Source organism: Nycticebus coucang, chromosome 4 (genome assembly GCF_027406575.1).
Source record: "Nycticebus coucang isolate mNycCou1 chromosome 4, mNycCou1.pri, whole genome shotgun sequence".
Taxonomy (NCBI): Eukaryota; Metazoa; Chordata; class Mammalia; order Primates; family Lorisidae; genus Nycticebus; species Nycticebus coucang.
The window spans coordinates 120,737,260-120,989,474 of NC_069783.1; the positions used below are offsets into that span (position 1 = coordinate 120,737,260).

General features: G+C 44.5%; 2 protein-coding genes and 1 pseudogene across 4 annotated transcripts; 2 read left to right on the forward strand and 1 right to left on the reverse strand.

Annotated features, from left to right (window-relative positions):
• Positions 1 to 10,312: 10,312 nt before the first annotated feature.
• Positions 10,313 to 12,201, forward strand: LOC128583311 (eukaryotic translation initiation factor 3 subunit L-like; annotated as a pseudogene).
• A 17,176-nt stretch (positions 12,202 to 29,377) lies between these two features.
• Positions 29,378 to 164,574, forward strand: FBXW8 (F-box and WD repeat domain containing 8). 2 transcript variants are annotated; one of them, XM_053587459.1, is made up of 11 exons: positions 29,378 to 29,785; positions 53,145 to 53,249; positions 74,683 to 74,847; positions 80,374 to 80,462; positions 94,964 to 95,121; positions 113,427 to 113,623; positions 117,383 to 117,589; positions 139,085 to 139,212; positions 156,134 to 156,307; positions 161,267 to 161,377; positions 161,954 to 164,574. In XM_053587459.1, the coding sequence occupies exons 1-11, from the start codon at positions 29,468 to 29,470 to the stop codon at positions 162,096 to 162,098; spliced, it is 1,797 nt and encodes a 598-aa protein (XP_053443434.1). In that variant the 5' UTR covers positions 29,378 to 29,467; the 3' UTR covers positions 162,099 to 164,574. The 2 variants fall into 2 exon arrangements, with proteins under 2 accessions (XP_053443434.1, XP_053443435.1); XM_053587460.1 differs by lacking the exon at positions 161,954 to 164,574 and adding an exon at positions 159,055 to 159,119 and having other exon boundaries at positions 161,267 to 161,378.
• Positions 164,575 to 171,697: 7,123 nt separating this feature from the next.
• On the reverse strand, positions 171,698 to 219,797 carry TESC (tescalcin). Of its 2 annotated transcripts, XM_053589307.1 has the most exons (8): positions 219,533 to 219,797; positions 197,026 to 197,095; positions 183,416 to 183,496; positions 179,950 to 180,089; positions 178,540 to 178,601; positions 178,323 to 178,430; positions 173,918 to 173,965; positions 171,698 to 171,956 (listed from the first exon to the last, which is right to left on the reverse strand). In XM_053589307.1, exons 1-8 carry the CDS (start codon positions 219,588 to 219,590, stop codon positions 171,879 to 171,881), a joined length of 645 nt encoding a protein of 214 aa, XP_053445282.1. In that variant the 5' UTR covers positions 219,591 to 219,797; the 3' UTR covers positions 171,698 to 171,878. The 2 variants fall into 2 exon arrangements, with proteins under 2 accessions (XP_053445282.1, XP_053445283.1); XM_053589308.1 differs by lacking the exons at positions 171,698 to 171,956; positions 173,918 to 173,965; positions 178,323 to 178,430; positions 178,540 to 178,601 and adding an exon at positions 178,609 to 179,440.
• Between the last annotated feature and the right edge of the window lie 32,418 nt (positions 219,798 to 252,215).

A 252,215-nucleotide genomic window follows, 5' to 3' on the forward strand; every position in this document is an offset into this window, starting at 1 on the left:
AGACTCAAGCTTACTTGCCCCATTTTAGGTCTGACTTGGCACCTGTAGGCTTTGGCTATGAACACATCCGGCACATGCCCACACTCGGCTCCGGCCTTCGCAGTCTTACCCTAACGCGCCCCTAGCGCCGGATTAGAAACCAAGATAGAGATGAGGGGGCCGGCCTGAATCCTGGTAGAGCTCTGGTAGAGCGACGCGCATACTGGCGGCACACAGAACCCGCCCCGAAAGGCCCACATAAGGAGCTTTCTAGAGGGAAACTTCTTGTTTGCTTTCATTGTGAATATTATTTTCCTGATGAAGTTACGGTTAATAGCAACAATCTTGACTAAATGCGGTGGGGAGGGAGAGGGGCCTTACATTTCACTTCCCTCCAATCCGACAGCTGCCCCTGCGCACTTCCAAATTAGAACGTCTGGAGTTGTCGCCGCTAGTGAAGGTACAGATGAGCGAGAGGGCTCTCAGGATTTTTTTTGAGGGGGGCGGGGAGAATGAACCCTTCTGTGATCTTAGATCAATTAGGATTCGGACAACTGGAGGAGCCCAGAGGTGGCTCCAAGGCGGAGATGTGGGCCATGTTGTGGAAGCTTTCCTACCGGCAGAGTATTGCCAAGGCCTGATGAGTTATTTGGTCCTTGGAAAAGCATCTTCCAGTCTATGCCCTTAGTTTTGGTACGGATTTATCAGGAGGAGAGGTTTTCCCCAGGGCCAGAAGCATGGTAAAATGACAAAGTCAGAGCTCAGATCCCACTGGGTTCTGTAATCTTGGTGCCCTTACCCTCACCCAACCCCAGTTCTCCTACCCTTAATAATGGCCAACATATATTGAGTGCCTTCTGTGTCTGGCACCTGTAGGCTTCCAGTGTCCTTGTATCTGCTGACTAAACTGATTTTCCCAGCAATTATACAATAAGGGGAAGGAAGGGTGCACAATTACTATACTGATATAAAGATGAAGAAACTGTGGCACAGGTGGATAAGGCCTCTTGCCCAAGCTCACAGAGTTAGTAAAACCTGGATTTAAACTAGGGCAATCTGCCAAAGACTCGAAGCTCTTAACCATGGTTTTATACTGCCCCCTGTAATCTGGGAATAATAATACCTCCCTCCCAGGATTGGGGCAGAGATTAAATAAGAGAAATGTATGCCAAGCACCTGGCACACAGTGGGCCCTGGATAAACCTTGGTTCCCTTTGCTTCTGGCCAGAACCACTTCCTATTCTCCTAGGACTCACCTCCTTAATCCCCCCTAGTCTTTGCAGAGAGGACCTGATCCATTGCCCAGGTTTAGCGTTCCAAGAATGAAGATACAGTGTCTATTTAAAAAGCCCTTTGGATTTAAATTGAACAATTCCCTTCCCCCCCCTTTTTAATCTGCACGCTTTTAACGGCTCACTTCATGGCCATTAATTTTAATGGGACGATTATTACCCTGTTTGGAAGGCTGCCCCTCGAAATGCTGGGCTCGCAAGGTGGCGCTGGGTCAGGTCCCAGCAGCTTGAATGATTTCTGTGGAAGAGAGAGCGCAGCCTTGGCTGTGGGGACACATCAGTCATCAGAGGGAGAAGGGAAGGGGTGATGGAAAAGTGGAAGAAAAGGAAAGACCTCTGCCTCCCTGAAACCGAATCTGACAGTCCTTCATTTGCTCATAGTAGTGTTACTCTGCCCTATCCGACTACTTAATAACTGGAAAACTTGGCCTTGACATGAGGCTTTTTGTAGCCTAGATTCCCTCAACAGGAAAATGGGAATAATATACATAATGGTACCTACTTCACAGGGTAAATATTAGTAAAGCCCCTAGCATCGTTCCTGGTACTTTAGTAACATTTAATAAATGTTGAGGACTGTTAATATTTTAAAATAGATCATGTAGTTGTTATTCCACCATGTACTTTGAAGAATGTTAGGGCCCCACACCTTCAAATATATAGGGTTCTCCTATTGTGAGTTGATGATTCCACTACCGATGTTAAGCATTGCCCAGAGACAGCAAATCCTTTGGGGAGAATAACATAATACTCTCCTAACACTTTAGTAAAAGTGAGTTTTGATTTTAAGTTTTTTTTTAGAGACCGAGTCTCACTTTTTTGCCCTCTGTAGAGTGCGATGACATCATAGCTCACAGCAACCTCCAGCTCTTGGGCTTAGGTGATTCTCTTGCCTCAGCCTCCCAAGTAGCTGGGATTACAGGGACCCGCCACAACACCTGGCTATTTTTTTGTTGCAGTTTAGCTGGCGCCGGCTTTGAACCCACCACCCTCAGTATATGGGGCTGGTGCCCTACTCACTGAGCCACAGGTGCCACCTGATTTTAAGTTTTTTTTTTTATTAAATCATAGCTGTGTATGTTAATGCAGTCATGGGGTACAATGTGCTGGTTTTATATACAATTTGAAATATTTTCATCAAACTGGTTAAAATAGCCTTCATGGCTTTAAGTTTTAATGTAATAAATACTCATATGTTGCTCACTCTGTGCCGGGACACTGGTTTTTATTTTTGTTTTGTTTTGTGTTTTGATTTAGGGTCTCTCTCTATTGCCCAAGTGAGAGTGCAGTGACTGTCATCATAGTTCACAGCAACCTTGAGCTCCTGGTCTCAAGTTACCCCCCTGCCTCAGCCTCCCAAGTAGCTAGGACTAGAGTAACACATCCCTATGCCCAGCTAATTTTTTAAAAATTTCTTTTCTAGGGCAGCACCTGTGGCTCAACTGGGTAGGGCGCTGGCCCCATATGCTGGAGGTGGTGGGTTCAAACCCAGCCCCAGCCAAAAAATCTGCAAAAAAAAAAAAACTCTGAAGATTAAAGAAAGACAGAATTCTTTTTTTTTTTTGTGATTTTTTTGGCTGAGGCTGGGTTTGAACCCGCCACCTCTGGCATATGGGACCGGCGCCCTACTCCTTGAGCCACAGGCGCCGCCCAGAAAGACAGAATTCTAAAAAAAAAAAAAAAAAAAAAAAAATTCTTTTCTAGGGCGGCACCTCTGGCTCAGTCGGTAAGGTGCCGGCTCCATATACCAAGGGTGGCAGGTTCAAACCCGGCCCCGGCCAAACTGGAACAAAAAAATAGCTGGGTGTTGTGGCGGGCGCCTGTAGTCCCAGCTACTTGGGAGGCCGAGGCAAGAGAATCACTTAAGCCCAGGAGTTGGAGGTTGCTGTGAGCTGTGTGATGCCATGGCACTCTACCTAGGGCCATAAAGTGAAACTCTGTCTCTACAAAAAAACAAAAACAAAAACAAACAAACAAAAAATTTGTTTTCTAGGGCTTAGCGTCCGTAGCACAGTGGTTACTTTAGCACCAGCCACCTACACCGAGGTTGGTGGGTTTGAACCCAGCCTGGGCCAGTTAAACAATGACAACTGTAACAAAAAATAGCCAGCATTGTGGCAGGCGCCTGTAGTCCCAGCTACTTGGGAGGCTGAGGCAAGAGAATCGCTTAAGCCCAAGAGTTTGAGATTGCCGTGAGCTGTGACGCCACGGCACTATACCAAGCGTGGCATAATGAGACTCTGTCTCAAAAAAAAAAATGTATTTTCTAAGACAGGCATAGTGCTTCACCATTGTAATCCTAGTACTTTGGGAGGCTGAGGCAGGAGGATTGCTTGAGCTCAGGAGTTCGAGACCAGCCTGAGCAAGAGTGAGACTCCACCTCTACTAAAAATAGAAAAACTAGTCAGGCATTGTGGCAGGTGCCTGTAGTCCCAGCTACTTGGGAGGCTAAGGCAGGAGGACCGCTTGAGTCCAAGGTTGCTGTGAGCTACAGTGTGCTATGACACTCCACCCAGGGCAACAGAGTGAGACTCTGTCTCAAAAAATATATATACATACATATGTGTGTGTGTGTGTGTATATTTCTTTACTGGAGATAAGGGTCTCACTATATTGCTCAGGCTGGTCTCAAACTCCTGACCTCAAGCAATCCTCCTGCCTCAGCCTCCCAAAGTGCTAGGGTTATAGGCATGAGCCACTGCACCCTGCCTGTGCCGAGGACTCTTCTAAGTGCCTTAGACATACTAACTAATTTAATCTCCTTATAACTGTATGAGATAGGCACCATTATTAGCCCAATATCTGGGATGAGCAAACCAATGCAGAGCATTTAAGTAAAGTCTCATAGCTGCCTGGCCCCAGGGTTTGTGCTCTTTAGCATTACGTTGCCACAGAGGATTTGGGAAGTGGGAAGGAGGCTGTCATGGGATGAATTGTCCCCCTCTCCCCCAAATTGACATGTTAAAGTCCTAACCCTTGGTATCTCAGGATGTGACTGTATTTGGAGACAGATTCTTTAATAACGAGGTAATTAAATTAAAATGAGGTCATTGGGGTGGGCCCTAATCCAATATGGCTGGTATCTTTATAAGAAGAGAGAATTGGGGCACAGATACAGAGGGAAGACCACAGGAAGACAGAGGGAGAAGACTGCCCTCTACGAGCTAAGGAGAGAGGCCTGGGACATATTCTTCCCTCATAGCCCTTGGAAGGAACCAACCGTGCAAACTCATTGATCTTGAACGTTCAGCCTCTAGAACTGTGAGAAAATACATTTCTATGGTTTAATGCACCCAGACAGTGGTATGTTGCTAAGGCAGCCATAGAAAACAAATGCAGAGGAGAATAAATGTCCTAAACAGGAAATTAGAAGTAGATATTTCAGCAGACTGTGGCTGCTTACTTTGGGGCAGGTGCTTGGACATTTTCTTGGATTCTTGGGAAGGGCGAGTTGCAGGACTGCTCGCCTGTTCCCCTTCTTCTTTTTTGTCCTATTAGAGAACTTTAAGGCCGGAGGAGTTTTAGGAGATTATGAGGTGTCCCATGGGAAATTGTACTAAACGTTTCTTTTTTTTTTGTAGAGACAGAGTCTCATTTTATGGCCCTCGGTAGAGTGCCTCACCCAGCTCACAGCAACCTCCAACTCCTGGGCTGAAGCGATTCTCTTGCCTCAGCCTCCCGAGTAGCTGGGACTACAGGCGCCCGCCACAACGCCCGGCTATTTTTTGGTTGCAGTTTGGCCGGGGCCGGGTTTGAACCCGCCACCCTCGGTATATGGGGCCGGCGCCCTACCAACTGAGCCACAGGCGCCACCCACGTTTCTTAATTTATAAACTATTCATCAGAAAATTTTACAAAGAGGTAGCTAACACTTAGAGAATGTTTTATAAAATTTTATAATGAATATTTTGTAAATAAAGGTACATTTAGTTACATTTTCTCTATGCATGATGACCTTAGGGAAAACTTTGGGGACATGCTGCATTTTGGAAAGCAGTTCTTGGAAATCCATTTGATCATTCAGAGAAAACTTTCCTACAAGTTGCAAAGAAGTGCAAGCTTTCTCTCATAAAGTGAACAAATAAGGCAGATTTCCTAGTCTTTGAAAGTTCCCTGTGGTCTGGCAGGTTAATATGAGGCACACAGAAGGCAATCTAACGTTTTGCAAATAAAAGCTCAGTGAATGAGTGAATGAATAAAGGAATAAAAAGTAAGCATCCTGGGCGGCGCCTGTGGCTCAGTGAGTAGGGCGTCGGCCCCATATGCCGAGGGTGGCGGGTTCAAACCCGGCCCCGGCCAAACTGCAACAACAACAACAAAAAAAAATAGCCGGGCGTTGTGGCGGGCGCCTGTAGTCCCAGCTACTCCGGAGGCTGAGGCAAGAGAATCGCTTAAGCCCAGGAGTTGGAGGTTGCTGTGAGCCGTGTGACGCCACGGCACTCTACCGAGGGCGGTACAGTGAGACTCTGTCTCTACAAAAAAAAAAAAAAAAAGTAAGTATCCTGATTTGTCTTTCTTTCAAACATACACATTTCAGGTCTAGCGATTCACACCTGTTGAATTGTTATAATCAACAATATATAGCAATAATAGTTCAATAATGAACTATAAATAGTAAATATAAATATAAGTATTTATATGTAAATATAAATTATTGCCCCAAATAATTTCCTTACCTCCTAAAAAAATCAATACCCAAGTGTTTTGAGCATGAAAGAGCTGGGCATTTCTTTTCTTTATTTTTTTTTTTTTATTTTTTTTTATTTTTGGCCGGGGCTGGGCTTGAACCCACCACCTCCGGCATATGGGACCGGCGCCCTACCCGTTGAGCCACAGGCGCCGCCCTCTTTTCTTTAATTAAAACAATAATTACCTATCCTGGTGTTTGAGACTGAGTGAGTCTTACCTTATGGTGTTTTAATTTGTGTGGCTTGGTGAAGTGGTAAATGGATAAACAGCTGTTGCCTCCTCCAAACAGCTGTGTTTCCTGAAGCCATGTACTAATGCCAAGGCCAGATTTGATGCCAGGACTCTGCTCAGTGCACTAGAGTTCTTGATGCGAAGTCTGAGTTACGGCAGAGTGGTTTGACATTCTGAGCCAGAAAAACCTGGGTTTGAACCCTATATTTGGGGTTTGAGCCTCACTATGGGTATCGTGGGCAGATATACTTTCCACCTCTCTGAGCCTTCTCTTTCCTTTCTGTAAAATGGGAGTAATAATCCTAGTGTCTACTGAATTGTTATGAGGATTAAAAGAGAGAACATGTGTCAAGTGTTTAGCAAAGTACTTGGCACTCAATAAATATTAGTTATGGTCTTTGTTGATATCTTGGGATTATTAAGCATCCACTTAAGAACCAGAATAGGGACCCTGACCCAAACCTACTGGGAAAATAAGAGGATTCAGATTTCAGTGAGTGCAATATTCAATTACATCATAGTAATTCCCAGAAAAGTCCCCTCTGTCCAATAGACTCAGATCTAGACAGCTCTCATCTCTCACATTTATCCCATTTAACCCTCCCATACCTGGAAAGATGGAGTAATCCCTTCTCCAGGGAGCTCCTAATGATGTATCTAATACCTCTCCCTTAAGGATCTTGTTGTGAGTAAAGAGGGAAGAGCCGATGAATGTCCACAGCAGGGGAGAAAATATTAACCAGCTCCTAATTATAGTTTCATCAATACTTTCAGTGTAAAGGGTAAACCTCACTTAAATAAAATTTAATTCCTTGATTACCAGAGTCACAAGAAAGAGGGTTGATTAAACCTGCACCCCTGCTGTGAAAATTCAGTCATATTGTCCTTAGCTAAAGCAATAATCACGTTATTGCAGGCAACTGAGCTTAGTTTAAAAGAGTGAATCACTAGACTTGAAATTGTACTGACAAGAGTGTAAATGAGGACAAATCCTGAAGAACAGTTTGGCAGACATGGAAAAACTGAAAATGCATGTGCCCTGTGACCTGATGACTCCATTTCTAGCGATTTACTCAAGACCAGTCGTTCTCAACTGGAGACAACTTTATTCCCCAGGAGACATTTGGCAATGTCTAGAGACATTCTGGGTTGTCAAAATTGAAGGATGATATTTAGTATCTAGTAGATAGAAACCGGGAATGCTGCTAAATATCTTACAAATCACAGACCACAAAGAATTATCTGGCCCCAAATGTCAAGAATCTCCCCAATGTGTGAGAGAAACTCTGCCCTATGTTTATCAGTTAGTATACATTTGGTGCAAGTAATGGAAAATTCAACTGGGAGTCTTAAACCTTAAGGACTTTTATTGTTTACTTGACAAGTCCCAAGCAAGGATTGGCAAACTATAGCCTATGGGCCAATCTGGTCCACTACCTGCTTTTATAATAGTTTTATTCAAAGATAGTCATGCCTATTCATTTATAAATTATTTTTGGATGCTTTTCTGCTACAAAAGTAGAGCTGAATGGTTGGAACAGAGACTGTATGGCCTACATATCATAACATGTTTATTGTCTGGCCCTCTACAGAGAAAAGTGTGCTGACTTCTGTTCTAGAGAAGAAAGGCAGGCTTAGGGTTGGGTTTGTGGTACAAATATTTCATCAAGGATCAGGCTGTGCTTATGGTTCCATATTCTTAGCATGTTGGTTGTAGTCTTCAGGCTTATTGCCTCCTGGTAGCAAACTAGCTGCCAGAGCTCCAGATATCACATCTTCAGTGATAGCATCTAATGCAGAAAGAATGAAAAGGAAAAAGAAAATATATCCTGGAGTAGGTCTCTTGTTCAGGGGGGGGAAAACCTTTCTTAGAAACCTCCAGACCAGTGATTTCAACCAGTGTGCTGTGAGAGGTGTGCTACAAAAATTTTTAAAGATCATTAATTAAACTATTTTCAAAAGAATTTCAAAGCACAGTAAATATATATATATATTTTACTTTTTTTTTGATCAACATAATTTAAGGATGCTATGGAAGTTTAACCATAGGTTCAAGTGTGCTGTGAGATTAAAAAAGGTTGAAAAATACTGCCCCAGACCAATGGCTGGCAAAAGATAATATCATTGCCATATGTACTGGATTGAATAGTGCCCCCTCTCCCTCCCTCCATAAAAGTTCACCTCCACCCGGAACCTATTAGTCTGACATTATGTGGAAATAGTGTCTTTGCAGATGCATTCAAGTTAAGATGAGGTCATACTGGATCAGGGTGGGTCCTAATCCAATGAGGAATGTCATTACAATAAGAGGGAAATTTGGACACAGATATACAGAGGGAAGACAGCCATGTGAAGATGGAGGCAAAGACTGGGGTCATGCTGCTCATGTCAAGGAATACCAGGGATTGTTGGCAACACTAGAAGGCAAAGAAGGATTCCCCTCTAGAGCCTTTGGAAGGAGTCTGCCCCCGTTGGCACCTTAATTTCAAATTTCTGGTCTCCAGAACTGTGAGAGAATAAATTTCTGTTGTTTTTTTTTTGTTGTTGTTTGTTTGTTTTTGAGACAGAGTCTCATTATGTCACCCTCGGTGGAGTGCTGTGGCGTCATAGTTCACAGCAACCTCAAACTCTTGGGCTTAAGCAATTCTCTTGCCTCAGCCTCCCAAGTAGCTGGGACTACAGGTGACTGCCACAATGCCAGGCTATTTTTTTTGTTGTTGTTGTTGCAGTTGTCATTGTTGTTTGGCAGGTCCAGGCTGGGTTCTAACCCACCAGCCCAGGTGTATGTGGCTGGACACCCTAGCTGCTGAGCTACAGGTGCCCAGCCTAAATTTCTGTTGTTTTAAGCCACTCAGTATTTGGTAACTTGTTATAACAGCCCAGGAGGCTAATACACCACATGTAAAAATCAGAATTAGTTAGGCTATGAATATTGAAAAATACCCAAATCACAGTGGTTTAAACAAGACAGAAATTTACTTCCCTCCTATATATAAAAAGACTGAGTAAGGTGGTAGAGGTCTCATGTTGCAGCTACAGGGACATCAGGGTCAAAGGCTCCTTCCATTTTGCACTTCCACTAGCTCGGATTCCTGTTACACTTTTGCATTCTCGGAATCACCAAGTAATACTTTTGCTTACAAAAGTCAGAACTTAGTCACGTGACCACACCTAGCTACATGGAATGTTAGGGAATGTAGTCTTTTGGCTAGGCATCAATGTACCCACCTTCTACATACAGGAGTTCTGTTATTAAAATGAAAGAGAGGAACAGAAGGTCTCTGCCTCACTATGGTTGACTTAAAACAGAGATCAACAAACTGTGGACTGTCAAAATTTAATTGAAATTTTTGTTTAGATACAGTAGTCCTTCCTCATCTATGTAGTCCTTCCAATATATTCCAAGACCCCTAGTGGATGCCAGAAATCATGGATAGTACCAAACTCTATATATACTATCTTTTTTCCTATATGTACCTATAATAAAATTTAATTTATAAATCAGGCATAGTAAGATGTTAACAACAACAATAAGAAAAATCGTAACAATGTACCAGCATCATTACTCTTGTGCTTTGGGGCCATTATTAAGTAAAATAAGGATTACTTGTACAAAAGCACTGTAACACTTCAACGGACACGCTGATAACTGAGTCAGCTACTAAGTGACTAATAAAGAGGTGGCATATACAGTGTGAATAGGCTGGACCAAGAGATGAGTTATGTCCAGTTTAGGATGGAGCAGCATGGCTCAGGATTCCATCACGCTACTCAGAATGGTATGCAATTTAAAACTCACTATTTTTTTTTTCTGAGATAAGAGTCTCACTATGTTGCCCTCTATTGAGTGCTGTGGCATCACGACTCACAGCAACCTCAAACTCTTGGGCTTAAGTGATTCTCTTGCCTCAGCCTCCTGAGTAGCTGGGACTACAGGTGCCCACCACAACACCTGGCTATTTTTTGTTGCAGTTGTCATTGTTATTTAGCAGGCCCGGGCCAGGCTGGAACCCGCCAGATTTGGTGTATGTGGTTGGCACCCTACTCACTGAGCTATGGGTGCCGAGACTTCATTCAGTGTTTCTACAAACCTGTCTCGGATTTGATTCACTAGAAAGCGTATGAGCTCCAGGCCAGTTGTGTCTCCAGTGATGTCATTGACCAGAAGGTATATCAGATCCAAGACATCTATGACAACCGCTGGACTGAGCTGACTGAAGATTCTTCAAGAGCACACCTTGGTCTGAGGCTGAAGCCATTGCTCCACTGGTCGGCAGTGATGCTATCTTCCTGATTTTAGACAAAGAATTATACTACTGGCACATACATGCCAACATCTGTGCGGGGCTCCCTTGGAGCAGAGTTTTGAATCCTGCTACAACTACTGCAATCTCTTCAACTACGTTCTTTTTTTTCTTTTTTTCTTTCTTCCTTCTTCTTCTTCTTTTTTTTTTGTGTGTGGTTTTTGGCTGGGGCTGGGTTTGAACCCGCCACCTCTGGCATATGGGACTGGCGCCCTACCCATTTGAGCCACAGGTGCTGCCCCAACCCCCTTTTTCTTTTCTTTTTTTTTTTTGAGACAAAGTCTCACTATGTGGCACTGGGTAGAGTGCTATGGCGTCACAGCTCACAGTAACCTCAAACTTCTGGGCTTAAGCGATTCTCTTGCCTCAGCCTCCCAAATAGCTGAGACTACAGGTGCCTGCCAGAATGCTGAGCTATTTTTTTGTTGCAGTTGTCATTGTTGTTCTAGCTGGTCCAGACCAGGTTTGAACCTGCCAGCCTCAGTGTATGTGGCTGGCGCTGTAACCACTGTGCTACAGATACTGAGCCTTCAAATACATTCTTAATGCTAATGGTCCTGCTCTCCTTGAACTACTCAACCAGTGGCTCTGGGATATCATTGATGAGTTCATCCACCCTTTCTGTGATTTAGTCAGTACCGCTGTAAGACTGCCAACAAGTCAGAGGAGGAGATTATCTTCCTTCATTCCAATCCCCAAATCTAGAATAGTCACAGCATCCCCAATGTCCTTCATTCTTTAGGAGACAAATCCAACACCAACTGGAAGCTGTTGGTATACACAAGTGAGGTGACACTGAGAGTGTGTCTGGGGAGTATGACAGCACTCCCTCTACAAGATGCTTGGTCACTGCAGCCTGCTCGGGCTTCTGCGCCTGCACTCCTTGTTGGGAGATTACTAGCAGGCCATTAAGGTGCTGGAGAACATTGAACTGAAGAAGAAGAGCGCGTGTTCCCGTGTGCCAGAGTGCCAGGCCACCACATACTATTATGTTGGTTTTATGTATTTGATGATGTGTTGCTATCAGGATGCCATCCAGGTCTTGGCCACCATCCTTTTCTACATTCAGAGGACCAAGAGTACGTTGCAGAGGACCACGTGTAAGTATTTCATAACAAGCAGCATGAGCAGGGGCATGCACTTCTGGCCACTGTCCTCGCTGTGCACCCCAGGCATATGATGAGAGCATTCCCCCCCAGCTGTGGGAGAAGTCTGGGAAAAGATGCTACACATGCTGAAAGGTGGCTCACAGGTCTACAAGGAACTTTCCAGCTACTCCTGCTTCAAGTTCCTGCTGCCTGTCGTGCCCAGCTATGACAATGTGCATCTGAACTACCACAGAGAGCCTTCCTGCAGCAGTGGAAGGTGTTTGCTGATGAAGTGCAGCCATAGTCCCAATTCTCAACCATCCGCAGCTTCCTCGAGCTCTACCCCATGCCTGGGGTCACTCTGGATTGCTCCCTGAACCTCACAGAACAGCAGTTCCAGATCCAACTTCTTGTCGTCAAACACAAGATGAAGAACTTGGTGTGAACCGGTGCTATCTTTGTCCTAAGATGGGGAAAGTCAGTCAGCCTCCAAGGTTAACATGATCCACATCACAGACGCCAAGTTTGCCAGGCACTGTGGAGGTTTCTTTATCCCCCAGAGCCACAAATTCGAGGAGTGCTTAATCAAACCTTAAGAAGATGGGACAGAGACCTTGATGACATTCACATTTGTGTTTATCAGGAATCTGGGTTTTTTTATATTATAGGTGAGAAGTGTTTTTGCACTGTGAAATCTTCACCCAGATCAGCCATCAGCTTGTCAACTGCGTAGAAATCTATTCAAATAAAGGACTAAAATATTTTAAATATACACATACACGAAAGAAATAATATAGAGAGATTCCCTTTATATTTTGCCCAGTTTCACCTGTGGTAATATTTTGCAAAACTGTAGTATGATTATCATAACCAAGATATTGATCCACTAATCTTATTCAGATTTCCCCAGTTTTACTGCGTGTGTGTTAAGTTCTGTACAATTTTATTGCCTATGTAGATTCATGTATCTACCACCACAGTAAAACTACTGATTCCATGATACAGATAAACTGAAGTTTGTTTAACCAGTCATTCATTGAAGAATATCTGGATTGTTTCCAGTTTGGGGCCATGAGAAATAAAACCGCTATGAACATTTGTGTACAGGTTTTTGTGTGAACATAAGTTTTCATTTTTTCTGGGCTAAATGCCCAGGAATACAATTGTTGGATCATATGGTAGTTGCATGTTTCATTTTCTAAGAAACTGCCAAACGGTTTTCCAGAGCGGCTGCACCCTTTTATATTCCTACTAGCAATTTATGAGTGGTCCAGTTACTCTAGATCCTCCCCAGCATTTGGTGTAGTTACTGTCTTCTATCTTTGCCATTCTGATAGGTATATAGTGATATGATATCTCATTGTGGTTTTAATTTGCTTTTGCCTAATAAATGGCTAATGATGTTGGCCATCTTTTTTTTTTTTTTGGCTGGGGCTGGGTTTGAACCTGCCACCTTCGGCATATGGGACCGGCGCTCTACCCCTTTGAGGCACAGGTGCCGCCCGATGTTGGCCATCTTTGCATGTACTTATTTGCTATCTGCATATCCTCCTCCATGAACCTATTTTTGTAAATAAAGTTTTATTGGAACACACTCACACACGTTCATTTATGTATCATTTCTGTCTGCTTTTGCAGACAGAGTTAAGCACTGTGACAGAGACGATGGCCCAGAAGCCCCAAATATTTACTGTCTGTCCCTTCACAGAAAAATGTTGCCAATCACACTGTCTTAGAAAAATCATGATTTATTTGTTGAGGCTGGGCACATGGCTGTCCAAACAAAATCAGGGTTTTATTGGCAAGGAAGAAAAGAGGAGATGATGGTATCAACTACACTAGGCAAATTCTCCCAGTGCTGCTCAAAGATATTCATTGTAGCATTTTTTGAAATAATCAAAATTTGGAAGCAACAAAAATAGCCATCAAGAGGAGAGTGGTAAACAAATGTGGTGTATTCATACTACAGAATACTTTAAGGAATTACAAGAAATGGACTAGGTTTATTTATTTATTTATTTATTGTAAAGACACAGAGTCTCACTTTGTTGCCCTCGGTAGAGGGCCGTGGCCTCACACAGCTCACGGCAACCTCCAACTCCTGGGCTTAAGCGATTCTCTTGCCTCAGCCTCCCAAGTAGCTGGGACTACAGGTGCCCGCCACAACGCCGGCTATTTTTTTTGTTGCAGTTTGGCCAGGGTTGGGTTTGAACCTGCCACCTTCATCTATGGGGCCGGTGCCCTATCCACTGAGCCATAGGCGCCACCCCCGGACTAGGTTTAAAGATAGATATATTTCCAAAACATAGTGTTGAGCAAAATGAAGCATTTTTAAAAATAAGGTAATTATTTGTAGAGTTTAATACTAGTTGTGTAAATTTGAAATTCACCTGAAATAATACTGTAAGTTATTCATGGACATATATATTTCTTTAAAATAGTCTGGAAGTTAAGCCCAAGAGTTTGAGGTTGCTATGAGCTGTGACACCACGGCACTCTACCAAGGGTGATATAATGAGACTCTGTCTCAAAAAAGAAGAGTAACAAAAATTTTAAAAATTAGTCTGAAAGGATACACATGAAATTCTTTTTTTTTGTAGAGACAGAGTCTCAGTTTATGGCCCTCGGTAGAGTGCCGTGGCCTCACACAGCTCACAGCAACCTCCAACTCCTGGGCTTAAGCGATTCTCTTGCCTCAGCCTCCTGAGTAGCTGGGACTACAGGCGCCCGCCACAATGCCCGGCCATTTTTTGGTTGCAGTTTGGCCGGGGCCGGGTTTGAACCCACCACCCTTGGTATATGGGGCCGGCGCCTTACTGACTGAGCCACAGGCACTGCCCCACATGAAATTCTTGATAATGGTTTTGCCTTTGCTGCTGAAATAGCAATGGGGTAGTCGACAAAGGAGACTTCAAAAACATGTACGTACACTTGCTAAAAGTTTAGCTGTAGCTGTAATTCCAGCTACTCAGGAAGCTAAGGCAGAAGGTTCCTTGAGCCCAGTAGTTTGAGACCAGCCTGGGCAACATGAGAACGCCCTGTCTCAAAAAAAAAAAAAAAAAAAAGAGCGTAAGGCATTTTCCACATATATTTCAATTTCAGCGATCTGATAAGAGGTTGGCTGTACCTTTATGTGTCTTCTTTGCATTTCTCCACCATCCTTTGGTACACAAAGTAAAGTTGCTCTTAAAACTCACTGGTTTTCTTTGGCCATTACAGTGTTCAGAAGGTAGCAGACACATCATTTATTCACCCTCTGCCTTTAGGGAATTGGTCTCTGTATTCCAATCCTAGGTCTTTGAACTGCCTTGGCCACAGTGGTGGATAGCTGATGCATAGTGGCCATCACACCTCCGTGACCTCAGTAATTGCTTGGATATTGACATGTAGCCAGAAGCCTACTTGCTGCTAAAGCAAGCCCCCTTCTGAGATGTGGCCTGTAGAACTGATCCTGATTGCTTAGCCTAGGGTCGGTTTCTTCAGACCTCTCAACAAGTCTGCAAGCAATTTAACCCACTGTGATATTCCCTTTATGCTCAGAAGAGTTTCTTTCTTGTACAGCTGAACTCTGCCTGATATGCAATGGATAAGCAAATTAAAATCTGAGGCCTTACATGGGGTATGTTCCCTGTGTTCCCAGAGCCCCTCTCAAGAAATAAAACAGTAAGTGACTCTACGGGATGAAGAGATGTCCAGAAGACAATGATTGATTAAATGCAATTGAATAACTATGACATTGTGAAGCTCTACCCAGAACCCTCATCAGCAGTGATTCTCAATTTTTTTCTGCAGGTTAGGATCACTTGGGAACTTTAAAAAAGAAAACCAAGCCCAGGACATACTCCAAGACAATGAAACCAAAATATCTGGAGTGGGAGCTAGACAGCAGTTTCTACAGATCCCTAGTGACGCTCCTGTGCAGCCAAGTTTGAGGTGTGCTGCCCTTCAGAAAGGTAGGATGTATTCCTCCCAGTGCTCTGAGTGACCTTTACTGGGATTGCCTTGGTTGAAGAAACTGTCTCACTGAAGATCGTATTTCCTTCCAGGGACAGTCTGCATCCATTGACTAAACAATATGGAGTCATAAAGGCCTCATCCTTTTGCTGCAATTCAAGACATCTCTAACGGGCGGCTTCTTGCCACAGTTACCACATCGTAGTTCAACTTCTCCTTGTGCTTCTCTGTTTCCTTCTTCCTCCCTTTTGTATGTAGTGATCCCAAGGATGTCCCTAAAAAATGTCTGCCTGGAAATCTCCATCTCAGATTCTGCTCAGGGTGGAAACCCACCCTGTGACAAAAACCATGTTAAGTTTTCCACCGTTGTCCAGATGAAGTCCTGACGTTCTGGTCTTGGATTCTACTGGTTTTCAGTCCTGACTTGATCCATTAATTCTTTTATTTATTTATTTTTTTTAGAGACAGAGTCTCACTTTGTCACCCTTGGTAGAGTGCTTTGGCATCACAGCTCACAGCAACCTCCAGCTCTTGGGCTTAGGTGATTCTCTTGCCTGAGCCTCCCAAGTAGCTGGGACTACAGGAGCCTGCTGCAACACTCGGCTATTTTTCTTGTTGTTGTTGTTGCAGTTTGGCCAGGGCTGGTTTTGAACCAGCCACCCTTGGTATATGGGGTCGGCACCCTATTCACTGAGCTATAGGCGCCACCGATCCATTAATTCTTTATCCATTTATTCTTGAACAGGTAAGTTCTAGAAAGAGGGATCTATTTAGCTTTGCCTCTACTTAGCTCATTTCCAGTCATTAACTGTTTAGATTCCAGATTTTAGCTCAGGTGCAGTGGTTCACACTTATTATCCCAGCACTTTGGGAGGCTGAGACAGGAGTGTCACTTGAAGCCAGGGGTTCAAGATCACCCTGGGCAATAAGCGAGATACTCCACCTCCCCTCCACCCCCCCCCCCGCCCCATCTCTACAAAAGACAGAAAAGTTAGCCAGATGTGGTGGCAGGTGCCTATAAGGAAGATCACTTGAGCCCAGAAGTTTGGGGTTTGCAGTGAGCTATAATGACATCACTGCACTCCAGCCTGGGCAGGCAACAGAGTGAGATTCTGCCTTGGGAAAAAAAAAAAAAAGGTGAAAGAAGTTGAGATGATTAGATTAGATTAGATTGGAGACTGAGGAAAGTGTTGAGAGATCAGGCTTAAGGGGTAGGCTAGAGGTCTCAGAAGCTCTTACATGGCATCTGCCTTGGAGAAATCTTGTGGAAATGGACATTAAGATTTACAAAGTTGACAAGCATGTCTTTAGAGAACCCAGGTGCATTCCTGACATTCCTGACTGCATCCTCCAGGATGGCCCAGATGGTATCCATCTGCACAGCGCTTTGAGAAAATTCTGAGTGACTTAGGGTGCTCTGCTAAGTGCCCGTATAAATCCCAATTTATTGGCTCAAATGTTTGATTTCCTATTTTTCTTTCCATTTGTATGTCACCTGTAATTAGAGTCTCAAAGTGCTCAGTGCACCAAAGTGCTCAGAGTGATTTTTCCATTAGAATAGGAAGAAAAGAAGACTTAACTTTTTCTTTTTTTTTTTTTTTTTTGTAGAGACAGAGTCTCACTGTACCACCCTCGGTAGAGTGCCGTGGCGTCACACGGCTCACAGCAACCTCTAACTCTTGGGCTTACGCGATTCTCTTGCCTCAGCCTCCCGAGTAGCTGGGACTACAGGCGCCCGCCACAACGCCCGGCTATTTTTTTGTTGCAGTTTTGGCTGGGGCCGGGTTTGAACCCGTCACCCTCGGCATATGGGGCTGGCGCCCTACCCGCTGAGCCACAGGCGCCGCCCAAGACTTAACTTTTTCAACACATTGCAGAGTGGAATAGACCAAACAACACTTTCCATCACCTGCTTGAGCATTCATGTTGAGATTTATGAGATTTATAATGACACCCCTCACTTCTTTCTTAAGGAAGTGAATTTATCTTTCTCTCTCCTACTCTGTGGGTGAGCAAGTGTGTGTGCATGTGGAGTTGTACACACCTTTTTTACTGCAGTCTCAGCAGCCCCACAAATATTTATTGAGCATCCACGATGTGTGGACACAAATATCAGAATCACCTGTTCCCTCTGAGGTCCATCATTCCTTGATTTGTTCATTCATTTATTCAACCAACCAATATTGATTAAGCCCATCCTAGGAACCAGGCTCTTTGCAAGGGGCTGAGAATACAAAGATAAACAAAATATATGTGGGATACTAAATAAAACTACCCATCAAAGTTTGGGTCTTGGACAGCACCTGTGGCTCAGCAGGTAGGGCACCAGCCCCATATACTGAAGGTGACGGGTTCGAACCCAGCCCGAGCCAGCTAAAACAGCAGTGGCAATTGCAATAAAATAGCCGGGCGTTGTGGCGGGCGCCTATAGTCCCAGCTACTTGGGAAACTGAGGCAAGAGAATCGCTTAAGCCCAAGAGTTGGAGGTTGCTGTGAGTTTGACACCACGGCATCTACTGAGGGTGACGGAATGAGACTCTGTCTCAAAAAAAAAAGTTTGGGTCTTTTTCAGTGACAGAGATAATTGCGTGTGGGTGCATGACTTAGATGGGGAGGGGTCAGGGAGGTCACGTCTGAACTGAGAACTGAAGAAGAAAGAGACAGCCTCATGGAGGAGTGAGATAGGAAGAGTGGTTTTAGGAAGAGGGAAGGAAGTATGTGCAAAGACCCCGGGGGAAAGGAGTTAGCTTGTTTGAGTGGTAAGATTTAAAATACACTTCGGAGGCCTCATATAGTGCTGGTGGGGGTATGAAGTGGAGCAGCCACTTTGAAAAGCAGTGTCTTCAAATGGTTAAACATAATTAAAAAAGATTTAACTGGGCGGCGCCTGTGGCTCAGTGAGTAGGGCGCCGGCCCCATATGCCGAGGGTGGCGGGTTCAAACCCGGCCCCGGCCAAACTGCAACAACAACAACAAAAAAAAATAGCCGGGCGTTGTGGCGGGCGCCTGTAGTCCCAGCTACTCGGGAGGCTGAGGCAAGAGAATCGCCTAAGCCCAGGAGTTAGAGGTTGCTGTGAGCCGTGTGACGCCACGGCACTCTACCAAGGGCGGTACAGTGAGACTCTGTCTCTACAAAAAAAAAAAAAAAAAAAAAAAAGATTTAACCTAGCAATTCCACTCTTGACATTGACCCAAGAGAAATGAGAACATACATCTACACAAAAACTGGTACACAAATGTTCATAGAAGCATCATAATTATTATTATTGAGACAGGGTCTCATTATATCACTCTAGCTGGTATCAAACTCTTTGGCTCAAGTGAACCAACTTCCTCAGCTTCCTGAGTAGCTGGGACAACATGCGCAAGCTACCGCGCCCAACTTAGAACCATTCTTTTCCCCTGGTAGTTGGGGCTATAGGTGCCTACCATAATGCCCAGCTATTTTTAGAGACAGGGTCTCACTCTTGCTCAGGCTGGTCTTGAACTCCTGAGCTCAAGCAATACACCTGTCTCGGCCTTCTAGAGTGCTAGGATTAGGATTATAGGCGCCAGCCACTGCACCCAGCTAGAAACATTATTCTTTTTTTTTTTTTGTAGAGACAGAGTCTCACTTTATGGCCCTCAGTAGAGTGCTGTGGTCTCACACAGCTCACAGCAACCTCCAACTCCTGGGCTTAAGCAATTCTCTTGCCTCAGCCTCCCGAGTAGCTGGGACTACAGGTGCCCGCCACAACGCCCGGCTATTTTTTGGTTGCAGTTTGTCCAGGGCCGGGTTTGAACCCCTCACCCTTGGCATATGGGGCCGGCGCCTGAGCCACAGGCGCCACCCTATTCTTTTTTTTGAGATAGAGCCTCAAGCTGTTACCCTGGGTAGAGTGCCATGGTGTCACAGATCACAGAAACTCCAACTCCTGGGCTCAAGCAATTCTCCTGCCTCTACCTCCCAAATAGCTGGGACTACAGGTGCCTGCCACAATGCCCAGCTATTTTTATGGTTGCAGCTAAAAAATTGTTGTTTGGCGGGCCCAGGCTGGATTTGACTGCCAGCTCAGGTGTATGTGGTTGGTGCCTTAGCCGCTTGAGCCACAGGTGCCGAGCCTAGAAACATTATTCTTGATGTCCAAAAGATGAAAACAACTCAAATGCTCACTGACAGATGAATTAGGAAACAAATTTTCATCTTTCAATACAATGGAAGCTCTGAAAAAGAATGAAGTTCTGGTACCTGGTGCAATAAGCATGAACCTGGAAAATATGCTGAAAGAAAGAAGCCAAACACAAAAGGTCACATATTGTATGATCTCATTTATATGAAAAGCCCAGAATAGAGAAATCTATAGTGAAACAAAGTACAGTTATGGTTGCCCGGGGAGGGTTGGTGGTGATGGCTAAAAAGAGTGAAGTATCTTTTACGGGTGATGAAAATGGTCTAAAGTTGTGATGGTGACACATCTGTGCATACTCTACTAGACATTGAATTGTGCACTTTAAATGGGTCAATGCTATAGTACGTGTATTCTATTTCAATAAAGCTGTTTTCAAAAATGATTTATTTCAACAGCCAGGCACAGTGGCTTGTGCCTGTAAGCCCAGCTACTTGGGAAGCCAAGGTAAAAGAATAGCTTGAGGCCAGGAGTGCAAGACCAGCCTGTGCAACATAGCAAGATCTTGTCTCTAAACAAAATGATAACATATTTAAAAATAAAGTTAAAAAATTAGCCAGGCATAGTGGCACACACCTGTAGCCCTAGCTCCTCAAGAGGCTGAGGCAGTAGGATTGCTTGAGCCCAGGAGTTTGAGACTGCAGTAAACTATGATTCATCCACACTACTCCAACCTGGGTGACAGAGGGAGACTCTTTTTCAGGTCTGTATCCCTCACAATGTGGGAGTCTAAGGCAGGAAGATTGCTTGGGGCCAGGAGTTTGAGAACTCCCTGACCACAAGCAAGACGAGACCCCATCTCTACTAAAAATCAAGAAATTAGGTGAGGGTGGCGCCTGTGGCTCAAGGAATAGGGCGCCGGTCCCATATGCTGGAGGTGGTGGGTTCAAACCCAGCCCTGGCCAAAAGAAAAAAAAGAAATTAGGTGAGTGTGATGGCACAAACCTGTAGTCTCAGCTACCCAAGAGGCTGAAACAGGAGGATTGCTTGAGCCCAGGAGTTTGAGGTTGCTGTGAGCTATGATAACACTGTATTCTAGCCCAGGCAACAATGTTAGAACTTGCCTCAAAAATAATTAATTAATTAAAAAACAGGGCAGCCCCTGTGGCTCAACGGGGTAGGGCGCTGGTCCCATATGCTGGAAGTGGTGGGTTCAAACCCAGCCCTGGACAAAACCACACCAAAAAAAAAAAAAAAAACTGGGCCAGATTGTTTCCTGCACCTCGGTTTTTTTTTTTGTTTTTTTTTGTAGAGACAGAGTCTCACATACCACCCTCAGGTAGAGTGCCGTGGCATCACACAGCTCACAGCAACCTCTAACTCTTGGGCTTACGCGATTCTCTTGCCTCAGCCTCCCGAGCAGCTGGGACTACAGGCGCCTGCCACAATGCCCGGCTATTTTTTTGTTGCAATTTGGCCGGGGCTGGGTTTGAATCGCCACGCTCAGCATATGGGGCCGGCGCCCTACTCACTGAGCCACAGGCACCGCCCCCTGCACCTCGGTTTTAAAAAACAAAAAAACCAGGCGGCGCCTGTAGCTCAGTGAATAGGGTGCCAGCCCCATGTACCCAGGGTGGTGGGTTTGAACCTGACCCTGGCCAAACTGCAACAAAAAATGGGCATTTTGGCGGTGCCTGTGGTCCCAGCTACTCGGGAGGCTGAGGCAAGAGAATGGCCTAAGCCCAAGAGCTGGAGGTTGCTGTGAGCTGTGACGTCACAGCACTCTACCAAGGGCGACAAAGTAAGAGTCTGTCTCTAAAAACAAAACAAAACAAAACAAAACAAAAAAACCCCAGTGAGGCCTTGAGGTGTTTAATCACCACCCCCTAGGTGTTTTATTTCCTTGCTTATTTTTTATTTTTATTTCTTTGATTTTTTTGTTGTTGTTGTTGAGACAGAGTCCCACCCTATGCCCTGAGCAGAGTGCAATGGTGTCATAGCTCACTGCAACCTAAGACCTGGGCTGTGGGAATCCCACTGCCTCAGCCTCCAGAAGGTGCTGGGATTACAGGCGCTTCCCGCGGTGCCTGGCTGGGTTTTATTTATTTATTTTTTTTGTGGTTTTTGGCCAGGGCTAGGTTTGAACCCACCACCTCCGGCATATGGGACCGGCGCCCTACTCCTTGAGCCACAGGCGCCACCCGGGTTTTTCATTTTTTTAGGAGCCAGGGTCGCACTCTCGCTCAGTGTTTTAAATAGGGAAATGTGGCCAAGAACAGTGGCTCACACCTGTAATTTTAGCATTCCGGGAGGCCAAGGTGGGAGGATTGCTTGAACTCAGGAGTTCAAGACCACCCTTTCTACTAAAAATAGAAAAAAAAATTGGTGCCTAGGGTCCCCGCTACCTGGGAGGCTGAGGCAGGATTGTTTCCGGTTGCTGTGAGCTGATGTCATGGCATTCTAGCGTGGCAAGATAGTGAGACACTCTGTCTCAAAAAAAATAGGGAAATGTCCTGATCTCATGCACTTTTCCCTTTTCCAGAAGCTCTGTGGCAGCTGTGTGATTCACTGGTAAAAGCAAGAGGCCAGTGAAGACATTCTGCAGTGCTCTAGACTCAACAATGGTGCCTTGGATTTAGTGTTGCCAGATTTAGCAAATAAAAATACAGGATGATTCTGTCTGATCTGTGAGCACAGAAAAAAAGAAATAAATGAATAAATTTTTTAAAAATATGGGATGCTCAGTTAAATTTGAATTTTAGATAAGCAAATAATATTTTTTTGGTATAAGTGTGTACCAAATGTTGCCCACAGTGCTCCTGTGGTATAATTGGTTAGTGCATGGTATTGATATCATACCAAATGTTGCCCAGGACATACTGATACAAAAATCTATCCTTTGCTTATCTAAAATTCAAATTTTGCATTGGCATACTCATACTAAAATAAACACACTATCTACCTGAAATTTATTTTTAACTGGGCATCCTGTGTTTTACTGAGTGACCCTACTTGGACGAAGATAGAAGTTGGAAAGATGGGAGAGAAGTAAGTGGACAGATTCAAAATAGATTCAAGAGTGAGAACTCAATTTCTTGGCTGAAGCATCTGGGTACCGGCATTATTTGCTGAGATGGGATTGCAAAGAAAGGAGATGGGAGGAATGATTTGAAATTTAAAAAATAGGGCGGCGCCTGTGGCTCAGAGGGTAGGGCACCGGCCCCATATACCGAGGGTGGCGGGTTCAAACACAGCCCTGGCCAAACTGCAACCAAAAAATAGCCGGGCGTTGTGGCGGGCGCCTGTAGTCCCAGCTACTCGGGAGGCTGAGGCAAGAGAATCGCTTAAGGGCGGCGCCTGTGGCTCAGCGGGTAGGGTGCCGGTCCCATATGCCGGAGGTGGCGGGTTCAAACCCAGCCCCGGCCAAATTAAAAAAAAAAAAAAAAAAAAAAAAAAAAAAGAGAATCGCTTAAGCCCAGGAGTTGGAGGTTGCTGTGAGCTGTGTGAGGCCACGGCACTCTACCGAGGGCCATAAAGTGAGACTCTGTCTCTACCAAAAAAAAAAAAAAAGAAATTTAAAAAATAACATTCAGGTTCTCATTTCATAGGAATCAAGGTCCACGTCATGCTAATGAAAAGAGTATCTTGGGCGGCTGCTGTGGCTCAGTGAGTAGGGCGCCGGCCCCATATACCAAGGGTGGCGGGTTCAAGCCCAGCCCCGGCCAAATTGCAACAAAAAAATAGCCGGGCATTGTGGCCAGCGCCTGTAGTCCCAGCTACTCGGGAGGCTGAGGCAAGAGAATCACCTAAGCCCAAGAGCTGGAGGTTGCTGTGAGCTGTGACACCACAGCACTCTACCTAGGGTGACAAGGTGAGACTCTGTCTCTAAAAAAAAAAAAAAAGAGTATCTTTTCTTCATGTGAGCCCAGACTGGGATGGCTCTCCAGGCTTGCCTCAGTCCATCCCTTGTTAAGTAGGCAGGCAAAGAAATTGGCTTTTTCTGTCCCAGTCTCTGAGCTGGAATGTGATCACCCAACCTGCGGACTAAAGCCATGGCCTCCTATGTCTGTGCCAGGAGTAGCTGAGCAAAGTATCTCTCATGAGCATCAGGCTGGAGCTGAATTCTCAAGACAAAGAAATGGGACCCAAGAACAGAACCCTGTTCCTTCCTTTTGGGAGGGCAACACTTTCAGAGGGAGGGGAATTGGCACCAGGCTGGGGAAAATTAAAAAGGAGGGGCGTTTGATAAGAGCAAGAGGGGATTGAAGAAGAGAAAAAGAGAGGTGGGAAGAGAGTGGGGTCCATATGGGACAACCTCCTTTTAAATGACTAAGTCTGTAAATGGCAGCTGACACAGAATCCCGTCTGTGCAGCATTTTTAAAAAATGGAATTATTGATGGGAAAGTTCTCAAGAATAGCAAATTGTTGTGTTTTGGTGGTTTTTTTCCTACAGATAATTTTTCTTTCTTTTTTTTAAGCCCAAAGGTATTTTTTTCTTTTTTTGCAGAATTTTATATTTTGCTAATATGAAAGCATAAAACAGCATCAGAGACCATTAATGCCTATAACGAAGAATGCATCAGGGCAATGTTTAGAATGGCTACTTAGATCCTTCTGATGTTTTGTTCATCTTTCTAAACACTGTACTTTTAAATCATCACCATCTTTTAATATTCATTTTTATATTAATTTTCTGGTGTTCTTCACACATTAGTGATCCTGAACGAGATGTGATTCTCCAGTCTGCCCACAGAGCTAAGGAAGTATCAATGTATATCATAAGGGAGTTTTGACTCATAGATTGTATAAGAATAAACTACTGTTCACTTTCTTTTTTTTTCACTTTAAAGATTTTAGAACTACTGTTCACTTTCAAAGCTACTGAATGTAATTTATGCCTTTTTAGTAAAATTTGAATGTTTTATAAATGTAATCTGTTGTTAACAATAATATATATATGTATATATATATATATATATTTTTTTTTTTTTTTTTTGCAGTTTTTGGCCGGGGCTGGGTTTGAACCCACCACCTCCGGCATATGGGACCGGTGCCCTACTCCTTTGAGCCACAGGAGCCGCCCTTTTTTTTTTTTCAACAATAATAATTTTTTTTTTTGAGACAGAGTCTCAAGCTGTAGCCCTGGGTAGAGTGCTGTGGCATCACAGCTCACAGCAACCTTCAACTCCTAGGCTCAAGTGATTCTCCTGCCTCCGCCTCCCAAGTACCTGGGACTAGAGGTGCCCGCCACAATGCCCAGCTATTTTTTTGGTTGCAGCTGTCATTGTTGTTTGGCCGACTGGGCTGGATTTGAACTCGCCAGCTTAGGGGTATGTGGCTGGCGCCTTAGCCGCTTGAGCCACAGGCGCCGAGCCTAACAATAATAATTTTTAATAATTAAAAGTCAGATATTGATTTTTGGAAGATGTGGGCTAAGACTCAGCAGTCAGGAAGAACAGACTGGCTTCCCATCTAGATGGATGTCCATTCTCCAGTTTACTACAGTTCAGACCTGGCCCACTTGCCTCACTTCTGTTTCCTAAGGTCTGGTACAGGCATTTGAATCTGTGGTCACTGAAGTCCTTCCATGGTAGGCTGCATAACTGTCCTCCCTTCCCAAAGACATCCAGGTCCTAATTCATGGAATCTTTGACTGTTAACCTTAAAAGGCAAGAAAGTTTTCGTACCTGTGACTACATTAAGGAGCTTGAGAGGAGAAGATCATCCCGGTAAGCCCTTAGTAATCAAAATAGCCTTGTAAGAGGGGGCAAAGGGAGATTTGAATATAGAGACAGAAAGCCATGTGATCACTGAAACAAGATGCTGTCCTGCTGACTTTGAAGCAGAAGAGGCCACAGGTCAAGGAATGCAAAGAATGCAAGACTAAAAGCCAGAAAAGGCAAGAAAACAAGTTTCTGGTTCCTTTGGAGGTTCCCAGTGAAACCCCTAGACTTGTAGACTTCTGGCCCCTAGAACTGTAAGGGAATAATTGTGTTGTTTTAAGCCACTTAATTTGTTTTGGTGGTACTAGAAGACTGGTACATTTTATTACCTCAGACACGAGAACAAATAAATTAGTAATCTTTGCTCTTGCCCCCATCCTCTCTATTGTTTTGAGACCTACCAGATTCAGAAGTACAGCAATTCTTACACCTCTGTAGTCCAATGCGTGACTGGTCTGAGGAATATGGCTGTGATAGGAGGTACTTGGAGGAAGGATGACGGCCATATTTCTGCCATCTTTCTGGAGCTCTAGCAGAAGCTGAGCTGAGGTCCTCCGGGAATACACCACATATCAAAAATGGGCGGAGATGGGCAGCGCCTGTGGCTCAGTGGGTAGGGTGCTGGCCCCACATACCGAGGGTGATGGGTTCAAGCCCAGCCCCGGCCAAACTGCAACACCACCACCAAAAAAAAAAAAAAAAAATGGGTGGAGACGACCCTGGTAGCATGGAAGACGCTGAGACTGAATTCTGAGATCCCCTTCCTATGATAGTCTTGTTAGTTTTGGCCCAGCATACCTTCCCCCTTCTTCTGTTTTGGGGAATTCTGCCTCCCTCCGTTTTATGGTCCTGGAAATCCTGCACATTGTAAACTCCTCCCCACCCAGTATCCCCAAGTAACAGTTGGGAATATTGGCTATTCAGGTGATCCATTAGGCCATTCAGGTGATCCTAGGAGAGTGGTTTTCAAACTGGACTGTGCATCACAATCACCTAGAGAGATGGTTAAAACACAGATTGCTAGGGTTGGGCCCCCAGAGTTTCTGATTTAATAGACTGGGCTGAGAATTTGCATTCCACACAAGTGTCCTGGTATTGCAAGTCCAGATGCTGCTGAGAACCTCTGCTGGGTGTGGGAGTTGGACTTGAATCCCAGCTGCTGGAATATGGACAGTGAGCTCATCCTACAGAGATGGTTCATAAGTTCATCTGATGAAATCCTAAAGCTAACCTGGTTGCATTCCAAGAGTCTGGTTATTCCTCTTTTTAACTTGTGAGCTTTTTCTTTTTGAGACAGAGTCTTACTCTGTTACCCTGTGTAGAGTGCTGTGGCATCATAGCTCACAGCAACCTCAAACTCTTGGGCTCAAAGCAATCTTCTTGCCTCAGCCTCCTGAGTAGCCAGGATTACAGGTACTCACCACAGTGCCCGGCTATTTTTAGAGACAGAGTCTCACTCTTGCTCAGGCTGGTCTTGAACTCCTGAGCTCAAACAATCCATCTGTTTCTGCCTCCTAGAGTTCTAGGATTAAAGGCATGAGCTACCACACCCAGGCTTAAAAAAAATTTAAGTAGAGCGGGGTCTTGTTCTTGCCTAGTCTGCTTTGAACTCCTGGTCTAGAGCAATCCTCCTTTCTCAGCCTCCCAAAGTGCTAGGATTATAGGCAAGAGCCATTGTGCCTAGCCCCCAGTGTGCTTTTTGTTTTAAATATTAGATGTTCCATAATTTGTAGAGATTATCAGAAAAGCCATCTTTGGCTTTTGATTCACATGTAAATAATCAAAGCAAGTTTGGGGCTCGGCACCTGGGGCTCAAGCAGCTAAGGTGCCAGCCACATGCACCTGAGAAAGAAATAAATTCTTTTTTTTTTTTGTAGAGACAGAGTCTCACTTTATGGCCCTGGGTAGAGTGCCGTGGCATCACACAGCTCACAGCAACCTCCAACTCCTGGGCTTAAGCGATTCTCTTGCCTCAGCCTCCTGAGTAGCTGGGACTACAGGCGCCCACCACAACGCCCTGCTATTTTTTGGTTGCAGTTCAGCTGGGGCCGGGTTTGAACCCACCACCCTCGGTATATGGGGCCGGCGCCTTACCGACTGAGCCACAGGCGCCGCCCAAGAAAGAAATAAATTCTTTTCATGTGATTAAATTTTCTTCTCTAATGTAATATTTAATAGCTGCCCAGTGGTTCGTTTATTCATTTTTTATGTACTAAGAAGCTATTGATACTATGTCCTAGGCACTGTTCTGAGTGCTGAAAATATAGCAATGAACAAAAAAGATCAGGCCTCTCACAAAGCTGGCATTTTAGTTACTATCTTTCTTACTTTTTATTTTTATTTATTTTTAGAGACAGAGTCTCACTTTATTGCCCTCAGTAGAATGCCCTGGTGTCACAGCTCACAGCAACCTCCAACTCCTAGGCTTAGGCGATTCTCTTGCCTCAGCCTCCTGAGTAGCTAGGACTACAGGCGCCCACCACAACAGCCGGCTATTTGTTTTTTCTTGTTGTTGCAGTTTGGCTAGGGCTGGGTTCAAACCTGCCACCCTCGGTATATGGGGCCGGCGCTCTACCCACTGTGCCACAGGTGCCGCCCCCATCTTTCTTACTTTTTAATGGAGCATAATTTATTTAAGCAATGTCCTTTTGTTGAAGATTTGAGTGCTTCTGATTTTCAGTTTTATAAACAATGTTTCAGTGAATATTCTCATGTGTATTCTTTGAACTCATCTTCAATTTTCTTCTTTTAGCATAAGTTCCTAGAAGAGGAAGAAAGAGTATGTGAATAAATGAGAGTGCTGGGATTCTCATGTAAATTGGTGTGTCTGACTCTGGAGCCTGGGCCATGCCATTAATCTCACTACTATTGTGCCATTAATTTCCACTATTGGAAAAACATCTCAGCAACTAGAGGCAGTCATTTCCTAGATGGCTTAAACATATGTGGTGCATGAGTTAATGATTCACAGATTAGGTCCCAAGTTAAAATAAAATTAGAATCCTGGAGCCACAAGTTACCAGATGTGTGATTTTGGACAAGTTTCTCAAATTTTTGTGCCTCATTTCCTCATCTGTAAAGTGGGGACAATAAAAGTTCTCTTAAAGGAGAGCTGTTCATTTAGTAAATATTTATTGAGCATCTAGTAAACACCAGCTTCCGGGCTGAGAGTTGACAGTTTATACGAGAAGGGAGATATTTATAAATAATCATATAAAATTACCAATTGTGTTGTATGTTATGATGGGAAGTTCAGGATGCTGAGAGAATGAGTAACAGGGAGTCCTGATGTTTTTTGAGTGAGGGATGGAAGATTAAGGAGGTGTGAGTTGAGGTATGAAGGAAAGATTGCTATGGGTTAATCGGGTTGGGTGGGGAGGGAAGGGTACTTAGGAGAATAGCAGGTACAAATAGCATTCTCAAGACAGAATGCCACTGCGTGCTACTTCATTTCCCACCTTACAGTCCTTGGACTTGTAGTTCCTTCTGGAACTCTCTCTTGAGATTTTACCTTCCTTTGGCTGGTTTCTCTCTCCATTTACATTCTAGTTATAGAGACATCTCCTTAGAAAGGCTGTTACTTATTATCCTTAAATCGTGTAATCCCCACCCCTTGACAAACATTTTAATACCTTATTAAATTTCTTCACAATACCTACACTAATGTAAACGTTTATATTCATTTGCTTAAAGTCTTCCCTTCCACTTAAATGCAAACTCCAAGTCGTGGGAGTGGGATTATTTACTCACTTATTTAATTTTTGAGATTTAAGTACTGAGTTCTCAGTGCCCTAGTGGTCGCTCATAGCAGTTGCTAGTTGAAGAAGTAACAGAGCTTGGCGCAAAGTCTAAGGTTGGCTAAAGTCACAGGCAAGAGAGCTGACTGGGTGAGGGATGGGGCACAGACCTCAGCCTTGGGAACTGCAAGCCAGGGAGGTCAAGCGTTCCAGTGGGCAGCGCACGGGGGCGTGGCCGCCCGCCCGGAACCCAAGAGCACCGGCCTGGGTGGTTTCCGGCCGCGGCGGAAACTTCCCGCGGAGGGACTGTCCCGTGGCACCCGGAGGGAGTGAGAAGAACTTGGAGGCCCCGGAGCGGCGACGATGGACGACCACAGCTTGGAGGAGTTTCGTCGACGCTGGCAGGAGGAACTCTCGCAGGCCCAGGCGCAGAGGAAGCGGCGACGGCCTGAGGCTGCAGAGCGGCGGGCGCGGAGGCCGGAGGTGGCCCCGGGGCGCGGCGAGCAGGCCTCAGGGTACCTAGCACTGGCTCAGGGCCTCCTGGAGGGCGCTGGGCGGCCCCCGGCAGCGCGGGCTGCTCGGGCCGAGAGGGAGGACGCAGCGAGCCGTTCCCGCTCTCCTCTGGCTCGCGAGGACTCGGGGGGCGGTGAGCAGCTGGTGGACCAGCTCATCCGCGACCTGGTGAGTGGCTGTCGCCTCTTGCCGAGGCCCGGCCCGGGTCTCCGCCCCCAGTACAGATCCCCTCGATGAGTTAGAAAGTAACTCTTTGTGCCACCAGTTGTCGGAGAAAATGAGTAGATACTCAACACACCTGTGTTGGTGCATGCATAAGGTATTTCTGGAAACTGGTTCTCAACCCGGGGCGATTATGTCCCCCCAATTTGGCATTATCGGCAGAAATTTTTTGGTGCCTCAACGTGTTTGCTATTTTGCATATTGTAGGTAGAGGGCAGGGTGCTCGTGAACGTTATACAATCACAGAACAACTCCAACAAAAAATTATCCAGCCCAGAATATGAGGTTGACAAATTCAACTCTTGGACGATATTTTTAACGTTTGCCTTTGAAAAGGAGGACCCAGGTATTGAATAGAAAGGAATTTTAACTTTTTTTTTGTATACTGCCTGTACTTTAATTTTTTTTTTTTTGTAGAGACAGAGTCTCACTTTATGGCCCTCGGTAGAGTGCCGTGGCCTCACACAGCTCACAGCAACCTCCAACTCCTGGGCTTAAGCGATTCTCTTGCCTCAGCCTCCCGAGTAGCTGGGACTACAGGCACCCGCCACAATGCCCGGCTATTTTTTGGTTGCAGTTTGGCTGGGGCGGGTTTGAACCCACCACCCTCGGTATATGGGGCCGGCGCCTTACCGACTGAGCCATAGGCGCCGCCCAAGTACTTTAATTTTTTTAAAGGCATGTATCTTAAATAGTAGTAAAAAGGGAAGAAGAGGAAAAATTCTTTGGACTGTATCATTAGGATGGAGTTTCTTACCTTTTTGTGGGGCATGGATGCCTGGGCAGTAGTCCCTAACCTTCAAGGAAGACAATTTTTCCAGTGGGGGCAACCTAGATCCCTCACATGTGCATTTTTACAGTAGGGTTCAAGTGCCTATGAGAATCTAAAACTGCTGCTGATGTGACAATAGGTGGAGCTTGTGCCATTGATGGTAGTTAGGGGGAGCAACTGTAGTTAGTGGGTGAGCTTCTACACTCACCCACTGATCACCTGTTAGCAGCCCAGGGGTTGGGGACCCTCTTCGCTGAAAATAGTAGCCCTCTTCCCACAGTTGGTACAATCAAAAATCATCTGAACTGGGGCGGCGCCTGTGGCTCAGTTGGTAAGGCGCCGGCCCCACATACCGAGGGTGACGGGTTCAAACCCAGCCCCTGCCAAACTGCAATCAAAAAATAGCCGGGGGTGGCACCTGTGGCTCAGCGGGTAGGGCGCCGGTCCCATATGCCGGAGGTGGCGGGTTCAAACCCAGCCCCGGCCAAAAAAAAAAAAAAAAAATAGCCGGGCGTTGTAGCGGGCGCCTGTGGTCCCAGCTACTCGGGAGGCTGAGGCAAGAGAATCGCTTAAGCCCAGGAGTTGGAGGTTGCTGTGAGCTGTGTGAGGTCACGGCACTCTACCAAGGGCCATAAAGTGAGACTCTGTCTCTACAAAAAAAAAAAAAAAAAAAAATCATCTGAACTGGGCAGCGACTGTGGCTCAGTGGGTAGGGTGCCGGCCCCATATACTGAGGGTGGCAGGTTCAAACCCCGCTCCAGCCAAACTGCAACCACCACCACCACCACCACCACCACCACAACAACAACAAAAGAAAAGGCCAGAAAAAAATCATCTGAACTGCATCCATAACTCCCAGATTAAGAGTTATAGGACAAGATAAACTGGTTTTAACTGTTTGATTTTCAACTTTGTGGTTTTTTTTTTCGTAGATAGTGTCTTTCTGTCACCCAGGCTGGAGTGCGGTGGTGTTACAGCATGCTGCAACAACAAATGCCTAGATCAAATGATCCTCCTGCCTCAGCCTCCCAAAAGTAGCTGGGACTACAGGTGCCTGCCACTTGCACCTGACCAATTTTTTTCTATGTTTGGGTAGAGATGAGGTCTGGTTCTTGTTTAGGCTGGTTTCCTAAGCTTGCTTAGGCTCAATCTCTTGAGCTCAAGTGATCCACTTGCCTCAGCCTCCCACAGTGCTAGGATTACAGGCCTATCAAGTGAGACAGCATCCCTGGCCAGCAGTTTGATTTAAATGAAGTTCCAGGTTGGGCATGGTGGCTCGCCTCTGTAATCCTAGCTCTCTGGGAGGCCAAGGCAGTTGGATTGCTTGAGTTCAGGAGTTCAAGACCAGCCTGAGCAATAGTGAGACCTCCATCTCTTCTAAAAATAGAAAAAACTAGCTGGGTGTTATGGTGGGCATCTGTAATCCCAGTTACTGGGTTGGCTGAGGCCAGAGGATCACTTGAGCCCAAGAGTTTGAGGTTGCTGTGAGCTATGATGACTCCATTGTACTCTACCAAGGGTGACAGAGTGAGAATCTGTCTCAAAAAAAGGAAACTCCCCCAGCTTTCCAACTGGGAATAATTTTTTTTTTTTGCAGTTTTGGCTGGGGCTGGGTTTGAACCCATCACCTCCGGCATAAGGGGCCAGTGCCCTACTTCTTTGAGCCACAGGCACTGCCCCCAACTGGGAATAATTCTTTAAGTGGCAAGTTGTTTGAAGAAATGATTGCTTGTTTTATGTAATATATAGTTTTAGTCAATTAACAATAGCTGTACAACACTCTTACAAGGTAGGTTTTAACTCTTCTTTTACAAATGAAGAAACTCAGTGATTTTTTTTTTTTTTTGTCATTTGCCCATGGTTATCCACCTGATAAATTCTGGGGATTGAGTTTGGGTTTAGGTCTTTTGGATTCTTAAGTTTCATTAAGTGAAAATTGAGTTGGCAAAGAAGTACCTGAGGCCTGGTTAAAATACAAATTGGTCCTCCCCACCCTTGCTGAATAAGTTGCCAGGGGTGGGGTCTACAAATCTAATTGGAATTATCAAGCAAGTTTGAGACATTGTGCTCTACCATCTAGCCTCCTTTGGCTTAAAGCCCATATTCTCAACTTTTGTCAGCTATAAAACTTTTTTTTTTTTTTTTTTTGTAGAGACAGAGTCTCACTGTACCGCCCTCAGGTAGAGTGCCATGGCGTCACACGGCTCACAGCAACCTCTAACTTGCGCTTACGCGATTCTCTTGCCTCAGCCTCCCGAGCAGCTGGGACTACAGGCGCCCGCCACAACGCCCAGCTATTTTTTTGTTGCAGTTTGGCCGGGGCTGGGTTTGAACCTGCCACCCTCGGCATATGGGGCCGGCGCCCTACTCACTGAGCCACAGGCGCTGCCCAGTTATAAAACTTTTGAGGGTGACATTGATAATAAAAAATAGTGGAGAAGTAGGGCGGCGCCTGTGGCTCAGTCGGTAAGACACCGGCCCCATATGCCGAGGGTGGCAGGTTCAAACCCAGCCCCGGCTGAACTGCAACCAAAAAAAAAAATAGCCGGGCGTTGTGGCGGGCGCCTGTAGTCCCAGCTACTTGGGAGGTTGTGGCAAGAGAATCACTGAAGCCCAGGAGTTGGAGGTTGCTGTGAGCTGTGTGATGCCACGGCACTCTACCGAGGGCTATAAATTGAGACTCTGTCTCTACAAAAAAATAAAAAATAAAATAAAAGAAATAGTGGAGAAGTAAATCTAATATGCTTGTCCCTTGACCAATTTGAGGGTTATGGGCCCTGATACCCTCACACATAGTCGAAGATCTGCCCATTATGTTTGACTCCTCCAAAACTTAACTAATACCCTACTGTTGACCAGAGACTTTAGTGATAATGTAAACAGTTGGTTAACACACACTTTTTATATTGCATGTATTCTATACTGTATTTTTAAGTGAAGTAAGCTACAGAAAAAAATGTTAAGAAAATCGTCAGACAATATTGAATGAATAGTGGGTCATCACAAAGGTTGTCATTCTCATCATCTTCATGTTGAAGAGGCTGAGGAGGAGGGATTGGTCTTGCCATTTCAGGGTGGAAGGGGAGGCAAACACTCAGTGTAACTTTTTTTTTTTCTGAGACAGAGTCTTACTATGTTGCCCTCGATAGAGAGTCGTGGCATCACAGCTCACAGCAACCTCAAACTCTTGGGCTTAAGCGATTCTTTTGCCTCAGCCTCCCACGTAGCTGGGACTATAGGTGCCCACCACAACGCCTAGCTATTTTTTGTTTATTTATGCTTTTTGTTGGCAGTTGTCGTTGTTTAGATGGCCCAGTCGGGGCTCAAACCCTCCAGCCTCTGTGTATGTGGCTGGAGCCGTAACCACTATGCTACGGGCGCGAAGCCTCAGTGTAACTTACTGGAAAAAACTTGCATATAAATGGACTCATGCAGTTCAAGTTTGTGTTCAAGGATAAACTGTATTCTGAAAATGGAGGGGACCTGCTTGAAGGTCCATGGGGGTACTCCAAAATCTTAGTAACCCATGGGGGTACACCAAAACCTCCTGCATGAAGGTTCCATGGGGGTACACCAAAATCTTAGTTTCATATTTAGTTGGAAAAAGCCTACCCTGTCTCCCTGGAATGCATTTCCATGGTCTCTGCTCACTTCAGAATCATCATGTAAGGTACTACTGGAAGCAACATCCAAATTCTGGGACACTTCTCCTTTTTAATAATACTTTGCAATTATCAGCAATACTACTGTAAATGGAATAGTAATAATTTACTGTGTACTTACTTTTTCGGTGGTATTAAGGGTTCAGGAACATTTATCTTCTTCAGTTCTCCTAAACAGCCCTCTCCAGTGGCTGTTTTCAACCCCATTTGGTAGATGACCATTAGAAAAGCAATTGATTTTTAAGGGACACTAAATATACCCAGTATCTTCAGTCTGACAAATGCAGGTAAAATTTATAGAAAAGACTCAGATTCCTATGTCAATGGTTGCAAGACCCAAGTCCACAGGGGTCAGACAGGTAATGCAGGTAATGCAGATGAGTGAAATAAGCTAGATGTAGCATGGTGGGTCCTTTTTTCCAATTCACTAGGTGTGTTATTTAACTTTTTAAGATTCCAGTCATAGTTTTATGATTTGTTTCATAGTGGCAGCAATTTCTTTGATCACATTAAACATGTCAGTGTAGGAATTGTCTTAAATAAAACATTGCCTTCTTGGGCGGCGCCTGTGGCTCAGTCCTTAAGGCACCGGCCCCATATACTGAGGGTGGCGGGTTCAAACCCGGCCCCGCCTGAACTGCAACCAAAAAATAACCGGGCATTGTGGCGGTTATTTTGGCACTCTACCGAGGGCCAAAAAGTGAGACTCTGTCTCTACAAAAAAAAACAACAAAAAAAACATGGCCTTCTTGGGCAGCGCCTGTGGCTCAGTGAGTAGGGCGCCAGCCCCATATACCGAGGGTGGTGAGTTCGGACCCAGCCCCGGCCAAACTGCAACAGAAAAATAGCTGGGCGTTGTGGCGGGCGCCTGTAGTCCCAGCTGCTCGGGAGGCTGAGGCAAGAGAATCACGTAAGCTCAAGAGTTGGAGGTTGCTGTGAGCTGTGTGACGCCACGGCACTCTACCCGAAGGTGGTACAGTGAGACTCTGCCTCTACAAAAAAAAAAAAACATTGCCTTCTTGGTTTTGTTTTCCTCTGTTCAAAGATTTTTCTTAATCAAATTGTATTGAGTGTACAAATCATAAGTGCACAGCTCAGCTCATTTTTAAGTGTATACATCCACCTAAGCAGCACCTAGGTTGCAGAGCAACATGTCACAACGCAACCCTAGCCCCGTGTTCTCTTCTGCCCAAGGGCACTCACTCACCTAACTTTTTTTTTTTATTTTTTTATTTTTGTAGAGACAGAGTCTCACTTTATGGCCCTCTGTAGAGTGCCGTGGCCTCATACAGCTCACAGCAACCTCCAACTCCTGGGCTTAAGCGATTCTCTTGCCTCAGTCTCCCGAGTAGCTGGGACTGCAGGCGCCCGCCACAACGCCCAGCTATTTTTTGGTTGCAGTTCAGCCGGGCCGGGTTTGAACCTGCCACTCTCGGTATATGGGGCCGGCACCTTACCAACTGAGCCACGGGCGCCGCCCATACTCACCTAACTTCTAACACCACATTTTAATTCATTTGTTTTTAACTATAATATACATAAGTGGAATCATACAGCACATATTCTTTTGTGTCTGTATTCTTGTGTATAGCATTATCTGAGATTAATCTCTATGAATGTACCAATTTTATTTGTTCTCTTGACAGGCATTTTTGCCAATTTGTTAGTAGCCAGCTTGGGGCTGTCAGCAGTAGTGCTGCTGTGAATGTTTTGTGTACATATTTTGGTATGTGTGTGCACATTTTTCCTGAATATTCACCTGGGAGTGGAATTGCTGGGTCATAAGGTGTGCATGTATTAGTAGATACTGACAGTTTTCTAAAGTGGTCGTACTGGTTTTTTAACTTTTTTTTTTTTTTTTTTTAGATAGAATCTCACTTTGTCATCCTAGGAGAGTGCCATGATATCATAGCCCACAACAACCTCAAACTCTTGGGCTCAAGTGATTCTCTTGCTTCAGCCTCCCCAGTAGCTGGGACTATAGGCACCTGCCACAACACCTGGCTAACAAGGTCTCACTTTGGCTCAGGCTGGTCTTGAACCTGTGAGCGCAGGCAATCCACCTGCCTTGGCCTCCCAGAGCTCTAGGATTATAGGCATGAGCTACCGCACCTGGTGTGGTTTTTTCACTTTTTTTTTTTTTTTGAGACAGAGCTTCAAGCTGTTGCCCTGGGTAGAGTGCTGTGGCATCACAGCTCACAGCAACCTCTGACTCCTGGGGTTCAAGCGATTCTCTTGTCTCTGCCTCCCAAGTAGGGTTTTTTTCACTTTTGATAGTAACTCTAGTAAGTGGAGTATAGTATTTTACTTTCTTTGTTACCATAAATAAAACAACACTGAACTGAAATGAGATAGTAGCAGCCGAACTTGACCCAGCATGGGTGAGCTGATAGGAAGAAACAGACTGGGAATTACATGCTATGGCTGTAATTTAAAGGTGGTAGTCACTGTCTGCATTAGCTTGTTGTTACTATATAGGAATGTGGTCCCGTGTTGTGTGATCTTTAGATTTTTACAAAAAATGAGAATATTTTTATGTGGACTCTCAAGTTTTTGCTGCATAAAAATACTACCCCAAAACATTGGCTTAAAATAACTATTATTTATATAGCTCACCATTTTGCCTGGTGGCAGTTTGGACTGGGTGAGGGTAGGGTCACACATCTGAGGTTATCTGCTGGTCACATAGGCAGCTCTGCCTCTGGAAGTTGGCTGATTAGGTGTGTGTGTGTATGTTTATGTATGTGCAGATGTGTGTGTCTTGGTTATGAGTCTCTCATCTCCAGCAGTTTGGCCCCAGGTGGGCTTTCTAAGTGTTCTGAGAACAGCAAGTGGACAAGCCCTGCTGCCCAAGTGCTTTTGAAATCCTTTATTCAGAGGGGAGTCAGAAGACAATGTTATTGTCTAAAGCAAGTCATGTGACCAACCCCAGAGTCAGTGTGGACTTACCCAAATGCCTGGACACAGGAAGGCATGAACAAGTCAGGGGCTGTCACTACACTCTACCCCTCAAACTTCTCATTTTTAATTGTTGGTAACTAATACAAAAATAATAACGTTTTAGGTGTTAACACTGTAGGTTAAAACCTGTCTGTGAGGTGGATCTGCCTGGGGTCACCAGTTTGTGATATTTGCCTTATGTCTTCCCAAGAATCCTTGCTTGATCCATGAAAGGAAGGTCGCTCCTGAAAGGAAGATTTTTGTTCCATTTGGAACTTCCCGGAAACTCTAGTAACAGAGTCTGAACCAGTTAACATGAAAGGGAAATAACAATCTGGTGCTACCTTCTAATACTAATACTCTTCTCCAGCCTTTGGTATACCTGTGTATTAGTGCATCCTGTTTTATTTTTGGTGCAATGTCCACCAGAGTCTTCAGTATCATCACTAGAGAGAGAACAACTAATAAGTTAGCAATCAAGAGTTAAAGTTGCCTTTTGATGGGTAGGTGAATAGCACTGCCTCACAGTGTCCTCTGGCACAGTATAGGCCAGAATCTTTGATGGACAAGCACAGCTGAGATGGAAACTTAGAAATGATCCCGCCTGAGCTGCTGCTTTTATGAAGCTTATTTATTTATTTTTGAGACAGAATCTCACTTTGTTGCCCTCTGTAGAGTGCTGTGATGCCACAGCTCACAGCAACCTCAAACTCTTGGGCTTAAGTGATTCTCTTGCTTCAGCCTCCAAAGTAGTTGGGACTACAGGCACCTGCCACAATGCCCAGCTGTTTTTTCATTGTAGTTGCCATGTTGTTTGGCAGGCCTGGGTTGGATTTGAACCTGCCAGCTCCAGTGTATGTGGCTGGTGCCAAGCCAGTTTGTTGCCTTTGGTAGAGTGCTCTGGCATCATAGCTCTCAGCAACCTCAAACTCTTGGGCTCAAGTGATCCTCCTGCCTCAGCCTCCTGAATGTCTGGGACTACAGGTGCCTGCCATGATGCCTGTCTAATTTTTCTGTTGTTTTTCTTTTCTTTTTTGCAGTTTTGAACCCACCGACTCCAGTATATGGGGCCAGTGCCCTACTCCTTTGAGCCACAGGCACCGCCCTAATTTTTCTGTTTTTAGTAGAGATGGGGTCTTGTTCTTGCTCAGGCTGGTATCAAACTCCTGAGCTCAAGGTATCCTATCACCTCACCCTCTCAGAGTGCTAGGATTATAGGCATGAGCCACTGGGTCCAGCCTTATGAAGCTTTGAATAATAGTGCTTAGTAGCCATCTCTGTTTAAGTGATGGGTTGGGAATACCTACTATAAATTGGCACTTGTTAGTCTTAGTGTATAGCTAAACTAGTGAAAGAAATGACACATCCCCAGTCAGAATTTCAGAGGCAGTAGGCACTTTCTCTCTTTTGTCTTCCATTCCCCTCTCTCTATAAACTCAGTCTTCTTGGAGATGGCGGAGCAATCTGATTGTAATTGTTGAGTATGCTGCCTTCTTCAACATGGTGGTTGTGACATATAGTTGCTTGGTTATATATATTTTTATTTTTATTTATTTTTTATTGTTAAATCATAGCTGTGTACATTAGTGCAATAAAGGGGTACAATGAGCCGGTTTCATATACAATCTGAAATGTTCTCATCAAATTGTTCAACGTAGCCTTCATGGCATTTTCTTAGTTATTGTATGTAGGCATTTGTATTCTGCATTTAGTAAGTTTCCCCTGTACCTGTTCTAAGATGCACCATAGGTGTGACCCCACCCATTACTCTCCCTCCACCCTAACCTCCCCCTCCCCCTTCCTTGGCCCTTTCCTCATATAGCTGGGTTATAGCCTTCATGTGGAAGCTATGATTTAGCTTCATAGTAGAGCTGAGTACATTGGATACTTTTTCTTCCATTCCTGAGATACTTTGCTAAGAAGAATATGTTCCAGCTCTATCCATGTAAACATGAAAGAGGTAAAGTCTCCATCTTTCTTTAAGGCTGCATAGTATTCCATGGTATACATGTACCACAATTTGCTAGTCCATTCGTGGGTCAATGGGCACTTCTTCCATGACTTAGCAATTATGAATTGGGCTGCAATAAACATTCTGGTACAGATGTCTTTGTTATATTTTGATTTTTGGTCTTCTGGGTATAAACCTAGTAAAGGAATTATAGGATTGAATGGCAGGTCTATTTTTAGGTCTCTAAGTATTCTCTAAACATCCTTCCAGAAGGAATGTATTAGTGTGCATTCCCACCAACAGTGTAGAAGTGTACCCTTTTCTCCACATCCACGCCAACATCTCTGGTCTTGGGATTTTGTTATGTGGGCTACTCTTACTGGGGTTAGGTGATATCTCAAAGTAGTTTTGATTTGCATTTCTCTGATAATTAAGGATGATGAGCTTTTTATCATGTGTTTGTAGGTCATGCATCTGTCTTCTTTAGAGAGGTTTCTCTTCAAATCCCTTGCCCACCCTGAGATGGGGTCACGTGTTCTTCTTTTGCTAATACATTTGAGTTCTCTGTGGATTCTGGTTATTAGACCTTTATTGGAGGTATAACCTGCAAATATTTTCTCCCATTCTGAGGGCTGTCTGCTTGCTTTACTTACTATGTTCTTGGCTGTGCAGAAGCTTTTTAGTTTGATCAGGTCCCAGTAGTGTATTTTTGATACTGCTTCAATTGCCTGGGGAGTCCTCCTCATAAAATATTCACCCAGGAATCTCTTTTTTTTTTTTTTTTTTTTTGGCCAGGGCTGGGTTTGAACCCGCCACCTCCGGCATATGGGACCGGCGCCCTACCCGCTGAGCCACAGGCGCTGCCCCCCCACTGAATGTTTTTAATTGGCTTGTCAAAGATCAAATAACAGTAAGTAGCTGGATTCATCTCTTGGTTCTCTATTCTGTTCCAGACATCTACTTCTCTGTTTTTGTGCCAGTACCATGCTGTTTTGATCACTATCGATTTATAGTACAGTCTCAGGTGTGGTAGTGTGATTACTCCTGCTTTATTTTTATTGCTGAGTAATGTTTTGGCTATTCGAGTTTTTTTCTGATTCCATATAAAACAAAGTATTATTTTTTCAAGATCTTTAAAATATGATAATGGAGCTTTAATAGGAATTGCATTAAAATTATATATTGCTTTGGGTAGTATAGACATTTTAACAATGTTGATTCTTCCCAGCCATGAGCATGGTATGTTTTTCCATTTGTTAACATCTTCAGCTATTTCTTTTCTTTTTTTTTTAATTATTTTTTTAAAGGACTTTATTTATTTATTTATTTATTTTTGTTGCAGTTTGGCCGAGGCTGGGTTTGAACCTACCACCCTTGGTATATGGGGTTGGCGCCCTACTCACTGAGCCACAGGAGCCGCCCAGCTATTTCTTTTCTTAAGGTTTCATAATTCTCTTTGTAGAGATCTTTCACGTCCTTTGTTAGGTATACTCCCAAATATTTCAGTTTCTTTGGCACTACTATGAAAGGAATAGAGTCCTTGACTGTTTTTTCAGCTTGGTTATTGTCCCTATATATAAAGGCTACAGATTTATGGGTGTTGATTTTTGTAGCCTGAGACATTGCTGTATTCCTTGATCACTTCTAAAAGTTTTGTAGTAGAATCCCTATTGTTTTCCAGATACACGATCATATCATCTGCAAAGAGTGAAAGTTTGATCTCTTCTGACCTAATGTGGATACCCTTGATCGCTTTTTCTTCCCTAGTTGCAATGGCTAAAACTTCCATTACAGGGGCGGTGTCTGTGGCTCAAGGAGTAGGGCGCCGGTCCCATATGCTGGAGGTGGCGGGTTCAAACCCAGCCCCGGCCAAAAATCACACACAAAAAAACTTCCATTACAATGTTAAAGAGCAATGGAGACAATGGGCATGCTTGGTCATATTTTTATTTTAGGTGGTATGTCAGGACTTTAGGTTGTACTAGCAGGCACCCCACTCAAACTAAATATAAAAACCCAGACTGGAATCTATTGATTCATATAACTGAATATTCCAGTTGGTAGTGCTCCCCTATTAGTCCTGATTTCCTTTTGTTGGTTTTATTTACAGGCAAGCTCTCTTCATGAGGACAAAATGATTACCAGCAATTCCAGTCTTATATTCTGTCAGCTTAGCAATTCGGGGAAGAGAATGAACTCAACAATTATTCAGATGTTGAGCAGGAAACAACTGCGATAAGAGATGTCCGCTTTATTTTAATTTAATTTTATTTTTTTTAGAAAGTCTTACTTTGTTGCCCTTGGTAGAGTGCCACGGCATCATAGCTCACAGCAGCCTCTAACTCTTGGGCTCAGGTGATTCTCCTGCCTCAGTCTCCTTGAGTAGCCCACCACAATGCCCAGCTATTTTTTTTTTTTTTGCAGTTTTTTTTGGCCAGTGGTGGGTTTGAACACGCCAACTCCCGTATATGGGGTCGGCGCCCTACTCCTTGAGCCATAGGCACTGCCCCAATGCCCAACTATTTTTAGAGATGGGGTCTTGCTGTTATTCAAGCTGGTCTCAAACTCACGAGCTCAAGCAGTCCACCTGCCTCAGCCTCCCAGAGTGCTAGAATTATAGGTGTGAGCCCTTGGTCTGGCTTTAGATGTCTACTTTAGATGGTGCCCCCTTATCTGTGGAGGATACATTCTAAGACCCCCAGTGAGTGCTTCAAACCACAGATAGTACCTAGTCCTATACATACATACCTATGATAAAGTTTAATTTATAAACTGGGTACAGTTAAGAGTAACAAAGGTAATAGAACAATGGCAACAATATACTGTAATAAAAGTTATGTGAATGTGGTCTCAGATGAGCTTATTGTACTGTCCAAAGACTAACTGAAACTGTGGAAAGTAAAACTGGAAGGGGGGACTACTGTGTTTCTTGCTCATTCCCTATGTTAGGTGCTGGGGAGACAGCAGTAAATAGAATGGACACAGTCCCTCTTAGAGAGCTTAGAGTCTTTTTTGAACGGTGTTAATGAAGGCAGGACAGCCCCAGTTACAAGTTTGGGCTCTGGAGTTGAGTAGACCCGAGTTCAGATTCAGGCTCTGCTGCTGACTAGCTGTTTGACCTTGGGCAACGTAACTTACCCTGTCTTACCTGTCAAATGAGGATGATATTAATGCCCACCTTATGAGGAGGCAGTGAAATAAGGCATGGAACTTAGCACTGAGGCTGGCATACCATAAGGGGCTAATAAACTTAAGCTGGTACTGTTATTAGTACTGCAGAAGAGTAAACTATATTGTTTCATTTCCTTTTTGCTAAAACTTATCCCTGATAGGCCCCTTGTTTCACCTGTTGGATTTGGAATTCCTGGAGGACAGGATCTGTTACCTTACTTCTACTCCCACCTGTCTTAACTGGTACACTTGGGGCCCTGTCCACATTTGTGGAGTTGAAATAAGAGTAGAATTTGGCTTCTAACAGCAGCTTTATAAAGAGGCTCTGGGGCGACACCTGTGGCTGAAAGGAGTAGGGCGCTGGCCCCATATGCCAGAGGTGGTGGGTTCAAACCCAGCCACAGCCAAAAACTGCAAAAAAAAAAAAAAAAAAGAGGCACATTCCAAGTATCCTTCAAGGGTAAGATTTGGGGTTTCAGTCTAGCAAAATTTTAATATTACTGGACGTTGTTACCAACAAGATCAATTTAATGACTTAAATTTCTTCTCTCTGTGTGTGTTTTAAGATAGGGTCTCTGTTGCCTAGGCTAGAGTGCAATGGCATCATCATAGCTCGCTGCAGTCACAAACTCCTGGGCTCGAGAGATCCTCTTGCCTCAGTTTTCTGAGTAAGCTGGGACTACAGGTTCACGCCACCATGCCCAGTTAATTTTTCTGTTTTTTGTAGAGAGGGTCGTACTCTTGCTCAGGCTAACTTTCTTCTATTTTTAAGTTAGAAACAAATATGGAAGTTCCCTAATGTGAACATTCCTGATCTGGGTAATATGAAATGAGATGGCAGACCGAATCAAGTGTGAGCTCATCAGTCAGCTCACTTGGAGTGTTTTCCTTTCCTCTTTGCTGTCTTTTGCCTTCCTTTAAGGATCAGCTTGATTTCTGTTTCCTATCTTAACTCTTCCCTGGTCCCTTCATCTCAAATCAACCCCCTTTCCCCCAACTAAAAAGTTCTTACTGTCAGTACCATTCACTGTTGTGATGTTACTAATGAACTAACTGGTCTGCACTTGAGCACATTTTGCAATGATTCTTGTGATGCTAGAATAACTTGTAACTTAGATCATGTCTTCACTGAAAGGTTCCGTTGCTTGAAGCATCCTGGTTTTCATTCATTTGTTTCACAAATAATAAGTGGCTTCTTGGTACCAAACATTGTTTTAGTCACTTATGATATAGCAGTGAACTGGATAAGAAAAAAAAAATGCCCTATATAACTTACATTTTAGGGAAGCAGGAGCTAGGCGGCGGACAAATAATTATCAAGTAATACATGTTCTGGAGAAAAATTGTATCTGTGTCAGGGAAGGGGCTGCAATTTTAAATAGTGCTATCTGAGGAGGCCTTTCTGGGAAGGCCACATTTCCTGGAAGACCCAAAGGAAGTGTGGGAGAAAGCATGCAGAGACCTGGGGGAGGGCATTCTTTTTTTTTTGTGGTTTTTGGCTGAGGCTGGGTTTGAACCCACCACCTCCAGCATATGGGACTGGCGCCCTATCCGCCTGGGGGGAGGGCATCTCTCTCTCTCTCTCTCTCTCTCGTTGTCTTGAAATTCTTAATCATTTTTGGCCAAAGGGCCTCACTTTGGGGGGGGGTTACTGTCTCACTTTTGTTGTCCCTGGTAGAGTGCCATGGTGTTGTAACCTCACAGCAACCTCAGACTCCTAGGCTCAAGCCATTCTCTTGCCTGAGTAGCTGGGGCTACAGGCACCTGCCATAATGCCTGGCTATTTTTAGAGGCAGGGTCTCACTCTGGCTCAGGCTGGTCTTGAACTCTTGAGCTCAGGCTGTCCACCTGTCTCGGCCTCCCAGAGTGCTGAGATTGTAGGCGTTTTTGTTTCACATTGGACCTCACAGTTATTGCCAGTCTTGATGGTGGGAATGTGCTTGGAGTGTTTGGGACCCTTGACTTGAAAATCTCTTTTTTTTTTTTTAAAGAGATAGGATCTCACTCAATTGCCCAGACTGGAGTGTAGTGGTGTGATCGTAGCTTACTACAACCTCAAATTCCTAGGCTCAAGCAATTCTCCTTCCTCAGCCTCCTGAATAGCTAGAGCTTTATAGCAGAAGCCCCTTACTTGGTTAGTTTATACCAACGTTTTTATAGAGAGAGGAATTTCCCTTTCTTGCCCAGGCAGGTCTTGAACTCCTGGCCTCAAGTGGTCCTCCTGCCTTGGCCTCCAAAGTGCTGAGATTACAGTGTAAGACACTGTACCCCATCTGAAAAATCTTTGTTTTCTCTTTCCACAAACAAATCCACACTCTCTGGGATCTGAAGCTTCTCTCCTGCCTGTGTCCTACTGATCCCAGTTTAGACTAAAAGGGGGCTTTGAAAGCAAAGGTCCAGGCTCAGTGCCTGTGGCTCAAGCGGCTAAGGTGCCAGCCACTTACACCTGAGCTGGCGGGTTTGAATCCAGCCGGGCCTGCCAAACAACAATGACAGCAGCAACCAAAAAATAGCCAGACGTTGTGGCGGGCATCTGTAGTCCCAGCTACTTGGGAGGCGGAGGCACGAGAATTGCTTGAGCTCAGGAGTTGGAGGTTGCTGTGAGCTGTGTGAGGCCATGGCACTCTACTGAGGGCCATAAAGTGAGACTCTGTCTCTATAAAAAAAAAAAAAAAAAAAGATGTAGGTGAAAGTGGATCTCATCCATTCCTTCTGATTGAGATTGTGTGGGTCTGCTCTTAGTTTTTGCAGTATGTGGGAAGTTGAGATAAACTTCCGAAAACAGTCTCCTTTCAGTTACAGATTTAATAGAAATGGTATTACATATCTCTTGTTTGAACTCCAGGTGCTTTTCTCAGTTTCTTAAAACACCACCTAGAGAGATCTTTCATGTTCTCTTTGCTCTGGAGATGTGCATTGGGAACAAAAACCTTAAGTTAGTTTCTTCACTTTTTACTGATGGGGCTCTTAGTAATTATCCCTTCTTCTGTTAAACAGGAGAAGACAGATTAAATTTCTATCAGTAAGGCAAAAAAACCAATCCATTTACAGCATTAGTCTTACATTAGCACATAGGAGTACAAATCAGCTTCCCTGGGGATGGATCTATTTGCAATTTCTCTCAGCATTTTTGGAGTAAGTCCAGTAGACTTTGGGAAAATCTGGTATTCACAGACTTCAAATTAACAAAGTAATATGACCCTTTGTGGGTTTTTTCCCTCTTGGTTAGGAAAGAGGGGATAGATTGATTTTTATATCTGCCTATGATTTAGGATTGTGGTTCTCAACTTTTAATGTGCAGAGGCTCCTCGGAGAAAGAGATGCTTAAGCGGTAGATCTGGGAATTATGAGGCAGTAGATCTAGATGGGAACCTGAGCATTTTTTTAAACTCCCAGGATGATTTTGGCATTTAATACAGGACAAGAGTCACTGATAGAGAATCAGTATCTGAGTTATTGTCCAGGAATTAAGAGCCAGGTTTTGTGTTATCAAAAAGATAATATTCTTTAAACTTAAAGAAATGCTAATACTTTGAATTTATTGGTCTTCTGTAGACTAAATTTGGCCCAATCTCACGTTGTTGGGTGCTATTAAATTATTGCAGAATTATTCTCTCTAAACAGTGTGGTCACATTGATATTTTGATGGTGTGACCAAGTTCCCCTGTATTAATATTTCCAATGCCTTTAAATTCTTTCTTCTTGGCATATCTTTGTTTCTGAAATGTCAAGTTGTCCAATTTCTTGTTTTTAAGTCAGAATGGAGTTGGGTTAGTGTGACCCATAACTTTTTTTTTTTTTTTTTTTTTTAGACAGAGTCTCACTGTGTTGCTCTTGGTAGAGTGCTATGGTGTCACAGCTCACAGCAACCTCCAACTCTTGGGCTTAAGCAATTCTCTTGCCTCAGCCTCCCAAGTAGCTGAGACTACAGGCGCCCGCCCCAATGCCCAGCCATTTTTTTGTTGTTGTGGGAGTTGTCGTTGTTTTAGCTGGCCCGAGCTGGTTTCGAACCTGCCACCCTCAGTGTATGTGGTTGGCAGGTTGACCACTGTGCTACAGGCGCTGAGTCGTGACCCATAACTTTTGATGACTATGTGCCTCAGAATAGTCTAGGCCAGTGGTTCTCAACCTTCCTAATGCCGTGACCCTTTAATACAATTCCTCATGTTGTGATGATCCCCAACCATAAAATTATTTTTGTTGCTACTTCATAACTGCAATTTTGCGACTGTTATGAATCGTAATGCAAATATCTGATATGCAGGATGTATTTTCTTTTTTCTTTTTTTTTGTAGAGACAGAGTCTTACTTTATTGCCCTCGGTAGAGTGCCGTGGCCTCACACAGCTCACAGCAACCTCCAACTCCTGGGCTGAAGCGATTCTCTTGCCTCAGCCTCCCGAGTAGCTGGGACTACAGGCGCCCGCCACAACGCCTGGCTATTTTTTGGTTGCAGTTCAGCCGGGGCCGGGTTTGAACCCGCCACCCTCGGTATATGGGGCCGGCGCCTTACCGACTGAGCCACAGGCCCCACCCCGCAGGATGTATTTTCATTGGTTGCGACCCACAGGTTGAGAACCACTGGTCTAGGCAGAAGTCTAATAGCATCTTTTATTTTTATTATTATTATTATTATTTTTTTTTTGGTTTTTGGCTGGGGCTGGGTTTGAACCCACCACCTCCGGCATATGGGACCGGCGCCCTACTCCTTGAGCCACAGGCACTGCCCTTATTTTTATTATTTTTAATTGAGACATTATAATTGTACTTATGGCATGCAGTGTGATTATTTCTTTTCTTTTTGTTTGAGACAGAGCCTCAAGCTGTCACCCTGGGTAGAGTGCTGTGGCATCACAGCTCACAGCAACCTCCAACTCCTGGGCTCAAGCGAGTCTCCTGCCTCCGCCTCCCAAGCAGCTACAGGTGCCCGCCACAACACCCAGCTACTTTTTGGTTGCAGCTGTCATTGTTTTGTGGGCCCGGCCTGGATTCAAACCCGCCAGCTCAGGTGTATGTGGCTGGTGCCTTAGCCGCTTGAGCCACAGGTGCCGATCCACAGTGTGGTATTTCAGTACATGTAGACAATGTGTAATGATTAAATCAGGGTAATTAGCTTTTTCATCTCCTCAGACTTTCTTTTTGTATGTTGGGAACATTCAAAATCTGTTTTTCTAGCTAGCTATTTGAAAGTATATCAAAAAATATGAATTATAGTCTCCCTGTATTACTGTAGTGCACTAGAACTTATTCCTCCTGTCTAGCTTTATTTTTCTTTTTTTTGAATTTATTAATAGTTAATTTATTACTCATATTCATAGCTTAGGAACACAGGTCAGTGACAAACGTCTATGTAAGTCAGCCCAAAGAAATTCTTTTTTTTTTTGCAAGAGGGACTTTACCTAACAACTGCAATCAGTGTCACCTGGCTTATTGTACCCTCAATGACTCCCCAACAATAAAAAAAAAAAAAAGTTTATAAAAAAAAAAAAGCAAAATGAAAGAAGAAAAAAAAAAAAGAAATTCTTTTTTTTTTTTTTGCAGTTTTTGTTTTTTTTGGCCAGGGCTGGGTTTGAACCCACCCACCACCTCCAGCATATGGGGCTGGTGCCCTACCCCTTTGAGCCACAGGTGCTGCCCAGAAATTCTCTATATTCCAAAATCACTTTATGCTCTGAAAGACACCAGCCTTCCTCATCTCAAAATCTTCCATAGAATCATAATTTCTGTAGAAATCTGCATATGCATTCTTTCTTGGTTTAGCCATAGCAAACTTGTAGAAAGCTGCAACCCCCAGGGATACAACAAATGCTCAAACAATATGAATCCATAGGCACCTGGCCAAGAGGCCACTCATCTGAGGTTTGGCCAAAGCACTGGAAGCCATGGTACTGTCCTTGATGGGTATGCCAACCTCAGTGCATCCTTTCCAGCTGAGGTACACATTAACTGCTTTGCTTTACTTTTATATCCATTAGCCAACCTCTGATAGCGTCTTTTTTTTGTTGTTGTTGCCCTGGATAGAGTGCTGTGGCATCATAGCTCACAGCAGTCTCAAACTCTTGGGCTTACACAATCCTTTTGCTTCAGCCTCTTGAGTAGCTGGGACTACAGGCACCCACTACAAAATCCAGTGAGTTTCTCTATTTTTATTTTATTTATTTATTTATGTATTTATTCATTCATTTATTTATTTTTGAGACAGAGTCTCACTATGTTAGCCTCCGTAGAGTTCTATTACGTCATAGCTCACAGCAACCTCAAACTCTTTGGCTGAAGCAGTTCTCCTACCTCAGCCTCCTGAGTAGCTACGAGTATAGGCGCCTGCCACAACTCCCAGCTGTTTTGAGAGATGGGGTCTCACTTTTGCTCAGGCTTGTCTCAAGCTTCTGAGCTGGTGAAAACCACCGCCTCTGCCTCCCAGAGTGCTAGGATAGTTCTTCTATTTTTAGTAGAGGGTCTCTCTTTTGCTTAGGCTGGTCTCGAGCTTCTCAGCTCCTCAGCTCCTGAGCTGAGCTTCTGAGCTCTGAGCTCAGGCAGTCTACCACCTGGGCTTCCCAGAGTGCTAGTATTATAGGCTGAACCCCTGCACCCAGCCTGATAGTGCCTTTTAGAAACTAGGTATTTCTTTGCACACTAGTAGCAAGTAGTATTTTTTTTTTTTTTTTACCTACATATATGAAATGTGGAAAGTTCCAGACCAGAGTGCTTAAGACATTCTGCTACTACCACAGTTCTCTTTCAGTGGCTCTGGTCCCGAATTAAACGTCAATATTAGGATTTATGTGATTACCAGGCTACAGCTTTTGTCCAGGATGTGGTTTCGTGTTCTTGTGAAATCATGCCTACCTCTAAAAAAGTTCTGTTTTCAACCTCAGGGTCAAACATGCTCATAACTCTGTTTTTTGTAAGGTGTTTCCCAAATGATATGTTACCAATAATAACAAACCGAAGTTTATGAATTATTTACTTTTCCTTGAATTTGCTTTATTTTTTTGGTTGCTTGGCTGTGTAATAAGGCCACTCTCAATTACTTGCATTCCAGTGTGCCTCCCTCTGTAGAGGAGAGGGAAATAGGCTATCTAGACTAATGTCTCTTGTGTTGTACATAGAAACCATTGGGAATGTATTTGAGCACAGGACTGTCATGGGTCACATCTATAGCTTTGGTAATAAAGATTGAACTTAAAATATTAAAAAAAAATAAAATAGGGCGGCGCCTGTGGCTCAGTCGGTAAGGTGCCGGCCCCATATACCGAGGGTGGCGGGTTCAAACCCGGCCCCGGCCAAACTGCAACCAAAAAATAGCCGGGCGTTGTGGCGGGCGCCTGTAGTCCCAGCTACTCGGGAGGCTGAGGCAAGAGAATTGCTTAAGTCCAGGAGTTGGAGGTTGCTGTGAGCTGTGTGAGGCCACGGCACTCTACCGAGGGCCATAAAGTGAGACTCTGTCTCTACAAAAAAAAATAAAAATAAAAAATAAAATAGACTCTGAGATAGATGGAGCTTTTTTTTTTTTTTTTTGTAGAGACAGAGTCTTACTTTACCGCCCTCGGTAGAGTGCTGTGGCATCACACTGCTCACATCAACCTCCAGTTCCTGGGCTTAGGCAATTCTCCTGCTTCATGCCTGGCTATTTTTTTGTTGCAGTTTGGCCAGGACCAGGTTTGAACCCACCACCCTCGGTATATGGGGTCAACACCCTACTTACTGAGCCACAGGTGCCACCCAGATATATGGAGCTTTTTATGTAGGTGGTTTAGTGGGTCACCCTTTCAGAGAGGTCCTGAATTGAGGCGGGGGGCTAGGCTTTTATGCCTGGGCATTGAGTAGTCATTAGGCACAGCTGCCCTGGAAGAGGGGCTATAACTTAGACAAAGCAGCTTGTTTGGCCAAAAGCAGTGCGTAGACAGAGCTCAGCTGTGAGTCAACAGTGTGGAGCATTTTCATCCAGGGGAATCAGACCAGAAGAGGGGATCCGAGTGACCCACTATAGCATCCATTACAAGAGCCATTGACAGAATGTCTTGCCAAAATTACTCCAAGTGTGCAGAGTAAAACTTTAGCATTTGGTCTCCAGACCTTATGGGTCCACATCTTTCTTAAGATGTGAATCTTCCTTTTCTTTTTTTTTTCCTCCTGCCATTTCCCAGCCAGTTGTTAGGAACAGGGAAAGTCTTTTACATGGAAGTCTGGGACTTGATCTGTTTTGGAGTTTAAATCGTAATTTTAAGATCATAGTGATTGAAAAAGAAAGTTTGGCTGGGGTGGCGCCTGTGGCTCAAAGGAGTAGGGCGCTGGCCCCATATACCAAGAGGTGGCGGGTTCAAACCCAGCCCCAGCCAAAAACTGCAAAAAAAAAAAAAAAGTTTGGCTATGTAATGTTGTTATTCACAAAATTACAATTCAGTGCTTTGAAACAGTGGTTGCCCTCTAGAACTTTCAAATAGTCAAGACCCATATGTGCATTTGTGAAGTCTCATTTTATTCTTAGTAGCATATGGAAGCTCAGATGTATTTAATCTAGTTGCTTGACTGGTAAGATGTCAGAACAGGTTTATCAGTTTGAAGCATGCTCTGCTATATTACAGAGATTATGGTGGTTGGAATCAAGATAATAATGGCAGGGCTGGGGTTGTGCTAAGATTAGAGGCATTATTTTCTAGGGTGAGGATGGCGAATAGGCCAACTGAATAGGCAAACTATGGAAGCTCCCGCTACTAGAAGTGTGACTTTTTGGTACCAGAATAACTAAGAACAAAGACTGATGCTGTCTTGTGCCTCATGAGAGCAGCATCAAGTCCAGAAATCAGTTCATAGTGAGTCTTGAATGGGACCATTTAAAGAAACCAACACCTGGCAATTTTCTAACCGTGAAAAGCCAAATGAAACTTCAGCTTCAGTGAGTGCAGGCTTTTCTTTGCCTTTGTTCTGGTTGTATGAGGAAAAGGAACATTATTTTCTTACTGCTTTACCAAGTAAGCAAAGTAGTACCCTGTTTCCCCGAAAATAAGACATCCTCCGAAAATAAGACCTACTTACAGGAAAGATAAGACTTCCTCTGAAAATAAGACCTAGCGCATCTTTGGGAGCACACCTTAAAATAAGACACCGTCTTATTTTCGGGGAAACAGGGTAGGCCTCTCCATTTCACAAAATCAAAATAATCCCAAAGAGAAAGCGATAGGAAGTTCAGGTTTGCAAATGAACATGTCTTGTGTGCAGCTTTCCTTACTGTGCAGTGACTCCCTTTAGTATTGAGGAGTCTCAAGCTGTATCTGGACTGAGAGAGAAAGGTACACTTTTTCTTGATGAGTAAAGCCAATTAGTTGTGTGAGGAGGACCTAGCCTGACATTAGACCAATGACTTTCCATTATTTTTTTAGGCAAGGACCCTGTGTCTTCTAATTATACTTCCAGATTTTTTCCTGTTTTTTTCCTTTATGGCCAACATTTCTCTCCTGATTTAACATTCTGTTCCTTCTTTGCCCACAGAGAGCTGTCAGCTCCTTTCCTTTTTTTCCTCTAGAGATATTTTTTTGGTCTTTCTACTTAATTTTGCCCTCTTTTTGCAGTTAAATCCCATGTTTCCTTTTTGTGCTCTGGATTATCTTTTAACCCTGAGACTCCTAGATGAACAGAAACATTATTCCAGAAAAATCTTTACCCTGAGTCTTGGTAGGGTCTAAATCATTGTTCATATTCCCTTAAAAATGCTGAGACTATTTTGTATTTTGAGACTACAGTCTTGTAATACATAAGACTATTGTATTTGAGTGGTGAACTAACAATTTTCTTGCAACCAGTAAGTCATTGATGTCAGCCAAACCGCATTAAAAATGAATTTTACTAAGCGAGTTCTGTTGGGACAAAGAACACAGCTTTCTCTAGCTTTGTAGAATCACATACCAAAATGAGCTTTGACAGGTGGATTTGGGAACAGGCAGAGAGGTACACATGCAGGCTTGGCTTTTTTCTCTTTCACATTCATATTTCTTTGTGCTACCAGGATCGTCATGACAGCCTTATCTCTCAAATAAAGCCTGTTACCTCATCTCTAATAGCTTATCCAAAGGCAGGCGAGCTCTAATTTCTCTGCATTAATAAATGACACCAAAGAAGAACTGCTTTGTTTGCACTGGCTCACTCATGTTAACCAGAATAAGCCCTTGAGAGCATTAGGAAACCTTGTGCTTCTCAGCAGCCAAGGAGAGATGGTGTTCATCTCAATCAAAAGCAGTGTTCCATTTATTTACTTTTTGCTCATGTTCATAGTCCTGTTGTTTTCCCAATGAAACTTTTTAGTGACCTCAGGCAGCATTGCTCAGCTGTGGATGCTCACTCCCCTCCAAGTTCGGGTATAGTGGTTGTCCTGGGAGGAGGCGTGGCCTTGATTTCAGGGTTCACTTTCTCACCTGCTGGCTGCTCACCTTTTCATAGGATGCTGGAGGCTTCCTACATACATTTGCATTGATCCTGTGGTGTACCCCAGGATATAAGATAGCATCCCTGCTCTTCTTTTGAATCATGGGAAATGGTTATTTAAATTTCATAAGTGAATGTGAGGACGGGAGATTTGGGGGTCAGAGAATTGAGGAGATTTGGGGGTCAGAGAATTGAGGGAGATTTGGGGGTCAGAGAATTGAGGCCAATAAGTGCTGAATTAGTTCCATGACTACTTCATGAAAAAGTGAAACAGTTTCATCTTCCTTGTCACCACCTAACAATATCTTTGGTTATTTACAGGGCCTGTAAATATGAGTTATTTTCATATCTCAGAACTGCAAATTTATTTTCTTTCTTTTTTTCTTCTCAGAATGAAATGGATGATGTGCCCTTCTTTGATATCCAACTACCTTATGAATTGGCAATCAATATATTTCAGTATCTGGACAGGAAAGATCTAGGAAGATGTGCACAGGTAAGCCATCATTAACAGATGTTCAGGATTTTCCTAAATGATTGAAGTATGAGAAGGTCCTGGGTAATAGAAATTCACAGAGTTGATGGATTGGTTAGCAAGTTTACCTGAAGGAAAGCAACCTTACCCTTTAACAGTGGTGTTTCACATCACCAGTTGGTGTGTATGTTTCTCTTCTGCAGTCTGAGTTATGGCTGACCTATGGCAGTGTGCTAGAGGATGACAGCTCTGTGCTCAGCCTTTATTGAGCTTGCCTGTGCTGTTAATGTACTCACAGTTTTTAATGCAAAGAGGTGAATGCTTGGTTAAAGCAAGCCACTTGTGAGGTTGGTAGCTGAGGGTCAGCCCCGGGACAGAACAGTAAAGTCATATTTTAGGTGCACAGGCCAAATTACCATTTAAACACCAGAATTGCATTCAATGAGGTGTAAGGCATGTGAGAACTGAGACTCACCAAGAGAATTGCAGGTCAGCATCACCCATCTCATACTTACTTTGGGGCATGCACTTATGGAGTGGAATGGTGAGAAATATCATTTAGGCCAGGCTTTGTTGTGTATTTGAATAGTGGGGGAATTTTGCTAGAAAGCAAATTTGGATTCAGGAGGCCTGGGGTGGGGCCTGGTAGTCTACATTTCTAACCTGGTGGTGTGGAATGTAGCTTTGGCCACACTTGGAAAGGCAAAGGTTTTTATTCCATTAAAATCATTCTCTTTTCTTTTTGGTGAAGACTATATAATTGATTTTTCTTTTCTTTTTTAATTTTTTTTTGAGACAGAGTCTCAAGCTGTCACCCTGGGTATAGTGATGTGGCATCATAACTCACAGGAACCTCCAACTCTTCAGTTCAAGTGATCCTCTTGCCTCAGTTTTTCTATTTTTGATAGCGATGGGGTCTCTCTTTTGCTCAGGCTAGTCTTGAACTCATGAGCTCAAGCAATCCACCTGCCTCAGCCTCCCAGAGTGCTAGGAGGCCATGCCTGGCCTGACTTTTCTTTTCTGAAAAGTGTATTTTATCGTTTTAAATTGACAAGTAAAAAATACATGTATTTATTGTGTACAACATGATGCATATATATTTTGAAATACATATGCATTGTGAAATGCTTCAATCAAACTAATTAACATATTATTTCCTCATGTGTCATTTTTTGTGGTGAGAATACTTAAAATCTACCCTTAGTAATTTTCAAGTATACAGTACATTTTTAACTATAGTCACCATGTTGTACATTAGATCTCTTGAACTTATTTCTCCTAACTGAATTTTTTGTCTTTTTACTACTATCTTTCCTATCTCCCACTCTCGTAAGCCCCTGATAACCATAACCATTGTTCTATGAATGCAGCTTTTTTAGATTCCACATTTAAGTGAGATCATGTGATATTTGTCTTTCTGTGCCTGGCTTATTTCACCTAACATAATGTTGTCCAAATTCATTCATGTTTTTGCAAATGACAGAATTTCCTTCATTTTAAAAGACTCAGTAGTATTCCATTGTATATATACACCATATTTTCTTTCTCTGTTCATCTGGTAATGGACACTTAGATTCCATATCTTGGCTATTGTGAGTAATGCTACAATGAAAGTGAGAATGCAGATACCTCCTTGACATGATTTCATTTCCTTTGGATGTATATCCTATAATGGGGCTACTGGATCATATGGTAGTTCTTTTTTTTTTTGTAGAGACAGAGTGTCACTTTATGGCCCTCAGGTAGAGTGCCATGGCATCACACAGCTCACAGCAACCTCCAACTCCTGGGCTTAAGCGATTCTCTTGCCTCAGCCTCCTGAGTAGCTGGGACTACAGGCACCCACTACAACGCCCAGCTATTTTTTGGTTTGCAGTTCAGCTGGGGCCAAGTTTGAACCCGCCACCCTCGGTATATGGGGCCGGCGCCTTACCGACTGAGCCACAGGCACCGCCTGGATCATATGGTAGTTCTATGTTTAATTTTCTGAGGAGTCTGTTTCTATATTTCTATAATGGCTGTACTGATTTACACTCCCACCAACAGTGTGCAAGGGTTTCCTTTCCTCTACACCTTTTCCAACACTTACCTTTCATCTTTTTGATAATAGTCATTCCAGCGGTGTGAAGTGATAGCTCATTGTGATTTTAATTTGCTTTTCTATAATAATTAGTGATATTGAGCATTATTTTATGTACCTTTTAGCCTTTTTTTTGGGAGACAGAGTCTCATTATGTTGCCCTAGGAAGAGTGCTGTGGCATCACAGCTCATAGTAACCTCAAACTCTTGGGCTTAAGCGATCCTCTTGCCTCAATCTCCCAGTAGCTGGGACTACAGGCACCTGCCACAATGCCCGGCTGTTTTTTTGTGTGTGTGTTATTGTTGTCATTGTTGTTTAGCAAGCCTTGGCTTTGTTTGAACCCATCAGCCCTGGTGCATGTGGCTGGCGTCCTATTTACTGAGCTACAGGTACTGAGCCCTTCTTGGCCATTTGTATGTCTTCTTTTGAGCAATGTCTATTCAAGCACTTTGCTCATTTTTTCATTAGGTTATTTGTTTGCTTGCTATTGAGAGTTCTCTTTTTTTTTTTCCTTTTGTTGCCTGCTCTTTTGGGGTCATATCCAAAAGTTATTGCCCAGACCAGTATCATGGAGTTTTTCCCATTTGTTTTCTTTTCATAGTTTTATGGTTTTAAGTCTTATGTTTAGGACATGTTGAGATTTTTTCCTTTTGTATGTGTATGAGATGAGAGGCTAATTTCATTTTTCTGTATGTGGATATCCAGTTTTCCCAGTACCATTTATAGAAGAAACTATCCTTCCTCATGTGTGTTTTTGCCATCTGTGTGGAAGATCAGTTGGCTGTAAATGAGTGAGTTTATGTAAAGTTACACTCAGTCATCCTGGGATTAAGTAATGTGGCATCACAGCTCACAGCAACTTCAAACTTTTTGGCTTAAGCAATTCTCTTGCCTCAGCTTCCCAAGTAGCTGGGCCTACAGGTGCCCACCACAATGCCCGGCTATTTTTTGTTGTAGTTGTCATTGTTGTTTAGCAGGCTGGGGCTTGGTTTGAATCCACCATCCCTGGTGTATGTGGCCAGTACCCTAACCACTGGGCTGTGGGCTCTGAGCCAATTTTTCTTTTTTTAGTGGAGACAGGGTCTCAGTTTTGCTCAGGCTGGTCTTGGTTTGTTTTTTTTTGACAAATTTGGCCAGAGCCAGGCTTGAACCCGCCACCCCCCCCCCCCCACCCCTCTCCATATGGGGCCGGCGCCGTACTCCTTGAGCCATAAGAGGTCTTGAGGAGGTCCCACTCAGCCTGGTCTTGAACTCCTGAGTTCAGGCAATCCACCCACCTCGGCCTCCCAGAATGTTAGGATTATAGGCGTGAACTACTACACCCGGTTGGTATTAATTTTTTCAAGCCATGAACATGGGATATCTTTCCATTTATTCATGTCTTCTTCAGTTTCTTTTATCATTATTTTATGGTTTTCAGTATATTGATCTTTTGCTTCTTTGGTTGAATTTATTAAGAATTTTATTATTTTCATAGCTATTGTGAGTGGAATTATTTTCTTGATCCCTTTTTTAAGTAGTTTTGTTGTTAGTATATAGAAATGCTGATTTTTGCATGTTTATTTTGTATCCTGCAACTTTACTGAATTTATTTTAAAAAATTATCTTAATGTTGTTTTGATGGTGTCTTTAGGGTTTCCTGTGTATTAAGATCATGTTGTCTGCAGATAGGGATGACTTTTTTCCTTCTAATTTGGATGCTTTGTATTTCTTTCTTTTGCTTAATTGCTCTGGCTTAGACTTCTAGTACTATGTTGAATAGAAGTGGTGAGAGTGGACATTCTTGTTCCTGATTTTAGAAGAAAAGCTTCCAGTTTTTCACCATTGAGTGTGATGTTAGCAGTGTGTTTGTCACATATGGCCTTTATTGTGTTGAGGTATGTTCTTTCTATACCTAATTTGTTAAAAGAGATTTTTACCATGAAACGATGTTGAATTTTGTCAAATGCTTTTTCTGTTTCTATTGAAATCATATCGTTTTTGTCCTCCGTTCTATTAATGTGCTGCATTAGATTTTTGGATTTCCATTGATTTTTTTCCTAAGTAAATCCGTGTATGACAGCTATTTGATTTTTGATGAACAACTGTGTTCCCTAGAAGACACTGTGGTATCCATTTTCCTTAACTGCCAAGAAATTAATTTGTTTAGTGGTTATTATTTCCATCCCTGGATTCCATAATGTACTTTACACAGGTGTTTACATGTTTAAGAGAAAGAGTTCAGTAAAATTGAGTGGTAGGAAAACTATACAGTAAAATTCAAAGCACCACCAACAATGTGATGTTCAAAATATTAAGGCAATTTGGGAGTGGTGAAAACTGTAGCCAAATTTAGACTCCAGAGAGCTTGCTACCTCCGTGGCAGTGCAGTGAAATCACATAGTACAGGACAGTTTAGATAGTTTCCTATCTTACACTATTTCTTTATGAAGGATTTTGCTTAATAAAAGTTATTTTTTACTTAAATGTGAATTTGAAAAGATTTTTTGTATTCCTGATTGCCACAATATTACTTTAGTGCAGGTGTTGGCAAATATTTTTTGATAGAGTGTATGTCTTAAGGAAATAATGAAAATTATTGAGAGGCTAAAATTCACTTTACAAAATGTGCTAAGTGTAAGCTGTGCTCAGAGCCTATCAGTTGTTGCATTAAGCAAGAGCCCCCTATATTGTTTTCTTTCCCCTTGGAAATTTGATTTGTTATATTCTAACTTTACGTTGGCCCTGCTCCCAAGAGTTGAAAACAAGAGGGTAGCTAAATGAGTCCAACTTCTGGATTTCAGCCTGGTGCTATTAGCTGAAGTCTTGGAACAGGGTCTGTTAGCTGCTGGTTTACACAAAGTCAGCATTAGGCGATAAAATCTTCATTCTTGATAGTGAGCTGCTGTTTAAGGAATCATTTCTTTTAACTTTGCTTTTTGCTCTCCTGCTTTGTAGAGAACCATGTGGCTTTCACATCTGCTGCTGGTTTTTTCATCCCATGAGTTTATCAGTGAGAGATAGGATCTAGTTAAAGAATAGGTCCCCTTTAGGTACAAAGGGGCTGCATTACAGTGTGGATTGGTTATACTAGTGAGATTATTCTGCAGGTGTGAACAGTTTAATTTGCAACACAGTAGTCTAATTGTCCACCAGAATTCTTCCTTCTTTGGCCAGTTGGATTTGTTTTTTTCTGTTTTATTTTGTGAAACTAGGTTTTAGAGCACATGTATTATAAGAATAAAAGCATATTCCTTTTTTTTTTTTTTTTTTTACCCTTGTACTAGACTGTTTATTGCAGCTCAATTTACAATTGCCAAACTGTGGAAACAGCCCAAATGCCCACCAACTCAGGAATGGATTAACAAGCTGTGGTATATGTACACCATGGAATACCACTCAGTCATCAAAAAAAGCTTATTCCTAAACAACCCTTTAAATATACAGTGACTAAGTTGGCAGTGATCTAGGAAGCTAGAATTTTTATAGATCTTCTACATGAAGAAGACAGTGGATGGTCAGTAGTTTGTAGAATTGGCTTTGTTTCTTCAATTGTTAAAATAAAAAATACATAGTAATAAAAAATAAGTAGCATTTTCATTTATTTCTTGTGGGTTTTTATTTTTGAACAGAGAAGAAGTCCTTCTGTTGAATTGAATGTCCTGCTGCTTTATGATTTTATTTTAGAGGGTCATACTTTTTCTGTCTCTCCATCTCTCTTTTTCTCACTTTTAATCTAGGCACTTTGGGATTTTAGTAAAATTGGGCCAGTTATGTGGAATTGGCACCAGGAACGATATGTATGTCCTTGGAGAAAACCTGTTTGCTTAGATCTCTATGCCAAATTGGTAACTGACTGATAGTCAGGAGTCCTGACTGGGGGGAGGCCTTTGGAGATTTAGTTATGCCACAAACTATGCTGGAGAACTGATTTTTGTCCTGACTCTGCCTCCTTTCCACATCACCTCTTTTTTCTGCTTTATGAGGCTTTGTTTTCAAAACTAAAGTCTTGCTTTTAATACATTAGTTTGAGATCCTTCTGTACTTCGATGCTGACATCTCTAGCTCCTTGCTGTCAATAATTGTTTCTCGAGGGAGTTAGCATCTCTGTGAGAGCATTTCTTGCTGAAACATCTTAAAAAACAGCGTGGCTATTAGTAAGCAAAGCTATTTGTTGGACAGTTCATTGAATGGCTTTATCATTTTGCTGTTTAAAATTTTATGTTCATCTTATTTCGCGCCCTGGCACTTTAAAGGATAAAATTTTTAAGTGGCTAACCGTGACAAAGTTGTCAATTTGCAAAATTATAAAATTGTTCGATTTTTATGAGAAAAGTAAGTCTGCCATTATTCCATGATGTGAATAATTCTGATGGTTTTAGGCATTTACCAGTATTCATTTAAAAATTTTTTTTTAACTAATTATAATTTTATAGGAAGTTGCAAAAAATACTACAGAGAGGTCCTTTGTACCCTTCCCCCAGTTTCCTCCATTGGTAACATCTGCAGAACTATAGTACAATATCAAAACCAGGAAATGGACATTAGTATAATGACTTATTCTGATCTCACCAATTTTATATGCCCTTATTTGTGAATTTAGGTTTGTGCAACTGTATCACAGATATAGGTTTGCAAGACCACTAATCATCACAAGACTTTCTTGTGCTACCTTTTTTTTTTTTTTTTTTGAGAAGTAGTCTCATTATGTTGCCTAGGCTGGCCTTGAACTTCTGGACCCAAACAATTCTCCCACCTCAGCTTTCTGACTAGCTGGGACTACAGGCATGAGCCATTGCCCCTACTTCCTTTTATGAGCTTTTGTTTTGTTGTTGTTCTCTGAAACCGAGTCTCACTCTCTTGCCCCAGGTTAGAATGCCATTGTATCAGCCTAGCTCACCGCAACCTCAGATTCCTGGGCTCCAGTGATGCCCCTGTCTGTGTCTCCTGAGTAGTTAGGACTACAGGCACCTGCCACAATGCCCAGCTAATTTTTATATTTTTAGTAGAGACAATCTCATTCTTGCTTAGGCTGGTCTTGAACTCCTGAGCTTAAGCAGTCCTCTTGCCTTGGCCTTCCAGAATGCTGAGGATTATAGGCATGAGCCACCATGTCTGGCCTTAAAAAATAAAAAAAAAAATTTTTTTGAATTTAAAAAATAAGAAAAAGAGAGGAAACATGCAGAGCTTAAATGAGATTTATGATGAAACCAGTGAATAAGAAGTAGGTGATACCAAAATGAAAAAGTAATTCTGAAACTAAAGCCTAATATATTAGATTATGATATTTCAAGTTTTAAGGAAAATATGATCTTAAGATTTTACCAGATGTCCATGTAGGAAAAACTAAAATCCAAGTGCTAATAGCTAAAGATCTATAATCTTTATGAATTCTTTGAAAGTCAGGAATCCATAGCCAAGTGAGACTGAATTGATTTTCATGGCAGAGATGATTCTGCAGACCTGAGGTTTCTGGCAGGGTTCCCTTAGTTTTTAACTTTCACCTTTGCCACCAGACTTTGTGTCAGGGAGATGTATGGAAGGTTTCTTGTGTGCCTGAGACCCAGGTACCTTCAGGAGTTCCTTTTAATTCACATGGTTGCAATGACTGCCTGCTTTAAGCAGCGGTTTAGAGAAAGGCAAGGCAAGTCTAGAAAACAAATCCTGAGAGCTAGATTAAAAAAGAATGGTAAAATAATGACAATAAGTTGAACTAAGTGATAGCTACTGGGAGTTCTTTATTCATTTTACTTTCATGTTTGAAACTTTCTACTTTAAAAGAGAGAGTAGACTCAGTGCTTGTAGCACAGTGGTTATGGCGCCAGCCACATACAACTGAGGCTGGCGGATTTAAGCCTGGCCCAGGCCAACTGCAACAAAAAATAGCTGGGTATTGTGGTGGGCGCCTGTAGTCCCAGCTTGGGAGACTGAGGCAAGAGAATCGCTTAAACCCAAGTGTTTGACGTTGCTGTGAGCTGTGACACCACGGCACTCTACCCAGGATGACAAAGTGAGACTGTGTCTCAGAAAAAAAAAAGAGAGAGTATGTGTAAATTATATGAACTAAATTTTCTTTCTCATTCAAAGTCTTAAAGCTTAGATGTCTGGAATTAAAAAAAGAAGTTTAAAAGAAAAGAAAAAAGTAGGGCGGTACCTGTGGCTCAGTGAGTAGGGTGCTAGCCCCATATACTGCGGGTGGTGGCTTCAAACTCGGCCCTGGCCAAACTGCAACAACAACAACAACAAAATAGCTGGGTGTTGTGGCAGGCGCCTGTAGTCCCAGCTACTAGGGAGGCTGAGGCAAGAGAATTCCCTAAGCCCAAGAGCTGGAGGTTGCTGTGAGCTGTGACAACACGGCACTCTACTGAGGGCAACAAAGGGAGACTCTGTCTCAAAAAAAAGAAAAAAAAAGCAGAGAGCAGTGGCACCTGTAGCTCAGTGGGTAGGGCGCCAGCCACATGTACTAGGGCTGGTGAGTTTGAATGTGGCCCTGGCCTGCTAAAAAAAGAAAAGAAAAAAGCAGAGAGCAAGATAATGCATTTGAATAAGAAGATCAGAGCAATTGAATAAGGAGGTCAGGGCAGCACATGCCAGGAGCTGAGTTGTTTATATGACCTTGTGAAATAAAATCACCCAATTTTGTTTTTTTTTTTTTGAGACAGAGTCTCACTGTGTTGCTGTGGCATCACAGCTCACAGCAACTCCAAACTCTTGGGCTTCAGCGAGTCTCTTGTCTCAGCCTCCCTAGTAGCTGGGATTGCAGGTGCCCACCACAATGCCTGGCTATTTTTTGGCTGGAGTTGTCATTGTTGTTTGGCAGGCCCAGGCTGGGTTGAAACCTGCCAGCTCCAGTGGTTGTGGCTGGCGCACTAGGTGCTGAGCTGCAGGTGCCAAGCCAAACCACCCAATTTTTGAAAAAAAGACTTTTCTTTCATTTCATTTAGTTATTCACAGAGGGCTTACTTATGCGCCAGGTACTGTTCTAGATAGTGAATACAGCTTTGAACAAAACAGGCAAAATCCCTGCTTTTCAGAGAGCTTACTTTATATTCAATAAACACGTAATTAAATAGAGTATATCAGATGGTGATAAGTGCTATGAAGAAAAACAGGACAGCAAAGGTTGTGTTGAGGCTGCACTTTTGAGTGGCCAGGGAAGACATCACAGAAAGATGACTTTTGAACAGAGACCTGAAGGAGGAGCGAAGGAAAGAAACTGCAAGCCTCTGGCAGATTGGAATAACAGCAAGTGCAAACCAAAGACCTGAGATGTAGCCAGATGTGTTTGAGAAGTAGCAGGATGGTCAAAGTGGGCGGGTTGTGGTGTGCTAAATAATGGCCCTCTCAGTTCACATCCTAATCCCTGGGAAAGGGCCTTTGCAGATGTGAATAAGGATCTAAAGATAGGGTAGGGCAATCATCTTGGATTATCCAGGTGGACGGACCCAGTGTAATAACTGGCCTCCTGCTTCTTATAAAAGGTAGGCGTGAGGTCAGAGAGCAGAGAAGATGCTGTGTTGCTGGCTTTAAAGATACTGAAGATGGAGGAAGGTATCACAAGCCAGGGAATGTGGATAGTTTCTAAAAGCTAGAAAAGGTAAGGAAACAGATTTCCCTCGAAGCTTCCAGAAGGAATGCTCCCCTGCCAACACCTTGATTTTACATTTCTGGTTTCCAGAACTCTAAGAGAATAAATCTGTGTTGTTTTAAGCTAAGTTCATGATAATTTGGTAGAGCTGCCTGAGGAAACTAACATGGAATGTGGTGAGCAAAAGGGAATAAGAGAAGGAGAGATGGGCAAAATGTGAAAGACATTTAATCTGTTAGAAGTGCTGGAAGTTTTTTGTTTGTTGGTTTGTTTCGGGAAGGAAGAGGTAGGATAGGTCCCTACAGGAAGGGGGACCTTCTATAGGGCTTGGAAACAGGGGAGCAAGTGCTGGAAGTTTTTTTCTGAATGAGGCAGAAAACCTTTGGAGTATGTTGAGCAGAGGACTGACAAGATGTGACCTACTTCTGTTAAGGGAGCATTAGAGCTATTGTGTGGAAAATTGGCTATACGAGGACAAGGATAGCATCAGGAAGACCAGTTAGAAGGCTGCTGAACTAATCCAGAGAAGAGGACGTGGTAGCTTGGGCCAGGATGGTGCTACCAGAAGCAGGCAGAGTCAGGATGCAGATGGATTGGCCCTGGGGAGAGAAAGAAAGGAGTCAACAAGGACAAAATGGTGTTTGGGCCAAGCAGCTAGAAGGATGAGGTTGATGTTTACTGACTAGGAGCAGTCTGCAAGGAGCATGTTTTGGGGGAAGATCAGTGGTTGGATGTGAAGCTGAGGATGAGTTCTTGGTTGAACTCTGGGCTAAAGATTTAAGTTTGGGAGCTGTCAGCACACTGACAATATTTAAAGCCAGGAAACCAAATGAGCACATCAGGAAAGGGAGGGAGTGTAGATGGATGATGGGGTTCAGGGACAGAGCCCTGGCACAGCATGGGATTGGAGGTGAGGAAGGCAAGCAGAACCCTTTGAGGGGGGGGAAGAAAATCCAGGTGCACAGTCCCCTGGAACCCTGAGATAAATGTTCATCAGGGGAGGAGAAAGTGATCAAATGTGTTGCTGTTTATCAGGTAAGAGAAGGACTAAGAAATGACTGTTGCATTTGGCAATATGGAGGTCATTGTGACTTTGACCGGAATCAGTGGTGTGGTGGGGGTAAAAGCTTGTGGATTCGACAGTAAATGAGAAATTGAGATGATAAGTACTAGTATCTGTACCTGATGTGTCCTTCCCAAGTAGACATAGCTTGTGAGCATGTGACTAAAAGGAACAATGACAGTCCTCTCCCACCTCCACGCCCCACCCCCTCACCGTGAGCCTCACTGGTAACCCTGATCCAAGCAGAGCTAATATAGCTAATTTTTGAGCCAAGAGCTTTTTTTTAATGCTGCAATTCACAGTGGTGCTATAAAGCAAAATGCTGGAGACACTTTTATTAGCAAATTCTTGCAGCTGAGGCTCACTCAGTGGGGCCTTTACTGAGCGGGGCCATTCCATTTCTGGGGTATTAAAGAAAGACCATTAGCCTTTTGGAGAATTCAGGCTTGTAAACTTGCTAGATTTAATATAACTTAAGAAATCAAAACAATTAAGATTTTCTTTTGGTGGGCCTTTAAAAATTTGCTTGTGAAAGCTTAACTAGGTCTTTTTCTTGTTGATTTTTTTTCCTTCAGAATTAAAAAGAAATTTTTAAAGCCTGTAATTTTTGTTCTCCCTTAAGAGAAGAAAAAATGCCACCTTTCTTTTATGGTTTTCTATAGAAATTGTGGGCACATTTTTGTTTTTAATACCTCATTCTAGATACAATTCTTATTTCTGTTTGGAAGTAATTTTCACCTCTACCTTTTATAATTCACTCAAAGAGATTTTTTTTTTTTTTTTTATCCTGAGTATTACTTTCTACAGAATAAACACTGTGGTCTGGGGTTAGTGCTGTGGATGGTGGATCAGAGTGTCATCTTTTTGTTCCGTTTTTCAATCTGATAACCCACCCTGTTGAATAATTCTCAGGTGGTTTTATTTAAAATGACTTGGCATTTCCCTTGAAGCTAATATGAAAATCTTCTTTCAGCTTTTAGAGTCTTTATGTTCTGATATATTTGAGATTTCCTGAAAGTTCCATTGAAAAATTTCTCCATTTTAAAGTGACTGAAATTTATACAATATAGTTTTTGTGAAAACTCACCCAGAATGTATATAATTGGGGTTTTCTAATTTGCAGTCATTGAATGCTAAGTTTGAATTCTTCTAAAATGTTGATGACTCAGAGGCTCCATTTCACAAAAGGTAGCCTTGTAGGGGCTCATTTTTGGATTACAGAATTTAAAAAACTGCTCCCCATCCATTTGGAGCCAGTTTTGTGATCCATCTTGGGTATCAGGTTAGAGACCAACGCTTTGCATTGTAGCTTTGTCAATGGTGAGGAAGCAGTCCCCCAATTTGAGTGCACCTATAGCATGTCTCTCATTCGCAGAAGGTATTGGTTTGGCAACTGTGGTAGAAAGTGGATGAGAATTGCTGGCCTTGCTGCCCAGTACATAGTTAGTGGCTAGCACATATCTTAACTGATAGACAACAGCAATAAGAGCTGTTGGTCTAAAGTGACTTCGGCAGAGCACTGGGTTTTTGAGATACTCTGTGCAAAAAGAGGTCAAGAACCAAGTGAGTTTAAAAAATGCAGCTTTTTATACAGATTGAGTCTCCCAAATAAAAAAAAATTGGAATCTGAAATGCTCTCAAATCTGAAACTTTTGAGTACTGACATGATGCTCAAGGAAATGCTCGTTGGAACATTTCAGATTTCAAATTTTTTGATTTGGGAGGTTCAGTTGTATAATACAAATACTCCAAAATTTAAAAATAATTGAAATTTGAAACCTTCTGGTTCCATGCATTTGGAATAGGAGATGACCAACCTGTATCCCCTTCTTAGAGATACACAACACATGTCAGTCTATCCAAATCTCTGAAAAGTCCTGCAGCTAAGAATCCTGCTTAGTTTTGTTTAAACCAGTGTTCCTTAAACTCATGTGACATTAGAGTCCTTATCAAAGGTGTCCGTCTACTGAACATGCTTTGGGCTGTGCTGGTCCATGTAATGAAATAATGACTACATTTATATCCTCTCTCAGCTACTCTTTTGTTCAGTAGTTACATTTCATGATTTTTACAAAATTTTATGTCTTACAATCTTTATAAAAAAGCCTCATATATCCTAAGGATTAAAGCTGCTCTATGTTTAGTTAGCACTTTTTGCCTTTTAGGACCTGTGAGGGTCTCTGTATGCTACCCCTTTATCTTATGCCTTATTTAATCCTGAATTTCAGGGTTCTGTTAGGGAATGTGATCTGTTCTGTTTGAATTGTGACCTAGCTCTATCACAGCTGATGTTGGTCTGTCTCTGTCTGTGCTTCATGACTGCCTAGAGCTCAGACTCACTTGGCACAAACAGATGGACATACACTACTTGGGTGTCATAGGTAGGCTCAGCTGTGGACCAGACTTGCCAAAAATAAAACCATGGTATTTTATCTAGTCAAACTGGAGCTCTAGTGTTATTGAGTCAATGTTCCATTCTTTATTGCCTGACCACTTGGGATCAGATGAAGGTTTGTTTCCTGAGCCCTTAAAACTAAGATGGAGAGGGTGGTGCCTGTGGCTCAGTGGGTAGGGGACCGGCTGCATATACCAAGGGTGGCAGGTTTAAACCTGGCCCTGGCCGAACTGCAACAAAAAATAGCCAGGCGTTCTGGCGGGTGCCTGTAGTCCCAGCTACTCGGGAGACTAAGGCAAGAGAATCGCCTAAGCCCAGGAGTTGGAGGTTGCTGTGAGCTGTGACGCCACAGCACTCCACTGAGGGCAATAAAGTGAGACTCTCTCTCTAAAAAAAAAAAAAAACGAAGATGGAGAAATGTGGGATGACAATGTCGTTAAATGGATTTGTAGCTGATGCTGCTGCCATACCCAAGGTGGGCTGCTTAATGGATCCGTGTCAGCCTGGGGAGTGGGCTTTCATGGTTTGCCACAGAGTTCTGTCTGCAGCACCATATTGGTTCCCTTATTTATTTTTAAATTAAGATGCAAAGGCCCATAGACTATATTTTGCAGATGACTAATGGATGGGAGAAGTAGCTAATGTAGTGGCTAACAGACTTGGGATTCAGAGATGATCTGAGGAGGCTAAAATGCTAGGGTGTGGGGTAGGCAATCAGGTGGGATTTAAAATGGATAGAAAGTTTAAAAAGTTAAGAGTTTAGGTACCAAAAATAATACTATGAAGGTAAGAAGTTGGCACTTTTTAAAAAAATTGCAGTTTATGTTTCAAAAGACCTTGAGTGATGATGAACACCAAATTGAGGGGAACAGAATGTGAATAGTGAGAGGTACACAGGAGTTTTAACCTTATTGGTAATTTTTTTTTTTTTCTTAAGCAGGGTAGTAAGTCCATGGGGATGGTTGTAATATTCTTTATACCTTTTTGTCTGCCTTAAATATTTAATTAAAGTTAAACAGACTACAGAAGCTTTAGTAGCCCATTAGTAGAGTAGTTGTGATGGTATATCTACAAGTGAATTAGCAAACTAATGTCTGATAAGATCCTTCTGTTCATGGTACTGGACAGCCCAGATTTGGGGTGTTACTTCATACTGAGTGCCATATTTGAAGAGAGACGCTGTAGGTGCACAAATATTAGAGTGTGCATATGGAAACTTTATGACAAATAGAAGGAAATGGGTAGTATTTAGACCATTGTTTTTCAACCTTTTAATCTCATGGTGCACTTGAACTTATAGTTAAATTTCTGCAGCACAACTTAAATAATGTTGATCACAAAAAAGAAAAGAGTAAAAAAAAATATATATATATATATACACTTTGCTTTGAACTTCTTTTGAAAATAATTTAATTAATTAATGATCTTTAAAATTTTTCTTGGCTGGGCGGCGCCTGTGGCTCAGCGGGTAGGGCGCCGGCCCCATATGCCGAGGGTGGCGGGTTCAAACCCAGCCCCGGCCAAACTGCAACAAAAAAATAGCTGGGCGTTGTGGCAGGCGCCTGTAGTCCCAGCTACTTGGGAGGCTGAGGCAAGAGAATCGCCTAAGCCCAGGGATTTGGAGGTTGCTGTGAGCTGTGTGACGCCACGGCACTCTACCGAGGGTGATAAGGTGAGACTCTTTGTCTCTACAAAAAAAAAATTTTTTTTTCTTGGCACACTGGTTAAAAATCACTGATTTAAGCCAAGGAAGAAATGACTAAGGGGGTGAGGGGATGTCTGTCTTCAGGTATTTGAGGTACTGTCAGGTGGAAGATCTCTTCTTCTTAAGGGCAAGTCCAGGGCCATAAGTACAATGAATCTTCTACCCATTGGATGGAAGTGCTTTCTAGTAATCAGACTACTTGATGGTATATCAGACCGATTTGGAATATCAGCTCTGCACTGGAAGCATTCCAGGGTTGCCCAGACCTCCACTGGATATGAGAAACCTTCTTGTAATGGCACCTGGTTGATCTAAATGGCCCCCTCTTAATTCTTCTATTTCTAAACCGCTGAAGACTTGAGCCAGTGCAATGTCTTTTGCATTACAGTGTAACACTTTGGAAGACAGCTATGCAGCTATGCTCACTATTATACCATCAGCACTTCTCCTGTGTGACACTTTATTTCAGAAAAAAGATAGAAGACTTGCCACTTATCATGCTCCTTAGTCTAACTGCTGATGGGATGGATTCTGTGCAAGGTGTCCATGCCTACAGAGAAAGTGACTTAGGTGATGTGATTATTTGTCACATGGAGCTTGCATGCACACATATACAACAGAAGTGTAATTAAGGAGGCCAGAACTTTAATATGTCATCAAAGTGGTAGGTTGGTCAGTATTGCTTTGATATGCTTGGTTGAATAAGTTATTGCAATAATGATTATTTTTGGTATGATTTGCTTTAGATGGAAAGTCAGAAATTTTGAGACTGAGATAGCTGTGCTCTTGATTTTTGTCCAAGAATTTATATATATATATTAAAAAAAATTTTTTTTTTATTAAAACATAGCTGTGTATATTAATGCAATCATGGGGCACCATACACTGGTTTTATAGACCATTTGACACATTTTCATCAACTGGTTAACATAACCTTCCTGGCATTTTCTTAGTTATTGTGTTAAGACATTTATATTCTACATTTACTGAGTTTCACATGTACCCTTGTAAGATGTACTGCAGGTGTAATCCCACCAATCACCCTCCCTCCGCCCATCCTTCCCCCTCCCCTCCCTTCCCCCTTACTATTACATTTGGGTTATAGCTTTCATATGAAAGCCATAAATTAGTTTCATAGTAGGGCTGAGTACATTGGATACTTTTTCTTCCATTCTTGAGATACTTTACTAAGAAGAATATGTTCCAGCTCCATGCATGTAAACATGAAAGAGGTAAAGTCTCCATCTTTCTTCCAAGAAATTTTTACTTTGTAAGCTTTCGCCTCTTTCTATATGTCTTATGTCCTTTTTGCACCTCTATTCCTTCATTATTGCCTTTTATGTTAAATATTTTCTAATATGCCATTTTAATTCCCTTTTTTCTTTTACTATGTATTTTTTGAGTTTTTCCTTAATGGATGCCTGGGGTCACAATGAACTGAAGTAACCTCTTTTGGATTAATATCCACTTAATTCTAATAGTATACCAAAACCCTGCTACTGTGTGGGTTTGTTTTACATAAGTTGGTACACTTGGTTGGTGTCCCACAGGCCTCTGAGACTCTCTGTTCATTTTCTTCATTTTTGTTTTATTTTGTTGTTTTAGGTTTTTTCCTGTATTCTTTTTCTTTCTTGAGACCAGCTACTCTCAATTGACCTGTCTTTAAATTTTATGTTTTTTTCTGCCAGCTCAATTAAAAAAAAATTTTTTTAGAGCCAAGGTCTCTCTGTGTTGCCCCAGTTAGTCTTGAACTCTTGGCCTCAAGTGATCCTCCTGCCTCAGCCTTACCAGCTCAAATTTGTGGTTGAGCCCCTCTTGTGAATTTTTTGCTTCAGTTACTGTAGCAACTGTAGTTACAGTACATTGTTTCAGTGTCAGAACTTCTATTTGATTCTTTTTTATAATTCCTATCTCTTTATTAGTATCCTCTATTTGGTAAGGCATAGTTTTTATACTTTATTTTTTTAAACATGCTTTTCTTTCATATTTTGAACATTTAAAATAGCTAATTTAGGGCAGCGCCTGTGGCTCAGTGGGTAGGGCGCTGGCCCCATGTACCGAGGGTGGCGGGTTCAAACCAGGCCCCGGCCAAATTGCAACAAAAAAATAGTCAGGCGTTGTGGTAGGCGCCTGTAGTTCCAACTACTCAGGAGCTTGAGGCAGAAGAATTGCCTAGGCCCAGGAGTTGGAGGTTGCTGTGAGACGCTACGGCACTCTACCAAGGGTGAGGGAGTGAGACTCTGTCGCTAAAAAAATAAAATAAAATAACTAACTTAAAGTCTCTGTTTAGGAAGTTCAGCGTTTGATCTTTCACAGGGATTGTGTCTAAACAGCTGACTGCCTTCTTGTCTGTGTATGTGTCCCACTTGTCTGTGTATGTGTCCCAGTGTCCCACTGTTTCTTTGCATGTCTTATTTTTTGTTAAAAACTGGACATTTTAAATAATGGTAATTCTGGAAATGAGATTCTCGTCCTTCTATAGAATTTGTTATTGCTATTTATTTGTTGTTATTGTTGCTGGTATTCGTTTAGTAACTTTTCTGGACTAATTCTCTAGTTTGTATTCTTCATCATGTGCAGCTGCTGAAGTTTCTGTTTGGTTAGCTTAGAGCTAGTGATTGGACAGAGATTTCCTTAAATCCATTGACCCACTGTGTCTCTCAGCCTTTACCAAGGTGTTTTCAGTATGTTGGGGCACTCTTTGGTGACTACTAGCAGTTTATAACTGCTTAGCCATCATTTCCTGCTTGTGTGGACCCTCAGGGTTAACCAGAGTTGAGAGATCAGGGCCTTCTCAGGTCCTTCCTATGCACAAGTACAGCCCTACGTGTGCACATGGCATTCTAGAGCCCCGGGAATACAGTGGAGGCTTTCAAAGCCCCCTGTGGACATTCCATTCTTCAGTTTTTTCTTTTAAGTTTTTTGGTCAGCCTCTTGCTAGCCCTAACTGGTAATGCCACTGTAGGCAGCTGCAGTGTTAAACAGTAACCTCTCATTGTTTTGGACAAATGCCGTGAGGATAGGGCAGAGAGAGCAATTATTCCCGTCAGACAAAGACAGACTTTGACACTAGATGCAGGAGTGTCTAATCTTTTTTTTTTCTTGCTGCACATTGGAAGAGGAAGAGTTGTCTTGGGCCACGCATTTAAAAACACAAACACTAACAAAAGTTGATTAATAAAAAAAGGTGCGCGTGTAATTTTCTTGATATCTGACACCACAGATAAGCAAAACAGGCCCTAGTCCATAGGCTACAGGTTGGACATCCCTGTATAGAGCTTTCCAACAAGCTGCCCGGCAAGTCAGATGGTGATCATTCTCTAGGAATTGAATTTTAGGGGAACTCTAAACCTGTTTGGCCTTTCTAGTGATTAGCAGGCTGCTAGGTTTTTTTTTTTGTTTGTTTCTGTTTTTTGAGATGCAGCTTGGTCTGTCACTCCAGGTAAGAGTACATGATGTCTCCATAGCTCACTGCAACTTCAAACTTCTGGACTCAAGGCATTCTGCTCCCTCAGCTTCCAGAATCTGGGACTATAGGCACACATCATCACGCCCAGCTAATTTTTGTGTTTTTACTAGAGGTGAGGTCTTGCTCATGCTTGGGCTAGAGCTGCTAGATTTTTACAGCTGCCATATTTGTGAAGTTATTGGTTTTTAAGGCTACTGTGGAGTTAGAGAAGGGCATGGGATTGGGGCAAATTAAAACAACTCAAAGATTCAGCCATTTTCCTTGAATAAATGTTTCTTAGAATTTTGTAAGCCTTTTATTAATTTCCGGAGTTCTGATAAAGTTGACTGTGATCATTTTTGGCAGTCATCTTGTTTTTGGAGGAGCAAGTTTTTGGAGATCATTACTCTGTCACCCTGAAAGTTAACTCCCTATCCGTACCCTTTCACCTGAGGCCCAGTGAGAGTCTGCTGTGCACATGTTGTGTGCTCACATCTCTCAGGTTCTCTCTTCTTGATTCTTTTGTCCTGAAGTGACTCTAAGCGTAAGAGCACAGGGTATGGTAACTACCACTCTCACTTCAGGCAGCAAATGCTGGCTGGACACTTGACTCTGCCTTCCCAGAACATGCTGCAGACCCACGTCATGCAGATCATTTTCTCGTCTTGCTAGCAGCGTCCATCTTTTGCACTCTGGCCAACTTTGTACATTATCCTGCGATGAATTAAATCCATTGTTTCCCCAAATTAGGGTTAGAAAACAAAAAACTACTAGCTAAAATGGTCATTTCCTTTGGATACTGTTGGGATTTGAGACTCTGGCCAGACTTAATACTAATTTCTCTATATCGGATCTTTATTTTATTTTATTTTTTGCAGTTTTTGGCTGGGGCTGGGTTTGAACCTCCCACCCCCCCCACCCCCCTCGCATATGGGGCCGGCGCCGCACTCCCTGAGCCACAGGTGCTGCCTTCTGTATATTGGATCTTAGAGTCCTAGTTAGCAGCTTAAGTTTTCTTTTAATTAAAAAAGTCTATACATTTTTTTTTTGTTTTTTAATTTTTATTATTTATTTATTTATTTATTTTATTTATTTTTTTTTTTGTAGAGACAGAGTCTCACTGTACCGCCCTCGGGTAGAGTGCCATGGCGTCACACGGCTCACAGCAACCTCTAACTCCTGGGCTTACACGATTCTCTTGCCTCAGCCTCCCGAGCAGCTGGGACTACAGGCGCCTGCCACAACGCCCGGCTATTTTTTTGTTGCAGTTTGGCCGGGGCTGGGCTTGAACCCGCCACCCTCGGCATATGGGGCCGGCGCCCTACTCACTGAGCCACAGGAGCCGCCCTATTTATTTTTATTTATTGTTAAATCATAGCTTTGTACATTAGTGCAATCAAGAGGTACAATGTGCTGGTTTCATATACAATCTGAAATATTCTCATCAAACTGTTCAGTGTAGCCTTCATGGCATTTTCTTAGTGGGGTTATTGTATGTAAGTTCTCCATAACCACAGGAAGGACTCTACTACAAAATCAAATATTTGACCTGGTTTTTTGTACCCTCATGTTAACCTGAAATAAATTTACTTTTCTTTCTTTTTCCAATATTATTATTTTTTATTATTATTAAATCATAGCTGTGTACATTAATGCAATCATGGGGCACCATACACTGGTTTTCTAGACTGTTTGACACATTTTCATCACACTGGTTCACATAGCCTTCCTGGCATTTTCTTAGTTATTGTGTTAAGACATTTATATTCTACATTTACTAAGTTTCACATGTACCCTTGTAAGATGCACCGTAGGTGTAATCCCACCAATCACCCTCTTTATGCCTATCCTCCCCCCACCCTCCCTCTCCTCCTTCTGCATATTCTTAGGTTATAACTGGGTTATAGCTTTCATATGAAAGCCATAAATTAGTTTCATAGTAGGGCTGATTACATTGGATACTTTTTCTTCCATTCTTGAGATACTTTACTAAGAAGAATATGTTCCAGCTCCATCCATGTAAACATGAAAGAGGTAAAGTTTTCATCTTTCTTTAAGGCTGCATAATATTCCACGGTGTGTATATACCACATTAATCCATTCGTGGATCGATGGGCACACTTTTCTTTCTTTTTGAGACAGAGTCTCACTTTCTTCTGAGTACCAGTAGAGTACTGTGCCATCACATCTCACAGCAGCCTCAAACTCTTGGGCACAGCCTCTCAAGGAGCTGGGACTATAGGCACCTGGCATTATGCCTGGCTATTGTTTTTTAGAGATGGGGGTTTTGCTCTTGCTCAGGATACTCTTGAGCCTGTGAGCTCAGGGGATCCACCTGCCTCGACCTCCCAGAATGCCGGGATTATAGGTGTGAGCCACTGCACCCAGCCAAATTTACTTTACTTTTCTTTTTTTTTTTTTGTAGAGACAGAGTCTCACTGTACCGCCCTCGGGTGGAGTGCCGTGGCGTCACATGGCTCACAGCAACCTCCAACTCTCGAGCTTACGTGATTCTCTTGCCTCAGCCTCCCGAGCAGCTGGGACCACAGGCGCCCGCCACAACGCCTGGCTATTTTTTGGTTGCAGTTTGGCCGGGGCTGGGTTTGAACCCGCCACCCTTGGCATATGGGGCCGGTGCCCTACTCACTGAGCCACAGGCGCCACCCCCAAATTTACTTTTCAAAAAACAAAAATCTACGTTCTCACATGTAATATAAATTTGAATTTTTTATATAACCAGAAGTTTGAGTTTATGGGTTTTAATTTTGTGACAGCCTGTCTTTTCATAGACCGTCAATCTCCAGTTCTATAAATGGAAATATAAGTGCTATTGGTTAAAAAGTAAAGAGATTCTATTCTGGAAAGTAATATATGATTGTATAGTTAATTACTGTGTTAAAGTTTATGTTTTTCACATTTTATATTTGTGTATTTTCTTCTCTATTGGTTAGGTTACAGTTTAACCAAGTAGTCTTCAAATGTGATATTACATGGTGGTACAATATTTTTGAAATCTTGAAAGATAAAACTGGAAACATTTGCTTGTATTTTTTTCCTCCTTGGAGTGTTTTGTTAATGAGATATTTTATACTGCCATAAACCTTGGGCAATAATATAGGTGTTGATTGATTTTTGGATGGAAAGGGACTTTTCTAATTGCAAGATCTGACATTTGTGTCACTTCTGTGGTTTTAGGTGAGCAAGACATGGAAGGTGATTGCAGAAGATGAGGTGCTGTGGTACAGGCTGTGCCAGCAGGAAGGGCACCTTCCAGAGAGCAGCATCTCAGACTATTCTTGCTGGAAATTCATCTTCCAAGAGTGCCGAGCCAAGGAACAAATGTTACGAACCAACTGGAAGGTAGGCAGTGGCCAACATCATTACCTGAAGACCGTCTGCAAGGACACATGCCTCCAAGCCTTCATCATAGGCTGAGGTTAACTGCCAAAAGCAAAGGAGGTGGGGTGTGCTGGGCCGCCCCTTCAGCTGTTGGTGACGTGTTGCCCATTTTGTTCTCCATTAGAATATCTGCCCTCATTTTTAGTCACAAGATTTGAGAGCATTATTTTGCTCTCCAGGAGAGGAAGGCATGAGTTTGGGTTGCCAGCCACTTGGACCTTTGATTGTTGGGGTCGTTGGAGGAGGCTTAGTGCAGCCCCCTCACCCGTCCCTTCCACCAACACTCTGGAGGGACCAAGAAAGCAAAAACACCGCCTGAGTACAAAAGAGGAGCTGAAAATGTCATTTCCAGTAAATGTAAGAGGGAGATTATTAAACATCTCTAAAGTACTGACTTTTCTTCCCTCACGTAACCTATTGGCTTGCTTCCATAACATTTATCACTTCAAAGTCTCTACAGAAATATTAGATCACAGCTAAAAATTTGCACAGTGAAGTGTTTCTATAGGAGATAACTGTCAAGAGCTGTGTTACATAAAGCTGTTTGAGGCATGATAAGACAGCAGCATGGTGGCAGTGTTTCTTCCCCACTCAGAGGCTGGATATTCAATTGTAGAGAAGGGATGGAACCATGCTCTTTCCTCTCCCATAAAGGTCGATTCTAATAGACTTGGAGATTAACAAGCTTTTGCTCATTACAGATAGTGACATATTGCCTATGTGCAAGTCTGTCCTTAGTCACCTCATAACTTAATTAGTGACCTATATGCTTGATCTGGGCAACCTCACACAGTTTCTAACAAAGTTAAGAGCAGCATTTTTAGCCAGGCGCTGTGGTGAGTGCCTTAATCTCAGCTACTCAGAAGGCTGAGGCAAGAGAATCGCTAGAGCACACCACAGCACTCTACCAGGGGCAAATCCATCTCAAAAAAAAAAAAAAAGCAGCATTTCTCCAATTCAGGGTTTTTCAAACCCATCACTAGTGATATTTGGGGCCAGATCATTCTTTATGGTGGGGGCTGTCCTTTGCATCGCAGGATGTTGAGCAGCATCTCTGGCCCTACCCACTAGATATCAATAGCATTCTATTCTTCCCCTAACTGTGACAGCCAAAAATATCTCCAGACATTGCAGGTGTCCCCTGGGGGACAGAATCATCCCTGGTTGGGAACCACCATCTTGAGAATTAGCGTAGCTGTTATTTTTTAGGCTGTTAAGGCAAACATCACCACTAAGCAAATTTCTCATTGGCTCCACATCATCTGCTTACGTCCACCCAAGGTAATAAACTCATCTGGAGAGGGGCCTGCAGCTCTCTTGCCTGTATGTCTAGTTAGGTCTGTGTGATGGACAGGCAGAACAGTGTGACAATGAAAACTGCCCAGACAAACTGTGGGCCAGAAAGCAGAGGGTCTTACCCTTGTCAGAGGAGCTGCAATTCAAGCATAGCTTAAGGGTTGAGTGTTATCTAAGGCCTTTCTAGGGAGGAAGGATGCTTTTGAGATTTATAAGCCTGGGAGCTGGATATATTTATTGTCCCCTGGCTCACATTCAGAGATGTCAGAGCCTGAGAGAGAAAGCAGCAGGCACATTTTTTTTGCTTCCTCTTTGGTGATAGAGAAAGCCAGGGAGGGAGACAGATATATCCTCATTTTGGGCTGAAGGTGGCAGAGAGGAGAGAAGGTGGTTAAAGACCCCCCTTATGGCATTTGGTACTTAAGAAAAGAATGTCAATCCCCAACTTTTTTTGGTACCAGGGACCAGTTTCATGGAAGACAGTTTTTCCACAGATGGGATTGAGGGTAGGGATTAGGTTTTCATAAGGAGTGTGCAATCTAGATCCCTCACATGCGCAGTTTGTGGTAGGGTTCGAGCTCCTATGAGAATCTAATGCTGCCCCTGATCTGACAAGAGGCAGAACTTAGGTCGTGGTGGTGCAAGTAATGGGGAGTGGCTGTCAATACAGATGAACCTTCACTGGCTCCCTAACTTGCCTGCTAGTCAACCTTCTGCTATGCAGTCACATTCCTAACAGGCTGTGGACTGGTATCCGTCTGTGGCTTGGGAATCAGGGACTGCAGTTTAAGAACACTGTACAAGTTATATACAATTTAACTAAATGTCTATTTATTGTTTTTCCTCAAAGAAGCACAGAGCCATGTGTCTGGTAAGTGCTTAAGAAATGTTTTTCAATTGAATGAATGGGAGTAGAACTATAATCAGAATGTGAAGGAGATTTATATTTGGAGTATCTTGGGCCCATTTCCTGACACTGTAAACAATAAAAGGACTACATGTGTGAAATTATAAATGATGCATCTTTCATTAAATGTAGTGATGAGTGTAATGATTCTTTTTTGGAGACAAGACCTTGCTCTGTTGTCTCGGCTGGAGTGTGGTTGACATCACTGTAGCTCACTGCAGCCTCTAACTTCTCAGCTCAAGTAGATACTCCTGCCTTAGCCTTCAAGTATCTGGGCCTACAGGCATGCACCAGTACACCTGGCTAATTTTTAAATTTTTTGTAGAGACAGGGTCTCACTGTTGCCTAGGCTGGTCTGGAACTTCTGGTGTCAGTCTTCCCGCTTTGGCCTCTCAGAGTACTAGGATCACAGGCATGTAATTCTACAATGAAAGACAGTCTCATCAAAACATGAAAGGTAGCATTAAATTGCTTTAAACTTTGCCTCCATTTTCTCATCTCTGGAGTGGGGCTGAGTAGCTCCATTCAGTGTCACAGTGACTCTAGACTATAGCATATGTCTAATACTTGACCTTCATGGGCCAGGAACTGAACTGGCCCATATTGAGTACTCAGGCAAGATGGGTAGAAACTTACCGGCCTTTGCACACAGATAGGGTGGTTGTGTACTATTTGTGGTTGATTTCAGGATAGGTTGGGCAGGTGCTTTGGTTTGATTCTTCCTAGGTCAGTGTTTGTGGAAACCCCAGAGTTCTCAGATACCTTAATAAAGGGAATGGCCTAGACTTACTTGGATGGGCAACATAGAGCCAATGTGGAAAATTGATAAACTGGTTGTGGTGGTCATAGTATTCCTTTCCGTGGAGTTTCATTAGCTTTTTTGTGTTCTCCCACTCTGGCATTCTAGGATCTCTGAATGGAATATCAGTGGGGGGGTGGGGTGGTGGTGGTAGTGGAGCCCATGACAGGGAAGGAAGCCACAGGACAGAAATCAGGAAATGCCCTAAGCATTCTGGTTTTCATCTCAGGCCTTTCTTTTTCTTTTATTACCTTTTCCCTCAAAAGAGCTCTTCTGTTCTTGGAACTGAACAGTGTGGCCCTCACACTGGTGACTCTCAAATCCTTCCCTTCCTCCCTATATTTCCATTAGCAGGACAGTTCCACTTGAACTTGTTCAGTTTTGTCCCTCAGCCCTAGGCTAAGGCCCTCAGGTTAAGTAAGATCACTGTGCAAGTTATTTTGTATAGTTTCTGGAGTCCAGGTGCTTAATAAATGCTGCTTTTAATAGAATGGATGTCATCATCATTTTCCTAAAAACAGAAATAGTAATAATAATAGCTACCACTTATTGAACACTTACTGTGTGCCAGAACTGTGCTTAGCACTTAGGCTATTTCTTACCCTTGTGTCCATCTAGCAAAATTAATATGGTTACTTAGTTCTTCAATACATTTATTCACATTTGGTTTTTGGTTTGGCTCTTTCTCACTGTTTTCAACCTCCCACATGTAAATACTTCATATCCATTCATAGTCTTTATATTTCAGATTAATATGAGGGTACAAATAATTAGGTGACAGTGTTTGCGTTTGTAAGGTAAAGTCCCTATAGTAGTTGTATCCCGCTCCCAGGTGTACCATAAACCCTTACATTGTGCTCATTAGGTGGGAGCACACCAATCCTCTGAACTTCCCTCTCCACTCTCTTTTATTTTTATTTTTAATATGTTTGTTTGTTTTTAAGACTGAGTCTCACTTTTTTGCCCTCAGTAAAGTGCTATGGTGTCATAGCTCACAGCAACCTCAAACTCTTGGGCTGTGTGTGTGTGTGTGTGTGTGTGTGTGTGTGTGTTTTGGCCGGGGCTGGGTTTGAACCCGCCACCTCCGGCATATGGGACCGGCGCCCTACTCCTTGAGCCACAGACGCCGCCCAACTCTTGGGCTTAAGTGATCCTCTTGCCCTGGCCTCTCAAGTAGCTGAGATTACAGATGCCTGCCACAATGCCTGGCTGTTTTTTTTGTTTTTTTTTTATTTGTTTGTTTTGTTTTTACTTTATTGCCCTCGTGATAGAGTGTGATAGCGTGCCGTGGTGTTATAGCTTATAGCAACCTCCAACTCCTGGGCTCAAGTGATTCTCTTACCTCAGCCTCCCCCGAGTAGCTGGGACTACAGGCGCCTGCCAGAATGCCTGGCTATTTCTTTGTTGCAGTTTGGCCGGGGCTGGGTATGAACCCACCACCCTCAGTATATGGGCCTGGCACCCTACCCACTGAACCACAGGTGCCGCCCTGTGCCTGGCTGTTTTTACAGATGGGGTCTTACTCTTGCTCAGGCTGGGCTTGAACTCCTGAGCTCAAGCAATCCACCGCGTTGGCCTCCCAGAGTGCCCTAGGATTACAGGCTTGAGGCATTGCGCCCAGCCATTTTTAAAACGTTTAATGTATGTTTTCTGAATCAATGGCAAAATAATTCAGAAATCACAAAAGAGACTATAGTGGAATACGAATCTTCCTCTTGCCTCTCTCCACCTACCACCTTAGTTCTTTTCCTTAGGAGCAACCTGTGTTTAGGTTTAGGGCTTCCTTTAAATACCATTTTCATGAAACCTCTGACTTGTCAATTAAAAAAAAAAGGTCATCTCTTCTCCTTTTCCTCATTCTGATCTTTGTCTATTCGTATATAATTTTTTATTTTATTCTGAGAGTTCTTTTAAGAGTCAACAGGTAAAGTATTATCAAATCTCTTCTCTATGCTGAGGTGAACTTTTAATGCACTTTATATACTTCAGATACTTGCCACTACCCTGTTTCCCTGAAAATAAGACATCCTCCGAAAATAAGACCTACTTACCGGAAAGATAAGATGTCCCCTGAAAATAAGACCTAGCACATCTTTGGGAGCACACCTTAAAATAAGACACTGTCTTATTTTCGGGGAAACAGGGTACTAACAGATACTTACCAGTCTACTGTGGATTGTAGTTATTTGTGAGCACATATTTCTTTTATATTCTGTAATAAAATAGAATGTGATGAATAGAATAGAATAGATGTGGGGCAGCCTCTCCCACATCCCATGCCCATGCCCAGTGCCTTTTGTGCACATGGTAACTCATACATGCTTAACAGCTTCACATGTCACTTTTCTTTGTTGTTTTGAATTCCAGATAGCTTTGAATGTAGTACTGTACATACCATAGAAAGTCATTGTGGAATGTGATGAGAACGAAATATCTCTGGCCATTCTAAGAGTAGTATAAACTGCATCCCCTTTTCCTTACGCAGAATCGAAAAGGTGCCGTGAGTGAGCTGGAACCTATTCCTGATGCAGTGTTATGTGATGTGCATTCTCATGATGGTGTTGTCATTGCTGGGTAAGCGAAACCATTTTCACTCAGTGCTCTTCATGTAAAGGTCTTTCATTTTTCATGTAACTCCCTCTGAGTACTAGTGACCTTATCTTGCCTTGAGAGTATGTACCTTTCTCAGTTACAGCCCCTGTTGAAGATGGAAAATCTGTGATTCTGTTCCCTGGGATGTGAGAGCTCTGGAGTGAGAAGCACATGGTGCATAGCAGATCTGTAATCCATTTGTCCCAATATGTCTTTCCCAGCTTTTAAATCACTCTTGTGGCATGTTCTGTTAGATTTTCATTAAGGCAAACAGTTTGTATTTTATGAAGACATAAAAAAATCAAGCAAAAATAATTAAGTGTTGGTACAAACAGGTCCTGTTCTTATTCTCTTGTTTTGAAGCCTTTACATGTGGCTATGGCCACACACAATCTTCCCCCCCACCACATAATAGGTATTTGCTGTTTGAGTTGTCCTGAAATAGGTTTTTTATTTGTCTCCATTGCCAAGAAATTTAGTTTTAGTTTCTGTAAACTCCTTTGGCTTTTGTTCCAAGATTCACTTTTGTGAATTCTTCAAATGTTGCTGCAGAGGTACACCAATGTATTTCTGTAGTGTACAAGGAGATCAGTTTTCTCTTTGGATTAGAAAGGTATTTTGAACTGCAGTCTCAAATTGTATACTTAATGCCATAAAGTAGAGACCAGAACACTTAAATTTCTCAGTCTGGATCTGGTTTGGAGTGAGCTGCCTCAGGGAGGTTCCTACCTGTAGGAAAACAAAAACAAACCTTAGACTTAAAAACTTAGTAGTAGGTGAGTCTTTTCTTTAAATAAAAATCTTTCCTTAAACGGCATTCTTCAAAAAAGAGCACTGTTTGAACTGAATTCCCAACAGATTATTTTAATATTTTGTGGTACGTAATGTCTGTGAAAAAGTATTTTTGCTTTAAACAAGATATGCCCAAGAGTTAGGCTTTTCTTTAGTTTCTCTTTTACTGGCTTTGATTTAGAGGTTAATGCCCTTCCTGGGAGTACTATGGAAGCACTATTTTTAGAAAGATTGGTGGGCCAAAAACCTAGAATTCTGTCCATCCAGATATCAGTAGATGTTGGACTGCTACACCTAAAATGTGGGCCTAAGAGTTCCTGATATGCAAGGTCCTTTCTGCCCCTGAATTCTGAAATTTGGTGGTAACCCCGAAGGGTCCTTATATCATTCTAGCTTAAAGGGGTCTCCACCTAGTGTGTGAGAAGACACTTGAAGGCAGAATGGTGAGATTGCACTGAAAGAGTCAAAAAAAAGAAATGAGATTATGGGGGCAAGATATGATTGCAAGAGGGACTTTACCTAACAGTTGTAATCAGTGTAACCTGGCTTATTGTATCCTCAATGAATCCCCAACAATAAAAAAAAAAAGAAATGAGAAATAAAGGAGAGACTTTAATGTCGTAGCTAATTATGGATTTTATATCTGGACAGGGAAGCCCTGAAAGGCAGGCCCACTACAAGTGCAGGTGCCAGTCCGTCTTTCCCTGCCCCTCTGCTCCCTTGAGGTCTGTTCAACATTACAGATTATGCCAGCACAAAGCAAAGCAATAGCAGAGTTTTGTGGATCGATAAGAAGAAACTTGATCTGTAGGTCAGAGGCTCCTCATGGCTCCTCTTCTAAGAGAACCTTATGTTTATGGCTTAGCATGAGATACTTCAGTCTTGCTTGTATGTAGAGCATCTTGTGTTTATCATTAAAATTTTATCTGGTGGTTACGATGCTTGTTTTCTGGGTCAGATCTTGAATCCCTTTTCATTTGAGACAGTGGTGTTTGTGGTTACCTCATTCCCAATCAATGTTGTATTCACCAGGCTTTCTACAGTTATGTATCTCCAAGGAGCTGCTTAAAGAGACAGTGGCTACCTCACCACTTCTTTCTCTCATATTTGCCTTGAATTTTCTCTTATTTTTTTCCCCTTCCTTTTCCTTTTTCTTTTCCACAGGTGGAATCTGTTAAGAGGCTTAGTTTTATGTGTCTAGAGCTAAATTATAGAAAAATTTTGCATTTAAACCTATTAAGTGTATTTCATATCCTTGATGGGAGAGCAAAGACTGCTAGAAAATCTCTTCTTACATTTTCAATTCTCAGTGCAAGTGTTCCTGGCTTTTTGGGGTAACGTTGCATAGGCTTAAGCTGATTTTTATTACAGTTAGCCTCATAGTCTTGGTTCTTCCTTAACCTTTTCACACAAAACCAGAGTGACCTTAAAATGGTCATTCACTCATAACCTCACCTGACGGGACACTCCAGTACCTAGCTCTCTATAAGACCTGGCCCCCAGCTGTCTGAGGCTTGTTTTTCCAGCAGGGAATCAGACTTTCTTCTTAAGCATTTGAACCTTCACTCTTTTGTCTGTAAGTCTTTGCTTAGTAAACTATCTAAAGAATAATTTTTAGTTAAATTTTTCTGTTGTTTGGAGTCCTTTTACATTTGTTTCAATCTGCCTTTTTTCTGATTACTTTTCTCAGTGTCCTTGTGTTTTTCCCCCTACACTATTCTATTTAGTCATTTCTGACCCCCCCTCCCTCTTTTTAAATTAAGGTACAGTCATGTACCACATAAGGACAGTTTGGTCAATGACAATGCCCTGTATGAGGATGGCAATATCATGTAGGCTACGTGAGTAGTAAGTAGGCTGTACCATCTGGATCTGTGTAAGAATACTCTACGACTTTGCACAATGAAAAACTGCCTCATGAAGCATTTTTCAGAATGTATCCATTATTAAATGATACATGACTGTATAATTCTCGTACCATAAAATTCACCCTTTCAAAGTATATAATTTGGTGATTTCTAATTTTTTTTTTTTTGGTAAATTCACAAGGTTGTGCAACCAGTAGCACTAATTCCAGAACATTTTCATCACCCTGAAAAGAAATCCAGTACCCATTATTTAAGGCCCAATCCAGTCCTGTCTCCTTCCAGAGTTTTCTGTAGCACTCTAGCTCGATCACCTCCCTCATGCCCTGTATCTGCTTGTCTTTTGACTCCCACAGAAGTGATTCTCTGCAGCCTCCAGGGCGGCTAAGCATGTGGCCTCATGGCTTCACTGACTTGTTTTTGTGTTATTTTATTTAGAAATAACTTTTAACTTTACAGCCATCTACTTTTTTTTTCCTAGTAATTTATAAGCATCTTTTAAAACTAGGAGTGGTATATAATATCTCATTAATTGTATATGTCTATTTTAATATTTATTCCACAAAAAATAGTAATATACAGAGTCCCCCTATTCCCCCCACCCCCCACATGTTATGTGGGAAACTGAAGAAATGCCTCCTTGTCTGTTCTCCAGTTTCCTAGTTTTTTCAGCTTAGAATCATATGATTTTTAAACCTGGAAGGAACGTTAGAGGTGATCTGTGCCAGAAGCCTCATTTTGTGTGAGGTGGGGGCCTCTCAAAGCCAGGATGGGCATGGTGCACTGGGCCGCTTTGCAGTGCTCCTGTAACACCCATGCAGAGCTGCCTTCTCCAGCCCTTGTTTGCTGTTGAAGCCTGTATATGATAGTATCATTTTGGTTTTCCTTTTGTGGTGTGTATATTTCTTTTCTTTTAAAAATAAAAGCAGTGATGGGTGGCGCCTGTGGCTCAGTGAGTAGGGCGCTGGCCCCATATACCGGAGGTGGCAGGTTCAAACTTGGCCCTGGCCAAAAACTTCAAAAAACAAGTAGTGGTAAAGCCATATTGTTTTCTCAGCAATGTTAGAAAATAGAGAAAAGAAAGCCACCTAAATCCTAGCATGTAACAACTTTTACGGTTTTTGGTGTTTGGTTTTCAGTTTGTTTTTCTACGTATGTTTTCACATAATATAACCATAGCCTACATTACATTTGTGGCCTGTTCTCTTCACTGCACTGACGAAAATTTTCTCATTTTATATATTTTTCATTATTTTTTTGACTCATAGCAAAACTCCTTGAATTCCTTTTGGGAGAGCAGAAGGGAGAGGATAGAATGCAGTCAGTGGTTCTGGTTTAAAAAAACAGAAAAGAAAAAAAAACTCTTTGAATCCTAATTTTCTTATTCTTCTGGTACTGGACATTAAAGTCATTGCTTATGTTTTGTTATATATAGACACAATGAATATTTTATATATAGAAGCTTGCAGATTTTTATCCTTTTTAGTACTACAAATCTTTATTTAAAAATTATTGAATGATTTTTTTTTTTCCTCCTGAGACAGAGTCTTTCTCTGTCACTTGGGCTAGAGTGCAGTGGTATTGTCATAGCTCACTGGAACTTCACACTCCTGGCCTCAAGTAATCCTCCTACTTCAACATCCCAGTGCTAGGATTACAGGTTTAGTAAGCCACCATGCCTGGCCCAAATTATTAAATTTTAAATTAGCATAGAAACTTTAGACTCTGTGTAAGTGTATAAAAATTAAGAATTCAAGTTCTTCCATTGTCCTTTCCTACTCTCACATTCCTGATTATATTTTTAGGCTAGAGTCTCATAAGTGGAATTACTGGATTTAGGGGAATGAATTCTTATTATTTTTTACATTAACGAGTTATTTTTAAAAACTTTTATAACACTTAGCTTCTTTCCAATTTAACATTATGATTTGAAGTCTCCAACCATCCCTGTGATCTTGTCAGTTCTAGAGCACGATGGCGCCTCCCCCCTTCTTTCCTCTCCTCACCTAACCTTCCACAAGTTGGCTTCCATCCCAGCTTTTCCACCATGCTGCATACTCACAGGTCACCACTGACCTTTTACTTAATGAACCAGAGCCACTTTATTGGCCCGACCTCTCCAGCCTCTTGTCAAACTTTGGTCCTATCAACTTATTCCTCTTGAAATGCTGGGAACCCTGTGTTAAGCATCTTTGTGCCCTGAGAGCCTAACATCAGTGGCAGTAGCCGGGAGACTGAGGAAAGTTGTATATGGGGCTTGGCGCCTGTAGCTCAGTGATTATGGTACCAGCCATATACACCAAGGCTGGCGGGTTCGAACCCAGCCAGGGCCTGCTAAACAACAAGGACAACAACAGCTAAAAAATAGCCGAGTGTTGGGCGGCGCCTGGGCTCAGTCGGTAAGGCGCCGGCCCCATATACCAAGGGTGGCGGGTTCAAACCCAGCCCTGGCCAAACTGCAACCAAAAATAGCCGGGCGTTGTGGCGGGCGCCTGTAGTCCCAGCTACTCAGGAGGCTGAGGCAAGAGAATCGCTTAAGCCTAGGAGTTGGAGGTTGCTGTGAGCTGTGTGAGGCCACGAAGGGCCATAAAGTGAGACTCTGTCTCTCCAAAAAAAAAAAAAAAAAATAGCCGAGTGTTGTGGCAGGTGCCCAAAGTCCTAGCTTCTTGGAGGCTGAGGCAAGAGACTTCCTTAAGCCCAAGAGCTTGCTGTGAGCTGTTGATGCCATGGCACTCTACAGAGGGTGACATAGTGAAACCATCTCAAAAAAAAGTGTATATGGAAAGAAAACTCCCCTTTGGTGACTACACACTCTCTGAGCTTCCTTGGACTCCTGTGAACTCCTCCTCTGGCCCTCACACTGGCCTTTCTGTTGAGTCAGTTGTCCCCTTAAAATATGCAGCATCCCATAAAAACAGCTACACCGTTTGTTGCCACCTTTTCTGGTGAGGTAAATGGACGTTCCCTCAATCGTGAGTAGCCATTCAGACACAACATTATTTTTTTCAGCTAAAATTTCCCATTTCTTTCACTTGAGAAAATGGGCGTTCTGAAGTCACCATTCTCTACAGTCACCTGTCTTTCTTTCGGAGTTCGATGTCTGTCTGCATTTTCTCTTGGACTTCTTGAAATGCCAGTGAGGTTTAGTGTGTGTTCTTCTTATGCTCTAGAAAAAGAGATATTATCTAGAAAGTTTTAAGTGATCAGAAAATGTGTCTTTTGTTTATTTCTTTGTTTTATTTTGTAGTTTGATGGTGACAATTCTTCAAATTTTAGGATGTTTTTAAGGTTTCATGTATTTCCTAGAGGAAAAAGAATAGAAGAAAAGGGGGCATAAAAAAAAAAAAGGAAAAGAAAAGGGGACATGAGAATATCTCTGTTGTTTTGTGATGCTTGGACTGTTCTCTTTCTCCCAGTTGCACTTTGGAAGTTAAGTATTGCAAACAGGTGACATCAAGAGTTCAGAAGGGTGGCAGTAGAAAACCTGAAGTGTCAGGCTGGGTGTAATTTGCTGTAAGTAGTGAAGGAGAGCCACCTAGTGAACGAGATTATCTCAGGTAGAACCCGAAGCTCTCTGGGGGTCCCTGTGCCAGCTCTGCTAACCATTAAGCTGTTAGCTCACTAGGAGCTTTTATCAGATGCCCAGGAGTATGGTGGTGTTTTGCAATAAACTCTCTGACTGTTATTTAAGATTCATAAGACTGAAGCATCTCAGTTTGCATAAGAAAACATACTTTTCTATTCACATTAGAGGACCATTTTCCTTCCCTTTCAGTTAAAAAATATATTAAGCAAAGAGTGTTAAGGTTTTTTTCATTACTCCAAACGTTTTTTCTGCTGATGGATGTGATTGGCCTTTTCAGCACAGGTCCTGCCTTTACTGGAAGGAATAGCAACTGTGTATCCATGTTTTTCCTTGCCAACTGTGGTTGGAGGGAGAACTGTACCATTTAATGTTGTAAAATATTAGCTGTCTTCCTTCCCTAAAAATACTCAGTAGTCTCACTTTTTGTATCATTCCCTTTGAGGCAAGTGTGCCCAAGTATAGATACGTAACAAAACCACCCGCTCCTCTCTAAGCAACCAAGAGAACGCGCTGTTGCTTCAGCTGCCAGGCATGGCCTGATTAAAATGTGTGTGTGTTTTTTTTTAATCTTTTTTAGCTCTGTCCACACACTCTGCATATCAGAGTTGAGAGGGTTTCCAGTCTTCTGTAGAAAGGAAGCGAAATTTGGGGCTTCTAGTTTATATATGTAAAATTTGGTATCTGAATCTCTGCTTAGTTCAATTTGCCTATTGGTAATTCAGTAGAATTGTATTGTTTTATAATTAAAAACTGTTGGAAAATATCAGTTTGAACATAGTCAACTAAGGTAACTTGAATTACTTTTTGACTGTTTTTCCCTCTCTTTTTCCCAGTAATTAAAAATACAGCTTTGTATCAACTGTGTACTGTGCCAGAATATTAGTAGTGCCTTCAATCTGACAATAACTTGTATTTACCCTAAACTTTAAAATATTCTGTATTGAGGAACTAAAGTCCTCATGGATAGTGTTTCTAATATTCTGCTGGTTTTGTGTAAATGGATAAAAAATAGATTAATACCAATGGATTACTTTGAGGCTCTTGAGATAACAGATATTTTATAAGTACAGATTGTTATTAAAGTCATGTTCGATAAATGTCACACATACATATACTTACTAAGAACATGCTTTCCCATCGTTCTCCTTTTTAAAAACCTTTTTCTCCTGACAGTTTTCCTTTTCGCCTTGTTTTGTATAGATCTGTGCTACTGCTTATTATAACATTGGACTGTTTTCCGTAAGGAATTTGATCATTATCTGTGAAAATGAAAAATACTTTAAAATTTATTTATTTATTTTCTGCTGTGAGGTATACATGCTCTTCTGGTAAATAAGTCTGAGGTAAGATATTGATACGTGACTAGAGGAGAGCATTACATTTATTATATCTTTAATGAAGGAGCTCGAGAATATCCTTAATAAATACTAGTGAACTCATGACGGCATTTATCCATCTCTGGTTCTCCAAGGAATAATGGGAAGGGCCACAGCTACAATAACTCTGCATAATCATCATTGACTCTGACTCTATTGATTGTGATTAACCAAGATGTATGGAAAACAGTTCTAAGTGTGTAGTGCATGTATCTCGTAAGGTCCATTAAGATGTTCATTAGTTTTCAATTGATGCGTCTTAAGCCCCACTCGATGTTTGTGGTAGTGCATTTCCACAGAAAGACTCTTCACTGTGGGACTGAGTTCATTTTGTTAATTGCATAATACAACACAGTCATGTTTCATAGAAAATAGTAAATACTCTTTCTTCTATTGATTTGTAATCTTTGGTGTTTCTGGAGAAAGTATGGAGCAAGTGAATAGTTCTTGAAACCTCTACATGTTAAGGGCAGGAGTGTTTCTTGAAATGCGGGCACTCACTGTACTTTTGGGGGCCTCTGCTTGATTGCTCAGTAGGCTTCAAACCACTTCCTTCTTCCAGGTTTAAGTAGGTAGATTCATTCATTCAGTCGACATTCACTAGGCAGGGTGAATAGCCCTCACACATCCCTTGTTCATGGGGATTTTATGGGCTGACAAGGGGTACAATTATTGGTGGTTACAAAGCACGTGGGAGACGTGAGGGTACGGGGGGAGTAAGGCACATAACACATGAGGGAGAGGTGCCTGGTACATGCTTAACATTGGCTAGGCTCATCCTGGGAAGTGACACTTTGCCTGAGTCTAGAAGGATATCTATCCAGGAATTGGCCAGGCAGAGTTTTGTATGGGGCAGGAGTGCTGCCTTCCTCACTCCCCAACCTGTGGTGGTCATTAAAAATCCATTACAGCATTTATTTCAGAATCCTTCTCAATACAAGGCTCTGGGCAGCCACTCCCATTTTATTGGTTTTGACATGCTGATGAAACCGTTTGCTGTTCCTGACCTAAAGCCTCATGACAACTGTCCTCTTGGGTGCTGTGGGTGCTTGGTCAAGATAGAACTATAGCTTCCTTTGGGGGTGGCTGTATTTGTATTTCTGATCCTGCAGAGGGGGGGAGTTTTACCAGCTGTTGTAAATATCCTTCTACAAACACCTGAGAAGCAAGCCTGGGAGTGAGATTATTTTGTTGGCTTCTCGCCTTCCAGTTTCAAGTTTGTGGTGGGATTGATGACTTAGGGTCAGGGACTGTGCCCTCCAAGCCTGAGTCACAATATTGAGAACAATGATTCCTTCTATTGCCCTTCAGTGGAGATTTTTTTTTTTTTTTTTTTTTTTCAGTTTTTTTGGCCGGGGCTGGGTTTGAACCCACCACCTCTGGCATATGGGGCGCCCTGCTGCTTTGAGCCACAGGCGCCACTCTGGAGATGGTTTTTAAAAGCAGGATTTGTTTGCAGATACTGTCATCTGAGGAGGCAGACCTAAGCAGTGATTGAGAAAAACCTGGGGCACCTTTTGATCCCAGCTGTACCACTAAAATGTTTCTTATGACCATGGGCAAGTCACTTAACCTTACTTGTGAGCATTCTTAAAATAATCCCCCCGGTTGTTGTGAAGAGCCTCGAAAAAATTTGTTTTTAGCAAATAAGAGCTGGCACATGGAAGCAATATGGAACCCCTGCTGGATATTTATGAAGAAAAAAGGTTAAAGGTTGTTTTTAGCTGTACAGTATTTCTTCCTTCTCTTTCTTCTAGTCTCTTAGTCCAAATAAGTAGCCTGCTTATTGGAAACTTACTAGTTAATGAAAGCTCTTTGGTGGGAAATCATTTTAAATTGGCAATTGCTCTGGCATACTGAGCTTGAGAGAGGCTCTATTCTCATTCTTTCGAAAAAAAAAATCAACTGTAGTCTCTGACCTACTTATTTAGAGGTAAACTCAACCTTGCCAAGCGTAAAAAAGGTTGAGAAAGCATACAGTTTCACTGGTCCGTGCCACAGGCTGGGGCACATCCTCACTCATTTGGAAAAGGGATTTTTCTCCTTCAGTTTTTCTTTAGTATTCTTACATCAGTTAGAATATTAGTTGCAGTTGTGCTTTGTATAGACACTAATTAGAGAGCCATCAACATTGGGGTCCAAAGGCTTACTGACAATGCAACTGTCATAGTGGTGTCTTAATTGGTTGAGTGTAATTGTCATTAGGCAGCGATAAAGACATCTGGAGCTCTGGATAAAAATCAGCCTTTTCCCTACCTCCATTCAATATCTGTTCTTGCCTCTCCTGGTCAATGTTGTTAAGTACTTTTAGATCACATTTAGGGTTTGGTCCAGGTCTTTCTGCCCAGCCAATGTTCTACTCGCCTGAAAATGTCTTGTTTCTTTAGCACGAGTTCATGAGTGCCGAGTCTGACTGTCATGCTTTCACTTGTATTCAGTTTGGGAGCCTGCTGCTGAGTCATAACTCAGGAACTGCTGAAATAGGTTATTTAGTCTCTGTTCCATCAATAAAGGAGGCAGTCTTTTATATTTTACCTCCTGAGTCATTTTGCAGCAAAACATGTATGTTGTTATTATGCTCTTTGGTCATGAAGAATAGAGTTTTTATTTTTATTTTTTTTGTAGAGACAGTCTCACTTTACCACCCTTGGTAGAGTGCCGTGATGTCACACGACTCACAGCAACCTCCAGCTCTTGGGCTTACGTGATTCTCTTGCCTCAGCCTCCCGAGCAGCTGAGACTACAGGTGCCTGCCACAACGCCTGGCTATTTTTTTTTTTTTTTTTTTGGTTGCAGTTTGGCCGGGGCCGGGTTTGAACCCGCTACCCTCAGTATGTGGGGTCGGGGCCGGCACCCTACTCACTGAGCCACAGGCGCCGCCCAGAGAATAGAGTTAATTGAAACATATATCTATGGAAAACTTCATGTTTACTGAAATAATTTGGCATATCCAATGTTTTATAGAAATATATTTTAATCAGTTTGGAAATAAATGCAAAAAGTCTAAAATTATTTTTGTTGCTATTTTATGAAAATAATTTTACGGTTGGGGGTCACCATAACATGAGGAACTGTATTAAAGGGTCACGGCATTAGGAAGGTTGAGAACCACTGGCATAGGGAGTTCTAAAAGCATTTCAGGTGGTTTTAATGTGCAATCAAGACTGAGCCCCACCAGACTGGGTGCAGAGGAGGGTAGGCTCTGCAGGGAAGTGGCTAATATACAGTTGGGGTGCACAGGTCAGAGTGTTTGGAAGATTGTCTGTAGGCTGGCTCATGCTAAGGAAGAGAAGGCAAGGCTGGGAGAGGGCTGGAACCTCCTCTGTTTTCAGTAGGGCCCGTAAATAAACCTTTATCAATAAGGTGTTAAGAGGAGGGCTCCCTGGGTATGTGTCAGACACTGTCCTCATCTTACTGTTGTCCTTCTAGTCATTAAATGCAGGGCTGTGAACAAGACCCTGGCCTCAGAGTTTTATAGGCTGGTAAGGAGATAAACGGTAAGATAATCACACTTTTACACAGTTGCCATGAGGAAAATACCTGGGTGCCATCAAGATGGATCATAGTGAGGGGTATACTTTAGTGACCCACCTCATGGTGGGTGAGGGAGAAAGAGAGTGTTTTCAGAAGAAAGAGTCATGCAGTCAAGTATTTTGGAGGGTTTGGATTGTGCAGTTTGATAGGAAGTGAGTACAACTGAGAAGCAGGGAGCCTGTAATAGTTGGGGTAAAGGGATGGAGGGCTTTGGAAGCCTCTCTGGGAATGAGAACAGAAAGAGCTTGGTGACCTGAGCTTACGTAGCAGTGTTGAAGGGGCTCCCTTTTCATACCAGTGACCTGGGATGGATGATACCATTGATTGAAATGGGGAATTCTGGCCAGACGCTGTGGCTCACACCTGTGATCCTAGCACTCTGGGAGGCCAAGGTAGATGGATCGCTTGAGCTCAGGAGTTGAAGATCAGCTGGAACAAGAGCAAGACCCCATCTCTACTAAAAATAGAAGAAGAAAAAAAAAAACTAGCCAGGCATCGTGGCAGGTACCTGTAGTCTCAGCTACTGGGGAGACTAAGGCAAGAGGATCACTAGAGCCCAAGAGTTTGAGGTTGCTGTGAGCTATGATGATGCCACTGCACTGTACCCAGGATGACAGAGTAATACTCTGTCTCAAAAAAATAATAATAATAAGGAACTCAGATACAAGCTAGTTTGATGGTGATCTGAGCTCCTGGAGGGCAGCTTCTTTACGAGAAAGGCTCATGGGGAACCTTGTAGATGTTAATTGAGTACTGTTCTCCTAGGATCCCTGCCCTCTCTCCTGCAACACAACCCCAAGATAAGGAGTTGTGCAACAGTTTGTCTTTCTAAATTCACTCTGTCTGCTTTAGCAGTTGAGGCACCTTTTTTCTTTTTCTTTTCTTTCTTTCTTTCTTTTTTTTGAAACAGAGTCTCAGTTTGTCACCCTGGGTAGAGTGGTGTGTTACAGCTCACAACAACCTCAAACTCTTGGGCTCAAGCCCTCCTCTTGCCTCAGCCTCCCAAGTAGCTGGGACTTCAGGCACCTGCCACAACGCCTGGCTGTTTTTAGAGATGGGGTCTTGCTCTCATTCAGGCTGGTCTTGAACTTGTCAACTCAGGCAATCCACCCTCGGCGCCTTTTCTCAAGCCTTGTGGTGTTTGTTCCTTTGCCTGGGAACTCTGCTGTTGTTACAGGGGCTGGTGCTCAGGCCACCAAAACTCTGCTCTGCACCCTCTTTTCCCACCATGGACCCTTGGGGTGCCACAAAGAGCAGACCACTGGTTCCTAAAAACCAGGATGACCAAGACTGATAGGAAGTAAGTACATTTTCCTGGTTTGTGTACTTTTACTCAGAGTTCCTTAGTTCTCTGATTTCCTAAATTTCTCCCTCCTTCCCTACCTCTATATTTCTGATTTTGCTATTTTTTTTATCTTTTATGAAGCAGCTAGCTCCTTTCACACAGAATTTAACCTTAAGAACTGTATACAATTTAGAAATTGAAAGGTATTATCTCTATTCAGTGTCTCTGCAGCTAATAAGCAAGTGGCCTCACTGCAGAGAGTGACCTGAGTTGTTCTCAGTTTGTCAAGTTGAGCCTAATATTTTGGGTGCAGCGGGGTCTGGGGTACATTCACCTCTGGAAAGCCGTACTTTGGCTGGAGTGATATCTATTATCCACCCTTGCTTGCATGTCACAGGGCTTAAGACACATGTGTTGTGAGCATTTCTATTTGCTATAGGATCAGTGGTCAAACAGAGGCCCAGCACCCAGTTTCAGAAAGCGCATCTCTCCTGTCACGTTCTCTATACCACATGCCCACCCTGGGTGCTGTCCTGCAGGTGGAGAGCAGAGTTCTCCCACCTGAGGAGTTGGTATGACAGAAAGACCTTTGGTTTGTATAATATATGTCTTTACTGTAGATTAGTAACCTGGGGGCAGTATTGTAATAATAGTAAATGAGGTGGGTGGCGCCTGCAGCTCAAGCAGCTAAGGTGCCAGCCACATACACCACAGCTGGCAGGTTCGAATCCAGCCGCAGGTTCGAATCCAGCCCGGGCCTGCCAAACAATGACAACTACAACCAAAAAATAGCCGGGTGTTGTGGCGGGTGCCCTTAGTCCTCGCAACTTGGGAGGCTGAGGCAAGAGAATCACTTAAGCCCAGGAGTTGGAGGTTGCTGTGAGCTGTGACGCCACAGCACTCTACCCAGGGCTTATAGCTTGAGGCACTATCTCAAAACAAAAAACAAATAGTAAAGGAGGTACTTCTGAATCCGAGCATCCTTAGTTTCTTAAGAAATCTCACGAAACACTGATCTTCTATAGCTCTTTCAGAAAGGTATCACATCAGAGACTTCAGTGATTCATTGAATCTCAGAGGTTATCTTCTTCAGCTCTACAAAGAAACCTTCAAGGAACTATGGCTAGGGCCTCAGGAAGACTGTGAAACCTTAAAATTATCTGCCTATCTTTGTGTGGGTACGGCATGAGGCTTTAGAAGCATTTCTCTCCATTTCCCCTATAACATACAGTTGGTTTACATGTGGAATGACCCCCTCTGTAGCAGATGTAAGGAACTGAGCTTTAATACTAGTGGCAGGCAGCACCTCACCTGGTCATCTGGCCACTCCATTATCCTGGAGGCCTTGTGTCTGAGCAGGTTCTGGCGCTGCCTTGGCTTTGATGGAGAGAGTCATTTTTTGGAGTGGTAGTAGTGATAGCATAGAGTGAGCACTCATGTTTTCTAAGTAGGCAAAACCAGGGGGTGTCATGCATTCGGCAAGAGCTTTTCATGAGAAGGCAGCACTGTCTGGCTGCTAAAGGCAAGATTTAATTGTTTCAGCAAATCAATGAGTCTTCAGGGATTTTAATCAGTCAAATCTGATGCATGGGCGAGGTATTAGAAAGCCTGCATCTGTAAGACCATTAGTTCTTAGTATCCCTGTAGCATAGCTTTCTATTTCATGTATGCGCACGCATGTGTGTTTATGGGTAAATAGTATTGCTTATACAAATTTCATTCCCTTTAATGAGAGAACTTACGGTAGCAGATTGGTTATAATAGTGTAAAAAGAAAAGCAAGATCTGGATACCCACATCTTATTATGATTTTCTCATTTGAAATTGTCACCATTGTGCTGTGTGAATGTGAAATGTGTTCACAGCCTTCTGTCATCTAGTTGATATTTTCTCCTATTGGAATTCCTTGTCTGAACAGTGCTTCAGAAGTGGCTCCACACTGACCAAATCTTATTCCTCTGTTGATTTAAAACCCTCCACATTGCCCCCTACTGTGGCCCTGTTCTTCAGTTCCCTTTTGGAACCAAGCATGTCCTTCTTTTCCAGGTATACATCAGGGGATGTGAGAGTTTGGGACACCCGCACCTGGGACTATGTAGCCCCCTTCCTGGAATCAGAGTATGAGGAGGATGAGCCTGGAATGCAGCCATATGTCTCCTTTGTGAGGATAAACAGTTCGTTGGCGGTAGCGGCTTATGAGGATGGTAAGTAACCACAACCCTCCTCCCTATTAAGGAAAAAAAAAATGAAATGCTTTACAATAATTAAGCAGCTGTGGCTGCCCCTCTCCCCCCCCCCCCACGTAATCCCTCCATACGTACATGTGGGTGCACACACATGTTCACACACATACTCACTCTTGCCTTTATGTGAAGAAGTTGGCCAGTAACCCTCAGTGCATTAGTAGGCATTGGAACACAGCACCCATTAAAACTGGTGTTTAAATCCTACTGAAACTGTCAGGCTGGGTGTTAGTGCCAGACACAAGGCTGGCCAAGCCATCTTAAGCAAATAACTTGTTTGGTGTAAAATATTAAATATACTTGGCTTACTTTTTCTTTAGCTCTGCTCAGCCCAAAGAGAATAGTGAAAAGGGCATAGTCATAGATAATCTATTGACAAATAAAATAGAAAAATGAAAGTCATTGCCTACCTTTCCATGACACTTACATACCATACAAGATAATTGATAATAATATGTTGTCTCTTTGGTAATGTTAAAATTCTTTTTGAGCATCTGTGGGTTTACAGAACTGGGTATGAGTAGGCTGAAACTAGTTTCTCTTATGTACTCAACATTTTGTAACTAATGAAGTAATAATTTCAATGGCTATGGTATCCTATACACTTGGTGTTATGCTCCTAACCTCTATTATGTTGTGAAGTTTTGAATCTCCACAAGCTTTGTTTTCCTGTTTGCCTGAAAGTTGGACTACAACATCTGTCAGGATGTTAGTGTCGATGTGTGGCACCATCGCAAATCTTTAGAGTCAGTGTAACATTAGCTTGTCTCAAAGGGACAAAACTATAGTAAAGTAGCTATGGGGAATTTTATATCCATATGCTGTTTTTAAAATTTAGGACCAAGATCTAGAATATATTTTAACTTCTTTAGCAATGTGAACTCTCTTCTTTTGGTGAGATCAGTATTTTTTTCAACTTTTTTTTAAATCTCAGCACACTCAAACCTATAGTTAAACTTCCATGGCATACTTAAATTATTTTGATCAAAAAAAAAAAAAAGGAATATACTTACTGTGCTCTGAACTTCTTTTGAAAATAATTTAATGAATGATCTTTAAAAATTTTGGAGCACACCTAAGATCTCATAGCGCACCAGTTGAAAATCACTAGGTTAAATGTTCATAGACACTGTTGATGGATTTTTCTTTTTAGCCTATAGAAATTTAGCTAAACCTTTTCTGTGGTATAATTATTAGGACTACTTCGTATGTTTATTGAAATCTTGGGTAAATACATAAGAGCAGCTTGAACATGTTTGCTATTTTTTAAATTATCAGTGAGTTTTTTTTTTTTTCCAAAACACCTCTACAAAGGCTGCAGTCCTTTTAAGTTAGAATTATAAGTTTTAGAATCATTTCCTAGCCTCCCTCTACCATTCACTACACGTGAATGTGCACATACACATTCTTCTACAAATGGGGAAACTGAGGTCCAAAGAAGCCTGTAAGTAAATTGCTTAAGATTGTAGTCAGTAGTGAGTCCAGAACTATGATTGTGCCTCCTAAACCTTGCTGTGGTGGCGGTGCAGTTTATGGAACCCTAAACAAAGATACTCTTGTAGAAATGTGTGCTTGATTTATTTGCAGCCCGCCCAAATCTCATATTTTGTGAGCTTGAAAATACAGCTTAAGATGATGTGCCGCTGTGCTGCTGCTGGCTTTATATTGTTGGTTAGAATTGTCTTTGTTGCCCTCATCTGCATTCTTGGACAAAAATGTTAGGGAACAATGTAGATATGATAAAGAACCTACTTTCTTTGGTAAATACTTGGCAAGTGATTGCCAATATATATTTTAAATACTTGGTTTAAAAATTTGATAAAATTCAGACAGCAAAAATGTCTATCAAACTTCAAAGAAAACATATTCAAAAAAAAGTTGGAAAGTGTCCCTCCTTCTCCCCCCACTTTTAACCCTCTCATTTACACATGGGTCCCACTCTGTTTACTTTTCTGTGTCTTTTTTTTTTTTAAACCTCATGACACATTCTGGTGATCTTCCATATTAGCACTTATCAGATAAACCTTATTGTTTTTAATGCCTGTGTAGTATTGCATTATGTAGCTGTATTATAATTTATTTATTAAAGCCCATATTGATGTACATTTGAGTTGTTTATTTTTGTCTTTGAAAACAGTGCTGCAAGCACTATCCTTGAACAAATGACATGATGGATTTGTGCAAGTATAGCTGTGGGCTCAAGTGCCAGTGACTGCTGGGTCGAATGCTATGGCTGCTTTAGGTTTTGATAAATACTGCCAAATTGCCCTCAAGAAAGTTACACCAGTTTACTCTCGCTAAAAGCATACAAGAGTGACTATTCCCTCCTACATGACTGATAGGTGAAAATGGTATCTTACTGTTGTTTTTATCTCCCTCCTCCGCCCCACCTTTTTTTGAGATAGAGTCTGTGTCTCTTGCCCTGGGTAGAGTCCATTGTAGCTTACTGCAGCCTCAAACTTCTGGGCTCAAGCAATCCTTCTACCTCAGCCTCTTGAGTAGCTGGGACTACAGGTGCCGACTGTGATGCATGGCTAATTTTTCTTTTTTAGTAGAGATAGTCTCTTGCTCAGGCTGGTCTTGAACTCCTGAACTCAAGGGATCCTCCTGCGTCAGTCTCCTGGGAATGCTAGAAACAAGTGTGAGCCACTTCGCCTGGCCCTGGCTCTTCCTTTCTTTCTTCTTTTTTTTTTTTTGTAGAGACAGAGTCTCACTTTACCGCCCTCGGTAGAGTGCCATGACGTCACAGGACTCACAGCAACCTCCAGCTCTTGGGCTTACGCAATTCTCCTGCCTCAGCCTCCCGAGCAGCTGGGACTGCAGGCGCCGGCCACTACACCCGGGTGTTTTTTTTTTTTTTTGTTGTTGTTGTTGTTGCAGTTTGGCCGGGGCTGGGTTTGAACCCGCCACCCTCGGTATATGGGGCTGGCGCCCTACTTACTGAGCCACAAGCGCCGTACCCTTTCTTTCTTTTTTAATGTTAACCGTTATGGCTGATTTTTAATGTTTATGTCTTGATCAATATAGAATTCATCCTGGATTAGTATGAGATAAGGATCCAAGGATTTTTTATTTCCATCATCTATCTAGATTGAGGTGCTGCCTTCATTTTTATTTTATTTATTTATTTAGAGACAGTCTCACTTTGTTACCCTTGGTAGAGTACCGTAGCATCACAGCTCACAGAAACCTCCAGCTCCTGGGCTTAGGCGAATCTCTTTGTCTCAGCCGCCCGAGTAGCTGGGACTACAGGTGCCCCCCACAGTGCCTGGCTATTTTTTTGTTTCAGTTTGGCTGGGACCTGGTTTGAACCTGCCACCCTCGGTATATGGGACCGGTGCCCTACTCACTGAGCCACAGGTGCTGCCCTATTTTATTTTTTTGAGACAGAGTCTCAAGCTGTCACCTTTAGAGTAAAGTGATGTCACAGCTCACAGCAACCTCCAACTCTTGGGCTTAAGCGATTCTCTTGCCTCAGCCTCCCCAAGTAGCTGGGATTGCAGGCACCCGCCACAACGCTTGGCTATTTTTTGGTTGTAGTTGTCATTGTTGTTTGGCAGGCTGGGGCTGGATTTGAACCCACCAGCTCTGGTGTATGTGGCTGGTGCCTTAGCCACTTGAGCTACAGGTGCTGAGCCAAGATTGAGGTTCTGCCTTTATAAGCTTGTAGATATGAAATTCATTTCGTATCTGGGTCTGTTTCTTGACTTTATGTTCTGTTTCAGTTGTTCTGTCTGACAGTTTACAGTCTGTCTTTGGGTTTTATATCATGCTCATGTTCTTCCAAGGCTGTAGTGTTCATAGTGAAATTTTTGGTTTTGTCTCAATTTCCTTTTGGTATTGAAGGTTATTTCTTTTATGAGACCTCTTGTGTTTTCTTGTTTCTCTCTTGTGCTGAGCTTGTTTTACCAGTCTGATCTGGGTGGTTAATGTTTTTGTGATAACAAGTTCTCGTTCTTTCCCTAGACCTCAGGTGGCTGTATCTTTACTCTCACTTCAGTTTAGCAGATGGACGCTACAGTACTTATACCAACATATACATGAATAGCTACTTCTTGGAAAAGATAGATTCAGATAGTCTAACCTCATTTTTACATTATTCCTTTCTGGGAGCAGCTAACTGTTAAATAGCACTTCTTAGGCAAAAGCATGGCACAAAAATGTACCTTGTAGTTTCTGCTGTATAAAATTTGTGACTACCCACAGAAAAGAAGAATAAGATAATAAAATGAGTTAATGAACTTTAGCTTTCTGGTTATGCCAAAGTGAAGCTCTGTAGCCACCGAGACCCCCTTGATAGTCTACATAGGCATTGTCCATGGAAGGAGAATCCAGAAAGAGAGATGGAACCTGCTTTGGGAGAAAGTAAGTGTTCCCTACTTCCTTTTTAGCCTCCTTGCCCTGCAGGAACACTGTACATGCACCTGGGGTATAGAGATTTGGCAAGGTGATCCACAGTTGTGATTTTTTGAATTCCAACCCACTGGCCTCATATTTCTTCTGCCTTGTTTCCGATTGTCAGCACTGGCCATTCTCCAGTTTGATTTTACCACTAATTGTGTTGCACGTTACCATACCGAAATGAATCAAATCAAAATGCTTTTCCTGGAGCATTAGATAAAGCAGGCGAAGGTTCTGAGTAATGAGCAGATGCTGCTAATGCAGGGACAGTGGAGACCTTGCCAGGACTCCATCTGCTCCATGCTTGCCTGCCTTTGGCCTGGTGCCATGGCATTAGGGAATGGCAGTGTGCTTGAAACCCGCTCCCTGGTCACAGAGTTTGTTTTAAAAGCTTACTTTTTGGTGAGAAATGAGATTACACACTTCTTAGATGCAGAGAAGTTCTTATTTGTCCCCCTCAGTGGAGAGAGGAGAGACAAGATCCAGGGCCTATTAGCATGTGGTTATAGGTGAGACAGCCAACAGTCCTCTTTATGTGGTGCTGTCAAGCAAGGCAAAATGGCTTATCCACTTCTGCAGCACTCCCAGAACAATTGTCTGAACACAAACATGCTCCATTGTCTGGGACCGTGCCTGCCCTGGAGTGAAGTGACTATGATTTCTCATTTACTGACATTTAAACAATGGATAGGAGTGAGTCTCTTTAGCATCTTTTCAGCAGTGAACAGTAGGACCACATTTTAGTTAGATGGCTATGAAGACCAGCTGTTTCTAAAGTTTTATTTATAGTTTCATGTTTAATGAAAAAGTCGGGTTTTAATAGTTTTGCTGGTATTTATTGTGTGTTGATGATGACACGTGAAAGTGATGATATTGCCTTTGAATATAGTATACAATATCACCACCACCCCTTTGTGAATGCTGAAGTTTTAGAAGTGGATTATTAACATGCTGAAGAACTGGGTGGGAGATGGCTAGGAAAAGTGACTGTGGATTATGGGCAATTTGATTTTTGTTATGGTGGTTCTTTTCTGGTCATTTTCTCCAAGTTTCAATAATTTATTATTGCTTGATATCTTTGCCTACCCTTAGGTCTAGGAGTACTTGTTTTTCAGACACTTAGCAAATGAAACAACTTTCTAACAAAAACTCAGAAAAATACTAGGTGTAGTCCTTTGAAAAGATAGGGTACATTTATAAATTTAATCAAAAAAAGTTCTTGACAATAGAAATACTCACATTTTAAAGACAGCCAGAGGAGAATTAAAAAACTTAAGTGCAGTGTTCTGAACTTGAGGTTCTGGTGTTTAGGAAGTCTTAGGGCACTGAATTATGAAGACTGTCACCTGGCATATTCTTGGATGTTAGATTTTGTTTCATAGACAAGCTGTAGAGATTATATTCTGTGATAGAGGAAGTTGTTGACTGAAAATGCTCTTTTAAAGGTTTTTCCATTCTTCAGTGAGAAGAACTTGACATTATACTTATACATGTATGCTTTGGACAGAACATGCATTACAGCTGAATAATGGGGCAGTGTTCCTCTCATGGGAGTCCACAGACACGGTGTTGGTTAGGAGTTGTGAGATCTCTAGGAATCTTTTAAAAATTTGTGTTTTTGTTTTTATGGTGACATAAAAGTAACCTAGATCTTTGACCATGTAACTGAACTGTGCCATAGGGTTGCAGTATCTGAATTTGCACTTTTGTGTTTATAGGCTGTTGGCACCTTGTGATCCACCTACATGCCCTTTTTGACCATGTAATGAATTTTCATGCCGAGGGGTTCAGAGATGAATTCTGATGCAAGTTCTCAAATTTAAGAAATACTGGAAAGAGAAGTTTTAATGCTGTTAGGCGCAGACTAGCAGAGGACCAATTTCTAGGGTAACTATACCTTTTTGAAGTTCCTGGTGGAAATAAGTTAAAATAATTTTCCTCATGTAGAAGAAAATAGCATGTTAAATTTATGACACAAAATTTATTGCTGACCCTTTGGTTTATTGAGGCAGTTTTATTGAAAACTGGTATTTAATAATATATAGTATGATGCATAAAGTCAAAGTAGCTTTTCTGTTTTATTACAGTTGAAGTTAAAAACTTAAAGAAGGAATAAATAAACAAGGGAACTTTGGAGAGGTGGTTTAGACTAGAGAAATTAATTGCCCAAGTTCTTAAATGTACCTAATGACAACTAAACATGAATTTATTTGCCTTTTTAAGGAAAGTGAATCAAATTTTAAGAGAGAATTTAATTTCTCTTTCAATGTCTATAATTTTTGTTAATAGTGTTTATTTCATTCTAAAACTCTCAGGCAGTATTAATGCAGAAATAAGTATATCTGTGGAATGAGTATATCTTTGTTTTAAAAGCAAAATGTGTCTGCTTGCCTGCCTTTTCATTGAAAAAGCCATCAGGCAGGCCCAGGTGGAATAGGAACGTGGCCTAATGGAACCAGGGATAGCATGAGAAGGAAATGTGAGTGAAGCAGTTACCTGGTGACTTTGGGAGATGGCAGCATGCAAGTATGCTGGGGATGGTGGGAGGTGTTGAAGGAAGGTATAGGTAAGGAAAGGGGTAACCAGAATAAACTCTAGATAAGGAAGTAAATGGAGGGGTGTGTGTGTGTTTACATGTGTTCACTTATCTCCTAGCTTTGTTGGCAGAGAAGGTGTAGAAGTAACAACAGCCCAGTAGCAGTGTGCATGCTTAGCTCTCAATTCTTAAAAATACCATTCTCCACTAAAAGGACAGGGCTACTTGGAGAAATGGCTGACCAGGCTAGCGCAAGGAAAGAACAAAATAAGCCTAAAACATCTGATTGTACCAAGAAGCGAGAAGTGCTTAAAGAATGATCGTGATAGGTCATAAGAATACACAGGTGAGCTCAAAGGTGCCCCCACTAGCCAAACCTGAAACTATTTGAGTATCAAAATAAATATTGGTAGTAAAGATTACAACCCATTGAATAAAGAGATGATTTTTTTTAAAAGGGAGAAAAAAATTCCTTACAGTAGAATGTCAGGTAATAAATGTAGAAAGAATGATGAGATTAGAAAATCACTAATTGACAACGTCATGGTAATAATTGTTTCAGACCAAAAAAGTCAATCGAGGCTAAAACTAGTGAGTATGAATGGATTGAGGGATGAGATTTTGCATATTCTCAAAAAATCTCTCCGCTAATGTGGGATTCTGGCTTGTATCCTGGAACAACAACAACAAAAAGACATTGTTAACAAAAGGGTATACTTTTGTTAATAATATTTTCCCAATGTTAATGTCTTGGTTTTGATAATTATATCATGGTGCAAGTTGGGTAAAGAATAAAAAAAAAAAATCTCTCCACTAAACACTTACTAATTAAAAGGGAAAAAGAAACAACTTTGCAGCTGAGAGCCTAAAAGATATCTTGACAAAGTGATCAAGTTTAACATCATTAATAAGGGTACAAATTGATAGCCCGTACTATGTGACATGATGCAGAGAAGAAAATAGAATCACTTCTGTGATATTTCAGCCCAAAATGCACAGGCTGGTCTAATCATGAGGAAATAGTCCATAAGTCTAAATTGAGGGGCATTTCAAGAGATGATTGGCCTGTCCTGTTTAAAACTGTCAAGCCATCAAAGTCAAATTCTATTCCTAGCTGAAAAAAACAGGAGAGACATGACAACTGAGTGCAATTGCATCATTCTGACTTGGATCCTTTTTCTACAAGGGACATTCCTGGGACAGTTAGTAATGGGAACCCAACAGTGCATATATAGGAGTTCTTGAAACTTTTGAAATTGTTTCAAAATAAAAAGATAAAACTTGTTTCTGACATCAGAAACATTTATCCTTCTTCTAGCTTAAAAAACTGGAACTTGGGCAAGATATATTAACCATGGCTTTTAGACATTTGAAAACTGGTAGTCCAGGCTTCTGATTTGTTAGAGAACAGTAAATATGGTGAGCCCTACAATTACACAAGTTTACCAACTGGAAACAACGCAGGGTAGGGAAGGGGAACTAAAGGGTCTGGCAACCTCACTGGGTAAGAGCTCAGAGAAGCCAAGGTAAGTAAAATTTGTGGGCCAGAATATTGGTGAAGAAAGGGCTACACGGGGAGAACTGCAGAGACCTGCTGAAGATGCACTGCACATGTGTGAGAGGAAATATGAGTCCAGGGAAAGAACTACCTGAAAGAAGGTGGCATAATCATTTTTAAATAGGGCTAGGAATAGTTTGCATTTCTGTCAGCCAAAGTGGAAGGATCTCATAATACACGGGTTGTTGGGAGGAATCCTCAGAAAGGGTGTCACTTTTAATAATGGTACTTAGTTAGCCCTAGACTAAAAGCTGCTCTAGGATCTACTCTAAGAACCAATTTAGAAAGAAAGCCTCAAAAGGATTCAGCTGATTCTAGGTATCTTCATTTTGCATCAGAACAAAATCCAACACTATTTGATAGAATACAATAAAACCTAGCAACCAATAATGCAGAATTCACAGTGTCTCTTATCCATTAAAAAATTCATGCAAAGAAGCAGGAAAACACAATTTACAATGAGAAAAATCAACTAATAGGAAGCAATCCAGAAATGAAAGAAATAACAGATAATAGTTTAAATAGGCGTTATAAATATGCCACATATGTTCAGAGAAGTGTAGGAGAACATAAATGTGATGAGGAACAAAATAAAAGATTAAAAGAAGACCCAAATGGAACTTGGGGTGGGGGAGAAGAAAAGACTCAAATGGAACTTGAAAAGAAGGTATAATTTCTGAAATGAAAATAAACTGGATGTAATTAATAGCAGACTAAACAATACAAAAGAAAAGATGAGTGAATTTGATGACAGCAATAGAAACTATCCACAATATTTTTGATGATATGCGTATTTTCTATTTAGTTAATAAGTGGTATTTTTAAAGAGACAGAATGAGGAGGCTAAAACTTAGTGACAGGACTAGGCCAGACCCCCTTGCTGGGCTGTCATGCACCTATCTAATCCAGGGGAAGTGGTCTTGGAGGTTAAAGACTCCTTTGGCGTTTAATTCACCTTAACCCATGGATGGGTCAGAAATGGAATTTGAGTTTTATATTTAGTTTTGTACATTAAAATTAAATACTGATTATAAAGTCATGCAGATAATGATTAGGAAAAACCCCATCGGTCACATATTAAAATGTATAGACAGATTATAATATATAAAATTGCAAATATTACATGCAGAACAATTTCACATAGTTACCAGCTTAGAGCAAAGAGTGTGTCCTCTTAGGTGTTTTGTTTTGTTTTTTAAAAATCTACAAGCACCGGATCGGCTGATCCTCCAGCATGTACAGTCTCCTCTCTAGAGGCACCTTCTGCTACCAGTGTCTGATGTGCTTTTGCACGTATACCCTACAGCATGTTTGTATCACTCAGTTACACTGTATGAAGAAATTGGCTGGAGCCAGTGGCTACATGCACAGTGAATCTCTTTCATGTAATCTGCCTTCTAGCACTTTACCCTGTAGAAACTGGTCCAAAGTCTTCACCTTCTTCATTAGTCTATTTTTCCTTTGACTTGTAACTGTAAATTCCGTTTAGTCACATTGCCATAGTCTTACAATATACTGGTTGTTTCCTTTTCAATTTGGTGTCTCACTATTTTGATGATTCTTCTTTTTTCTTTTTTTTATTAAATCATAGCTGTGTACATTAAAGCAGTCATGGGGTACAATGTGCTGATCTTATATACAATTTGAAATATTTTCTTCAAACTGGTTAACATAGCCTTCATGGCATTTTCTTAGTTATTATGTTAAGACATTTATATTCTACATTTAGTAAGTTTCATGTACCCTTATAAGATGCACCCTAGGTGTGGTCCTGCCAATTACCCTCCCTTAAGAGTTTTTTCAACGTTAACTTGAGAGCTACTTCCTCTTCTTTTGATTCAGTTTCTTTCACTTGCACAGCTTCCAGAACGTTCACTATTGTTTTTCGGCCTCAGGCAACAGAGTACAGCTCTAGAGTTGTGGTCAGCTGGAATGCATGGTAGCTTAGTGAAAGGTCAACTTTGCCCCCTTTTTTTCCTTTTTCAAGACCCTCTATGATTTACCTCTTTTTTTTTTTTTTTTTTTTTTGAGACAGAGTCTCAATCTGTCCCCCTGGGTAGAGTGCTGTGGTGTCACAGCTCACAACAGCCTCCAACTGTTGGGCTCAAGCAGTTGTCTTGCTTCAGCCTCCCAAGTAGCTGGAACTGCAGGCGCCCGCCCACCACAACGCCTGGCCATTTTTTGGTTCTAGTTATCATTATTGGTTGGCAGGCCCGGCCTGGATTTGAACCCGCCAGCTCTGGTGTATGTGGCTGGTGCCCTAGCTGCTTGAGCTACAGGCGCCGAGCCTGATTTAGCTCTTCTTTATGGTCCTTGTTTGCACCAGTGTGAATCTCTCCTGCACCTCTTCCATGAGAGCAAAACTGTCTTTTGTCCTTTCAAATTTTATCCTACTTTTATGCCTCTGGCCTGAATTGCAGAGTGATGTTGTGTGGAATTAATAAATGAAGAGGTATATAGTTAGTGAGTACTCTGAGGATATTTAAATCTTTGTTTAAATATCTTTTCCTTTGTTCCCAGATTTCTTGACTCCTGCTTAATTTCTGGTAGGCAAGTGCTTATTTATGTGGTGGAAATTGAGACTGCCAGTTGTCTTTATAAATAGCTTCATTCAGTGTCTCTGAACATAGTTAATTGATCCTGTCTGTTTGACCACCCTGAAGCAGAGAGCAAGCGTTAGGTATTTATTGTGCAAGCTCCAGAAGGCAAGAGTTCTTAGCTGAAGTAAATTTTAATCAAGAAAGCAGTAAAGCGTTGCTGGTATAGTGGTAAGCATAGCTGCCTTCCAAGAAATCACTGAAGACCACAAGACCAACTCTATAGTTCAAGAAGGGATCAGTCTGTGACTTTCTACACTGTTAACCGGTTTTAAATTTTATGGTATATGGAAAAGATCAAAGGGGAGGGGCATTACCAATTGTGTTTTTTCCCAAAACTAGTTCAGCAGTTATTTACCTTTCAAGCAATTAACATAATTACCATTATGCTAAAAAGTAATTTTGGGAAGTTCTGCCCTGAGCTGTTATGACTCCACTGGGACAGTTTTAGTTGGGACTTATCTTTTTGATGGAAGCCTAATTGCAGTTTTGGCTTTGTGCACACAAACAGAAGCAGCTAATTGTTTAGGCAAATAGCAGATTAATTTAAATATGCATCCCTAATAAAACAAAAATGGTATCCATTATGGTCCTTGTTCCCATGACGAGGAATATAAATATTCTGTGCAAGTACCATTAGACGGAGGTCTTAAGGATTGTCGACATTATTTCACAGTGGTAGCACTTTCCAGATATCGAGTAATCTTTACAAAAGCTAACATAAATCAGTTTAAACTCATTTAGATCCCATTTCCACTATGTGCAGTTTCATTACCACACTCTGGCTGGCCTCCTTTGGGAGGTGGGAGGGGCATGCTGCAGACTGGCATGGGTGCCTATCCACAGCTGCTGAGCAGGCTTTATGTCTCCTCAAAAGACTGGCCATCGTTACTCATGTCATCATTAATGACTGCTCCTAGCCTAGGCTGAGCTCAGAGTTCCTTTAGCTTGGTTGTCCTTTGTCAGGTAAGGGTCCAAAGGCCAGGGAGCAGGCAGGACTGCCAGGCCCTAGCCTTTCTACCTGCAGAAACGACCCTCATTGTCATCTTCCAGATATTTTTGAGAGACATGGTTTCTTCTTTAGTCTGTATCTTTACGTATTTCTCAGGAGTGGAACAGTATGTTATAATCCCAGCACTACCTCCAAATTAAACATCTTTTATCCAGCCATTGAGGTTTTATTAGAGAAGAAGAAAGACACCTGCTGTACTTTGTTTTCTTGGTGTGGGCAGAATAGGGGCTGTAAGTTCCAGCCTCAAGGGTTTTGCTTGGTCCATAGTAATAAACTGTAATAAAAGCCTGGTTCTTAAGTCACTACTAAGAAACTGCATAGAGCCTCCCTTTATGTTTGCTGAAAATTTTTCTCTTGTTTTACCTTCCCCTAAAATGCAAAAGAGATGTAAGAGACATATTTTGGGGTATCTCCTTGCTCTTACGTCTCTCCCACCTCTCTCTAGAGGTGGGCATTTCATAGACTTTGAGTTCGTCTTTTGGCCTCAGCTGGTTGGACAAGAGATGGGGACCCCAGTCCTGGAGGAAGTTGATTTGTAGAAGGATAAATGGTTAGGAACTTGATGTGTACTTGGAATAGGAGACCTTGTGGAGTCGGGGCAGACCGTTCTCTCCATGTACTCAGGGACTAGAGAAAGCTGGTTTGTGGAGAGAAAAGAATGAAACAACTACAGAAGGAAGTACAGATGTTTATGTCTGTGTGGTGCTCATAAGAGATAGACGCTGTCTTGGTTCTGAATGTCTTCCTAGTTCCTGGTTCTGATCTCTTATAATTTCCAGCTGTACCTCCTGCCCTTGGGCTCCATGAAATAGCCTCATTTCTTTCCAGTTTCCTTTTTATGTTTAAGTCAGTTTTAGTGGGTATCTGTTTCTCACAACCAAGTATGTGGAGTTCCCTCTCTAAAACACAAGACAAGCACTCAGCAAAGCTTCATTGGTGTTTAGCCACATTCAGCACTCTGAGTTCATTACTGAAGATGAATATAGAAAGAAAAGCTCACAATCCTGCCACTTCATAAGTCCACACAGTGTTAGGAGTGAAATCCATTTTAATGCTGGGTCTGTAATATGTTAAAACTTGACCTTTCAAGTGAATTTACATCAGATTAAAAGATCCACTTGAGAAGTGAATTTCTTTGGCTCTAACAGTCATTGACTACTTCTTCCTTAATAGTTACATAATAAATGCGGACTTAGTTCAAGTTGAAATATCTGGAAAAGCTAGCTGTTCCTTTTAGGGATGTTAAAATAGTATGACAGCATGACAAAAAGCTAATAAGCTTATTTGTTTTTCCTCTGTATTTTGTATATATCTCTGTGTTGTGCTTTATGTTTTAGTTATTAAAATGTTTGTTTCTCTCTATTGTGTGGTCTGTGAGAATAGAGATCGTGTCCTTTTTAATCTTTACATGCTTCCAAATGAGATGGTTGCTAGGCACAACTAGAATGTCAGCTTCATGAGGTCAAAGACTGTATTGTTTTATTTTGTCTTATTTGCTGCAATATCCCCAGTGCCTAGAATAGTGCGTTGGTATAAAACAGGGGCTTAATAACTACTTGTTGAATGTATTTTTGCATCAGTTCCTTTTTGGCTAAGTATTGGTTAACATGAATGATGGTTGGCTACAATATTATAAAACATTCTTATAACTTAAGTATTTACTATTTATGTCCCTGCAGTTTCGAGTTTGTAAAAGTAGACATGATAGACTATATTAATTAATAAATTTATCATTTACAAAAGTAGCTTTCACTCAACATCCCATCCTGTTAACCAGTGTGTCAGCTTCTTGTCATGCTGTCATACTATTTTAACATCCCTAAAAGCAACAGCTAACCTTTCCGGATACTTCAACTTGAACTAGGTCCATATTTATTATGTAACTGTTAAGGAAGAAGTAGTCAATGACTGTTAGAGCCAAAGAAATTCACTTCTCAAGTAGATTTTTTAATCTGATGTAAATTCATTTGAAAGGCCAAGTTTTATCATATTACAGATATCTTCTGCTCACACTGCCCATGCACTTATGGGTTAGATATCCAACAATATAGTTCACAGTGAAATGGCAAACCTTGCAGAAGCTGCAGGATTTTATAATGTTGTTAAAAGTAGTGATATTGGAAGAATACCGGAAGTGGTAATTACATGGAAAAATAGAAATGGCTTTTCTTATTATTTAAATATCTTTAAAAAATAATTGCTTATTCAAAAATAATAGCAGTATGTGTAGGATTTATAGTATATGTAGAAATAAGAAAATATGACAATAATAGCACTAAGGCTGAGAGGAAAGAAATGGAAGTAGGTTGCTGTAAAGTTTCTGTATGATAACTGAAGTGATATAAAATCGTCTGTGTTAGGTTAAAGAGGTATGTCAGAATTCTAAAGCGACCACTAAAATAATATAACAAGAAGTTTTGGCTAGTAAACCAACAAAGGAATTAAAATGGAATAAACACATGTTTAATTAACCCGAATAAAAAATCAAACAAACGAAAAAGGCAAAATGAGAGGAAGAAAGGAAGCAAAGAGGAGATAAACAGAAAATATCAGAAAAGTGGTAGATTAAACACTAGTCACATTAAAGCCAACTATATGCTTTCGGCGAGAAGCCCACTTCAAATATACAAAGATGCAGGGCAAAGGGAAGGAAAAATATCCACAGGCTAACACTAATCAGAAGAAAGCTGAAGTGGCTATGGTAATATCAGACAAAGTGGATTTCAGAGCAAAGATCATAATAACTGGGGAAATGGGGACACTGTGTGTATGATAAAGTGTCAGTTCATCAAGAGGACATAACAATCCTAAATGTTCATGTACTGAGTCATGTTGATGCCAATGATACCAGTGCCATTCTGGAACTGCATCAATTTTTCCCAAAAAACCCTTCTTAGTATAACTCTGTGCAGTACAACTTTGTGGTAAAGGTTATTTTGTTGCATACAGTTCTGTTGGGAAAATGATGCCAGCAAAACCAATACTTGATTAATAATGAAAAATGTGTTTATAGATAAACTCCATGTGTGCTTAGAATGAGCTGTGGTTAAATAGCTTCCACACTTGGCAGCACACAGGGTGAGTTTGATGGTGCACGTCAGTTACTCGTGAAACTCATAGTTATTTTCTGCACTTGCAAATGTAGCTGCTCATCTTGTACTTTTCTAGCTAAAATCCAACCTTATCACACGTCAAGTGGCTTTGGACCAAGTTGTTTAACCACTGGACGCTTTTGTTTCTTCAGTGTTACTCTTCCCAAGTTGAAAGTAGGTACTCAGAAGTTGACCATAAAAAGTATCTGGCCTCTTGAAAGCTCTGTACAAATAGTGATTTTTATTTCTCTTTATTGTTTGCTATGATGTCTCAAAACAGATGCAATGCAGAGTATTTGGAAAAGGCATGCATTAAAAAGACATTTTGGAATGGGAGGTGCTATCTCGTATTTAATCTGTAAAGCCACTGACATTTTCTGCAGTGTACTTTTTTCTTCTGAGTCAGAATGGTAATAATTGGCCAAAATATTTCCCAGGGAAATGTGTTATAGAGCCTTTTGTGATCTGCTTATCCCCCAAGTTTATCATAATTCTTAGATGAGTACAGAATTTAACTTGAAGAAGGCTCTTCTTTTGTTTTTAATCACTTAGCCTCCTGACAGTTTGAAAATATTGCAAAGTAACCCATATGTATTATTTTCTTTCAATTCTTTATATTTAGTGAATGATATTTTATAATAAGATCCTAAATTCAAAGCATTTACAGTTTAGAGACCAAGTGGAAGGCAAGAAAAAAGAAAGATGGATTACAAAGAGAGGAGAAGTGAATTTTACCTGTCCTAGGTATTAGGAAGTTATAGAAATAGGACTGGATTTATAGGTGAGCAACAGAGAGGATATTAGCATTATTGATTAAAATATGTTTTATAATACAATAGGCACTAAGAATAGATAAAATAAAAGGTAGAAAGGAATGGCCTGGCTTCAGCATTTTGTATGGTTGGTCTCTTTTCATCTACCCAATAGTCTTGTGCAGTAGGTATGTTATCTTGAGTTTTACAGATGAAAACTAGGCTGACAGCTGTTAAGCAGCTCCCTTGAGTCCTTCACCTAGCAAGTGGTGGTGGGGCTGGATTTGAGCTCAAACAAATAGCCGTACAGTGTGTTATCTCCACACAATTATTTGTCATTGAATTTTGAAAAATAAAATCAATTGGAATTGGAACAGGGCAGTTTCCAACCTAATGCAGAAAGTAATTATTTTCTTGAGTGAATCTTTGAGGGAAAAAGAGTAGCTTAGTGGGCAGAAATGATAAAAAGAAATTATTTCTGAGGGAAGAATTTATGATATTCCAAATACAGAAGACTTTTTACTTTTGGTAGAAAAGTGTAAGTTGCTACAGACCACTGGTTCTCAAACTTGAGTGTACTTCCCCAGAGTTTCTGGTGCCTGAGAATTTGCATTTTTAGCAAGTCACCAGGTGATGCTAATGGTGTTGGTTTAGGGACCACCTTAGAGATCACTGCTGTGGACAATTCTGGAAAGGTGGTGACATGGCCAGTATGTGTACATTTATGAGGAATTGATCTGGGTAGCAGCATTCAAAGTGCTGGGGAAAAGAGTGTATGGTAAAATCAGCATTTTAAATAAATGTGTGATAGTGAGCTCATGTTGGGAGCTGTGCAGAACGAAGCACCACTGTTAACAGAGACTGTACATGGGTGTTGGTGAGGAAAGAGGTCAAATTATGGGTTGAGCAGCCCTAATCTGAAATTCCTAAATCTGAAGTTCTTCAAATTCAAAACTTTTTAATCATTGACATGACACAAGTGGAAAATTCCACAAAGTGGAAAATTCCACCCCTGACCTCATGTGACAGGTTGCAGTCAAAAGTTTGTTTCATGTACACAATTATTTAAGATACTATTACTACCTTCAGGCTGCTGTGCGCATCAGCATAAATAACTTTCATATTTTGCCTTGAAACATCTTATTATGTATATACAGATATTCCAAAATAAAAAAAAAATTTTCTGAAATCTAAAACACTTCTGATCCCAAGCATTTCAGATAAAGGATAGTCAGCCTGCACTTGTAAGAACCTTAGAGTATAGGTTAGTGGCCATTTTGGGGTATTGCTAGCATCTGGAATGGTGCCTGGCATATAACAGTGTTTGATAATTATTTGTTGTATGAATGAATGAATATGTAAATAGGAATGAATTATGAACTTCGTATGTTCAAACTACTTAGCAATTAATATAATCCCATTCTTCTTAGATCTCTTTCATAAAGACATTTTTTAACTTTCTGGTAAAGAAAATTTTTAGAAAACATCTTTGACTATACAGGGAGATATACAGTGAATTTCCTTCCTGCTCTTATTCTTTTTCTCTGATTCTTTCCTTAGAAGCCAGTCATTGTTAATGGTTCCAGGATATTCTGTGTGTAAATTTCTAAAAACACAAAAGTAGTATAGCATACTATACTGGTATTCTATAGGTTACCTGTAAGGCAGACTCCCTCTTTTAACTGCTCATGATATTCCAAATCCCAAACTGTGGAGGTGCCATTATTTAAGCAGTTCTTTATTGATGGATGTTTAGAAAGCTTCTAATCTCTTGACATAATTAAAGACATTACAGTGACTATGTTTTGTGCATACTTATATACATGTAAATATATGATTGAGTTAAAGAATATATACATTTGTAACTTGATAAATGCTATCAAATTGCCTCCAAAGTGAGTGAATTAGTTTACATTCTCACTAACATTTTAAGAGCAGGCCCATTTCTCTGTAACAGCAACATGATTTATAAAAGTTTTTATTTTTACCAATTTCATTAATGGAAAATGGTATTGTATTGAAGTCTTTATTTGTATTTTTCTAATTGTGAGTGACTTTTTACATTTAATGTTTAAATGTCCAGTATGTTTTTCTGTGAACAGCATCCTCATGTCCTCTGCTCACTTTTCAATTTTGTTTTTTTACTGCATCTTAGAAGCCCTTTATATGTTAAGCAAATTGGCCCTTTGTTACATGTGATGCAAATTTTTTTTACTTATTTGTCATTTATTTTTAAATTTTCTTTATATTGCGTAATATTTTATAATTGTGCCTTAAGTAAATTAAAAATGTTATCTACATTGCTTTTTTCTATATAGGAATTCTTAATATTTGGGATCTAAGGACTGGAAAGTATCCTATTCATCGTTTTGAGCACGATGCAAGAATACAGGCACTAGCGCTCAGCCAGGAAGATGCTACTGTTGCCACAGCTTCTGCTTTTGATGTTGTAATGTTATACCCCAATGAGGAGGGATACTGGCAAATATCTGCAGAATTTGAAGTTCAGAAACTGGTGAGCCTTTAGTTTTGTTATTTTATTTTCTATTAGAATCTCTGGGTGTAACATAAATAATAATGATGTTGTCAGCTCTGATTCAGTCAGAGCTTCTTGTGGGTCTTAAATCCATAAATCTAACTGCAGCTTTCCAAATAAGTAGTAGTATTTTTCCCATTTACCAAGAAGCCAGTAGAGGCTGAGAGCAGTGAATTGACTTGCCCCCGGTCTCAGAACTAAGAAGTTGTGATTGAGAGGGTGGGGTCTGTGGCTCAAGGAGTAGGGCACTGACCCCATATACTGTAGATGGTGGGTTCAAACCTGGCCCCAGCCAAAAACTGCAAAAAAAAAAAAAAAAAAAAGCAGAAGTTGTGATTTAAACTTCAGGGCTGAGTTCAAGGTCATAGTTTCTCATTGCTGTGGTCCTCAGCCCCCTTCAGACTAATGTGTTGAATTCTCACCCCTAGAAATCTGAGATCAATTTCTGGCCTAAAGTTCCAGCAGTCACTTGGAATTTTTCCTTGTTTACGAAATGAGTTCTCACTCTGTCGCTCAGGCCGTAGTGCACTGGTGTAACCTCAAACTCCTAGGCTTCAAGCAATCCTTCTGCCTTGTCCTCTCAAAGTGCTAGAATTATAGGCATGAGTCATGGAGCCCAACCCTCCCCTGGGATTAAAAGTAACTTTTGAATGAAGATAGATTTAAGTCAGTGTTGAGTAGCCATGTTCCAGGATGTCCCAGGTGAAGCTCAGCCAACCTGAGGAATTCTTTATAGAGAGCTTATCTCACAGTACAGTTGCATGTGAACTTCTCTTTATCTGCATTATGCCAGATGATTTGGTGCTAAGAAGGAAGCACTCAGATTCATCTGTGCTAAGTTTGGATTTAATTTAAACAAATGTGATTTGCATACTGGTCGAAGAGTGAAAAGAAAACGCAACATTGAGTGATAAATTGGTAGTTTTCCTCCCTGTTGGAAATCTTACATATGAATAACTTACCAAGCTATAGTGTCACTTTTTTACCTCCATGAGAACCCTGGACAGCATCTCTGGAGTTTGGGTGCAGTGCTTCCTGAAACTGCCTGATGCTGTCCTCTCATCTGGGGGTTTTATTAGAAAAATCTGAAAGAACAGTATTTCTGTGTGTTCCCAAAACTACCATAGTACTTATTATTTGAATCCTTAGTAAGTATAAGGACTCACTTACTTAAGATGCAAGTCCCTCTATAAAATGTAAATTCTGCCTTGGCAATAAGGTGGCATCCTGGCACAGACTCGAGCTTTTTGAAGTAGTTTACAGCCCCCAGCACATGGCACAATTGCCATCAATCTGAGCCTCTTGGTCTGTCAAAAATCCAACATGAAGGGCGGCGCCTGTGGCTCAGTGAGCAGGGCGCCGACCCCATATGCCGAGGGTGGCGGGTTCAAACCCAACCCCGGCCAAACTGCAACAACAACAACAAAAATAGCCGGGTGTTGTGGCGGGCACCTGTAGTCCCAGCTGCTCGGGAGGCTGAGGCAAGAGAATCGCCTAAGCCCAAGAGTTGGAGGTTGCTGTGAGCCGTGTGACGCCATGGCACTCTACCCGAGGGCGGTACAGTGAGACTCTGTCTCTACAAAAAAAAAAAAATCCAACATGAAGATGAAGTTAAAGGGCTAGATTGAGGATCAGTTTTAGGAAAATAAAAAAATGATTTTTGTGAGTGAGAGGAAGCGAGCAGGCATTGCTGGAGGCATGTTTATAACACTTCTTGTGAATTATTTCTCGTCCTGGGTGAGCGCTTGCCACAGTATCCCTAGAAAAGGCACTCCTGGACTGTAGAGCTGGGCCATTTTCATCTTGCCAATAGACAGTCCATGAGTAGCAGTGGCCGTGTTCCCAGGTTTGTAATATTAGCCTAGAGCATCTGTCCTTTGTCATGGACTTGTGGCTTGGGATGTTGGGCCACCACTCAACTGCGGGGCCCAAGGATTAGCAGAGCCACCGGAATGTTTACTGTCTCTCTCTCTCAGGCTCCTCTGGACAGCCTTCAGGATTCAGGCTTTTGAACTCACTTGGCATATTGTCAGGGAAATGCTGTCTTTCTACATTGTGAATTTTCATAATTACAGACTATGACTCACCTTCAGCATTTCTGTTCTCATAGTTTACTCAAGGAAATGAAAACCTGATGTACCAGCGAGAACTGTGCTGCATGTGGAAAAAAGGCAAAATTTTGTTTTCGAGACTCTAGGTACCCAGGTTAGAATGCAGTGGCATCATCCTACCTCACAGCAATCTCAAACTCTGGGGCTCAAGTGATCCACTTGCCTCTGCCTCCTGAGTAACTGAGACTACAGGCACCTGGTTAATTTTTCTATTTTTTGTAGAGATAGAGTCTAACTCTTGCTCAGGCTGGTCTGCAGATTTTTCATGAAAGATGCTCCTTACACCCATGTAAACTAGAGGAAGTGCTAGCAGGAATGCAGTCAGGAGTACTGTGGTGGTAGGAAAACTTTTTGTTTATAGCAGCCTTTCCTGCCCCTGGGCGACCAAACGACCCTCTGTGGAATCACAGCATGACATTGAGACCAGGAGAGAGCAGATAACTCAGATATTTTTAACGTTTTGGCCGTGAGTTTTTAGTACTTACACAAATACTAAAATAAACTTTTTGCTAATTTTGAACTGAGTAAATTTTATTCCGTTTCTTTTTTAAAGAAAACCCTTTTAGTTTTTGAAAATTGCTATTATAAGAGGGAAGGAGGGAGGTGGGCGGGGCCTTGGTGTGTGTCACACTTTATGGGGGCAAGACATGATTGCAAGAGGGACTTTACCTAACAATTGCAATCAGTGTAACCTGGCTTATTGTACCCTCAATGAATCCCCAACAATAAAAAAAAAAAAAAAAATGTAAAAAAAAAAAAAGAAAATTGCTATTATACCCTCACGGTTCAGAATTTAATACAAGATAATATTGTCAGTGGGAAATCTCCCTACTGTCCCATCCTATATCCCATTTCCTTCCTACAGGCAGCCATCATTAGAGGATTCGTGCATGGGCAAGTCCAGTGTACTGTAAACTTCCTCTGCCCCCACCTTGCCCACACATCCACATACTGGGGATCCTGTTACTCACCTTGTTTCCTTGCTTTCCTCCTCCCCAAATTTATCTTGATCATCCTATTTGTATCAGTTCATAAAGAATGTCTTCATGCATACTTCTATGACTGCATGGTATTCCAGTATATAGATGTCCTGTAAGTTACTGAATCAGTCCTGTTAGTAATGGATGTTTAGGTTTCTCTAGTATTCAACTGTGACAAAATGACACTGTGGTGACCTTGTACCATGTCATTTCGCAAAAGTGTGAGTTTATTTGTAAGTAATTTCTTACCAGCAGACTTGCTGGGTCAGGGCATACGTGCACTTGGCATTTTGGTAAATGTTGCCAGGTTTCCCTTGATAGAAGTTGGATCAAATCATGCCCCACCACTTATAAGTGGGATCCACAAACATGGTTGTCCCTTCTTCACTTCTAGCCCAGTATGTTATCAGACTCTTTGATCTTTACTGATACAGCAGGTGAAAATCGTATGTCAATGAATTTGTAATTTCTCTTTTTAGGAATGTCTTATGATGAATGTCTTTTCATCTGTGTAAGAGCTGTTTGTGTTTTATTTTGCCCTTTTTTTCTGTTGTGTTGCTGGTCTCATTGATGTGTAGGAGGAACTGCATATTTTTGACGAAGTCAGGGTGAATTGATAGCACTAAACAACTCTTCTCCTTTAATAGGTTGACTACCTTGAAATAGTTCCAGAGACTGGAAGGTACCCTGTGGCAGTAGCCACTGCTGGAGATCTGGTGTACCTGCTAAAAGCTGAGGACTCTGCCAGAACCCTCCATTATGTCTATGGCCAGCCTGTCACATGTCTGGATGTCTCAGCCAACCAGGTTGCTTTTGGTGTGAAGAGTCTGGGATGGGTGTATGAAGGAAACAAGGTACAAAAATATCAAGATGCACAATTAACAAAAAAGAACAGAGATTTACTTTTTAGAAGGCAATTAAACTGATATTTTTTTCTTTTCAGAGGTATTAGGGCAGTATTTCAGCATGGTGAACAAATTCCAACACTTCAAAAGGATATAAAATGAAAAGTAATTATTTTCTTTCTTCTCTCTTCCCCCAACTTCACTGCACAGAAGAAACTATTAACAGTTTTTCAGCTCCCTCTAGAAAAATTTATTTATTTATTTTTATTATTTTTTTTTTCTAGAAAAATTTAGAGGTACATTTGTCCACTAGAAACATGTCTTTGTAGAAATGGGATCATAGTATACACAGTGTGTACTCAGTAAAAAGGCTGGGTAATGTACCTTGGAGGACACATATCATGCCAGCATCTGTCCAGATCCTTCTCCCTAGGATTCCAGCATCTGAGTTCAGACGGTTAAGTTCATGAATTCATCATACAAAAAGTGCTACATCCCTCACTGCTAGAAATCACTATGATCATCTTTGAAGTACACTCCTTAGCCATTTGGTGACCATAGTAATGTGCAGCAATGATGTATGTAGCATTTTATTCTGGGATGAGTTTGAGAACTGAATTGTCCAGCTTCATATGCTTAACAGCCTGTCCCCTCACTAGGGACATTTAGTTTTCCTTTCACTGTTTTGGTTACTATAGGCAATACTACGATGCATCTTGTAACTTGCAAAAGTCCTAGTTTAGCGTATCTCTGTAATGCGCACCTGAAAAGTTGATGGACATTGCCCTTTAAAAAGGTTGCCTTAAAATTTACATTCCCCGCCTGTGGCTCAGTCGTTAAGGCGCCGGCCCCATATACCGAGGGTGGCGGGTTCAAACCCGGCCCCCAGCTGAACTGCAACCAAAAAATAGCTGGGCGTTGTGGCGGGCGCCTGTAGTCCCAGCTACTCGGGAGGCTGAGGCAAGAGAATCGCTTAAGCCCAAGAGTTGGAGGTTGCTGTGAGCTGTGTGATGCCATGGCACTCTACTGAGGGCCATAAAGTGACACTCTGTCTCTACAAAAAAAGAAAAAAAAAAAATTTTACTTTCCCACCAATAGTGCATAAAAGGACCTTCTGACAGTCTTTGAGCCAGAGCAGGGAAACAAGTTTTTAATTGGACAGTCTGAATGATGACTAAATTTTATCCCTGCCTAATTTCTTACTGTCCTGACCGTTAGTCTAAAAGATATTTTATAGAATTCTCTTTCCTTTCTAGTGAGATCAGGGGACACAGGGATGAAGTTTTTGTTCATTTTGTGTTTTTTCCTATTGCTTACTCTTGATTCTTCTGATAGTTGGTAGGATTTCTGGGAAGGAACATCTCCAAGTCAGCAGTGCCCCTCTTTATGCCTCAGTTTCCTTATTTGTAAAATGGAGTTCATAATAGTACCCACTTCATAGAGTTGTAGGAGTAAATGAAAAGATGTATGTAAAGCTTTAAGCATAATATTTGGCTGTGAGATTTAACTATCACTATGTGATTCCTGTTACTTCTACCACTAGTAGTTCAATCCTGGCTTTCATCTATATAGATGTCACTGGTTTTGCATCCTAGTAAATGCTCAAGAATGGATGCATCCTGGATTCCAGTGATGTATTTTTCATCCAGGAAGAAGGATGGAGCATTGTAGCCATGATAGGATGATACTAAAATCTCAGAGAACCACCCCAACATGACTTAATTCATATGGAACTGTTAAAGGACAATTATGTTTCTTAAAAATGCAGGGTTTTCTACTGCCAGTAGAAAATACACATGGTGTTCTATAATTTCACTGTGCAAGTGCCCTCTTTGTGCTCAGATCAGCCTATTTTGTTGTAGATGTCCATTATATCTTAGCTGGAAAGTCTGTGATGCTCTAATGCCTAAGTTTTGACTTCCCTGGATGTGGGGGAAGGTACAGGAATTGGTTTCCTAGGGCAGTTTCCTTTCTCCAGCTCTGAAAACACTTTTTTTCTGATTTCTGGTGAGCTCATTTGCTGAGAGAGGAGAAACTGTTTGCTTTCTAATTTTTCATCTAGTATGCTTTCACGTTTTTGTTATCTCATTTATTTTTAGAGATTTCATTGTGGTGAGGTGGTAGTTATTATATTCAATACTAGTCTGGTTTAAATCTTTCATCTTTTCTTTTCTTTTCTTTCTTTCTTTTTTTTTTTTTTAGAGACAATCTTATTTTGTCACCCTCGGTAGAGTGCCGTGGCGTCACAACCCACAGCAACCTCCAACTCTTGGGCTTAGGCAATTCTCTTGCCTCAGCCTCCTGAGTAGCTGGGACTATAGGTGCCCGCCACAACGCCTGGCTATTTTTTTTTTTTTTTTGCAGTTTGGGCAGGGCCGGGTTTGAACCTGCCACCCTCTGTATCTGGGGCCGGCACCCTACTCACTGAGCCACAGGCGCTGCCCAATTTCTCATCTTTTCAATAAATTTTTTGTCTGGCAGATCTTCTTTCTCTTTGACTTATCTGAATGGATTTATTCCTACAGTGATACAATTGTAGTGGTTATATTTGAGAAACCAACTAAAATTCGACTGGAAGGATCTTTTAGGTACAGATGTAAGTGGGCGTTTTCTTGGATTCCTCTCAAAATTTCCAACCCAACTAAAAGCATTAATTGTAAGAATGAGCTGATTAATACATTAATTTTATGATAATTCTTGTTTAAAAATTTATTCTCTCAAATGACTGGTTACCTTATATTTTTCACTGGGTTTGCTAAATTTAGTGGTAGTAAATTTGCTGTAAGAATGTTTCTAAAAAAAAAAAAAATGTTTTTAAAGTGTGGGTGTAGGCGGCGCCTGTGGCTCAGTGAGTAGGGCGCCGGCCCCATATGCCGAGGGTGGCGGGTTTAAACCCAGCCCCGGCCAAACTGCAACAAAAAAATAGCCGGGCGTTGTGGCGGGCACCTATAGTCCCAGCTGCTCGGGAGGCTGAGGCAAGAGAATCGCGTAAGCCCAAGAGTTAGAGGTTGCTATGAGCCGCGTGACGCCACGGCACTCTACCCGAGGGCGGTACAGTGAGACTCTGTCTCTACAAAAAAAAAGTGTGGGTGTAGTGGTTCACACCTGTAATCATAGCTTTCTGGGAGGCCAAGGCAGTTGGCGTGCTTGAGCTGAGGAGTTTGAGACCAGCCTGAGCCAGAGTGAGACCCCCGTCTCTACTAAAAATAGAAAAAATTAGCTGGACATTGTGGCAGATGCCTGTATTCCCAGCTACTTGAAAGACTGAGGCAAGAGGATCACTTGAACCCAAGAGATTGAGGTTGCTGTGAGCTACAATGCTGCCATGGCACTCTACCCAGGGTGACAGAGTAAAAAAAAATTCTAAATATCTCTTTGAAAGCTGACAATAACATTTAGTCATCCAAATATTTTGTGAGTATAGCACCAAACCTCCAAACACTTGTGTGGGTAAATGGCTGGTTGTTAGTAGTGCTGGTAATAAATTTGTGTTGAAATGTTTCTCCAACATGAATGCCACCCACTGAAAAGTAAAACGAATGCCAAGCTTCATCTGTGTAACTTTATTTTTGCAGATACGAGACTTCCTATCTGATTTTTTTCCTCAGAAAACTTTGCATTTTTAGGAAATGTAATTGTCATTTAACAGTTCCGCGTGAATGAAGTTATGTCAGGAGTGGCTCTGTGAGATTTTAGTATCATCCTGCTGTGCTATAATGTGATATCATAATTCCCAAATAGTCTCAGTGCAAGGCTCAGTGACACTTTCCTTGCAAAGACCATATTTTGGCCATATCTGTGCTTCAGTCTGATGGCAGCGTTTGTCCCAGCACATTTCATTAGGTTTGTGGGAGATTATTAGCAGTGGGGTTTGCCTGGGGCTGTGTACACACTGGGGCTTGTGCCTGTGCCTCTGGCCTGTACATCCAGGGTTCAAATGAAGGTTTTATGAGATCAGAGAGTTTAGTTTATCTTTGTTTATACCTGATATGGAACTAGGGTTTTGCTATAGTCCATTATTGATTAACTGTGATGAAAACAGACAGTGAAGTCTAAATTTTGAAATCACTTTTTTTTTTTTTTTTTTTGAGACAGAGTCTCAAGCTGTCACCCTGGGTAGAGTGCTGTGGTGTCACAGCTCACGGCAACCTCCAACTGTTGGGCTTAAGTGATTTTCGCGCCTCAGCCTCCCAACTAGCTGGGACTATAGGTGCCCGCCACAAAGCCCGACTATTTAGGTTGCGGTTGTCATTGTTGTTTGGCAGGCCCGGGATGGATTTGAACCTGCCAGCTCCCATGTATGTGGCTGGCATCCTTAGCCATTTGAACTACAGGCACCGAGTCTGAAATCACATTTTAGTCAGGACTAACCTATAGAAGTAGTCCAAAGGTGTTATTTTTATTTAATTAAAGAATATCCTTGTGCCATATGATGACTGCATTAGCATTTTATAGGCACCACACCTGCATGAGCATTGAATAATAATGGCTGAAATTCATCCATTTATATATCCAGCTAGCCAGGCCATCGTGTGTTCATCACAGATAGTCACTGAGGACCGGTTGTGTTCCTGGCATCTGTGGGTTACACACAGAGATCAACTAACTGGTACATGTCAAGTAACTAGCACTGTTAATAAACATAGTTTTTCAAGGAAACAAAATCAAGTAATTTAGTGAAAACTTAACCTGTTTAATCTTTTATAAAAGATTTGAGACTATCCCTGGCTGATGAGTCATCTCAGCTAGTGCAGAAAGGGATCTGAGAGAGTTAGTGCTCCAGAGCTTCTTACCTTGACTGTGGGGTAGGGGTTCCCACACTTTAGAGGTCAGAATTCAGAATTCGAGACCATGCTTGGTTTTTGGAGCATTTTTTTTGGGGGGGGGCATGTAAAATCATAAGAAAAATGGCTGTTGTGTAATATTACCCTCTTTTAGAAGGTCACATTTTCAAACATCTAAAATAAAAGTACTTTTGACTAGGTAATGCATTCACCTGATTCAGAAATCAAAAGACAGGAAGGCAGAGTATGTGGTGGGAAAGCTCCTTCCAACTCCTTTCAACTAGCTGCCCAGTTTCTCTTTCTGGAGCCAAGTCAGTATTGCCAGTTTCTTGCACATCCTTCTAAAATGGTTTATGCACTTAAAATCAAATTACCATACATGCTTGTAACCTTCTCTTTTTAAAAATGTAAATAAAAAATACTGTATTATTCTGCAACATGCTTTTTCCTACAACAAAATCTCTTGGAGATCATTTTTATGACATAATAAAGAATTTCCTGTTTTTTTGGTTTTTGTAACTTTATAATATTGCAACTGTGGATGTGTTGCCTTAATTAATTCAGCTAGTTCTCTGTTGATGAATGTTAAATGCTGCCAGTCTTTTTCTATTACAGACAGCACTTGGTCCACATGAATGTTATTTGTAGGATCAGTTCATCCCAGTAGACTGCTGGGTTGGAGGAGTATGTGCCTTCGTTGTTTTGGCAGAGAAATCATACCTTGAGCAATGGTAGATGGCAGGGCATCCTAGTCCCTTGGCAGTTCCTTCACATCTTTTCTCTAATAGGCTTTACAGAGAGATTACAACAAAATGAGGCCAGAAGCAATGGACAGAGATCTGACTAGTCCTGCCTTTCATCTTAGTCATTTTGTAGGTTTCTGGTTTTGGGATGAATGACTAGACTACATGGCTTCACCTAGAATTACTGTGAGGGCACTAATAGCCCCATAGGCCCATGTTAATGGTGAAAAGAGCTGCAAAATATACGAATATATTATTATATATCCCTTTCTCCCCAAATTCTTACCCATTTGAGGAGGAGTCCATGATTCTTTTAGTTTGACCTGCCTCTCTTCTCTGTAAAATGACTTTGGGCTCTGTTCCACACTCACATTCCTGGATTCTTTGATTAATTAGGTTTAAACCTTTTCTGTTACCTGTGGAGTTGTATTGAGTTGGCCCACTATTGGAGGATGCTGTTACAGACAGAGGGCTTCTGAAATGGGGTGAGGAATCCATTGCTTCACTCTTTCTCTCCTAACAGGATTTCCTAAGGGCCATGTATATTGTGAGCAGAAATGATTAGGTAGGAAATTGGTATTTTTCATCAGTTCCTATGTATTGCTGTTAAGTAGTAAAGTGGTGAGCAAAAATGGATTCTGATGTTGAGCTTTTGGGTTCTTAGGTTTCAGGAGCACAAATGACCTCAAAGGTAGCTATTGCTAAGTGGCATATGATTGTGAAAGGAAACAAAGGTAAAAGTAATTTCTCTGGCCTCATCTTTATATCATGCTGCAGTGCAGAAATCAGTGTGAACTCTGTTAATGTAGCCCTATGTACACAAACAGACCTTTAACATTTATTTTTATGTCTCGTAGTTCCTGAATCTGTCTAAAATACTTTCATCTGTGAAAACATGTTTATGATATTATATCATCTTTATTAATTCTTTTGCTGCTTGAGTTAAATTTTGCTCTTAGAGGTAGAGGGCTGAAAGATAGAATTGCCTCATTAAAGAGCATGATGTTGACAGTGACTCTCATGCCTCATAAAGGAAGAGAGATCCACTTAGGGGTCTTAGCATCATTCTGTGTATTTGGACATATTTTCTAATTTAGTTCTGAAGTACTTGGCATTTGTTGGCAGATTGTATTAAGCAGCACACGGCGTGCACCTTAATCAGAGAGATGGGAGTGAAGTAATCTAAGAGGCTGGAATGTGTTTATGACAAGGACGCTGGCCTGGTGCTGCTGCCTCAGCTTACATCACGCTGGAAAATAATTGCTAACGTCTCTTATGATAATTATTCCCCATACACGGACGTGAAGAGACTCTGGATTGGTTGCTCTGTCTCTAAAAAAGAAAGAAAGAAAGAAATGCAGTCAGAGGTCCTCAAACTTTTTAAACAGGGGGCCAGTTCACTGTCCCTCAGACCGTTGGAGGGCCGGACTATAGTTTAAAAAAAAAAACTATGAACAAATTCCTGTGCACACTGCCCATATCTTATTTTGAAATAAAAAAACAAAACGGGAACAAATACAGTCACACCGCTGCATGTGGCCCGCGGGCCGTAATTTGAGGATGCCTGAAGAGTGTGGCCACCTTCTTACATGCCTCCACCAGAATGGAAGGAAATCCTGCCTTTTTTTTTGTTTGTTTGTTTTTGTTTTTTTTTTTGGTTCAACTTTCTGTTCTAGAAGAAAATATAAACTCGGTATTTTACAAGTAGGATGTCTGATTTAAAATCGAAAGTTCACAAATGTCTAATTTTTATTTTGATTTTTCACCTTAAACTTTTGAAATTTTAATGTTTGCTTTCTTCTTGGAGAAGCTTAGAAAAATACCTCTTAGAGACTAGTTTTCTGGGTTGAGTGGTGCTGACTGAACCGAGGATCCATTGTTAGCGAACACCTATGGAGTACATGCCGTGTGATAGGTATCTGATCAGCACTGGAAGCATAGAGATGAATCACACATGTCATCTTTCTTGGAGATTATAAACTTAGCAGTACACGTATAAAGGTGGCATGTTGAGATGGACACCAGATTGTAAGAAAACCTTTACAATGAACCCAGTGAATTCCAGAGTAAGGGAAAATTATATAGATAGATGGGGAATGAATATTCAGATATATTTTATACATGTTTAATATTAAAATGGTATTAATATTTGATATAATTGTTTGTATAATGGTAATAATAAATGATATTCTCCTTACTTGTGAAAACCTTGAGGCACCTCAACAGACCCCTAGGGCCTCTTAAGACAGAGCATAAAACCTCTGACATAGACGCTTTTGAAAACTTGACCATTTCTAATATTCCATGATGGGTTATTCTGTGAAAAGTAGTTTTTGGAACATTGCTTCTGCTTCTTATAAAAGCTCAGAGTGATTTAGAATCTCTAGTGATCTGGGAGGAAATGATAAAATTACAGATGTAAATATAGGGAAAAGTACTTTTAGCTGTAGTCAAGGCAGTAATCCTGTCACCACCGGTGACTGAACAAGGGTTTTGGAGTCAGATAAACCCTAAGCAAGTTATCATTTTGGTTTCCCCATTTAGAAATGTAGGCTAATCCCTGGGAAAGGAAGATAATGGCTGTGTATATGGTTGGTGCTCAGTCCTTGTGAAGTACTTCCTTCTCTTCCCATCCCCACCAGCTTTGGGGTCAGGTTGGAGTTCATTAGACAAAGCCTCGGCAAGGGCAGCCTGGGGGAGGCAGAAGGTTGCAGAAGGGAGTTTCCACTGGGCAGAAGACGGACTGGGGTCATTCAGGAACCATGGGAAGACCATCCTGGTAGTGAGAGCAATCCATGCTTCATCACAAGGTCCATTTTCCCAAGAATTGTTTTAAAAGAATACATTAAGAATAGAGAGGGACAGATTAGTTTAGCTTCTGTGCAGAACTAACGTGTAAGTTAATGTAAATGCTAGATCACTTTGTATAAAAGTCTTTGAGATTTGTCGAGCCTTATTGAAGAAGTCTGGCACCAAGGTGTAAATATCTTTTGTCTGTACTCACACTAGTATAGTTTTTTATGCCAGTGGCATTTGTATCATTTTCTAATTTTTAAAGAAGTTACTGAATACTCTTGAGGCTATGAGCACATTTATAGAGCCATTATATTGAGAATATGATGTTCATTGTCTTCTCTTTTGGCTTTTGAGTTAAGCTTAGTATTTCATTTAGGGCAAAATTTTTCTTCCTTGATGATTTATGTAGAATTCCCATCTCAGTTCACCACCTCACATGCATGGGTAAGAGTGAACTTGGGGTTGATGATTGTATTCATTTCACCTTCACAGTCCATTGAGGCTTTAGTTGGTTTTTGCCAGATGAATCTTGGAGTAAATACTGCCTAGGCAGCAACCAGTTTATTGGTGTTAAAAATCAGCTTGTTTTTCCATTAATGGTAATCTCAGGGAGGCCTGTTGGAAATGTTTACTTTTGCTTCAGAAGAAAAAAGTAAATGCTGTGGAAGAGGCTGTGTGCTTTCTGCATAATGTCCAGACAGTTGAGACTGATGGCATTGGTTTGGGGGAGAACAGGAGAAAGAGGGCATATAGAAAATGGCCCGTGTGAATTTGAATTTCAGAATATTTATATCATTTTACTGTTTTCAAACATACGTTGTGGTTAGACAAATAAAATACTACAAAGTCAAGAACTTTTGCTTTTTATTCCGTGTATAGGTGAATGTGATTTATTAGTTTACCCAGTACTTCAATCTTCTATAAGGCCCTGTGTCACAGTGTGGCTTTGGGTCCTTCTAATGGACACAGAGTTACTCTTTAAACTTAAAGCATTCTTTCAGTGTGTTGTGAATTTACAAGGCACATCTCCTTGTCAATAGGAAAGGGAACTCCCTCTCAGCCCACATTTGAGTAATCATGTTCCAAACTGTGGGATATGGGTGGAGTGAAGAGGTCTACAGTGCATTGAAATGAGGCTATGAAGTGGCTCGTGTACAGGGAGCCACTCTGCTGGACCTGGCTTCCAACCTTGACTGACCTCTTCCACTCTAGAACTGTGTCAGGGACATGGGACAACTGACTGGCCCCGAACCAAATTCCACACCCAGATTTATTCAGATCTTTGCCAGTTTGGACATCTGGCCCAGGTGCCACCTATTCCCCAGGTAGCTTCTTTGCACTGTGCTGTTCCCTTGAGTTGTGAGTTCTTACCTTATGCTCATGGTGAGTTTTAAAATGTGTGTTGAACGTAACATGAAGACTATGCCTCCCTGAGTCCTTTTTTCCTTCTTCACTTGCCCCCACCCTTTTCCCACATTTGTGCTTTTGCAACATATGTCCACCTACCTGTTGGCACCTCTCCTCCCAGTCCTTCAGGGAGAACTGTAGGGAAGGCCCTGGTACCTGCTTTCAGCCTAGCTTTGTAGACTCTGGAGAGTCAGGTGACATCGTAGCCCCTAGCTCTCCAGTCCCATGCCTCCAGCCAGGTTTGCCAATCCCAAATGTGTCACATTCATTCCTGATGGCACTGGCACTAGCATTCCCTCTTCTCCTGTCTCACTATGTCGTCTTGAGAAGGATCCATTCAGAGTCCCACTTATCAGAAAAAGCTTCACCTACTATCTGCCTCTCAGTGAATGTCAGAGTTCTGTCTCTGAGCACACAGGGTCTGGATCTCACATTTCCATACTGTTACTGCCCAGCACTATTGCCTAGCTAGATCAGCAGCAATTAGAAGGCAAGAATTAAGCGTTCATAGCTGAGTAAACCCCTCTACTCGTTAAAACTCTTTTGAGGGGCAGAAAGCAATATAGGGTAGTATAGGGGTTACCACATGCCAGTGGGCTATCAGAATCTGCAAGAGCCCTGAGTGAATTACTTGACCGGGCCTCCACCCCCAGAGCTTCTGATGCAGTGAGTCCAAAGCAGGGCCGAGAATGTGCATGTCTGGGAAGTGCTGCTGGGCAGCTAGTCCTGGAACACACTCTGAGCACCCCGGGGGGTAGAGGTTTTAAGAGCACAAGTTTTGAAGCCCACCCACTCAAATCTGAATCCTGATTTTAGAACTTCCTTACTGGGCAAGAGGCTTCACCTCTCTACCATTCCATCTTCTTATGTGTAAAGTAAGTACAGGCAGTTCCCGAGTTACAAACATTCGACTTACAAAGAGCTCCCACAAATGGAGACTTCATGGCAAGTTCTCAAGTTATAAACATCCGACTGGCATATGACTCGCACTTACAAACAGAAGCTATTATAGGTAATAGGTAAATGTACTTGTTCCAACTTGCATTCAAATTCAACTTAAGAACAAATCTATAGAACATATCTCATTTGTAACTTAGGGACTGCCTGTAAAATCGCTTTATGGAATTGTGGGGATGTGGTGAGTAGTACATCATAGCAGTGTTTTGCACATCCAAGAACACTATAAACACTAGCTGTTTTTAATACCACTTTTGGCAAGAATCAGGACAGACACCAGTATGGTTGCAAACTGACATGGGAATGCAACTAGCTGAGCTGCTGGTGCAGCTTCAGCTACTCTTATTTACCCATGTAATTTGGGGCAAACTATTTAAATTACTTAAGCTTGAGTTTCTTGAAGTATAAAGTGTAGGCAGTAGTATTTATCTTATCTTCCTCTTGGTGGCTGTGAGACTCAAATGGAATGGTATTCCAAAGGTATATCCCAGATAATCATGAAGAGCTAATGTGTGTTGTGTTCACTTAATGTGCAGAATGCTGCTAAGTGCATGTCTCTGCCATGTAGTGTGAGTAGAGGTGGTTATGCCTCGGGGCGCAGGGGAGCTCTTGGCTGGACCATCCACCCTTCACCAAAGACCCGGATCATTCACAATGATTTCCCTTTGTCTCTCTTTGGCTGTTGCTTGTTTCAGTGATCTGTTTTAGCAACATGCTGCCCGCCCTGAGCTAAATCTTTATCCAGTCTATCTTGGGGCCCGACTAGAAGTTGCCAGCCTAGTCAAAAGAAAATTGATAACCAAGTTAATGTAATATCCTGAATTTCTAAGTAAGCTTGTAGGCTTTACAGATAGGTGTACATCATGAGTATCTTGCTTGTGATCTTTTTGTTTTTAAAATATGTCCCAGTTGCCTTTAATTTAAAAAATTCATTTCATAGCTTGTATTCTCAGTTTGACCCTATAAAATAGATTTCTCATGGGGACTGTGATTATTTACATGTGGTCAACATTTGTGACGTGTTTTAAAACTGTACATGCTCTTTATTACCAGGCATGTTGGAAGCACAAAAGGAAGATGCGTGGATTTCAGCTTTCATGCATACATTTGCATAATAATTATCATTTCACTGGGCTAACTGTTCTCTGACAGTGAACATTTCCTGTTCATTTTATGTAACCAGTTCTTTGTGGTCATATCTTTTATCCTTTTGCGAACAAAGATTATCTAAAGGGCATCCCTGAAGCAAAGCAGAGAGCTACAGTCTGCTCACTCCCCAAACTAGACTTGGTCTTCTTTTATTATTCCCAGCACTTATGGATGTGCTGAAAGTGAGAGGCTTGGATGATTTTTGCCTGGAATTTTACCCAAGTATACTCTTGCTCTCTGGCTTCCTTTCAGGCTTAGGTCACAATAGGTGTTGGTCTGGCCTCACTCCGGTCCTTTGTAGACATCTGCCCACATCACAAAGCCTCCACATTTGGCACAGCCTGTGGAGATTGGCACTACCTCCCCGGGAATAGTCCAGTCCTGGAACAGTGGGGGTTGCAGGTGCATTGGCACGTGGTGCTGGGGAGCGTGCATGGGCCTTGCCTACCCAGCGCCTGGCGACACTCAGCAGCACTGTCCCATCCCTGAAATATCTTGGCCTCATGAGCTTGTCATTCCAATTAAAACTTAAACATGAAAGCAGCTCAGGCTGCTTCTCCTTTTGTGCTGAATTTGAGCGTGGACTGTGCCAGAAGCATGTCATGGAAACTGTTAAGGGGTGCCACGTTTCAGAGGCTGTGCTCATGTTGGGGATGCATTTTCTCAAACTTTGCATCTTGCTGGTTGCTGCTAAGTGCACCTGAGAGGCAGGTTTCTGTTTGCCAACAGAAAGTCACCTTTGGGATGGTGGTGAAAGTCATTTTCCACATGTTCAGAGATACGGCTGTGTTACCAAGCCTCATGCTATGACTTATCTCTGGCAAGGACTTACAAAATAGTCTCTCTGGCTGATTGTCAAAAATTACATCATATTGGAGTAAACTGCTTTTAAATCAGACATCCATTATTCATGTATATTAACTGCTTTTTTATTTTTTTATTGGCTGTTTTGTGTATGATTTACTCTTTTCTCACTAGCTCCCCCTCCTTCCCCAATTATCTATCTTTCTCATCCCCACCCCTTTTTAAATCTTAGCTCATCTGTGAATTTATAGAGGCTGTTCACTTAGCTTTGCATGTGTACATTAATATGCAGACCCTGCATTTTTTATAGTTAAATTTCATTTTTCTGTGGGTCATATTTATGTTGGGTCAGAATAGCAACATGGGTCATTTACGTGAGTAACTTCTACCCCAGAGATTTGTAGGCCTTTTTCTTTTGTATTTTTTATTTTTTAAAAACATGAGCATTATTAGTTTTGTATGAATTTAGGAAACAGCTAAATACATTGCTACTGGTGGACAGCCAGTTGGTTTCATGTGTTCATCTGTGCGCATGAGCCTATCTTTACTGTAACACCAGTGTGGCGTGTAGGTATACTCAGAGATGAATAGTGCTTATTCACTCTTTCATCAAATGTATTCTGAGCCCTTCCTATGTGCCAAACACTGTACAAGTATTGAAAGAAGTGCCTATTCCCTCCCAACCATAACCCTGGAGTGTACCCTGTGCACCTGGCATCCTTGTAGTTAGGGTACATTTTCCTGATTCATGGCATTTATCTTTTTGGAATAAGGACTAGGTACAGATTATTTATTGAACCCCCAAATCAGCATTGTCATTGTAGATAATTAGTGATTGCATTCTTTTATGCACATTACTTGAATCTTTGTTTATTATGCTTTCTAGTGTCTCAGGCCTTTATTCTGGACTGATTTCCTGACTCCCTAAAGTACATGCTTGAGTAGTACCTTCAGTGAGAGTCCGTTGGCCACAGACATTCTCTGTGTTTCTAACAATATCTTTGTTTCATCCTCATCCTTGAAAGGTAGTTTGCTAGTCTTTTACAATTCTAGATTGACAGTTATTTTCTCTGTGTTTGGAGACTTCCATTGATGCTAACTGAGAAGTTGACTATCAGTCTAACTGTACTTCTCTTTTAGGACACTTTCTCTCTGTTTGGCTGCTTTGAAGATCCTCTCCTTGTCTTTGTGGTCTTACTCCAGTATCTCTACATGTGGATTTATTTATTTGTATCCTGCTTGGGGAGTCTTGTGTTTCCTTATTTTCAGTTGTAGAAAATTCCCAGCCATTATCTTATTGAAAATTTCTATTTATTCTGCCCAGAACTCGGGTTTACTGTGTGTTAAATCAACTTATTGGCTCCTCTGTGCTGTTCGCCTCTTGTTCAGATTTTCTGTCTCTATGTTGCATTCTGGATAGTTCCTCAAATCAAAATCAGTCTTGCAGTTCAGAGTCTCCGACTTTGACTTTTTATTTTTGTTCATCTCATCTACTGACTTTTAAATTTCTGCTTGATCAGTTTTGCAACTTTCCATCCTCTCTTTCTCTTTTACCCATAAATGCTTTTGGCATACTTATTTTGTATTCTTATCGGAAGTCTAGTTATACTGTTTTTCTGTCTCTTGCTTGTGATAAATCATTTCTTTCTGTATTTGGAATTTTTTTTTTTACTTTGAGGTAATATTTGCCTGATCTTGATTTGTAGGTCTTTTAAAGGGGCTCAGGTGGAGACTGTCTTCCTCCTGAGAAGATTCTGCCAGGTATCAGGAGGCATATTACCAACCTGAAAATACTTTAGGTTAAATGAAGCACTAGGCTTGGGTTCTTCTGGCTTAGTAGGTAGCATAAATTCCAACCTTGAACTTGTGTGGGGGCAGATGTTTGATCACAGATTGTGTTTTCTGTTCTGAACCTACCCTCAGGTTCTTGAGTTTGAGGTGGGCTCTCGGATCTGTTCCGCCCTCCCCCTCAACTTTTTACTGAGTGTACACAGCCCTACAAGGGCCTCACTTTATGCAGATCTTAGTTTTGATGTTCTGTGTTGTGCTGGCCAGACACTGGGTACCCTGTCTCAGCTCTCCAGGCTCCTGATGTTGGGGGGAGGGTGGCAAACTCACCCCTGGGTTGAAAGTTCACTTACATTTATGGGTTTTAGTACTTTCTTCATTTTGGGCTCCTGTGAACGTCCCTGATTTCTTATGAGTTAAACAGAATATTTAATGGACTGCTTGATCTTACCCAGCAGTTTCAGGGTTGGTGAATGGGTTGGTTTTCCAGACATTCCTGTCTGTCATGTTGTCAGAGGTGGACAGCTTCGGTGTTCCAGAATTTGGATGTTAGGAAGACATGTCTGTGGAACCTCTATTTTTGAGTAGGATGAAATGGTTCCTTTGTACAAGCTGGCAGCAAGATCACATATCCAGGAGAATTAGGAATATATGAAGCAAGAAAAGGAATATCTGAGTATTTATTGGGTCCCAGGCTGTGCTAAGCTCTGGTTTGCCTGGTATTATGTATCAGTATGATAATCTCCACTTACAGGGATTATGTTACTACCGCACGTGCTGGCCCTTAATAAGTGCTGCAGGAATGAATGATAGCACTTCTGCCCCAAGGAACCTTATAGTCTAAGCCTAGGGGAGTGTTTGACCGTGTGTAGTGGTGTTTGGTTTTGTGCCACCCCAGAACCTCAGTGTCTGAGAACCACAGGTCTGGGGAATAGTTGGAGGAAGACAAGACACAGATCAAGGTGGCCCCTCAGGAACACCTGATGAAGGGTGTAGACAGTGTGTCAGCACTAATAAGAGGGACTAACCTCTGCGAGCTGAGGGCTGCAAGAAGAGGAAAGCACAAAGTTAGCTTGTGTAAAGGGAAAAGGAGAGGGCAGGTTTATCTGCCTGACTCTCTAGGTTTTGGCTTCTTATCATGGTCCCCCCAGAAGAGCCAGACAGATGTGGTAGAGATGGAGGTAGATTGTTAGGGATCAGGAAAAAAAGCAGGTAGATTTTGTCATCTCTAAGAATCTCAGTCAGCTCCTCCTCCTGTGCCTTTTCTGTCTCACTTGGCTTCAGTCCAGTATAGCATCTTACCTGGGGTGGGGAACCTGCAGCCTCAGGGCCTCCCAAATCCCCAAGTGCAGCCTTTTGACCAAATCCAAACTTCACAGAACGAATCTCTTTACTAACAGGATTTGCTCTGTAAAATCTGTAGTCCTGTAAGGAAGCTTCCTGACCTGTCCTGACTCTTGGACAGGCAGTGCTGGGCTTCTGAGGCGATGAGCCAGTTGTTTTGTTGTTGGCTTAGTGCCTTCAGACTTGAGTCTCACTGAAAAAGACCCACACTTTTGGTAAACTTAACATGTATGGAGTTCCTTTCCTGATTCATCAATATATGACCAAAATTCTGGGGTGACGAGGCTCTTTACAGCCACTTCCATATGCAAGTGGTTCATGTTTTTTTTTTTTTTTTGTAGAGACAGAGTTTCACTTTATGGCCCTCGGCAGAGTGCCGTGGCCTCACACACTTTACAGCAACCTCCATCTCCTGGGCTCAAGCGATTCTCTTGCCTCAGCCTCCCAAGCAGCTGGGACCACAGGCACCCGCCACAATGCCTGGCTATTTTTTGGTTGCAGTTTGGCCGGGGCCGGGTTTGAACCCGTCACCCTCGGTATATGGGGCCGGCGCCCTACCGACTGAGCCACAGGCGCCGCCCGCAAGTGGTTCATGTTTAATTAAGATGGTGATATCAGCCCCAGATTTCAGAAAAGTTTACAGTGCCAAATCCAGTTGTTTCTGGGTGATGAAGGAAGTTGGCCTGCCTTGCGCTCAGCCCACTGCAAGGACAACAGCCACTTCTTAGCTCTTCCCCTCACTTGGTTGGGAGGCCAGTCCTAGTCAGACTTAGAAGATACAGTGCCACCCCAGGGCATTGTCTGTGCTTTCCAGATGTTGGGCATGTGGCCGTGGCTGCCTAAGACATCAGCTGCTAGGACACGACTGTAAGATGGGTGGGTAGGTCTCCTCAGAGAGGCAGGTTCCATATATGGAGGGGCAGGACAGCTGGCAGCTGGGCCCCAGCTGGTGACGAGGCAGACCCTTTCAGCTGGCAGCAGGCTGAGGCTTCTGCATGTCCTCCACTGTCCACACAGGTTCATTCTGGTGCCTGGTGCCTAGAAGACAACTGATACTATTTGTTGACTGGCTCTTGAATAAATTTTTTTTATCTAAAAAAATTATAAACAACCCAAATATCCATCAATATGGAGTTACATATCCAGGGAAATCCTATGAAGCCATTAAAAAGAACAAGATCTATCTGTAGGTACTAACAAGTGGAGGGGAAAGTTGTAAAACAATAATCCCACTTAGAAAAACATTTCTAGACACACATACACACAGAGATGGGCAGACACGTGCATTAAAGAGTCTAGAAGTATATATACCAAACTGTTAAAAGTGATTATTCCTGAGAGATGGATATACATCTTTACGTAATTCTATTATGTTAGGATTGTTACGAGATATACCATATTTGAAATGGAAAAACAGATGAAAAAAATAGATTTCAGAGAAATCAGAATATATAATAAAATTGAAAGTTTAGATTCTAACACTAGGATTTATAGAAATATTAATACCTTAATATGTCTAAAGAAAGGTAACTTTCTGCTAAAAAATTCTTTTTAAAGACAATATTTGCTCCTACCCATTGTCTTCCAAATCTACCTGGAAGCCAAAAGAAAGGAAAACCACCCAGTGTCGTGTGACTACACACTATATTTCCTACAGTTATCTTTGTAAAACACCCAACCAGTCTCAATGTGGTTTGGCTGTTTTAGATAATTCTTAAAGAAACATCTAATACCTGTACAAAATGTGCTCTGTACTCACTGTTGAAGCTCTTCCCTAATATATACCTGATACTCAAAAAAAAATCCCAAACACCTATTGACTTTACTGTCACATTAGTATAGAACATTTTCTCTAAGATTTGAGATATGGGTAGTTTTTTTCTTTTTTCCAGCATGTCTGCACATCTCTGAGAAGGAGTCAAGTGGCTGTGGGTGGAGACTTGCCTAACTAGGGCAATAAAGAGAAAAATCAGTCTAATGCATGGCTTTACCAAGAGGGAGAGGTGAGCATGAATAATTAATCTCACTAGTCTGTGGCAATCAGATAAAATGAAGTCCCATTTGCTCAACCTTATTAAAAGAGAGAGAGTGTGGGAGGGAGAGAGAAATGGTAAAGGTCGTTAAGGGACTTGTAACATGAAAAGAACTGCCTTTGAGATGGGTAATGTGTTTTCTAATCTCTGTGGTCTTTAACTAAACGTAATGTAAAGGTACTCTTCAGATAGTTCTGAGTCATTGAATTATTAAACATTTTAGAAAGTACTTAATTCTTGAATACCAACTTAGATGTCTTTATGATGAATTTGCAGAGTCTTTTTGGAGAGAGATTAGATCTCACTATATCACTTAGAAATGATTCATCCATAAAAAAGAACTTGTAGAAAAAGTAAAGACATATGAATCTACTCAATATCAGATTTCAATTCTTATATTTGCCGTGGACATATTACTGATATTAGGCCTACTTTCCACTATAAAAGTTGAAGTATTTTAAAAACAAAATTTTGGGGTGGCACCTGTGGCTCAAGGAGTAGGGCGCTGGTCCCATATGCCAGAGGTGGCGGGTTCAAACCCAGCCCTGGCCAAAAACCACACACACACACAAAAAAAAAAAAAATTTTTGAGTCTAGAATATTGAATTGCTCTGTAATGATTACTTGTGTAATAGACCATGAGGTTACAATTTTTAATTTATTAAAAGGAGGGATCCCAGAGCTGATTTTATATAATTTTTTAGTTATTTACTACAGATAGAAGATTTGGTTATTTCGATATTCTTAACTTGGAAGAATAATCTTATTTTGGATATTTTACAACTGTTGATATTTTCTGGGTCATAAACTTTTATTTTCAACTGCATTTTAGTTTGTTCTCTCTATGGATTAAGAAGGCATTTTAAACTTTGAAATTGTGCCATGTACAGTGGCTCCCACCTATAATCTTGGCACTTTGGGAGGCTAAGATGGAAGGATTGCTTGAGGCCAAGATTTTGAAACCAAACTTAAGAACATAGTGAGACCTTGTTTCTACAAAAAATTGGCTGGGTGTGGTGCTGCATGCTATAGTCCAAGCTACTTGGGAGGTTGAGGCTGCAGTGAGTTATGATGATACTGCTGTACTCCAACCTGTGCAGTAGAGTGAGACCCTGTCCCAGAAACAAAGAAAAAACTGTCTTCTCTTCCTTCAAAAGCTATTAGCAGTAGTTAATATTATAGAGCTGTTTTGACTGTTAGAAATTTCTAAAGATTCACGTGTTAGAAATGTGTGTTGACGAGACTGATGATTTTCAAGGTAAAGACTGTTCATTATTAACTTCTCAATACCAAAATAAGAATCTGTACAATAAGTGATAAACATATAGGTTAACAAGAAAATAAAACACATCATTTCTATTAGGAGCTGGGAGGAGAAATCTCTCTATAAAGTATTATTAAAACTATTGAGTTCAGCTGGGTGCAGTGGCTCATGCTGTCAGGGTGGATTGCCTGAGAGCTCATGGGTTCGAGACCAGCCTGAGCTAGAGCAAGACCCCATCTCTAAAAATACTCGGGCATTGGGCAGCGCCTGTGGCTCAGTCGGTGGGGCGCCGGCCCCATATACTGAGGGTGGTGGGTTCAAGCCCAGCCCCGGCCAAACTGCAACCAAAAAAATGGCCGGACGTTGTGGCGGGCCCCTGTAGCCCCAGCTGCTCGGGAGGCTGAGGCAGGAGAATCGCTTGAGCACAGGAGTTGGAGGTTGCTGTGAGCTATGTGACGCCACGGCACTCTACCGAGGGCCATAAAGCGAGACTCTGTCTCTACAAAAAAAAAAAATACTCGGGCATTGTGGTAGGTGCCTGTGGTCCCAGCTACTTGGGAGGCTGAGGCAAGAGAATTGCTTGAGCCCGAAAGTTAGAGGTTGCTGTGTGCTGTGATGTCACAGCACTCTACTAGAGGTGACAAAGTGAGACTCTGTTTCAAACAAAAAAACCTTTTGAGTTCAGTGATTAAAATATTGACTACACAGCGAACAGAATGGTATATTCAATAGTGTGCTCAAAATTTGGTGTTCGTATTAAATAAAGAGGCTTCTGAACTGTGAATTTGGGGGTAAGGAGTGTATCCTCAGCACCTACAATGGTGACTGATCCCTAGCAAGCATTTAATGTTAACTGGATAAAATTAAATCACAAACTTTTGTTTTAGTAAAAGACTTAAATCTTCAAGAATATGCCTTATGAATCGTCTGGTTTTCTTTTGCTAGAGAGAAGGCACAGAAGTATTCTAATATAACAAATGCATTGGGTAGACATCAAGGGTACCGTCTTATTTACTTTTATACCTTGTAGAACAGAGCTTCCTAAAATTAGTAAGTGGAGAGAGACTGAAGAGAGAAATGCTTGGAAATAAGAGTTTGTGTTTTGGTTATATTTATTTAGTTTGTTTGGTTATGTTTGTTTAGTTCAAAGGAATCATGTGATGGCTAACTATGCAAACCTCACCTTCCTGGGTACTTGTATTGTTCTTTCTTTTAGCACCCGTGGTATAAAGAAAGAAATAAAACCCATGCTGGCTCATCTGCAAGCTTCCTGATCTCTAGTTAGCTTTCCCATTAGTGCCAAAACAGAAGTCAATGACCTTTAGTTAGTTTACAGACCTTTTTTCTTTTCCTTTTTTGTTTTTTTGGAGACAGTCTCACTGTGTCACCCTTGGTAGGGTGCCGTGACATCACAGCTTACAGCAACCTCTAACTCTTGGGCTTAAGTGATTCTCTTGCCTCAGCCTCCCAAGTAGCTGGGATGACAGGCACCTGCCACAATGCCCAGCTATTTTCTTGTTGAATTTGTCATTGTTGTTTAGCTGGCCCGGGCTGGAATTGAACCTGCTAGCCTTGGTGCATGTGGCTCGTAACCACTGTGCTATGGGCGCCGAGCTGACCTTTTTTCTTTATTAAGAAATTAGAGGGCGGTGCCTGTGGCTCAGTCGGTAAAGGCACCGGCCCCATATACCGAGGGTGGCGGGTTCAAACCCGGCCCCGACTGAACTGCAACCAAAAAATAGCTGGGCGTTGTGGCGGGCGCCTGTAGTCCCAGCTACTTGGGAGGCTGAGGCAAGAGAATCTCTTAAGCCCAGGAGTTGGAGGTTGCTGTGAGCTGTGTGATGCCATGGCACTCTACTGAGGGCCATAAAGTGAGACTCTGTCTCTACAAAAAAAAAAAAAAAAAAGAAATTAGAGGTTTGGCATCTGTAGCTCAAGTGCCTAAGGTGCCAGCCACATACACTAGAGTTGGCGGGTTTGAATCCAGCCCGGGCCCGCTAAACAACAATGACAACTACAACCAAAAAATAACCGGGCGTTAGAGGTTGCTGTGAGCTGTTACGCCATGGCACTCTACCCAGGGGGACAGCTTGAGGCTCTGTCTCAAAAAAAAAAAAAAAAGAAAGAAAAGAAAAAAGAAATTAGAATAATTTCCCCATTTGGCATTTTTCTTTGTGTCCCAAGTTTGCACCTTGGTCTGATAAATTTTTTGGATTTTCCTCCTTTCTTGCATTTTTTTTTTTTTTGGTCCTTCTAATACTCATATTTCTTTGTTATTAGTAACCTAGAAAAAAATCACGAATTAAAGTGGCAGAACATCTTAACAGGTGCTGAGTGGTGATGATCCTCCCCCGGACGATGGTAAAACTAGAAGTGCCGGATATCAGTCTAGTGTATGGAATTGTACAACCCACATATTTTTCTTCTTCTTTCAGATCCTGGTGTACAGCCTAGAAGCAGAACGCTGCCTCTCAAAGCTGGGTAATGCTCTTGGTGACTTTACTTGTGTCAACCTCAGGAATAGCCCTCCCAACCTGATGGTCAGTGGCAACATGGACAGGAGGTATGTCTGAGTTGAAGAGACAGCCTTTGTGGCCCCTGCAGCTTCTACTGAGGCCTGGCCACTAGGCCTCTACTATACTTGCTAATTCACTCTATTGCTCACACTCCTTGATTCCAGTCTACTGCTTTGCCCACCTGAGTTCGGCCCTGATCCTATAAAGACTCAGGCCTTGGAGAACAAAGTCTTGTATTAGGTAATAGTTGGACATAGCTATGTGTCTGTTTCATTTCTGAAGCACCACAGGAAGGTTTTCTTTTAAGCCATTTGGTGGACACAGTTGGTGGAAGGTCCAGTGAGACCACTTGGAATATCTTTTGTCCCCCTGCTTGGAATATCTTTTGTCCCCCTGCTGCAAAATTTGTTTGGCACTTAAAAGCTCACTTTCTAATATTAAAAACAATAACCTAAGGGATGAATCATGTTCAACAAAACAGGGTTGCCTGCCAAATGATGTCAAGAGTGTATTTCAGAACACTGTGGTGTCCCTCTGGTGATGGAGGAAAAACGAGACTTCATGTGAACAGATTCCAGTTTCTATTTAGCTGATTAGCAGTCTTCTCTTTAACGCATTGGCTTAGGGAGTTGGATTTTCCCAGTATAGGGGCCAGTGCCAGCTCTGGACGCTCCAGGAACCATCAGTACAAAAGGATTAAAGTATTTGAAAAGACCCTTGGAGTCCAAATTTTAGGTTTTTCCTCCTTCCCCATCCCTTCTCCCCTTGTCTTTTTCTTTTCTTTCTTTATTCAAAAATTTTTTTGGCTGGTTATCTACTGTGTGTGATCCAGTGCCCCAAAGAGAGGTAGTATGGCTGTAAGCCAGGGGCTGCTGGCGCCCCTCCCCCGGGCCCGGCCCCGGGCTGCAGGTGGTGGCTGCTCAGTGGCGGGTATCAGATCGAGAGGCGGGTACTCCTCCATGCCAAATCCCAGACCTGTCCTGCCAGTGCAGCAGCTTGCACAAATAATTATTTTGTCAAATAATATTTTCAACTCTCGACCTTCACCCCTCTCGCTACCCACCCCTCACTTAGAGCAAAAAGATGATGTGAGTACAGTTTTTCTGGAAGAATACACTGAGTTGTTTTCCCCCAAGGCTTCCTAAAATGACTGATACTCTAATGCTTGAGAATCAAACTCCTCAGTGTTTATCCAAGCACATGCTAGGCTAGTTCTCTTAAAAAACTAGGTTTGATAAGTGGTCCCCACACTGGGCATAACAAATGAAGCATATCAGCTTGTGGTTTTTACTCCCACGTTTTAGTTTTCATATTGAGCTATACAAGGGCTCCAAGCTCATCTCCTAGGATCTCTACATAAGGATCTTACAGCGACTTGTTCTCAAAAAGAGCCAAATGTAGAGGGCACTTTGGGATTATAGATTATGCCACAGAGTTGTTTGCAGTGTGAGCATTTGTGTATCCAACCCACGGCTAGGCTCTCAGGAAACCACAAAGGTATTGCAGAAAAGAAACCTGCTTTCTGTTTAAAATTTGCCCAGTTAGTTGTAGAAGCACAGTTAAACCTGAAGTGTCATGATCATTGTGAAGCATACATTATACTATCAGTTGGAAGACCTCGGTTAGGTGACCTCCATATCTGTGGATTCTATGTACATGGATCCCACCAACCTTGGGTCAAAAATGCACAGGAAAAAAAAATTCCACAGAGTTCCAAAAAAGCAGAACTTGAATTTGTGGCATGACAAGGACTAACTACATTGAGTACTTCATTCTATGGGAACGAGTGGTGTGTCAACGTTGTATCAGGTATTACAGATAATTATAGAGATGGTTTATTTGGAAGGATGTGCATAGGTTTATATGCAAATACACCATTTATGCCATTTTATATGTAAAATGGGACTTGAGCACCTAGGAATTTTGTATCCCTGGGGGTTATGGACCAATTCCCTATGGACTTTGAGGGATCACTATATATATATTCAGTAAAGCTGACTTTTTATTCTGGTTTGGGGCTGCCTAATCATGTGCCCATTGCCAGAAGAGGAGCTCCATGCCCAGCATAAAAGGCCTCTCTGGTCAGTTCATTCTCAAGTTATTTATAAAATAACTTTTCATTCTCAAGTTATTTATAAAAGTCCAAATTCAACCATATTAAGTCCACTTGATTAGTAAACTAGTATTGTATTTTTTAAAAACCTGTTGTTGCTCTGGATGAAAAGAACAGACTAGTTACTTAGAGTTGGGGGTGGGGTATCCAAAGTGGCCTTTAATCGGGGCTAGTCCTAGAGCTGCAGGACCGCTGGTTGGCACATCGGGCCAGCCATCATGTATAAGAACATGCTCTCTGAGTGCAAATAGCAGGGTCCGCAATACGCACTTGAAGTACAAGAGTGAAAAATCTGGTATGTGGGGAGTTTTTTGAAAATAAAAATTGAATAACTAGGAAAAGAAGAAATTGTGGTAGAGGGAAGTCTTTTTTTTTTTCTGGAAGTCTTAGTTTTTTCCCCCAAAGGCTTAATATCTATGAATAAGATCTTGGTAGAGATGCCAAGGCTTGTACGGCTCATGTTTTATTTCAGAAGTAGAGTGAGGGGTCAACTTGCTATGAAGATAACTGTATCCTTGGCTGTCACTTAATGACTGATGCAATTTTTAAAAACCCTGGAACCTCCATATTTTATTTAAAAATTAATTTCCACTGCATTCTCTTAATATTTTATAAATAACTTGAGAATGAAATGGACTCTAAAGATATATAAAACTGTCCCAGGTTAAGACAAGAATAAATAAAGTGGTTTTTCATTAAAATAAAGAAAATGGGTGGAAATCCCCATGCAATTCTACCCTTGTAAAACATGGGTGGAATTTTGCAAGGAGGAAAAATAATAGACTTAAATTAAAAATGAAAAAAATACCTAGCCTATCACCCTTTCAAGAATAAATAGGGTTGGTCTGATGAAGAATAAGAGAACGATTGAGGTGGAAACTGAAGTATTGTTAGATTGTGCTTTTCCCTTGCTCAGAGGGTAGGTTTAGGGGAATGGAATTTTGTATACAAGTTTTATGAATATAGATCAATGGGTCTTTCCAAATGCATATTTTGTCTCTTTTGGTAAGACCAAGGGAAAAAAACAATAGTAATGTTACAGGAGAAGGGATACATATATACTAGGTATTAGGACTGGCTGCTTATATCCATTCTCTTCACCACATTATCTGTCTAATACTCAGAGGGTGCCTAGTACTGTATGTTTTACATTTATTCTTTTTTTTTTTTGAGACAGAGTCTCAAGTTGTCGCCCTGGGTAGAGTGCCATGGCATCCCAGCTCACAGCAACCTCATACTATTGAGCTTAAACAATTCTCTTGCCTCAGCCTTCCCAAGTAGCTGGGATCACAGGCACCTACCACAACACCCAGCCATTTTTTTGGTTTTAGTTGTCATTGTTTGGTGGGCCCAGATTCGAACTCGCTAGCTCCAGTGTATATGGCTGGTGACCTAGCCACTTCAGCTACAGGTGCTGAGCCTACATTTATTCTAAGATGCACTTTGTTAAAGGAACACTTTTACATCTGTGAAATCAGAACAGACCTTTACAATGGCATCATAAAATTAATTTGCAGCATTTTAAAATGCCATATAAAATAGTTGCTTCTTACAATGAGTAATTTTTTCAGTTAAAGTATATTGTTCATTGAAGGCAAAAATGAATTAATAGCATAGGAATTGGGATGCTTATGAGAAGCTTGAGTGTTTTATTAAGAAAAAGTCTGGAGGAAATAAACCGCTTGAGTTTGCCTTTTTTTTTTTTTTTTTACTGTTTAAACCTATTTGGGGTTCATTGAACATTTAGCATCTGTAAATTCATATCTTCTACCAAATTTAGCAAGTTTATAGTCATTATTTTTTCAAATAGTTTTTCTGCACTAATCCCTTTCTCCTCTCTTTCTGATACTTCCATTACGTGAATGTTAGACATTTTGAAATTGTCCAAAAAATAGGTCACAGAAGCCCCATTCATTTTCTTTCCCAAGCCTGCCTTTCTGTCCTTCAGATTGCATGCTTCCTGTTGCTCTAATTTTAGGCTCACTGACTCTTCCTCTGCAATCTCTGTTCTGTAATTGAGCCTATCCAGTGAGGTTTTTTATTCGAGATTTCACATTTTTGGTACAACATTTCCATTTGCAGTGTGAGCATTTGGGTATCCAACCCACAGCTAGGCTTGCAGGAAACCAAAAAGGAATTGCAGAAAAGAAACCTCTGCTTTCTGCTTAAAATTTGCCCAGTTAGGGCGGCGCCTGTGGCTCAGTCGGGAAGGCACCAGCCCCATATACCGAGGGTGACGGGTTCAAACCCGGCCCCGGCCAAACTGCAACCAAAAAATAGCCGGGCATTGTGGCGGGTGCCTGTAGTCCCAGCTACTCAGGAGGCTGAGGCAAGAGAATCGCTTCAGCCCAGGAGTTGGAGGTTGCTGTGAGCTGTGTGAGGCCACGGCACTCTACCGAGGGCAATAAAGTGAGACTCTGTCTCTACAAAAAAAAAAAAAAAAAAAAAATTTGCCCAGTTAGTTCTAGAAGAACAGTTAAACCTGAAATGTTATGATCATTGTGAAGTGTACATTATTCTGTCTACACTTAGGAGACCTCCATAACTGTGGAGTCTGTGTACATGGATCCCACCAACCTTGGGTCAGAAGGGCTTTTCTGCTGAGAATGTCACTCTTTCTTTTCATTTTGCCTTTACCTCAGGAAATATAGTTACAATAGGTGCTTTAAAGTCATTGAAGATTTCCAGAATCAGACATATCTTAGGGCAGACGTCTATTAACTGATTTTTTTACTTGACGGTGGGTCCCATTTTCCTGTTTTATATTTGTTCCAAAACAAATGTTGAATAATTTTGGATTATATTCTGGACATTGTAAATGTTCTTTTGGATCCTCTGAAGACTTCAAACAAACAAACAAAAAAAAAACAAAACAAAACAGGCCATCACCTTGATTAGGTTCACACTGCAAGTTCAGTCTTGTTATCTTTGGGTGGTAATTCCAGTGTCAGTTGTCTCCAAAGCCTTTGCTGTGCTTTTCTCCGTCTGTCCTGCACACATGTCACTCTGAAATTAGTCTGAGATTTGGCAGTGGCTTAAGTCTTAGTTGAGTACTCAAAGCCTTTGCTCTACTGCTTTGGTTGTGTCCTGCACAGCCTAGGGAAGAGCCTGAGATTGGTGTGAGTTTATACCTTGGTGTGAGTATTATGGAATGGCCTTTAGGTTCCTCCTCTTTTAATTCTCACACTTTCCAGCCTTCAGAGGCACCTTTCCCTTTAGTCCTCTACCAGAAAAATGGTGTTTGGGTTTGAGTTTTACCTGCCTTCACCACTTCACCATGCAGCTCTGTGACTGGGGACTGTCTTTAAGACAAAACCACAAGAGAAAAAAGGGGGAGAAATCCCACAAAGTCCCTCACCCCCATTCTTTGGGGACAGCAGGAGCCCATTTTGTTGGTTCCTTTGGTCAGAAAGCTAGAGTTTCTAATAAGAGTTTTAGCTTCCAGCACCACACAGTTTTGCTGTTGGAGCCCATACTCAGGGCAAGGCTAGAAGGAAAAAAAGAGAAGAAATGCAAAGGCCTACCCCGCACAACTGCTTCTCTAGGTTTGACTCTTCCGAGTCCTTAGGTAATTGCTTGTTTGTATTTTGTCCATAGGTTTTGGTAGTAGTCAGCAGGAGAGAGGCAGCAGTGTACTTGCTTCATGTTGCCAGGGTTAGAATTCCCACTTTATTTTCAGTGACTTAAATCACCACGGTTGACTTAAGGGCTGTGTTAAATGAGGGCCCTTCCTATTCTGTTACTGTTCTCTAATTGTGGTCTGCTCGTCCTCACCAAAGAAATTCGGGGATCTGGCAGGAAGAAGCTTATCAGTGCTCTGGTAGGGAGAACCAAGAGCTGGTGCTAAGGGCAAACGTTAGGCCCATTGGGTTGCAATGGCAACATTCATTGAATCAACAAATCCCGTAGTTTTTCCTCCCCATATTCTCAATTTTTTTTGATTTTAGCAGCTTTACCAAATATATTTTATATACCATATAATTCACCAATTTAAATTGTATAATTTAGCCAAGTGCAGTGGCTCATGCCTATAATTCTCACACTCTGAGAGGCTGAGGCAGATGGATTGTCCTGAGCTCATAGATTTGAGACCAGCCTGAGCAAGAGTGAGACCCTGTCTATAAAAAAAGAATAGCCATGGGTGGTGCCTGTGGCTCAAAGGAGTAGGGTGCCGGCCCCATATGCCGGAGGTGGCAGGTTCAAGTCCAGCCCCAGCCAAAAAAAAAAAAAAAGAATAGCCAGGCATGGTGGTGGGTGGCCTGTAGTTCCAGCTACTTGGGAGGCTAAGGCAAGAGAATTGCTTGAGCCCAAGAGTTGGAGGTTGCTGTGAGCTGTGATGCCACAGCACTCTACCGAGGATGACAAAGTGAAACTGCCTTAAAAAAAAAAATTGTATGATTTAGTGTTTTTAGTAAACATCATAAGGTTGTACAACCACACCACAGTCAGTTTTAGAATATTTTCTTCATCTCACATAGAAAAACTGTACCCATTATCAGTCACTCCCCAGACCCTCCACCTTTAAGCAACCACTGTTCTACTTTCTCTATGGAGCTGCCTGACCTGGACATTTCATATAAACGGAATGGTACAATATTTGACCTTTTGTGACTGGCTTCTTCCACTTAGCACAGTGTTCTCAAGATAAATTCATGTTACAGCATGTGTCAGTATATCCTTTTTTTATGGTCAAATAATACTCCCTTGTATGGATAGACCATATTTTATTCATTTATCAGTTAATGGGCATCTGGGTTGTTTCCACCTTTTGGCTATTATGAATTATGTTGCTGTTATTCATGTGTAAGTTTTTAGGTGGACGTATGTTTTCAAGTCTCTTGCATATAGCCACCTGGGAGTGGAATTACTCGTTTAAATGGTAATTCTATGCTTAATGATTGGAGGAATTGCCATATCCTTTTCTAAAATGGCTGCACCATTTTACACTCCCACCAGCACTGAAGGTTCCAGTTTCTCCACAGCCTCTCACCAGCACTTGCTGTTGTTTGATTATGGTCATCCTAATGGATGTGTGACAGTATCTTATTATAGTTTTGATTTGCATTTCTCTAATGGCTAATGGTGTCCAACATCCTTTCATGTGCTCATTGTCCATTCGTGTATCATCTTCAGGGAGGTATCTGTCCAAACCTTTGCCTCATCTTTAAACTGGATTGTCTTTTTAATTGTGGAATTGTTAGGGTTTTTAAAAAACATATATTCTATATACAAGTCCCTTATCAGATGTTATGATTTGCAAATATAATATAGTCTCCCATTCTTTGCTTTTCTTAATAGAGTTCTGCAAAGCATGTTAAGTTTTTAATTTTTTTTTTTTTTTTTTTTTTTTTTGTGGTTTTTGGCCGGGGCTGGGTATGAACCTGCCACCTCCGGCATATGGGACCGGCGCCCTACTCCTTGAGCCACAGGCGCCGCCCTAAGTTTTTAATTTTGATGAAGTTTGATTTATCTTTTTTCTTTTGTTGTTTGTACTGTTGGTGTTGTATCCTAAAAAGCATTTACTAAACCAGGATCACAAAGATTTACTCCTGTGTTTTCTTCAAAGAATTTTATGGTTTTGGCTCTTACTCTAAGGTCTGTGATTATTTGTAGTTAATTTTTGTATATGGTGTGAGGTAGAGGCCTAAATTCATTCTTTTGCATGTGGATATCCATTGTCCTAGCACCACCTGTTGAAGAGGCTATTTTTCCCCCATTGAATTGTCTTGGCATAATTGTCGAAAATCAGTTGACCATAAATTTGAGGGTTTATTTTGGATTCTCTCTGTTCCATTGATCTGTATGTTTGTGTTTTGCCAGTACCACACTGTCTTGATTACCTGCAGCTTTTTGATTAAGATATCTCCCCTCTTTTTTACTAAGTAATGTATAGTGGACTGACAGATATCAGGCATGTCGAATAGTATCACTGCATATGAAAGTGCAAGCTTTGTTGGAGTCTCTGTGCAATATAAAATATGCATATGATTAATTTTTTAAAATATTCAAATTAACTACAAGTTTTAGTATTTCCAACTTGGAATCCTGTGCCTTACTTATTTATTTTTGGCATTATGTACATTATAGTCATTGCCCATAGGGCCAGCTTGTTATTGATCCCAGAATTTTCGGTTTAGGAGAGCTCTTCAAGACCATCTAATGCTGAGGAGACTGAGGTCTGGGAAGATTCAGTGACCCGCCTAAAGGACTTGCTGCTTTTGACCACATTGATTTTATGTTCTAATATGCAGAGAACTTCAGAGGTACAGCATTAAGATACAGACAGCACTAAGCTAGCCTAGATGGGCTAAACTGGGCAGTCCTACCCCCAAATGCATTTTTCTAGTTGCTGTTTAAAATGAATCTTTCACTGAAGGCCACCATCAATGCTGTGTAGATAAAGCTATTGATTTTGGCATATAAGGTAATATTTAAAATCCTCTTTAATAGCCGTGGTTCCGTCAGTGAGACCAAGCAGGAACATGTATTGATTTTTTTTTTTAATACTAGTGTTTTTGATTAATTTGGTCATTTAAGAAAAACAATGTTTTAATGCCTTCTTACTTGTTCCCGTTATTTTCTGGACAGAAATACAGCTGAAGGTCAGGTCCTTCTTAATGAAACTGCCAAGCAGAGTCTGAATAGGCTTTAGCTTTGCCATCAAACACAGTTTGCCTTATCGTATGGGGCTGTTTAATCCAAACCAATAGGAAACGAGCCCTGAGTTGTGACCCCCAATTAAAGAGTCTCAGAGCTGACTTCTTGCCCTGACAAATGTAGAGTTGTGGTACGCTTGTGGTACTGGCTGCCTGCTGTTACAGTGAGAGTGATTGGGGCGTAAATGTTGCATTTACTCCATCTGCAAGTGTTATAATAAGTTATTCAAAGCTCTTAACACAGGACCAACCAGAGCGTGCCTCCCTCTCAGTTCCAGCACGATTTCCTGCCCATCAGATGGATGCTCCTCTGTTGGAGTCTTTGGAAGGTTCTGGTGTCTTTTGTTTTAATTGGCGGGCTAGAGCTGACTCCTATGGTGTGATTTTCATTAGAGAGGGGCTGGAGAGAGACAGTGTTGGAACAGTCCTCCAAGCCCAACCATGAATATTAAACATAATACAATTACAGCTTTCAGACCAATTATTTTTCTTTTCAGTGGGCAAAGTTGATGAAATACTCACTAGATAGAGAGTCACAGTATCTACTATTGGCTTCTTTTTGTCCCTGAATCGGTTGTCTTGGCATAATACTTTTGTGCCCATTTGCTGTGCTACCTGTTTCCCAGTGTCAAGTGTTTGACTGGAGTGTGAGGTTACAGGCTTTGCCGAGGCATGCTGCATCTCAGCCCTGTGCTACATGCTGTCAGCTGTGCAAGGCAGGTACCTCTTCCTTAATGTGAATCTGAATGGCTTGCATGGCCCCACCACACTGTGCTGTTTGCTATTTCTGTCTGTCAACGAGAAGCCAGAGTGATACTTTTAGGAGATGTCAGAAAAATGTTTTCCCTTTTTTCCTGTGGGGAGAATTCAGTTTTGTTTTGGCCCATTTTTGTTTTCCTTTGTGATAAAGAATACACCAATGCTGTATCTCGGGGTGTATTTGTTTATTTTGTTTGGAGCCATCCATGCTGGTATCTAAATACAATAGGAAAACAGATGGCAAACTTTGAACTTCTGGACCAAATTTGTGTTTGCCTTTGTCTCCCTAACAGCCAAACTGTAAATTATGGAGTATAAATATTCAACAGAGGAGCTCTTTATGGAAATCACCACAGCAAAATAGACCCTTATTAACCAGATATGCATTGAAGAGTACTTGGGCTCAGGATTTCTGTCTCCACCCCCACCCCCACCCCCCAAGTTCCCATTACAGCCTAGAGCCAGTGTTCCCTTTATGGCACTTAGACTTTTTCTCTCTTCTCTTCCCAAGCAAGCCTGAGTTAGTTTTCTTACCTATAAATGCCTGCAGGTAAGTGTCTCTGAATGCTAACAGAGAGAGACCTTTGTTTTCAAAGCAGCCTTCATGCTCTCTCTTCCTGCATCTTCCTCGCTGGAAAGTCAGGACCAAATGGAGCTCATGCACCTGTGTGGCCTCCCCAGTCACATGGCTAAGCAGGAAGAATTAATGGTCTCTCCTCTGTTTTCTAAGACTATGTATTTTCAACATCTTGTTTTATTTGGCATTATCTAAGAAATAAATGAATATACTTTTAAAATTATGAAGCAAAGATTACGTATGGACTGTTTATAAGGTATGTATACAGTTTCAAGAATAACCAAGAATGCCTTTGCACCCACCATTTAGCTTAAGAGAGTGAGTGGGACCAGCACTCCTGAAAGACTCCAGTGCCCCTCCCAGGCATGAACATCTTCTTGTTTTTACAACAAGGTGGCAGTGTCCAGAATAGAAAGTAAAAGTCTCCTTTATTGCCCTCATTCTTCCATTGCCATTCCTCTTCTCCAGGCTAACTGCTGTTGAGGTTTTGAGGATGTCCTTCCAGAATTGTATCTTAAAAATGTTTCAGTTTTACTTAAACAGATAGTATGCGCATTCAAAGTGGAATTCAAAAGCACAAAGGGTCACAGAAGGAGAAGTCAATCCTGGGCACCGCTCCCCTTCTGCAGCTGTGTCAGCCTCCTCTGCTGTGACTGTAATGACGAGCACTCTCCAAGGCTCTCCACACACAGCCTGCATGTGTGCCTCTCCTCAGTGCACACCGGCTCCCACTGTATGGATGTACCGTAATTGCTTTAACTAGCACTCGTTGATGGACTAGTTAATTGTGCCACCTACATCCAGTCATTCCAATTTATGATAATTTAAAATTGGCGTTATCTGGCATTTCTGATTTTCCTTGTCAGTCTAATTATCTTTCCCTAATAGTAATGTGTTTCCCTCAGGTTGCTCTTAACACCTCTTTGTCTTTGTTTTCCCAATTTTTATTATATTCTTAAGTATGTATTCTTATTCTGATTAGTGCACACTGAGTCTGAGCATGAGTCTCATCACTTCTAGGAAAATATCAGCCTTTAACTATTTGAATATTGCCTCTTTGTCATACACTGTTTTCTCCTTCTGGAGCTTCTACTGGACGTAAGCTGAACCATCCCCTTCTATCCTCCGTGTCTCTTAACTCCACACTCACATTTTTTATCTGTTTATCTCTTTATGCTCTCTATTCTTGGTAAATTCTTCAGATTTTTCTTATATTTCGCAGTCACTAATCTGCTTCTAGCCTATTTCATGAATTCAGTTTTCATTTATAGAAGTTTTCTATGGTTTTTCTTTCTTTAAAGACAAGAATCTCAGCATCCCCCTCCCCCATTCAGGTGGGCCCAGGTCTTATGATCCTGCCCCTCATGGTGTTAAGAACCTGGCACCCTCACCAAATGGCAGCACGCCACCCCAATCTGGCTTTCAGCTTGGGCCCTGGGTAAGTCACTTTGTGAGCTCAGCAATGGATTTAAAAGGCTGTTTATTTATTTTTTTATCTAGCATTATTAGGTAATCTGCAGTGGAAGGGTCAACAGGTTGTCTGACACAGAAGCCCCATCTTTTGCTACTAAAAACAGTACTGTGGCTAATGGCCTTGTGTCTAGGTGTACAGGAGTATAGATCTATCCAAGACAAATGCCTAGAAATACAATTGCTGGGTCAAAAGTGAAGGATGTTTGTTATTTGTTTAGATATTGCGAAATCACTCCTGAAGAAGGATTGGTGTTCACATCAGTTTTATGTGCCTATCCACGTCGCACTACCAGTGTGCCAGTGAGTGTGGCACCAAACTTTTATCTTTGTTGGATAGATAGATGATAAGTGATATTGCATTGCAGTTTCACTGTGTAATTTTTTTTATTGCCAGTAAACTTAAAACATCTTACACATGTTTAAAAGCCATTAGTATTTTTCTGTGAATTTTTTCTTTTCTCATATTTTATTTATTTATTTTTAACTTTGAAATAAACAGTTTTCATTTATTAAAATTAGTAAGTTACAGTAGTTAGATTTTTACAAAACAGTGTACATTTTAAGTACATCTCATTGAGGTTTCTTGAATGCAGCCTTATTTGATTATAGCTAAATTAATGTGGCCTTCCAACATGAAAAGGTTCCCCACCTCTGTACTAGGGGAATATAGTAATTTAGCTCTGTTCACATATTTAGAACATTGTAAAAATGGTTTTTATTGTGTACAAAACAATACTTTGGACATGTGCATAAAATATAATTAATTATTATCAGTTCCACTCATAAAAATACATTTGCTGTAATTCACTTTAGGGCCTTATTAAAAGAGTTTAAATTTCTTTATGGCTTTCCTCAAGATCTCTACCCATTCCCACCCAGTCACAACTATGCCTATGTGTGGTAAATACCTCTAAAGTCACATCTGAGTTAATGCAGAACTTGCATGGAATCATACACAACCAGATTAATGATAGAACACAAACACAATTTCTGGCGTCAACAGAAATTGTTGTTCTAAGCAAAAGAGTGGCCCCTTAGAACCATCAGTTTGAAACCCAGGAAGCAAGGAGTAGAAATATCAAAGTTCTCAAAGCAATCCTTTTATTTGTTGATCATGCTTTTCTCATATTTTAATAGTGAGTTGTCAATCTTTAATTTGAAGGAATTTAATGAGAAATTATCCCTCTTTGTTGCAAATGTTTTTCCCAGTTTTATCATTTGACTCAACTCTATTTTTTCCCCACATAGGAAAAAGTTAAACACTTTTAAATTGTGATTAATAATCTTTTCTTTTTTGGCTTCTAGTTTTTGTTATGGTTAGAAAAGCCTTCCCTGGGCGGCACCTGTGGCTCAGTCGGTAAGGTGCCGGCCCCATATACCGAGGGTGGCGGGTTCAAACCCGGCCCCGGCCAAAATGCAACCAAAAAATAGCTGTAGTCCCAGCTACTCGGGAGGCTGAAGCAAGAGAATCGGTTAAGCCCAGGAGTTGGAGGTTGCTGTGAGCTGTGTGACGCCACGGCATTCTACCAAGGGCCATAAAGTGAGACTCTGTCTCTATAAAAAAAAAAAAAAAAAGAAAAGAAAAGCCTTCCCTGTTCTGAATATTTTTATAGTTTAATTATATTTTAACTCCTTGAGCCCTCTGTAATTTGTTGTAATGTTATGTGGTCGAGCTCCAAGTTGAGAAAATTATTATATTTTGCCTTTAATTGCTAATATAAGTTGGATCTTTTCTTTGGTTACATTTTTAAAACTAGTGGTTGTATGTATGTAAGACAACTATTGATTTTAGCATATTAATTTATATTTAATTCTGAATTATTACTGAATTCTCTCAGATTATGCTAATGTTCCGTTTTTCCCCTTCTTTCTAACTTTTCATCTTTTTCTTTTGTCTAATTATATGATTTTTTAAAAACAATGTGAAGTAATAATGGTGATAGTGCATCCCTGTATTTCAGACTTTTCTTTGGGAATGGGTGTTAAATTTCATCAGATTTCTTTTCAGAGTCCCTGGAAATGACCTTGTGGTTTTCCTTAGATTCCATTTGTTTGTGGCATATTGCTATGGAGTTTATTAGTTGATACTTCATACAGATGTGTAGTTTTCTTTTCTCATGCTCTCACTGTTGGGCTTTTGGTGACAGAATGCTGGCCTCAGGTGGTAGTTTGGACGCTGTCCTCCTCTTCTAGGCTACGGAACAGTTTATGCAGCTCCGGGCGGGAAGCTCTTCCTTACGGGTCTGACCAGAGTCACTTGTTTTCTTATAGGGACTACTGCTCCTTGATAGTTTTCCCAGCCTGCTCTTGTTATTTTACCTATTTGGATTTTCTAACTCTGGGGTTAGTTTTGGTAATTCTTATCTTCCCAGGAAGTCAAGTATTCATCTGTTTTCACACACGGAGTTTTGTGACCCGTTTGAAGCATGTGCGACACACACAGAGTTTTGTGACCCGTTTGAAGCATGTGCGGCACACACAGTTTTGTGACCCATTTGAAACATGTGCGACACACACAGTTTTGTGACCCATTTGAAATGTGCGACACACACACAGTTTTGTGACCCATTTGAAACGTCGACACACACAGAGTTTTGTGACCCGTTTGAAGCATGTGCGACACACACAGAGTTTTGTGACGCGTTTGAAGCATGTGCGACACACACAGTTTGTGACCCGTTGGAAGCATGTGCGGCACACACACAGTTTTGTGACCCGTTTGAAGCATGTGCGACACACACAGAGTTTTGTGACCCGTTTGAAGCATGTGCGGCACACACACAGTTTTGTGACCCGTTTGAAGCATGTGCGACACACACAGAGTTTGTGACCCGTTGGAAGCATGTGCGGCACACACACAGTTTTGTGACGCGTTTGAAGCATGTGCGACACACACAGAGTTTGTGACCCGTTGGAAGCATGTGCGGCACACACACAGTTTTGTGACCCGTTTGAAGCATGTGCGACACACACAGAGTTTTGTGACCCGTTTGAAGCATGTGCGACACACACAGAGTTTGTGACCCATTGGAAGCATGTGCGGCACACACACAGTTTTGTGACCCGTTTGAAGCATGTGCGACACACACAGAGTTTGTGACCCGTTGGAAGCATGTGCGGCACACACACAGTTTTGTGACGCGTTTGAAGCATGTGCGACACACACAGAGTTTTGTGACCCGTTTGAAGCATGTGCGACACACACAGAGTTTGTGACCCGTTGGAAGCATGTGCGACACACACAGAGTTTGTGACCCGTTGGAAGCATGTGCGGCACACACACAGTTTTGTGACCCGTTTGAAGCATGTGCGGCACACACAGAGTTTGTGACCCGTTGGAAGCATGTGCGGCACACACACAGTTTTGTGACGCGTTTGAAGCATGTGCGACACACACAGAGTTTTGTGACCCGTTTGAAGCATGTGCGACACAGACAGAGTTTGTGACCCGTTGGAAGCATGTGCGGCACACACACAGTTTTGTGACCCGTTTGAAGCATGTGCGACACACACAGAGTTTGTGACCCGTTGGAAGCATGTGCGGCACACACACAGTTTTGTGACGCGTTTGAAGCATGTGCGACACACACAGAGTTTTGTGACCCGTTGGAAGCATGTGCGGCACACACACAGTTTTGTGACGCGTTTGAAGCATGTGCGGCACACACACAGTTTTGTGACCCGTTTGAAGCATGTGCGGCACACACAGAGTTTTGTGACCCGTTTGAAGCATGTGCGACACACACAGAGTTTTGTGACCCGTTTGAAGCATGTGCGGCACACACAGAGTTTTGTGACCCGTTTGAAGCATGTGCGGCACACACAGTTTTGTGACCCATTTGAAACATGTGCGACACACACAGTTTTGTGACCCATTTGAAATGTGCGACACACACACAGTTTTGTGACCCATTTGAAACGTCGACACACACAGAGTTTTGTGACCCGTTGGAAGCATGTGCGGCACACACACAGTTTTGTGACCCGTTTGAAGCATGTGCGACACACACAGAGTTTTGTGACCCGTTTGAAGCATGTGCGGCACACACACAGTTTTGTGACCCGTTTGAAGCATGTGTGGCACACACAGAGTTTTGTGACCCGTTTGAAGTCATACCTGTTACCAGGTGGGTTTGTCCTGTGTGCATCTATCTACTGACCTGACAGACATGTGACGGCCCACGTGAGCCACCTCTCTTCTCGTGCCATGTGTTAGCACTTGTTTATACTTCACTGTGTTTGTACTGGCTTCTCACATACCTTCTGATACTTTGCTACATCACTTTCTTTTGGAGTACCCACAGGCATTATACTTAGGGTCCTTTTCTCTTAAACAACAACAAAATTCCTCTGTATGCTTTAAAATTTGGTAGGTATAGAATTTTTAGTTCAAGATAATTTTCCCTCAGAACTCTGAAAATAATAAGTGTGTGTGTGCACGCGCACATGCTCATGAGTCATAGACTGTTTCGGATGACCTCATCTTACCACACATTTTGGGGGTTGATTTTGGGGATCAACCATTTTATCCTTGTGTTTGTCCAGCTCCCCTGCTAAATAGTGGGGACTTCTCAGAGCACAGATCATCTTTTCTTTTGGGGGTTACATCATAGGGTCTATTAAATCTCTGCATTTCTTAAATTTAATTTGCTTAACTTTAGCACATTCAGTTTTAGCACTTATACCTTATTTCAGGAACTAAGTATGGTGGTGTTTGTAGTAGATAAGAGATAAATTATCCTCGTGTGAAAATTCAGCTTATAAAAGTTATTTTTAAAGAGGTTCTTACAGACAGTCACATTATCGTAAGGCAAATGATTATCTCAAGACTTCAGTGATTGCCGGGATCCACTTACTCTTATCACAGTGCTGTAGTGTTCAGTCAACTATCAAAATTTTCCCTTTCTAAATTTTAGCAAAATGGTGATGGACTCACAAAGTTGTATTAAAACACCCAAAAAGTGTTATTTCCTTAGCCAGGCAAGGATTTGGGGTGCACAGTTGGTTTTCCTCTTGCTCTTAGCAGGTTATTACACCACCAGTTGTGTGTGAACTTAACCATTGGGACGAGCTTTTCAGGCCAGCCCCCACGTGGAGACACAAGCCAGTCAGATCTCAACTTCCTTATACATGACACAGGGGCTTTTTTCCTGTTGACCAGACCATGTGGGCACTAGGGCAGCCAGCATCCTTGTCCTGGTCTTTCTTGTTCCCTGTGCTTTTAAAATATTCTGATTTAAAGGGCTCTGGGTACTCTCTGTGTACTGATTGGGAGATGAAAGTTCTACACAGGAATATTGAGCACAGACCAGTATAATTAAAGAGGAATCGGTAATTTCAAGATTTGTTCTGATCCTAATTCCTGTCCTTGGTCTTCTTGGGTCTTCCAGGGTGAGAATCCATGATCTCCGCACTGATAAAATTGCCCTGTCATTGTCCGCCCACCAACTTGGGGTCTCTGCCATCCAGATGGATGACTGGAAAATTGTCAGTGGTGGTGAGGAAGGCCTTGTGTCTGTGTGGGATTATCGGATGAACCAGAAGCTGTGGGAGGTACATTCCAGGTAAGGTGGTCCTCAGGAGTTTTTAGTAGCAGCAAAACAGTAAGGACAGGACTGATTCACCTCTGAGCCAGATACTACGCTGAGTGCCTCCCATGCCTCACCATTTGAGTACTCACTGTAATCCTCTGAGCAACTGCTGTCCTGTCTCCATTTTTTAGATGAGGAAACTCATGCTTGGAAATGGTGCTGGTCAGAGGAGATGCAGTTCTCTCTTACATCCTTAAAATTGCCGTAATTCATACCTGGTCATTATTTTTCAGGCCCATATTTCTTTAAGAATGGAATGAAGTCCTTGCAAGTGCTATTCTGGTTATTTTAGGATTTTCCCATCTTTAATAAACAGAGAAGGTAACTCAAAAATGTAGGAAGCTCAACTGTGATGTGACTCCTCTTTGAGGTGCTGGCTGTCCCCTCTGCCCACAGGTAAAAGGAAGAGCTAGCCCAGGCCTGCTACCCTCTGAGCTTCTGTCTGATGATCATGGACTTGAGTTTGCTCACACTTTAGATAAAAGGGCACTTAGGACTGAAGATAATCAGGCTTCAACTAAGGAGGAGTTTGTAGTTTCAACCTTTAACACTAATATTTGGAAGATAAACATATTATTCCAAGCACAGGCTGATGGCTTCAGGGTTGCTGATGAGGCCTACCTAGTTAAAAATTTTCAGGTAAGCCTGCTGCTGACCTTTACAGCAGAGGCAGCCTGGTCTGCCAAAGCTGTAATCATCCAAAGCTCTAGGATCATCCAAAGCTGACTAGAGACCAGTGGAGAAATTGGTGTTTCCTCCACCTTCCCACATCCCCTGGCCATACAGGCCTTGTGTGCCAGGCAGGTGGGAAGAAAAGTAATGGGTTTCCTCCCCAGCGGTCCCTCAGAACCACAGTAAAGAGACACCCTGGGCCAGGGCCTTCACACATGAGCTGAGCTGTGTTCTGCTAGACCTATGGGAAGCTGTAGAGTCATTTTTTTTATCCAAAATATTAAGGGAGTACAAATGTTTTCGGTTACATGGATCATTTTTGTAATGTTTGAGTCCTAGCTACAGGTGTGCCTGTCACCCAAAATAGAGTTCATAGTACCCATTAGGATGGCTTATTCACCTTCCTCCTCCCCAAACCAGTAGCTTCTCACTGACTTTTACTTCCCTCTGTACATTCGTGTGCTCATTGGTTAGTTCCACTTACACAGTGAGTACATGTGCTGTTTGTTTTTCCATTCTTGTGACACTTCACTTCAGAGAATGGTCTCCAGGTCCATGCAGATTGTTGCAAAAGGTATTAATCCATCCTATACATGTAGGATTACAGGTATACTCCATGTATACATACACCACATTTTGTATATTCCATGGTATATACATACGTCACTTTTTTTTTTTTTTTTTGGTAGAGACAGAGTTTCACTTTATGGCCCTCAGTTGAGTGCCATGGGATCACACAGCTCACAGCAACCTCCAACTCCTGGGCTTAAGTGATTATTTTGCCTCAGCCTCCCGAGTAGCTGGGACTACAGGCGCCCGCCACAACACCCGGCTATTTTTTTGTTGCAGTTCAGCCGGAGCCAGGTTTGAACCCGCCACCCTTGGTATATGGGGCCGGCGCCTTACCGACTGAGCCACAGGTGCCGCCCACATACGCCACATTTTATTAATCTATGCATGAATTGATGGACACTTCGGTTGATTGCATATCTTTGCAATTGTGAATTGTGCTGCTATAAACATTTGAGTGCAGATATCTTTCTGATAAAATGACTTCCTTTCCTTTGGGTAGATACCCAGTATTATATCTCATTTGTGGGTTGGTTTGCTTGTTTATTTTTTGAGACAGAATCTCAGTTTTTTGCTCCTGATAGAGTGCTGTGGCATCATAGTTCACAGCAACTTCAAACTCCTGGGTTCACCCAATTCTCTTGCCTCCACCCAATTCTCTTGCCTCAACCTCCCAAGTAGCTGGGACAACAGGCATTTGCCATAGTGCCTGACTATTTTTAGAGATGGGGACTCAGTATTGCTCAGGCTGGTCTCGAACCTGTAAGCTCAGGCAGTCCACCCTCCTCGGCCTCCCAGAGTGCTAGGATTATAGGTGTAAGCCAGCACGCCTGGTCTTGTTTCCTTGAGACAGTCTCACTCTGTCACCCCTGGATGGAGTACTGTGGCATCATAGCTCACAGCAACTTTAAATCTTGGGCTCCAGCAACCCTTTTGCCTCCACCTCCCAAGTAGCTGGGACTACAGGCGCCCACCACAACACCCAGCTAGTTTTTCTATTTTTAGTAAAGATGGTTTCTTGCTCTTGGTCAGGCTGGTCTTGAACTCATGACCTCAGGTGATCCTTCCACCCCAACCTCCCAGAATGTTAGGATTACATACGTGAGTCACAGCGCCTAACCTCTCATTATGGTTTTAATTTGCATTTCCCTGATGATCAGTGATGTTGAACATTTTTTCATATTTTTCTTGGCCATTTGTCTTTCTTCTTTTGAGAAGTTTCTGTTCATGTCTTTTGCCCACTTTTTAATAGAGCTATTTGTTTTTTTCTTAGTGATTTGCTTGAGTTCTTTTTTTTATTTTTTTTCAATCCCACTCCCCTATTTGAGTTCTTTGTAAATACTGGTTATGAGCTCTTTATCACATGTGGGGCTTACAAATATTTTCTCCTATTCTGTAGGTTGTCTGTTCTATTGTTTCCCTAGCTGTGCAGAAGCTTTTTAGTTTGGTCAAATCCCATTTATTTTTGTTGTTGCCAGGATTGCCTGTCTTCATTAAAGTGCAAGGTCGATAACATGACAGATGTCTCCAAGAGGCAGCAAGGGTAAATGAAAAAGTGGTTTCTTCCTTAGAGGGGAGTGTTGGTGAGTGCTGTGGCCAGTAGCTTTTATTAGATTAGGGACTAGGTGACATCCATACTACCTGTTGCTTTCCTTGATGCCACAAATAGGTACTTTGGCCCTTTCTCTGATATACCTGGTGATGCACAGAGTGGCCACCAGGTGGTGCCAAAAGGCAACTAAAACTCCCACATTGGACTCTCAGAAGCATTTGCCTTTGAGGAAGACCCAATATTTGTTTTAAGTTGACTGGCACTATTCAGCCATAAATAAAGATGGAGACTTTACATCTTTTGTCTTAACCTGGATGAAGTTGAACACTCTCCTTAGTAAAGTATCATAAGAATGGAAAAGCAAGTATCGAGTGTATTCAATACTAATGTCAAACCAGTTGATGAATGACACACCCACACAAGAGAAAAACACAAATTCAAGTGGGGGGAGAGGGAAAAAGGAGGGAAATTGGTGTGCTCTCACCTAATGGGCACCATTTAAGGTATACGGCACACCTGGGTGAAGGGCTCAACTACAACTTGAACTTTACCTAACAAACAGAAACAATGTAACCCTAACGGTTTGTACCCTCATATTAATCTGAAATTAAATAAATTAAATAAATAAAAAGTGGATTGCCAGCTTCTAGGACACTGCCCAATGCCATCCAGAGAAGGTGGCCAACTCCTTGGGTTAGTGGTTTCCTAGGCCTGCACTCCCTCAGATGGGCCATTCAGGCAAGGCCCAGGCACATGAGGTCTTCCTCAGGGTGCAGTGTTGCCCACTGCTAACCATTTTCATGAACACAGAACAAAGGCTGATGCCTCATTGCTCCAGTCACCTGCTCTGAGTTCACTGACTCACTCAGGTCCTTGCCTCCCATCCCACACTGCTAGTCCTGACTCTCTCCTCAGCTCTAGTCTGGCTGTCGTTTGGTCAGTTTTATGTCCTGCACTCCCTCTGTCTCTTCAGCTAACCCCTTAGGTCCTTTCCGTCTATTGCTGGTACCAACAGAGCCCAAAGTAGATCTTTAGCACATGTCATTCTGTCCCCTTAAGTCTTTCCTACTGCATTCCCCTGGCCTAGGCCCATATCACCACTCGCCGCACCCCAGTCGCGTCCTCTACCGCTTCCCTCCAATGAGTGCCCCCAGTCCTGAACTGATAGGGCAGGGCTCTGACTCCTTCATAACTTCCATCACCCCCGAGAGAGTCCCCTGTGCTAGCCAAGAAGGCTGCCCCTGTCCCTCCCAGGAGGAGCACTGGCCCATGGTAAGGTCCTGTTCTTTCTCCCCCACGCTTTAAGCCTTTCCAGTCCAATTTTTCTGCCACCCACATACTCCCCAGATCTTATTTATTTGGAGCATGAAAGAGGTTGGTGGATTACTTATAATTATCCTACAGTTTTAAAAGAGAAAAATATAAATATGAGCTTACCTGATGATTTTATTATCTATTTTATGTTATATAAAATAAAGTATTTTTGTTTATAAACAAAAAAGATCATTTTGTCAGACACGGTCTGACATAGGATTGGAAAGGTTTAATTCTGGGTTCTACTCATTCTAGCTTGTAACATCTGTGGAAGCATTGGCCTATTTTATGGCAGTGTGTCTTACCTTCTTAGCTGCTAGGAACTTCTTTGAGGGCAGGCATCACTTGTACGTGACATCTTTCTTATCCAGTCCTAGCTCAGTGCAATGAAAGCCTCTGTTAAATGAACTTGAAGCTGTTTTCTTCCAAGATTTTGAATGTGCTTTCACAAACCAGAGTATGTATATCATCCATAGCCCTCCAGACTCTAGGAATAGTGTGGCCTTTATAGATCAACACTAAACTGGCCCCCATTCCCCATGGGGTTGGGACCGTTGCTTGCAGAGCTCAGGGACCTCGGCCACTGTGGCAGAGCTGAGGCAGGTACCCATTGTACACTGCTGTTATGTCTCATGGGGCTGGGCCTTTGTCCAGAACACCCTGGAGGAGTCAGCCAGGGTGCATCATGAAGTAGTGCCTAAAGAGAGGTCTTGCTCACGATAGCTGTGGAGGCTGGGATGAGATAGTGCCACAGCAAATGCAGGCTGCACTTGGTTCCAGTGGGACCTGCCCTTCTGAAAGCCCTCTCTGCCATTGCCTTCCAGACACCCTGTGCGTCACATCTCGTTCAACAACCACAGCCTCATCACAGCCAACGTGCCCTATGAGAGGGTAGTACGAAATGCTGACCTGGATAACTTCACTACTCACAGGAGGTCAGTTGGTGGGACTGGGCTGGATTTGTACATGTTCAGATGACTTTGATCTGATTTATTAATAGAAACCCCTGTGCCACACTGCCCCCTTGGGCTATACCCTCAGGCAGAGCCACTTTAAATGTGGATGCAGTGGAGTGTCAGGAGCCAGTGACACTTGCACTGACCACCTGTCTGAAGGCTCCCTGGTAGTTGTACAGAGAGGGAGGGAACGTGTTACACACTGAGGAGTCTGAGGTCAGAGGGCTAGGGACCAGTGCCAAAGCTCAGTTCTCTGAGCTGAGTCCTCAGTGAGCTGGGTGACATGGGTGCCTGTGTCATTAGACTGCTGGCCTGGCCCCTGGATGTCCTCCCCATAAGGCCTTGCCTTCCAGCACTTGATGTGTCTTATCGAACCTGTGTGCCTGCCCATTTAGCTATAGGCCTGGAATCGTGTCTGACACACTATGAGTCTAAAGGATGTATCTGTTAAAGTGAATCACTGTCCTGTCTCAAATGAATTCCTCCTGCAAAGACAGAAGCTGTTGGGGACCAGTGATACAGTCTGACCTGGCATCATCTCTGTGCTTTCTTTAGGCACCGGGGGCTGATCCATGCCTATGAGTTTGCAGTGGACCAGCTGGCTTTTCAGAGCCCTCTTCCTGTCTGCCGTTCATCTTCTGATGCCATGGCTGGGTACAACTATGACCTCGCGCTGGCTTTTCCCTATGATCATATTTAGGGAATTGCCTCATCTGGGAGCAGGGAGAAAAATGGCAAGAACAACTTCTTTAAATTTTAAAACAACAGGGCAGCTCTGCACTGGTGTCAAACGGTAGGGGGTAAGAAACCAGCCCCAGGCTTCAGCTGTGTGACAGCGGAGGCTCCTGAGCCGCCTTTGCGAGCTCATTCCTTTAGAGCCACCTGTGAAAGCTGGAATTTGTCATGACTTATTCCTCTTTGTTCTCTCTCCTATAGCTTTGAGTACCACATGCTGCTGACTGAAATGTAACCTCCTTCCTTACATGCCTCTAACCTGATACCCGCTCCAGCCCATGGTGTCCCTGAGTCTCTTCCCTGCCTGTCTTCCAAGTGATCCCCATAGATCTCCCCACATCATTCTTTACACTACAGGGCCCAGCGTGGTCCCTGCTCCAGTCCTGCAGGCCATTGTCCCAGTCTCCCAACTCTGCTTGCACTCTGTGGTCTATGGAGGTGCTACTCCCTGGCTTAGAAGGCCCCCACACATGTGTCCTGTGGACTGCAGGGGTACACTTGGGGTTTCTCGGACACCCACCACCATCACCACCCCAATGTAAAGCTGCCATAGCAGGACTCTCTCTTTATACCTTTTAGTATGGTTTAGAATTATATATTTATACAGTTATTTCATTGATAACTATTTTGCTTACTTTTGCAGCTACAGTATGTGATACAAAGTTAATATTCTAATTATTCATTGACTAAGCAGCCATCCTCCATATGGGATGGAAGGTGATCCTGTGTAGCAAATGAGAGGAGGAACCCTGACCTTAAACCATAGAGATAAAGTAGGACAGCTCAAGGACTATTCAGTTTGATATCTAGCTTCCAATTCCAAAGTATTACACCTAGCCTTTGCAGCATTCTAAACAGCAAAGCATCCACCGAATATACCTGCAAAATACCAAAGCAAAACTGACAAGAGAACAACAAAGAGAAATTAAATCCATTCTTACCGTGGGTAATCAACAGATCCAGTCAATGGGAAAAACTTACAAATTTGGAGGATTTACTTAATGTCATGAACAAGCTTGATTGATCTAACAGGGGCATGTGGAACTTTGTACCTTTTCAAATACCCTTTGACTATTCACAAAGGCAACTCAGAGGCATCAAGACTGAGAGTACACGGGCCAGATTCACTGACCCTAATGCAGTATAGTTAGAAATAACCAAAAGGCAAAATAATAAAGCAGAACACCTGGAATTTCCAAACATACTTGCATTAACTTGGATTTAAGAGTAATAAAACCAGAAAATATAAACTCTCTACCCAGGGTGCAAAGCCAGAAGGTACTGAGAAGAGCTGTAACTTTTGAAACAGGAAATAAATGAATAAGTTGTCACCTCAGAAAGGCTCAAAAAGGTGCAGTGATCCCAAAGACAGTAGAAGGAAAGAACAAAATAAGGGTAGAAGCAGATATGAATGGACTAGAAAGCCAACAAATAGCTAAAACTGCTTTTAGCTTCATATTAGGAGACAAAATATACAACTCTTGGTAAAACTAAAGGCTCAAGGTGCTATGAGGAGCAGAAAAAGAGATAACTATGGACTCAATAAAAGTACCTTCAATGTGGGTCATTGGCCCACATTGATCTGAGAGAAAAACAAGGCTTCTCTGTTGCACATGAGTGCATGTCTTTGGGAAGCACTTGTCATTACTCAAAGGCCTAGAACTTTCCAGTTGTGAAGGTTTCCAGGTTGCTCAATTAAACTTCTGTCTCCAACTACATAGGAAAATGGAGCCCCACTGCGAACTGTCACTTTCTTGGGGAGGCAGGCTGGCCAGATGGCTCTCTGCTTCCTTTCCACCAAATTGTAAGTGAAGCCAGCCTGCCATTAGCAAGTGTGGGGTTTTATCTGGTGGTCTGACCCCTGGTGACCTGGATTTACAAGGTTTCCATTGAGCCCGTGGAAGAGTCTTCAGGCAGCCGAACCACAGCCCTGGGAGAGTGTGTTTCTTGTCTGGCTGCAGGCCCTTCCAGCCTCTTCCCATGTACATTCTCCCTCCCTAGCTCTGTACCAATTAAAGATTGTTGAAAAGTTTAAAAGAAATTAGACCCCCAAAATTTTACTAAAATAGTTTAAACCTGTTGTTCCTCACTGCCAACAAGTCTGCTTATAATGTACCTCCTGTTCATGAAAACCTCCTGGGTTTGTGAAGGAGAGTGTATCTGACCAAACTGTAACCTTCAGAGACACCAGGCAGTGTTTGCTGCTGCAAACAGAACAGGCTGACCCTTTCTGGCAAGGTTACACACTCCCTTATAAGCCAGCACTTAACCACGAGTCAGAAACCCTAGGCCCTGGGCCCTGGTCTGCCCCATCTGCTCACCCCACCTTACCTTTACCCCTCTGGCTTTCTGAGGGAGCTGCTTCACAGTGCCAAGTTTTTAGTGGATTTATCGTCTGCTTTTCTCTGGCTCTTCTGCTTCTCAAACTCTTTTTTTTTTTTTTTAAGACAGAGTCTCGGGCGGCGCCTGTGGCTCAGTCGGTAAGGTGCCGGCCCCATATACCGAGGGTGGCGTGTTCAAACCCGGCCCCGACCAAACTGCAACCAAAAAATAGCCGGGCATTGTGGCGGGCGCCTGTAGTCCCAGCTACTCGGGAGGCTGAGGCAAGAGAATCGCTTAAGCCCGGGAGTTGGAGGTTGCTGTGAGCTGTGTGAGGCCACGTCACTCTACCGAGGGCCATAAAGTGAAACTCTGTCTCTACAAAAAAAAAAAGAGTCTCACTATGTCACCCTCGGTAGAGTGCAGAGGCATCACAGCTCACAGCAACCTCAGAGTCTTGGGCTCAAGCGATTCTCTTGCCTCAGCCGCCCAAGTAGCTGGGACTACAGGCATCTGCTACAATGCCTGGCTATTCTTTCTTTAGAGACGAGGTATCACTCTGGCTCAGGCTGGTCTAGAACCTGTGAGCTCAGACAATTCTCCCACCTTGGCCTCCCAAGTGCTGGGATTACAGGTGTGAGCCACCTCATCCCGCCCTTCTCAAACTCTCTTGACAGAAGAGACTCAGTATGCCATTGGGGGCGCCAGAGTGCAACCTCCTGTGGATTTTCTGTCTTAAGACACCATAGAACTTGCTTCTTTTCTGCTGTGTCAAGTTCTGCTGTTACATGCTTTGAATTTAAATATTACTCAAACTCTTTTAACAGTCTAGCAAGGTATTCAGTGGTAAGGCCTTGCCCCCTGGCATTCCACATCCCTCCTTCTTCCCCCTCCTGTGAGCTTTTAGACACCTATCATGGCCTTTGCAACCACAGTTGAGTAGTTCGTCCTAGAACCTCCACTACAGGGGTTCCGAACCCAGGATCCAAGCAGCCGTAAGTCCTCACTTAGCATCATCAGCAGGTTCTTGGAAACTGCAACTTTTAAGTGTGAACAATGTACAGGCAGTCCCTGGGTTTGAATAAGATAGGTTTTATAGGTTTGTTCTTAAGTTGAATTTGTGTATAAGCTGGTGGAACAGGTGCACTTACCCATTACCTGTAACAGTCTCTGTAACTGTGAGTCATATGTCAGTTGGATGTTTGTATGTCCTGCATAACTTGGGGACTTACTGTAATAGCCTCTGTTTGTGAGTCTGTAAACTCAGGCACTGCCTGTACCATGAAACCAGTTTTATCACAAGCCAATGGATGGAAAAAGAGTTACGTTCCTGCGGCATATTTTGGGTCTCAAAAAAATCACCAAACTTTGGAAGTTTGAACCAAATATTTCTATTAATATTAAACATTGAAATAAATGTGAGCTATATATACCTAAATTTGCGAAAGATTAATAAAGACAAGGTTATTTACCCAATTTTTAGTGAATTGGTAAAGAGAGGGTGGCTATGGCAATGGGAGAAATTAAAGAATTAATTTTTTAAAAAGCAAACCTATCAGGAGCACCTCCTACTACCACACGACTCAGAGATAAGGCAGCCACAGTGGCACACAGCTGTCGTCCCAGCTACTCAGGAGGCTGAGACGGGGGATCATTTGAGCCTAAGAGTTCAAGACCAGCCTGAGCACCATAGTGAGACTCCACTCCTAAAAAAAAAATGTGGCCAGGCTCACTGAGCGCTTTCATGCAGCATTGTATGTGTATGATTATGGTAGACTTTACAAAGTTTTATTTTACAATAATTTATATTTATTATTTCCCAACCTGTTTTTGTCAGTTCAGGGTAATGGGTGGCACAAGACCAGAGCCAGCCTTGGCTAGGATGCCGTACCATTGCAGGGCACACTCACATGGGGACCATGTAGACACACCAGTCAACCTCACATGCATGGCTTTGGGATGTGGGAAGAAACCAGAGAGCCTAAAGAAAACCCATGAAAATGTAGGGAAACAGGCAAACGCCATACAGACGGGCCATGGCTGGGAATTGTTTTTTCTCATTGACATCACAATGACCTAGAACAAAGTGACATTATTTGAGGACCTACTATCTGTAAGATTGTGCAGAAGGGCATTTGATTCTCTTTCATATTGTAGAAGGGAACTCAGCCCCCCTGAGAATTTCATCTCTGCCCCTAGATATTTTTCAATCCAAGCCATGCACTGCCTTGGTAGTGCTGTTATCCAGATGATAACTTCCGTTTAAAAGATAAGCTAGGACAGCATCACCTTCCCCTTCTCAGCTAGGACATTCACTCTGGCTGGCTGCTAAGACGTCAGCAGATCAGAGTAAAACCTGAATTTCCCCAAGAGTGCAATCTTGGTCCTTTCTGAAAGGGAAAGTGGAGGAACCTCCAAGTGGAAGTCCCTTCCGCTTGAGAACTAGAGGCCCCAAATTTAAGGGGCTAGCACTTCCCAGTCCTTTAGATGGCAAGCCAACTTTGCTCACAGTTGTAGTGAAACAGCCTCCACTAGGAGAGTGCAGACTTCTTGTAACAACTGTCTGGTGGCTGCTGTTATGCACGATGGTGGCTCAGATGGGGCTCTCTCCTGCTTCGTGTTCCTGACCAGGGTCTTCACTTTGAGCAGCAGCTGTGGCAGCAGTGAGTATGTGGTGTTGGCCGCTGGCTGCGACACTGAGCCACACAGCCCTGCCTGCCTCACCCGCGCAGCCAGGCCAGATGGTTACCTGGCTACCGCTGCAGGAGCCTGCAGCGACTTGGACAGGGCTGCCTCTGATGTGCAGCAGCAGATTCCCTCTTGCTGGGCTGTGGCCGGTGCCATGTGGGCCCCGGCTGGCTCTTGGCCTCTGATGCTGAATGTGGGCTTCCAGAAGCAGCCATTTGACTCTGCACTGGGGGCCTTTTCTTTCCCTAGAAAGGGAGGGAAGCTCCCACCCCCCAGCTGAGCCCATCATGCCATGTCTTTCTTCCCTTGCCCAGTGCTAGGACAAATCCTGCCTTGTGATTCTCTAAGATGGTATGGCAGCAGGCTACCCCTCATCACATCCCTGGAGCTTGCCGCGGCCCCATCAGAGCCACTCTTGGGGTATTGGCACATCCCTTTTAAGACCAGAGTTCAGCCCCTTGCTTTGTTGTGCTGACAACAAGCACATTAGAAGGCTGAGTGGCCACTGTGTCCCTGTCAGCATCTTGAGTCCCCCTGGAGCCAGGTTCATCCACTGAGCACGATAGTGAGACCCCCCCCCCTGCTGGCACCTGTTCTCATTCTAAAAGACCCCAGTGACAAAGGCAGTGCTGATCCCCTGGCGAGTTGGGTTATACCCCAGCCTCTCCCACTCAGCTCTTCCTGGCTTTCCCAAGGTCGCTGTGTGGGAGGACAGCCTGCAAGGCTGTTGTGTACAAACCCTGGGCAAGGCAACTTGTATTTTTATCTCTCCATCAGCCTACTTAAGTCACACGGTGCTGTCTGCAGCACGGCAGAATTTATCTTGAGCCTTGTTAACTGCAGGCAGGTGGGGACAGTTCAACTGCTTAGTGACAGGATCAGATCCACAGATGACCTGTCTCCCACTAGCAAACTACAAAAAGAACTTCCCAACCCCTTGGCCCAGAAAATAATAGAATTGTTTTGTTAAAGTCTAGCAATAATTTGTTCTCTAAGAGGCTGCTTGGCCAGAATTGGAAGCTGCTGTCATCTTACACTGTCCCTTCATCCATAATTCATGTTTAACGTGGCTGCAGAATGTGTCCCCTGAGCTGCTCATATTAGATTTCCATTACACAGCCCTTTTGTAAACCTACCAAATTAGTATGTTTGTGTCAAATCACTGTATTCTTTCAGCATCCAAAAGCCCACTTTTCCCTTTGGTAATGTGGCAACACAGGACTAGTGCCTGCTTAACTTGATTCCTGGCAAGTGGATGGCTAGAGACTTCAGAGAGGGAGGGAGCTGACACCTCTCCAGGTGTCCAGCAGGCTGAGGACACTGTCCCAGCTCAGCTTCCTCCACCCATGGCCTATGAACCTCAAATGCCAACTTATCAGCTTCCTTCAAATATTTGAGTTAGTACGATTTCTTCCTAGTTCCCATTAGTTCCTAGTTTCATTTCCGATAGAAGGAGGGCTGTTAACCGTGTACTTGTTTGATTTACCAATTGTTTGTTTTAGACCAAATTTCAGAACACACACATCACCCTTTTTGGTCTGCTACAATTGAGGTATCCCCCATTCAATTCAGTTACATCTTCATCCAGGGACAAAGGAGGGGCAGGGTCTCTGCAGCCAGAAATCCTCTCCTGGGTAAGCAGCAGAAGCCCAACAGTCCAGCAGGTAACAGGAGTCATGTCCAAGCCACCTGCCTCCATCCTGTGACACAGACCACACTGCCCAGATGGTGGGGCCACCCTGATGCCTGGAGCAGCGACCCTCAGTCTTCACAGATTCGAGGCCAGCAGCCCACAAGCCACTGGGGAATTAGGCTGTGCCTTCAGGGAGCAGGTTCGTTCCCATGAGCAGCCAACCCTGACACATTCCCCGATAACTCAGCAGGGGAGCGCTTGGTGCATCCTGCGGCCCATGCTCTGGAGATAGCCGTAACCTTGCCAATTAGAGGGCACCTCAGTGAGTGCACACACAAGCTTTCTTCCGTGTGGCCTGGCCTGGCTGTTCGATGAATTGGTCTCATTTAATTAGCTGGCTAGATAACGCTGTGGTCCAAAGCTCCAAAGACACCAGGCAGACCCTTGGTGGCCTTTGACATGTGCCCACGGTGGCCACAACTCCCAACTAAGACTCAGGGCACAATGGCTGATGGAAGGTGATTTATTATTTATAAAAATGTTTTATGCTAATCAACTGCCTTTGTGGAAAAAAACAAAATTGGAGCAAATTGGGAAAGTCCCAGAAAACCCAGGCCTAGTGTGGTGATGCCTGTGCCTGCAGTGCTGCAGAGGGTCCCATTCACACCGGCAGGACAGGGTGCGTGGGGAGGCCGGGAGATTGGGGAGGTCTTCCTAGACAAGAACTAGGACAACTGATCACCCTTGGGTTGTCCTAGTCACTTTCCAGATTCCTTCTGTGGGTGGCAGGGGGAGGTAATGGAGATCACATCCCATTCTTGCCTGGGCTTCGCCTCTCCCACTACCCAGTGCTACCTCAAGGGCAGGAAGTGGGCTGTGCTCTTGCCCCACTGTGCTGAATGTTAAATGGAGTCCTAGTCTCAAAGCAGAGCTCTTGACTTCAGACCACAGCGTTCACTAACCCACAGAGACTGAGCCTCTCCGCCAACTATCGGCCTGTGTACAGGGACAGTGGAGCTGCAGAGAGGAGACTCGGCCCAGGCAGCCAGCTGCTCACAGTGACAATGACGTGTGCCAGAGCCCACAGCTGCAGGTTTGCATCTGCCCCAGAGGTCATGACCTAACCCACGCTGCACTTGCTTCCCACGCTATCTACGCTGCCTAGTTTTTAAAACTTAAATGCCAACCTCCACCTCATCCTAAGCAACAAGCCGCAGCCTCTGCTGTGCTGTGAAGCTGCATTTCTTCTTACATGTGTTAAAATAGGGATGCAGCCACTGAAGTAATATCTAATATCCATCTGTGTAGCACCCAGAATTATCTCCAGCACCTGAGTCAGGACAGGAGTGTGGAGGGAGCCCACAGGGAGCACGTCACAGAGCACAGATGGTGTCTGCCATCACCCTGGCTGTGACAGCCACCCACAGGTAGGCAGCCCTGGTCCAGGGCCAAAAGAGGCAACTCTGTTGGTGGCCACTGCCCCACTAAGCCCAGACAGGCTCAGCATGGAGCTGCCGACTCTGTGCCCAGCCCAACTCTGGGCTCAGCACCTTTGTAACCCTCAGCACTGTTGCCGTCTCTGGAACAGTGTCAGTGTAAAATGCATGCAATGGGCACCAGAACAGCTCCCTGCACATCTCACCGAGGTGGGTCAGATGGGTGGGCGGACGGGAGAGCAGAGAGAACCCTGGCTCATCCCTCTCATCCCCAAGTTTCTACCCAGAACCTACAAAGCAGACACTGAAGCCTCAGCTTTTACCATTTATGAAAATGGAGGTAACTAAGAACGGATGTGCATGCTTTGGCCTGTGTGTGGGAGATGGGGCCCGAAGGACAGCTGAGAAAGGAGCTATCGTGCCTCCAAGAAGGGGGCCTGGGAGGCCGCGTGGCGGGCAGGCCCCATGGCCTGCTTTTTGGTACCTTCTGAATTCTGGGCCGAAAGGTGTGGGCATGAGTAGGTAACATAAAGCTCACTTAATATTAAAACCATGAATGGAAAACTCTAGAATGTAAATAGGAGCAGTTGCCAGTTATCAAGCAAACTTCCTTAGAAGGTGAGAAAGGCATCTCCCAGCGAGTGTTGATAAAGGGAACCAAGCAAATAGTGAACAGAGCTACCAGGAAGAGGCCTGGAAAGCAAACACCGACCGGCCATGTGTGGCGATGGGGACACGGTGCCCGGTGCTATCAACACCACACCTTCCCAGGGCAAGCCACACACAGAGAGGAGCCAGAGAAACCAGTCAGTGGTTGTCCTAGCATCACCCAGGCCTCAGTCACGTCCACCTCAGCTGGCTCTCGGCTAACTCCTGGGGCCACCTCTGACAAAAAGATGAACCACCTTTTTTTGACCCCCTCTATAGCTGATCCCCAAATCAGAAGGTGACAACTGAAGTTGTCAGGCTTACCTGGGGCAGGCTTCTTCTTGGCCTCCACTGCTGCTGCTCTCGCTGGGTCCACCAGAGTCCTGGGCACTGCCGCTGGTCCCTGCCTGCCAGAAAGAGCCAGGGGCAGCCCAAGCAGGCAGACAGACCCCTCCTCACAGTGGGTTCCTAGTCAGCCGGCCAGGCCTTAAATCTCTGCACCCACAGGACAGAGTACACCTGGGCAAAGACCCACGACAGGCACAGCTGAGGGCTCCAGACACTTCTTCCAATCTAACATGGTCATGACACCTCTGAAGTCCCCTACCCGCATCCTGGCTACCTCTGAAGCCTCAGAGCAGAAGCTCCTTACTTTACCATGCAGGACTGAGAAGGTGGGCAGCTTCCACATACTTACTTATCCAAAATAAAAGTAAGAAATCCTTCCTCCAAACCAGCCTTTATTACACAGCCATTGCCTGTTCCTCATATTCAGTCTCATGCCACCAAATGACCAGGACACTTTAATGGATGTGAGGAACCGAAAGAAGCCAGTTTCAGTAACAAACTTTTTTTTTATTAGAGATAAAAACAGCAAAGTCCCATGTACCATACCCTCAAGACATAAGTGTTGACTATTTACAGTAGCAAAAGGCTGTCCCCTCCAGACCTCAGTTGTTCCAGCCAATGTGGCAGCTGCCCCATGGCTAAGCGTAGTGTCTCCACAGAGGTGGTAGGTGGGTCAGTGGCAGAGGGCCATGGTTTCCATGTTTAGGAAGCGGACGTGCATCTTGGTCTCGATGTCTATCCCCTGCCAGATCTGGGAGGGACCAGAGTAGCCTCAGTGTGTAGCCCCACCACTGCCTTACACCTGACCAGGCCCAGGCCTCAGCCACCTGCCACCCACCCACCTACCCTCTTCAGCCACCAACTGAGATGCTCCGGGCAGGTGAACACCGTGGGGCTGTGTTTCAAGACTGTGAGCTAAGGCGAGGAAGAAAAACTTCCATCTGTCTTTTTGCTGATTAATTTGGCTCTGACATTTGGATTCTTTCTGAGATTGTCACAGCAAGTTATTATTAAGTACTGAATCCAAGCTTTTAGCTCCAAGTCATTTGAATCTCACCCACTACTTCAGGGGCTGTGATTGTCATGCAAATTACATAACCCCATTACACCCCCTTTTTGTCAGTACAATGCAGGGCCCCCACCCCCACCTGTGCTGCCCACGGTTACAGAATGTTGGGGGCTCAAAGGGTGCTGTGCAGTTGGGAGGCTTTGTTGTTAGGACATCATTAAAGAAAAGATCACCATAGTTTGGTCTTTATGACCTCCCAGGGATAAGGGGTTCTAGACAAACTCCTGCCCCAGAAAGGTGATTGCTACCCGAAGCTCACATCCACGGCCCTGACTGGTTATCCTAGTGGGCGTGCAGGCTACATAGCTATCTGCTCACACCACAGAGCCCCTCCCATGCCTGTGCCTGCCAGCTTCTTGGCACCTCAGGGCCCACAGGGGCCACAGATGGAGAGATTATGGGTTGCCAACAGGAACGGAGGGACACTGTGGGTGGGTGACGTCTCACTGCCTCCCCGCTTATGTGACAACACTCAAGCTGTCACTCAGTATCTCCAGGGACAGCCAAAAGGCTGGAAACAGGAGAGTCAGAACTCCATGGGCACCCAGGTGGCAGGAAGGCCTTGGCATACTCCCAGCCATGGTCACACAGCCCTAAGCCCCGCAAGTACTTCCTGGTCTCCTGCACCTGTACTGGGTGTCGTGGGCAAGCTGAGAGAACAGATCTGGCTCCAGTCAGGCAGTTCCAACCCTTCTTGGGTGGAACAGACACTCTCAGAGAAAGACACCTAAACACTGAGGTGGTTTCTGCCTAATGTAAGGTGGCCACATAGTCACCAAGGACGCTGGAAGGGACTAGAGAAGGGGAGGAATCGCCTGGTCACAGAAGACCCCTAGGGGTACAGGGATGACTGGCGGAGGCCAGCCTTCCAAGCAAGGAAGTCTGTTTCTGAGGGGGAAAAGAAATGTGTCCTATCTTCCAACATGGAGCCGTCATCCTCCCCTTGTCCCCTGGCCCCCACCACCTCCAGTCTTCGATGACTCCTTGTATGGTCTTGCTCAAGTGACACTTTCTGGGCCAAGCAGGCCCTAGCACCAGGCAGTGACCACAGACACAGGTGCGGACTCCAGCCTCTCCCCATCCCTTCGCCCTGCCCGGCCCGGGGTGGGGCATCTACATGGGCCATGGCAGCTCCTTTTCAGACTTCCCACTATGGTAGGGCCACACAGCCCCTCTCGTGCCGCAGCTGACCGTCAGCTAGTGACTGGATGGTGCAGTGGCGCAAACTCAAAGGAGCATGCCTGGCCTGGACCCCGGCCTGTCTGGGCACAGACCCACTGGGCTCCCTTGGTGCTGCTCCTGCCTGGGGCTGCCCCTGGAAAACGCTATTTATGCAGACATGGAAAGTTCCTGAATCTCTGCTCAAATTGTGCACAGATCCCAGGCAGGAGAGAAATGTATTTTTCTTTGTATTCCCTTTCACACAGCTTCAACTAATTTGACCATGTGTGAATAAGACCTTTTTCCATAAAGATAAAGAAAACCAGTTTAAACTCTTTTAAAGGCTATATCCAGGCGGACCCTTTGCCAATGAGGTGCTGATCACATAGGCAGCCTGTCTCTTGCTGCAGGAAATGGGCCACCTGTCCTTCTGTCCAGCAGGCTCCATGGGTGCCAAGGCTCCCCTCCCCCAAAACACCCACCTTCAGGAAGTCCTCGAAGGTGATGCCCTCGTACACCTGATCCGGCTCCTGCAGACAAGAGCACACACAGCAGAGAGTGAGCTGCAGCGTCCTCGCCCACCTGCCCCCAACACACACTTGGGACGCAAAGGGTTGGGGCTCTTGAGGTGGAGTCACAAGAGGGGATGTTTGGATAGTTCATCTTCAGCACAAGGCCAGTCAGCCTGAACCCTCATTCATTGGCTTGAGGGTTGGAGGGAGGCCAGGTACCAGCTCCCCAGGTACCTCTCGCCACCCCCATCCCCCAAGAAGAATGTGAGGTAGGGACAGAGGCATAGGGGTCCCCTGCCCTGAATAGCCCAGCCACCAAAGACACCTCCTGCCACCACCCCACCCGGTTCTGCATTAGTAAGAACTGTTCCAGGCTGAGCCGAGCTCATGGGCCACTGCAGAAAGGGCCAAGCAAGTAAAGGACCCTGCCTGGTCCATCCCTTAGGCCAATGAGTCACCGTGATAGCCTCTGGCCACCATGAGGCCACATCAGTTGTGCCCAGGAGCCACCCTGCCGTGTGTGTGTGTGTGTGTGTGTGTGTGTGTCTCTCCATCTATGTCCTTCCTGCCCTGGGGACATGGGGGATCACGTGCAGGGGGCCTGCCTTTTTCACTGACAACTCTCAGGATCCTACAAACACCTCACCCCACAGCACCATCGGTGACAGAGAAAGCCCAGTTGGCAACCCAGGTGTCCATCCATAGGAAACTGCACAAACTTGGCCGACCACACCACTGACCACCACACAGCCATTAAGAAGGGGCTGATCGTGAATGATGCCCCATGATCATATCAATGTACACAGCTATGATTTAATTAAAAAAAAAAAAAGAAGGGGCTGATCTATACATGCTGATACAGAAAAGGCTCGGAGACATGTACACGGGGGTAAATGAAACCAAAAAATATAAGAGGGAGCAGAAAGATGTCTGCTGATCACTGCTGACCAGACCCTGCCATCTTTCTGCCTGTGGCCGCCGTGGGGGGTTTACAGTGAAGAGAAAAAGCCACATCAGTTTAATTCCATTTTGTGTAAATTAAACATTTAAAAAATTTAAAAAAATTAAAAATTGGAGGTTGCTGTGAGCTGTATGATGCCATGGCACTCTACCAAGGGCCATAAACTGAAACTCTGTCTCTACAAAAAAAAAAAAAAAAATTTAAAAATTAAAAAAACCCAAAGCAGGCTCAGCACCTGTAGCTCAGCGGTTAGGGTGCCAGCTACATACACTAAGGCTGGTGGGTTCCAACCCAGCCCAGACTTGCCAAATAACAATGACAACTACAACAAAAAAACAGTCGGGCATTGTGGCAGGCACCTATAGTCCCAGCTACTCAGGAAGCGGAGGCAAGAGAAGCACTTAAGCCCAAGAGTTTGAGGTTGCTGTGAGCTATGATGCCACAGCACTCTACCCAGGGCGACATAGTGAGACTGTGTCTCAAAAAAATAAAGTGAAAAAACATACATGTAGATTGGCATGTGTAGGGAAAAACCTCACCTTGGTGGTTCCCTTTAGCGAGGTGGACCAGGACCAGAGGGGAGGGCGGCAGGTGAGCTCTCTGTGCCCAGGTTTCTATGGGACATGAGTTTAAAGACACAAGACACAACAGTAGGAACTCTCCATGAGCCAGGAGTGACCCAAGTGCTTTCCAAAAGCTGGTTGCTGGTAACTTTTTTTTTTTTTTCTTGAGACAGGGTCTAATTCTGTTACCTGGGTAGAGTGCTGTGGTGTCATCACAGCTCACAGCAACCTCAAACTCCTGAGCTTAAGTGATCCTCTTGGCTCAGCCTCCAGAGAAGCTGAGACTACAGGTGCCTGCCATGATGCCTGGCTAATTTTTCTATTTTTAGTGGACACTGGGTCTCATTATGTTGCTCAGGCTGGTCACAGTTCGCATTAATCCTGACTGATGCCAATTTCACTTCAAGCCTGAGGCGGGCTCTGTCCTTACTCCCATTTTACAGATGAGGCCACTGGGGGAGCTGGAGGAGAGGCTGCTGGCCCCGCAGGGAGGATGGAGGATGGAGCTGGCTCCAAGTCCGTAAAGACTTTCTGGTGGCAAAACTTTGTGTCCTTTTTTTGTACTTTTTTTTGGGGGGGGGCGGCGGGACAGACCTTCAAGCTGTCACCCTGGGTAGAGTGCTGTGGCATCACAGCTCACAGCAACCTTGAACTCCTGGGCTCAAGCGATTCTCCTGCTTCTGCCTCCCAAGTAGCTGGGACTGCAGATGCCCACCACAATGCCCAGTTAATTTTTGGTTGCAGCCATCACTGTTGTTTGGTGGGCCCAGGCTAGACTAGAACCCACCAGCTCAGGTGTATGTGGCTGGCGCCTTAGCCGCTCGAGCCACAGTTGCCAAGCCACTCATTTTGTACTTTTCAAAAGAATTCTATTAAAGCCACCAGCTCTCATTTGGCCCAGGCCAGCACTGTCCCTAAGGGCTCTTCTCTGTCTTCCCACTGGTGGGCACAGAGAGAACTGGCTGCCCTCTCCCTGCTGGGCCAGTTGAGGCCCCCAGGCTGGGGAAGCTAATTAGAGGGTCTTGTGGGGGAGGGCAGAGGGCTGGGGCAGGGGAGGCCTCCAGGGCTGAAACCCCAGCAGAGCAGCCCTACCTTCCAGCCCCACCTTCCAGCCCCCAGGGCATGGCCTCCGGAGAAAGCCCTCTGAGGAAAGAAGGCTGCCCCAGTCCATCACTGCCTTTGGGAGTCCATTAAAGCGGGGGCAATGGATCTTTAGTCTTTGACAGAGGACCTGATGTGGCTGCTCCTCGCTGGAGCTCAGGCTGGGCTGATCTGGTTGACATTTACACCAGGAAATACAGAACAAAGAGAAAAAGGCAGGTGAGCAGTGAGCACTCTGCATGGCTCTGGGCCCTGTGGGGGGCAGGACACACAACCCAGGGAGCCAGGCCTTACCCTGAGATGCCTCTGCTCTGGAGGCTGCTGGGATTTTATGCAAATCAGCAGCACCAGCTGCCAACAATTTTACTACAACAAATTAAGAAAATCGTCACTAATTGAAAGTGGAGTGGGACAGGGAGGAATTTGAAGAAGGGGAGTATAATTAAATCAAATAGGAATCTGGCCCAACAACCAGGCGGGGTATCCCTGCTCTCCCCAATGAGGTCACATGCCCTTTCCTGTGGTAGTTAATTTGCTGAGAGATGGTTTCACCTAAGCCAGAAGCCTCCTCCTGGGCCTAAGCAGCAGACAGATAAAATACAAGCCAATCAAATGACCACAAACTCCACCCCCAGAGGCAGGCCTGGCCTCGTGTCCCCCAATGACAGGCTTAGGGCACAGACAGCAGGATTCAGCATGAAAACACCCTTCCACCCTGGCTGTGGTGAGCACAAAGCTACAAAGGTGTCTAGAGATGCAGCCACTTTAAATACACAGGTGTGGCAAGATTGAGCACGTCAGAGGGGGCAACCTCCTCCCTCAGGGAACAAAGCTGAAGTCGAGATGGTCATCTGCTCACAGGGGCGGTCCCCGGGGCATAGAGCTGCTGGGTCAGGGGATAGTGGGGCTGTACTTGGCCTTACAAGAGAGGAGTCCACCAGCACAAGAAAGATCATGAGGTCCAGAAAATTCTTTTTGTTTTTTTTTAAGACAGTGTTATGCTGTCACCCTAGGAAGAGTGCCATGGTATAGTTCACAGCAACCTCAAACTCTTAGGCTTGAGCAATCCTCTTGCCTCAGTCTCCCAAGTAGCTGGGACAACAGGCACCTATCACAATTACTGGATAGTTTTTGTTTTCAGTAGAGACAGGGTCTTGCTCTTTTCTCAGGCTGGTCTCCAACTCCTGACCTCAGGCAATCTACCCTCCTCGGCCTCCCAGATTGCTAGGATTACAAGGGTGAGCCACTGCACCCAGCCAGAAAATTCTTTATGCTCTCTGTGTCTCCGTTTCTCCACCTGTAAAAATGAGGCTAAAAATCTAAGAAATGATATACAAGAGAAGATCAAGTCCCTCTCTTCTGTTTCATTTACACACAGGTTCCCACCTCAGTGCCTTGACCGGACCTCAAACCAGGGCCGGGAGCAGGTGTTCTCCTCAGCCCAGAGATCACTCCCAGGGCCCTGCTCACTCTGGCCCCAGGGCCAGACACTGCCTCTGACTCACTTGGGGAGAAATAAGCTAATTAAATGGAGGCTGCGTCTTTTGCTGACCAGGCCAGGCCCAGTGCTGTGTGCTGCTCTCAGGCAACGGGGCCTACAGCCTCCTGGGGCACAGGAAAAGCCAAGAGAGGTTTCTGAGCTCCACAGGCCCTGCCAGTGAGAGCAGCGAGCAGTACACACCTGGCCACTGCCCGCTGAGGCCTTCCAGAAACAGAGCTAGCAGGAGGGCTGCATGCTGGGGTCACTCACCATCTGCCCCACGCACACGCTGGCCGCCTCCATCATGGCCCCGTCGGCGATGGAGCGGGCAGACTCTTTCTCGATGTGGGGGTTTCCAGAGAGCAGCTCCTCAACTACCTGGCGAGCAGGGCAGAGACAAACGGTGACCTTAGGCCTCCATCAAGGTGGCAATGCTCGGTGTGGGAGGCGCCAGGACCCCAAGGCGGGGCAGAGGAGCATACTTTACATTTCTATATTCTTCCAGGGTGATGCGGCCGTCGCTGTCCGAGTCATACATGTGGAACAGAACTGGGGCGGCAGGGGAGAGAGGGGGACTCTGTCAGGGCCCTGCTCCCACACTCTGACATCTACCCCAAACCAAGTGAGAGACACCAGTGACCAAACCTCAGTACCAAAAGCCAAGGGGTCTGGGGCACAGCTGGGGCACACTGACCACCTTCCTACAAGGTGACCCTGGAAAAGAGATCTGATTCGAGTCTCAATTTCCCCATTTGTGAAATGGGAGTAACAACTGTGTTTACTTCCTGGTCTTGTGAGGGCTGGGAGCGAGAGCAGGTGGAGTTAGGGCCCAGCAGCGGACTGGAGGCCGGAAGCGTGGATCGTTAGCAGCAAACCTAACGGTGCTATTTCAAATGTCGTTCCAGACAGACCCAGAGGTGTCACTATCTCAGTCCAGCATGAGCGGCTCCTTGGCACTGACTGACATTCTGCTGGCATCTGGTGGCCAGGAGCCGGAGGGGGGGTGACCTCGGGAGCTGGAGCTCTCCCAAGCCCTCTACCTTGGCATTTGTTGAGCACTGACCTGACTCCTGGGCGTGCAGGGCACCCCACCATCATCTCTCCCTCTCATCCTCACATCACCCTGGGAGACCAGGCCTGCTGGGCCCCCCTCCCCAGATGGGCTGTTGAAGGAGTTAAGGTATTTTTGCCCATGGTGGCCCCACAAAGGGCCAGGAAAGCAAGGCCTTGGAACTGTGTGTGGCCATAGCCCTCAGCAGAGGAGAAGCTGCATCCAGAGCGCCACGGCGGGGTCCCTGGCGGCCAGTGCGAGCAGTTCCCATAGCCCCTTGCTTGCATGTCAGAGTCGGGCATCTCGTCTACATTCTGATGGGAAAGCCAAGCCTTCCCTGGGTGGGGAAGAGAGGGGCATCAGAGTCACGGGGAAGTCCCCAGACAAAGAAGAGATGCCACTTGGGCCACCACTAGGGATCCTGTGCCATCGGCCAGCTAAGACCACAGCTAAATCCACCCTGGAGCCAGGACACGGTGGAGGCTACTCCCACGGACAGGACCCCAGCTCAGCCTTGGATGAACCCTGTGTGCCAAGAGCTCAGTCTGTGTCACCTTATTGAGTCCTCAGAACCACTCATAACTGGCACACCAGGTCACACAGTGGGAGGGACCTAGGTCTGTCTGAACCACGGGCCTTGCTCTTCCACATCCACCCGCCGGCCCCTTCTAGTCCCAGGAAACCATACACTGCTCAGGCATGTGGATGATGAGATATACCCATGCCGGTCTTGCTGGGACTCGGGCTGGCGTCCCCAACACCCACTGCCACCTTTCCCTCCCCCTGCCCCCACAGCTGCATCTTGAGGCTTTGGGGAACTGTGTCTGGGGTCTCAGGGACACGTACATCTCAGCTTCTCCTTCCGGGACAGCTCTACCTGCTCCTCCCCCATGGTGGGGTCGATGGGCCGGAAGTAGGACATGATGGTCAGGAAGTCCTCAAAGTTGATCTCATCGGCCAGGCCACTGGGACCCTTGCGCAGGTTCCTACAGGAGCAACGAGGAGGGTGTTAGAAATAAATTCTCAAGGCTGTGGCTCAAGCAGCTAAGGCGCCAGCCACATACACCTGAGCTGGCGGGTTCCAATCCAGCCTGGGCCCACCAAACAATGATGGCTGCAACCAAAAAATAGCCGGTCATTGTGGCGGGCACCTGTAGTCCCAGCTACTTAGGAGGCAGAGGCAGGAGAATCGCCTGAGCCCAGGAGTTGGAGGTTGCTGTGAGCTGTGATTCCACGGCACTCTACCCAGGGCGACAGCTGGAGGCTCGTCTCAAAAAATAAAATAAAATAAATAAATTCTCACAATTATCTTTTTTTTTTTTTTGGTTTTTGGCCAGGGCTGGGTTTGAACTCGTCACCTCTGGCATATGGGACCGGCGCCCTACTCCTTGAGCCACAGGTGCCGCCCGAAATAAATAAATTCTCAACTGCAGCCTGTCCTCTTGCCTCCAGCAGCTCACAAGAAGTCAGCCCTCCTGGGCACTTGCTTCACCCACAGTGGCTGCTGTCACCCCGAGAACCTGCTCTGTGGGGGGCACTGGAAGCCCCAGAGCTTTAAGCCTAGCCCCTGCTCTGCTCTCACAGAGCTCGCCAACAAAGGGCTCCTTCCCAAAGCCTTAGGAGGAGACAGACAATTGCAGACCTGTCAATTCAGACTGGAAGAGAGAGATGCGTGGGTGTCAGGCTTTGTTACAGGAAAAATGACATGCTGTAAAATGCAGTCTTATGTTTGGACAAGCATATGTCCCTATTTAATCCCCTTCCTCCACTCCAGAAGTTCCCTCGTGCCCATGTTCAGCTGAACCACACTCTCTCCCATGCCAGTTCAGTGTCCTGGGGGAGACAAGTTTGTTGGTTTTGTTACCACAGCCATTTTATACCCTGCCTCAGTTTCTCTAGGACTACTGGGACACGTCAGCCCTCCTCCAGCCCTGCTCCCCAGAAGGCTGGGTCCCTTGCGTCAGGGCCAACATCATGACTGGCCAGCAGAGCTGCACCCAAGCCTTCTGGAAGCCAGGCTCGCACACATGCATGAACACCCAGCACCCACACATGCACCAGGCCCTGGACACCCCGTACTATCTCCCTGTCAATGCTTCTGACCCTGGGTCCTATCAGCCTGTCCAGCCCACATTAGGGGCTTCACCTCCTGCCTGGGCACCTTCCCCAGGCATTCATTCAGCCCCTGTGTGCTGCCCACCTCCAAGTGCCACAGGCAGACCCAGGATTTAAAAGGAGGAACATGAGGCAGTGAAGTCCATGTTGACCTGCTAGGAAGAGTCCTGTAGCACAATGTTTCCCACCCCCACCCTCAGACCCAACCCTTCCTCCTGATCTCCCACGTGGCCCAAAGCTTCCCCCTGCTCCACTTGGAAGCCCTGGACCAAGCCTAGAGGACCACGATACACCCCTTCTGGGCCTCGGTCCCCTATTCCCACCCCTGCAACCCACAAGCGGCCAGAATGACCTCTGTAAAGTGCAAACCTTGTTCCAACACTCTCACCTTAAAATCCATCGGGGCCACCCACCTCTGGTCCTAGAATGAAGCTGAGATCCCGCTTGCTAGTCTCCAGCCACTGTCCAAGCGGCCTGCCCTCCCCATACCACCACTCCCTGCTCCCGCCAGGCCTCCGCTTGCCGCTTATGCTCCCTGAGCCCTCTGCCACAGGCCTCAGCACGTGCAGCTCTGATTTCCTGGTGCTGCCTCTCCCTGCTTTGTCTGGTAACCCTCTTGGTCTCTCTCGGGGCTTACACCCACAGGCCCTGCATCTTCTGGGACAGCCTGAGCACCCTGTACCCCATGAGCAGCACCCACAGTCCTAGGTGAGGCTCAGGGCCCCACAACCCCAGCAGAACCAGGGCTGAGCGCTTCAGGCCTACGCAACTCAAAACCCATCTGGGAAACCCCGCGTCTTGTCAGCACGTGGTTCCTGCTCCCTTCCTTCCTTCTTTCTGCCTGTCCTCCCTGTTCTGAGCGATCTCTGTAGACACAGGGCTGTCAAACACACAGGCTGACAGGCCTTGGTGTGTCTGCCCACGGCTCCAGCAGCCTGGCAAGGGAACACCCACCCCTACTCCCTGGTCCACAAGCGTCCATCCTGGTCAGCTGAGTCTCTGGACTTAAAATAACCCAGGACATCTGGGGGCATGAGCTCCTGTCTGTGCCTCAGTTCCAGGATGCTAGCCAGGGGTGCCACCTCTTTGTAAACCATGGTGATGAGTGAAACATCTACCTGGCACTTACCACACATCCCCTTAATGACCTCCCAGGAGCTGGTGAGGCTGGGGTTATCTTCATTTCATAGATGAGAAAACTGGGATGTCCTTCAAGATGGCCCCCAATAATCCCTGCCTTCTGGGGGAGCACGCTCTTCTGTTACCCCCTCTTCAAGAGTGGAGTGACCTAGTGACTCACTTTTTTTTTTTTTTTTTTAATTGGAGGCAGGGTCTTGCCCTGTTACCTAGACTAGAATGCAGTGGTGTCATCACAGCTCACAGCATCCTCCTGGGCTCAAGTGACCCTCCTGTCTCAGCCTCCTGAGTAGCTGACATGAAAGGTGAGTGCCACCACCTTTTTTTCTGTTTTTGTACAGAAAACAGCTCACACTTGCTCACGCTGGTCTCCACCTGCTGACCTCAAAGGATCCTGCCTGGGCCTCCTCCCAGAGTGCTAGGATTACAGGGGTGAGCCAGTGATCCAGCCTTAGTGACTGACTTCTAATGAAGAGACACAGCAAAAGGGACAAGGTATCACTTCCAAGATTCAGCTACAAAAAGATAGTAGCTTTCACCTTGGCTCTTTCTCCCTGCAGGTTTTGTTTGAACATCTCACTCTGGAGGATGCCAGCTGCCACGCTATGTGCAACTCTATGGAGAGTCCCAAAGATGCCACAGCCACAGCCACAAGAGTAAACTTAGGAGTGCAGCCTCCCCTGGTCGAGCCTGAGGTGAGACTTCAGCCCCAGCTGACACCTTGGCTGAAGTTTGCCAGAGACCCTGAGCCTGAGACCCCCACCCCAGCTAATTTACACCTGGATCCCTAACTCACAGAAGTGGTCGGATAATAAATGTTTATCATTTTAAACCACTAAGTTTTGGGGTAATTTGCCGAATAGCCAAGATAACTACCTTGGCCTAGAGGGCTCAAGTGAGCTGCCCAAAGTCACCCAGCTATGAATCTAGAATTGTCTGGCCCCAAACCCCATATGCCCTACCCAGCACAGCCCTCTCTGAGCCTGTGAATACTGGGAGAAGTTATGCGGGGCAGGACAAAGGCACCTGCCATCCAGCTGGTTCAGGAAAAAGAACCCACCTGTTGTCAAAGAAGGCACGAACAATTTTGGATCGGATTGGGTTGAGTTCCAGGTCAGGAACATTGTTGAAGTTTTCCTTGCTGGTTTCCAAGAAGGAGAAACACCGGAGTAAGAATGAGAAAAGAATCAGATGTCAGTGGCATTTTTTTATCATGTATCAAGTTGTATTTTTGATCCTTAACAGGACTAAGAGAATCCAGAACTGGAAAATGCCTTGTTGGGCTGTCCCTTGCCCTAACCTTCAGACTAGGTGAAAGCAGGGAGAATCTGGAGGTGCAAGATACTTTGGAGAATCCAAGATGTGTACTGGACATTCACCTTCAGAAAAATGTTGAAACATGGGATGTGTACCCCATTCTGGGTCAGAGCCTACCTGAGGCCCCCGGCTCAGAGCCCAGCTGTAGAAACTCTGCTTTGGCTGCTCCGATGCTGCCTTAGGGTACTGGGAAACAGTCTGGCAGATCCTCGAAAGGCTAAATGTCAAGTTAATACATGACCTAGCAATTCCGCTCATACAAAATCCCACACGTAGGTTTCATAGTGGTATTATTCATATTAGTCATAATGTAGAAAACAATTCAAATGTCTGTCAACCAACTACTAGACAAAGAAAATGTGGTATGTCCATACAAGGGAACATCTTTAGTCACAGAATGAAATCCTGATGGATGCTGCAACACACACAAACCTTGACAATCCTAGGCTGAATGAAAGAAGTCAGACACAAAAGGTCACATGTTATAAGATTTCATTTATACGAAAAAGGTAAATTCTCACGGATGGAAAGTAGAGGGGTGGCTGTTAGAGGCTGGGCAGGGTGGGGTGGGGGGAGGTGGGTAGTCCTGGCTGAGGGTATGGGTTTCTTTTGGGGGTGATGAAAATGTCCTAGAATTGGCTGGGCGCCCGTATCTCAGTGGTTAGGGCACCAGCCACATGCTCCGGAGCTGGTGGGTTCAAACCTGGCCCAGGCCTGCTAAACAAAAAGAATAGTCAGGCTTTGTAGCAGGCGCCTGTAGTCCCAGCTACTAGGGAGGCTGAGGCAAGAGAATAGCCTAAGCCCAGGAGTTGGAGTTGGAGTTTGCACGAGCTATGACGCCACAGCACTCTAACAAGGGTGACAAAGTAAGACTCTGTCTCAAAAAAAAAAAAAAAAAAAAAGAAAATGTCCTAGAATTATCATGGTGCTAGATGTACAACTCTGTAAAATATACTAAATGGCACTAAATTATACATTGTAATGTGTCTGCTTGCCGTATGGTATGTAAATTTCAGTAAAGCTGTTAAACAAAGAAAAAAATGCTTCTTTGTTTTCTGGCTTGGGGCAGGGAAGGGTGAATTTCAGACAAGGACACCCTGCAGCTGGCACAGGAGTTGCCTGGTCCCCAGGCCGTGGCTGAGCAGGCAGGGAAGTTGCCGTCCTTCACCCACCTGCCCTTCCCCCTGCCCTGCCCCAGAAGGCCAGCCTGCGTTCTCAGAATCTGCTCATGTTTTCCTTCTGCTCCATGGACCTCTATGGCCAGTAGCCTGGGAAAGGTCCTAGGACATAGGCTGGTAATCCTGGGGAACAAGGAGGCACAGCCATGGAGAGAAGGCGTGAGGACGTCAGTTACCAGGAATGAGACTGTCCAGGGTAGAACACTCAGAACCAGACCAGACCAGCCCTAGGAGGGGAGGGACAGCCACGTGAATAGAAGACTCAACACCGTTTAAGTTGGAAGGTTCCATAAACACCCTGCTGACCTCTGTCCTGTCCCCACCTTACAGATGAGCAGGCTGAGGCCCAACAGGTGTAAGTAGGACCTACCAGGCCCTGGCCCTGGAGCCTTCAGTGTTCGCCCTGTTCTCCTGGGTTCCTGTGGGAGGCCTCCTGCCCCTCCCACCCAGGGGCCCAGCAAGCCAATGCTTTAGATCAGAGGTCCTCAAACTGTGGCCCACGGGCCACATGAGGCGGTGTGATTGTTATTTGTTCCCGTTTTGGTTTTTTACTTCCAGATAAGATATCTGCAGTGTGCAGAGGAATTTGTTCATAGTTTATTTTTATTTATTTATATTTTTTGTAGAGACAGAGTCTCACTTTACTGCCTTCAGTAGAGTGCCATGATGTCACAGGACTCACAGCAACCTCCAGCTCTTGGGCTTCAGTGATTCTCCCATCTCAGCCTCCCGAGCAGCTGGGACTACAGGCGCCGGCCACAACGCCCAGCTATTTTTTGGTTGCAGTTCAGCCGGGTCTGGGTTTGAACCCGCCACCCTCGGTATATGGGGTCGGTGCCCTACTCACTGAGCCACAGGTGCCACCAAAATGCTACTGGTGTTTTTTGTTTGTTTGTTTGTTTTTGTTTGTTTCTGCAGTGTTTGACCGGGTTTTGGGTTCGAACCCGCCACTCTGGCATATGGGGCTGGCGCCCTACTCCTTTGAACCACAGGGGCTGCCCCTTGTTTTTGTTTTTTGTAGAGACAGAGTCTCACTGTACCGCCCTCGGGTAGAGTGCCGTGGCGTCACACGGCTCACAGCAACCTCTAACTCTTGGGCTTACGCGATTCTCTTGCCTCAGCCTCCCAAGCAGCTGGGACTACAGGCGCCCGCCACAACGCCCGGCTATTTTTTTGTTGCAGTTTGGCTGGGGCTGGGTTTGAACCCTCCACCCTCAGCATATGGGGCCAGCGCCCTACTCACTAAGCCACAGGCGCCGCCCCCCTTGTTTTTTTTTTTAAACTATAGTCCGGCCCTCCAGCGGTCTGAGGGACAGTGAATTGGCCCCCTGTTTAAAAAGTTTGTGGATCCCTGCTTAGATTCACAAGAGCGCAGCTACTCGGGACAGTTGGCCTGGAGTGGTGGGGTGTTTTGGGTTGTAAAAAAAAAGATAATACATTTTTGACCACACAAAGGAACAAAGTTCTGATCTGTGCCATGATACAGATAAATCTTGAAAATACACTGAGGCTGGGTGTGGTGGCTCATGCCTGTAATCCTAGCACTCTGAGAGGCTGAGGCGGGTGGATGCCTGAGCTCAGAAGTACAGACCAGCCTGAGCAACAATGAGACCCCATCTCTGCTAAAAATAAGAAACGGAGGCAAGAGGATCGCTTAGCGCCCGAGTCTGAGGTTGCTGTGAGACATGATACCATAGCACTCTACCAAGGACGACAAATGGCGACTCTGTCTCAAAGAAAAAAAGAGTACTGAGTGAAAAAAGCTGCCACACAAGGCCACATAGTGCACGATGCCACGCAAATGAAATATCCAGAAAGGGCAAATCCATAGAAAGAGAATGGTCTCATGGCTCCCAGGGTCTGGGGACACCAGTGACAGCTAGTGGGCATGGGCTTTCTTTTGAGGTGTTCTAAATTGGACCACACGCTTTAAATGGGTGAATTGGATACTATGTGAATCACATTTCCAAAAAGCTGTTAAAAATTTCTAATAAGTCTGTTAAGAAAAAACCAAAACCAGAAAAAGACTGCTGCACTATGACTCTATTTACCCAAAGAGCAAGAAGTGCCCACAGGAACCTATGTGGCTGAAAGTCAGGGGACAAGTTAACCACGCTTGGGGGCAGGGAGGGATGACCAGGAAGAAAGTCCCTCCTTCTGTGACATGCACGGTTCTCTGCATGCACCACACCCATGCTGTACAAGGTTGACCCTGTCTTCACCTTTCTCCTCATTAGCAAGCATGGGAGGGCACAGAGCAGAGACATCAGAGCCTCGAACCAGGCAAGGTTACCGGGGAGACGATCCAATTCTATGGAATCACCATCGGATGACAGTAACAGTACGAATGACGTGGCTTATGCAATCTTGTTTCCCTGGGGACACCCAATGAGGGCCCCTCTTGTCCCTGACACGGCAGGCTCGGTAGAGAGGGGTTCGGTGACCTGCCCAGCCTTACCCAGCAGGGGTAAAGGGGAGCCAGACACCCGGGCAGAGTGCAGCCACACTCTTGTGCCTGACACCCCACTGCCCTGCTCACCTCAGCCAAACGGGATCTGTCTTCCAAAGCCCAGATCCCTGGCTAAAAACAGGGTGGCACGGAATTTGAGAAGGAATTCCGGGGAGCATGGAAAAGTAGCCGCTGCTGCTGTGCAGGAGCCTCCAAGCCCCCTCTGGTTTACAGTGGCCAAGGGGACGGTCTTGTTTACTGCTAACTCCTCCTCCGCCTCAGTTTCCTCACCTGTGAGGGGGGACAGCCTCCGCACTCAGACTTGGGTTCTGCCCTGCTTTGCCACCTGAGACAAGTGACTTTGCCCCTCTGAGCCGCAGTCTGCTCACAGAATTGTTGTACTGTTTAGAGATAAAGAGAAGGTGGCTGAGGACAGAGCTTCACTCCCTGAGCCCGTGCTGGGTACCATTCCCTGGGCCAAAGTGTATAGACCCTGTGGCCTGAGCTGACCCAAAAGGAGAGCAGACAACAACGTCCCAGGAGAGACAGAGGAGGAATCCACCTCGAGAAGCCTGACCTGTGCAACTGGACAACAATTAATCCAATATGAGAGGCCTGTCCTCCCACCACCAGCAGCAAGGCAGGTGCCCAACACACTGGGAACCCAGTGCCCCAGGTGCCGGCCCCATCGCTCCCAGCAGGAGTGTGCAGATGTCTTGGGAGCCCAGCTGCCTCTGCCCTGTCTCCCTAGGTACCTCCTGGACCTGCACTCAAACCTCCCCTCCCCCTCTCCATGGGCACTTGACTCTTAGAGCCTCAGTTTCCTCATCTGTGATAGGGGCACAGAACTGACATGTCCCATCAGAGGATGTGTGGCCATCTCACGCCCAGCACATCTCAGAGCCTCAGATTCCCCATCTGCAAAATGGGGAACATGGGAATGATGGGGTTAGCAAGACAATTGATAAAAATCTACATAAGGTACCTGGCATATGGCCAGACACACAGAGAGGTTGGAATTTAATACGATGGCAATAGAAGCAGCAGCAGTATTAGCAGTGGTAGTAACAGCAGTGAGCTTTCTCTAGGACGTATATTCCCAAGAGGCCATTGTTATTAAGGACCCACAACCACCCACAAGGTAGGAAACTGAGGTGGAGAGGCAAAGCTGCTCTCACTGCTAAGAATGACCCTGACTCGGCCGGGCATGGTGGCTCACACCTGTAGTCCCAGTGCTATGGGAGGCCAAGGTGGGTGGATTGCCTGAGCTCAGAGGTTCGAGACCAGTATGAACAGCAGTGAGCCAGAGTAAGACCCGTCTCTACTAACATCAAAAACATCGCCAGAGGAAGAAGAAAATGAACAACAGAAAAGAGTACTTCAAATGAAGAAGAATGAACAAGGAAGCTGAAATTAAAAAAAAAAAAGAATGACCCTGACTTGGGGTAGTGTGGAAGCCCCCAGACTGGAGCAGCTGCTCGTGAGCATTAGGTCTGGTTGTGTGGTCCTCAGGGACACTCCCTGAAGCCTGCTGACCTCCCTTTCCACCAGCGTGGGAAACACGGAACTCTGAGCTGTGAGTGTAGGCAGGGGCTCGGGCGGGGGTAGGAGGGAGAGGCAGCCTTGGGGGCCAGCAGTAAGCAGGGAGTGGGACGTCTACCCTGAGAATCTGGGGACCTGCTGCGGTCTAGGCTTGGGGTTCAGTAAGCCTGCAGTGGTTGGGGAAGCCCACACTCAACACCCCCAAATAGAACTCTGAAGTGGAGCTGGGCCTCAAAAGCTGTCGGAAACCAACCCATATCACAAGGGCTGAGGAAGATCCCAGCCTGGCCTTCCGCTGTGGTGGTTCTTTTTTTAGTCTTGTCCCTCCCTATGAGCCGGACACTTGCTCTGCCCTCTTCCTGGGTCCCAGATGGGGTTCTGGGCTGGGGGCTGGGTGGACACAGATGCTCAGGCTGGTGTGCAGTGGTGTCATTGTAGCTCACTGCAGCCTCAGACTCCTGGGCTCAAGCCGTCCTCCTACCTCAGCCTCCTGAGTAGCTGGGACTACCGGGGCACCACCACCACACCCAGCTGATTTTTCTGGGTTATTTTTGTAGAGATGAGTCTCACTTTTTCTTTTGAGATCAAGTTTCATTCTGTCACCCTAGATAGAATGCCGTGAGTCTCTTGCTCGGGCTGGTGGTTCTACCTTGTTTTTAAAGTAAAAATGTACAAGTTGAAGGAAGGAAGTGGTGAGACTGAGGAAGTGGTTGGAACCAGCAAGGGGGGTGACAGAGCTGGAGTCTAGGCTCTTCCAATGCTGTGTGATAGTGGCTCAGTCACTCTGCCTCTCTGGGCCTCACGTTCTGGGACCATCATTGCTGCCACTCATGGGTATGTGGGGTGATTAAATGTCACCGTGCTTAGCACAATCTGGCACTATGACAGCCCCAGGAGGAGCAGAAAGTCTATTCCTCTGGAACCCTCATGGGCAACCCCCTCACCCTGGTGGTCACTGGGGCACCTCTGCTGGGCCATTTGCCACTGGGAGGTAGCTCTGGCCCCATAGCAGTGACCTGCCCCAGCCCTAGGGGAAGCAGAGCCTATTCCCACAGCTGCAGCTCACACTGAGCCACCTGTGTCCAGGCTGGTCCAACCAGCCCCATGGGCACCTGAGGGCAGGAAGGCAAATAAGCCTGAAATTGGCCTTAATGGAGCATTAAACCAGGATGAAATGCCTCTTGGCCTGTGCAGGTTCTGAGCTCAAGGCCTGTGCTCTGCTTGTTGAAAAGGGAGGTTGGAGTGTAACCTGGCTTATTGTACCCTCAATGAATCCCCAACAGTAAAAAAAAAAAAGAAAAGGGAGGTTGGGCTCGGTGCCCGTGGCTCAGTTGTTAGGGCACCAGCCACGTACATTGAACCCGGCCCAGGCCTGCTAAACAATGACAACTGCAACAACAGCAACAAAAAAATAGCCGGGCATTGTGGTGGGCGCCCGTAGTCCCAGCTACTTGGGAGGCTGAGGCAAGAGAATCCCTCAAGCCCAAGAGTTGGAGGTTGCTGTGAGCTGTGACACTACAGCACTCTACTGAGGGTGACATAGTGAGACTCTGTCTCAAAAAACAAATAAGAAAGAAAGAAAGAAAAAAGAAAAGGGAGGTTGATCTGCCCCCAACTCGCCCTCTGTCCTCTCCCCACTCAGGCACCAGGCTGACAGCACTGAGAGCCCCTCACAGCCTCTGTTTCACTGTTTCCTCTGCCTGCAACTCCCTTCCCCCTTCTCCTCATTCCGGTCTCACTGGGGTCCCAAAGGACACGCCCTGTCTACCCTGTTTCCTTTATCAGGATTTTTCCTGACAGAGAACACTAGTTTACTCTTTGGCTCCAACTAACCCTCCCACTCACACAGCCCAGCGTGGAAAGGAAGAGCAGGCCCCTTCTCACGGTGCTGTCCTCAGCCCAGCAGGACCGGCCTAAACACCGGTATGTCAGCATAAACCGCCCAGGGAAAACGTCCTCTCTAAAGATGCTGTATGGGAGTGCCTGCTAATAAACCATGATCACTGAGAAAGCTGCTTCCAGCCTGGGGACACTCCGCACCCTGTCACACCAAACTGACTCCTTGGTGGCCCTCCTCATGTCTGCCCTCACACTGTCCCCCAGATTGATGCAAGAGCCCCAGCCACCTCCCGCCACTGTCTTTTCTGGGCAGTGTTACAGGCCACTGCAGATTCTTCTTTATGAATAAACCGGCATCATCCTAACTGAAGCTTTAAAGGGAGGATCCCTGACTCCTAGAATTGATTACGTACTAATGGTGACGTGGCCTGGCATTAAAAGAAATTTTCACGTTTAAAACAGGTTAAAAGCAAAGTTATTGGGTTAAAAAGGACTTAATTCTAGAAAAGAACAATGTCCGCAGCAGGTTGGGGGCTACTTGCCAGCTTTGACTTTGAACGGTAGCCCTACTGCGAGATCTTAACTGCTTTGGCCTCAGTTTTTTTTTTTTTTTTTTTTTGTAGAGACAGAGTCTCACTTTATGGCCCTCGGTAGAGTGCCGTGGTATCACACAGCTCACAGCAACCTCCAGCTCCTGGGCTTAAGCGATTCTCTTGCCTCAGCCTCCCCAGTAGCTGGGACTACAGGCGCCCGCCACAACGGCCGGCTATTTTTTTTTGGTTGCAGTTTGGCCGGGGCCGGGTTTGAACCCATCACCCTCGGTATATGGGGCCGGCGCCTTACCGACTGAGCCACAGGCGCCACCCTGGCCTCAGTTTTTAACCTGTAAAATGGGGATAAATAGTGTGAACCTCAGAGGGCTCCCAGACTATGAAAGCGAGCATGGAGACCAGTGCCTGAACAGGAAAGAACTCAGCTGATAGTAGCCGGGGCTTCTTTGTTCACACCCGTGACCCTGCACTAATGTCTAAGGGGACATAGCAAGGGTAAGGAAAACCTAGTGTTGGGACATTCTGCCCATGCCCTTACATCTGGCCTATCAGATTGAGTTCTGCACTTTGGTGGTGACCACAGAGTCCTTTTTTCTTCCCCATGCATGTCTGTGGTCGCGCTGACTCCAGGAATGTCTCCATTCGATGGCTTGATGGATCTAAAAATATTTTTGTAATGTGACTCTTATCTAATCAAAGCTCAAATGGCCTGCACCACTGCATTCGAAGTATTCTGTAACGTCTATTTCTGGGTGTCTGCAAGGCTGCCAGCATGCTATCAGGAAGTTACAAATTGCTATTTAAGATATTTGCCACTTAAGTGGCCCAACCAGAGAAAGAAAACAATGCAAGAAGCCAGGTCTGTGTTTTCTTCACTCTCAGAAATGATGACCTTTTTTAACATGTTTACTTAGGGTCTTCCCTACTTGAAGGGAAGCTTCTGAAGACAGGGAGGAGCACCTGCAAGGTTAAGTGCTCAAGAAACATAGTAGGTGATCAGTTTTCTATCCCAGCATTTTGCCAAAGCTGGGATAGAAACTCAGTGCTTTGTGGTCAGAGTGGATTTGAACTTTGAGGCTCTGAAGCATACACAATTGGGGATAGGCTCTTAAAGAAAAGGTACTCGACTATATGAGTACCTATAATTTTTTTTTAAATTAGATACTGAGCCTCATTAAAAAAAAAAAGAAGAAGAAGAAGAAGAAAGAAAAAGCATGGGTGGCGCCTGTGGCTCAAGGAGTGGGGCACCGGTCCCATATGCCGGAGGTGGCGGGTTCAAACCCAGCCCCGGCCAAAAAAAAAAAGCACAAAAAAAAAAAAAAAAAAAAAAAAGAAAAGAAAAAGCACACCAAAGTAAGGCCCTGCAGTAGGTCTTTAAACCCGCATCGGGATGTCCTGACATGATTTTTCAGAAACAGACAGGACCAGACCCAACATGGATAGATCAAGATGGTTAAAATTAAAATCAATTTTGGAAGTTTTTAACCTTGTGGGATTTTTCAAAGGTATATGCAATTTATTGAAGTTTATTAAAGAGCAGCAGGGTTTGGGATCTGACTTCCAGCACCGTCCTCTCTCTGTCAGGGGTTTCCTGAGTGACCCCCAGGCAATACCTTCAGCTTCTCTACTCCCAGACTTACCTGAGGTGCTGTCCTGCAGGCGCAGGGGGTTCTGAGCCCAGGAATGGGATTTCTCTCTTTCGAGAGGACATGCTACCCCATGAGAAAGGCATTAACTGGGGGTCCCCAGTGGAGGCCCCTAGCACCCCAGTCTAACGGGGGTGGCAGTGCAGCTTCTTTTGCCTCCTCCCTTTCAGAGAGTGAAGGTGCCCATGACCTCATTAGGCTCCCACAAGGAGGCTTTTGAATATCTGAGAGCAAAAGGCCCCTTATGAGTGAGCATTCAAAACTGTAGGCTTTACATAAAGACAAATAAGATTAGTACATTGCACTTGAAATAATTGGATTTCTAAATTTGCAACTTTAATAAATTGTGTATGCTTCAGAGCCTCAAAGTTCAAATCCACTCTGACCACAAAGCACTGAATTCTGCAGCCTCTGGCAAATGCTGGGATAGAAAACTGGTCACCTACTATGTTTCTTGAGCACTTAACCTTGCAGGTGCTCCTCCCTGTCCTCAGGAAAGTCCATGGGAACCTTTAAGAGCTCCCCAGCCGCCCTGCCCCAGGCCCTGGAGGGAGGATTAGGATTAAGAGAAGCAGTTCCGGGAGGCTGGGAGGAGCCCTTTCCTGGAGGCCTGTTTGCATAAGACTGTGGTGGGGTCACCTCCTTCCTGTGGGCTGTGCAGGGGCCATCACAGGGTGCAGCTGACACCAAAACTCTTGAGACCAGGGGAGCGGTTGAGGGGAATTATAAACACACCTCCCTCACCCCCCCTATGGCCAAGCAGGGAGACTGAGGTCTTTAGATACCACTTGCAAGTCAAGGCAATGCCCACAGCTTCCTTCTATTGGGATCCCCGTATGCACTGTGTGGCCCCAGAGTGGGTACCCAGCCTCCTTAGCCTTCCTGCCCCATCTGCAGCAAGAGAACAGCAGAGGCTCCTATCACTACTTCCTCTGGGGTTTTGTAAGACTGGAGGCACAAGCATCTGCTGTGCAGCACATAAAACAGGCTCCAGTATGAGTACTCCCAGGTTACATCTGTGACAGCTTCTACGTGCCAGGTCCCCAGCTGAATTCCATCTGGAACATGTAAACCTGATGAGGGAAATGCCGATAACCACAGCGGGTCTCACACATGCTGTGCTTTACCGTTGACAAAGAGCTTTTGTAATCGTCACACTCATTCCTGCTTCCTTTGCTCTCTCTTTCTTTCCTTCATTCATTCAACTGGTCTCAGAGTGTCAACTGTTTTACAAGCCCCGGACTCAACACTTGGGCCAGGGAAAAAGATGAGTAAGTTCCTGCCCCTGAAGTAGCCAGAGTCCACTGGGGGCGGTCCATGGAAGGCTGGGGAGTAGTTACATTCTGTGCTGTGAATGCTGGAAGTGGCTGTATGGCCTCCGGGTCACAAGAAGTGTCTTAGAGGAGAGGGTATGCACAATGAGACCACAGCACTGCAAAGCAGAGGCCAGTGTCTGCACACCTTTGTGGGCCCCACATGAAGAACATAAAGAGACCCTGATAGCACTGGGGAGCTATTAAAGGCTGTGGAGAGGAGGCTGCTCACTGGGTCCTCAGAACCACCCTGCCAGGCAGACACATTCAGGGCTTGTGTGAGGGCAGTTGTGGCAAAAGCAAGGCATATGGTAGTCCTGGGGGAGCAAGAGAGGGGAAACTGGGGTTCAGGGTGGGAAGGCAGGGCCAGTGGCTCACATTCCCAAGCCCTGGCTTGGCCAGCGAGGCAGGAGGGAGGAGTTTTGCATCACCAGCACAGAGAGACGGCACATACTCAGTGCCTCCACCCATCCAACTGCAAAGGACCTACTGTGTGCTGTCCACAGTACTGAGCCACCCTGGCACTTGATAGAAACATAAGAAGCACCAGCTGTCTCAGGCCCCCACCCCAGACCTGTGGAAGCAAAACCTATGTTGTAACAGGATTCCTACTTGGAAAAGGATAGCACACACTATTACAGTACTCTCCCCCTTAAGGCCTATGATGGGGCACTGGACAATAAAATCAGGGGCTCAGAGGCCAGAACCTAAAAGTTGGAGGTGCCTCCAAAGCCTTGCATCCTTCTCCTCCTCCTCCTCACACAGCACCTAAGCCCTTTCCCCCACCCCCACCCTGGAAATAGACAATCAAGGCTTAAGAATCTAGGGATGGGGGTGGAATGGCAACAGCCCCATTTGCCTAATGCCTGTGAACCCAGCTCAGAGCTAAATCATCCCGCAGGCATCTGTTCATCTTTAATGCTCCAATCAAATCCCAAATGAACATTCTCACTTTGTGGATGAGGAGACCGGCTCAGAAAAATGATGTGACCAGCCCAATGCCAATAACACGAAGGATTCTAATACAGTTTGTTTCAGACGTCTGGGTTTTTGCTTTTGCATCTCTCAAGTCTAAAGTGTTAAATACATTTGATTAGGAATTTGAAGCCAGACCCATAACAATGAATCCAAGGCAGCTTGTTACAGTGCTAGGGCCACTGCTTGCTGGAAAATCATCTTGAGGAGAAGGGTATGTCTACCTTCATATATTCTCCACTGTGACCTCCACAGCAGACACACCCACCAGTGCAGGTACCACCTTGTGCAGGGCAGGTGCTCATCAACTTCTGAAGGAACAAGCAAAGCATCCCTGGGACACCCCTCTTTCTAACATCCAGCATACACTTGTGCCTCCACCCTGTTAGACCCCAGTGCCTGGCTGAGCCCTTCCCACCGAGCACACACTCCTCAGCCTATGACCCCAAGGAGGCTCCACCATACCCCGGGGAAACCATCCACCCGCCATTCCTGCCCTTGGAGGAAGCTTGCCTGAGGCTTCACACTCTCAGGGCTCTGGGGGAAAATTTGCATTTCCTCTGCCTGACCGTGGTGATTGGCTCAGACTCATGCACATGACCCCATCAGAGCCAATGAGAAACCAGATGACTTTTGTCTGGGCTCAGGAAGTCTTTCCACCACCTGGCTCAGTGGGTGAGAAGAGTGGAATTAAAGGCATTAGTCTTTTTTTTTTTTTTGCAGTTTTTGGCCAAGGTCTGATCGGTATATGGGGCCGGCGCCCTACTCCTTGAGCCACAGGCACCACCCTTAAAGGCATAAGTCTTAATTATAATGAAGTCTGCCCTGAACACAACTGAGACCAAAGACTGCAAGAACTGCTGAGGCCGTCAAAGCTGGAGCTGTTGAAATTGATGATTTGGGTATATCATGCACTGGATTAACAATGCATCTCTGTTTAGACAGACAAGAGATAAAGTGCATATTTACATGTTTGTTTCCAAAAAACCTAGGAGAAATTTGATTCTATGAAGGAGGATGTTTTCCTGGACTATTAAAGGGTTTGTTTTAAAGTTCCAACTGTAACCTTCAGACCTTCAATGTTTATTTTAAGAAATTACATCTGTTAGAAAGTTTGTGGTAGGAATCTATTCACTGGAAGTTGTTCTCTGCTTGCTATGGTTCAACTTGAAGCTTCCTCACCAATTTTATGATGATCAAGTCATCGACAGAGAGGTACCATAAACCTAGTTCTTAATATACTCAACCACCATCTAAGAAAGAACACAGCTCAAGTCATTCCTCCTCACACAAACGTCAACTGGATGGTATCTAAAGGATTACAGATTCAAATGTAATTTAGAATTAGTTCTCCTGGACAGAAATTTGAGGCCACTGCCCCCATCTTTCCTGAAGCTGGAACTAACCTTGAGGAAACAGAGTCTAAAGATGGGTTACAATGGCAGCACCTGAGCCCCTGGATTGAGCTGTCCCGAGACTGATCCCTCTTTGTGCACCCAGCCACTGGCACGATTCTGGTATTTAACAGGTCTCCAACGTGTCTGGGAATCCAAGCTCGAGTCTGGGAGCACATTCCATCTGAAGGAGTCAGGTCTTCAGGTCTTGGAATTGGCTCCATAGTTCTCTCTCTTCTACTGCCTCCACTCCGTTATAATTTTCTGATCCCAATAGCAACAGAAGTGACTCTTTCCCTCCTATTTGGGAACATGTTGGCTTAAACCAAAAGTATCAAAATTGTTTCAAGAAATGGGACAACACAAGGGCTCTTCCAGATCCACCCAGCACTGAAGAGTGAATAGCACATGAAATCCCCAAGGGCCCTGCACACGCCCAGCACCCAAACCCAGCTGCAGATCTTACCGAATGGTGGGCTGGTCTCCACTCAGCTGCTTAAACCTTCGGTGAAGCTGCTCGATCTGATCTGATGAGACTGAGAAGTTGAGGAAAGAAAACAAGACAGAAGAAAACATCAATGACTATTGAACTTGGGACTATCAGAAGGGACCTACAGACATCCCTCTGCCCCTTCCCCAGTGGCCTCTGCACCCACTCACATAGCATCTCCCACCAAGGCAAAATTAAATCTGGATGAAGAAGCAACAGAAGGATTTCCCATTGTTAGCGGTTATGCAGCTCTAGGGCTACCAGTGCCGACTCCCTTAGTAACAATAATACAACTGTCACTAGTAATGGCTCCAGGGACGGGCATTCTCCCAGCTTTGTCCTTCCCAAGAGAAACCTGTTTCATCTGCTTATTTTGACTTCCTCCTCTACCTCTCCTGCAGCTGAGTTTTTTTCCTAGCTGAGAAAGGGGCATCAGACAGTCAGATTAAAAGATGAGTAGGAAAGGGCACACAGCAGCTCAGGCTGGTGATGTTGGAAGCGATCGGAAGACTTGTAGTCAGAAAGGTACAGAGAATTTGGTGGAGCAAAGAGTAGAATTTTGGTTACTGCTGCTTTGGGTGATGCCTCTGGATTCCCCTTGAGAGGTTCAGGACAACTAAGTTCCTAAGTTTCATTTATTATTAATGTTATTTTCACTCCTGGGGCATGTTTCTTCCACAGAGCCACCTCTAAGATGGGCCATCTGGGTTCTAGGCTTTATCAGGGTTACACCCACACACAAGTGCTTATGGGAAAGTCACAAACGAGATGGAATCTAGAGGTTTGTTCTTAAGTTGAATTTGTATGTAAGTTGGAATAGGTACATTTGCCTATTACCTGTAACAACCTCCATTCTTCTTCTTTTTTTTTTTTTCTTTTTTTTGCAGTTTTTGGCTGGGGCTCGGTTTGAACCCACCACCTCTGCCATATGGGGCCGGCGCCCTACTCCTTTGAGCCACAGGCGCTGCCCACAACCTCCATTCTTAAATGCGAATTGTCTATCAGCCGGATATTTGTAACTTGGAGACTTACTTATTTTATGGATCAAACAATATTAAACACATCCATTTCACATTTCATCCTCCGGAAAACCTGATGGGACATTATCATTTCAGTTTTATAATCTGAAAACCGCAACTCAGAGCTCTCTCTTCAGATCACACAAGTGGTCAGAGGCAGAGCTGGGACTTGCTTCCAAGTGTGTCAACTCCAAAGCCCCTGGCCCTACAGATATCACCCATCTGCTCACAGTACCTTGCTGCTGAAGGCCTAAAGGTCTGATTCCTGGAACTATATGCAGTCAGGCAAACCTTCCAGAGCAGGTACTGCGCTGGGGAGCTGCCATCTCCCATCACAAGGCTCCCAGTAAGCACCTTTTTCCTCTTGTTACAGAGGCAGCTAATTTCTGAGACCAACTGGTCATAGCACTTCCTGCTCACTGTTTTTTTGGACCCCAGGTCAAACTGTGATCTCTTCAAGAATCTGCAGCTCAGAATCCTCAAGTATCCCAGGCCGCTAATTAGGGCAGCCAACCTGGACAGGGCTGGCCACGGCACATGGGCGTGTCTCCAAACTGTTTGGCTCATCTCTTCCTCATGAGACCCCAGAAGGGGGGCCGCATCCCCAAGTAAACAGTGTAGCCACTGACAGTTAGAAAGGTTAGGTAAGCTCTGGGGAGGAATTTCTAATATGAAGCACTGGCCTGCTTCACTCATGGCCTAGCAGTTTCACTCTTACGTATATACCCCCCAAAGTACACACTTCCTCTCACCCAAGCATGCATGCGAGGATGTTCATGGTGGTACTACTTGAAATCAGCCTAAACTGGAAGCTACTCATGTTCAGCTCATTCCGCTCAAAAATGGTGGAATAAATAAAATGCTCTAGTGTGGTAGATTCTGATGGGGAATAGTATACAGCAAAGAAAATGGACAGCATAGATAATAATGAGCAAAAGAAGCCAGCCACAGAAGAGCACATACTTTATGATTCTATCTGCTATAAAGTTCAAGAATAGATAAAACTCAGCTACAACATTAGCGGTCAAGATAGTAGCTGCCCTTAAGAAGGAATGGGCTGGGCATGGTGAATCACACCTGTAGTCGTAGCACTCTGGGAGGTCGCAAGGCAGGTGGATTGCCTGAGCTCACAGGTTCAAGACCAGCCTGAGCAAGAGTGAGACCCTGTCTCTTAAAAAAAAAATAGCCAGGGTGGCGCCTGTGGCTCAAATGAGTGGGGCGCCGGCCCCATATGCCAGAGGTGGCGGGTTCAAGCCCACCCCTAGCCAAAAACTGCAAAAAAAAAAAAAAAATAGCCAGGTGTTGTGGCGGACGCCTGTAGTCCCACCTACTCAGAAGGTTGAGGCAAGAGAATTGCTTGAACCCATGAGTTTGAGGTTGCTGTGAGCTGTGACGCCACAGCACTCTACCCAGGGCGACAAAGTAAGACTCTGTCTCAAAAAAAAAAAAAAAAATCTATTTCCACTTGACAGGAATTCATCCTAAAAAAAGAAAAAAATCCAACAGGTACAGAACAAGGATTCCATCAATGTGTTCGCCTTTGCATTCTTTAAAATTGCTTAAAATTGAACTCAGCCGAAGTGACTATCAAAAATGGATTGATCAAACACTTTACAGTATATTTAGCCAAGTTAAAAAAAATATGCTGCCTTTAAAAGTGACAGTTGTATATTTGACATGGAAATACATTCCATAATAATGCTGTCTAAAAACAGCTTGTTAAAAAAACAACATGAGGGCGGCGCCTGTGGCTCAAGGAGTTGGGCGCCGGTCCCATATGCCGGAGGTGGCGGGTTCAAATCCAGCCCCGGCCAAAAAAAAAAAAAAAAAAACCACGAAAAAACAACATGAACCCATGTTAGGGAAAATATGTAAATATATATAAATGTATATAGGTAACAAAAAAGTTCTAGAATTATTTCCCCTGAAATAATAATAGCAATTATCTCTCATCTCAATACTAAAAGGAGAAACTTTGTTTTGCTTTTGATTCATCTACGTTTTCCGATTTTTCTCTAATATACAATGTATATATATTATGTTAGTAACACAATGAAAATTTTCACCACACAACATCTGGACAGCTGAGGGATCCTATAAATATTGCTATGGATGAGTCATTCATTGGCTGAGTATCACACCCCAGGAATATTCTTATTTAATCTTTTCTATGACCTTATGAGGGATGAATTATTCCCATTTAACAGAATAAACTGAGGCTCAGAAGGGATCTACCCTTGCTCAAGGTCACTGACCTAGGAAGAGGCAGATCCACAATTTGCTTTTTTTTTTTTTTTTTTTGTAGAGACAGTCTCACTTTATGGCCCTCGGTAGAGTGCCGTGGCCTCACACAGCTCACAGCAACCTCCCACTCCTGGGCTTAAGCGATTCTCTTGCCTCAGCCTCCGGAGTAGCTGGGACTACAGGCGCCCACCACAACGCCCGGCTACAGATCCACAATTTGATCTCAGTTTGTCAGGCAGAAAATGTGTTGCTCTGCTTTGTGGGGCACATTGTTTTTGTTTGTTTACTGCTACCCCACACTGCCTCCCTTTGTGTGATCACGGGAAATTTCTAACCCTAACCCCCAAAATACACTGATCTGATAAGAAATAGTGATTAGAAATTACACGGCTGGGCACAGTGGCCCAGGCCTGTAATCCCAGCACTCTGAGAGGCCAAGGTGGCAGGATCCCTTGAGCTCAGGAGTTTGAGACCAGCCTGAGCAAGTGTGAGGCCCCATCTCTACTAAAAATAGAAAAATTAGCTGGGCATGGTAGGCATGGTGGTACCTGCCTGTAGTCCCAGCTACTAGGGAGGCTGAAACAGGAGGATCGCTTGAACCCAGGTGTATGAGGCTGCTATGAGCTATCATGATACCACTGTACCCTACCTGAGGTAACAGAATAAGTCTCAAAAAAAAAGAAAAAAAGAGGGCGGCTCCTGTGGCTCAAAGGAGTGGGGCGCTGGCCCCATATGTCGGAGGTGGCAGGTTCAAACCCAGCCCCGACCAAAAACTGCAAAAACAAAAAAAGAGAGAAAACAGCTAAACAAAGATAAGTTTGCTGTTAGGGATGTAAGTATACTATTAAAGATAAGTTACCTTGAAAGCACTATGGGAGGCCAGTCACAAAGGCCACACATTGTACGATTCCATTTACATGAACCGTCCAGATAGACAAATCCACAGGGATGGAAATCAGACCAGCACTTGCTTGGGGCTGGGGCAGGGGAGTCGCTGCTACTGGGTACCCAGTTGCTCCTGGAGGATGACAAAAATGTCCTAAGATTGCACTGATGGCTGCACAACCCTATGATTATGCGGAAAAACACAGGGCACACTTTACATGGGTAAATCTCATGGTGTGTGAATTTTATCTCAACAACGACATTTCAAAAAATAAGTAAAGCATAAGCATGACAACAAGGCCAGGCACTGACTGAGCGTCCACTGTGTCCCAGGCTCTGTACGCACTCCACTCTTGATGAGTCTGGGCTCACATAACCTTCCCATCAGCCCCGTAGGTATGATGCTGTCCCCATTCTGCATATGGGAACACTGAGAATTGCCCACGGTGCCACAGCTAGGAAAAGGTGCATAAACCATCCTAGACCAGGTATATGTAGTGAACAGTTTCCAGCTAATTGCATCCAAAGTACACACGTACATATATGCAAGCGCGCGCGCGCACACACACACACACACACACACACTGACACACTCTATCCCTCAGTCCTGCCTGATGGAAAGCAGAGAATTAGGAAGACTATTTCCTACCTCTGGGTCCCCAGGTCCCCGGAGTCAAGGGCTCTACCACCATAACTGGGAGGAAGACTTCTGAAGCCTCCAGGGCAATGGTGGGGCCAGCTGGTTTCACTCCATGCATCCTTGGGTGCCATCCCTGTCAGTGCCCTTGGGCAGGTCCTGGGCCAGTCCTGGGCCCCCAGGGGCTCTATCTCAGGAGTAATCTGGAGCACCAGGTTCGCCTGCATGCACCAGGCTCCCAAGGCCCAGGGAAGGCCCCTCTGTCATTCCCTCCAGGGATCGTAGGAGAGGGAACCTTTTCCAGTTTCCTGGATCTTCAACTCAGAGCCCTTCTCTAGGCCCCTGCCAGGTCACAGTTGCCATGGGGACAACAGGCAGATACAGGCTTCAGCTCCTGGCAGCTCAAACTCATTATTTTTGGTTTTAGATTACAACCTGAGGGAAATGCACCCCCTTCCATGTAGCTGGTGGGAGTTTAATTGGCCCAACCTTTTGGGGGATGGAGATGACTTTGTCACTTTATCATCAAAAGCTTCAACACAAAAGAACAGACCAGCCTTGTCCTCTATGGTAGCCAAAAGCCACATGCGGCTGCTAAGTCCTCGAGAGGAGACCAATCCATACTGAGATGAGCCAATATGGAAAGGACGCACCAGCTTCCCTATACTTAAGTACAAAAAAAGAATGTACACTATCTGAACTTTTAAAAACTGCTTATATGGTGAAATGATAATATTTTAAATATTATGGGCTAAATTAAACTATTAAAATTAATTTTACTGCTCCTTTTTTTTTTTTTTTTTTTTTAAGAGACAGAGTCTCACTTTATGGCCCTCGGTAGAGTGCCGTGGCCTCACACAGCTCACAGCAACCTCCAACTCCTGGGCTTAAGCGATTCTCCTGCCTCAGCCTCCCGAGCAGCTGGGACTACAGGCGCCCGCCACAACGCCCGGCTATTTTTTTTTTTTTTGGTTGCAGTTCAGCCGGGGCCGAGTTTGAACCCGCCACCCTCGGTATATGGGGCCGGCGCCTTACCGACTGAGCCACAGGCGCCGCCCTCCTTTATTTTTCTTAATATGACTACTAGAAAATTTACAACTATATTCCACATACGGTTACTAGAAACTTTAGCATTATTACACCTCACATAATATCTGTATTGATAGCACTGGTATATATGTTTTGAACCAGAACTTGATCCCTAGTAACGAATCCTAAGGACTTGAAGACATGTACGCAAAGGTGAATAGATAAGAGTCATCATCCATTGCCTCTTTGGAACAGTAAGAAAGTTGCAGAAAATGCTGGGTCACATTAAACAGGTCAAATTAATCCCAGCACGTCATGTAGTCAGACTAAAATATATTTCAAAAATATTATGGGATATAGAAAAGTGTACATGGCATGTCATTAAGTGAAAATTCAACAGGCTCATTTACCTAGGAAAGTTCACTTTGATATACAGGTGTGCACAAGAAAAAAAAAAAAAGGAAAGGGCATACAACAATAGTCATAGTGAGTTGTTTCCAGGTAGAATCAGAACATTTCTCTCCTCCTCCCACTCCTGACCCTTATTATTTTTTTTTTTTTGTGGTTTTTGGCCGGGGCTGGATTTGAACCCGGCAACTCCGGTATATGGGACCGGCGCCCTACTCTTTGAGCTACAGGCACCGCCCCTTGACCCTTATTTTTGATTATCTGTCCCTTAAGTTTTCTGCATTAACATTACTCATATAGTTTTATTTAAATTTAAATTATTTAACCTAGACAACTTTAACGATAAATAAAACAATAAGAAGTGTTGGTGAGGCTGTGGAGAAAGTGGAACTCTCATGCATTGCTGGTGGGGATGTAAAACAGGGCAATCTACAAAGAACTCAAACAAATCAGCCAGAAAAAAAACAAATAACCCCATAAGACAAGGGGCAGACATGAACATAAGTTTTTCAAAAGAAGATAAATGGCAAACAAACAGGTGAAAAAATGCTCAACATCACTAATCATGGGGGAAATGCAAATTTTGATACCATCTTACCCCTGTTAGAATGGCTTTTATTAAGAAGCCCCACTGGCTGGGCGGCGCCTGTGGCTCAGTCGGTAAGGTGCCGGCCCCATATACTGAAGGTGGCGGGTTCAAACCCGGCCCCGGCTGAACTGCAACCAAACAATAGCCGGGCATTGTGGCGGGTGCCTGTAGTCCCAGCTACTCGGGAGGCTGAGGCAAGAGAATCGCTTAAGCCCAGGAGTTGGAGGTTGCTGTGAGCTGTGTGATGCCATGGCACTCTACCGAGGGCGATAAAGTGAGACTCTGTCTCTACAAAAAAAAAAAAAGAAAGAAAAAAAGAAGCCCCACTGGCCTTGAAGCAGAGAGAAAGGAACACTGCTACCCTGCTGGCGGGACTACCAATTAGTACAACCTCTATGGAAAACAGCATAGACTCCTCAAAGAAATATAGACTTACCATGCCATGGTAAGCAATTCCTCTAGTGGGTATCTACCCAAAGGAAAAGAAGTCATTTTATCAAAAAGATACCTGCACTCAAATGTTTATTATAAGCCCAATTCATAATTGCAAAGATGTGAAATCAACCTATGTGCCCATCAATTCATGAGTGGATTAACAAAATGTGGTATATGTATACCACGGGTATTACTCGGCCATAAAAAGAAATGAATTAATGTCTTTTGCAAAAATTTGGATGGAACTGGAGACCATTCTCCTAAGTGAAAGATCTCAAGAACAAAAAAACAAACACCACATGTACTCTCTAATTAAATCGGAACTAACTGATGGGCACACATGGAAATAAAATCTTTGGAAATCAAGCAGGGAGAGGAGCGGGGAGGCAGTGGGCAAAACCCCAGCTAATGGGTACAGCAAACACTATTTGGATGGTGGGCACTCTTATAGCCCTGGCTAAAGCATTACAAAAGCGATCCACATAACAAAAACATTTGTGCCCCCTCAATATTTTGGAATATAAATAAACAAACAAATAAATAAAACAGTACAACCACTATGGAAACAGTTTGGTAGTTCCTTAGTAAATTAAACATAGAGTGACCAGGTGACCCAGCAATTCCAATCCAAAGTATGTATATACTCCAAAAGAAATGAAAACCTACATCTACATAAAAATCAATAAAGATAGTGCTGGGGCTCAGAAAACCCAAAATGAAGGCCTCAAAAGCACAGGTATTTCTCTGACATCCTCCTGTCCTCTCATCTCTCCGTCCCCTTCTTCTCTGAGGCTAGCCATAGAAAGTAGAATCCCTCTTCCCCAGAAACTAGAAACCAGCACCCCAAATGCAGCCATAAAACTTAAAATGATTTTGTGTCAGACAGACCAGAAAGAAATTATCTGACCGGGCGGCATCTGTGGCTCAAAGGAGCAGGGCACCAGCCCCATATACTGGAGGTGGCGGGTTCAAACCCAGCCCTAGCCAAAAACTGCAAAAAAAAAAAAAAAAAACTATCTGACCTACCTGTTTGACTCTGGGTCATAGGACCCCCCATTCCAGAGACATCCCTGTCCTAAGCCCAGAAGGAAAGAACACTGCTCAGAGAGGCCCAGAAGACTCTCAACAGGCCTTGCTGGGTTTCCCCATTCACTCGATTAGTGTTAGATCGGTCTCTTTTTGACCAGCCATCTCTCTAAACAACTGTCCATACTTTGCTGAACCTAAGCATAAAAATGGAAAATTCCCCCTATATCTTAGGATCTTCATTCTGCAGGCTCTGTGATATGTGTTAAATAAACTTACTGCCTTTTCTCCTATTAATCAGTTGGCCTCATGGCCATGACTGTTCAGTGAATCTTTTAGGGGCCAAGGGTCTCCATCCCTGTCAATGCTATTCATAAGACCCAAAAGGTGGAAACAACCCCAAGCGTGCACCAACTCATGAATAAACAAAATGTGGCATATCCAGACCATGAAGTCTTAGTCCAAAAAGAAAATAAAAAAGGAATTAAGTACTGATAAATGCTACAGCAGGGATGATTTTTGAAAACATCACGTGATGTGAAAGAAGCCAGATGCACAAGGCCATCCACTGTAGGATTCATTTATACAAAATGTCCCAAACAGGCAGATCCATCAGAGACAAAATAGATTAGTGGTTGACAGGGGCTGGGGGATGTTGGAGGAATGGGAAGTGATTGCTAATGGGTATTCTTTTAGGGCAGATAAAATGTTCTAGAATTAGATAGTGATGGTGTTTGTACAATTTTATGAATAGACTAAAAGCCACTGGCTTGTATACTTTAAAATGATGAATTTTATGGGATGTGAATTAGAGCTCAACTTTAAAATGTTTTTAACCTTGGGGATGATGGGACGATTAAAGCCAATTCCTTCCTCTGATGCTCTCAAGGTGGGCATGGAGAGGTTCAGTGTCTCTGGGGCCAGGAGGACAGAAGCCACCCAAGGGGCTGCCACTATTCTTTCCAAACAACTGCTGCCATGGAGGACCAGTGCTCCCCTTTAATAAGAGAAGGTGGAAATTTACTGATTTTTAACATACTGGTGACCAAGTGCAAAAGGTTTTAAATACAGTGGCCGAAGCTAAGCGTGCTCACTGCCTGGCCCTGGCCTCACCCCTCAGACGGTAGGGACTGACTTGCACCCTGCTGTACTAAGCAAGGGGTCATCAGGGGAGGTGCGCTGCACAGGCCAGGGGTCAAAGACAGGCTCAAAAAGAGGGACAGGCCTGAAGCCCCCCCACCCACAAGGTCATCAGTGTTCACCCACATCCATTACAGGGTGCCAGAGTTGTTTAAATGCTGGCTCTTAGGAGCGTGGGGGGCCATGGCCCAACTGTGTTTGCACGATCCTCCAGCAGATGCCACCGCCATTCACTCAGAGACATGCCCTAGGCACCTCTGGTTTGCTAGGCACCTGCCAGATGCGGGGGAAGCAGAGTCATCAAAGGCAGACTGAAGGGTTGATCATCAGAGGACCTGCAGCAGCCACCTTGCCTCCCCTGTCCCCACCCGCTGTGCTGGCCTGGATGCAGCTGGCCCTGGGACACCAAGGGGGCATCACTGGGAGTCTTGGTGACTTCCAGGGCACCCAATGCTCTTCTGCTTTGCCGCTTCTCATCAGACTGGCAAGGACCCAGACCAGAGATCAGTGGAAGTCCCGGAACACAGAGGCGAGCCGGCCAGACAGAGAGGTGAGCTAACAGCATCGCTGCCAAGAAATGCTGGTTTGAAACCCTGGCTCTCATCTGTGTCCCGAGCCAGCCTTGTTCTCTGTAACCTAACACAGACATGACACCAGCCCCTCCCTCCAGAGGTAGTTCATGCCATGAAAAATAGTCACAAACACACTATTCACAATCGACAGAAGGTGGCAACAACCCAATTAAGCAGCACTGAAATTAACTGCTGGCACCTTAAAGGGCCCATCGACTGGCAAATGGATAAACAAAACGGGCACAATCCATTTGTGTACAATGGACTGTTATTCTGCAGTGAGGAGGACTGAAGTTCTGTCTCACACTATGACACAGATGAACCTGGAAACAAGATGCACAGTAACAGAAGCCAGCCACACACAAGGCCACCTATTGTAGGATTCACTTGGACAAAATATCCAAAACAGACAGATCCACAGAGATGGAAAGTAGATCAGTAAATCGTGACGGGCAGGGCATGGGGCTGCTAATGGGTATGGGGTTTCTTTTTGGAGGTGTTGAAAATGTTCTGGAAATAGACTTGGTGATGTTTGCACATGTTAGAACATGCACTCAATTGTACACTTTCAAAGAGTAAATTTCATGTTATGTGAATTTTGCCCTGATTAAAAAAAAATCATACACACGCAGCACTGGAGCTGGTGGAAGGAGGGACGCTAGAGTGGCCAGGACTGTTATTACTGTGTCTCCAAGTAATCCCATGATATCAGCTGGCCCCAGGCTCAGGAGGGAAGCGACAACTTGTTTTGTGCCACCTGCGGCTACAGCCAAAGCAGTGACTAACCAACCCTGCGCCTTGTGAGGGAGGTGGAGTGATAGCCTCCTGTTCTCAAAGGGACCACTCACTGGAGCCACCCTCTTAAGCCCGAGATGCCCAGATACTTCATGATGCCTTCACCTCCCTTCTGCTTGGAGGCCACCTGCCAAATGCATACACATCACAGATCATGCCCACCTGCTGGCATCTGAAAATTAACCAAAGACGCATTTGGGTGCACTGGGCATTGAGAAGGAAGTTCTCAAACCCAATTCTGTCTGCTTCCAAAGTGGGAGCAGCAGCACAGAGATTAATTGCTGGCTTTTACCCAGCACCTTAAAGGCCTTCTTCATAAGCGTGAAAGCCAAGGATTTCCTGGTAAGACCTGCTGTGGGCTCACATCAGTGCGGAGACGGCATTTATTTTATTTTGATCTCATATTCTGAGGGTGTTATTAGGGGCCTCTGTGGGGTTTTCTACACAGAATGAATCTTCCGAGTCTCGGGATTGGAGGGAAAGACAAGAGAGTGAATTGACTTGACTTTAGAAGAAACTCTCATCTTCTGAGCAGTAAGGCAACTTGGAAGGCTGTCAGAGTGGGTGGACACGACTCTTCAAAATCACAGTCTGCTTTGTTCATCCGTACTCCCCCTCCCTACGGCTCAGCTCTGTTCTTTGCCACTTGCCTTATAGCAGTAATAACAACCACCATGTGTTCACATTTGCTCAGAGGCAAGAGCTATGTAAGCCAAATGTGTGCTGTGCATTGTCTCACCTCCTGGGATGGTCACCATACCCATTTTACGGGTAACAAAACTGAGTCACTTGCTGAAGGTCACACAGCTATGAGCTGCAGAACTGGGACTTAATATCCCAGGTCCATGACACCAGAATGTGTTCTCACAGCCATTTGCTACCCTGGATGCCAAAACTGAGAAGTGACTAGAACAATGCATACATATCATTTATGTAATTAGAGACAAAAATGTCTCCATTTTAAGAAAAAGACTAAAGATAAAGAAGGAAAAAAGCAGCAGTGAATCAGTAGAGACTTGGAGAGTGAGCATCTTTCCAGAGCACCTAAGAAATGGATTTTTACAGCCTTCCCCAGAACTATCTTCAGCTCCTGATTTATACCAAGGCCAAATTAAGTAGACACAGTCTCTCTCTCTCTCTCTCTCTCTCACTTGGACTAGATTGCCATGGTGTTAGCCAAGCTCACAGCAACCTCACACTCCTGGGCTCAAGTGATCCTCCTGCCTTAGCCTATTGAGCAGCTGGGACTACAGGTGCCCACAATTACTGTTTAATTTTTCTATTTTTAGTAGAGATGAGGTTTCACTCTTGCTCAGGCTGGTCTCAAACTCCTGAGCTCAAGTGATCCACCCACACTGGCCTCCTAGAGGGTTAGCATTACAGGCATGAGCCACTGCACCTGCCTGAACTGGTCCTGTTATGGTAGGACATTTAAATAAAGAATTCCAGTTCCTGTTACTTGGAGCTAATACAGACTCTCCCTTCCTTTATAAACAAACACTGGATAAAAGAAGATGACATTTTAATGCGTGGCTAAATGGAAAGAAAGGGCACTCTCCCGTGAGCCCCAGCAGGGTGAGGGTGACAGATGCTGAGGTGGTCCAGGGTATAAGAATGGTGACAGGCTCTGGCACCTATGGGTGGGGCTTCAAGCCCACTGAGTGACAGAAGTGGCCTTGAGCCTGAAACCCCTACGAAAGGCTGAAATACAAAAGGCTGAACCTGCACCTAAAAGGGGCCAGAAAAAATGTTCCCCACTGGCCCAGAGAATAAGCAAGTCATTTCTTGTGGGAGGTGGCAGGTACAGGGGAAAGAAATAGGCTTCTGTGATGAATCAAAACTCCCAAGACTGTGCCAGCCACACACTGGTGAAAAATCCAAACCTGTTTGGTACAGGAATCTCAAATTGAGAAGTTAATGTAAAAAGTGTTTTCAGGCTTGGCGCCTGTGGCTCAAGCGGCTAAGGCGCCAGCCACGTACAACTGAGCTGGCGGGTTCGAATTCAGTCCAGGCTGCCAAACAACAATGATGGCTGCAACCAAAAAACAGCCAGGTGTTGTAGAGGACGCCTGTAGTCCCAGCTACTTGGGAGGCAGAGGCAGGAGAATCACTTGAGCCCAGGAGTTGGAGTTTGCTGTGAGCTGTGATACTATAACACTCTACCCAGCGTGGACAGCTTGAGGCTCTGTCTAAAAAAAAAAAAAAAAAAAAGTGTTTTCAGACAAGTAAAAACCCTGAAGTATCTGGCACAACAAATGCAAAAGCAAAGCACTGTGTAAAGCTCTTCTATAACCCAGGGACCATAGGAGGCCTATGGGGGAGCAAGAGGGGAGGAAGAGCAGGAAGCAGAGAGAACCCAGTAGAAGGTAAGCTCATAACTCAAAAACCAAATTACACAAGCAAATGAACTACCATGTGGGAGAATCAGCAGACACAATTAACAAAAGGAATAGCACTCCAAGGCAATAAAACAGAAGAGATTATGTAGTAGGCTTTCAGTTATTACAAATAATGAAAAAACAGTACCCTATAGAAAAGAGGTAGATTTGAAAACTGTATAGCCCTTATAGACATTTTTTAAGAAGTCACTGGAATTTAAAAAACTTAATAGATTAAAGTGGCAAAGGTATAAGAGCTGAAGAGAGAATTAGTGAACTGGAAGACAGATCTAAGTAGACAACCCAGAATTTGGCACAGATCAATAAAAAGAAAATGTGAAGGACCAGGTTCAGTGGCTCACACCTGTAATCCCAGCACTCTGGGAGGCTGAGGCGGGTGAATTGCTAGAGCTCAGGAGTTCAAGACCAGCCTGGGCAAAAGTGAGACCCCCATCTCTAAAAAACAGCCAGGCATTGTGGCAGGTGCCTGTAGTCCCAGCTACTCAGGAGGCTGAAGCAAAAGGATCACTTGAGCCCAAGAGTTTGAGGTTGCTGTGAGCTATGACGCCACGGCACTCAACCCCAGGGTGACTGAGTGAGATTCTGTCTCAAAAAAAAAAAAAAAAGAAAAAGAAAAGAAAATGTGAAAGGTTAAGAAGCATTCATGACAAAATGAGGTGGTCCAACATGGTTCTATTATAAATTATTGTGTTAGAAGAGAAAGGGAAGAGATGATATTTTCACGATGGAATACATGAGACTTCTTTAGAGTGAAATGACATAAACCATTCTCAGGATAAATAAAAATAAATCCACACCTAGATGCAGCAGACAGAAAACACCAACAAAATCTAAAAAGACAAGAGAAAAACAGATTTTTTTTTTTTTTTTTTTTGGTTTTTGGCCGGGGCTAGGTTTGAACCCCCCACCTCCGGCATATGGGACCGGTGCTCTACTCCTTGAGCCACAGGCACCGCCCGGGAAAAACAGATTTGTACAAAGAAATACCAAAGACAGACAAAGAGCTGATTTCTCATCAGCACCAAGAGACCAAAAGTAAAGTACTGAGAAACAATACCCAGCAATCTTATATTTTATACCCAGCCAAATGATCATTCACATATGCTGGCAAAATAAAGACGTTTACAACTCACAGAGCCTCACTGAAAAATTTATGGAAAGATGTATTAAACAAGAAAACGAAATCCATAATGATGAGTAGATACAAGAATTAATATCATCTGCATAAAATAATAACGAACAATATGTAGGTTTTTAAAATAAAGAACAGGGGCCGGGGATATGAGTCATGACTGTAGTCCTACCATTCTGGAAGGCTGAGGTGGGTGAAGCACTTAAGGTCAGGAGTTTGAGACCAGCCTGAGCCAGAGAGAGATCCCGTCTCTACTAAAAATAGAAAAACTAGTTGGGCATTGTGGCAGGCACCTGTAGTCCCAGCTACTCTGGTGGCTGAGGCAGGAGGATCACTTGAATCCAAGAGTTTGAGGTTGCTGTGAGCTATGATAACACCATAGCACTTTACCCAGGATGACATCTGTCTCAAAAATAAAATAAAGAACAAATACCATAGAGTAACATAAATCAAAGCATGTTAAGGTTCTTGATCAGCAGCAAAAGTGAGATAATGATTAAGTGTGTCCTAATGACAGACATGTGAAAAGTTAAATGAATTACTGAAGAAAATTATAGAATGCCCTTAGAAAGGAAATAAGTAGCCAGCTTCTGAAAGGTTTATAATTGAAATGTTTAGTACCTGCCAATGACGATCAAGCAGTTACGATGGGGTAAGAGTTCTGCCCAAATTCTCACTTAGTCCTTACAACCATCTTGGCACACACAAGGTTCTATTTTTACTCCCCATTTACAGATGAAAAAACTGAGGCTCGGAGAGGCAAAGTGCCTTGCCTACACAGGAAAAGGCAACACCAAAATTCAATACCAGCTCTACCTGCTAGTCAAGGACAAGGTGGTGAGAGGCAGGTCTGTGGACTCCAGAGGTGAGGGCAAGACAAGGGAACCCCCTAGACCTACCAGGTGGGTGAGGCCTGTGAAGTGCTGGGCACTCACTGGGGATTCTCTGATCACTGGGACTCTGGCATGAGGACTCAGGGGGAAGTTAGAGGAATCCTCTTCCTCCCTTGACCCACAGAGCAATGTGGTCATGGAGGCCCACTTTTGGGTATAACCAGCCCTCTCTTGTTATCAGTGTCTGTGACTCAGCCACACCAATGGTACTGATAACTCCCCTGCCTGGCCACCTGCCCTCCCTCCCAGAGGCAGCTGGACCCTGAAACTTCCTCAGACTGCTCCCTCTCACCTCCCAGGGAGCTGTGCCCAGAACGGAAGGCCCATTCCTGACAGCATGCCCGTCTGCAAAGGTCACACCATGTGGACAACAAAAGGCTCTCCTATCCTAGCGCTGATGGTGGCACCACCACTGGCGGAAGTCACCCACTTGACCTTCTGGTTTTATGCATTAATAATAAGCTGGAGCCAGCAACAGGAAGGCTGGCAAAACCAGGGTACCTGACTCCCCTCCCTGGGCACAGTCTCACCAGCATTGGCAAAAGGAGGCCCTGACTTTTCTTCCAGAGCAGTGGGCACTTCTGAGCTGAGGACACCTCATTCCCTCAGCCAGAGATAACAGATATGCAAGAGCTTTGCAAAAGAGAAAGCGTCTTACCCACTCCCGGGGCACTCTGTCTGCACCACGGGCTGGCCGTATGGAGCGTCTGAGCATTGATTAAATTCCGTGCTGCATTCTGGGGGCCATTAACTCACAGAAAAATATCCTGCCAGCATGAGGTGGGGGAGTTGAGAAAGAAAGATGCAAAAGGGATCTAATCACCATTAATCCGTGGAGCTAGGACACTTGGAGAGGACTGCCAGTTGCCTGCACACGGAAAAAACACAAATTCTTCTGAAACAGACGTGAGCCACCCAATCAGACTCCAGGACGCGGAGGCAGCAACACTTCTGCTTCCTCCCTCCCGGCTGTGACCCCCATTCTCTTCATACCACCCACTAACTCGCACTCCCTAAGGGGAGCCCACAGTTCTAGAACTTTCCACATCACCCGGAACCAATCCTATCTGCCTCGAAGTCCAATTTCTCCCCTTGCCAAGTTGGTAATTATGTGCAACCCTGGTGAGGAGATTGTGGGGTGACACCATCACCCGCCCCAGACCTGCAGAGTCCTGTGGTCTACTGCAGGAGTGAGACAGCTTCTCCCTGCACTTGAAAATCCCCCTAGAAGGCGGTGCTGAATCTGGGCTCCACACTCAGCATCTACATGACCTTGGGCAGTCTCTGCGGATGTCTGAGCCTTAGTTTCTTCATCTGTAAACTGTAACAGTCCCGCCTTAACAGGATCTTCTGAGGAGCAGATGACTGACAAGTGCTCCAGAAAGAGCTGCTATCACCTTATCCACAGCTAGCTGAAGGGGCCATGGGCCATCTGGTCAGCCGCCACAGCTTTGAAGCATCATGGAAGTGGCAATGCAGAGAAGGACCAAGCTGAACACAGTGTCTCAGCACCGTGGTGGCCCTGTTCTGCGGCTGCTGGCAGTGATGACACCATCAGGCCCTGCTGAACAGAGTGAGAAGTACCAGCTGGGCCAGAGGGGCAGGGCTTTAGGAGGCACAGTGATGACGCCCACTCCCTTCTTCTGGAAGCTTCCACAGCTAGTATGCTCCCACATGGCAGGAACGCCTGCATCTCCCCCACTTCACCAAGGTGGGAAGGGTTCCTGGAACTAGGGTCCCACCCACGCTCACCTGCAGGACTGGTCCCCTTCTCTGCCAAGGAGCCACCCTCGTTTTCACTTTTCTAAAAACAAGTAATAGTTTCATCATTATTTTTTTTTTTTGAGACAGAGTCTTACTATGTTGCCCCCAATAGAGTGCTGTACTGTCACAGCTCACAGCAACCTCAAACTCTTGGGCTTAAATGATTCTCTTGTCTCAGCCTCCCAAGAAACTGGGACTGTAGGCGCCCACCTGGGCCAGGTTCAAACCCACCAGCTCCAGTGTATGTGGCTGGTGCCCTAACCACTGAGTTATGGGTGCCGAGCCTTTTTGTTGTTTTTGAGACAGAGTCTCACTCCATCACCCTGAGATTAAGTACCTTGGTGTCATCATAGCTCACAGCAACCTCAAAGTCTGGGGTTTTCTAATCAAGGTATGATTTGCATACAATGGAGTACATCACCCTTTTGAGAGCAGAAAGGGGTTGGGGTCCCTCCCACAGAAGCACACAGACAATCCTGTACCCTATCACATGAAGGTTCGTGGGCTCCCTGAGGATCCCAGGTTAAAGGGATGGCCTACCCCAGAGGAAGGGTAAAGGGCCAGGTGGCTTTGGGTGGCTGGCTGCAGAGAGTAACATGCTTCCTGCAGAGACAAGGAGTGGTGTTGGCTGCCCCATGCTAGTCCCACCAAGCCTTCCTCCTTCGATGCAGTGGTCATCATGGTGTTCCCTGTATTCCTCGAGCCCCTGAGCTTTGGAGGGCAGGGCTGTGTCATAGGTGATACATGGCCTGTGGTGAATGAGCCCAGGCCCTGTTCTGGGGCCACTTGATGACTTTATAAGCCAGGGAGTGGTAGCCAGAAGTCAGAATCCAGTGGAAAAAACAAGTGCCACACCACCAGCCTTCGCCACATCAGCCCTCCCTGCATCTCTGGTTCCCTCCCCAAATGACGACCCTCAGAGGTTAGAACAGGAATAAAACCTGACTCTACTTCTCATTAGCCTGTGGCCTCGGGCAGTCACTCTCTCTCTCAACCTTGATTTTCTCATCTGTAAAATGGGAACCCAGCAACATTCATGTAGTAGCTACTGCAAATGGATTGCTTGTTGCCGCTCTACTCAGTGACACACTCAGATAAACATTAGCTATTGCCATCATGAGGTCTGAACTCCAGATCTGGAGATTTTTTTTTTTCTTTTTCCTTCTGGCAGCTTCTTGGCATCTACATAGACATGCCTGTGGAGCTGTTTTGGAGCCTGAAGGAAAAAACAGACACTCCACCTTTCCCAGAATCCGCTCTTATTATTTCCTTTCGAACTCTAGGAGCAGGCAAGGATTGGGGGTGGGGGGGACAGGAAATGGGGCCACCTCCAGGTGGTAAGGGGGACTAACTCTGGTGAAGGATGGTCCATTTCACACCGAAAGAGAGAGAGAAACACACACACACACACACATACACACATACACACACGGCTCAGTCCGCAGCGGGAAAGGCCAAAACAGACACACCACCAGGAAGCTTCTGCTGGGGTTTATGATACGAATTTTAGTAATACAGGTAGGGAGCTTTCTTGGCTCAGAAAAGATGCCCGGGAATACTGGCTTCTGTCAGAAATCAATCAGCGAGACTCTAACAAGGAAAGAGAAGGGAAGTGGGCATGCAGACCCCCTGATGCCCCGGTGTGGGCAGGAGCTCAGGCTATTTTCAGCAGGCTGGCTCAGCGCTGAAGCCAGGAGGGCTCATTCTGTGGGGAAGGGACTGGAGATGTCGGGAGGGCTGGTATAGCCAAGGCGGTTGGGGAGAGAGCCCTCAGTTTTCCACTGGTTGTCTGCTTCTGTGCAATAATACTCCTGGGGCTATATGACCCCCAGGGCTTCACCCCTTCCATGTGAACCTCTCGAGGCACACCACCAACTTTAGACAAAGGTGAACAAGGCATGTTCTCTCTGCTCCCAGGGAGCTCCAAGTTTTGAGGGGGAAGCAGGTGACAAAGCTGACAATTATAACACAGAGCGATGTCTGCTATTAGGAGAGGGGATGCAAATGCCACAGGAGCTCCAAGGATAAAGTTGGGATGGAGAGGTGGCTTTCTGGAAGGGGGGAGCAGCACACTAAATCCTGAACATTGAGGGGCATTATTTTCACAGAGAGACAGGGTCAAAAAGAAATGTTTGAAATCTTATCCTGGGTGATGGGACAGGAAACCTCTCATATGTAAATACCGAATTATGCACATCAAAATGAAACAAGTACTTGCTCCAGGCAGAGGCAACAGCTAGCACACAGGCCTGGAGGTGAGAAAAAACATGGGCAGCCTTTTCATACCCTTCTTGGTTCCTAGAAATCCAAAGGCATCTGAACACAGGGGAAAGCACGGGTGGTAAGAAAGTGATCCCCAATTCCCCCCTTCGCCAGCTGTGGGTCTGTAGGCAAGTTGCTGTACTGCTCTGAGCCTCAGTTTCCTCATCTGTAAAATGGCCACCTTACCACCTTCCCCTGCAGATCATGACTACAGAGAGTGTGCAAGGACTCCAAGTGGAGCCTGGCACTCAGCCAGTGCTCAAGGGGTGACAGGTGACATTCATCAACACCATCCCTTGTTTGCCTGTCTCATCCTTTCTGGGTGGAGTCCCTAGGGAGGAACCAAACTGATTTTTCACAGGGAAATCTGGGATCATCTTGGTCTTCAGGGAGGCCAAGAGGCAGTAAGCAACCCAGTGGGCACCCTGCTTTCCCACCCTGCTCTCCCCTCTTCTTCTCAGGGAAGATTCCCAAGGGAATGGCTTTAGAGAAATGGATCCTAGAAGCTGACATGTCAAGCCCCAGCATTCGGCATACATACATACATACATACATACATACACACATACATAACCTTACTGAATGCACACAACTCTAGGACCCAGGAAGGGTTACTGAGGCTCATGGCTTGCTCAAGGTCATGTAGCTGGGAAGAGGTATGGCTTTGAGCTATGGCTCAAAGTAACTAGAACATATAAAAGTATTCCAAGTATTATCAATAATATAAATGCATTCTTGTGTTTGTTCTAAGCACTTTACATATGTATGAACCCTTCCCAACAACTCCAATGAGGGCACATTATGCCCATTTTATGGTAGATAAAACTGAGGCACAGAGAAGTTAAGTGACTGGCCCACAGCCATATACCTAAACAAGAACCCTGAGGTTGGTCTCCTGCCATGACCTGAGAACTGATGACAAATTGTGTCCTCATCTCATACAGTTCTCATTTACAACTTGTTTCTGCCACAGGGCCTTTGCACTGGCTTTTCCCTCTGCCTGAATATCAGTGGCCCCTTCTTATCTGAGTTTCTGTTCCATTATCATCACCTCCTCAGAGGTATCCTCCTGGCCCACCCTAAAGAAAACCACTTCCCTGCCCCATTCTCATGTCACCCTGTTCTATCTTGTTCCATAGTCTAATGTTTATGGGTTGATTTGGTTACTGAGTCTCCCCTCAGGAACATCAGCCTCCCTGGATCACCTTTAAATCTCTAGCCCCTGGTCTGTAAATATTTGCTAAATGGGTGAACACGACCAGATTGTGTCAGCCCCTTTCAGAGGACTGGGGGAATTCCACCTACCTAAAGGCCCACCTACCTAAATCAAGGCGTTCATTCTCCCCTCTAGTCTGACCTAGAACCTCCTCCCTGCCCCTCCATCTCCCTTTAAAGGGTGAAATCTGAGCTCAGGACAGCAAGAAGAGAAGCCATATCAGACACATCTAGGAAAGTTACAGAGCAGGGACACAGCATCTGTCATCCCTGTGGGAGGCTGGGCCCAGGAAACTGACAACACTCCCAGCATGCTCTGCAGCACCACCTCCAGTCAAACCCACAACCAGGCAGAAGTTCCCCAGGCCCCAGACAGTGGGGGCTGCAGGATGGGTCCACCCATCCACTGCAGATCCCAGCTACAAAAGGGGCCCATTGATACCTGACCAGACACAAAACACAAATATTTACAGACCAGAGGCACATAAGGGTACTTGAGAAATAATAAAAACAAAAGAAACCCAAGAAATAAGGGCCAGGGGGATCTCTCCCATTAACCCTGAGATTGAAGTTGATTAAAACTTTTTGAATAAGTAAAATAGTCACATACTTCAAAATGAAAATATAGAAAAGTTTACAGTGAAAAGCTGACTCTCTCTTCATGCCTTGTATCAAATCCCTCCTTCCCACAAGTATCCATTCTTAACTCTCTTGTGATTCTCCTGGTCTTTGATGTAAATAGAACAATTACAAATACATACTCTATTCTCTCATTTTTTAAACAAAAAAGGGAACTAGATGATATATACTGCACTGCACAATTCTGGTAGTTGGATATAATTCTGCATTTGTACATAGATACAAATACATGTGTGTATAATATGCACACATGTGCAGTTATTACATGTCTGTAACCTTCATCTAATTATTCTGGAAAAGAGGGTGTAGATTGGGGATCAGGAGAGGTCGCCTTACAGCCTAGCACAGTTGGCAGGCCACCCTCTCTCGGTAGTCAGCACAGCAAGCTGGTTGTCTAAAATCAACTCAAAGCAGGTGCCAGGAGCCAGCTCCTGCCCAGAAAAATTTGTAGCTCCCATTTCTTGAGCAGATCTCCCATTCCACAGAGAAAACTAACAATCAGAGAGGTAAAGTGACTAGCCCAAGGTCACACAGTCAAGGAGATGGCAGAGTTCTCACCAAATATATCCCTCTCCAAAATCGGTTTGCCCACACACCTGCCCCTCTCACTGTCTTCAGTCTACACTCTCCTAAGGAGCCGGTGGTGCCCCGAGGTCAGGGATCAGGGTTAAGTCCTTAGCCTGGATGAACTAGAACACACAAGGCACTTTCCCCATCGCTTCCTTGCGGACAGCGTGGCCCCATGCGCCCTGCCGGGAGCCAATGCGTGGCGCGCTGCCTCAGCGGGTCCCGGTAGCCAGGGGGAGGACGCCGCGCTCCACACGAAGTGCTCTGCGGGAGCCGCTTCGCTTAGCCTCCCCGCTGCCCGCCAGGGTGGGCCTGCCTGAACCCATTTTACGGATGGGAGGACAAAGGGAGGCGCCCAGAGTCGGACTCTCCCTCCTAAGGTCACCCGGCCCGGGAGCGCCACAGCCCGACTCCCACCCAGGTCCGATTGACTTCAAAACTTTCTGCGTCGGGGCCTCGCGAATCTCAATGACTCCCAGGTGCCGCGCTCTCCAATCAGGCAGCCTCGGGCGCTCCTCCTCTTGGCCAGGGGGACTCCTGCCAGGTCCTGAGGGAAACGGGCCCTGCTCCCTCCCTGGTCTGCACTCCTCAGGCCGGGGGGTGCCCTGCCAAATCTAAGGGTGTGCCGCCCCGGCACTTAGTATCGCGGCGGAACTCAAGCTGCAGCCTGCAAAGTGACTGGCGGGGACCCATTTGAAGGAGGAGGAGACTGAGGCGCAGAGAGGGTCAGCCACCAGCCCAAGGTCACACAGCGCGGCGGCGGGCCGGGGCCCCGCGGCAGCCGGCCAGAGGTCCCCACGCCGATCCCCGCGCCACCCCCGCGGGGTACTCACAGCCGGTCTTGCCCTCGAGCTCCCGCACCTCCGCCGACGCGGACTGAGCAGCGCCCATGGTGCCAGGGGCAGGTGCCCCGGGACGCGCGTCCCTCGCAGGCCCGGGGCTGGCCTCGGCTGCGCAGCGGCCGGTTTGGCCTCGGGTCCAGCCTCGGGTCGGGACGCCGGGGACGGCTCAGAGTCGCGGGTTCCGCGTGGGGCCCGAGCGCGGCCTCATATAGCGACGATGAGCTGCGCGCCGCGGTCCTAGCGCACGCCAGCTTCCCGCACCGAGGGCGGAGGGAGCGCCCCGCCCCGGCCATTTTACGGAGAGGGGTACCAGGGACCCTACAGCCCAGGATCTTGCGTCCCCAGGACGTCGGCCGTGCGTGTCGCGCTTCGCCCCTTCCACTCATCTGGGGGATCTGGAAAGAAGCAGGCGTGAGAAAAGTCAGGACTTGGGTAGGGGGGGATAAAATTCTTGGGAGGTCCCACCGCCATCCCCACCCCATCCTACTCCACGCCCAGCTCATCTTATCTCGCCAATGAGACAGTCGAGGAAGGCAGCGAGCATTAATTAGCTACAAGGCAAACAACAGCAGTAATAATAATGCAATTTGAATGCGCACCCTGTGCTTTGGATAATTCTAGCCAGGAAACCCCCCGAGCCCTTGTGCGATGAACACACACCCTACCCCACCCGCGCAACCTCCTCCAGCCCCAACCCCAACCCAGCACAGGCGCTAGGGGGCGTCTCCAACTTTAGGAACCTGGAGCTCCACGGCTTTGATTCCTACAAACTAGGAGAGAGAGTGCGATGTGAGTGGTCCCCGTGCCCACAGCGGAGAGTTCTGGTCAGCTGGGCCAGTCCTCCCACCTAACATAATTCCTCCTTCTTAAAATGGGGATAAGTTAATAAGGTACCTGTATCCACCAAAGGGACTGTCATTGACACAGCATAAGGTGACAGAGGCTGGTGGTTGCTGTTGAATCTTGTCCACTTTATAAGCAAGGAACTGATGTTTAGGGAGGTCACACATCCAGGACAGAACAAAGTCAAGACTTTGCGGTTTTGGTTTCCAAGGCCAGGAGCCCTGTGTCCTGAATGACTGTCTGGTATCAAGTCTGTCCTCTATGCCAGGGTCAGCGATAAATGCCAGGTGCCTACAGAGGGGACTTGGGTAGGCCCACCTCCATCAGTTTCACAAGTCACGGGGAGGAGTGGGGTGCTGAGACCCAGCAGTCCATTCCCACAGAATATAGGTCCAAGCCAAAGGTCACAGCCATTTCCAGAGGATAGGAGGTGATTTTCAAGGTATGTGTGTGTGTGTGTGTGTGTGTTGGGGGGGGGGGGTCCTGAAATCTGCCAAAGCAGCAAAACTAGCCCCTTCCTGGTTGAAAATCCAGCTTCCCATTATACTGAGGCTGAACTTGGAACCTGCATGTTAAAGCGGTGCTGAGACCTGGCCAAGATGAGGAAATATTGGCTGTGGGGCATCGGCTTGGCTGAGAGGACTAGACAGCTGACCTAAGGACAACAGTTCAGATTGGGAGTCTAGAAACCCAGGCAGGCCTCCATGGTCAGAAAAAAATATCCCAAATTCCCTTGGGAGGTCTGGGCCTCTGAGCCAGCCTATTACACACAGGGCTCAGAGTGACTTTATTCCAACTTAAAATATCAGTTCCTGGAATTTTATCGTGTTAAACTAGTCAAGGATTAAATGATGGAGCTTTCTGCTGGAGAGATAGGAAGTGGTGCTCTCCGGTTGACCCAGTTGCTCCCAGAGCTGGAGACATTGCAGGTGGGTAGAGACAAAAGCCCTGGGACACTGAGAGGGACACATGGCTTCTCTGTGTCCCTTGGGTGACCTCAAGGAGGTCCCCAGTTTTTAGAGTAAAGGGATCCTGTCTACACTGACCCAATGGCCCCCATGAGCTCTCAGCAAATCCTTGCACTTGGTCCTTCTGCTGGGAACTCTCTGGCTGGCTTCCTCTTCAGATCTCAGTGCAAACATCACTTCCTCATGGAGGCCTTCCCAGGGTTCTCCTCCCATCTCCTGGGTCTGCAGCTAGGCAAGCCACCTTCACTGGCCAGCAGAGAGCCAAGAGAGAGGATGCTTGGGCACAATGACAAAGGAGAATTTATTCCTGATTGCAGGGCTTGGAAAAATAATCAGGAGCTCCTTGCGACAGCAGGAAGGGGAAAAGCCAAGGCACAATGTGTGTATTTTTTCCTTCCTTCATTTATTTGTTGGACATTTCTTGAGGGCCTACTTGTCCAGGGCTCTGGCTGGCACCTGGGGCCACAACTAGGCATAAGATGCCACCTTCAATCCTTAGGAACCCCTCGTGGAGTGGGGAGACAGATACACAGGCAGCGACAGAACAGAGGGATAAACAAGGGCTGTCATCGCCCGCAGAGATTTGAAATGTTCAAGCCAGAATGGCCCCTGGAGAGATTCTGACGTCCCTCCCAGCTGAGCTTCAGGGAGTGCATGATTGTCTCCAACTGTGGTCCCCAGGGGGTACATGAAGGCCAAATAGTGTGTCTCTGTGTGGGTCCCCATGGTGGGACCCACTGCCTGCCTGGGCTCTGCCCCCCTGTGCTGGCAATGATGCGCACCGCTGCAGGGCACTCTCCACACAAAGCCCAAGTCCTCCTGCTCAGGACGTCATGGCTTTCATTCAGTCCTGCCAGTGGCCCTGTTGCTGTCAACAGAGCAAGAACTGAGAACGAGGTCTGCAGCTTTGCATGGGGTCTACCCAGTGCTGATTGGATTTGTCCTCTGGAGCCCTGGAATAAGGGCACCCTGTGGGGTTAGGCTTAGCCCTCCTGTAACACAGCTTGACCTTCTGAGGACTGGGAAACATTTTAGTCACCAGGCAACTGCTTCTTTTCTCTCAGAGGACCTCCCCCAGGAGGAGCTGATTAAAATCAGTGGCCACGATTCAAATAGCTGGTGACTGTGATGCCATAAAGGGCAGTTAAGCCCAGGGACCAATAAGCACTGTCCCACCTTCCTGTCAGGGAGAGCAAAGCGACCATACATGGGCTAGTGACTTAGCCACCTGGAGCCTCAATTTCCCCATTGGCAAAATGCCAATGACAATAGTGCCTTCCTCATAGGGTGGTTGTGAGAGTTAAATGCAGATATGTAAAGGTCTTGAAACTGTTTGACCTACCAAGTGCTATCCAGCAGTCTGCTGGTAAACAGGGGGAGGAAGTCCTAACCTTGTAGCACTTGCCAATTTCTATGGTGTAAATGCTCCCATGAGGGTCAATTTCAAGCTACTAATAATTTAACAACAGGCTTTTAAAATCCTTAAATATTTAACCATTTACTCTTGCAAGCTAAGGACTCCAGTACCCTACTCACAGTAGACTGTTATTGTTACTCATAATTCTGCACATTTGTTCATTTATGCATTCACTATGGAGCACCAAGAGTTCGTACACTACAGTGAAGACAGTCCTTGCCCTCAGGGATCCCAGAGTCTGGAAGGAGAAAGATGCCAACAGACCATCACAGTATACTAGTGGGCACCAGCTGCTGCAGGGGTCTGGACAAGAGGCACCCGACACATCCCCATTTTATTGATAGGAACACCAAAGTGTTCAGGATGGATTGTAAGCCAGAATGAGAACACAGACTTGAAGATATCTGAAATAGCAGTTTCTAGAATTTACCCATTTCTTCTAATCACTTAGCTCAAGGGTAACTCCTATGGCTTTGTAATGTTCTAGGAACAACATGACACTTTTTTTTTCAAGTACCAATCTTATTCTCTCGCTCAGGCTAGAGTGCTGTGGCATCAGCCTAGCTCACAGCAACCTCAAATTCCTGGGCAGTACCTGCCACAACACCTTTTCTGTGTTTTTTGTAGAGACAGGGTCTCACTCTTGCTCAGGCTGGTCTTGCCTTGGCCTCCCAAAGTGCTAGGATTATAGGCATGAGCCACCGTGCCCAGACAAGACACTTTTGTTAAACTTTGGGCCACTGACTCCAAGAAATTTATGTGGATCCAAGTGCCGCCTTGCTTGGCCTCTGATTTAATGTTGACCATCCTAAACCGCATCATCAAACAAGCAATAATTAGAGATGCTTTCATGAAATAAGCCCAGGGTTTTTGGCTCTGATATGGTCAGTTTTTCACATAAGTTCATTCAGGTTGGTTTCATATGGTCTCTGTCTCTTGGTTTAAGTGTCAATGAAATCAGAGATTCACATCCCCAATTTGCCTTGTGCATTAAAGTTGTTCTTTTGATCATTTTTTGAGCGATTCTTCCCCTAATCTTCTCAGCTAACCCTGGGCAATGAACAGCATGCTGTGGGAGTTATGCTCAGATCTAAGCTGGACACCAGCTCTGCCACCCCTGCCTATGTGCCCTTGAGTTGGTTACATTGCTGCTCTGAACCTTGATGACTCCATCTGTAAAATGGGCACCACAATCCCATCTCTATAGATATAGTCAGCAAAAGCATTCATCATGGACAAAATGACTGGCATAGGCTGGGTGCCTATAGCTCAGTGGTTAGGGCACTGGCCCCGTGTACTGGGGCTGGTGGATTCGAACCTGGCCTGGGCCTGCTAGAAAAAACAAACCAACAAACAAATGACTGGCATAGAGCACACCCTTCCAGGCTGTCCGTTCCTTCCCTTTGGGGAAAGGTGGGGGACTTTATGGCCAGCCTAGCTCTCCTCTCTCTGCCAGCCTTCCCACCTTCTTGTCCCCATAGATTGCAGGGAGACAATAAATGGATCACAGACTCAAATCTCAGCCTTGGCAGAACGAGCTCAGTTAAGGGCATTTTAGAAAGTTGTTCCTTCATTCTCTGAGCACTTTAAACTCAACCCTGAGTTGGAACATCGTGCCCTCTCAATTCTCTAAGTAGAGGCTCCTGTGGGTGACCAACTCGCCCAGATTCTTGGGCTCCCAGCGACACACCCCATTCCCCTGCCAGGAGGCACCACTGCCACCGTCACCAGCATCTTTGTCTCAACCCATAGCTGGGGCCCAACACCCAGACCTCAGAGGATGCGGCTCTGTCTAAAGATAGGCGATGGGGGCTCTTTGGGGAGGGCGCTTTGAGCTTGTTTTTCTATTATTTATATAATTATAAATAGCAACCAATGACTGGAACTTGCAGGGGGCAAATGGAATGTTGTCCCTGGATAGACTTCAAACTCTCTGTGTTGTTGTCCAAGAAACAAACTTATCAGAGAAACAGAAAGAGGTGGCAGGGGCCCAAAATCTATTTTAACTTCACCATTACTTGACATCGAGCGGTGGGCAGGCTAGGTCGAAGGAGACAGGAGTGATCCGTATTTGGAAGGGTCTGCTAGAGGCAATTCTGAGGTAGAAACACGACGACTCTGGAAGGGGACTCCACATAGTGATACTTTCATATGCTCATCATTTGTGATGCGGGGGACAGGACTGTGTGGCATACAGAACGATGGCCCAGTGGTTCTTCCTGCAGGTGCCTTTCTACACCGAAGGTCACCTGGATGGCAGAAAAGGAAGAAAATCCACTTTTCTATGGGCTGAACCAGTTTGGCACAATTGAGCTCTGAGTAATGAGCTCTGAGTTTCTCTTTACCAAAAACTAAGCATCTTCTATATAATGTATATTATATCATATTTATTATTATATTTTAAAATATATATTATTTTATTATTATATATTATATATATTATTAATATATATTAAAATACATATATTAAATATATTATTATCCCCGTTGGATCCTAAGAGAACGCCATGGGATGTGATCATCCCACACCTCTGTTATGAGCGTGAGGAGCTGAGGCCTGGCAAAGAGATGCTGAAGTCAAAGCTCTTGGCTGCCACATTAGTGGTTCTCCAATGGTTTTGTGCCCATAATTTTTGGCATAAAAGGGCCCAGGAATCTGCATTTTAACAGTTGATTCCAATGCAGGCCATCTGAGGACCACGCATGAAGAATCAAGCACTACCAAACATTTGGGGCAAAAAATAGGGGACAGGGTGTGCTCACCTGAGATCACTTCAGAGACTCCCCTCAGAATCCTTCCATGAAGCCTGTGGCCGGCTGGTGCCCAGGACTGTGCAGGGAGGGTTAAGAATCCCCTTAGACTAAGATGCTGGCTCCTTGTGGCCTCATTGTCCCGGGTACCGGAGGGAATGGACTCTGTACTCCAGGGCAGGGAGGGAGACCCTTTCCCAAACGGCCACCTCCGTGGCTACAACTGGGTACAGATCATGAGGGAAAGGTATTACTGACTATCCCCTGGCTGCATGGCCTTCAGGGAGGCCCCCAACTCCCATGAGCTACTAAGTGGCAGGGCTGGGGTTGGATATAGAATTGGCTGCCTCTAGGGACCCAGAGCTGCACTACAGGGTGATGATGTGTGGCCACCTCAGCCACACCTGCATGTCCCCAGCCAGGGTGGCAGTGAGGGCTGGAGGGAGGAAGGCTTGGCCCTCTCCAACCCCCTTATTTACTCTTGGGATGATTGTAAGTACCAGTGAGACCGGCTGAGCCCTAGGAGGCAGGGATGATAAATACGTGTTGAGGTTCAGAGGTGGTGCAGTGGATAATTTGGGGCTTAACTTAGAAATGGAGGCAGCAAGACCTATCATTCGGGCCAGTTGGGGCAGGTGGTGTGGATGGTGTGGGAAAGAGGTGTGGCTGGGCGCCTGAGGTCCCTCAGCCCTGCCAGGACACACAGCTTGGTCTTGCTGACGCAGCAGAGCTCAGGGCCTGCTCTCTGCTGAGCTGAGAGGCCAGCAGGCTCTGTCCAGCTGTCTGCTCTCAGCTGCCTCCCATAACCCTACTGCGGTGGAGAGTGGGCAGTCCTAGGAACCAGAGCCAACCTACCCTCCAGAAAGAAGAAAGAAGTGGGGTGTAAATAAGAGGCAGTGTTATGTGGGCTACTCTTACTGGAATTAGATAATATTTTAAAGTGGTTTTGATTTGCATTTCTCTGATGATTAAAGATGATGAGCATTTTTTCATGTGTCTGTCGGCCATGCACCTATCTTCTGCAGAGAAGCTTCTGTTTAAGTCTCTTGCCCACAATGAAATGGGATCACTTGTTCTTATCTTATTAATAAGTTTGAGTTCTCGGGTGGCACCTGTAGCTCAAGGAGTAGGGCGCCGGTCCCATATGCTGGAGGTGGTGGGTTCAAACCCAGCCCCGGCCAAAAAAAAAACCACACACACACAAAAAAATAAATAAATAAGTTTGAGTTCTCTGTGGATTCTGGTTATCAAACCTTTGTCAGAAACATAACCTGCAAATATCTTCTCCCATTCTGAGGGCTGTCTGCTTGCTTTATGTACTGTGTTCTTGGCTGTGCAGAAGCTTTTTAGTTGGATCAGATTCCCGTAATGTATTTTTGGTGTTGCTTCAATTGCCCAGAGGGTCCTCTTTATAAAGAATTTTCTCAGGCCAATTTCTTCAAGTGTTTCCCCTGCACTCTCTCCAAGTATCTTTGTAGTTTCATGTCTTAAATTTAAATCTTTTATCCAGTGAGAGTCAATTTTTGTTAATTGTGAAAGATTTGGGTCCAGTTTCAGTCTTCTACAAGTCACCAGCCGGTTCACCCAGCACCATTTGTTAAATAGGGAATCTTTCCCCCAATTTATGTTTTTGATAGGCTTATCAAAGATCAAATGACAATAAGTGTCCGGGTTCACCTCTTGGTTCTCTATTCTGTCCCATACATCTACCTCTCTATTTTTGTGCCAGTACCATGCTGTTTTGATCACTATAGTTAATATTCCTTTTGGAAAGCAGTTTGGAGAATACTTAGAGAACTAAAAGTAGACCTGCTGTTCGATCCTGCAATTCCTCTACTAGGTATCTATCCAGAAGACCAAAAATCACTGTACAACAAAGATATTTGCACCAGAAGGTTTATTGCAGCCCAATTCATAATTCCCAGTCATGGAAGCAGCCCAAGTGCCCATTGACCCATGAATGGATTAACAAATTGTGGTACGTACACCATGGAATATTATGCAGCCTTTAAAAAGATGGAGACTTTACCTCTTTTATATTTACATGGATGGAGCGAAAAGGTATTCTTCTTAGTAAAGTATCTCAAGAATGGAAGAAAAAGTATCCAATGTACTCAGTACTATTATGAAACCAGTGTATAATCACCCACACTTTCATATGAAAGATAAAACACAACTATAGCCCAGGATGATGCAGGGAAGAGGAGGGGAAGGGAGGGGAGGAGGGAGGTTGGATGGAGGGAGGGTAAACGGGGGGACCTCACCTATGGTGCATATGGCAAGGGTACATGTCAAATCTATTAAGTGTACAGTATAAATGTCTTAACACAATAAGTAAGTGAGGTGAAGGCTGTGTTAATCAGTTTGATGTAAGCATTCCAAATTGTATATAAAATCAGCACATTGTACCCCATAAATTCATTAATGTATACAGTTATGACTTAATAATAAATAAATAAATAAATAATAGGGCGGCGCCTGTGGCTCAGTCGGTAAGGTGCCGGCCCCATATACTGAGGGTGGCGGGTTCAAACCCGGCCCCGGCTGAACTGCAACCAAAAAATAGCTGGGCATTGTGGCGGGTGCCTGCAGTCCCAGCTACTCAGGAGGCTGAGGCAAGAGAATCACTTAAGCCCAGGAGTTGGAGGTTGCTGTGAGCTGTGTGATGCCATGGCACTCTACCGAGGGCCATAAAATGAGACTCTGTCTCTACAAAAGATAAATAAATAAATAATAATAAGAGGCAGTGGCTTCTCGGCTGCTCCTTCAAGGTCCCTTGAATAGAAGAAACTTCACCCCTGCCAAGGAAACTCCATATGGTTAGTGGGTCAGGGAGAAAGATGTTTTGGGGGCTTCTGGGTTCCTGATTCTGTGCACAGGCAGGGGAAAAGCCTGGGTGGGGTTCATGGTTTGGAGCTGATGGGGCAGGAGACCTGGATAGGACAGCCCTCCCTCTGTCCCTTCCTACTTTGGGCAGAAGCCAAGTTGGGGAGCTCAAGGCAGGGCTGAGGAGCCCCCTCCCCAACTCGATAGCTCAACCCTCTCATTTTCACAAAGGAGGAAGCAGAAGCTCAGAGTGGTCACCCACCCAGGAGGTGTTTTAACACATCCTGAGGCTCAGACCAAGCTGTGGGGTGTGGCTTGGGCAGTTACTCTCCAGGGGTGGGCCCTGGGCTCTCCTGCCTTCTAGTATAAAAGTGCAGGTTCCTGGGGCCTGCTGAGACAGAATCACTAAAGTAACTTTTCTGTACACTCAAATCTGAGAGCATCTGCTTAGAGGTGTGCATAGGGGTTGGATTCCAATAAATCTGGGTTCAAGTCCTATCTTTGGCCTTCAGCAATCGACTTTACCCCTTCGTTTCTGCCTGTGAGAAGGATGCATAGATTTATTTTATTTATTTATTTAGCATCAAAGTATCACTCAGTCACCCTGGGTAGAGTGGTATGGTATCATCATAGCTCACAGCAACCTCAAAGTCCTGGGTTTAAGCATTCCTTTTGCCTCAGCCTCCCAAGTAGTGGGGACTGCAGGCACCTGCCTATATACCTGGCAACTTTTTTTCTATTTTTAGTAGAGACAGGGCCTCACTCTTGCTCAGGCTGAACTCCTGAGCTCAGGTGATCCACCTACCTCAGCTCCCAGCATGCTAAGATTACAGGTATGAGCCCCGGCACCGACCTCATAGATTTTACATGAAGTGTTTACACAGTGCTGGCACATGGAAGGTACTCAGTAATGGAAAAGTGTGACTCTGGTCATCCAGTCAGCTCAGGGCTGCTGCTCCAGATACAGCTTCTGAGCCTGGCCAGGACTCAGTGGGGGCCAGGTAGGGGCAGTGACCTCCCTAGAGTCTCCTCTGCAGAGAGAAGTTGGGCTCAGGTTGTGAGTTGCAGATAAGGAGGGCAGTTTGGTGCCTGTCCCCCAGGGGAGATCGAAGATACCTGTGGCTCAAGCCCCATCACCAGACGTCACAGGGCAAAGAGTGGGCCTGTCCATTTCTGGCTGGGGGAAGGTACATGTGAACAGGTGTGAACTTAGCACAGAGGGGCTAAGGGTTTGTAGGTGGGTTTGTGGGTTTGTGGGTCAACAGGAAGTGGGGAGAGCCCCAAGTCCTCAGAGAGGCTGGTGCAGAACTAAGGACATGGGGACATGGCCATGGAGTCACAGCTAAGATCCCCCTCTCTTGGTCCACACAGCCTTGGCAGAACAGGGTGTGTCTTCATGCCACTCAAGTGGTTCTTAACTTTGGCTCCTATTAGAACCACCTGGGGAGTGTGTGTGAGTCCTGATGCTTGAGCCACACCCAAGCCCCAGCTGAATTAGGCTGTGTGTGGGGAGGAGGCAATGGTAGTTTTTTGTTTGTTTGTTTGTTTGTTTTGAGACAGAGTCTCACTATGTTGCCCTCACGGTAGAGTACTGTGCCATCACAGCTCACAGCAACCTCCAACTCCTGGGCGTAAGCAAATTCTCTTGCCTCAGCCTTCCAAGTAACTGGGACTACAGGTGCCCACAACAATGCCCAGCTATTTCTTGTTGCAGTTGTCGTTGTTTAGCTGGCCCGGGCTGGGTTCGAACCCGCCAGTCTTGGAGTATGTGCCTGGCACTGTAACCACTGTGCTATGGGCGCCGAGCTAGCATTGGTAGTTTTTAAAATTCCCCAGGTGATTCCTCAAGTTTGAGGACCACTGTCTCCACTGTAGCTGCAGAGACAGAGATCCACCAGGGAGGCTCTAATCCCAGGCAGACAAAATCAAGTCTCTGGGCCAGGGGTGCAGGTAGTAGTGTTTTTGAACCACGTTAGTAGTGACTAACGTGGAGGGTACAGAATCACAAATGGAGCCAACCTGGTGGTGCAATGTCTGTACGAGCTGGCAGAGTGTGTGTACATGCTACAGTGTGTTCGTGGAGAGTTCTGGTGTGTGACCTGGGGCTCCAACCAGGCACTCAGCCACTTGTGCTAAAGCTCATTAACCCCCAAAGCCCAGGGACAAGTGGCGCAGCAGCCAGGAGCGGTTTGCAGGTGGCACCTGTGCACCTGCCTCTCCATGACGGCCTGTCACTCCCTCTCCTCCTCGGTGCCCAACGCAGATGCATCGGGGCCTCAGGGGAAGACATGTTGCTATTCCTCCGCAAACCAGGCTGGAGCTGCTCTCTTTGGGGACCACCCTGGTAAAGAAAGCGTTAGAAATTTGGGGTTAGCCAGGCTCAGCCTGGCTCACATCTATAATCCTAGCATTTTGGGAGGCCAACATGGGAGGATCACTTGAGCTCAGGAGTTCAAGACCAGCCTGAGCAAGAACAAGATCCCATGTCTACTAAAAATAGAAAAATTAGCCTTAGCTGGGCATGTGGTGGGCACCTGTAGCCTACTTAGGAGGCTGAGGTAAGAGGATCGCTTGGAGCCCAAGAGTTCGAGGTTGCTGTGAGCTATGATGCCACAGCACTCTACCCGGGGCTACAGAGTGAGACTCTGTCTGAAAGAAAGAAAGAGAGAAAAAGAAAGAAATTTAGGGTGACCTTGGGCAAGTCATCTATTTTTAGTATTTCTTTTGTTTAAAAAATAAGTAAACAAGGATGCAACTCCATCTGTCCTTCCTCAATGACAAAACATGTGAATGCACGAGTCGGGCTCTCTGAAAGTCAGGGGTGATGAGTTTTTAAAAGATGATGACTCCTCAAGGTCCTGCCAGATGTCAGAAGGTAAAACCTTCAGAGGGCGACTGAGCTCAGGGTGCAAGGTCAAATTGTACACAGCCACAACTACCCTTGAAAACCCGCTCGCTACCTTGACCATAAATTAGGGAACTCCTAGCTCGTTGTACCCAAACAGGAGCAGGAAATATGCATGATATGGGTGTGCCAGTGTCCGGGAATATACTGTGCATGCCAGCATGTGGCAAATAATTGGAAACAGTATTTTTTTTTTTCAAACTCCTGGTCTTGAGCAATCTTCTTGCCTCAGCCTCCCAAGTTGCTGGGACTGCAGGCATGCACCATTACACCTGGCTAGTTTTTCTACTTTTAGTAGAGATGGGGTCTTAGTCTTGCTCAGGCTGGTCTCCTGAGCACAAGCGATCCACTCGCCTTGGCTTCCCAGAGTGCTAGGATTGTGTGAGCCACTGCGCTCAGCCTGAAACAGTATTTTTATTGATTTCATGTGATATTTATTTTTCTAGCTCTATTGAAGTATGATTGACAAATAAAAACTTGCATATATTTTGGGTGTAGAGCACAGTATTTAAACATATGTATATATTATGAACCGATGACCACAATCAAGCTAATTAACATCTCCATCACCTCACATAGTTGCCATTTTTGTGTGTGTGATGAGAACACGCCAGAGCTAGTCTCTTAGATTTCAAGCATACAGCACAGAACTACCAACTATAGGCACCATCTATACATTGGAGAACACTTAAGATTTGTACCCGCTGACCAATATGTCCCTCTGCCCCCCACTCCCGGTAACCACCGTCCTGCTCTGCTTCCACAAGTTCAGCTTTCTTAGATTCTGCATATGGGATGTGTGATTTGTCTCACTACATCTCTCTTACTTCACTTAGCATAATGCCCTCCAGTCTTATTCATGTTGTTGCAAGTGCCAGGATTGTCTTCTTTTGCAAAGCCAAGGAGTATTCCAGTGCAGGTGAGTATTACATGGTCTTTATCCATCTGTCTACCAGTGGACATATGGGTTGCTTCCATCTCTTGGCTATTGTGAATAATGCTGCATAAACGTGGGAGGTACTGATTTCATTTCCTCTGGGTATGTACCCAGTAGAGCTTGCTGGATCATATGGTTGTTCTATTTTTAATTTTCTGAGGAACCTCCCTGCTGCTTTCCATGACGGCTGTACTGGGGGCATAGCTCAGTGGTCTAGCATTTGACAGCTTAATGGCTACACCAATTTGAAATAGCATTTAAGGAATCTCCCTTAAACTGTTCCCGTTCCCTTCTTCCCTGTATCCTGGCCCCTTCAGTACCTCTGCTGAGAGCTCACAGCTCCTGGTGGGCTCTAGGATTTAACCTCGGTTTGACTTAATCTTTCTACTCTATCCCCAGAATTTATTTGAACCCCAGGAAAAAAGTCCATCTCTGCTCACCTGTTTGGCTTTTGAACAAGTTCCTGTCTGAAGATCTCATTTTCTTAGATTGCAAGAGTTCCAAAATTCTGCTATGCGTTAGAGCCCTCTGGGGCATCTGATGTAGCAGGTGGGGGTGGGGCTCTGGGGTTGGTACCTGTTGGAACCCCCTCCGCTGGCTCCCCCGCACCCTGTGCTGGTGAAGCACAGTGAGCAGGCTGGAGGCCCCCTTGCTCCCAACCCTTCCCTACTGGCCTCTGCTCTTTGTCCCCACACTACTGGTCAGGGTACATGGACAGTCTTCAGCAAACAGTTGGATGGTGGAAGAGGGCGAGGGAGAAATGGCAGCTTAGAAACCTCTGGGGAGGCTCCAGCTAAACCCTGCTCTTGGGGGGAGCACCCAGCCCCTCACCTCACCTGTCTCAGTGCCCCAGGCTTGAAATCATCCCTTGCCCAGCTTGCTGCTGCTGCTGCTGTGCTGCTGGCGGTGAAGAAGAGCCATGCTAACTCTGATGTCACCAGAAAGCGTCTTCTGTCAGGCCGCAGCCACTATTCTTAGTTGCAAGAACACACCTCCGCCTGTTAGAAGTCTCTCAACTTCAGCAGGCTCTTTAAAAATAACTTAGAAACTTGTAGAGTGGAGGAGTAGTTCTTTCTTTCATGCAAGATGTTCAAAGAGCACCAGCAGAGGGCACAGCCTCCCTCCCCAGGGAGCCTTCTAAATAGTCAGGACTAGTCACTTCTATCCCTTGAACTTACTGGCCGCCCTTGATCAAGGCCAGGTCACTGATACTCATGGATGGTGGAGCAAGTGTCATGGATGAGCTCCAGGCTAACTCAGTAGTTGACAGGCAGCTTGGCAAGCTGCTGCTTCCTATCTTTGTGATCTTGGGGAAGTCACTCTCCTTCTCTTTGCCCCCTTGGTGGCTGCATCTATACAACCTGGGCAATGAGGGTCACTACAGCCCTGGCTATGCTTAGAACAGCCCCAATGGAGGCTGGTCTGGGTGTCTGCCGCTACCTGGCTGTTACTACTGATGCCCTTAGGGGACATGTTATCTCCATTTTAACCACAGTGAATGGAGAGGTTAAACAACTCACCCCACTCATCCACCCAGTTATTAACAGAAGCAGGATTTGAACCTGTCTGTGCCTCTGTGAAGCCTGTGGTCAATTATAAGACTCTGCTGCCCCCTGGGGGGAATCAAATACAGTCAGGACAAGAGGGACTTTCCACCTCTCCCAACCTGCTTGACTAATAGGAGAAGGCTGTCCCTGGACCCAGCTAAGGGAGCCATTCAACTTCATCATCTGTCTCGAGCCTCAGTTACTTCATCTATAAAATGGCTTTGCAATAGCAGCCTCCTCTGCAGAATAGCATGAGGATTAAAGGACACACATTTTTACAAAGACACCCTCCCCCACAAGGTGGCTTTCTGGACAAGGCAGGCTGATCACTGGATGCGCTGAGGCTGAGGTGCTCGTGTATCCCTCCCAGGCCACCCCGGAGACGTCGCAGAACTGCACCTTTGGCACAGATCCTCTAGTGACACAAGCTGATTGTTTATGTGTGTAAATGTCCCTTTCGATGGACATGAGGAATCTACAGATGTCCTCACCAAGCAGGTGTCTCAGGAGCATGGTAACTATTGACTCTGACACCTCTCCTCCTCCTCAGCACCCACCCACCCCCGTCATTATAGACTCACTCACTCTGCACAGAGAGGCACCACCTGGTGACTTCATCCAGGCAATTTCCACATTTGCTACAGGGACATAGGCGCTGTGAATTCACAGGACAGCCAATGCCTCTGGGGGCAATTCCAGGAGAAAGTTGGGAATAAGAGGTCCCCCTTTCTGGCATGAACACCCCCTTGCCAAGCCCCTACTAGACAAGGTAAGAGGGTGTTCAGCCTGCTCAGAAGGCAGGGGAGAGGCAATAGTGCACCCAGCTAGAGTTTATCAGACTAGAATGAATTCCATTCACCTCATAACTTGACACCCTCTCCTGTTGGCTCATCCCACAAAGACTAGTTTTACTTTTTACTGTTTTAGTGATAGTTTCACTCTGTCACCCAGACTGGAGTGCAGTGGTGTAATCACAAGCTCACTGTACCCTCAGACTCCTGGGCTCAAGGGAGCCTCCTGCCTCAGCCTCCAAATGTGATTACAGCTGTGACCCAGCGCACCTGACCCAAAGACAAGTTTCAAATTCTCCTTTATGTAAACTCCTATATTGACCTCAGCTCACACCTCTGAAATACTACAAGAATAAAAGTAACAAGAAGCAGGGCGGCAGGGTCAGTGTATCGGTGAAAGGTGTCTACATGGGCTGTGACTCTGGCAGGTAGGAAAAATTCAGAAGCGAGGGAAGCAGTAAAGGCAGATGGCACATTAGTGAGGCTAAGAGGAAACAGGGGACTTGAGATTCAACCTGGGGAAGAATCAGGACTTCTGGGCTTTTGGGCTTCGAGAGCACCACCCCATGTGGAAGGTGAAGGGGTCCTGGAATCTCCCATCAGAATAATGACTATACTCAGGGTTCACCTGAGGTCCTTGAAAAAATCAATTCCTCCTTCCTGGCCAAATAGCAATTTGCGGTTTTCAGCACTTGGCCTTGCCAACTTACTTGGGATAGCATAGAGCATTTCTTAGTGAGGATCTTTAATCCCCAAAAGGCTTAGCATTAAGTATAGAAAGAATAGAAAAGCTAAGCCATTGTTTCCTTTTTTTTTTTTGAGACAGAGTCTCACTCTGTCACCATGGGTAGACCTGGGTAGAGTGCTGTGGCATCATAGCTCACAGCCATCTCAAACTCTTGGAGTCAAGCGATCCTCTTGCCTCAACGTCCCGAGTAGCTGGGACTACAAGTGCCCACCACCAGCTAGTTTTTCTATTTTTAGTAGAGATGGGGTCTCACTCTTGCTCAGGCTGGTCTTGAACTTCTGAGCTCAAGCAATCCTCCTGCCTCAGAGTGCTAGGATTACAGGTGTGAACCACCACGCCTAGCCTCCTCTTTTGGGGGGTCCTATATTATACTAGATAGTAATCTATGTATACTTGCATATTTTGTATTGTAAGGGTTTGAGAAGTTTAAGGGAATTTAGCATGAATCAAGTAATCAATTATGGCCACTTTTTTTTTTTAAATTGTGGTGAAAATGAACATAAACTTAGCATCCTAACCATTTTTAAGTGTGCAGTCACATAGTGTTAAGTGCATTTACACTGTTGTGTCAGCCAGATTTTGACTTGAAGGTTTTCAGAAAATTTTACTAAGTTTATAAACAGACTGCTACTGTTTAAGAAAACTTAAAATTTTCATTTTTAAAAGTTGAATTTGTTAGATGTGTAAGAATTCGTAATGAAGTACTTGGGAAGGTTCTGAAAATAGCTTAAGAAGATATCCAGGGCGGCGCCTGTGGCTCAAGGAGTAGGGCGCCGGTCCCATATGCCGGAGGTGGCGGGTTCAAACCCAGCCCTGGCCAAATAAATAAATATATAAAAAAAAAAAGAAGATATCCAATATACCAAATTCATTGTTGTACTTAAAGTATTTAGGTGGTTAGAAAAGGCCCTTAAAAGCAGTCATAACTAATATTCATGAATTCAACATAAAATTTTAGGGAAAAACTAGTCCTTTTTTTTTTTTCTGTAGAGACAGAGTCTCACTTTATGGCCCTCGGTAGAGTGCCGTGGCATCACACAGCTCACAGCAACCTCCAACTCCTGGGCTTAAGCGATTCTCCTGCCTCAGCCTCCCAAGTAGCTGGGACTACAGGCGCCCGCCACAACGCCCGGCTATTTTTTGGTTGCAGTTTGGCCGGGGCCGGGTTTGAACCCGCTACCCTCGGCATATGGGGCCAGCACCTTACCGACTGAGCCACAGGCGTCGCCCAGAACTAGTCCTTCTTTCTTCTTTCTTCTTCTTCTTCTTTCCTTTCAAGATAGAGTCTTGTTCTGTCACCCTGGTTAGTGGCATTATCCTAGCTCACTGCAACCTCAAACTCCTTGGCTCAAGTGATCCTCCTGCCTTAGCCTCCCGAGTAGCTGGGACTACATGTATGTGCCAGCGTACCCAGCTGGTTTTTCTATTTTTAGTGGAGATGAGGTCTCACTCTTGTTTAGGCTGGTCTCAAACTCCTGAGCTCGAGTGACCCTCTTGCTTTGGCTTCCTGGTGTGTTAGGATTAAGGGCATGAGCCACTGTACCCAGCCTAGTAGTACTGTTTCAATTTTGTATTTATAATAAATAGAGTATTAATTTTTTAACACACAAAAAATAGCCCATTAATCTTTCACAAAAGTCTTTAAGAGCTGGACCTGGTGGCACACACCTGTAGTCCCAGCTATTCAGGAGTCTGAGGCAGGAGGATCACTTGAGCCCAGGTGTTTGAGGCCAGCCTGCACAACATAGCAAGACCCTGTCTCTTAGAGGGAAAAAAGTGTTTAGGGATAGCAAAAACCCACATTGATAAATAAGTGCCCTGCAGTCTTCAAATCATTTGTATATACAATATTTTACTATTCAGTGGTTCCCAAACTAGAGCATGTATCAGAAGCCTTGGATGGCTTGTTAAATATGGATCGCTTCATTCACTGAGTCTGGGTCCAAGAATATGCATTGCTCATAAGTTCCCCGGTGATGCTGATACAGATGGTCTGGGCCCCGACTTTGAGAACCCCTGCATCAGACCACAGATGGTCTGGGCCCCGACTTTGAGAACCCCTGCATCAGACAACAGAGACCAAGCCTTATGCCAAGGTCTGCTGTTAGCTGAGCTGTTACAGCTGTTCTTGGGGCTCGGTGCTCCCCATCTCACATGAGAATCACGTACTAGCACTTATCTTGCAGGACTGTGGAGAGGATCCAAGAGATGGCTGTGCAGTGCCTGGCCACAGTGGGCTCACAGATATGGTAGAAATCATTATATTACCGTATGTGCCCAACATGGCTACACAACCCGGGTGGGTTTTGTTTGTTTGTTTGTTTTGCAGTTTTTGGCTGGGGCTGGGTTTGAACCCCACCACTTCTGGCATATGGGGCTGGCGCCCTACCCCTTTGAGCCACAGGCGTTGCCCCTTGGGTGCCTTTTTTATGTTCCGTGCACCCAGCATGGTGCTAGGCACATAGAACGTGCTCAAAAACACTGATGCTGATGACTCTAACTGTCCCTTCCCTGTCTATTATGAACAATCAGGCATTCCTTGCAAGGAGGGACATTTATACATTACACCAAGTGTCCTGACTAAGATCACCAGGCCCTCAGGTGAAGGTCAGAGAAGATGCCAGAAGGCAGAAGATGGGGAGGTCGCTTTGTTTGCTGCTGTTCCCAGTTGGGGCTTATTCATAGACACGCAGGATTCACTATCTGCTGGATAGCCAGCAAACCATAGGGTAACACAGCCGTCAGCAGAGCAGAGGGGCTGGTCTGCTTAAGAGCACGGGGCCCCTCTGCCAGGTGGGGCTGCAGGGAGGAGTCAGGATGAGGTGTGTACACAGGGATGGGCCTGGGGCCTGTCTCAGAAAGCACAGTGGGAAATGACCCGCTCACCACCTGAGGAAAGCAGCCGTTTGGAGACAGCCTGGCAACTTTTCAAAGTCAGGCTAGTGCACTGGGGCCTCCTGTTCTTGGGGCATGACTGTGTCACCCTCTTGAGGATGCCATGCCTGCTCTAGATCACTCACTTGGAAGACAGGCACTGGGTGTTTTCCCCTGACAGCTCCTGTGCGAGAAAGTTCTGCCATCTTCCCCACTGCTCCAGCCTACTTTGTTCAGCCGGTCCTGGACCTAAAACAGGGAGCTGGGCTTCTCTCAGGCAGATGGCTCCCTCCAGTTGGGACTCCCCAGGATCCTGGTTTCCTGATATCTACATTCTCACCACAAAATCTCTCTTTAGGGGTCTACAGATTTGATTGGAAACCAAACAGGGAAAGATTCAAGATTGAGAAGTCACAAATGGAGGAAAAGCTGCCTCCTTCTCTTTGTAATAATGAGCTCTGATTTATAAAGTAACAGAGCATTATTTAGGTTGTTTAGAACCTGCTAGAATGGTATAAACATCCCAGATATATATTATCCCTCTTATCGAGAAGTTTGAGATGGCTATTCCCAGGGTTGCTATAGAAACTCAATGATGGCAGGGCTCTGGGCTGCCTTATTATTATTTTTTAAGAGACAGTCTTGACCTGTTGGCCAGGCTGGAGTGCAGTGGTGCTATCGCCACTTCACAGCTCACTGCAGCTTCAGACTGCAGGGCTCAATGTAGCCTCCTCTTCAATCTCTCCAGTAGCTAGGACTATAGATGCATACCACCACAAGTGGATAATTTTAATTTTTTTTTTTTTTTTTTTTGTAGAAACAGGATCTTTCTATGTTGCACAAGCTGTTCTCAAATTCTTGGCCTTAAGGGATCCTCCTACTTTGCCCTCCCAAAGTGCTGGGATTCTAGTCATGAACCGCTATACCTGGTTTGTGCTGGCATCCCCTTGGGCCTTCCACTTATAGCTACAATGTGGCTGCAGTAGCACCAGGCATCACATCCTTTCTCTCTCTCTCTCTCTCTCTCAACAGAATCTCACTCTGTCACCCTGGTTTGAGTGCCTTGAGTGCCATGACATCATCATAGCTCAGAGCAACCTCAAAGTCTCAGGCTCAAGTGATCCTCCTGCCTCAGCTTCCTGAGTAGCTGGGACTATAGGCCCCCATCACGATGTCCAGCTAGTTTTTGTATTTTTAGTAGAGATGGGGTCTTGCCCTTGCTCAGGCTGGTCTTAAACTCCTGAACTCAAACAGTCTTCCTATCTCCACCTCCCAGAGTGCTAGGATTACAAGTGTGAGCTACTGTGCCTGACTCACAACCTCTCTTGATAAGACTCATATCCTATCAGAAAGAGAAAAGGCAGCAAGGAAAGGCTGTCTCTTCATTACAGAGCAAAATCTTACCATTTTTTTCTGCAGACTTAGCATATGCTACAACAAGTTGTACATCCTCTCCCAGGTCAACTGCTGGACATTGGGCTAACCACACTTGACTTCAACCACTTATGGTTAGTTCCCATCCTGAAGCTAGGTGCATTGCTGCCAGAAGAAAGGCTGGGTTCTCTTTTAAGAAGGAAGAGAGAGATGGCTGTTAAACAGTTAACCCAATGTGCAAGCTATTTCCAGAGTCCTATTAAGATACCCGGTTTCATGTGATATTTATTCATATTTTTTGCTTTTTTCCCATTTATATAAAGAGAAAGCTGGAACATGTGATGTACTTTTAACCAATCACCTAGTATGTCCTGAGTGCTTACTACCTGTTTGGTATGGGCCTTAGCACACAGGATGACCTAGGGAAAGAAGGTGGGCCTAGAAACAGACTATAGGACTCAGCGTTTCATTACTTCAGAGACAGGCAAATAATGGCTGCACCCTATTTTTGTAAATTAATTTTTATTGGAACACAGCCACAATCATTCATTTAAGTATTGTCTGTGGCAGCTTCTATGCTATGATAGCAGGATTGAGTAGGTGCGATAGACACTGTGTGGCTTAGAAAGCCTAAAATATTTACTATTTGGTTCTTCATAAAATATAGTTTGTCTGTCCTTGCCTTGTGATAAGCTCCATTGTTTCAAAAAGAAAAATTGAGGGGCTGGGTGCTGGGGCCCACACCCGTAATCCTAGCACTCTGCCTAGACCAAGGCAGGTGGATTGCCTGAGCTCTGGAGTTTGAGACCAGCCTGAGCAAGAGCGAGACTCAGTATCTTAAAAAAACCCCAAAATGCTAGCTAGGCATTGTGGTGAGTGTCCCAGTAGTCCCAGCTACTCAGGAAGCTGAGGCAAGAGGATCATCCCAAGAGTTCGAGGTTGCTGTGAGCTATGATGCCACAGCACTCTACCGAGGGCAATGGAATGAGACTCTATCTCAAAAGAGAGAGAGAGAGAAATTGACAATACTCAGGCTAGGAAGGTGACAAGAACAAAAAGAGAAGTAAATAGACACACCCCATCACTGGGACCTATATACCTGGAATAGTTTGGGGGCAACTCTTGAAATGGCTATTCTATTTCCCTTTTCCTTCTGAAATTGTTTCTTGTACTTGAAGTCAGCTTCTTCCTAAACATAACAAAGACACTTTCAATTCAGTTTAGCAAATATGAGGCACTACTTAGATGCAGAGAATACACACATAATGGTGATCCAGCCCCTGTGCCTGCTCACAAGGAGCTCAAAGGCTTTGGGGGCACATGGGCAGGGAATGAAAATTCAGAATGGCAAGGGGTTAAACATGCGATGATAAGGGAGGGTGGCAAAGGCCAACCTGGCCAGGGGAAGGGTGTGGGGTAATGTGGAGCAGTCAGATAGTTTCTGGGACAAAGGGAGGTTGGTGCTGTGCCAAGTGCAGGGTGGTGATGATGGAAGAAGGGCATTCCAGGCAGAGTGAACGGACTATGCAATGGCCCAGAGTCAAGGGCATGTAGGGAGGTCACAGAGCCTATAATTTTTGGCTGAGGCAAAACCTATGGCAGGAGGACGATAAGGTGCGCTTCAAAGTGTGGACTTATCCTGAGAACACTGGGGAGCCATCAAGCCAGGGAGTAACTTCAGGAGATACATGTTTTAGAAAGACCAGATAGGAGGCAGGTGAACTTGCCAAGGCAAGAGACAATGGTGGCCTGGACTGGGGTGAAGGCAGTGGGGACACACAGGGGTCTAGTGTGTCCCCATGGCAGGACAAGGTGATAGGTGAGCCATGAGGAGTGAGAGAAGGGGTAAGCCTCGTGGCTCGGCACCAGGGCTCAAGCACCATTCATTCATTTTAATGGGGAACCTGGAGGAGTTTCATCTGTGTTCAAGAACTCAGCAGACCTCTTCTGAGGGCACCTGCCAAAATACAGGGTGTGAGGCCAGATGACTGATTTCCTTCCTAAGATCCTGCTGATCTACTCAGTGAATCAACCTCCTTCAGGTGTCTGAAACCGCCAACAATGAAGAAACGGTGGCTCGTAATACCTGGATGGTTCTAGGCACGAGTGGGAAATAGTCCTGGTTCATGGGGCAGGGGATCAGGGTGGGGGGAACTGGAGCAGAGGAACGGTTTCCTCTTTCTCTGAGTCACTTACTAGAGCAGAGGGAGTCCAGGTTTGGTCTACGAACAATATTCTCAGCATAGCTCACCATGGCATGGAATTCCTGGGCTCAAGCGATTCTCCTGCCTCAGCCTCCTGAGTAGCTGGGACTATACAGGCACATACCACCACACCTGGCTAATTTTTTATTATTCTATTTTATTTTTGAGGCAGAGTCTTACTTTTGTCACCCTTGGTAGAGTGCCATGCATCACAGCTCATGGCAGCTTCAAACTCTTGGGCTCAAAGCGATCCTCTTGCCTTAGCTTCCCAAGTAGCTGGGACTACCAGTGCCCGCCACAACACCCGGCTATTTTTAGAGACAGGGTCTCGTTTTTGCTCAGGCTGGTCTTGAACTCCTGAGCTCAGGCAATCCACCTGCCTTGGCCTCCCAGAGGCCTAGGATTAGAGGTATGAGCCACCATGCCCAGCCCTGGCTAATTTTGAAAAATATTTTTTAGAGGTGGGATCTTTTTGTATTGCTTAGGGTGGTCTCAAACTCCTGACTTCAAGCAGTCTTCTGTCTCTGGCCTCCCAAAGTGCTAGGATTACATATAGCTCGAGCTACCATGCCTGGCCAGAAGTGGATCTGGAAAAGCACTCCCAATCAGGACGTGGGGTCAGTGGGGAGAGGTGGTGATGTAGACACATGTCTCTCCCAGCCTTTGATCTGCACAGCTCAGCAATGTCAGAAGGAGTAAAACAACCTAGGAACATATTTTGCTTTCTCTGAGTCACCCGGAGAAGGAAAATGGAAAATTACCAGTCCTCTTTCTCTCTCACACAGGGATGTGGGTTTCTTGGTGGGGACAGCAGAGTCTGGGGTATGCCACCAGCTGGCAGGACACCTGGGCCATCTCCTGCAGCTGCTGGCTCCTTCCTGGCTGTCTTGGTGCTCCTTGTTCAGGAAAGCCTTCTCTCGGCAGGTTGCACAGTGCCAGAAGCTTAATGAGCTTTTCAGGTTAGAGACACTGTTTTCTTTGGGTGCTGAGCAGCCTGGACCAGGGTGACTCATGCAGAATGTACCTTGCCTCGACAGTGACAATCAACAGAGTCTAGTCTATCACTGAGATGAAACTAAAATACGTGCTGGTATCCCCTTGCCCTCCCTCACGCTGGAACCATCTGTTTGTCTCTATTACTGTGTACTCACTGCTGCAGGGGGACTTCTGCCCCCTCCTGCTCAGCTTACTTCATGATGGCTGTTCCACATGTCACAAACCTGCACATCGCACACCCAGAACCAGCCCTTCTGTTCAGCAGCAACATGTCTACCCGCAGCTCTAAGCAGGGGGTGAAACCAAACTAGTGACTAACAAACACTAAATGGTGCTTGGATGATTTCGGTGAATCATTAAGAGGAAAGGACAGTGGAAGATCTAATGTACAGAAGAAAAGTTGGCTGTTCAATACAGAGCACATACACACATGATTACGAGTCACTGGAAGTCAGCAGGTGGTCCTCTGAACATTTTATTTTTTTTTTTTGAGACAGAGCCACGAACTGTCGCCCTGGGTAGAGTGCTGTGCCATCACAGCTCACGGCAACCTCCAACTCCTGGGCTCAAGCGATTTTCCTGCCTCCGCCTCCCAAGTAGCTGGGACTACAGGCGCCTGCCACAACGCCTGGCTATTTTTTGGTTGCAGCCGTCATTGTTGTTTGGCGGGCCCGGGCTGGATTCAAACCTGCCAGCTCAGGTGTAAGTGGCTGGCGCCTTAGCCGCTTGAGCCACAGGTGCCGAGCCTGAACATTTTATTTTTTGAGACAGGGTCTCACTCTGTCACCCCTGGCTAGAGTGCAGTGGTGTCATCATAGCTCACAGAAACCTCAAACTCAAGGGCTCAAGTGATCCTCCTGCCTCAGTCTCTCTTTGGGTGCTGAGCAGCCTGGACCAGGGTGACTCATGCAGAATGTACCTTGCCTCGACAGTGCCTGTCGAGGATTACAGGCACCAATGAGGATTATAGGCACCTATCACAATGCCTGGCTAATTTTTCTTTCTTTCTTTTTTTTTTCAGAGTTGGGGTCTTGTTATGTTGCTCACACTGGTCTTGAATTACTGGCTTCAAGTGATCCTCCTGCCTCAGCCTCCCAAAGTGCTGGTATTAACAATGTGAGCCACCACACCTAGCCCCTCTGAACATTTTGGCCACAGCTTCTACCCTGTAAAGGTGAAATGATTATGTGCCCAAAAGTTAGCCATGCTTTGGCATAAGGTCACAAAGTGTGTCCCGGACCTGTCCAGACTGGTAACTCAACCAAACTTGCTGCAACTCAGTCACAAGCAGGATTATTGATAATTGCAGGCATCTTACAGGGGAGATCTCCCTTATTCTAGTTGCTTCCAGGGGAATAAGGAGTTAGAATCAACTTGACCTGGAAAGCTATAAAAAGCTGCTCAGGTCTGGGCTGGGATCTGGGCCCCTGTAACTCAGATGCTGTGCCTCCTTGGGCAACTCACTCAACTTCTCTGAGCCTTAGTATCCTCACATGTAAACTTAGGCAATTTCCAAGTACATCTCTGGCTGGCACAGAATGGGGGCTCACAGCAGTGTGAGCTTTGACACAGTGTGGAATGCTGTGCTTTGTGGCAGGGTCCTATACAGAAAAGTGAGTTGACTTCATCTAACATTCTAGAAGTATTTGCCTGCCTCTTCTGTGTCGGCTACTCTGGATCCAGTCAGGGGTAGAGTGTGACCTCAGAGCTCACAATTTACATGCCTGCAGACGTTTACAGGAAGTAAAAACAAGGTCTTCCCTCTGCAGAAGGCCTGTGGAATGAAATAGGCCAACTAGACAGGGGTGGGGTGTGCCTTTTGCTCCCCACAAACAGCTGCCCAGAGCTTCGTGGTCTATATAGCTACCCCATGCCACCTGTGGGCCCCTCAATTCTCAATGGCCCACCTATCTGAACCACATTACTTCTAGCTCAAGTAGAGTCACATTTGGCTCTGAACCTGCAGACAGTGTCCTGAAGGCAGAGCCAACACACCACTGCAGGGAACCACAGCCCCAAGCTGAGCCAGCCGGACCAAGAGAAGAGACAACTGGCCCAACTGGTGTCGCATGTAAGTGCCCAATGCTGAAGGTTCCAGGCACAGTATCAGCTGAGGCCAGGAGACTGGGCTGAGCCACAGACAACCCTATTTCCAGGCCTTACAAGCCTCTAGGCTGGGCTTCTTAACACGAATACTTTAAGGTCCGTAAAACCTGGAAGCGCTTTGAAGATTGTGACATCTTACACAAGAAGTTTCTGTTATCTGGTGCTCAGATAACAGATAACCTTGTGAGTCTGGATGTGGGAGAAGAGGAGAGTGGTGTTTAACAGCATTAAACGGGATTACAGGAGATGTCACTGGCTGGCTTGCTTCTTATAAGAAATAGTTGCTGGCACCCATATCAATGGCTATGCATCCCGAGGGGGCTGAGGAGGACAGAAGCTGAAAGGACAGGGAGGCTTAGAGGTGAGAGCATGGGAATTTCAATGCATTACTGTACCACTGGCTCATTCACACCACGAGGCAGGCTCAGAAGAGAGACAGTTATGTACTCTGCAGATGAAATTGCTGCGGACCATCCTGTCTGTACAGAAACATATCAGAATCCCCCAAACAAACCTAGATGGGGTGTTCTTATACCTCAGACCAGATGATTTCTCTTAGCCAATGTGGTATATTGGATAATGATCTTAGATGTAATTTATTAAAAAAACAAGGAATCCATAAGCTTGCATGTAAGCCTTTACAAGTGAACTCTACTACTTACCCAGCTGTTAAGCCCACGGAGGACAGGGACACGGTGCCTTTTTTTTTTTTTTTTTAATGAGATGGGCTTGCTCTATTGCTCACTTTGGAGTGCAGTGACACAATTATAACTCACCAAAATCTCAACATCCTGGGCTCAAATTGTCCTCTTGCTTCAGCCTCTTGAGTAGCTGGGTCTATAGGCACATGCCAACACACCTGGCTAATTAAAAATATTTCTTCTTAAGAGATGGGGTCTCACTATGTTGCCCAGGCTGGTCTCAAACTCCTGAGCTCAAGTATTCTTCCTGCCTTAGCTGCCCAAAGTGCTAGGATTACAGGCATAAGCCACTGTGCTTGGCCTAACCAGATTATTATTATTATTATTATTTTTCTTTCTTTCTTTTTTTTTTTTTTTTGTCGAGACAGAGTCTCACTGTACTGCCCTCGGGTAGAGTGCCGTGGCCTCACACAGCTCACAGCAACCTCCAACTCCTGGGCTTAAGCGATTCTCTTGCCTCAGCCTCCCGAGCAGCTGGGACTATAGGCGCCCGCCACAACGCCCGACTATTTTTATGTTGTTGTTGCAGTTTGGCCGGGGCTGGGTTTGAACCCGCCACCCTCGGCATATGGGGCCGGCGCCCTACTCACTGAGCCACAGGCGCTGCCCCAGATTATTATTTTTTTTGCAGAACAGATTTCAGATCTGGGGTGGGTCACGTCTATATACCAAGCAAAGATAATGTAATAAACATCAAAAAAGTCTTTGATGTTTTAGCCCTTATTGACAGAAATATACTTCTGTGTTCACTACAGCTCCTGGCACAAAGAATGGGGAGTACAGGAGAGTCCTCAAAGAACTCAAAGTAGACCTTCCTTTTGATCCTGCAATCCCATCACTAGGTATCTACCGAAAAGAGAAAAAAACGTCATTTATCATAGGGACATTTGCACTCGAATGTTGATAGAAGCCCAATTCACAATTGCAAAGATGTGGAAACGACCCAAATGCCCTTCAACACACAAATGGATTAATAAACTGTATATATGTGTACCACGGAATACTTTTCAGCCATAAGAAGATGGAGATTTCCTACCTTTTGTAATAACCCACTTAGGACACTCTCCTAAATGTCACAGGAATGGGGAAAGAAGCATCACATGTGCTCCATACTAAAACGAAACTAGTAAACAATAACATGCTCACTTGAGAGAAAAACTCAATTAAATCTTAGAGGCAAGGGAGGGTTCAATGAGTTTCCACCCAAAGGGAGCAATGCTCCGTGTATGGCACACCCTTTTCCTGGGTGAAGGAGACAACTACAACTTGGACTTCACCTTTACATCGCAAACAATGTAACCTAATGGTGTGTGTCCTCATATTTATCTGAAATTAAAAGAAAAGAAAGGTGGGTGGCGCCTGTGGCTCAGTGAGTAGGGCGCCGGCCCCATATACCAAGGGTGGAGGGTTCAAACCCAGCCCTGGCCAAACTGCAACAACAACAACAAAAAAAAAATAGCCGGGCATTGTGGCGGTCGCCTGTAGTCCCAGCTACTCTGGAGGCTGAGGCAAGAGAATGGCGTAAGCCCAGGAGTTGGAGGTTGCTGTGAGCCATGTGACGCCACGGCACTCTACCCGAGAGTGGTACAGGGAGACTCTGTCTCTACAAAAAAAAAAAAAAAAAAAAAAAAAGAAAGGTAAACACATTAAAAGATGTTCAGCCGTCAGCCAGCGAGAGGGCACAGAACAGCAGCCACCCCCTTCCAGGTGGAGGTTGCATTTTTCACTGGGGCAATATTGCCCCCAAGAGGCAAACATTTGTTCTTGGGGGCAGCAAAAAACGTTCATGATATGAATGTATAAAGTATAGATACACACATGATACATAAGCAGAATTTTAATACCACTTTATCTGTGGTATTAAATTTTCACGGGGGTGGGGTTCGTAGCAGCATTATTCACAATAGCACAGAAGTGGAAATAACCCAAATGTCCATCAAGAGCTGAATGGGCACACAAATGTAATATATCCATGAATGGAATATTATAGTATTTGGCCATAAAAAGGACTGAAATGCTGACACATGCTACAAAGAGGATGAAACTTGAAAACATGATGCTGAGTGAAAGAAACAATATACAAAAGGCCACATGTGCGATTCCACTCCCATGAAATGTCCAGAATAGGCAAATTCAGGGACAGAGAGCAGATTGGTGGCTGTCAGAGGCTGGGGACAGTGACCACTTAATGGGAATGGGCTCTTATTTTAAGGGTGAGGAAAATGTTTTAGAACTAGAGGTGGTAGTTGCACAACACTAAATGCCCACTGATTTATATACCTTAAATGATAAATTTGATATTAAATGAATTTTATCACAATAAAAAAAAAGCCAAACAATTTCAGGGGGAGTGATTTCTCAGTGAAATGGCCCTGAGACCAGGTGCAGTGTTTTATGCCTGTAATCCAAATACTCTTGAGAGGCCGAGGCAGGCGGATTGCTTGAACTCAGGCGTTTGAGAACAGCCTGAGCAAGAGTGAGAATCTGTCTCTACTAAAAATACAAAAAAATGAGGCAAGAAGATCACTTGAGCCCAAGAATTTGAGGTTGCTGTGAGCAATGATGATGCCACGGCACTCTACCCAGGGCGACAGAGTGAGAACTGTGGGGTGAGGGAGAAGGCTCCCAGAGGGAGGTGATATTGGAAAAAGGGTTGAGAAATACAGGGATGGAGAGCAGTGTGGATTCTGTGTGTCAAGCCTTCTGTGCAGTACTGGGCATGACCAGGAAGATCATCCTATAAAAACAGATTATTATTTAGTAATTCTAAAATCTCAATAGCATGATTGGAGACAGAAAAAAAGCATAACTTTTATTCAAAGTGTTCTCTAATTTCCTCCCAAATTAATGACTGCAATATGAACATTTCCATTAAGAGTTCTGTCCTTTTAAGAGAAATTTAAGGTGGAAATGCTAACAGCGTAAGGATTCCATAACGCAGATCGTCCAGCCCATTATCCTGAAACTCTTCCCTGTATTCTGTGCTGCTTCCTCTCTGTGGCTCCCTGAATAGTTCACTGAGTAGCTTTACCCACTCCCAGAGACAACTGACATCACTGTCCTCAGTTTTTCTTGCACAGCCAAATAGGAAATAGAACTTCCTATGGAAACACAGCCAACTTTACATTTCACAACAAAATTAAAACCTCGAGAACTGGCGTGTCATGAACCTGAACTACACTGTTAGCTTGGGCAGCGAGGAAACACCTGGAGCAGGCTGCAGGCTGGCGCGCTCTGCTCAAGGCTAAGACTTGGTAAATTGTTTCCAATTTGCAAGGAGGAACTGCTGGCTCTGCAGCTAGTTTAGGGGAATTAGCCAGAAAGAGACAGAATGCAGTGGGTGTTGGTTGCTCTTTGCTGCTTATTGCAAGAGAAGAGAAGAAAAATATGAGTAAAGAAAACATTCGCTGGTTCTTTTTGTTTTTTGTTTTTTCAGACAGTCTCACTTTATCACTCTGGGTACAGTACCATGGCATCAACCTTGCTCACAGCAACCTCAAACTCCTGGGCTTAAACAATCCTCCTGCCTCAGCCTATCCAGTAGCAGGGACTACAGGTGTGGGCCACAATGCCTGACTCATTTTCCCATCTTCCTATTTTTAGTAGAGACAGGGTCTCACTCTTGGCTCAGGCTGATCTTGACGTCCTGAGCTCAAGGGATCTTCCTGCCTCAGCTGCCCAGAGTTCAGGATTACAGGTGTGAGCTACACGTCTGGCTCCCAAAGTCTGCTGGTTTGAGAGCAAAAATGCAAGAGTCAGCAACGCTATGTTGAAAAGGCAGCTGCTTCTGTGCACCACCAACACCGGTAAGCGTGAAAACCCCGGAGCAACAAGCGCTCATTAAAAATTCTCCAGTTAGGGGCGGCGCCTGTGGCTCAGTGGGTAGGGCGCTGGCCCCATATGCCGAGGGTGGCAGGTTCAAACCCAGCCCCTGCCAAACTGCAACAACAACAACAAAAAATAGCCGGGCGTTGTGGCGGGCGCCTGTAGTCCCAGCCGCTCGGGAGGCTGAGGCAAGAGAATCGCGTAAGCCCAAGAGTTAGAGGTTGCTGTGAGCCGTGTGACGCCACGGCACTCTACCCGAGGGCGGTACAGGGAGACTCTGTCTCTACAAAAAAAAAAAATTCTCCAGTTAGACTCACCTTTGGCTATAATCTGAGGGAGGCAGCACCACTACCCCAGGGGACGGGGGAGAGTAGCATGAGGCAGTAATGCAGATTGGAAAGTTCTGGAAAAGAACATCAGGTATGATTACTGGCCCAAACAGGTTCAGAGCCTACTAAATTCTCGAGGGAATCATTGCCAGAGGAAATCACAAGCTTGTAGTAAAAGTACTAAGTGTAAAGTCTTGGCCAGGGCCCTAAACTTGCCCCAGTAGGAGGTGGACTGTGAGCCGCACAACTCCCAGAGAGGATGCACCTGCAATACCCACTTCTAAAGGGACCAGGAGGGCTAGACTGGCGAAAGAACTTCCCAGAGGTTAGGGTTGGGCATGGAAAACAATGAGCAAGTGAGTACGGGTCAGAGGGTAGTCGGGGTTTGCTCAAGAAATGTACCTACGGCCAGGGTAGGGGGCTTTGCAGTCCAAGCCGGACTTCATCCCTGTCAGGGACTGGGGACTTCTGTATCGTTATTTTTCCAAATGTGTTTATGTGTTTATTGCAGCTGTCCTGTCCCTGCTTCACCATGGAAGGGGCAGGGGCGGGGGTGGGGTCAGATAGCTTTTTTCATCAGCTGCAGGTCCCCAAGGAGCCACACTGGGCAGAGAACTGAGTTGGGCAGGACATAGGGCCTGGGTGGGAGGAATGCACAAGGTGGTGCTCACCAAACCTTTTGGTCTACTCCTGAGCCCACAGAAGACATCTGCCAGCATCCCCTGGAGTTAGGGTGTGGACCGCTCAACTCGAGTTCTGCCTACTGTGGCAGAGATGACAGATGTGACCTGCACAGTGAGACCTCTCCTTCCCTTCTGCAGCCATCTGCCATGGACACCAGGCATTTCCAAAAACAGTGAGATCTGTCAGGGGACATCCCCACTGCTGCTACATGCTACTGAGGCCGGGGCAATGGAGCCAGACTGGCAGTGTCTGTGAGAAGAGCACCCTGCAGTGGGCTGTGGCAGTGGGCAATAGTGGCCACCACACCGCCGTGTGGCATGGGACTGGTCACAGCAGACCCAGCTTGAGGAAACCACCAGACAGGTCCCTCCACACTCACGCCCCATTCAGGCTAGAGGAAGGGAGAAGGCCCCCAGTGCTCGGAGTCTCTGAACGTCTGCGTAAAGCCTACTCTACCAACCCATCCCCTTGCCCAGTATTTCGTGAACAAAAAATTTCTATTGTTTTTGAGCCATAGTAGATTTTTGGGTCTATTTATTATAGAACTAGCATAACTAATACAATCATTGCTGCATGGCCATAATACATTTATTCTATAATTATACATGATTTTATTCACTGAAGGGATGTCCTTTACCCTCCGATTCTAAATTTTCAGAACTGTAATGTTCAAGGTTAAAGTTGTTGCCAGCCAAAGGCTAAACCACTGAGGTAGTTGCTTACGCTGTCCAGAGTGGGGATGTGCGGAGCTCATGCTCCGTGCCTCCGGGAGGCTCCCAGATCATGTGGGTTCCACATCCGGCTTTCCGCCCACCCACAGCAGGAGGATTCGGTTTCCATCTAAACTGTGGAATGCTAACCTACTTGCCCTAGCAGAGGCCAGCAACTATGGCCCACAGGGCTAAACCAGCCTGCAGCCTGTTTTTGTATAGCACTTGAGGCTAAGAATTTGTTTACACTTCTAAAAACAACATGCAATAGAGTCAGAATATGGCCTGCAAAGCCTAAAATATTTACTATCTGGCCCTGCCTTTTAGGGCTGCTGGGAGGATTACAAAGAGTTTAGGCCAGTGTCTGGCTCAAAGTTAGCACGCAATACCAAGTGATACATACAATGCAGCTATTAAAGTCTCCAAAAATACTGTTCCACAGTGAAATTCTACATTTTTTCCAGGTGAAAGTTCTCTCCTTCCCTCCAAAAAAAAAAAATAATAATAAAATAAAATAAATAAAACAAAACATTGAGGAGTTACATCTTGATTATCATGGCCAAATACTTTTTTTTTTTTGTAGAGACAGAGTCTCACTGTATGGCCCTTGGTAGAGTGCCGTGGCCTCACACAGCTCACAGCAACCTCCAACTCCTGGGCTTAAGCGATTCTCTTGCCTCAGCCTCCCGAGTAGCTGGGACTACAGGCGCCCGCCATAACGCCCGGCTATTTTTTGGTTGCAGTTTGGCCGGGGCCGGGGTTGAACCCGCCACCCTTGGTATATGGGGCCGGCGCCTTACCAACTGAGCCACAGGCGCCGCCCCATGGCCAAATACTTTTAAATTAAAAAGTTGCTGGTAGTCCAAGTTCACTTACTTGGAGTATGGACTAAGGAAAAGGAGAATTTCTCCATCACAGCAGAGACCTAACGCAGCAGCAGAAGGCCTGGAACTTGGCAGCTTGGCTGAGTTTAATGTGCCGAGAAGATTAAAACACTTAAAAATGAGAACAAGACCTTAAATAGACAGTATGAAATGTAAACTGAGTTGGCAACAGTTCTTCATGCTGGTTTTCTCAATAAAACCATTTTGCTGTGTACATGCGTTTATAATGAAGATCGATCTGTTACGAGTCTCGG

Excerpts from the sequence above, each read along its gene's own strand:
- TESC (XM_053589307.1), bottom strand. The coding sequence starts at position 219,590 with ATGGGCGCTGCTCAGTCCGCGTCGGCGGAGGTGCGGGAGCTCGAGGGC. Across the intron at positions 178,431-178,539 it reads CCCTGGAAGAATATAGAAAT|GTAGTTGAGGAGCTGCTCTC; the intron begins GTAAAGTATGCT and ends CCTGCTCGCCAG. Across the intron at positions 173,966-178,322 it reads GCGTGTGCGTGGGGCAGATG|GAGCCGGATCAGGTGTACGA; the intron begins GTGAGTGACCCC and ends TCTTGTCTGCAG.
- FBXW8 (XM_053587459.1), top strand. The coding sequence starts at position 29,468 with ATGGACGACCACAGCTTGGAGGAGTTTCGTCGACGCTGGCAGGAGGAA. Across the intron at positions 53,250-74,682 it reads ATCTAGGAAGATGTGCACAG|GTGAGCAAGACATGGAAGGT; the intron begins GTAAGCCATCAT and ends CTGTGGTTTTAG. Across the intron at positions 156,308-161,266 it reads CTGTGGGAGGTACATTCCAG|ACACCCTGTGCGTCACATCT; the intron begins GTAAGGTGGTCC and ends ATTGCCTTCCAG.